Source organism: Perissodus microlepis, chromosome 2 (assembly GCF_051167445.1).
Source record: "Perissodus microlepis isolate ML-2025 ecotype Zambia chromosome 2, ASM5116744v1, whole genome shotgun sequence".
NCBI classification, from domain to species: Eukaryota; Metazoa; Chordata; class Actinopteri; order Cichliformes; family Cichlidae; genus Perissodus; species Perissodus microlepis.
In genome coordinates, this window is record NC_140462.1 from 22,071,854 (window position 1) to 22,345,227 (window position 273,374).

At 43.9% G+C, this 273,374-nt stretch overlaps 4 protein-coding genes across 9 annotated transcripts; 2 read left to right on the plus strand and 2 right to left on the minus strand.

The window, feature by feature from the left end:
• Positions 1 to 12,278: 12,278 nt before the first annotated feature.
• On the minus strand, positions 12,279 to 36,776 carry pde6a (phosphodiesterase 6A, cGMP-specific, rod, alpha). Of its 2 annotated transcripts, XM_084952562.1 has the most exons (25): positions 36,708 to 36,776; positions 35,321 to 35,371; positions 34,684 to 35,017; positions 34,283 to 34,424; positions 30,550 to 30,702; positions 27,764 to 27,853; positions 27,484 to 27,624; positions 26,756 to 26,830; positions 26,313 to 26,377; positions 25,381 to 25,447; positions 24,064 to 24,111; positions 23,143 to 23,292; positions 22,562 to 22,705; positions 22,034 to 22,099; positions 21,713 to 21,859; positions 19,950 to 20,057; positions 19,396 to 19,505; positions 17,672 to 17,759; positions 17,350 to 17,450; positions 16,532 to 16,639; positions 16,330 to 16,393; positions 14,645 to 14,719; positions 13,436 to 13,519; positions 13,094 to 13,262; positions 12,279 to 13,016 (listed from the first exon to the last, which is right to left on the minus strand). In XM_084952562.1, the coding sequence occupies exons 1-25, from the start codon at positions 36,730 to 36,732 to the stop codon at positions 12,973 to 12,975; spliced, it is 2,649 nt and encodes an 882-aa protein (XP_084808688.1). In that variant the 5' UTR covers positions 36,733 to 36,776; the 3' UTR covers positions 12,279 to 12,972. The 2 variants fall into 2 exon arrangements, with proteins under 2 accessions (XP_084808688.1, XP_084808697.1); XM_084952571.1 differs by lacking the exon at positions 36,708 to 36,776 and having other exon boundaries at positions 34,684 to 35,054; positions 35,321 to 35,377.
• On the plus strand, positions 35,345 to 44,743 carry slc26a2 (solute carrier family 26 member 2). 2 transcript variants are annotated; one of them, XM_084952600.1, is made up of 5 exons: positions 35,345 to 37,430; positions 39,330 to 39,946; positions 40,026 to 40,316; positions 40,605 to 41,053; positions 41,314 to 44,743. In XM_084952600.1, the coding sequence occupies exons 1-5, from the start codon at positions 37,397 to 37,399 to the stop codon at positions 42,119 to 42,121; spliced, it is 2,199 nt and encodes a 732-aa protein (XP_084808726.1). In that variant the 5' UTR covers positions 35,345 to 37,396; the 3' UTR covers positions 42,122 to 44,743. The 2 variants fall into 2 exon arrangements, with proteins under 2 accessions (XP_084808726.1, XP_084808735.1); XM_084952609.1 differs by lacking the exon at positions 35,345 to 37,430 and adding an exon at positions 37,462 to 38,037.
• Positions 44,744 to 80,965: 36,222 nt separating this feature from the next.
• On the minus strand, positions 80,966 to 223,940 carry htr4 (5-hydroxytryptamine receptor 4). Of its 4 annotated transcripts, XM_084952669.1 has the most exons (8): positions 223,459 to 223,630; positions 176,246 to 176,324; positions 149,802 to 149,915; positions 141,999 to 142,199; positions 127,616 to 127,769; positions 122,658 to 123,259; positions 107,151 to 107,241; positions 84,827 to 84,930 (listed from the first exon to the last, which is right to left on the minus strand). In XM_084952669.1, exons 2-7 carry the CDS (start codon positions 176,299 to 176,301, stop codon positions 107,178 to 107,180), a joined length of 1,191 nt encoding a protein of 396 aa, XP_084808795.1. In that variant the 5' UTR covers positions 176,302 to 176,324; positions 223,459 to 223,630; the 3' UTR covers positions 84,827 to 84,930; positions 107,151 to 107,177. The 4 variants fall into 4 exon arrangements, with proteins under 4 accessions (XP_084808789.1, XP_084808780.1, XP_084808795.1 ...); XM_084952663.1 differs by lacking the exons at positions 107,151 to 107,241; positions 223,459 to 223,630 and adding an exon at positions 223,690 to 223,940 and having other exon boundaries at positions 80,966 to 84,930; XM_084952654.1 differs by lacking the exon at positions 107,151 to 107,241 and having other exon boundaries at positions 80,966 to 84,930.
• Positions 129,487 to 130,982, plus strand: LOC146392744 (uncharacterized). Its single transcript, XM_084952686.1, has one exon. It carries the CDS (start codon positions 129,631 to 129,633, stop codon positions 130,237 to 130,239), a length of 609 nt encoding a protein of 202 aa, XP_084808812.1. The 5' UTR covers positions 129,487 to 129,630; the 3' UTR covers positions 130,240 to 130,982.
• Positions 223,941 to 273,374: the final 49,434 nt, after the last annotated feature.

The following is a 273,374-nucleotide window of genomic DNA, read 5'->3' on the forward strand; positions in this document are numbered from 1 at the left end:
CATCACACCTGCAGGGCCGAGAGCTGCCCACAGGTCACGAGTGCAGGCCGGCCACGGCATGAGCTGATCCTTCTCAATGTATTCGAGGACTGGGGCGAGGAAGGCCTCCCGGCTCGGCTGGTCGGAGGCGAGAGTGGAGGGAACGGCTGGTTTCTGATACATGGACGTTGTTAGCAGAGTGGAAGTGCTTTCTTTATAGGCGGATTTTCAGAATAATACTCATGTTGTGCTGATGTACGAAGGAGAACTGCAATACTGCATCCAATACTTCCACTGCTAGAGACGGCCAGTTTCCTGTAAATGGGATCAAATAAGAACTCAGTGTTGCTGGATCCAGTCCTGAGAGTAAATGTCACTTCTGAAAAATTACTGCATCTCATATTTCCAAAATTGTCTCCGGAGCCAAAAGTGGTTAAGACTAAACTCTGTGACTTGGTACGTCGTGCACGGGGATGTTGAGTGCATGTCACAGTAAACTACGCTGACGCAAATAAATTTTAGTCACTGTGCCGTCCGTTTGACTGACGAGACACAGTGTCTGTCTCCTGAATCCAAACTGGAAGCTGGTTCCACACAAGAGGGGCCTGAAAACTGAAGGCTCTCCCTCCTATTCTACTTTTAAATACTCTAGGAACAACAAATAAGCCTGCAGTGTGAGAGTGAAGCGCTCTAATGGAGTGATTTGGTACTATAAAGTCATTAAGATAAGATGGGGCCTGATTATTTAAGACCTTGTATGTGAGGAGCAGGATTTTGAATTTCAGAGCTGAAAAATGAGGTTGGCTTTAAACCACCAACCACTGCAGTTCCTCTAGCATCCAGCAGAGGCAGCAGTGAATCACTCCCATAGAGTCCCATGTTAAAATAAACATGTTTCCAGCCTGATACACAGCCTGTTCTGATCTCTATAGATAATTTCCCCCTTCACAACGGCAGGGGGCCGGGGTTCTGTAAGTCACATTACGTGTTAAAGTTTGCACATTTAGGGGGTGTGTCCTCTTTAACTGACAGGCTGATGGTGACAGGTCACTGTAACTGGATTGTTGTCACTTTGGTTTCATTTTGAGGATGGGGTGGAGTCACACCGGTCCAGATCTGGAGGATGGTGCATGCTGAGTGGGATTCGATGCAGATGAGCTGCCTGTGGGGGTGTGTTTGTGCTGCAGCCCTGCGAGTGCAGGAAAAATGGTAAAACCTTAATGAGCGTATGCCTGGCCACGGCCTGACCTGCTCTCTCTCATACACAGGAGGACAGGCCCTTTCTCCAGTCTTCCCCTGGTTAAACAGCATGCTATTAACAGGCTGCTGGCGAGTTTCCGGCTGGCTGGGCCGTGATTCGCATGTCACTGAGCGCACTGATGATTGTGCACGAGGCAGCACTACACCAGCACTACACCAGCACTGCTGCATTCGTGCTCTTTACTCTGCTGCGATTCCCACGCCAGCAAAAACACAGAAGAACATCCCAGAACCTGATCCTGATGCGTGGGGAGCGTGGAGGCAAGAAAGGAAGGACTAAAGATACGAATATCTGCAGTTTGATGTTCTGATTGTCCAATTCCACAGAGGTGTCATCGATCCTCTCGGTTGAGATCGCAGTCTGTCTGTGAGCTCTATGGTGAGCCAAAGTTCAGAATTACATTCTAATTTCAAATCAAATATATTGAATATTGAAATTGGAAATTACGCCCTTAGTCGTAGTGTTACCCAACAAACCACGACCACAGGTTTACGCTCCAAGCAGTGTTGGGAAGGTTACTTTTAAAATGTATTCCAGTACAGATTACAGAATGCATGCCCCAAAATGTATTTTGTAACGTATTCCGTTAAGTTACTCAATGTGAGTAATGTATTCTGAATACTTTGGATCACTTAATATATTGTCATGCTTTTTCAACTACACGAATGTCGCTATCACATCCTGCAAATCCTTGTTTGTTTTTCTTTACCAATTAGCTGTTAAGCCCAACTTAAGATAATATATGTAATGTAGAGGAGCAAAGACTTGGGTATGTTTGTATAAGCTGTTTTGTCTTCTTAAAGATAATAAAAAAGCACCGTCTTTCCTTAACATTTTTTTTTATTTATAAACCTGACAAGTGGAAGAGTATTAGACAAACATAAAATATGCCATTGAAAAGTATTTACTGTTATGGTCACCAACATCACTTAGTTAAAATAAAAACTAGCCTTGCAGAAGGAGAAAAAATATCAGCATTTTCAATGACTGTTTTCTTATTAGGACAAAAAAGGCAATATATAAAATTATACTCAAAATTGAAAAATATCTTATTTTGGCATTTACTGTCAATATCATTCTTCCACCAATAATTTTAAATTACAAAAGATTTTTCAATACAACTCAGATATTCAAACTCAATGTAACAATGAGAAATTACATTTTAAACCTTACCCCTATAATTTTTAAAACAAGACAATATATGTTTTATGCAACTCAGCAACATTACCTTATGGCCATTTAACAAAGGCATGCAACAAAGAACTGTCCAAGGTGTCAGTGCTGAACTGCTTGGTTGAAAACCTTAATTGGCCCCAAAAATCAAATAATTGGCTAACAATTGCAGTAAACATATGAGGTGCTGCTTTTTGAATGCATGCCAAAAACAAATACTAAAGACTACAAAATACTGAGGTTGCAAGCCCTATCTGTGAACAATACCAAGATAGTTTCAGCAGACTACCTACATCTGTTTCGCGTAGTCTACAGTCCAGTAAAGGCGGTTGTAACGCAGCAAGAGCACCTGTTCAAAGTGTTTGTCTGTCATGCGGTTACGGTGTGGGGTGAAAACAAGTCCTCCGTGGCTAAAGAGACGCTCGACAGGAGCACTTGACGGCAGAGTTGTATTGTACTTTAAGAAGAGGGCTCTGATCAATGGATATCCCTTTAATGAGGTCAATGTCTTATCTGAATCTTGAAGATACCTCTGTACCTCATCCTCCGCTGTAGAACAGGTCACCTGTGTACTCTGAAAACTGAAGAAGCTGTCGTCATCATCATCATCTTCCGGCTCATTTCCCACTGAGGCATGTCCAGTGGTGCTGGTGTCATTAGAAGGTTCTGTGTTGAGGAGACAAGCCTCTTGGACCATTGTTCTTCTCATGGATTCTCTCTCATCATCAGCAAGCCACCAGAGTTGAAATTTTGGGATGGTGGATGCTGCCATCCTTGCTTCATGGGAGGCTAATACAGCTGCAAATCGAGTGTCAATTGCTTTGATGATCGCTAAGAGGATGTGAGTTGAAAATTGCACTTGTGTCAACTTTTCAGATAACTTGGCTTTCAGACTGAGAAGGGTGGGAATCACATATCCGAAATAGCAGTTCTTTTCCCCCTGAACAGGTTGACTGAGTAGGCAAGTGGTTTCAGAATGGTGGCATACTCTTTGAGAAACACCGTCTCTTGAGGATGCAGTTTTGCCACCTTCAGTTGTTCACAGATTTCATTGAGCTGACTTTCAGCTAGATTCATTAGCTTCTCGATTGCATGGTACTCTGAGCTCCACCTAGTCACTGAAGGTACAACACATCTCATTTGGGCAATTTCTTCAATTACATCAGAAGCACCTGATGAGCGATGAGCCTTATTCCAGATGGCTGCACATTTTGCCTTTGCACTCCTATATAATTTTCTGGAAACACCCTGCTGTGAAGCAGCTTTATCAAGGTCAGTCGTGGCAATGAGATTTAGTGTGTGCGCAGCACATCGATGGTGTGGTGGCAAAAAGAAGTTCAGCTCCTCGTGTTCTTGCTCCTCCTCCTCAAGTACTGTAGTGACATCATCAAATTGTACATCATCTGTGTCTTCCAGATCATTTTCTGTTTCTGAATCTCCATATTCATTGAAAGCTTTTACAAAATTGCTCCCATTGTCTGTGACTGTAGCACTAACCTTGCCTTGGATTTGGAATTCAGCATGAACCTGACTTATTTTGGCGGCAATAACATCATAAGTGTGATGGCCTCTTATCCTCTCACATGCCAGTGCAGCAGACTTGCGATCCAATGTGTCTGACTCGATCCAGTGACATGTGATGCCAATGAAACTTCTGTGATGCGCAGTCCAGATATCTGCTGTTGTGCACACATTTTGAGTATGTAGAAGAATTTCAGTTATTGCTTCCTTCATTTTTGGAAAGGTTTTCTCAATGTGAGTCATCAATGTTTTTCTGCAAACAGGACTCCTGCCCCCACTTAGTCCTTCAACCATCTTACGGAATGAGGTGTTCTCAACGGTAGAAAAGGGCTGCACTTCATTGACTATGAAGTCAGATACCAAGGAATTTACTCTCCTTTGGGTGATGGCTGGAGTGCCAAGGATGGCTTGTTTGAGAGGAGGAGGGGCTGTGTCTTTGCCACTTTGTTCATCACCATGATCCGATGTATTTGCTTTGGGTAAACTGTGTATAACCCTGGGATGCATCCTCTGAAAAAAAAAAAAAAGAGAGAGAGACCGACCAAAAGATAAAATATTACTGATGAAGAAATAGTTTCGTATTCAAAATCACTGCAAAAAGGTTGGGCAATTGGACGAATATCTCGACTATCAACAATAAGTTGAGCCTTTCACCGATTGTTTTTTTTTTTTGCCAATGAGTAATTATAATAATAATGTTGGTTGAAGGTAAGAGAAGCAGTCAATGGAAAATATAATAGTGGTGTTTTAACGGCATGCAGCGATTCATTTACTCAAACTCATAACAGAATGAAAGAAAAGCAGTAGTCTATGTTCAAGAAAAAACAAAACATTTAATTTAAATACACAAACCACAATGGTGGGGAGGGATAGAAGAAACTGACTTCTTTTTCCACTTTAACTGTGTTCTAGTGTTTATGTCTTAGATACTCGACCAAAAAACAAATGAGTTAAAAACCAAAATGTCACTTCCAGCAACCATAAAAAATATCAGAGGTAAAGTTACGTTTTTTGTGCAATTTGGTGCATCTCGAATAAATAAATGAATAATCCAAAGAGTAGCTATGTTAATACAGAAACTCCAACAAGAAAAGAAGATAAAATATCCCCCCCAAACTAAACTTTCTATTTATGTTCTAAATGCGCAAATCAGTCCGCGCATTATTACATTGCTCCGCCCATTAACAAGTCACCTCCGCGATTATGTGTGAATGGGTTGACTGCGTGTGTGTGTAAATGGGTGGATGACTGGTTGTGTAAAGCGCTGTGGGGTCCTTAGGGACTAGAAAAGCGCTATACAAATACAGGCCATTTACCATTTACCATTATGTTGGTTATCGTTTGACTGACGATTGTCGGTTGGAAAATTTTTAAATCTCGCCCAACCTTAATGTCCACCCTACTGTTAATCATTTTGGGATTGCTTTCACAACTGCACACGATAATTTACAGCTCGTTAATGCTATCTATCAAGTTTAACAGTCTATGAACTAACGTTAACGCCAGCTAACAATGTTAGCTAAATGTTGCAAATTCATCCGAAGGTCTATAACTGGTGATGACATCATTACTTCACTGGCACTGAGGCCGTGCTGTGTGAGAAATAAATAAATCCAACTTTTCCAACTGAAAAGCAATACAGTTTTTAAAAGTTAGAGCCTGGAGCCTCGGACAGCGAGGTGCAAACACAAGCAATCATCCCAATGTCGGTGATCTGGCCACGAGAAGAGGAACCTTGTGCCGTTCTCTCACTGTTACCAGCTCCTCTCTCTCTTGAGCTCAGGTCTGAGCTTCGTCACCCTGCGCTCAGGCTCACAGACCGATGTAGTGACTTGGGAAACTCTAACAGCAGAGTGTTAGAGCACAAATAGTATTTCTATAATTAATGAGGCCAAATATCAACCTGTCAATACAACAATTAAATCCAGCAGCAGCGTGTCCTCAGTGTATAGGAGTCCAAATACAGCTGATATATACATTAATGCGTGATTAAACAGTTAATACAGATGTTTGTTAAGCATCTGCCTGTTTAAAACTTTGGCGATTAATTGCACAGCCCAAAGCCAGAGGAGAAAGCATGCGACTGGAAATCATCCTGTCAGCCATTTCCTGTCACGCTGTCCTCTCTGTGGCTGTTTCTGTGGGGCAGTCGTGACTGCAGCAAACAGAGCTCTGCACTGCAGTTATCAGACACACGCTGTCATCCCGAGCTTCAGCTACGCTCTGACGGGGACACCAGGACGGAGACGCTGCTGCTGAACCAAACCTCAGGACCATCCAACAGCCTCCCACGCTGATACACCTGGGTATGTTTATCCATTCGGGCCCAGCAGAGCTATGTGTTGGTACGTAAAGGAGGAGAAAGGACTCCTTTGTGTGGGCAGGAACGGGAACTCCATCAGGCTGCTCATGCATGTTTCCAAACTGTGATGACACACCAGCCTGATGTGGCTTGTAGGCGGATCATAGACACCACTGACTGGACCTCATGTCAGATAGGTGATATAAATATAAACCACAGAAGTCTGAATACATCTATGAGAGACCCGACAGCCTTTATGCTCGTCTTTCGACACTTCACACTTTCTTTTGATGTCTTGGCCCCTACCCTGGTTAAATGAAGGTTTCATTACAGTTAATTATCCATCCTCTGTTCTTAAGAAATGTTGGACAGTGTCCTCTAACCTTGGCCCTACAAAAGACTGGAATCCTGTGCAGACTGGATCCCACCCCGACGTCAGCTGTGATAGGCTCCACCCCCTGCGACCCTGAATGAGGTAAGTGGAAGAAGCTGGATGGATGATGTCCCAGAATATCCAGAGAACTACTGTAACATAGTGCAACATGAATGAAGAGATGCAGGAAAATTCGCTGAGCTGGATGTTATGTAGAGAGGTGGGACGAGTCTCCTTCCTGTTTGAATTCAATTCAATTCAGTTTTATTTATACAGCACCAAATCACAACAACAGTCATCTCAAGGTGCTTTATACTGTAAGGTAGACCCTACTATAATACATACAGAGAAAAACCCAACAATCCCCATCTGCACCAAAGAGTAAAACAGTGAAATGTGGAATATTAAACATTAGGTCTCTCTCTTCTAAGCTTCTGTTAGTACATGAGTTAATAACTGATCAACAAATCGATTTACTCTGCCTTACAGAAACCTGGTTACAGCAGGATGATTATGTTAGCTTAAATGAATCAACACCCCCGAGTCACTAGCGATCAGAATCCTCGAAGCACAGATCGAGGGGGTGGCGTGGCACACCAGCCTATTAATCAACCAAAGACCCAGACAGACTTTTTTTCATTTTAAAAGTTTGATCTAAGCTCTGCTAATTCCTGATGTCATTCCAAATTCTTGTGCAGGACAAGCATTTGTTAATTGGCCACGGCCACCGGCATGTTTCTGCTGCTGTTTGTGTAAAACATGTTTTTGAATCAAAAAGAATCATCTGATGTCAAAGTGCTTTAAATCTGCAGCCGCTTACCACATGAACCGTGAGACAGAGGGAATTTGGGATTATCTCATTGTTGCTGGGATGGACTGGTAAACGGACTGGTTCTTATGTAAAAACCCAACCTGCACGCGAGCCTCCTACACCACGGACTCTGGGTGGTATTGGATTGGGCTCACAGTAGAAAGATGAGTTGGACAGAGGTGTTCAATTTGTGGCTGCGACGGCCGTTTATTCAGACACCCTGACGTAAACCACCACATCTCTGCTACTGGCCCTTGCAAAGCAATCACAGTAACCACTCTGCTTAATTATTAAAAGTAAAACAAAGAAAACCAAATGTATAAAACATAGTCATGTAAACGAGGCCAGTTCCTGGGTCAAAGCTATTAGCAAAGTGTAGCTTAACAGCTAATGCTTTGTCATGCATTACTTTGCATGAACACACGAGAACACAAACTCTTCGCATCCCATCAGCCGCCAAATAAACATTTCATTAAACTCATTATCATTAGACTAAACTTAAAAAAACACTGAGCAGCAGCACGAACTATAAACAGGGGCCTGTTAACAGGGCATGCACAGCTCAACAGTAACACCCTCTGATTTATCCAAGTAACTACCCTAATCTTATCGGGGGTTAGCATGTTCTGCTCCAAGCAGGTAGCATGGTCAGACGTGCAGAAGAGTTTCCCACGAATGTAGTAGGATGTAAGTCCCCCCTTTAGGACATGCTACGTTTTAAATGTTGTCTCTAGCTACGTGCGTAAAACACGATTAGGTGGAGTGCAGTCTCTGCTACTGAATTCAAGATGGCGGGGGAACATGGTGGCATCCACAAACCGGCACCCACATGCATTTTAATAGATTCATTCCACGTTTGTGAGAATACATCAGTTTGCTGGAAGATTATTATAATTACACTAACGTGTACTATGATGTTTTCTATGAAATATGCTCACAGAAGCGACCAATGCAGATTTAAATGCACTTATTAATAAACAGAAGCGTGAGATCACCAGCATCCACTGTGGAAATGAAAACAGTGACAGCAAAGGGAGAACCACCGTGATCACAGCACAGGCTGCAGGCAACACTGCTGCTATAAATAGAGCCGGCTCCCTGCAGCTCTGCAGTCACCACGGCCCCCTAAGCCCCTCCCTCCGCCTGCGTCACAGCCCAGCGCTGCATGCTCCGCTGATCACCATCACCGTATACGGCAATCCTGCCAGCTCCCAGCATGCCTTTACGTCACAGCAGCTTACGTCATGCACAAGTGACGCCATCCTTCAGATTGTGCATCGATGCTATTATTAGAAAACTACAGCAAGCATGCGAGGAAGGCAGGGAGGGGCGCGTGATGAATACAGCTCCTGCTTCACCCCCCCCGCCCGACGGAGGCTCCAGCAGCTCTCAGCTTCCATTCTGCTGCTCACACACCAACACACACACACACACACATTCATATCTTAGTGAGGACATCTAATTGACATAATGCTAAATCTTGTTTTAACATATGGCATAGAAACTGAACATTTAACAAAAACCCTCTCCTGTCTGATCATTTCCTGATAACATTCAAATTTAAAATAATTGATTACACAGCAGTGGGAGTAGATTTTATCAAAGTAGATGTCTTTCTGAAAGCGCTGTAACTAAGTTTAAGAATATAATCCACCCACTGTTATCATCTTCAATGCCCTGTACCAACACAGAGCAGAGCAGCTACCTGAACGCTACTCCAACAGAGGTCGATCATCTTGTTAATAATTTTACCTCCTCACTACGTACGACTCTGGATACTGTAGCTCCTGTGAAAACTAAGGTCTCAAATCAGAAGTACTTGACTCCGTGGTATAATTCTCAAACACGTATCTTAAAGCAGATAACTCGTAAGCTGGAGAGGAAATGGCGTGTCACAAATTTAGAGGATCATCATTTAGCCTGGAGAAATAGTTTGTTGCTTTATAAGAAAGCCCTCCGCAAAGCCAGAACATCTTACTATTCGTCACTGATTGAAGAAAATAAGAACGACCCCAGGTTTCTCTTCAGCACTGTAGCCAGGCTGACAAAAAGTCAGAGCTCTGTTGAGCCAACCATCCCTTTAACGTTAACTAGTAATGACTTCATGAACTTCTTTACAAATAACATTTTAACCTTTAGAGAAAAAAAATGACTTATAATCATCTCACAGATGTAATATTATCTACAGCTACTTTCAGTACCATTGTTATTCATTTAGACTCTTTTACTCCAATTGATCTTTCTGAGTTAACTTCAATAATTACTTCCTCCAAACCATCAACGTGTCTTTTAGACCCCATTCCTACAAAACTGCTCAAAGAAGTCCTGCCATTAATTAATGCTTCTTAAATATGATCAACCTATCTCTAATAATCAGCTGTGTACCACAGGCCTTCAAGCTGACAGTAGTTAAACCTTTACTTAAAAAGCCATCTCTAGACCCAGCAGTCTTAGCTAATTATAGGCCAATCTCCAACCTTCCTTTCATATCAAAAATCCTTGAAACAGTAGTTGTCAAACAGCTAACAGATCATTTGCAGAGGAATGGTTTATTTGAAGAGTTTCAGTCAGGTTTCAGAGCTCATCACAGCACAGAAACAGCTTTAGTGAAGGTTACAAATGATCTTCTTATGGCCTCTGACAGTTGTCCTGACTCCAATTTGTTCATGTAAATGGAGAGTCCTCTTCACACGCTGAGGTTAATTATGGTGTTCCACAGGGTTCAGTGCTAGGACCAATTCTGTCTAACATAAGTTAAGTTACTCAATGAGTAATGTATTCTGAATACGTTGGATTACTTAATGTATTGTCATGCTTTTTACAACTACATGAATGTAGCAATCACATCCTGCAAATTCGTGTTTATTCTTTTCTAACAATTGGCTGTTAAGCCCAGATCTCCCTGAATAGGCAGTATATTTACTGTAATAATAATAATAATAATAATAATAATGGATTGGATTTATATAGCGCTTTTCAAGGCACCCAAAGTGCTTTACAATGCCACTATTCACTCACTCTCACATTCACACACTGGTGGAGGCAAGCTACAGTTGTAGCCACAGCTGCCCTGGGGCAGACCAGTCAATGGGGCAGACTGACAGAAGCGAGGCTGCCATATCGCGCCATCGGCCCCTCTGTAGAGGAGCAAAGACTTATGTTAACATGAGATGTTAGCTTGGTGGCGAGTAGCCTTCAGTAATAGTAATAAATCACACAGCATTAGTACATCAAAGATACTGAAGTGGCAACCCAGGTAGCTACCACAACTAAACCAAGGTAGCTGCTGTAAGCTAACATTAGTTTTTTTTAAAAAGAACTTACTTCCAGATGTTTCTTTAGGTTGGAGACTTGACGCTGAGAGCACCTTGTAAAGCACTTTGTGACACATGTCTGTGAAAGGTGCTATATGAATAAACTTTACTTACTTACATACTTACAACTTGGTTGCTGGCAAACAGAGTTTGCATTGCACGCCCAGATTTGGCCCATCCCTTTCTTCTTTAAATGTGAAGTGGTGTGGGAATTTCCAAGTAAGAAATGCATTCCTGCCCGTGCACCGCTAGCTCTGTTGTGCTGGCTCAGTGTAATCCATTTATTTCAACAAAGTAACTGTATTCTAATTATCACCTTTTTAAACGGTAACTGTAACGGAATACAGTTACTTATATTTTGTATTTTTAGTACATAACACCAGTACATGTATTCCGTTACTCCCCAACACTGGTTATAGCGGTTTTACCTGTTACCATCTCACCTATTGCATGGTTCACTCAAACATACGTTCAATTTTAAAACAGTTTTCTCTTGGTTTTGAAGCTACTTCCTGCCTCTGTAATGGTGAGTGCTGTGAGTGAAGCTCGTGTTTTCCAGCTGTTTGTAGGAGTCTCTCTGTGAGCGTCCTCATGCGAGGCCTGAGAGCTCTGCACAGTTCTCACATGCACAGCTGTAACGTCACTGATTAATTGTAGTGAATCTGAAATCCAATCCTTACTCAGAGAGAGCATGTTCCTACACCTCAGACAGTTAAATAATTTCTCAGCTTTAGAGCAGCTGAGGCCATTACTGTGAAAGTGCATCGCTGCTGTAGTATCCACGGATAGGTATGATGTAGAACACAGCGCGTCCCTGTCCTGTCTGCCATACCTCCACCAAGTCACAGCAGATGGCCGTCCCTCCCTGAACCTGGTCCTGCTGGAGGTTTCTTCCTGTTAAAAGGGAGTTTTTCCTCTCCAAGATCACCAGCTGCTCACAGATACAGGGTTGTCTGAATGATTGGGTTTCTCTGTGAGGGTCTTTACTTTTACAATATAAACATCCTGAGGCGACTGTTTTTGTGATGTGGTGCTATTTAAATAACACTGAATTTAGTTTGCAGGTAAAATACATTTTACCAAAAGATTCTCTACAATAGTGAGGAAAAATGCCGTTACGCAATAAGAGATGGGATTTAGTGGAGTATTTCACCAACAAACATCTGAAAACTTCTTGTGGTGGAGAATAAACCGGGTTTGAAACATTTGTAAATCTCCTTGCTAAATTCTTTCCAGCCCACTAGAACAGTTTGATCCTCTGTTGTTGAGGCTGGCTTCAAACTGATGCATAAAAGCAGCAGGATGTTGGATTTTGTGGCCGACGTATGTTAGTCACAATCCTTTAAGCTTGAAACGATGTAAAACATTTCCACTGATTCTCCTGGAAATGAAAAGAAAGTGTGCTCGAGGCCCAAGAAAGAAACTAGTGAGCAGGCAGACATCCGACAGATACTTTCTAGTACAAAGTCATCTACACACACACCCTGAAACACACACACATGCACACACACATGCACACACACGCTGACACAGCTGTCATTCAGTAGGGAAATAGTCAGAAATCTTTACTAATGTCTGCAAACAAGCTGTTTCTCTTTTCTTCATTACAAAGTGAGCGTCGTTGGTGTGTGTGTGTGTGTGTGTGCGTGTGTTGTGTGTGTGTGTGTGTGTGAGCAGTCAGTGCGCAGACACAGAAGTGATGCATGTTACATCCTGAACATGAATGCGACACAGGTGAGTGAGGGACGACTGAAAGGCTCCCATCACTGCGTCAGCTACAGGAAATGATGCAAAGAAAAGGCAGCAGCTTCTATTTTACAGCCTTCTAACGAATCACAGAGTTCTTATTGTGACTCTCTGACAGTGTGCACATGACCCGGGACACATTGTCAAAGCAAAATAATACAGAAATGGTTTCTGACATTTGATTCACAGGCTGGAAATATTGTTGTCACAGTCTTCAAGAGTATCCTGCGATGTTGGGCTCAGCTTAAGGGCCTTGCACTGTGATCCTGCACTAAACTGACGGTAAATGTAAAAAAACTGTGATTCCCACAAACAAATGAATGCAACAGGAAGCACAGAAGAGCGAATGAGACACATTTACAGCAGACCAAGGACATTTATGAAGCGACAGCTGCAGGAAACAAGTGTCCAAAGCAGGAAACGACCTCCCAGCGAAGTGGGTTCCTCAGGTGCGGCATGTCGAGCCAGCCCGGCAGGGTACCGCGAGCAGCTCTAGCTGAGAATGCACGTCTTTGACTGAGACTGGGCCGCGCTCGCTGCAGCAGGAAGGAAAGGAGAGAAGTTCAGTGTTCAGTCAGAGTTTGGAAAGCTGTGACGCCTGACCGCCTCCTACCTTGTCTGGCTGCCGCAGCTTTCTCAGCCTCCTCCTCCTTGGCTTTCTTAGCCGCCTCGATGGCAGCGACCTTGGCATCATGCTCCTCCTTCAGGGCGTTCCACTCCTTCCTGTTGTTCATCAGCCGGTCCAGCATTGGGGTGATCTCCACGTGGAAGCGACTGAACTCCTGGGGCGACACAAATCAGACGCATCAGCGTTGCTCAATCCAAACCGCTAACGCTTCTTAAATGACACAGAGAGCCAGAGCGGCTCATGGGCCATATGCCGCTGCTCCACGCTTGCAGATGTTTATCTGGGTGGAAGCAGCAGCTGTGGGTGTCTGAGTGGGTGAGCTCTCACCTTGTACACAAAGGCGCAGACAAAGTCGATGAAGCCACACTGCAGCTTTGGAAGTTCCTCCGCTTTGTTCCTGTCCATCATGGGCTGAAGGAGAGAGAGAGAGAGAGAGAGAGAGAGAGAGAGAGAGAGAGCTGATGGCCTCATCATCACTGTGGCCTCACACACCTGTGAGACTCCTACAGTGTCCAGCTCTGCTTCTGCAAATGACGTTTATCCACCTGCTGAACTCTCAGCGGTCAGCTCCTCACGTTTTCCTCTTTAATGACTGCCGAGTTACTGCACAGTCCTCAAACCATGTACAAAGCCCTGACTGTGGGCTGAACTGGAGACCAAGGTCTTGGATGCTTAGTATTTAAAAATACATTTAATAAAGGGCTAATTATACAAACATGATGCAAGCTTCTTTCAAACAGGCATCACCTTTAAAACAGAAGCTGCTACATTCAAACGTCATCTTTTGGGGAAACGCTGAGGCAAGCCCTGAAAAGGTCACGATGGCTGCTGGAAAAGCCTCTGCAGAGTCCTGTCAGACCACAGTGAGTCACATGACCTCTGTGGCACAGGAAGCTCTCCCTGCTGACACTGCTTAAGATTAACTCAGAGCACCGCCAGGTAAGCGTGGAGGGCGGTGCTTCAGGTGTCTGAAGGGCACGAGAGAGCAAGGCAGGGGAGAACAGGAAGGTCGGAAAGGATTTGGTCAGACACAGTCACGGCTCTCTCTGTATCAGCGCTCCACATGATGGCTCAGCACCGCCTGCTCAGCAGCGCCACAGGGACGCCAGTCTGTCCTTTCATATTTGCTCCCCATCACTAATGAAACCCCGTGGATTCGGTCCACCAAGTCCTCCCCAACTCCAACTTCAGAATAAACACATGGAAATAACTGAGTGGAAATGTGTTTGGAATGTGTCACTGTTCCTCCAAATGAGTCTTATTTTAAACTCCAGAACAATCGAGTGAAGGTGGGGTGGTCCAAAGCCCTGATGTGAGAGGAGATCCAATCCCTCCACTGGAGCCTTCAGGCACCATGTTTGCCGTACATTTGAGGAACCGCGTACCTTCTTTCCTTTTATTCTAAATATTATTTTTTCTCACATTTCTGACAGGGAACAACAAAAACCCCACAGCTGTTTCTGTCTGTGACTGTGTCCATGTCTGTGGGCTGTGGTTAGTTTAGAGTGAGGACAGCAGAAGCTGCAAACATCTTACGATAGGCTGCTGCTCGAGGACCGTCCTCTCCAAGTCTCCCTGCTCCCAGAACTCTGCAGCGACAGACAGCGCCACCTGGAGGAGGAACCACACAGGTCGGGTCAGAGCTGCTGCTTTGAAGGAGAACACACACACACACACACACACACACACACACACACACACACACACACATGCTGGGACTGGAGGAAGGACAGCTGCTGCAGTTTACCACGGAGCTGATAGGAGGAAACATTTGATGGAGCAGGAAATGATCCTTTGTGTTTCACATCAGCCGCTAAATCTGAATCAGAATGCTACAGTGTCAGGCTGTGTCTCAGAGAGATGGAGGAGCGCTGATGAATAATATGGAAATTTCAGTATTCAGTATTCAGCAGCGAGTTAGTCATCGAGCCAGTTTTGGGGAACAATTGTGGCGAAGCGAGCAAAGCCTGTAGACACAATCTGTGTGCGTGGGAAGCAGAGCGGAGTGAAACGTGGGAATTATCAGCCATAAAAATGTCAGCAGAATCTCACAGAGAATCAAGAAGCTTTTGTCTGTGAAACATCTGAGCGAGAGGCGTCCATCACTATCTATCTGCACCGGATTATCTGTTTAAATCACAAAGCAGGCTAAGAGAGTAACCAGGGTTAAATTACAGCGGGGTATCGAGCGTCTGCACGCCTCTGCTCACGATCGTCACGGATGTTTTCGTATGACAGGTGCTCAGCTCTGAGGGTAGATTCAGGTGATGAAGGAGCATCAGAACACACTGGGAACATCCTCAGTGCCAGCTCTCACTGTGTCCGTTACAGGATTTTTAAATAGCAGAAGGCTCTCAGGATCAGCAGGATGTTCCCCTCTAAAGGTCAGACGCTTGGTAAAAAGGGACATTCCAGAGAGTGTCTGCTGATCTTGAGACCTCTGAGATCTGGACCCTGATTCTGATACGATCGGTTCGGTCTGCTGCACAGAACATGAACACCGCCCACGAGCACGTTTCGCAACACGAGCTGCATTAAGAATGTGACAGAAGAATCAAACCTGTTCTGAGCAGACGCCACATGGGCCTTTACCCAGAATGCACTTCTACTGCTCCTCCAAGTCACAGACATCAAACTGCTGCAGTTCATTCAGACCCCATCACTGATGCTCACAGAAACCAGGTTTAGTCTTTAGACTGTGCACTACTACTAAGTTTGGCCCCGCCCCCCTGCACGTCCACCTGAGCAGGAACATTTCAATTAAAGTGTGTTTGTTTGGATTAGCTGATCTAAATAATTAATACGACTCATCCATGCAGTAAATCACCTGGAGGAGAGCCTGACAGCGTAAACACGACTCCACCTGCCACCTCAGAGGTGTTCGGCGAGTCCTGGGGGGTCCCCGCTGGGAGCCACCGTCCCAGAAACTAAATGCATTATTAGTCCTGCTTTCTGTCAGTTCGTGCTGATATTACATACTTTACAGAAATGCTGAGCCTGCCAGGCACGCCAAGCGAGCGAGAAGCAGCAGGTTGCTTTTGATGCACGAGGCCGTCAGGAACCGACGCCAAACGCTGCCTGGAAAAATGGCAGCGCTGACAAAACATCTCTCTGCATCTACTTCATCATGGCTCGCCTCTCGCAGAGTGTGTGTGAGTGTGTGTCGGGTTACAGCACAGGGCCCGTTTTACAACCAGAACTGAGACACTAGGGGGGCCTACCTTACTCTGGATCTCCCACGGTTTGGCGATGGCGGACAGGTCACAGGCTGTCATCATCATCGCCCTGCAAGCACAGCATGTGGATGGGTCAGAGCTGCGTGTCTGGGTCTCCTTGCTTGCCTGAGAGAGAGAGAGTGTGTGTGTGTGTGTGTGTGTGTGTGTGTGTGTGTGTGTGTGTGTGTGTGTGTGTGCTTCTGCATACATGACGATCTCTTTGCGTGTAGTCTCCAGCATCATGTATTTGGTCCAGTCGTTCCAGTTCTCGTAGGTCTTGGACTGGTCTACAATCTTCTGGAACATGGTCCTCTTCCTGCACAGAGACAGACATTCCAATCAGCTCACAGGAACCATTCCACTGTTACTGTAGTTATTCCAAAGCCTGGAGAAAGTGAATTAAGTCATTCTGTGGTCCCCTGCTGAATGTGGAAGTTTGCTCACTTACAAAGAAATAATCAGTCTCTAATTTTTATGGTAGTTTCATTTTAAATGAGAGCGATAGAGCATCAACCAAAAACCCAGAAAATTCATTATATAAACTAATTTTCATAAGAATTTGGTCCAAGCAATTCTGGCTCCCACAGACAGGCTCTGTACCCGTGTCATATGCACTACATGATTATAATCAATCAGTCGGGTACTCCTGATCTCAGCTCATTGTGTGAACAAAGCACAGCTGAAAGCTGAAGCCAAGCTCCATGCAGGATCTCGCTTCATGGGGTGAGGATCATGAGAAAGGAGGTGGGTGGAGCTAGTTAATGATCTGAAGGCAGGCAGTTCCATAGGTATGTCTGAGATCTGCAGGCAACATCATAGAAGGCTTGGTGCTGATCAGATGAAGCCAAAATTTAGCTCCTTGGCATCAACTTAACCCGCTGTGGTTGGAGGAAGAGAATTCATAAACATTAGAGACTGTTTGAATTCAGCAGGGATCAGGTAACTATCCCCCTGCTGTAGGTCAGGTTACTGAAGCCTTCACATTCCAAAGGTAACGTTGTGGAATGATGCTGCTAGCGTACTGACTTGAAGTACAGAGCCAGATCAGTGGCGATGATGGCGATGTCCATAAGGTGGATGACGAGGTCGTGCTGACGGCGGTTCAGATTCTGATAAATGTTCAGCGCCTGAAGCAGAAGAAAAAAAAAGACACTTTGAACAACAAGAAAGGATCCAAAGATCGAGGTTCCTGCACCTGAGACTCGAAGAGCTCAAAGACGCCTCCTCTGATGAAGCAGAGGTAACGCTCAAACATCTCAGCTCCACTGCTGAAGATGTGATGGCAATCAAATCATCACTGCACACGAACAAAGCTTCACATCTTCATATTTAACGTGTGTGTATATACCTCATCTCTCAGCAAAGTCTTTCCAAACTCCAGATGGTGTCTTTCCAAGATGGAGGAGCCGTGAAGCTTTGCCAGAGGATTACCAGACCTGTACACAAAAACACACACACACACACGCACAATGGGAGGTTAGACTGTGATAAATCATGCATGTTGAGCCCAGGGTGGGCCTGGCTGCCTGTGTCCACTGCTAATGGTGGCTTTCATTAGCTCATCCATCAGCGGGAGGAGCAGAGCAGCTGGAGGCGTAGCTCGTCAATATCGACTCATTGATATTCTCCGTGTGTGACGTTGACTTCGCTTAAAGAGCTGAGGTCAGCTCGGCAGCTCATGGGACAAGCGACTGTTGCTCGGAGTCGATAAACGCTCCTCAGAGTAAACAAAGGTCTGATTTCCAGAAAGTTTCAAAGAACGTGACTGATGCTCTTCAGCAAATCAGGACACGCCGCTCACAAAGGTGACACCTGCTCACTATTCAGGGTTCCCACTGCTGCCCCTGCACTTTGGCATCCTTACATGAGCAATGTGCAAGTACAGAGGGTCGCAGCAGTCTCACCTTCTCACCAAGACACAGATAAGTTGTAGCCACATGTATCAGCGTGGTGTTTGTTCTTAAACAGGCATACTTTGATTTAGCTGTAAGTTTATATGTGCAGTGTTTTTCAATGTTAGGGTCTGCGTGTGATACCAGCCTTCAAAAACCTGTGGAGCAGCTTCAGAAGAATGTTCCTCACTGTGAATCATCTACAGAACATCATACCATCAACATACTCAACAGCTGGAGGAATCTCTGTGCACAGGCTGATAAGGATAGATCAGGAACACTTCCAGCATCTGTGAGTGGCTTGGCTACAGCTCAGTCATGGAGGGAAGACGGCACATGTAACTACGATGGAGAAATGTGCTCTTTTAAAACTGATCTCAGGTCAGACCCAAACACGGATTATCTGCAGTTATCGGGCTCGCAGACCATCACAGACTCATGAACTGTCCAACTTTTACAGAAATGTCACTACCTCCAAATCTTTCTGTTAAAAGGGAGTTTTTCCTTCCCACTGTCGCCAAAGTGCTTGTTCATAGGAGGTCATATGATTGTTGTTTTTTCTCTGTATGTATTATTGTAGGGTCTACCTTACAATATAAAGCGCCTTGATCTGGCGCTGTATAAATAAAACTGAACTGAATCAAATTCATAATGATGTCGTCATGTTTTTCTTATAGTGTTTGATTTGAACATTGATTGTTTTCTACGTCACAGCATCCTGACTTTTTGTAATTGTGGTTGTAGTTTTCTTTTAGTGGCTTATGTTTCATTAAGATTTGTTAATGAATGCCATATGTTCTGCACATGCTCCTGTCAGAAGATCTGCTTCTTAAACCAAACAGTAAAAGCTGCCTTCGTGCAGGGCCTCGAGTAGAAATCAGTATTTGATTTGATCAAATCGAGCCAACAGACTGTACAGAAAATATGGATGTAATTTTAAGCCCTAAACATTGTTTCTTTGTAATGACCAGCAGAGGGAGACTCCTCTGTGAGAAAATAAGGCTCCTGCTTGGCTGCTCTCTGAGCTCAGGAAACAGTCTCAGATGTTTTTAAGTCTTCTTTAATATAACATGATTTTGTTCTGCAAATGACGGAAAACAAGCTAAATGCTCCACTGGTGGCTACACCCATCTCATATATGCAGCATGCATGCCAAACACCCCCACCCCTGCCTTCTTACTTCATCTGGTAGAGGTTGTTGGTTCCTCTGTGGTCGATATCGTGACAGAAGCCGGCGGTTACCATGGCCATGCACTCCAAGTCTGTGTAGTAACGCTTCAGATCACCTGTCTGAGAGTGTCAGTCACACAGAGCGGATGTTTATTCATGGAGTCGGCGTGCAGGTGTGCACATGCACACAGACACACACACACAGATATGCACACACATGGATTTACACCGATCCACACCCATAATCATTGCATGTGTCTGTGCTATATGAATATAAACTATGACTCTGAGTGGTTTTCTTAATAACGACCACTTCAGGCACACTCCATTATCTCTGCCACAAACACACAAACATGCACGGCCACATGTACAGTGCGCTCCACATGATAATGAGCAAAATAATGAGATGAGAGAAGAAGAAGGAAAGGATGTTCATCACCTTGACTGAGAGAATGAAGAAGAAGAAGAACGGGGTGAGCAGAGGGGTGGGGCTGAGGGATACTGAGTGTGTGTGTGTGTGTGTGTGTGTGTGTGTGTGTGTGTGTGTGTGCGCGTGTGTGAGACCATCAGCAGGGTGAACATTGTCTGTCCAACGTTGAATCCGTGCCTCCAGTTGTGGTAGGTGATCTTCCTGTAGCCTTTACTCAGGGAGTACATGAACCTCACCAGGACCTGCAGAGGAAGCACAGCGTGAGGTCCAGAGGTGTTAATAACAATCCTTACATTTGAAATGATACTAGTTTATCTAGTAGTCTGTCACTTTTAACCAATAAAAAGTGTAAGTGTGTGCATGGAAATGCCTGTTCTTAAACAGTTCATGCTAAACTTCAGTTAAAGCCCCTGAATTGACGTGCTGTGTGAACATTAACCATCTACTTTTTCGTCATCTCTTATAATTTGATATCCCAAAATGCTCCTGTGGCAAGTATTGTGGTGATGACTTTAAACTATGTGCACGTCCAGCTGTTGCTGAGACAGAGTTCACATCACGTCTGTGGTCATGAAATCCTTTGAAGGACATTACAGGCCACCAGTTGGATCCCCTGCAGTTTGCCTAACAGGTCGGTGGATGATGCAGTGAACATGGGACTGTATTACATCCTGCAACATCTCGACCGCCCAGGAACTTATGCCAGGGTCCTGTTTGTGGACTTTAGTTCGGCTTTTAATACCATTGTGCCTGAACTTCTCTCCTCCAAACTTTCCCAGCTCAGCGTGTTACCAGCTACCTGTCAGTGGATCACCAGCTTCCTGACAGACAGGAAGCAGCAAGTGAGGCTGGGGGAGATCACCTCTGAAACTCGGTCCCTCAGTATTGGTGCCCCTCAAAGATCTGTCCTCTCACCACTATTGTTCTCTCTCTACACTAATGACTGCACCTCCAAGAACTCAGCCGGTAAACTCCTAAAGTTTGCAGATGACACCACCATCATTGGCCTCATTCAGGACGGTGATGAGTCTGCATACCGGCAGGAAGTTAGCCGCTGGTACTCTGGTGCAGTCAGCACAATCCGGAGCTGAACAAGCTTAAGACTGTAGAGATGACAGTGGACTTCAGGAGACATCAACACTGCTCCCCCTCACCATATCAGACAGCCTGGTGTTGACTGTGGAGATCTTCAAGTTCCTGGGTACCACCACCTCCCAGGACCTGAAGTGGGAGACCAACATCTCCTCCATCCTCAAAAAGACACAGCAGAGGATGTACTTGTTGAGACAACTGGGGAAGTACACTCTTCCACAGGAGCTGCTGATCCAGTTCTACACTGCAGTCACTAAGTCTGTCCCGTGCTCATCCATCACAGTCTGGTATTGTGCAGCCACTAAACAGGACAGGAGCAGACTGCAGCGGACTGTACGGGCAGCAGAAAAGATCACTGGCGCCCCCCTGCCCTCCATCCATGACCTGCACCTCTCAAGAACCAGGAAACGGGCAGGGAAAATCATCACAGACCCCTCACACCCTGGACACAGACTTTTTGACCTGCTGCCCTCTGGCAGACGGTATAGAAGCCTGCAGACCAGGATGGGGCTTGCCAGCATGACCTCAGAGCTAACAGCTGTAACTGCGCTGTGTTGAGAGCAGGTGACTGCTGTTTCGTCACAACCAGCGCTCTGTTTCCTTTGTGCAGGTGTACGTACACCCCTCCACCGATTGATGGAGGTCAGCTGCAAACTTTTCTCTTCCCTAAATGACACTTTACCGTATTCTTAGTTATATGTAACCACTAACATGATCATTGTGTTACATGTAACATTGAAACCATCATAGCTGCTGCTGTTCCCGTGTGCGTCGCACTTAAAGCCACGGATGGGGGCACACGGACCTCTCTGGGAATGTGAAACTTGTCCACCACTTTGAGTTCGTAGTACATCTTGACGCCACACTTCACCAGGTCCAGTTCGCTGTGTTCAAAGTCACAGAAGTGAAACTCGAAGATCTCGGCTTTCTTGGAGTTCGGCAGCACCTCGGACTGTCGAGGAAAACAAGAACAATGCATCAGATCAATGTGGGAATATTTTATTTGGTCATGACCCGGAGCTCCGCGTGGATTAGGAATAATAAAAATCATCAGAACAAACAGCTCCCTTCTCATCCTGCCCTGTTTTTCTTTTTGTGTGCTGATGGGAGCGTTTGGCATTTTTACCAGGATCTCCTGAAGCTCCTCCTCCTCGCACTCGTCCGGTTCCTTCCCCCACCTCTCTCTGGTGTTCTGCGGACAAACACACATCGTCAACAGTCACCTTGGATAAAATGGTTTGGCATCCATCAACTGACACCTGATCTGAGGTCAGAGCAGGTTGTCTCTCTGACAAATCACCTCATAGAAAACCTGACAGCTTATTCCAGCTTACAGATGATGCTCAGCTCCTGCTCCTGTCATCCACATCCACCAACAAAGCTTCAGAGAGACAGCTTTTAGCACGAATACTCAAACAATAAAAGACAGACATAAAAGAGAGCACTTCATCTCCATCTGATTAGAATCACATTTATCCAAAACAGTGCTGTAATTCAACGACTCTTCAAGTCTTCCACTAAAGATGTTCACTTACTGAAAGTTTCATTAATCAGAGCCAAAGAGATTAGTTTTAGAGGCCATCCTCATCTCTGAGGTGCTCCTGCCTGAAACAGGAGGAACAAAACTTGAGTGGGGAGACACAGACTCACTCACCAGGACGTTTTGGATTTCATCTTTGCGACACTTGACGTGGTAGAGCACCATGTCCTGGTAGATGTCCTTCCTGTTCTCCAGTTTGTTCATCTTATCGTAGGTGTCGGTGTTGAGCACCGACCAGCCCAGGAACTGAGTCAGAGACTGGGAGAGAAAACACTGGAGCTTCATTCACCTCACAATCAGCGTACAATTAAACAGTGTGTGTTATTGCGATGTAGTCTAGTGGGTAAAGGTTTGTTGTGTGTCGTGTGTAGTCCTGTATATATCTGCAGCCTCAGTCAGCTTTAAATGTACAGCAGCTGGCACCACAGGGCGCTCCCTACTGTAGGGTACAGTTCATTTAGTGATAAAATCAGGGCAACAATATTAAGAGCAGAGGTTTGTTGATGAGCTGAGGGTGTTTTGTGTTGCAGTGAGGTGGCCACAGAGACATCAGTAAAAGCCTCCAGGCCTGATTATAAATAATGCAGACGCTCCGAATGGCCTGCAGTGTATTTATAGTAAATCAGTGACACACACACACACACACACACACACACACACACACACACACACACACACACACACACACACAGTACCTCCATCAGGGTTTCATCCATCTCATCAAAAGGTTTCCCATCCTTCCTGTTATAGAACGTGGCCACACCCACAATCTCTTCCTTCTTGTTGACGATGGGCATGGACAGAACGTTCTTAATGGTCCAACCAGAGTCGTCCAGCGGCTCCGTCTGAACATGAAAACAACCTGAGTTTAATTAGCGATGACAGGACGGCCTGCGTGCCCACTCTGAGCTGGTCTTATAAAGGAAAGAGCTATTTATTTTCTGTAATAATCTTTTTGTCCTACAGACCGTCTCAGAGTCAGGCAGTCTGCCTCCATCAGTCAGCAGACATCTGAGATGTTCAAATGACTGACTGCAGCTTTAAGCCAGTGTAACAGGCCCCACACTGTCAGCAGACCTGAAGCACAATCCGTGTGTGAGCTCGGACAACAGTACCCACCACAGTAGAACGATTAGAATAAATGCACTCGGAGCTTAACAGCCCCCAGGAACATCATTTGAAGTAAGGAGAGCAGAGAATGTTGGAAATGTCACCGATTTATATGTTCATGATTAGTCTCTGGTGTACTGTTATAGTACAGGACAGACCACTGTAGTGCCAAGGTAATTTTTTTGCATACTTTATTCCTACACGTCCTTCGAGCTGGCTCGCACAGTGCAATCAAATTCCAGCATCTTCTTCTACTGAACATCTGATTACAGATGACAAGCCAAAGCGCTCTCACTGAGCCCTCAAACAGGAAGCTAAAACTACTTTGTCCTTACTGAAAGACTTCAAACATCATTATGGTCATGTTATAATCTAAGATAATACTGAGGATGATCACTTTAGTCTGGAGTCAGTGATAACTGACAGCAGGTCAGTCCTGAAGTCGTTCAGTAACATCTTTGTGTTTTATGAAGCATCCCTGGAATGAAAGATGGCGTACAGCTTACCTGAAAGCTGAAAAACTCATCCTCAGCTGCGTTCATTATGTTACAAATCTGTGGGAAAAGGAAGTAAAAAGATGAGCATGTGAGGGGAAGAAGCTTCACGTGTTAGCAAAAGACTTCTGAATCATCTGGAAGCTTCAGAAGCTGAAATATCGATGAGAATGAGGAGAAATGAGCAGAAGGTGGGATGAACGTGCTCTGGCTCTGTGGAAGAAAGAACCACATGTTCAAAACCATCACCGTCAGGCTCTCAGCTTTTTCTCTCAATCATGGAAACGTAACTCTGCAGAGGAATAAAGTTTTCACCTTGTACATAAAGCAGAAGGGGAAATATGAAGCGGGAGAGATGATGTAGGCGTGACAGATGATGAGGAGCAAAGACGACGGGAGGACGGGACAGGAGGAGGACAGACGAGGAGGAGGAGGATTAGACAGACGAGCGGCGGCAGCGGGCTCGGCGGTTTGGGAAACACTTGCCGTGATTAATTACAACGGTTGCAGAAATTACAATTATACATCACAGCAGCGTGTGGCTGAGCACTTTTCATTTCCACAGCGGCATGCACGCTGACAACTGTGTAATAACTCTGAAGGCACTCTGCTCATCGACCCACCCGCACACTGCAGCGAACATGAGTGGAAATCAGATTTTTAAAGGACAATGATCTAAAGTTTTCACTGTCTCCACATCAGTGACAATGATTTAAGACTTTATTGTTTAAGGAGTTATTAACGTGGTTCTGGCCAAGAACACAAAGTACAGTAAAATTACAAGATTACTGGGAGCTGACGTTTCTCACAAGAGACAAAGGAAGAAGGGCATGTTTGTTTTTTTACACAGAAAAGCTGATCAGGAATATTTTATGCAGTAATATGACACAAACTTTAAACACAAGTATTGCCAAAAATATTTAGATGGTTCACTTCAGGCTCCAGATCATTATCCTGTGTTTTTTCTAATGACCAACAGGGGGCAGCAATTCAGGCTGTAAAAAACAGTCTATGAGAAGCTAAACTTGCTGCACACTTGATTTACAGCTTTGCTGATCAGTGTATGGGCTCCATTCGTGTCTTACTTAAGAAGATCTGATGCTTACTTTGTAAACGGGAGTAAAATAGATGATAAAGTAGAAAAGCTTTAGGGTTGAGATGACAGCGACCTCAGTTTCTCGGTCAGATCATCACTTCTGGTTTTAAAAGTATTAAAATGCTAACTTGGAGCTTCTGAATGAATTCTCGTGGGGTAAGAACAGCAGAAACGTTGGAAATTGATTATCTTGTGACAGTTAATGTGAGCTCGTAGGAACAACAGATACTGACCAGCCCAGTTTCTGCTACATAGGTGGGTAAACCGCTGACCAGGGCCCAGTGATCTGCTGGAGGACTCCTGGAAATGAAGACATGCCACACAGAAGGTTAAAATGCCACAATCACCTTTAATAAAAGCGAACAAAGTGTACATTTCAGTGGTAATACTCAGTTTACTGTATCATTGTTAAGCAAATGTCATGTAAAACGAGCTCAGGTCAAATAACGCCTGTACAGCCTTCGGTTTGCACTGTGGTGAAGTTACTGTGAGCTGCATTGTTTGCACAGCGGTTATTAATGTTTACAGAGCAGGGTGGGATCACGGAAATCACAGCCTTATATGGCTAAAGGGAAAATATATCAGTGGTGCTGTGAGGCTTGGCTGTGAGGCTTCGCAGAGCTCCCAAATCTGTTTTTTACCCTCAGGTAAAATCTTTATTTTTCTCCCACATAGAACGTTATTACTATTAAAATCAGCCTTCTCAAAATGTATTCTTGCTTCATTTAATTTAGTGCGTTTAACTTCACTTGTTTTATATATTAACTTACTTGTATTGAGTCACCTGTGCTCTCTCAGAGGACCGCTGCTCATGCTAGTAAGGACAGACTCGCCAGGCTGTTCATGTTTATCATTATACTGTCGTCACTCTTCCACGTGTTGTGTTCAGATTGTGATTCCTGTGGATGTGTTTTTTAGGACTCCAAGTATTCACGTTTGAATTAAGCCACTCTTCCTTCCTTCCATGAGAGCAGTGCAAGGGTCACAATCACGTGACCCCTGCACTGCTCTCATACACAACCATATCATCTATGTTAAGCGATCCCTGCATCTGTGCTCAGATTTCCTTCCTTGCAGACACATAAGTGTGACCCGACGTAATGCTAGTGGTCAAATCTCTGCAGCGGCACTAATATCTGCTAATGTCACAGCTGCTGAGACTTACGGTATGACTTTGATGTCCTCTTTGCCATGGAGGATGTAGTCAATCACTTTGTAGAAGATGATTTCCTTGAGAGGTCAAATAAGATCACAGTTAGTTTGCTGAAACTCTCTGCACAGACTCAGGTGTGAAATCAGGTGTAAACTCCACACACAGATAAAAAAAAAACCAACAACACTTTAAAGCCCACTGTGTGTGAATCCTGATAAACTAGAGCCAGATAGGGGAAAAAGATTAGAGGAGAAAGACTTTGATAGGGCTGGAAGCATGATTTCACTCAGCGTGTGTCACAGAAATTAGCTTCTGATTGGCCTGCTGATGGAGATACAGGAAGCTGGCACGTTTTAACCTGCTGGAGGTGCTACAGTCACTGTGATTGGAAGCACTGAGTAACAGATGAATGCCACATGGACTTGGATCTCAGAGTTTGGTCAGGACCTCCTCACCCTGCCATCAGGAGTTTTGGGTCCATCATAAGGAGGAACCTCTCCCATCAAAACGGGCCACAAGTCAAAGAACTCCTGCACACATAACAGAGACACAGAGAGAAAAAGGCAGATTTAGAGGAGAGAAACATTAACGTTATTTAACGTTATTCTGGGAAGATGTGGTGCTTTTGTTCAGTCTTCAGAACATGCCCAATTTCACAGATCACAGCGCAGCTTCTACTGCTGTTTGTTATTAAGTGTGTTATTCATGAAATCCAGTATTGTAAGCAGTCGGCCATCTGTACAGACACACAACATGTGTTTGTTCTCTGAGAGCAGGTGCTGGGAATCAACTGGCAGCTGCTTGTAATTAGGTGACAGCCACAGCCAGTAAGTAGTATTTATGGCACCGTGTTAGTTATTACAAATACATGGAAAAGCTAAGAAGATACTTTAAATTTTTTGTCAGCAGAAGAAAAAAATCAAGCAGATCAGATAAAGAAAGCCCAAGGAGTCTGAAAATATGCATTCCCAAAAGATGAAGATAAAAAACACAATGGATTCCATAAAAACAAAGACTGGATGGACGCAGCATAGAAACAGGGATGATACTCTTAAACATGTTGGTTCAGCAGGTCCTGGTCCTGAACCCAGACCATTCACATTACAAATAGCAGGTTGCTGGACAGCTTGCTAAAGATTTCTGGCTCCTCTGTGACTCTGGCTGTGAGTGTGTTGTTGCCTACCTTGGTTTTGGTCATGTCCAGCAAACCCACAGAGTAGCGGTCACAGTTGAGGAAAGCTCGGACTGTGTACAAGGCTTTGTGGAACTGCCTCTCGATGTCTGTCATCTCCTCAAACACCTTGCTGGCTGACCACAGCAACACCTGGACAGCAAAATCAAACAGAAACCTGAACCAAGGACAACCACACACTCATCTCTGCTGCTTCTCTTCCTTCTAATGTCTGGCGCTTTTTTTGTTCATCACCACTAAAGAAAGTGGCTTTGCATAGATCTATCCTTACCTGTCCTCTCCTGGTCTCACAGTTGTGTAGGTAGCTCAGGTGGAAAACTCTCAGTGCCAGGTTAGCAAAGTTCAGATATTTGTTCAAGGTCTGGGAGAGAGTAGAACATGAGTGGTGAGGATTTTGAAATGCATGCTCTTACATTTCTTATTACATCAGCAATCCTGATCATCTCAAGGAATTAATTTGCAGACTTGGAGCTTGTGTCCATGTTTTAATGAAGAGCTATAATAATCCTAACCCAGAACACACAGTTCTGATGAGTTGCTGTCAAGAAACTTGTAGAAACGCCTCATTTTTATCTTCAAATGCAATGTTTAAACGGTCCCTGTTAGTTATGACAAAAAGATGCCTCATTATGTCTCTCCTGACATGCATCATGTTTGGAGCAGCAAAAAAACCCCAAAATTAAGCAAAAATCGACTTAAGGATAAAAAAAATCACAAAGACTGCACCAAAGAGTAAAACAGTGAAATGTGCATTATTAGGTCTCTCTGTTAGTAAATGGTTTTGTAATTGATCAACAAACGGATTTACTGTGCCTTACAGAAACCTGGTTACAGCAGGATGATTGTTAGTTTAAATGAATCAACACCCCTGAGTAATAGTAACTATCAGAATCCTCGAAGGTCGAGGAGGAGGAGTGGCAGCAATCTTTCACTCCAGCTTATCAATCAACCAAAGACCCAGACAGACTTTTAATTAATTTGAAAGCCTGATGCTTAGCCTCGTCCACACTAGCTGCAAAACTCAAAAAACAATTTTACTTGTTGTTGTTTCTGTTTCTAATTTCTACTTCTTTGACTTTTTATCTAAATGAAGTATATGCAAACCTTCAGTCCGACTTGGTCACCTTACAGATCTTACAGCTCTTCATGATGCAAAATTAGTCCTGAATGCTAACAAAACCAAAGTAATGTTGTTTTCCCATAAGTGAAGCTCCGAACATCAACTCAGGAAAGTGATACCATAGAGCTTGTTGACTCATACAAATGTCTTTGTATTTGATAAGGATCTCAAATTACATACTTGATAAAAAACCTCAAATTTATTTTGCAGTTTTTTTATAGATTAAAATCATGTTTCTCTATTGCAACTTGCGTTAAGCTTGTTTTTATCGCTGTTGGATTAAGCGATGCTGTCTATCAATTTGCCTGTCCCATTACCTTAGCTCAATTAGACCCCATTACCGTGCTGCTCTAAGATATATAACAGGCTCACACTTCATGACTCATCACTGCACTTTGTATAGCCTTGCTGGATTTACTTCACTCAATAGTCGAATAATGAAGCATTGGTATATTTTTATATACACAGTCATTCTAAGAAAATTGCCATCATATATCTACACCAAGTTCATTGCCCTCCAGAACACCTACAATTTCAGAGCCAGGAGCTGGCTGCGGTTTAAAGTAGCACTTGTGAGCACAGAGCCAGGAATGTCAAGTCTGTCTTATTTCGGCGTGTGGTCTTGGAATTATCTGCAGCTCAGGGTGAGGTTGGAATTTCTTATCCCTTTATCTAGTTTTAAACAAAAACTGACAGAGGTCCTAGTCACCAACTGTACCTGTAAAATTTAAATGGCTTGAATTTGAAACTGTTTTAAATGTTGTAATGAATTTGATATATTTTACTGCTTCATATTTAGTGGTCAATGTGATCATTTCATACATTGTTGCAGTTGTATATAAACTGGCTTGTTTTGCACTTTACACACTGCTGCTTCTTACTTTAGAAGCGATTCAGGGGAAGTGTGAACATCAGATGGGTTTCATTCATACACCACCACAAAAACAGCCGCCTCATGAGCTTCCTGTCACTTTATTATTCAGTTACACACAGTTTTTCAGTCTGTTGATGGTTTTCTGATAAATCTGCTGTGTCACAGTTAAACTGTATGACGTATCGTTCACATCGGTGGCACCACAAGAACGCGATTAGATCTGAGTGGAGTGTGGTTTGGGGTTAGGGAAGCAGCTGGCTCAACAGCCACCGTGAATTGTTCCTGGTGTGTTTGAATGTGAGTCTGTGTGATCTAGAGTTTTGAATTTTCTAATTAGTTTTTATTTTTATTTCATTTTGACTTTTTGTTTTACTTCAGTTTAGAGTCAAGAGTCAGTGTTCTTGTGTCAGTTTAGTCTTTATCTGTCAGAGGCAGGGTTTATGAAAATCAGTGCCGCTGTTACAATAAAAACACTTTTTGAAAACAGCGACTCTCTGTCTCGTACCAAAACTGAGCATATTAACTCTATAAGCTTATTTTCATTCTTTTTAGTTTTAGTGAACTATAATAAGTTTGGTCTCGAATGCTGCAGCTGACCATGTGATGTCTGATTGAGTCAATGGACAGTGAGGAGGACACATCATCAAAAGCAGGTGGAGTATGTCCATCCAACAATAACCATACCTGATGTAGTCAGGACCTCTGGAGTTCATGTGAGTCAAAGTTTCATGTTTTTCTGGTCACGTCTGTAACATCTGTAACTTCGACTCCTTATGTTTGTGATTGGTCTTAAATGAAGATCATTTTATTGGGGATTATTCTGGAGGTACGCTCGATAGTGTTCATTATCAGTTCTGTCTGGTTTCCTCCACATTAACACTCAGTCTAGTCCTGTTGCCAGGTTTTCTTTTAGTCCGGGTCTATCTGGCTCCAGGTCTGAGAAACTGACCCTACATGTTACTTGTTAAGACAAAAGGGGATGCAGCTACCTAAATATCACTGACAGCACGAGACAAAGCGGAAGAAGAAAGTCTGCTGAGGGACAGGCGCTGTTACAGGTTACCTCTTCATCCTTGGCAGTGAAGCACGGGCCATCCAGCTTGTTAACAGCCATCATGACAGCCACCATGTCTTTACCGTTCATGATCGGGACGGCGAGGACATTCTTCGTCACGTACTCGGTCAGCTCATCCACAAAGCTGCTGAAGTGTGTGCTCTAGGAGGAGAGAGAAGAGGCAGAGTGGATATTTCACTGTATCTAATTATCATTGCTTTCTCGCTGCACTTTTCAAAACTCCCAGAGCTGCTTTGATGAACGCTCTGATGATATCCATAAATGCTGTAAGTGAAGCCTCTCCGTTATCCTCAGATGCCACGCGCTCTCAGCTGCGCTCCATCTATGCTTCATCTATGCTTCCTCCTGAGCAGCAGGGGTCATCAATTGTTCCTCTGGGGGTGTAACACAGGAAAAGCAGCTCATTAGCTGCCAAGCTAATCATATGATTGTTGGGTTTTTCTCTGTATCTATGAAGCGCCTTGAGGTGACTTTTGTTGTGATTTGGCGCTATATAAATAAAATTGAATTGAATTGAATTGAAGAAGGAACATAGACCTGCACAGGGACCCATTTGGCTAAGACGAGGTCTCTGTCTCTTTCTGGATGTTACCTGAGTGAGGCAGGAAAGGGATCAGAGCGCATGCAGATGTTTAAGAGGAAATATAGAGAAAGTTTGATACTTGTCTGCTTTCTGCTGAAAATACACTTGAAATCCACCCATCCATCTTCTAGATCAGGGGTGGTCAACTCCCGTCCTCGAGGGCCGGTGTCCTGCAGGTTTTAGATCTTACCCTGGGTCAGCACACCTGAATCAAACAATTAGTTCATCTGGAGAACTTCAAGACATGCTGAGGAGGTCATTTAGCCATTTAAATCAGCTGACATGTCTAAAATCTGCAGGACCCTAGAGGCCTGGAGTTGCCCACCCCTGCTCTCGAACAACCAAGTGCAGTAGGATATAAAATCAGGTGTGACAGTTAAAACTGAATAGATGCTGAAGCTGAAAACCATGTGAAACCCTTCTTCTCCCCTAAAAACACAGCGTGGAGTTTTCTTATCCAAACACTTCCACCGCAAACTGAAACGTCTTCAGGTGCATTCACTGTTTTGATTCTAAAAGAAGGGCACAGAAACCCTGCTGTGGCTGATCCTGGATCAGCTGCTTCATCTGCTGCCTGACAAACAAACCCACAGCACAGATAGGGCACTTTGCCAGCTTGTTATTAGGTGACCATTGACCCTCTTAAGCTCGCAGAGCTCATCACCCTGCACATGGATCATTTACCCATTTTTAGATGGAGACACAGTATCGTTTACGCAGCTCTTACACGGTTGCTCTTCCAGTTTGGCTCTTCATTCCAGAGCACACACACCTGTAAGTACAGCTCTGCAGGTGTGATAAAAGGTGTGCAATAGTGCTGAGTCTGTGGAAGCAGCGGCCTGTGTGACCTCTGCGACTAATCTGGGATTGCTATTATTCAGGACAGATTAACCTGTTTATGTGGAGCCTGTCCATCTCCCTCACACACACTGATAAATAACAGGGTACCACTCTGAATATAATTGCGTTATTCTCGGTCTCACTTTGAAGGAAGAAGATGATGAATCGAGAGTCTTGCCTGATTGGCTGACCTGCAGTTAACTGGGTCAGGATGGAACCAGTGAGCACAAAGGCAGCAATGCCAGTCCCTGCATTTCATACAGAGCCACCCCGTGCGCATTAACATCACAAAGCCAACCTGTTATCTGGAAACACTCGTCGGTCCTTGGCTGGGGGGAGAAACTGAGGCTCTGATTGTTCCTGTCACACTGTCATGTGTTTGTGTGAAGCTGAACACCGTTTCACAATGAAGAGCCAACAGGCTGCTGGGAGCACAACTGCTGCAAATAAACCGGGCACAATGAGCTTGAGCCCACTTTGTTCCTCCGTCAGCAGCACGGCCTTCTGAGGTCAGTGAAAGGATGCGGTGGAAGTGATACAGAGGAGCGCCTGTGTAATGTGGGCCGCTGCCCTACGTGGCGTGAATGTCTCAAAAAGAGCTGCCAGAGCGGGCAGACCTGCAGGAGCATGATGCGGACACGAGAAAATGCTGGCCAGCTATTTTTAAATGTCAGAGGTATTGGCTGTAATGAGATTGAGAGGAATTAGCAGCATAAACAGCATGGAGTCATGTCACCCTCTGGTGGACACACCGAAGCCGAACGGCTCTGATAGAAAATGAAACGGGTCATAAAAGCATCAGAAACACAGATGACTGCAAACATTCAGGGAACCTCGAGGCTCCTGTCTGTTAGTGATGTGTCGGTTGCGAACAAAATGGCTCTTAGAGCCGGTTCTTTGACGTGAACGACGGGAGCCGGCTCCTTATTGCGAGCCGTGGGTTTTTTTTCCTTTCTCTCACCCTCTCTCTCACACTTTTTTTCCGCTTCACTCCGCATGTGAGCCTTGTGCTTTACCCTGGGATGAGGGGGGAGGGGCGGAAGTTACACTCTCAGTAGCACAGGAGCGGGAGGGAAAGAGAGAAAGAGAGCCAGGGACAACAATGTCACATTAGAAAGGTAAGTAACCAGCCACAACTATTTGCGGATGATAAAGGATTCAGAAAGTTTATTCATGCAGGTCCATATGACAGAGAATATGCACGTTCTTTTTGTTTTCATATTTTAATTTATATTTAAATGTGTTGTGGTTTGCAGTGTTTTGTGTTGTTTCACTTTAAATTTGTAAAAGGAAAAAGCTGACAATTTAAATAGTTAAAAATTGAAATGTGAATAGTTGGTTTTTGTATTATATGATTTATTTATTACATTTTATGTGGAGTGAAAAAATAAAAGTATATTTACGGTGGCCCCTAGAGACAAAAGACAAAAACTCCAAAACATGTAAAAACTCAAAACACGTACAAAACACAACAGAAGTGCTCCAGGATGCTGGGCGCAGTGTTGAGCTTTTGTTACCTAGTGGCTACACAAGCCAGCAAGTACCAACGACCGGATTTGGTGTGTGGTACTAACAGGTAAATGAACATTTTTTTTAAATTATTTGAATATATATGAGTGCCTGTGTATAAATACACAAACAATACACATATGCTTTCAATTGTGTAATTTAAGTGATCTAGGTAGCTCTGTTTTGGAAGTTCAGTTAATGCTAGAAATGTGTTTTGGAGTTGGTACATGCTTTGTCTCTAGGGGCCACCGTAAATATTTATATATAAACATATATAAATAAAACCACTTTTTTTTACATTAGTAATTCCTTTTGTGCATAATTTTATATTATTGTTAATAATAAATTAATTAAAGCAACAAAACAACCTGAAGAGCCGGTTCTGAGCCGAAAGAGCCGGTTCTTTTTAGTGAGCTGAGCCAAAAGAGCCGGTACTCTAAAAAGAGCCAGTACTCTAAAAAGAGCCGGAAATCCCATCACTACTGTCTGTGCTACTGACTGTCCACGCTGTAGTTTTCTGCTAAATTAACTGCTATTACTACAAATAACTGGAGTCATAACTGCATTAATTCCCTCTGTTTAAACCAGTCGTGAGTTCTTTTACATGCTTTCATAAAGTGAACGTGTATCTGAGAGGATTTCATCTTAGCTAAATAGCCACATGCTGCTTTTAGGCTCTAGATGTTTTTGGGGTCTTTACTTCATATGTGATGGCACAAAGATGAAGGTTTCCAACCAATCGACCAATCAATCCCCCATAAAGAGTACTTTGGGGGGGGGGGTTATTACCTGTGACACATCAGAAATGTTGACCATCTTCTTGCTGGTGGCCACGTGGCCCACGATGCCCATATCCAGCGGGTACACGATTTCACTGTCGGGTTGCACGAGGCACTCGTCAAAAATGGCGTCTTTATGAACGTTGAACAACCTGAAGGTAAATATGGAGACAGAAACGTGACCCAGGGTGACCAGGCCCTCTCTGACCTCACTAAGTGCTGGAAAGAAGCAAATCCCAGTGTGCTCCGTCACTGGTTCCTGAGGAGGAAGCTTGACCTCCGAGATAATAAACATGTCCAAGCTTCATTTTTACATTTAAAATCTTTCAATTGCCCCAGGGGGACAAATAAAGCTATCAGCATCGTTGCTACCTGCACTGCTTTCAGACACTGAAGTGGGTCTGCAATCACCTGGTGGCGAGCTCAGCGACGCCATTCCTCTGCCGGTACATAAAGAGACTCATGCGATCCACCCGCAGCATGAAGCTGAGGTGCTTCATCAGCCTGAAAACGGACTTCTCCATGTTCAGGTTATCCTGGATGTCACGCACCAGGTCGATGAGGATCTCGCTCTCATCCACCATCGTCAGCTCGTGAAACGTGCTAATATTTACTGCCGTCTTGCGGTTGGGATCCAGCAAGTCCGAGATGATCTTAGGCCGGAAGTTCATGTCGAAGTACTGCTTGGCAAACTGCGGGTTGGCATCAAGGAACTGCTCTGCTGCTGCTGCATCCACCATGATTACTGCTGACAGGGGGCAAAGCTGATTGGAGGAGAGCTTCTACGAAAGACAACAAGTAGCAGATGAGTTTAATACTGAGAGAAATTTCGTGCAGGAGAAGAAGAAGAGAAACTGGATTTGTTTCTGGGCTGAAGCCAAAACAATGCTGAAGGGCCTTTGCCTTTTCTCAGCATTTTACTCTCAGATATGATAAGAATACAGAATGTGGTGTGAAAAGCATCCCTGCTCTGCACATACTTTTATCAATCAAACCATAAAATAACATAACAATGTAAAAACAGTTAGCAAGAATAAGGCGGCTGTACCTGTGAAAGTCCTCCTGCTGTCTCCGGCTAATCCGTCTGTGCTGCAGATGTCTGAGAGGAGAGAAAGGATTACAGGGATGGTTTTAAATGGTCATGTGTGGACATAAGCCTGTGTCCAATTACATCTTGGGGATTATATGCCTTCCAGTGTTCAACTTCTTTCTGTGTCTCAACAAAACTCTGCTAACACTCGCTGATCTTCTTCAGGACCAGGAAAATTAATATTTCTCCAGTTTTCCGTTTACTGGACGGTTTTTGGTTCATGCATCCAACCAAAGGCCTCATAACACACTTCATGAGTCAGCCGCACGCACATTTAAACTACCACTCAGCATCGACTGACCAACGCACATCATTTCAGAATAACTTTGTGAGGTTCAGTTTTCAGTTTGAGCCTTGAAGGGCTGAATGTTCTCAAGTATTTTAGTGGAAAAAAACCTCTCAATCGTCTCTTTCAGTTTAACCACATTCCTCTGAAACGCACTCAGACATCAGTGTGTCTCAGCATAAAGAAGCAGTGTACGTATGACCTGACACACCAGCAGCACACGTGCTGTGCCGGCACACGGAGTCCTCGGTGTGCTGGTTGGTGTGTCACTTGTACAGAGCGTGGGCCTCTGCAGGACAGTTTAAGGTTAATGGGGACGCGAGACCAACGAAGACAGGCCGGACACAAACTATGTGAGTAAGTCTGAGCGTGCTCAGATACACAGATCATATGACCTGTGTGACATGCAGTGAGTGGAAAAGCTGGACAGTCAGGGACATGTCTATCTTTCCATTTCTCTGATTTCTTATCAAATGTTCAAATTCACACTCGGTGTGCTGGAATGGAGAAACAGGTCCCTGAATCACCTGCGTGTACTGCAGGGCGTGTACTGCAGGGCGTGTATGCAAGTGTGCCACTCGTTCTGTCTGAGAACACGTCAGCGAGCTGACGGCGGAGGTGTGAGCTCTCTGAATGCTTTGTGTTGGGTATCATGTTTCCTCTCTGACCTCTGACTCTGAGGTGAGAATTTTGGGGGACATCATTTGTCTCCCCAAATTCTGCAGCTTTCACAGACAGCGAGTTTGAACTCTGAGTCTGCTTTAACTTTGCGATGCCCACCCAGTGTGGTCACGACACAACCCCCGTCAGCCTTACACAACTGAGGACAAAATGAAAAGAAAGAGCTGAACCAGGTTTGCTGTGAGTACAGTCATGATGACTGACAGACATCCGTGTGTTTGTAATAAAAGCATCCAGCTCTTCTGGCCTGACGACTGTAGGGTGATATTTTTCACTTATCCTTGGACTCCAGGCGATTAGCGCATGCCTCACACCCACAGACTGTAAATAACAATGCAAACTTCTTGAACTCATGCCAGATCAAATAGCTGTAAGAACCTGTAACAGGAGCTGTACTGCCCATCCCCACTTCTAGCGGGTCGAACCTGAGATTCTGCCGTGTTTGAATCCAGGAGGACACGACTGTAAGAAAGAGGAACAAATTTTTAGGAGCTTCAGTTCACAGACCAACGAGACAAACGAGGTGGATCAGAATACTTTAATATCAAAGGAAATTCATTTGTCATTATTACCTAACAAAAAAACAAAAACTAAAAAAAACTTCCACTAGAAAACAGGGAAAAGGGGCGGAGTCTAGTGATGTGTCAGAACAGTAGGAACCTGTAGATGAGTGCAGGTGAAGAGGCACAAACATCATTTCTACATGTTTCTGTGGGAGTGAAGAACGTCCACACACGGTAAGTGTTTCCAGGGTTCATCGTCCTGCTGGAGCTCCATCTCAGCCTTTGGTCGCTGACAGTTCACCTGGCCGTGCTTCACCAGTATCCTGGCGCGAACACAGGTGTGAGTTTTTACCTTTGCTTTAAGAAAAGGTGAAGCTATTAGATCTGCTGCCCCCTCCTGATCGGGTCTCGGGACAGTCAGGCTCATCAGTAACTTTGCGCATGTACGCAGCTCGTGTGACGTAACACGCTCCGTTCCACGCCATCACGCACGGAGTTGCGGCGGGGCGGAAAACAGATGCGCGGCGTAATCGGAGCGGACGGTGAGCGGCAGGGACGGCTCATATGGACTCAGTACCGGCACCGGGATCCAGCTCAGGTGAGTCCCCGCGCGCGTGAACGCCGCCTTGCTCCCGGTGTGCCGCGGGTTCGCGTTCGTGCGGCAGCTCGCGCTCAGGTTTGTTCCTGTCCACGTTTACACTGTTTACAAAGGAGCCATTCACGCCGGTGTTCACACCGGCTCACCTGAGCCCCCACGGGAAGTGACAAGCCTTTGAAAACGGCGTCCTTGTTTCACCGTGACGCTCAGTAACGTTCTGCTCATCACACAACACAGCGCGCCGCCGTACTTCGTGACATCAATGCAGTAGTCCGCTCGTGCCACGCTGTCACTCACACCGGCTGTCCAGGTGCGGCTGAGGCACGCGTGCACCTGGATCAGTCAGCGCAGGGAACACCGGGACCCTACTTGCCTGCGCGTGCACACCGGCAGCGTGCACCACCTGTAACCCAATTACCACGTCACACCGTCAGATTCCGCTGCTGCTCACGGAGGGTGGAGGTGCTCAAAAGGCCTTCATCATGATGATGGTGGTGTTTGTGTGAGTGAGTGAGAGAGAGAGTGTGAGGAGGAGTGTACTACGTTTACAAATCTTTGTGGGGACCAACATCCTGGGGACAAAGTGTCCGTCCCCACGAGTTTGAAGGTATTTTTGACACTCAACATGTGGTTTTAGTGTCATTGCTACAGTTGTTGTTACGGTTATAGTTAGGTTCAGACTCAGGGTTAGAGTAAGCGGCTGGGGAAAGCATTATGTCAACTAGATGTCCCCGCAAAGATACGAAAACACGAATGTGTGTGTGTGTGTGAGCGAGAGTGAGCATGTGTGTGGTGGGAAGCGGGGTAAGTTACTTCCATCATCACCAGTCAGAGGGCTATGGTTGATCATCGTGGTTCAATAATGTCACAAGATACCGATAACATTAAAAATAAGAGACAGATAACGATAAAAAAAGAGTTAACCATTAAAAATAAAAGGGAGATAACGACTAAAAAAATAATGATAAAAAAGAGCTAACGGTGAGAAATAAAAGAGATAATGATTACAAGTAAAAGGGAGATAATGATTATAAAAATAAACGAGAGATAACGCTAAATTCAGAGCAGCAGTGTCTGTAACATGCAGGAGGAATGTCGGATGGAACAGCCGCCATCGCTGCTGCCGTTTTCTCAGACTTTTGTCATCACTCCACTCTCTGGGTTCGGGTGGCGTTTGGGTGGTGACCCTAAACTCTGCAGCTTTTACTTGGAGCTGTTGACCCGTTGACCAGAGGCAGATGTATTGGGGCGTGGTGTTCAGTTTGAAGAAGGGCTGCGACTCACAAGGACTGAAAACGCAGAAGTGTTTTATCTGTGCTGTGATGCAACATCAGAGGCAGGAAATCAGCAGAAAGTCATAAACACGCACACACTGAGCTGATCTCAGTAACCTCTGACCTCACAGCTTGAACTGTGACCACATTCAGCACACACACATTATTAGAATGAGACATACTCTCGGGTAAAGGTACTGGTTGTATCTCAGGGATGTTGAAGTGTGCTTACACGGTGGGCTGGACCGGTGAAGCAGTCCTTCCTGTCTCAGTAATGACTGCACGTCTCATCCCTGACGCTTTCTTTTGGTAGCTCATTCGCCAAACTGTCCTAGATTAGCCCAAGGTTTCAATAAATCAGAAAATGTTTACCTATAACTGGCAGGCGGTGCTAGGGGCGTGCTCTCTTTACACAGAATGCATCTTTAAAATCCTTGATGCTGGTTTCACCAACTGGTATTCCAGGAAAGTGCAGTCCAGCGTTTGGCTAACGTCAGTGGCTCACAGCTCCTGTGGCTTTTTAACAAGTCCATCAAATTCCCCGACCACTTCGGGGGGCTGTTACAGTCAGTGGTTTGAAGTGAAGCTGAGAAGAATAATGACTTTTTTCTCAACCTGAACACAGATAAAGGCTCAGCCATGCTTCACGGGGAGGACAGCTGTGCGGCAGTAGAAGATGGTGGTGAGGAGGACCAGCACCGGCCTCTTATCCTGGAAAGAATTGAGAAGGAAATGGGAAGAACCTGGAGAACGGTTTTGTCTCAGCGGCTCAGGAAGCACTGCTCCTGCACGCCAGAGAAGGCCAAATCCAGAATCCTCAGCTTCTTCCCGGTTCTCCAGTGGCTGCCGCGCTACAAGCTCAGGGACTGGATCCTGGGGGATGTTATGTCAGGAGTGATTGTTGGAATCCTATTGGTTCCCCAGTCCATAGCCTACTCCTTATTGGCCAACCAGGATCCCATATACGGCCTGTACACGTCTTTCTTCGCTTCCATCATCTATGCCCTCCTGGGCACTTCCAGGCACATCTCGGTGGGGATTTTTGGAGTGCTCTGTCTGCTCATTGGCCAGGTGGTGGACAGGGAGTTGGCCCTGGCGGGATACCTCCCGGAGAGCAGCCTGAGTGGGAATGACAGCAGTGTCCCGTTGGCTGGGAATGACAGTGGCGTGGTGGGATGTGACCGGAGCTGCTACGCGATTGCCGTGGGGGCCACAGTTACCTTTACTGCTGGGATTTACCAGGTAAGTGTGCAGGGGCACATGTGGGCTTTAATGACTGAGCATAGAACCACACTACCTTACTTCTGCTCATCTCTTTCAGGTGCTAATGGGCCTTCTGCAGGTGGGCTTTGTGTCTGTCTACCTGTCTGACTCCCTCCTCAGCGGCTTTGCTACAGGAGCCTCCTTGACCATCCTGACGTCTCAGATCAAGTACCTGCTGGGCCTGAAGATCCCCCGTCCTCAGGGCTGGTTCACTCTGTTTAAGACGTGGTACGGCCTGCTGAGCAACCTCGGGAACACCAACGTGTGTGACCTCATCACCAGTCTGGTGTGTTTGGCAGTACTCATACCTACAAAGGAGCTCAATGACCGCTTCAAGTCCAAGCTGAAGGTAAAAGTGTGGCGATGTAACACTCCAGTAAAACTAAAATTAAACCTCCTTTTGGCATCATCGGCCCTAAGGATGCTGTTGGTGGCTCACCTGGTCATTTTGTGAAATAAACTCATCTGTTGGTTTGTTTCCTTACAGAACACATTTCCCTTTGTAAATTTATTATTTATTTATTATTATTTGTATAATTTTCCTTATTATACAAATATTCATTCTATGAAAACAAAAAGCACCCTGTTTCTACCTGTGTGGTTTACTCTGTCCTCACCCTCACCTGTCCTTCTCTAGGCTCCGATCCCATTCGAGCTCTTTGTGGTGATAATTGCCACCCTCGCATCTCACTTTGGCCATTTCAACACCGAATACGGGTCGGGCGTGGCCGGGGCCATCCCCACAGGCTTCCTCCCTCCTCAAATGCCCATGTGGTCTCTGATCCCCAACGTGGCCGTCGACGCCTTCTCCATCGCCATCGTGGGATTCGCCATCACCATCTCACTGTCGGAGATGTTCGCCAAGAAGCACGGCTACACGGTGGATGCCAACCAGGAGATGTATGCCATCGGGTTCTGCAATATCCTGCCATCGTTCTTCCACTGCTTCACCACCAGCGCCGCGCTGACCAAAACCCTCGTCAAGGAGTCGACCGGGTGCCAGACGCAGCTGTCAGGGCTGATCAGTGCTCTCCTCCTGCTCCTGGTGCTTCTGGTGATCGCGCCGCTCTTCTATTCCCTCCAGAAGTAAGAAAAGCAGGACGTCAGTCTAACCTCTAAATGATTGCTAACTAGTCTTCTTGCAGACTGACCTCCTGATGAGGTCGTTCGAGTCTCGATCTTAAGTTTTAATCGGAACAGCTTTTATGGCTTGTGCCGTCTTTGCCCCATCATTCCTTCAGCTCTTCCACGCTGAGGACGTTGATGCAGGTAGAGGCCACAGCTGTGTGTAAGCTTCTGATAGGCTGCCGTGATCCTCACCTCTCTCCTCTCCTGTTTCTGCTCAGGTGTGTTCTTGCTGCCATCATCGTGGTGAACCTCCGCGGTGCTCTTCGAAAGTTCACCGACATTCCCTGCATGTGGCGTGCCAACCGCATCGACGCCTTCATCTGGCTGATCACCATGGCAACCTCAGCGCTGGTCAACACGGAGCTGGGGCTTCTTGTGGGGGTTTTGGTGTCGGCTTTCTGCGTCCTGGGCCGAACTCAGCGGGTCCAGGTCCTGAAGCTCGGCCGGGCTATGACCAGGGAGCATTACGAAGATCTGGCGTCTTACAAAGGCCTCCAAACGCACCCCGGCGTGGCCATCTTTAGATACGAAGCGCCAATCTACTACGCCAACCAGAGCCTGTTTAAAAAGTCTCTGTACAGGTGTGTAGGACTTGACCCTGTGAAGGAGAAGAGCCGCCGTGTCAAGTTCCAGAACAGCAAACCGCAGGAAGAGGCCGCCGGAGTCCCAACTAGCAAAACGGACGAGAAAGAGGCCGAAGCTCCTGCAGCCGTCACCCTGATGATGGACACAGCCTCCCGTTACTTACGCAGGATAGTGATCGACTGCAGCGCCATCTTGTTCCTGGACACTGCCGGAGTGAATGCTCTAAAGGAGGTCCGCAAGGATTACGGAGAGCTGGGGGTGGCGGTGGAGTTGGCTCAGTGTAAGACCTCCGTGCTGGACACGCTGGAACGAGGAGGATACTACTGCAACCAAAAAGGAGGCGACGCAGGAGAGAACCACACGATCTTCTTCACTATCGAAGACGCCGTCCGCCACATCGAAAGCCGCAGCACTCCTAACGGAGACTATGATAAGTCCTAAAGAGACAACACGTCTATGTTTACATGTCTGCAGCGTGTGGCTGCACAGATGTGCCTTTGTAACAGTTTTCTGAAGTCCTACCTTCATCTCAGGTTTCTGCATCCAGACAGGTGATGAATCACCACAGTGTGAACGTCCATGTACTGATAACTCACCTGTGGACTGTATAAGAAGAACCAGCCACCCACGAGGAAAGAATACCCAGACCCTACCTGACAGCTCGAGTCTGTGTCTAAGGCAGACTCAGCAAGTTTACATCTGCATAGTACAAGTGCTGCACAGTGTAAAATATGTGTTTTATACTGCACGTGGGAAATATGTGTTTCATAATGCACAGTACTGCACAGTGAGTACAAGTACTGCACAGTGTGAAGTTCAATTCAATTCAACTGTGCAGTTGGAAGTGTTTCAAACTGCACAGTACAAGTACTACACAGTGTGTACAAGTACTGTACAGTGTGAAATATGTGTTTCATAATGCACAGTACTGCACAGTGTGTACAGCACAATGTGATATGTGTTTTATACTGCAGAGTACAAGTACTGCACTCTGTGTACAAGTACTGTACAGTATGACACTGGTCATGCCCTAGTGTTGTTTATAGAAACCAGAGCCGTATTCTGACTTAATTTTTAGATACTGAGTTGGAACGATGCACGTGCACATGTTCAGGATGACGACTGGGGTTAGGATTTAAAACAGGTGTAAATGATTTAGTGTTTTTTTTTTTGTTGTGTTTTTTTATAAGGTCTAAACTGGATTTTTTGCCACAATCAAAAACGATCGTAATCGTCTGCTGTTTCGTGTTTGGGTCCATCAGTCCAATCATGACTGACGCCTCAGGGCAGGAAGTTTAAAACACCTGTAGAAAAAAGCAGCAGCTCTGCTGCTCTGAGGAGAGACATCAGAGGTATCTAAATGCTTTAGATTTTTAGATCAGAACCCTGCTGGATAAAAACATAGATTCTTCATACGTGCTTAATAAGAAGCAGCCACCCTGTGCCTGAACATGAATGTACGTGCAATGACCCGAGGAAGCATTTGTCTGTTAGCACTGATCACAGGTGTATGCATGTGTTTCCAGATCCTCTGACAGACGAATATTCCTCCGGTGAGGATGAGAGACTTCCTGTTTAACTGTTAGCCGCAGTCACATGACCTTGGCCTGTGCCTTCTTTCTGTGAGTCAGGTAATGAATAAGGCAAAGTTCAAGTTGAAGAAAAACAAAAGTGCAGTGTGAGATTTCGAGGTTGCTGTGATGTTGATTCGTAGTGGTCAGAGATCATGGGTTGTGCCTTAGTTAACCTGACCCCCCCCCCACACACACACGATGAACATAGCCTCCCGTTACTTACGCAGAGTAGTGATCAACTGCAGCGCCATCTTGTTCCTTGACACTGCCGGAGTGAATGCTCTAAAGGAGGTCCGCAAGGATTACGGAGAGCTGAGGGTGGCGGTGGAGTTGGCTCAGTGTAAGACCTCCGTGCTGGACACGCTGGAACGAGGAGGATACTATTGCAACCAAAAAGGAGGCGACAACACACACACACACACACACACACACACACACACACACACACACACACACACACACACACACACACACACACACAGCAGAGGGGTTTTGATGTGCTTTCTGTAGCTTTAATGAAACCTGCCTCAATAAACTTGGTAGCATTATTATTCATAGAGCACTTAAAGGCTGAAGTTAGTTCTTAAGCAGATGTGTTCTACAGTTTTTTATTATGAGAAAATTTTTTATGTATACGTGTTTCTGAGTATGTGCCTAAAGCTTATGCACTAAAATTTTGTACATGAGTTTTACTGTAAAGCAGCACAATCCTGGCAGCAGTTTTACTCTTTGCACTTTTCAAAGCTGTTTTATTAACTTAAATATCCAAACGGTCCATCCTGGAGGCCCCCACGCTCCATCCTGCTTCCATCTCAAAGGGTTTAATCATGATAATCAGATAATTGAGCAGCTTATCTCAGCTGAGACCAAAAACGTTTTTTTGCTCTTGACCTTTCAACCCTGCTTTGTTTAATGTATGTTCACAGCACCAACGTTAAGTTTTAATGCTTGAACCTTTTAACTAGCTGATCAGGGTAAGAACAGAAGTTTGTTCTCAATGCAAAAGTGTTGCTGAAATGGAGCGTGCTGATATGCAGTGATGGAAGATTTTAAACTGAGAAAATCTTTGTAGAGTTGTTTTTATACTGGGTGTATGTGACAGGACGTGGCGTTTCCAGCCTCTGTCCTTGCTAATTTAAAGCAGTAGTGGTATATATTTTATAGCTGTTTTTACAGAGAAAATCAAAAAGAATTATACATTAATTTTGCTGCAGAGTTGTAAAAGTTGATCACACAGCCGTTGATGGAGGTGAATATGCTCGGTGACGTGAGAGTTTCACGTCGTTCTCCCTGAACGCTCGCCCGAGCAGCTAAACACACACGCGGTGCTTTTAGAGAACAAAGTCCTTGCTTCTGTATCTAAATGTTAAACAGAAAAACATGATGTAAGCTCCCATTTATTCCAATCAGCTTATTTAAGTTTATTGTGTATCCTGGTATCAGAATGAAGCAGTGTTTTACTGGAAAATAAAATCCTGTCTGATTCCTCTCTTGTTTTTCTTCATTACTGCATTTACATAGCCAGCTCTTATTCTCTAACAGTGGTTTTCTGTGTGACGATTTCCTTCATTAAACCAAAGTTGATGCACTCGATGAGTCCAGATGAGAAAACAGAAGACCTGCAGTATAAAAAGCAGTTTTAAAGTGGAGGGAAACTAAAGAGAGACTCGTTTGGTCTGTGGGGAGTTTCATGGTACCGAACAATAATTGTAGAAAAGATGGACGATGCCACAGCACTTCCTCCCATTGCACAAAAATGAAGCCAAAATACCCCGCTTGTGGGAGCTGCCATGTTGCGCTTTTGGAGCTGGAGTCTGGCCGGTAGAGACTTGAAGTGAAGTATCTGTGTGATGCTCCCGCCCACACACCCACTGGACGTGACCGCAAACACGCCTATGGGCTCGAATTGTGGTCATAAATATTTTTTACTTGTAAATCAGGATTTGTATGTGTTTTACACATACAAATTTGTGTGTGTGTAAAAAATATTTGTGTGTGCACATAGCAAAAAAATACATGTGAAACTCTGCACTCAAGTTTCAACTTACAAGTACGAATTTTGACCCTATTTTTCTTCCTTTCAGCTGATTGGTCAATGTCATGTCAAACTGACACAAACTGAACTATCCAATCAGAGAACAGATGGGTTTGGCTGTCGGAGGGATGCTTTACTGAGTTCCAGGTCCTTGAAGGGTAATACAGTTTGAAGCTGGAGGATCTTTATATAAATATTCTATAAGGCTCATACAAGCTAGGTCCTTTAACTTTTGGTAGCTGTTGAAAGGATACAGTTGTAGTATACCAGTGTTCAGAAATACCATTATTACTTTAGTATTACTATAACACAAAATCACAGTTGACCCAGGACCACTGCTATGAGTCACACTAAGCATCGGACGCGGCATGATCTGTGCTCACTGCTAACTAAGAGTGAAGGATCCAGAATTTGTTGCGCTGGCTGTTGAGCTCTGCTTGTATATTGTTTTTTTGTGGTCTAGGTGTACTAGATGCACCTTATCCTTTCCGTTTCAAAACGTATCTCTCTGACTTTATCTCCTCTACGACAGTTTGTGTTGTATTATGTTCAAATGTTTAATAAAAACGTATCGCTCATTCATAACGAGGAAAGCTTTGTAACTCTCCCGATTAGAGAAGAGTGTGTCATTTCCACATGCTTTTCCTCCGAGGTCGACCTCCCTTGAAAATGCTCTGGAGGTCCCTGTGTAAGCGCGTCAACCTGTGAGAAAAAGTTTACTTGGACACACACAGATGTTTTCCTTCATGGTGTGGCGAGAAGAGACGTGAAAGGGCATTTATCCTTCAAGGACCTGCAGTTCAAAAAAGTGCCCCTTTGACAGCCAAACCCATCTGTTCTCTGATTGGATAGATCACTTTGTGATTGACATGACATTGACCAATCAGCTGAAAGGAAGAAAAATGGGGTCAAAATTCATACTTGTAAGTTGAAACTTGAGTGCAGAGTTTCACACATATTTTTTGGCTATGTCCACACAAAAATCTTTTTACACATACACAAATTCTTTTTACAAATACAAATCCTGATTTACAAGTAAAAAATATTTATGGCCACAATTTGAGCCCATACATGCCACCCTACACTTTTTACGTGGCCCGGCTGCTCCTGTTTATCTGCCAATGGGTTTACCGCGACTTATGACTCGTTAAATTAGGGTAAATATAACCACGTCACTATTATGAAAAAGACACACCTTATCATCTTATAGTTCTACAACATCTAAAATCACTCTGTTAATTACTTAGCTAGATTAGCCCCTAGCATACGCACTGTGTTGGCTTGGTGCTAGCTAGTTAGTGATGCTACACACCTGTTTTTGAATGATTTAGCACTCCTTAGTTTTTGTTATCCATTTTTAGACAGAGATGAGATCAGCTGCACACCCCATAGAGGCCCAGAGTTACTGTTAATATCAAAAAATATAATGCTGTCCTGATTTTAACATAAATGGTAAATGGCCTGTATTTGTATAGCGCTTTACTAATCCCTAAGGACCCCAAAGCGCTTTACACATTCAGTCATCCACCCATTCACACACACATTCACACACTGGTGATGGCAAGCTACGTTGTAGCCACAGCTGCCCTAGGGCACACTGACAGAGGCGAGGCTGCCGGACACTGGCGCCTCGCCTAACATAAGACTGAGGATGATATAAAACTGAAGATTTAAACAGTTTTAGATTCATTACACTCACAAATTAAACAAAGCAGCAGCAGGTTTCATAGTAGTGTAATTTGTTCATTTCATTTAATAATAGAGTCCACATTATCATCAACAGCTACATTCGGGGGGGGGACTAGTGAGGGAGACCATCAGGACCAAGCTGGGTTTCCTGGGTCCAGAGGTTTGGAGAATCTTCCTCCCTTTCTTTCATCACAGCTGTCCTGTGCCAGATGTTCTGAGAGAAGCATCATTTCAGAAACATCAGGAAGACTGACGCTCATCCCAAGGATCATGGATGACTCATTATCTTCACCACCAGCTCCCTCAGGAAATATTCAGAGCCCACCCCAAAAGATGTATAAACCCTGCATTTATGAACACTGTGATGGAGACCTTTGCTTTGTGTAATGTTAGAAGTATCGTACTCAGTCCTGTAGAAAGTTTTATATGTAAATACATATTATGCTGTCTGGTCTGGTATGAATGACTCTGAATTACTTTATAGTAAATAACACACTATTGGCAGAAAACAGTGAAAGAATTCCAGATCACCAGTTTTTAGTTCAACATACAAGTGACGACCTTTGACCTTCATCAGGTTTTATTTAATTGTGTCAGAGATGTGCTCTTCATGCAGCTGAGTACATTCAGTGTTTAAAACAGAAGCCGTCAGGTCTGAGATCAGCAGCTTTCTGAAACACTAAACTGAGGTCCTGTTAATGCTGATATACAGTGACACAGTTACATGGGGGGGATCAATCCTTTTGACTTTTTGTCTTTAAATTTATCAATAAAACAGCTGCAGCTTTCACTGACAGCACATGATGTGGTACTTTAACCTTTGTACTGTTTTCATCAGTTAATTTTGCTGTTAAAATGTGAACATGTTGGATGATCTGTGTGCTGTCACTGGATGGTGCTGAGGTCTGAATCTGAGGGCAGCTCCTGTAATCACAAACATCACAAACTGTAAAATATAAAGTTTATCTCTCAAATCTTAAAGGATGTAAGCTGTACGGAGTACTGCAGTGCAGTAACTGCACATGTAACTTTGTGAACATACCTCATTAAGAATCATCCAGACTGCTTTTTTAACCTGAATATTAGAAACAAACTTAGTAAAAAAAAGTCATCCATGGAAAAATTAAACATAAATGTTAAAACTCAATCTGCCAAACAGTAATGGTTGGTTTCAGTACATAAATATTGTGCTTTGCTATTTTAATCCATAGTTAATGATTAATGAGGGGTTACTGAAGTGCAAGCTTTTTTTAAAAAAAAAAAAAATTGGTGTTACTGCCTTTACAAACACGCTGTTGTTTGCACATATTTAATAATCAGCCCTGCACAGGAGCTGAAGAGTCCAGTCTGTTGCTCTTAAAGTATAATGCTCATAATAAGAGTACAGTAACAGTAGTTAGTAACTGAACAGCCTGGTGCTTTTCTCTTGATTTCTTTAGTCAGGATAAATCCATTCGCCTGCACAGATTAGCTAAACGAACTTTACAAAATGAGTTTCCCCGACAGCCGAGTGCTCAGCTAGCTAGGTCTCAGGACCTAGCTAAGAACGGTAGTTACGGATTAGCTTACAAACACGTTTAACTTACCGAAAAAGTGCGGCGGGGCCTCGGATCCGTCGGTTGGGTAGTTTACTGAAGAACACATCAGGCTTTCAGGTTAAAACAGTCTGTTGTGGTTTTATAACGTAAACGCTGGACTTCCTCTCAGCGTCCCCACTCTGTTATGATGACGTTTAACAGAATTATGGTCGCAATTATTATCAAACTTATGAGAAAGGAGACCCACTGAACACAAATCAGCGTGATGTGAACTACTGATAATGAAAGAAAGCATCTTTGGAAAATATTATCTGAGGAGAATTTTTTATTTTATTTTAGACCCCAGTCCCATCCGCTAACACGTCAGAGGCGGTGTTTATGACCTATACTGCAGCCCGACACCAGGGGGCGATAGAGACATTTTGGCTTCATTTTTGGGGCGCTATCCGGTCTTTAAGTCTGACGTCATTAGCCGTGCCTGGGCCCAAACTCCGCTGCAGGTCCTTAAGTCACACGATTACTGCGGCATCACTGAGAGTTAAAAACTGTCTAAATCCTTTCATCTGTAATAAAATGATCAGCGTTGCTGCTCTACCAGGTGTAACAATTAAGTTTAATATCCAGGCATCCATGAAAACTGCATTTATGAAATTTAACAGAGTTAGAAGTTAGCAGGAAGTTAGCTCGCTAGTTTCCATCTAAATATAATATACCATGTTCTGACTGAGGGAATTCTGAAACAAATTATGATGTACAGCTCTGCTATCACTTCCAACATAAATGAAGACACAAAACTAAACAGCAGTGACATTTGGAGGGTTACTGAAGTTGGGCTAGCTGGCATTTAATGATGTGCTACGTGATTGCTAGCGACACAAGTATGTTAGCATAATATAAACAGTGAAGCTGGACTATGAATGCTAACTTTTTTCAACTCAATAAAAGTTAACGTGAGGGCTCCCGTAGGTTCAGGCAATCGCATGGGAGGAAGCTGTAAACGGACCGAACTACAGTCGGGAGAACAACTGAGATAGTCCATCCACAATACCAGGTTAGTTATTAATATACTGCTGCATGGGCTGGGCTGTAATTACATCGTAAGGTTTTAAAAACTGAGCTTTAAAATGATCAGCGGTTATAAAACCCGAGAGAGGCTGACAATGATCACTGACTGTTTTTAGGAGCTTGTTGAGATTAAATAGAACAAAGCATTAAAACATGTAAAAAACACAAAAGCCATATTAAAGGCAGAGTAGTTTGGGCCCAGAAGCAGGATTCATCACATCATCACTTAAAGACCGGATTAGGTTGTCCATATTTTATACAGTCATTGTTACCGAAGCACGGGTAAACTCCGATTCGACTGGAGTTTACAGTGTTCGTTCAGGCTGAGGGTCTCAAATGAAGCAGGAGGGCCACTGACCCAGAACATGGAAACCAAACAGTGATGATGAGTGGATGAGGGTACTTCCCAGAGTCCAGTGACAGGTCGGCCTTGTTACACATGCGTGGAGGAGATCATGGATATACGTTTCTGGAAGGATTTCAGCATCCATGTTAAAGTGAAATGCTAAACCCAGTGTGATTCTATCGTGTGTCTCAGTTTTTAATAAAGAAGGTCGTTCACAGTCGGTCACTTCCTAAAGCACCGTGCTTTATAAAGATGTAGGTGAGCACCAAGAGCAGCAATGACCTCATTTGGCCACCAAAGGGCAGTATTCACCAGGAAACCTCACAATGATGTGCTGAATATGAAAAATGTTTAAAGAATTTTTAAAGAATAGCATGTTCCACTCCTTTAACACCAGCTCTCATGTCCTGCAGACTTTGTCTTTGACTTTATCTGAACCTTTATTTGACCTTTGGATGCTCCAGGACATCCATTAAAATCCTTCCTGCTGTAATTTGGCAGAAAGGTTAAAAACGACCTAAATGAAAGAACTGCAGAGTTTGAGCTCTGTTGAGTTAGTTTAGTTTAAATTTCCAAGTTCACAAAGTAATTTCAGTTAGTGAGATTTTTCTAGTCTAGTTTTTATTATTTTCGGTACATCGATTTTTAGTTTATGTATATTAGTTTCCTTTAACTTTATTACTGCTGAGAGCAGGAAACAGGTCTCATTTAAGGAGTCGGAGCAGCTTCCTGCAGGGGTGATGAGCTTACCGATGGTTGAAATCACTTTGACGGCTTGCTGCTTCTCACGGTTCACCCCACACTCACTCAGTGTGGGGTGAACCCGTGCTGATGATGCTGATGATGGAGCAGGAAATTTCTTCTTCACGTTCAGTCTGCTGATTCTTATTATGATCATGTATTTCCAAACCAACTTTCCTAATCAGGTCTAAAAACAAATTTACTCCACTGAAAACTCATATGAGTGTTTCTGGCTCCAAATGATTGACTTTAATATGATTTTAATGTGATCCAAACTTAAACCCAGGTTTCCAAACTGCTCTCATCATCAAAGCTTCTCTAACTTTGTCCATGAAACATCAAAATCTGATTTTAAAACCTCGGTCTAACCACTGATCTGCTCCTCTGGGTCCAAGCGCTCAAACCCGAGTTTCATTTTGTGGAAGAACCAAAAGCCAGTTTGCATAGTGAGAGCACAAACAAACAGGAACCCTGGGGAACTAACAGGAAGCGAATTATGATTTATTTTAAATGGTGATGACCTTCATTTATTTCACATTTACGGGTGGGATTTCCAGGAGTGCTGAAGAGGAGCTGGAGGAGAGTGACCTCTATCCTCCTTGAGCTCTGCAGTTAAACGTTCTAGACTTCCATATTTTCTAGTATCATATTCACACATATCTAGTAAATGTATGTTATTTATGAATAGTAAACAGAGACCTTTGACCTTTGGCCAGCAGAGCGATCTGTATGGATGTGCTGCTGTTTGCTGCATGAGTTTCTGTTTGTGAGCTCAGACAAGGACGGGGCAGATCCCAGCACTGCATGGGGGACATTTCTATATTTCACTGAGGTTTGATGGGGAAGCAAGCAGGCATTTTATGTTTGCTGTCAGATTGTTTTATTACCACATTCACGCATCAGCGACACTTACCGTCTTCCTCTCATTTAATTCTTTTGTCAGCTGACAGATTTGTCTGTTTCCAGGAAACCACAACTTACTTGACTTTTCCAGCTTTTCCATGCTTCACCTGTGGAAACTCAAACCTTTCAGTATCCTCACATGACAACAGCAAATTCTTTTGACTTTTTTAGAATTGAAAACATGTAAATACTATGTACGAGAGGCAACGACACAAGTGTTGCTGTATTTTTATGAAATGGAAAGTTTATGCATGAAAAACATTTTTTTTCATGTGTGAAGCAGCCAGAAAAAATAAGAATAAGTTATATATTAGGTATAAAAAGGCTTAGTGTATATGACAACAAATGGACATGTTAATGTGATCAAATCCCCCTGTTAGTTTGAATGGATGCAACTATATTTAAATTTGATATTGCTCTAACAAAATGTAAGTTTCTAGATTCTGTTAACTGGAATTGATTTTTTCCTGTATGATGGATTTCAGTTGCTGATATTTTCATACAAGTTCTTCAAATGAAATAAACTTTCCATTTTTTATAACATGTTCTAGATTTTTTTCTGATAAATATCTGGAGTCTTCCAAATGGGTGTTAGCTTACATGCGATAAGTGAAGACTTTTTTTAAAAATTCCCACCAGGCTGTCAGAGGTGTTTATGCTAAGACTTTTAAAGCAGTTATAGTGGAGCTGATGAAAGGCAGATTAGAGATTTTTACTTGTTCTAGGTCTAACCAAGGGCTGTCTAATAAGCTTGGTTTAATCCATTTTGAAACATATAGTAATCTATTGGATAAGAAGCAGTGATAAACATTTGGCAGTTGTAGATCACCATTGTGTTTTGGTTTTTGTAGAGTTTAGACCAGGGGTCGGCAACCTTTCTGATGAGGAATGCCATTTAAAATTTCCTCAGAAATCAGTGTGCCATATGATTGCATTAACGATAAATTTAATAACGCTCTATATTAACGGTTACACACTATATAGAACCACTTTATAGAATTATATTTGTTCGCAGATGTTGGCAGCTATCAGCGAATAGTTATCAGCTATTTTGAAACAAAAAAAAAAGACACTTTTTATCCATAACAAGAACTTCATAACAGCAAATGAACTGTACAACAGAAAATGCAAATGCTATTCATGGTGTCCTCACAACAATGATAAGAAAAATAAACTGGGCCAATATGGTATGTTTGTTAATACACTCTGATCTCTGGTCTCCCACTCAGAGACACAGGTCTCCAAGTGTCCAGCATTCAGACGGCTACCTGAGGACACTCATGTGAGAGAAAATCTGCTCACACAGATATGTAGAGCCAAATACTGTCAATAAGGCCTCTGCAATGTTCTGAAGACAGTTAAACTTGTCAGATAGTGATGTCCAGCAGGTGAAAATGCAAGCTCCATGAACACGCACAGCTATGGATTCCAGCTGCTTCGATGTTATATGTATGATTTCTATACATTTTACGTCAGATAAAAACTTTGGTTGTAAGCTTCAGATAATTATTTAATAAAAGCGAGACATTTTAAATGAGAATAAGAAAGTATTTCTTTGTGCCCCCCTTTCCCTGTTAATGCCCTACCTGGCCCCCCCTGGCAAAACTTTGCTAGCTTTTACAGCTGTGCCTCCAGCAAACATCAGCTGATACTAGAAAGTAATATTAAATACATTCTAACAACAGTTAATCAAGTTTAAACGTGCTGCTGTTGTTTAGCGCGACATCCGCCGGTTTCCTCTTTCTGGCACAAAGTGGGCAATAAACAAGCAAGAGAGAAAAGCTGATCAGCTGATCATTGATCAGTTTCATGATTGAAGAAGAAACAGGAGAGGGAGGGGGAGAGGATGAGAGAAGAAGAGGCAGCTGTGCAGCGTAACGACAGAATAACTCCAGCTTTGTGTCTTTTTCCATTCTAGCTGAAGTACGGGACAAACTGTCCCTTTTCACCTCAACACGAAACGCGTAATATTTTCTCTGAATACGGGACGATTCCGTCTTTTTACGGGACGGTTGGCAACTCTACTAACTAGCCTTATGAATTAAATAAAGTTCAACATCAGTAACATCAAAGCACCCACCCAGCTGTATAGAAACTCCGTCATGCTAGTGAGCATGCAGTACAAGTTATTGTAACTGACTGTAAAAAGTCAGCACAACGAAAATAAACTACACCTAAACTTGGTTTATATCTGACCCAGATAGACTGCAGGTCATAACTTCTTACCTGAAGTTCAGTTCACCTGACACTGGGACCGGCGGCTGCCTCGGGGCTCTCCTCCTGCCTCCCCTTTCTCTCATCCACCTGCTGGCCTCCACCACTTGCTAGTTTTACTGAATCTGAGGAAGAACCCTGCCATAGCCACCACCAAACAACTGAGTTATTTTTACACACCGACCAGCATCTGGCCAATCCACCACCTTTCATTGTTTATACCGTTAAAAAGAAGAAAAAAAAAAGTCACTGGGCCACCGAGCAAATGCCCAGTATGCCCGATGGCAAGTCCAGCTATGGTTGTGCCATCAGTTAACCCTTCGCATGCCAACTGTGGCACGCGTGCCTAGGGTTGCCGACCCCTGGTAGAAATTTTGAAATGTTGGAGTCTAGTGATCTAAACCAATTAGAGAGGGTTTATCAGTGAATAGAGTCATCCTTTTAATGGTGATAACTCTTCCCATGAGTGATATATAGGTAAAGTTCTCTATCATGTAAGACAGCGGTCCCCAACCCCCGGGCCAGGCCGTGAGTACTGGGCCGCGAGAGTTGAGGCTCAGGTGTGAAATTTATGGTTTTTTATCGTGGACTTCCCTGGGCCTTTTCCTGTGTTGTAGTTGTGTGTCTTATTTTGAAAGAAAGCATTAAAGGGCAGAGAGGGGGATGTTACTCTCAATGTTGTTGGTGCATTTCAGGAGGACGCTGCTAATAAAGTTACACAATTACACAGTGAATTTGCATTTATTATTATATTTTAAAAATACCACATTTTTGGGTTGTATCATTTTATTTTGTTGTAATTATCTGCAACACTTTAAAGGCCAGTCCGTCAAAAATTATTGTCTGACATTAAACCGGTCCGTGGTGCAAAAAAGGTTGGGGACCACTGGTGTAAGATCATCCTCTACCCTTTTTAAAAAAGGATTCAACCATACCAGGTCTGAGAACTTGGCTGAACAATTTATACCTGGATATTTAATGTTACCTGACTGTAGTGGAGGAGTGGTGCCGTTCGGTGCCCCTTTGTAGGCTGAAGCTCTGTGAAGTAAGATCATTTGTCCTAACACAAACATTTGGAGAGCTGCACAGTGTTTAATCCAGTCTATGAAGAATGAACCAAATCCAAATTTATGTAGAACTGCTAATAAAAACCTGGAAATCTTTGCCCAGTCAAATGCTTTCTCTGAATCTAGGGAGATAACTGTGCTTTCTAATTTGTTAGAGCAGTATCTATTATATTTAGTATTATTCGCTGAGTGTCTACCCTCGATAAAAACCCGTTTCGCTGGAATGTATTACGAATGGAAGTAGATGATAACGATGGGTTACCATCAGGTGGTTGAAGGGATTAATCTGTGATGAGTATAAAGCTTCACAAAAGTGTTTAAAAGATGTATTTTTTTGTGTCATAAGTAATGTTCCCAGCGAAATCCTTTATAGAACAAACAGACAGACAGTCTGTCTGTCTCTCCTGCACAGCAGCAGATGGGTGGGTTTGGTGGCATCAGCACAATTCCTGTGACAACAGACAGAATAAGAAACACCGTCAGTCACAGAGCTGCACACAACAGTGACTTTTAGAAACTCTGACAAACATGAGTCACGGTGAACTGGCTGATTAAAGGATCAGATCAACACATCCTGAATGTGTCGCTAACCGATCGATGCAGCCAGTTTTAGTGTCATATAAAACACTTCACCCTACTAGCCTGACTGTGCTGTCCAAACTACTGCGGTCACAGGTCCAAAGTTTTTATTCATCCAGTAGGAATGTGATTTTTAGGAGGACAGAGCCTAACAGTCATGAAGAAACAAAGACAACTGACGCTCAGCATGAGTGTGAACACAAACAGCAAAAGCGCCACAGCAGCACCTTCAACAGTCTTTAAAATTAACTGACTCTGTGACAGCGATGCCCTCTGACCACCTGAGCACCATCTGTAGGTCATTCAGGGAAAAAATGCACAGCGAGGACAAACCTTTGAAAAGCACTGTGAGGAGGAACATGTACCTGTACAAGTAAGAAGGGAGAAGCCTGAGCAGAGTGCTTTTTAACAGAGGAACAGAATTTCAGCACATACTGGTTTCCTTCAGAAAGCATAAATGATTTTTTTTTCCACACAATAGCAGAATGAGAAAAAAAAAAGGAGCAGGGTGAAAATTATTACTGAAAAACTGACCTTTTCATTGAGCCACAGCACAAAGCACTGCTATGCAATGATGTGCTTTAACTCTGTAACACTCAAAGCTGTAAAATCCAGTTCAAAATGACAGTTATCTTCCAGTTTACACTTGGTATAAAAACTTGAGCAGGGTTCAAGCCGTCACTGAGCATCACCAGTCCAGACCTGAGAAACAGAATCAGCGACAGGCTGCAGTCAGTCAGACTGAAGTACGCTGAGGATGACCCGGAGACAGATTCTGCAGACTGAAGTGCCCTTTGATCAGATGAGATGAAACTCTGTGGACACAGAGACGCTGCTCATGTTTGGAGAAAGAAGACGGAGGCTACCACCCAAAGAACATGGCCCCTACAGTGGTGGTGGCAGTATTACGTTGTGGGGACGCTTCAGTGCATCTGGACCCGGGAATCTCATTGAGGTGGGAGGAAGACTCTGAATGAAGACCTGCAGCAGTCAGCGGCTAAACTGGGTCTGAGTCATTAGTTTGTCTTCCAACGCAACAACCACCCAAAACATATGTCGCTCTTGGTGAAGAACGACCTCCAGTAAGTGAGCGTTACTGACCAGCCTGCACAAAGCCCTGACTGTGAACTGAACGCCAGAAGATCACATGTGGAGGAGCCTGAGCTGGGATCGCTGAGGAGACGAATGAAGACAACAGCAGACGACTGCATGCTGTTATCCAGCCAAAAGGACAGTTAGCATCGGGGGTAATTGTGACCCTGGAAGTTTTCTTGTTTCTGTGTGCAAAGTAAAGTCATGTTAGTATTTACATTAAAAAACCAGGATGTTTGAAAAACGCTGTGCTAAAAAAAAATCCTTGCTCTGGTTAACAGAGACCAGCGCGCCTGCCGTCCATTCATTCTTTTGGCCTTTTGCAGGTAAGTTAAGTTCTTATGGTCTGTCCATACAGTAAATGGATGTTCAGCACCTTCCAACAAGTGGCGCCATTCCTCCAATGCGAGCTTGACAGCTAACAGTTCACGGTCTCCTATATCATAATTCCTTTCCGCTGGTGAGAGGCGGCAGGAGAAAAAGGCACAGGGCTGCAACTTAGCTGAGGGTCCGGAGCGCTGGGACAGGACCGCCCCCACTCCCACATCAGAGGCATCCACCACTACGACGAACGGCAGAGTGGGATTGGCCTGAATAAGAACAGGCGCAGTGGTAAACAAGGTCTTGAACTTGTTGAAAGCTGCCTCCGCCTCAGGGGTCCAGTGAAAAGGGAGCTTGGTGGAGGTCAAGCGAGTGAGTGGAGGAGCCACCAAACTGTAGTTACGGATAAACTGTCTGTAGAAATTTGCAAAGCCTAAGAAGCGCTGTAAAAGTCTGCGGGTGGTGGGCGTCGGCCACTCTGTCACTGCCTTAACCTTTGCTGGGTCGGTCTTCACCTGCCCCCCTGCCAGTACATAGCCCAAGAATGAAACGTCTGTGAGTGAAATTCACATTTCTCCTTCACATAAAGCCTGTTTTCCAACAAGCGTTGCAGCACTGCTCGAACATTTGACTGGTGTTCTTCAAGTGTCTTAGAAAAAATTAAGATGTCGTCTAGATAGACAAACACAAAACGGTCCAAAAAGTCCCGCAGGACATCATTAACTAGGGTCTGGAAAACAGCGGGGACATTAGTTAAGCCAAACGGCATGACTAAGTACTCAAAATGCCCAAGTGGAGTATTAAATGCTGTCTTCCATTCATCTCCTTCCCTGATGCGTACTAGATGATAAGCATTCCTAAGGTCAAGCTTATATCCCGCGCGAGTTGAATGTCAATGAGCTTTTGTTCTGAACCGGAATCAATGAGTGCTGGGAATGAATGAGTAGAGAGTTTGATTTCAATGGTCACTGGAAGCACAAAACGGGGCTTTTGGATCACATGTGTACCACCCACTCTAACCCCCGGATCTACGAGCGGGCGGCCCCTTTTCCTTTTTTGGGGCAGGACATGATGAGGTGTTCAAGTGACCCACAGTAAAAACAGGCCCGCGAACGCCGCCGACGCTCCCTCTCCTCTGGGGTAAGCTGTGACCGACCAATCTGCATAGGCTCTGGCTCGGGATCGTCTCCCGGGGAGACGGCTGAGGTGACAGGCAATTGAGCCACAACAGGCAGGGAAGGAGAGAAAAATAGTGTTTGGGAACATTTGCGCTGTGTCTTGTAACCCTTCTCTCTTAGCCGGTTGTCTATACGGAGGGCGAGTGAGGCCAAAGCCTCGAATGAGGTGGGCTCATCCCGTGATGCTAACTGATCCTTCATGTTATCATTTAATGACTGAAGGAAAATCCTTGGTCGGCCCAGCCCGCTTCAACCGCAGCTGTGCGGAAATCAATGAGATAATCGGCGATACTTCTCCGGCCCTGGCAGAGGCTGAGCAACCTCAAAGCAGTACTGCCCTCAGAGATCGGGTGCGCAAAAGTCTTTTTGAATGCATCCAGAAAGTCATCATAGCAGCAGTTCAGCAAAGGATTACTAGCCAGATATGCCTCCGCCCACCGTAAAGCACGACCACGCAGCTTTCCCACCAGAAAGGAGATGCGGCTGATATCATTAATAAAAGTTCGCGGTGAACGACCGAAGGCTAGTTCAACCTGTAGCAAAAATCCGCTACAAATCCCCGGGTTGCCAGCATAGAGCTCAGGTTCTGGGGAGGCGGCGTCACGAAAAACGCGCTGCTGCAGTAACTCAACGGCTCCATGTCATGGCAGCTGAGGCCGAGGTTGAGCGTGAGCGAATGTGTTGGGGTCCGCCTCAGAATCTGTCTCTTTAATCTTTAATCTGTAAAGCCTGAATAGTCGCCTGTAACCTAGTCTGTTGATCAGTGAGTGATTGAACCTGGGCCATTAGCGCCTGTAAGGATTGCTCATGGGCTCCTAAAATGACTCCTTGCTTGGCGATAGCGGTCCGAGGGGGGTCCGCTGAATCCATGTCGATGGCCGGAACGTACTGTCACGACCGGGCGGCCAGACACAGGTAAGTGGACTCAAATGCAGACACTACACGGCTCGGAGGTGTAGTGCAAACGAACAATTTATTTAGCACTCAAAAATGGCACACCATGAAAGAGGTAAATGAAACAAAAATGCTATACGTGAACTAAGGGCGAGAGGAAAAACATAGACCTCTGAATATTAGTTACTTACTAACGTAAAGTTTCAGATTACGGTAGGGGAGAGTGAGGTAAGATGAGCCAGTGGGTAAGTTGAACCACCCCTTGTATCTAGGTAACTGTGTACATGTTTTGTCATGTGACCATAAATCCAGGAAGCACTCATCATTTCCATCCTGCTATATTAAAGAGGAGCACATTGGAGAAGGGGTAAGTCTGTATTACACAAAAAAATGTTTTTTGCTTGTCAAAGTAAAATTTCTGCATATCAGGTAAATTGACTGTAATATTAAAACAAATGTATCTGTGTCTAAAATGATATATTATACATGTTGGTGGGTTTCTAAAATATAATGTCATCTGAAGAAGTTTTCTAAAGATTAGCCTAAATTGCTAAGCTAGCCCGTTTTTTTCAAAATGGTGGCTATGGGGCAAAGTGAGCCAAAGGCTATGGGGTAAATTGATCCAATGGTTCAACCTACCCCACCATAAGGCACTGAAATTTATTTAAGGCTCTGACTTATTAAATAGTATTTTAGTTCAGTATACTGAACCCTTTTGTTGTATTTGTCATATGTTAACTATTATAGAAAAGATATCATGCCAAGGACCTACAGACGGAAGACCAGCTGGGGCTCAACACCCCTGGAGGAGATTGAAAGGGCAGCGAGTGAAGTCAAGGGAGGAAAGTCCATAAGATCAGTGGCTAAAGAAAGACAAATTGACAGGTCAACACTCAGGAGATATATTAAAAAGAGGGACACACAGGAGGTCAAATCGGTTGGCTATAGTGGAACAGCTTCAGCAAAGAGAGTCTTCTCTGAGGAGGTGGAGAAGGAGCTAGCAGAGCATATCAAGAAGCTTGCAGAGCAGTTCCATGGCATTTCCCCAAAGAAATGCCGTGAACTGGCATTAGAATTGGCAGGCAGAAACAACATTCCGACTCCCAGCAACTGGACAGAGAAAGGTTTAGCCGGTAGGAAGTGCAAGAAACAACATTTCAGTAGGTTGGCACAGACTAATGTATTTTGTGTAGTTTACTACTTTACCATTACATTTTTTAGGTAAAGAATGGTTCAAGAATTTTTTGGCACGCCACCATCTCTCTTGCCGTATGCCTGAGGCAACATCTTTGGGAAGAGCTACAGCCTTCAATAAGACTACAGTTGTGGAGTTCTTTGACAATCTGGCTAAAGTGATCGACAGGTAACAGAAGTTATCTAATTGAAAACATTAATAACTATTTATGACAACTACAAACAACAGTTAAGTGAATAAATATGCGTACTCTCAGCTAACATTTTTTGCATTACTTAAAAATTTAACTAATCATCATTGCTCTTTTTTTGTTTGACAGGTATAAATTCCCCCCAAACATGAGTTTTAATGTTGACGAAACAGGTGTAACAACAGTACAGACACCAAAGCAGGTAGTGGCAGAAAAAGGAAAAAACACAAGTGGGCTCCATCACATCTGCTGAAAGAGGCGAACTGGTGACTGTAGTCTGTGCTGTCAATGCGACTGGTAACGCAGTCCCTCCAATGTTTATCTTCCCAAGGGTTAGATACAAAGACCACTTCATTGCAGGAGCACCTCCGGGATCAATTGGTACCACTACAAGATCAGGCTGGATCAGTGAAGATGTCTTTGTTGTGTTCCTTGAACATCTGGTTCAGCAGAACAAGTGCTCCCCTGACCTGCCACTGCTGCTAATCATGGATAACCATGAAGCCCACATTTCACTGAAGGCTTTGGACATAGCAAAAACAAGTGGTATTGTAATGCTCACAATTCCACCCCACACTTCCCATCGCCTTCAGCCTCTGGATAAGTGTGTATGGTCCATTTAAAACCTATTACAACAGAGCTCTTGATGGCTGGATGAGGTCCAACCCAGGCAAAACTGCCAGCATATACCAAATTGCTGGTTGTGTGAATGATGCTTTCATGTCAGCAATGACACCACGAAATATCTCCTCGGGATTTAGAGCCACTGGGATTTTCCCTTACAACAGAGATATCTTCTCTGATGCAGAGTTTGAGCCATCCATGGTGTCAGACAGGCCCAACCTGGAGCAGCAGCCTGCCGCTGAAGGTGTTGCACCTGTGGTTTCAGCCTCTCTTTCTGCTGAGCTACCTTCACCAGACCCTGTACATGCATGTGGTTCACGAAGTGACCCCAACCATGCTCGATATGTGTCTCCCACTGATATTCTACCCTTACCCAAAAGTCAGCAGCCCAGGAAACAAACAAATCGAAAGCGTGTGAAGACACGAATCCTGACTGATACACCTGAAAAGCAGGCAATTGAGAGAGCCCATGAAGAAAGGACAAATAAACTGAAAAGCAAAAAAGAAATAATCCACAAAAAGCAAGGAATGTGGAAGAGGAAACAAACCCAGACAAAAATTGCAGTGGAAAGCAGCTCTGAGGAGAGTGATGTTCCCATCCCATTTGAAGACACTTCTGAGTATGACAGTTCCAGCGATGAAAGAAGTGAACCAGATGTCTCAGACCTGGTAGTTGGTGACTTTGTCATCGTAAGATTTGCATCCAAATCCAGGAGCCACCATTACATTGGCCTGGTTGACAGCTTTGCAGACAACGAAGTGAGTGCCAGATTTCTCAGAAGAATCCGAGGGATCACTAGCAGTAAGAAACCCACGTTTGTGTTCAAGGAAAATGATGAGGCATCTTTCCCACGCAAGGATGTGCTGAAGAAGCTACCTCAACCTCAACAGGCTGGAGGAACTGCAAGGAGGGAGCAACAGTTCATATTCCCCTGCAACCTTGATCATTGGAATATTGAATAGTTCTTTTGAATAAATGGTTTTGAACTGGTGGTTTGTTTAGAAACCACCAGTTTCCAGGTTTGTTCTCACAGGTTTACAACTGTTAAAATGGTTTGTTTTCACAATATGATCAGTTTTACATTTTAAAAACTGCATGGTCAGTTTGCCCCAAGATGGCTCAGTTTACCCACTGACTAGGTTCAATTTACCCCTAATCTGGGGCAAGTTGAGCCAAAGGAGCATTTTTTTTTAATAGGTCATTATTTTGGGCAGCGTCATCAGACATAGATTCTGATCATTACATTTGAAAGGAGACATCCTGAAATAAAGGAATATGTTATCATTCTATTTCTGTGTCATTTTTTTCTCACATCCAGGGCAACATGAGTAAAAAGTGGCTCATCTTACCTCACTCTCCCCTACTAAGAATCTGTAGCTACAAACACACTGTGATTGGCAAGAGCTAGTAGACAAAACTGTGACTAGGTATGCTGTGAAAGTAAACAAGACTTGGCTAGGACCATCTCCACAAGTAAACAAGAGTCTCACTGCGTGTGCAGCAGCAAAGTCCAAAGGAAATAGTCTCTTTATCCGGCTGGGTGCATTATTTGGTATTTTCCGAAGCAGGCACACAAGGTACAGGGTCACAGGGTTTCTCTCTGAATTACTGTAATGAAATATGTGTAGAGTCAATACGAGCCCCACGCAGCAGTCAAAGAAATGGTGGCAACAAAATACATAATCTTACTTATCTGGGTTGAAGGCGAGGCTTGGAGGGGATTAAAGGTCCGAGTGAGGCTAAACCAGTTCGTGTACACTCACGGTGAGGTGTTAGGCAGGGAGGCAGGCAGGTGAATAGTGCCGAGAATAGAAAGCAGACCAGCGATGGGAAGTAGAGTGGTTATTGACAGCAAGATCCAATCCACTGTGAAGCTGCAGAGGCAAGTAGGCAGGGTTAGCGTGACAAAACAGCAAACGGGGGTTTACCGAGAGATGACTCTCACTAATGTGGGTTAGCTGACATTCCAGCAAGGAATGTTTGAGAACGCTGGTCTTAAGAGCCTCCCAGCAAATTACACACAGGTGCCACAAACGAGGGGTGTGGTGACTCTGCCCAGTGATGGATTTACTGACACGCAGGAAAACCCAGCACTCACCCGGACCATGACACTCTGGCTCTCTGCTCTCTTCATGAACAAACATAAAGTGGTCACTTCTTATGCAGAGAGTCATCGTGAGTGAAGACGATCTCTGAGCAATTAACAGGAAGCCAAGAAGTGTCTAATCCACGGAGGATTAATGAGCCATGACTGCAGCTGCTGAAGCGGCCTCCATTGGGCCGGAGGGGACACTCTCTGGTGCTAAGCAGATGACAGCAACACACGTACACATGAAGGTCCCTCCAAGCTACACAACGCACCTCGGCCAAACGCCGCTTTATCAGCTGACTGTGAATGAGGCTCTGGGTCCAGCAGCAGAGGCTCTGACCACAAGTCAGCTGAATAACACGAGCTGGGCCTGTGGGCCAGCTTGCCTGTGGTCGCTGCGTTAGCTCGTTAAATCACTGCCAAGTCCGACCTCACCGTGCTCTTATGAAAAAGGTAAAATATATGGTCAGTTTGGAAAGTAAGTGCCTTTTATCCTCGGTTCCTTCCATCCTCTGTCAGTGCCTGGCTCCCTCTGAGGTGTACTCTATCATCTCTGACCTTGGTCTGCTCACTAACATTACACACAAATGACTGTTTAATGAGAAAGACTCCCCAGAAAGGTTCAGCCCCCATGTTGCAGCAACACAGAGAAATCGTCTCCTCTCTGTTCTTCAGCGAATCCTCGCTTTCATTTCCAGGAGAAAATGCTTTTAGTTACGGAGGTTTCCTAATGCACTCAAACCTGGCCTGTGTGTTTTAGTGGGTCAGCCTTAATGCAAATATAGATGCTAATGGAATCTACAGAACAACATTTACACTCCATCCATTTCCATCTTCCTCTGAGGTTGCCCATTTCAGCAACATCTCATTATCCAGAAAGTCGTGGCATGCTGCTGCACCACATTATGTATAGCTGGAACATAAACTGTATACGACAGATGGATGTAACATTTTATCTTAGCTCAGTTTGGGAGCCAGAAGGAACCATATTTGGACAAGAGTGTCTGCATCCACAGACTCAGATATCTGCTCATCAGAAACATCCGATCAAAGCTGAAGCTCAGAGCTCTTCTTCTGTTTGTGCACTTAAGATCAATGCAGCCAAATTATTGGTCAGATAATGCCGTTAATCTATCTCTGGTAAAGCCTAGCACACAGTTCAATTCAATTTTATTTATATAGCACACACGTTATATTGTAAAGGTAACGACAATACAATAACAGAGAGGAACACAGGTTAAAATTCCAACAATCAGACAAGGCAAGGGCTTTGGTGACAGTGGGAAGGACAAAGACACGCTGTGCCAGAGATTAATAATAACTAAGGTTTAAGTGCAGAGAGGTATACTTATGTAAGAATAAATAAATAGTGAGTGAGAAAGGTGACTGAAGGAGAAACACTGAATGCATCATGGGAATTCCCCAGCAGCCTACACCTATTGCAGCAGGGAGGATTCAGGGTCACCTGATCCAGCCCTAACTATATGCTTTATCAAAAAGGGAAGTTTGAAGCCTAATCTTTTACATCTTTTGGATTAACTGAAGTCTTTTCAGGGAGTTTTTAGGACATACTGATAATAATGAATTACAGTAGTCCAGCCTAGAAGTAATAAATGCATGAACTAGTTTTTCAGCGTCACTCTGACGCTAAATTTTAGAGATATTGCACCAATGAAAGAAAGAAATCCTACATATTTGTTAAATATGTGCGTTGAAGGACATATCCTGGTCAAAAATGACTCCAAGGTTCCTCACAGTATTACTGGAAGCCAAGGTAAGAATCTGGTTAGATACCATATTTCTAAGGTTTTCTGGGCTGAGTACAATAACCTCAGTTTGATCTGAATTTAGTATAAAACTGCAGTGCCTGTAATACCTACAGCGTGCTCTAATCACGCTAATAGAATATTATGGTCAACAGTATCGAACGCTGCACTGAGGTCTAGCAGGACAAGCACAGGGATGAGTCCACTGTCAGAGGCCATAAGAAGATCATTTGTAACCTTCACTAAAGCTGTTTCTGTGCTGTGATGAGCTCTGAAACCTGACTGAAACTCTTCAAATAAGCCGTTCCTCTGCAGATGATCTGTTAGCTGTTTGACAAATACTCCTTCAAAAATATTTTTTTATATGAAAGGAAGGTTAGAGATTAGCCTATAATTAGCTAAGACCGCTGGGTCTAGAGATGGCTTTTTAAGTAACGGTTTAACTGCTGCCAGCTTGAAGGCCTGCGGTACATAGCCAATTATCAGAGATAGGTTGATCATATTGAAGCTTTTTGATAAACCAGCAAAAAAAAAGGAAAATAAATCTGGTTATTGGAGCATCGTTAGCTCCCTGGTGAAAACTCAGGGTGAGGACAGCACAGCTTGCATTTTTCTTGTTGCTGTACTTCTGCTTTCAATTTAGGCTGTTAGCTGCTTTTGGTTCTAAAGCATATGGTGATAAATTACCACAATATAGAAAAATATTAAGTACTGTTGGTTTATGTAAAGTGAGCATGAATGTGTGTACCCTAGGCTGCAGTGCAGATGTGAGTTTGTAGTGGGAAATGTGGCCTCGGTCTCGACTGCTGCATTTGATCATTTTAATGTGTTTATGCTCTCTTTGATCTAAACTTTAATTTTCCTGAAAATCTGTGCGAATTTGTTGTAATTCACAGCAGACACTGACAGCAGCCACAATGGAAGTGCTCTGCTTTCACCGAGCTCGTGCTCATTTCTTTCTTCTACACAACACAAAGCAGAGTTAGAGAGGTTATCCCTACTGAAAGCTGGAAGCTTCTGCCTACTACTGTGATAGCTTACGTCAACTATAATTTCACTACACAGTTTCTGAAAAGGACTCTTAGTGCTGCTCCAAGTGGGAACTCATCTCCGAGGACATTTATGAAACAGTAGAGGATGGTAGCATGAACCAAAGGTAAGAGATGCTCCCAGAACATGACAGAGGTTTTTCTGGTTTTGATGCTGCGAACACTTTGAAACTTCAACACTAAAGATCTGTGTGAACTTTCGCTGCTCTCATCTCCATTCATCTAAAGCTGCTTCCACACACAGGAAGTGAAGTGGGACATGGCGACCACAGACCAACAGACCAATGACATTCAGTGAACTGAAGCAGGTATTGGTAAAAAACTCCCAATGGCCACGCAAAGTGGGCGTGAATGTCATTACTTTTATTTTGCACAAAAGAACAAGAGCATCATGGTGAAGTGCTAACAGCATACAGGAAAGAAACATCTGCATTTTTGAGCTAACGCTGCATGTTCACAGACAGCATGCTAATGTTAAGCTAGCCAAGAACCCAGACTGAAGCTGAGTGTATGCAGACCCCGGCCCAGCCACCAGAGCCTGAACTTCAGCAGGTAACAGAGGCAGAGCTGAGCAGTCAGGCTTCAGCCTCTGTTTCTACTTTCTACAGTAGAATCACCGTGACGACCGCTTTCACCTTTGCTTTATGCTCATAGGTTAAAAATTAAAACAAAGATGGTGTGTGTCCTCTATGACAAGGGCGACTGTATCCTCAGGTTTATGTTCTTAAATGGTGATTGTGAGACAGTTTCAAGTCTTTTTACAAAGTAATGAGCAAATAATGTAACAAATAGTGTAACGAGTTACTTTCTCCAGCTAGTAATTAACTAATGTACTGTGTTAACTTTAAGAAAATTGCAGAGTAATGTGTAATAGATTACTTCTTGAGTAACAACCCCAATGCTGCTGATTCCTGTGATTTCTCTCACATGTACCGAATCCTAACCTCCTGCATGAGCCAGCATTTTGAACAGACCAGCGAAAGCAGAGCAAGGTCACAGCAAGCTGATGAGAACACCGGCAGCTGAGTGCCGCCCTCTATGATCACCTGCTACATCAAGAGGAATCTATTTACCCCGACGCCCCACAGCGATGCCCCATTATCGCCCCGCCAGCGCGTAATCTACTGAGACTTCCCGTTATTTCCACTGCCTCTGACGTTCACAATGAAAGCACATTATTTTACACCACGCTCTCAGAGTATGACAATAAACACACACAAACACCACCTTCACAGCAGATGTGTGCAACGACAGCAGGCTGCGTCCTTCTGAGAAACAGACTCAGAATCAGAGCAGATGGGCACCAAAGATCAGTACCACCAATTCAGCATCTCACAAAATATCTACTGTTCACTACTTCATTGCACTGAAACGCTGCCAGAAAAGTTAATCCATCCATTTTCTTACTTATACAATGAGGGAGCAGGCGGGGAGTGGAGCCTCCCCCAGGTGACATCAGGTCAGGCTAGGTAGCACTGGCCGGTCGACCACACGAGCAGAGACCCGAACCAAAACCATAGAAAATGCACAGCATGATGAAAGGCGAGGAGAAAAAAAGAACTCCTCCCAGACTGAGCTCCAACAGGGAGATCAGTTTGAGAACAGAAAAAAAATACCTCAGCACAGACACATGAATCATCGCATCTCACAACATAGAAGACATAGCTTCGAAGGCGTTTGGAGGGGGTGAGTGTAGGTATGTGTCAGTGTACATGCATATGTGTGCGCATGTGTGTGTTCGATGTTCCGCCGAGAGAAAGTGTCCCTTCACCCGGTTCTTCGGTTGACCGGGGGGGGGGGCCTTGAATGAGGAGGGAGAAAGTCACAACAAACAGTCTTATTATCTAAGGGAGAATTGTTAACGTATGAAAGATGAGTTAAAAATACTGACATGATGAACTATTTTAAACTCAATTACAGAAACTGAAAAGACAGATGAAAGACAGCCTGAAGTGTTCTTAATATTATGGACTTTGAGCTCTGTACTCTGACTAAACAGACTCGATGTTCCTGCGCTGGGAAGCATGGTCAGTCCAGATGAAGATAATCAGGCTCAGCTCTGTAAAGCATGTGTTACCAATGTTATTCCAACAGGACTGATAAATGATATATCTGCCTAATGTCTTAGAGAGCAGCTCATTTGATCCATGCAGCCCTTTCACACCTCTGACCACATTAACACGTGTACCTGACACTGTCACACATCAAAGATCATATTTAGCTGGATTTATCATAGTCCGAGTTTCCAACAAACTGTTTGGTGTTTCTGGAACAATTCTAGCACAAACTCTCACAAAGTTTATTAATCCACTCATCACATATTCTCACTGCCCACCAGCTCAGTTCTCAGGTTCTATTTAGTTTTCTTTATATAGTGCCAAATCACAACAACAGGAACCTCAAGATCCTTTATAATTTAAGGTTAATACCCGACACTAACACAGAGAAAACAACAATAATCAGATGATCACTTTTGAACAAGCACTTGGCGACAGTAGGAAAAGTTAGAAAAGTCAGTAAGAAATTCACATTTAATTTTTTGATACTTGTAGAGGATGCCCTGCCCGCTATCTAATCAAGTTCAGGACAAACCAGACCTTCCAAGTATTTATGTGCTACATCACAATATCTGTCAGTTTAATAAAGAAATACATTATGTTTAATGTCATATATTAGACATTATGAAAAGCTCCCCCTGTAGGGGGATCCACACTGACATGCTGTGACAGAAAACAACCTTCAGCACTTCAGCGACAGCAGGCGTCCTCATAGGATGCCGTCAGCACACTGACAATACCGTCTGTCTGCAAAGAAAAAGACTTTGAAACCTAGAAGAGGCTGAAAGTGTGAGAAAAGGCTGCATGAGGTCAAATAATTCTAAAGGTGAGGACAGGTTTGTTTACCTGTGTCGATCAGCTGAAATACTAAGACTTAAATCCTTGAATTACTCAAAAATTTGAATAAAACTGAAACTTCCATATATCGTTCTGTGCAAAAGTCCCAAATCACACACTCAAGACTTGGTTCAAATTTTCTAAAGTGCTCTTTCAAAAATTAGGAAATCAGGAATTTTTTGGATTGTTGAGCATCTGAACTCTGACATATGAATCATTCAAGCATAAAAAGACTCCTAACTCAAGGATGAACCGGTGTTGTGTCTGCACATAACAGACACCTGGTTAACTTTAGGCTCTTTGTTTCCAGCAGCCAGTCACACAAACACTTCATTTGTTCCCATTTCTTTAGTTCAATCTTTGAAAAATGTTAAAGATTACAAATTTTGAAATAAAATAGTATTTTTGCTCCATGTAAATTAGATGAATAGTATCTGACACAGGGGCTGAGAGATGATCTGGATCTTCAGCCGATCGTCTACTGTTCACTGAAGCCTCATCAGAAATGTCTCAGTGAAGGACGGCTGTCAGGAGGACATTGTTGATGAAGGGAAATGGGAAAATGACACAAGAGCTGGACTGAAGATCAGAGGAACAGGTCTGATGGAGAGACGGATCCACATCATGGTCAGTATGTATGAGGAGGTCAGGAGGAGGTCTGACACTGAGAATCTGCAGCCATCTGTGAGGCACGGTGGAGGCTCTGTCATGGTTTCAGCTGCAGGTCAGTCAGTGGTGTTGGAGATCTTTGATAAAATGATGAATTATGAAAAGTACCATGAACAGTATCAGTCATGGATGGGCCTCCCCAGAGCCCGGAGCTCAGCATCACTGAAGCAGTGTGGGGTCATCCTGACAGAGGACACAATAAGGCAGAAATATCCAAAGAAGAGCTGTGGATCGGTCAGACGAGTGAAAGTTCCCTCGCTGTCAGTGTAAAGAAGTTACACTACTTTAATGTACATTTAATCCTTGGACTTAAATTCACTGCGAATGTCCCATTTTATTTATTTATTTATTCTGACTGTAGAACCAATGTACAAAATAGAGAAAAGAAATTACTGTAATTATTACAACCAATTAGAAGAAAGTTGGTTTAAAAGGGGGAGTATTTTCAGGATAAAATAAAGAAGGGTTATTTTGAACTGTGACTCATGCAAAGCTCCTGTAGAGTAGTCCAAGGATAAAATTGATCAGTATAGATCTGCCTGAAGTTAACTGCTCCCAGCAACAGCTGCAGGAGGAAATACATGAATATAATGACAGGCTAAAATTTAAACACAGCAAAAACTCAAAATCTTACCAAGTATATGTGTCCTATTTCTAGTCAAAATAATCTCACCACACTTAAAATAAGACAAAATCAGTTAAAGAGTAACATCTCAGTAAGATATATGAACTTGTTTTTAGACAGTGGATCTTGAATCTAGAAAATTTTCACTTGTTCCATTGGCAGATTTTTTCACTTAATACAAAATATTTTGACTAGAAATAAGACAAATATACTTGGTAAGATTTAGAGTTTTTGCAGTGAAGGGCCATGCTTAAGTCAGCCCTGGTATACTGCTAATCTGACCCCCTTTTAACTCAAACGTCACCATATCCAGATTTAAAGGTGAGTTAAAATTGACCAAGCCTTCTGATATTATTTAAATGTCAGGCTGTCGTGTTGTTATGTCTCCGTCCACGGTGGTAAGAGCACAACACGAGGGTGTTCCTGATCAAAGCCCCAAATCAAAGTCAGGATGGTTTACAACAGCAGCTAAAAATGTGACAATAACTGAAAGCCTCTCTGGGGTGAACCGAGGCCAAAATAACAAACACGGCGTCAGAGAAGTGCTGACTCTAAACTCCAACCCAGCTCCCCGAAATAAACTAAACAGTGCAAAAGGAAGCAGAGGTTCACCCCTGCAGCTTCAGCGCTATTTACAGCCAAAGGAGGCAAATATTTGGACAAAGGATTGACACAAATACACCAATCGTCACTAACCACAGGCAGCGGGGCAATGACATTCACACAGGGCTGGAGGAAGCACCCAATACTTTACACAGCACCTCACAGCAACAGTTATCTGAAGATTCTTTATACGCTCAGATAAAGACTGACCAATCAGACGATCCTCTTTAAATGCACATGGTGACACTGGGGAGGAAGAACTCTGTTTAAACAGGAAGAGACCTCCAACAGGACAACAGCAGGGTCAGAGAGGTGCAGCGGAAGGCAGGACCAATAAACTGACGGAGAGACAAGACATAAGATAGTGACAAGTACCTGTGGTGTATAAACACCACATGCAGCACATGCAGTGCATCATGGGAATCCCCCAGCAGCCTACACCTATTGCAGCATAACTAAGGGAGGATTTAGGGTCACCTAATCTTAAAAGTGGAGATAGTATCTGTCTCCTGAATCCAAACTGTAAGCTGGTTCTACAGAAGAGGGGCCTGAAAACTGAAGGCTCTCCCTCCCATTCTACGTTTAAATACTCTAGGAACAACAAGTAAGCCTGCAGTGTGAGAGTGAAGTGCTCTAATGTGGTTATATGATACCAAAAAAAACAGGACTTTGTATATGAGGAGAAAATCACACACAGTCAGAGAGGGAGGTAGACTCAGGTGAAAATGGTGTTCACTGATTGGTTGAGCATTGGATGTGACTGAGAAACCAAAGACACTGCAGCTCATACAGGGACACAACGTGGCCCCATAAATTACCAAATAATGTTATTTTGGATTGACTAAACTAGTAACTGAGACCATAAACCCACCTGGGAAGTGTTTACTGAGGTCAGAATACTCTACTCTGGGTGGAGGCTTCATGTTTCAGGCAGCTTATAGAAAACAATGACTCGGTGTGGATCAGAAGTTAGTGAGGGTGGTTTCTGCCTCTGCAGCTTCCTGGAGTTACTCTTGTAAAAAAACAGGAACCTGCTCTGATGGGCGCCAAACCAAAACTTTATTGATATACACCGATGTGCACGGGGAGGTTATCAGATGTCGTCTTTGTGGGGGGAAGGGTTAGGGCTTTGTCCTGACGCTGGGAGAAAGGACCCGACAGCAAGTGGTGCTGATGATGATCCTGAAAATAAATTGACTGTGTTTCATTCAATAATCAGAGCTGTTCTCTGAGCTCATGATGTGCTCGTCCAGCATTCTGTTCCTAATCTTCAGTCCGGCACGAACACACTGAAGCAGCTCGGGTTTACATTCAACATTCAACCAGGATTTCCTCCTGATTTTTTAGATGTTGACTCCGTAAACAGAACAAGGAAGTGGGATTTAATATGACTCATTACGGCAGGCCAAACCTCAAATCTGGCAAAACGTCACGAAACACAAGCTGCTGTAAGAGTTCCCGTGTTTATGGGCCTGAGCTAGAGTCTAATTTGAATCGGAGCCGTTCAAGAAGCTGAACTTTTCCATGCTGGGTTTGGCTTTCAAACACAGAGACAGTCTTTTCAGCTCCTGCCCTCTAAGTACAGATGTTCCTCTCGTCTTTCTCTGACTCTGCTGACTTCAACCTCACCTTTACCTCTCCAAAGACATAAACCTGAGAGCTTGGTCGATGAATACAGAGCATGAAAAGCCTGAGCTGTGTCCACCAAAGCTGGATTCACAGATAGACGGATACGCATGACCTAAACATTAGAAACAGTCTATCTATAGTCAATCTATAACTTAGTTCCAGTTCAGCTCAGAAAAACCTAAAATCCAAAATCTGGAGTTTTTAAATAAAACTGCTGACCCAGTCTGACCTGGTTTTTATAGCCTTGTTAGATTTTTAATCAAAATGAACACATCTCAGACTGAAATCTTTTCTCCTTTTACTGAAGGCCTGGCTGCACCACAGTGTTATACACAGCCAATAATAATAATAATAATAATAATAATAATAATAATAATAATAATAATAATAATAACATCATCATTATATAAACTGTCTCGGCGGTCCTGGTCTGGTCCTTTGCTGAGCACAGCTCCGCCTCCGGACCCAGCACTTCCTATGACCCAACATATCCTCATATTTGAGACACTGCCACGATCGTCTGATGTCGACATTAAAACCAAGGTGGGGTGGGGTGGAGAGCACCGATCATCCCGTCACAAACAGCTGGAAGTCATCCTGATGCTCAGGCAGCAGTTCTGGTCTGCAGCGATCAGCAATGCATGCGCTGCCCCGAGTCTGAAGGATTAGCTAAAGTAATCACACAAACTTTCTTACCTCTGTGACGACCCACTCCACTCCAGTCTTTCCTTTAGGCCCGTTAGTGTGGCAGGTGAGAGGTGTGGCTGTGTTCCCAGAGTGCTGTGCTCTGTAAAAGCCCTCAGAGCTCAGAGCTGGGTGGCTCTCCTCTCTCTCAGACACCTCCTTGGATGCTGGCTGTTCTTTTGTTTTCAGACTAAACAGTCGTGCAGTCAAATCTGACTGAACCTACACACAACAGGGTCAGCCTGACTTCTGTCCTTGTTTCTTTCTTTAATAAAGCTTTTTAGGTGAGTTTATGTATCACGCAGACGTCCCACATGCTGCACTGCGACTTCCGGGTGGTTTGATTGGATTGATTGGGTGGTTTGGGATTTGACCAATCAGAGTCTCTGCACCTTTCTGAGAGACCTGAGCTGAAGGGTGCATTAAGTGCTGTGGGTTAATTGCTGAACAATGAACTGCAGCTTAGATCCACCTGAGGTTTCAGCAGCAGAGACACCCCAGCTCCATGTCACACACACATGCTACCGATGACACGAAGGAACAGGATAAATGGATGACTTCAAAGTCATGTATGAGATGTCCCTGCATGAAAAAGCATTGGCTCGTATCTGACAGGTGTTTGATGAATGAGCCACAGCAGGTGCAGGTTTGCTGCTTTGTGAGGACAGCGGTTGGATTGGACTGTGATGAACATGAAGCAAGGACATAAAGACAGAGAGAAGTGTCCATGAAAATGAAAATCTTTAGGATGAGGTTTCAGTGATGAAGTCTGAACAGCAGAACACCGTGACACATGGATGTGAAGGATGCAGAGTTCACAGAAGCTGTTTTCATCACGTCACACAGAGGACTCGGCCTCTTTGTTCTATTTGTTAGCTCATCAAAAGGCATTTTGTGCCTTTTCCCCTCGTCTGCCACTAGACTGTAAATGTCAGGCACTCCGGACAGCCGACGATGGAGCCGCTCTCTTTGTTTCTGTCTTCTAAAGCCAGAACAATTACAGCGGGGGCTGAAAATGGACCTTTGCTGTGAAAATCCATTCAATATGTTGTTCCAGAAATGAAAGGACTCGGTGTGGATGAAGAAATAATGGCCCACTGTCAATCTATCTGATGGACCAGAGGAGAGGAATGAGGGTTTCCTCTTTAAGCACACAGTGTGGGAACTGCAGCAGATGTTTTATTAAGTCTGATGAAGGACATTTACATCTAAACGTACCTTCATTCACTGATGACCTTCCAAGGCCCTAAAGTACTAAAACACACAGAGCAGGTCAGCATGAGAGGCAAGTGTGAGAGCTTAGATACAGGGGATAGACATTGGGCAGGCAAACCTTCAGAATAAAACAAGATATAAACAACTCACCGTGTGGCGCACTCGTTGTTCTCTCACAGCAGGCAGATTTCAACCAGAGAAAGTCCACAGCCACTCAGTTCATCCGCATCACCTATACTGTAGTCGTTGACCCCACCATTCATCCGTCTGAGTCACGAGAACTGTCTGAGTGTCATCCCTCACCATTGTGAATCCTGCTTTTATTTCCGTTCCAGCCTCAATCCAATCATGCAGCCTTGATGAATCCCACAGGTCATCTGAGTCTCGTTCCAACATCATGAATAGTCTCACTAAAGTCTTTGCACGTCTAATTGATTTCATGCTTTACAAGCCTGTGGAGATTTAGCGCTCACATCCAGCCCAGACGTGGACAATGATCACATCCAAAGATAATTTGCTCCAGTTTATCCAGTTTGCCTGCTCACCTGTCTCTGCTCCTGCCTTCCTCCATCAGTCTCAGCGGACGCCGCTCTTTATCAGCATACACACACCTGTCACAGAGTAAAAGTTACTGCTGTTACAATAACTAGTCTGTTACAGTTACTGTTAGCTTCTTAGATTCTCTTACTGTGACGGGGAGTTCTCTGCACACTCTGTCTGCAACATACCTGCATGAAAACACGCAGACAGGCACACACCTTTCTTTCCTACATACTGACTGTAATTAATAAGGTAAAACAGCCTCAGTGTGTCATGTTACTAGTGTGCTAACGTCCCTTTCTGTGCTGAAGCACGGCTGAACTGTCATTTGAGCTTTTTAGTTTTGGAGCAGATGAATCGTCTTTTTTTCTGTTTCAGGTTGACTGTGAGCCGAGGGGCATAGGCACGCCCCTCGGCTCAGAGTGAGAAATGAATGGACCCATCAGTCTGTTAGGGCTGACCTGTTAGATCACCATGGTAACATATCACCTGGTTGGGAGCAGGTGGGCTGTAAGTGCCTCTTTTTCTGCCTGCTTAACACCTGCTCATGTGAGAATGCTCAAAGTCTGAAGAGGTTAGGTGGACTCTGTGTGGACTCTCTTTGGGCTCTGTGCGGACTCTGCGTGGACTCTGTTTGGACTGGGCTCTGTGTGGACTCTGCATAGACTCTGTTTGGACTCTGCTTGGGCTCTGTGTGGACTCTGTTTGGGCTGGGCTCTGTGTGGACTCTGCATAGACTCTGTTTGGACTCTGCTTGGGCTCTGTGTGGACTCTGTTTGGGTTGGGCTCTGTGTGGACTCTGCATAGACTCTGTTTGGACTCTGCTTGGGCTCTGTGTGGACTATGTTTGGGCTTTGGTCAGTGTGTTCAGGTGGAACGTGAGCAGAGGGAACAGTGAGCCAGAAGGCATTCTCAGAAGTGGAGAATGCTTTCCCCGTGCCCCTTGGAACACTAAGCAGAGGTCAGCATGTAGTTGGATGGAAATGGGAACGGTCAGCTCCGTCACATCTCTCTTTCCTGTGCACTCTGTTGGGTACACAGACAACGGGCTGCCGGTAACCACATTAAACTCTCATCAGGAAGGATTTTCTCCTCCTGATTGAATTGACTCGCCGTGTTGACCGGCTGCTTCATTAACTTCGCTGTCTCTGACTGCCAGTCTCAGCCCCAGCTCTGCGCCTGCTGTTCTCGTTGTTCTGTCTGCTTCTGATTGGCAAAGATCTGCTGTTGGCAAAGAGCTCGAGATCACTTCCATCAGCTGTGTTTGAATGTTGGGCAGACATGAGGGCTAACACAGATTCTCTGCAGGCAGTCATGTGGAAAACTGCTGAGACAAACATGCTTAATGTTTCGTTATATTAAACCTCAGAATGCAGTACTTTAATAGCACCACAGATAAAGTACACAGTACACAGATGTGCTGGTTCTGCACACCATCCTGATGCTGCTGCACGCTCGCAGACCTGCACAGAGGAGCATCAGCTGTATCAGACTCACAGGCCTGAGTCATTTTCTGCCTTGATCTATTTTCCTTTTTTGTATTTGTGCATAACAGAGAAAATGTAAAAATAATTTCAGTTTCAGTGAAATCATTTTTATAAGTGAATGATGCTGAAGCAAGTCTGCATTTCCTCTAGTGATGACTGGAGGGTCACCACAGGCGTCTCTGTCTGCAGCAGGCCAAGTCTCGGTGCGGTCTGGTGTGGCATATCTTACCCTGCAGCTGTTGGTGCAGATAAAGTGCAGTTTTCTCCAGTCTGTCCTCTTCACAGTAGGCTCTTCAAACTTCTGCGTCTGAGATGCTGTTGTGGATGCAGCACGCTCCACGGCCTGTGCATTATTCCAGTATGCACACATATAACCACGTCCTCAGCTTCATCTGCTGTACAGAGCCCTGAATCTAAGCGGTCATAGCTGATTTCCACTCATATTACACGCAACAGTAAAAAAACCAACAACCTCAAACACTGACCTTTGACCTTTGATTATTAGGAGGTAAGATTTTCAGAAGTATACATGCAGGAATCCTGCAGTCGGACCACAAGTCTGAATCTAAAAGCTGAAGTAAATACAGTGAAACAGCTGAAGACGACATGTTTTGGGCCACTGTGGGCCACTGCAGGCACTGTTGTCTGATTAGCCACTTAAGTGTTCAAGTAGTACAAAACAAACATCCCAAACAAGAAAACACCCATAAATATTTCTGAAAATGTTTTGTTTTTTTTGAATATGGTATAACAAGACAAAACTGCAAACATGAATGCAGATTTTAACTAAATGAAGCCTTTCATTGAACTACCAAATAAACAAATTGTTCCTCTCTGTCTGTCCAGATACGTGCTAGCACTTCTGCTATCATTTTGTTTGTATTTAACAAAATAAAATGCAGACATAAGTGTACAGACTGTGACTCTCTCACTGAACTAACACAGCCACTCCACCAGCATGTTTGTACTCTCTGCTCATATTGCATTCATATTAAATCATTTTTTGCTTTTTAAAGAACTTATTTTAACAAAAAAAGTCACTTCAGGGTAGGGATGGGTATCGAAAACCGGTTCTTGTTGAGAACCGGTTCCCACTGTTTCAATTCCTTGGAATTGTTTGCCATTTTTGCAAACGATTCCCTTATCGATTCCAGTCGCCCCGAATGACGTCACCACGTTGCGGAGCGTCATTTACCTGGCAGGAAACACGGCGGCTTAAACGCTCAAAAGTTTGGTTATACTTTACGAGAACGGATGACAACAGGGCAACTTGCAATACTTGCAAAGTAGATATTTCATTTAAGGGAGGAAACACTACGAATATGCAAAAGCATTTGCTCACAAAACACGCGATAACCTTAAATGAATGTCATGTTTTTAATTCTGCTCCGGACTCGTGAATCTCAACCCAGCAGCAGCGGTAACGTTTGCACGTCCTCTCCCGTTAATGCGGCAGGTAAATAATCAACTAACAGTGCATATTATGTTAGCGCGATCTGCCTTATTACAAAACCTGCCATTACTGTGCATTTAGGTAACCATGATGAGAGAGACAGACAGAGTCTGGCTCAGATGCTGACAGTTCTCACTGCAGTCTACCGGTAGCCTCTCCTTTCAGGCCAGGAGAGATGAATGTCACCGAGCAGTGACTAAGTTTGTGGTAAAAGGCTTGAACCCATTTGCCACAGCAGATGCCCCCGATTTTCAGTAAGTGAATGTGTTTAACTGTAGGCAGGGACATTGCTGGATATTCTTGTGTAATTGCTACAGAATAATTTATGTTATACTTTGTTATTGCTACAGAAGAATATTTATTTTATTATTTTACATTTACAATTTTTTTTTCCTGGGGACCCTGTGACACCCCATTGAAGAGCCGTAGGCTGGATCTCTTAAGATCTCACTGTTGGGTTTGTAAGGCCATGTTACTCCTAAATTTCTATCTTGTTCAAAGAGAAGATATAAAACAAAGTTCTAAGCTAATTGACCTTAGTGTTCTCCTTTTTTAAAAATAAGAATCGATAAAGAATCGAATCGTTAAACAGAATCGAAAATGGAATCGGAATCGTGAAAATGTTATCAATACCCATCCCTACTTCAGGGACAAAGTGAATTATATTTCTTCACGTCAATGTACGGGTGAAATGGGCCGCAATCGGCCCGCGAGTTTGAGACCCCTGAACTAAAAGCTTTGGCCATTATTTATCATCACGCTTCATAATGATGGACGTCCCATAGCAACTGTGACAATGGAGGGGCGAGTGTGTAGTCCCCCCCTGCTTCCTGTGACTCTAATGGGACAGAAAGCAGCGACCAATCGGGAAGCTGTTTGCTGAGCTCAGAGGTTTCTCATAGATTGTTTTACAATCAGACAGTTACCCCCTGCTGGACATCAGAAATAATGCAGGTTTAAGGCACTTTCACACTTTCACATATAAAGCCTGTGTAATAATGGGGGGGCGGGCAGTCTGAGTTACAGGTGGGTGCATCAGCTCATCCGTTAGGCATTACTTTGTCACTGTTCCATGAGATTTTAGAGTTCGCTGTCATGATCAGATTTTAGAGAACAAACCAATGATCACATGAACGATACCCGATCACCTTAATGAGCTCCTAACGAACCTGCTGGACTTGGTTTGTCTGCAGTTCAGAGTTTTCAGTCATGTGAATCTTTATTTCTAACATCTTTAATTTAACTGCAACACTATTATTCAACATAATATGAATAGTATAACACGAATCATCACTCTCATGTTACAGAAACAGTGAGACGATATGAAAGTTTGCAGGGCTGCACAGACTTGTGTGTTACAGAAGGAGGAATAAAATCTTCTTCTGTCAGTTCTCACAGAGTCTTCCTCCTCTGTGTCTCTGTGAGTCTGGGGTCATGGCCACAGGATATGAAAGTAATTTACATTCCTCTGAAGTGCAGCAGGATCCTGTGTGACTGTGTCTGCGTTACTTTGAGTCTTTCTTCACTTCATTGCCCTTACAGTGTGTACGAAGGCAGCATGACTGCTGTCCTCAGCAATCTAAAGGCTCACCAATGACAGAACAGAAAAAAACCCTTTCTGGCTCTTCTGCTAAAACATTCAGCTCCAAATGTCTGAGGACCAAAGCTGGGTCATTATCATCATCATCATCTGCTGTGTGTGAAAATGTTTTTATTCATTCTTTCTGTTTTTCTGATGAAGACTTAGGAGAAGGTGACAGCGACAGACTTTAAACTGTAAGGTATGTGAGTCAGTACACTGGTGTGTGTGTGTGTGCGTGTGTGTGGGCAGTAGAAGCCGTCTGCAGTTCAGGGGGAGGAACATAATGCACCTTCAGACTGGAAACACCACACCACCAGACCCAGGTGGTCCTAATCACTCACCTGACCATGGCCTGCCCATCAGGCACCTGCAACACAAACGCACTGACACAAGAAATGCAAAACATTAGAGAAGAAGGGGCATGGCCTCGGTGTCAGGGGACGAGGCGGTGCAGGGTGGAGAAAGGACCATGATCCACCTGATCCAGCTGTGGTGCCTTCAAAGACACAGCTGTTTAACCCCACTGTTGATCATGTTGTTTGATTCAGAGAACTCAAGAACCTTTGTAATAACTGTAACTGTAATGTGATTACTTGATCTAGTGTAATAACACCATCACCAACTCTGTCATGTGACCTGTTGAGATGATCTAACTAAGCTGTGGGTGGGGGGTTAAAGTCAACACCCCCATCATCTTTGTTCACACGCAGTGAATAAAAAAGATGGGGCGTGTCCTCATCAGCACAGGGTCTGTGGGTGGGACCGCAGCCTCAGATTTACAACCAAGGGGTGGCTGTAGCTCAGGTGGCAGAGCAGGTCAGCCACTAATCAGAAGGTCGGTGGTTTGATCCCAGGCTGCCTCCTGGCTGCATGCCAAGTATCCTTGGGCAAGATACTAACCCCGTGTTTGCCTACTGGTGGTGGTCAGAGGGCCCGGTAGCGCCAGTGTCCTGCAGCCTCGCCTCTGTCAGTGCGCCCCAGGGCAGCTGTGGCTACAATGTAGCTTGCCATTGCCAGTGTGTGAATGTGTGTGTGAATGGGTGAATGACTGAATGTAGTGTAAAGCGCTTTGAGGTCCTTAGGGACTGAGTAAAAGCGCTATACAAATGCAGGCCATTTACCATTTACCATAATTATGACACAATTTCATCTTACAGAGTAAGATGACCTGAAGAAAGTAAGTAATTACGTTTAATTAGTATCATACTCTTAAGAAAAGTAAAGAGTAATTAGTAATCCATTACCCCACACCTTGGCTATGATCATTAGTGAGTCCTCTGAGGGGACAGCTGGGACTCTTAGGCCAAAACAATAAGCACGCCTGACCCTCTGAGCTCTGCTACACCTGCACCTGTAGAGCTGGATGCACAGGTGTGGGAGATGCACGTGTGCCGAGCCCGGCCGAAGTATCAGATGCCCTCTGGCATCCATCTACATGAGTGTACCTGCAGCCCTGAGCACGTCTCATCGGCACTTTAAGGATGACTTTGGTTTAAATGGTAAAACACAGAATGAGAAAGCAGAGGTGAGCAATACTTCCATTCATCACTGACTAGTAATGAAGTTCTGTCTGGGCTTTATCATCAAGTTTCAGTTCGCTAAACTGAAACTTCATCTTTATGAGCTTCGCGTATCAAAAAGGAAAGCGAGCTCGGCTTAGCTCGGCGGCGGTAATGAAGCGCTTTCATTACGTTTCGATCAGTTGACTGATGCCGTCTCTGTGTTCAGACTCACAAAGAAAATCAACAGCAGGCTTATCAACGTTTCTTTAAATTCTCCTTTATCAGAACTGTCACATAGCAACAGAAACAAAGTCATACACATGTCAGCTCCCTGAAAGAGAAGCTTTTCTGCTTTTTTAATACATGAAAATACCCATTTTGTTCTGTCAAAATAAATACTGAAGAGTTTTATAAAAGTCATTTTGTCTCCTTTGGACAGGTTATGGGAGTTATATGTTTAGTTTATATACACATTCATGCTGCAGGCTGTGAACAGAAGTCAAAGAACCCATCAGAGGTTTGGAACAAACCTCTGATGGGTTCTGCAGACGTGATTCAGAGAAGGAGGAAGACGCACCAGAAGTGCAGCTGGCAGCTGCTGTTCACATCCTGCTGCATGCATACATTCTGCACTCTGCTGGAAGTCTTTATCCTGATTCTGTCAATGCCATCAATGAAAGATCCAGCTGTGTTTCCTATAAAGCAGGACTTGGACAGCAGCCATGAAACGCTGGAGCATGTGGGGGGCGTCCTCCGCCTGCTCTGCCGAGAACCTTGGTCCCAAGATGATGTGCGAGCTCACGAAAGCAGAACCCCGTTGATCGCGGTGGATAAACTGGAGGTTATGAACACACTGAAGGTGTAGTGCAGTCACAGCCCCTCAAGATAAGAAGATTTGTTGTGTTTTTGTGTTTCTCTCTCTAAATGCTTTGAACAAGCTGAAATTTAACTCATCTGTTTCCTTCCTTTAACCGCAGGAACAAACTTTGTGTGGCCAGATTAATAAATACCCACTACATCCTGCTGCTGCCTGTGCTTTTAGGCTCTAGTTAGAGTAGAAACAGAGAGTAGAAACTGACCTCTGTAGTCACAAAGCCGAACATTAAACGAGAGACTTGAGCTCCTCTGCAGAACTCTGAGCGTGAGCATGCAGTGCTAATCCAAGGCTGTCGTCAGACTTGATAAGACCTACATGTCCTCACACGTGGGATCATGGAGGTGTTTCCAGTTTGGCTGCATGTCCCTCTGACCTCACACTTGCTCTCCAAACAGACAGGTGATGCTTTTGGTCTTTAAAAAAAACTGTCCCACTAGAGTTTGCAAAGGTTGGAGAGCCCAGGTTTCCAACACACACAAGGACGGGCACCGACTGATGTCACAGAGAGATAGTTAAAAGGAAGACTGATGATTCAGAGACACTGTCTGCAGCGATGTTAGCGAGGGATGGATCAGCTGCTTAAAGCCAGAATTCACTTTAGAAGGAGGCGATGCTGCTGCCCGCCAACTGGCTCGGATTATCTTGCCCGCACCCTTCATGTCACCGATGCTCAGAACACTGGACGACTTAAATATCAGCTGTGTGGGGACTCTGGTGTCACACTCATAATAACAATAACAATAAATGAGAAATCATTTTGATAAACTGCACACTTCCTGTTTGGGCTCCACATCAGGAACAGTTCAGGAACTTTTCATGACAAAAGCAGCTTTGAAGAATATTTTCTGTTTGCTAAAATCTTCACGGCCCTTTACGAACCTATTGCCCTGCTCTCCCGCTCTCAGGGGCACTGGCACAGAAACAGGCAGCCTGGGTTGGAGCTGCACCTTCAGAGAGGCGAGCAGTGAGAACAGCATCTGATCCGGTTACAGGAAATGACTCCAAATTGCAAAGGATTGTGGGCAGAGGTGGAACACATCTGAGCCCTGAAAGCCAACTGCTTTTCAATTTTGGAGAATCGATTGCAAGTACATTATGAACCGAGGTCTAACCACGGTCTGGGCACGCTGTTTTCTCATAAATTCTTATGAGTTGGTGCAAACACGAAACAATGAGGCCTTAATTTCAATGTCTTTTAAATTTAAAGTGATTCTCGAGTCCACAGATACGCGTAGGAACAAAACACGCCCGCGTTACCAGCCTCGCCATGCATTTGCAGGCCAAAGCAAATGTGCCAGAGCAGCACGGGTGGATGTCAGTCTGGGAGCTTGAATGTGGTTGGATATTTCCACTTAGCCATCTCTGATGATGTCTAACTACCTTTCCGTGTCAAGAGCTCCTCGTCTGTCTTTGTGCTGCAGCATCAGCGCTCAGCAGTGCGTCCCTCTGATTAAGAGATCTGAGAAGACTGCTTGCCTCTGCCTCTGTATGACATCAGCCTTGGTCTCTGAATTTTGTTGCTTTACAGATATCTTTTCATTAACAGCTCTGTGCAGTGAGAGGAATGTTTTTATCAGCAAAAAAAAGAAGAGCCAGAAACAAGAAGTAGAATTAGCTGAATGTGCTCCAGCACCACTGTTTCCAGTAAAGAGAGCAGGAGGAGAGCCTGCTCCAATGTTAAACTTTCATGTTTGCTCACAGTCAAACCTTCAAACGTTTTTTTGTGAAGAACATTTTGACCAAAAGAGGACCACAAATCTCCACAGTAAGCAGATACTAAGCAGCCCTGGAGTGACCTGGGTTCGTTGGACTGTCACGACCACAATGTTAGCAAAAAGGGCCAATTTAAATCAGCGGCAGAGAAGCTGCGGCAGCAACATTAATTTCATCATTGTCCTGCCAAATCACAGGATCTGCCTCTGGAACGTACTTCTCTTTCGCCTCCTGCTATTTTCTAACGCTGTGTGTGTTTTGGAGCCGGGTCACCATTTAACCGGGTGTGTCAGACCTGCCACCGACTGTAAAATGAAGATGTACAAGTCGCAGAGCTGCAGTTCGAGCCTCACATGCCCAAGTCTCTCAGCTACCTTCAGCACTAGTGAGGGTGATAGGGGACGATAGCGGTGACATTCATGCTCTGGTGAGTTTACTTTTAACCGGCGTCCAGCGTGTCGTAGTGCTCAGAGACTCTAGAGGTGCTGGGCCACGTTAACGGAAGCTTCCTCGACTCGAGGCCTTTACGCACCGAGCGCGTTGCAAAAAACGAAATTTAGAATTTTTCACATGCTGTGATTTGTTACCAAACGCAGTGATCCGATTGGTCAGACTAAGTTTAATCTGGAAAAACAAACGGGACAAATTCATCGTGTGAAATGACACGGCCAATGTGTGACAGCCTTTAATCCGATTTCTTGTGCTAATGAGAAAAAACACAGCAGCAGCAGCAGGAAGAGTCCTGCATGGAGGCACGCAGGGAAACAGACGTGACTGCGAGCGGTCGGCTTGTTCAGGTTTCATGAGTGCAAATGCAGACACTTGTTTATGCAGAGGGGACGTGGTGGGATGGATGTAACACGGGCTGAATCACCTTTGAGAGCCTCACAAACACCTCTGACAACACCGAAATGACCAACACTTCCAATCACTCATTGCAACTCTCACTGTGGAAGAGAGACAATCACTCAGATGGTGGCGTATGAGCACAGCAGCCTCTGTAATAATGCACTTAAAACAGTTTAAATCAAGGCTTAAATGCAACTTTTTGCTCTCGGCCGAGTGAGGATTCATGAGACTTTGTGTGGATATTCAGAAAAAGCAGTTAGAAACTGAAACACTTGGTTTAAAGGCTCATTTACAGGGACATCGTGGAAACAACGCAATCACAAATGGGTCCGCTGAGTGTCATCGGAACGCTTTGGCCACATGATTCACTTCCAAGTCATTAATCACATCCTCCTACAGACGCCACCGCCATGTGTGGTGGCCAGCGGCCCGCTGATGACATCGCCGTCCTGGTTCCGCTCAGGGTCACCCGGCCTCTGCAGACGACAGAACCAGTGCGACACGGCGCTGGCTTTATATGCTCGCCTCACGGGCGGGTCAAGTCTCGGCGGAGCTTTGAAACCAGATGGCCCACTGGCAGTGCCCCGCCCCTCTGACACACCGCTAAAGTCCTGCTGGGCTCTAGATTCGTAGCATTGATGACGGATTTCAGCTCCAGATGTGTGAAGGCGGCGGTGTCCGTGTCGTTGGTCACAAGCAGGACTCGTGAGACTCTATGTGGGTGTGCAGGGACTTCTTCTCCTGCTCTGAGTGGTTCCCATTGTGGAGCACGCAATACCTGAAAACACAGACGGAGGGAGTTAATTTAACAGGCAGAAAGAAGCAGCCTCCAAAATGACAAATCTGTTCCACTATTCACACAGCTTTCAGTGTCTGCTGAGGAGCACGTCACGGCTATAAGACCATTCAAATAAGCAGAATACGGAGAATAAGGAGCGCATCAAGAGGAGGAAAGAGCTTTCAGTGAGTCTGTCTGAAACACTAAACCAGTACACATGCACAGGCTTCTGCTTTACTGTTGCATTTATGCTGAAAGCTGACACTGATTGGGCCACCACAAAAATCCATGAGCTCATCGGAGCAAAAGTAAAACACCTGAAAAGTGGAGGAAGGGTCTGAATGAGAAGTTGGAGCTGAGTGGATGAGATAAGTGGTGTGGAGTTACATTAAACCATCTGCAACCTGACCAACACTCAGAGGAGAGGACGGGAAACCCGAGCTGGACTCAGCTGAAGCAGCTCTGGGACTCCAACACAAATAAATAAGAGCGGTCACACACAAAAGGAAAAGTCACTTTCTAATTAAAGAGACAGACCGGGGAGTGATCTCAGCTAACACCTTTTATCGTTGTCATAATGGGAAAAGAAAAAAGAAGTGTTTCAGGAGCTTTTTAACGCCGACAGCAGTCAGACTGGGAGGACAGTGAGACACTGGGTCACCAAGTGTTCACCAGCTGAGCTAAAACACACTCCATCTCCAAACCAGAGCTAAATACAAACGTGAAACCAAACTGCGGCACTTCGATATAAAAAACGAAATAATGAGAGGAGCTGGAGGGAGCAACCATCTTTAAACACGTGCAAAACCAATGAGATGCAGACTCAGAAAAAAGATCACCTATAATAAGTTTCATATTAATGTGGACGAACGTAATAATCGAGCACACTGTTGTGGTGTGCTGCATTTTCAGCTATGAATCAGCTGAGAGTATTATTATTAGTATTACCGAGAAGACAAAAAAGGAAACATCAATGAACTTTAAGTTTGAAAAGGCCAGTGAGGTTTCTGATATTAGAAAATGACCCAGCTGGGAGGAGGTCCTGGGTTCAATGTGAGGGCTGACGTTCATGTGCTCAGTCTCGTTCTGAACGCACTGATTCCAGCATGATTTCCTCCTGCAGCCTGGAGCTGCTCACAGCACAAAAGATCCTTCCAGCAGGAGGACTCGCAAACCTACAGAGAAAACTCAGGACCCTGCTCCAAGAAATGTGTGTGCACCATGTGCGGCACCTGTGTGCACACACTGTGTGCACTCACAGGTGTGTGCATGCACAGAGTACGTGATTGCATACATGTTGTGTGTACGTAGACAGTGTGTGCGCAGGCTAAAACCATTACGAGCTGTTTACGCAAACACCCCGGCCCAACACACTTCCTGCCGACTAACTGGCCGTGAAATGCGTCTTCCAGACAGCCGCGAACATTTAAAGCTTCTCAAATGCAGACAGCTGCACATTCTCGTCACAGCACTACTCCAAATTGCTGCCACATTGCGGCGTTCAACCCTCGCCAGCCTCGCTGAAGGGGGAACAAAGATGCTGGCTGAATCGGGACCCTCACTTTGATTCCAGGGCCCCCCTCCCCCTTACCCGCCAGCGTCTGCACTACAGATAAAGTTCAATAGGTACAGGATGTGACATCATCAATGGATCACCCCGTGGGTATTCAGTCTAATTATTAACGTGTTTATGTGAAAGAGGCGGAGTTTACAGTACGTAACCAATCAGGAGCATGGACAGGTGTACAGAGAGCAGAGTATTGTAATTATATAACAGTTGCCTTAAGGTGCATTAATATCTTTAAAGGCAATAAACACTAAAAAAAACAAAGGAAGATAAAAGGAACATATTAGAAAATGTTCCATATTCACTTAAATGAAAAGACGTGTAAGACAGTTAAAGTTAACCAGTCTCAGGGGAAAAATTATTTAAGCATTAGTTTTATTTTATTAGTCATTTTTAGAAGAGTAAATATGCTCAGTTATACATTTTATATGAGTGAAACATGTGCTAGGCTTTGTAGTGTCTCACACAGTCAGCTGTCATCTTCAGAGTGACTGTGGTGGGGATGAGATGGAGTCAGTGTGTGACTGAATGTGGTCACGGTGCCAATTACACTCGATTACCTGCAAAAATCACAGGAATTCAGTTCAAGCTCAGAGGTCTGAAGCAGAAATTCCTCCACCCACAGTGACGTAGTCGCTAAAGCAGCGGTCCCCAACCCCCGGGCCTTGGACCGGTACCGGTCCGTGAGTCGTTTGGTACTGGGCCGCGAGAGTTGAGGCTCAGGTGTGAAATGTATGGTTTTCAGGGTTTTTATCGGTTTTCAGCGTTATTTTGTTATCGTTTTTATCGTTAACTCTGTTTTCCTGGGTCTTTTCACGTGTGTTATGAAAAAAATCTTCTTTTTTTCGGTACCGGTACTAGTTTTATTTTGTTGTATTCATCCGCGACACCTTAAAGGCCGGTCCATGATAATATTGTCGGGCATAAACCGGTCCGTGGCACAAAAAAGGTTGGGAACCGCTGCGCTAAAGAGCTGACCCCAGTCTCACGGATCGTTCGTGATCATGGCGAGGCTGCGGCCCTGTTTTCACTAAGGTCTAAGGAATCCTCCAGGAACCTTTGAACCACAGAGCTGAACCTGAAGCATCCCTCCTGCTTCACCTTGCATCCTCGGGTTTGCTGCCGCTTGTTTCCTGGCTTCTGCTCCTGGATTCCAGGCTGCAGGTCTGGTTTGTGCTCAGTTCAGATTTGCCCCGTTAGTCCCAATTATCCAGTCTCGGCCTGTTCACTGGTTTGTCTGTGAGCCTCAGACTGTGGCAGAGCTTCTGTGTTTTTTGTTTCTCCACATTGCCGTTAAATTAAAGCTCGCCTTCTGTTTGCCATCGCTGCCTTCGACACCCTGCAGAGGCGTCCTTGTGTCGCATAGCTGTGGATCCTGTGGCAGCGAGCCGTCATGTGAGCAGACTGTGCTTTCTGCTTTGCTGCACAGATGTCAGTCCAGCTAGCACCTTTGTGAAACAGCCCAATCAGAAACAAGGAAACCAACCATAATACATTAACATGTAACAAGCAGCAGTTTCATTCATCAGAATCAATGAAGCATCCCAGTGTTTCATTGAAAAGCTCAAACTGAAGAAAACTAAAAGCTCAAAAAACCGCTCAGCTCTGCACGAACACAGACAGCGGTTCAGGAAGTCGACCAAAGGCAGGAATGCACTTTCATATCTGGAAGAAGTGAAACTGTGGAAACGGATCAGTCCTTGTGTTTAGCCGAGGCTTTGTTTGTACACAGCTGAGCCAACGGGCCAACTGGCAGAGCAGGACGGAGAGGCCGGGGAGGGAGACATGAGGCCCGGATCACAGACAGACTAAACATTTCTGCACATTCTGGGCACTGGTGTGGCCAGCATTCATCTTGATGAAGTGCCCTGAGCAAAACTTTGAACGTGCTAAGCAACGGACATGATGGCCCGTGTGGGCGGGAGTTGAAGACGAATATCAGCCAGATAACGCAGAAACACATATTTCATACGCTGTGATCTGGACTGTGTCACACTTACAGAAAATAAACAACATTTTCTCTGAGCTCACAGGAAACTTCAAGTTCCCGACTTTCCCGATGCTGATGAAAACAGCGAGCATGCACATCTGCGGAAAAAGGAAGAGATGGTGGCATCGTTGTGCCTCTGTAGAACAAACTCTGGGATCGTCTCATTTTTCATTGATTTTCCTGCTGAAATCAGAAGAAAGTTTGATAAAATTGAATAACTGAATTTAGAGCCAAGACTCAGAGTTTCAGTAAGTGTCGCCATTCGTCCTCGTGTTCTGTGTCAGCTTATTAATGCTGTTAAAGCTCATCCAATCACTGTGTACCTGCTCTGACACTCACAGTTTCACGTCAGGCATGCAGCGGTAAATAAATCACTCTGAATGTCGCGGCATCTTTCAAGAGCACAAGCAGGGATGGAGGCAAACCCAGCGTCATGCAGCACCTTTATGGGGGCGTGGCCAGTCTGGCGTGGTAAACTGACGCATGAATAACAGTCTTTCTAAGGCTACATGTTTCTGTTTTTTCACCTGTCATTTAACGTCGTCAAGTATGAAAGCCTCAAATCGCTGTGTGCCGCGGCACATTTTAAACCTCACGTCTAACTGAGACACGATCAGAAGGACTGCAGCCACCCGAGGGAGGAAAATTATGTCAGGAATAAGTCGTTTAAAAAAACTGATTAGAAATGAGTTCCTGATTTGCTGCAGTCTCCTCTTTAGAGGCTGACACACTCATTTTAACTCGACATTAACCTTTTAGAAGTGAACAGTGCTGCTGACACGTAAACTCCCTTACCTTTGTCGAGTCCGTGTATCACGGAGGCCTCCAGCAAAGTGCTCTCACAGAGGCTCCACAGAGGTCAGAGGTTAATTAGCATACCCTCAGTGAAAAGTTGATATTTGGAAGAAAAACCTCTGTGTTGGAATTATTATTTTATATTTACACTTATATTCAGGTGCGCACCAGTTTCATGTAATTCACCTTTGCAGTTTAATTTACAGGCTCAGGGATGTGCTTTACTCAAGCTCTCTCAAACTCTTCTCTTGTTTTAATTTCAGGTTACTGCAGACACACAGGTGTGGCCCCACGTTCTCTCCACTGTCTGTGACAGGAACACATCTGCTGATGGTGAGGATCACCAACCCTCACCATCGAACCGAACCGATGTGAAATCAGCTGCTGAGATGTTCTAGCATTTGAAGCAGCCAGCGTCTCCACAACGATCCGACCCCACGGACGGCCGCTTGATGTGTCGTCCCTGCTCTGTTTCCTCCAATCACAGGTGATCATCACAATCAGGAAGCTCTGTGTGTGTGTCTGTGTGTGTGGTCTGTTTCTCCCCAGTTTAACTGTTAAGAAAGCAGAAGTGAGTCTCGAAAACACGTTGGGGCGCTGATAAAGGCGGGGGAGGTGTGTGTGTAATAGATTTGAGGGGAATACAATAGGCAGGAATTTGAATAGGAAAAAGATTACGCCGTATTGAGCTAACCAAAAAGAATGAGACGGAGAATTTTATGCAAAAATTATTCAAACTTCACGCCCACGAGGAATGGCTGTTTCCATCTCAGATACAGTCTGGCATAAGAAATATGAGTTTCTGAGAGGACTGAATACGGAGAGGAAATATATTCTACATAAAGCACTGATGTGAACTCCTTTGACCTTAAGGAAGATTTATTTGTTACTAAGCAGGTAAGCAGGTAAGCACGAGCACTCCGAGCACGCAGAACGCCATCACCTCGACTGCAGTAACGCCAGTTTGGGAACAAAAAGAGGTGATAAGGAACTCATTTACAAAGCACCACTGGAAGCAAACTTTTCCCTCTGAGCTGGAAGAAGAAGCCGAACTTCCTGAGTAAAGCTTCACTGCTTCAGAGACAAAAGGAAAAGCCTGAAAGTGCTAACACAGCTGACGTCAGGTCTGCAGAGGGCATCAGAAGTTTGGACTTTCATAGGATTACATCTGCTCACATTTTTAGAAAGGATTCGACCTGCCGCAGGTAAACAGACACAGGAAATCCTGGAGGTACGTGCTGTCTGCACAGCCATCGAGCACCATGTCTTGTACATGCTCTGAAGGATGACGGTTAAGGAGAAACCGACGATGACTGGAACTTTCTGCTCAAAGCTCACAGAAGCTAAAAAAGAGAGGGTAAAAAGGGCCAAACAAAGCCCCGTCCCAGCTCATTTAAACCTGCACAGCTCTTTCATGATGTTTGAATCAATGCTTTTAACAGCAAGTAGAAAGACAGCGGCTGTGTTCCCGGTGCCACACACAGCTTCAGCTTTTCCATTATTTCTCCTTGTTTATCGGTTCGATTAAACTCCTTTCAGCAGGAAATACACCTGTGTCTACTAAAGAGCTCATCCTGGGCCAGTCCACAGAGACATTTAACAACATCCTGCAGAGATGCTGCCACGCATATAACACAACTCATAGAACTCAACACAAACAGAACAAAACTTCACAATTAAACAGGAAGTTAAGTAAAAGAGGAAGATATTCAGGAGCAAATAAGAACTGAGGACCATGAATGGAGCTGACGACGCCTGTGAGAGCTCATTATTCCAGAAGTGTTCCTTGGTGTGTCTGCAGCTCCTGCCTTTTGAACCTCCTTAAGATTAAACCAGAGATGGTACTCTTTGGCTCCCCCAGTTTTTTCAGAGGATCAGATCAGCCAGGCACCGCATCGAACCAAAAAGATTGTCGCTCATTTCCTGGGACACACCTGCTTTGGCTCTTCTCCTCTGGTTTCCACCCAGGTATCAATTTCAGGATCCTCCCATTTGTCTAAAAGTCAGTCATGGTCTCTGACCTCTCACACGCCTCTCCAGCTTACAGGTTCCTCCGGTCAGCTGGTCGGATGCTCCTGACTGTCCCCACTCTAGATTTAGCCTGCTGAACAGAGTCCAAACATCCTGTGGGCTCACTGTGTCTCCTGCACCTCTTTTAGCCACGTCTTTATAATGAGTGTTTCCCTCATGTACTTGCACCCAGTATAGGTGTCTTTATAAATGCATTTAATCTGAGTCACTCTGCTTCATTTTAATCTTGATCACCTGATTAAAAACCAGCTCTGTGGTCTTCATGAAGCTTCAGCTTTAAATCAAAGAAGTACAGACAGCCTGACTGCAGCGCTGAAATGAAATGTTTATGTAAAAATATGGCTGCGACTCATTAAGTCCAACAAAGTGGAAGCAACAAGTTTGACAGAGATAAAGCAGGAGGTGTGTGTGTGGTCAGCGTTCCCTGTTAAAGCTCAGACAGCTCATCAGCATGTTTCACCCTGCAGCGTTTAAAGCCGAAAACAATAAAGCGCAGAAACGCTGCTCAGAGTCTAATCAGCTGCTGCGAGGATGCCTCCTCCGGGCCCGACGTGCACATCGCAGCACACGATGCATCACTGTCTCCCACATCTTCTCTGCCGTCATGGTGATAGCCAGCTCCCCGCTGAGCTGCGTGGGATTAAAGCGCAGCTCGCTGTACGCGGTATCACTCTGCAAACGGAGCTGAAGACAGCAGCTGAACTTCATTTTTTTCTGAGAGGCGACCCTGACCGTGTCAGTGAGAAGCAGCTTCCTGAAACAGAACAGCTACTCATATGAACAGTGACACAAACCAGCCAGTCGCCGGCACGTCTTTATCTGCTCTGTGCAACAAGTTTAACTGCACAGAACAGAACTGCAATTCTGCTTTTTGCTTGAAAGTCCCAGAACCACTTAAACAGGCTCTTATTCTGAAACATCTGAAGGTGAACACTCAGTGCTTCACTGTAAATGTCACACCTGGGGTCCCACCTGACCACTCACTGAAATCTACGTCCTCAGCGACCTAACCAGGTGTGCCCGGCCTCTCAACCCATCACAGCTGGGGCAGGCCCCACACCCTGTGACCCCCAATGGAATAAGCTGAATAAACTTCACAGTAAATAAAATATAGACAGAAAAAATGAAAAAAAGTGTAAAAACTTAACATGAAAACACAGACCTTCTTATTAAAAATATAATAAACAACCAGCCACATTTTCTTTGTGTCACTGGTTTTTAAATGGTGTAACAAAATCTCAAAGAATGAGGCAGCGAGGGAAAGAGCAAGAACCGGGACCTGGTCCAGCACCGAGCCTGCAGCAGTGAGTGGTCATACCAGGAGTCTCTGGTACTACAGAGGAGTTATAGCAGAAGACGAGAGCTCCAGACATGACTCTGAAACGCTAAAGTCAATAAACCCGATTGGTTTGAGCTGTTTATCGTAACTCAGTGTTAACTATAAAACTCAAATAAAAAGCAGTGATTTATGACACTTTCATTTGTCCTCATAAATCACTCGAAAGGCGGGGCCAAAAATCTTATTTTGGCACAAACAGGTTGGTATTCCTCTTTCAAAGGAAATGAGCGCTTCTGTTGGTGGCCATGAAGCATGGGATGGAGGCACGTGCTGCTACTTATATGAAGAAGTCAGTGTGGAAGCCTCTCAGCAGATAAAACACACCTAACAAATATATACACACTCCTGCACAGCCCGATGGTCCTTTGGTTTCTCAGCTCTCTACAGTGAGCCACAGTCTAAATCAGAGACGCTGGAGGCGCGCTGAGCTGAGCAGCACCAAGGCTGAAAACACTCACAGGCAGGAGGAGGGGGAAGAATGTAGGCGGGTCGCAGGGAAGTAAACACAGCACACGTGCATGCTTCACTGCATCTATACATGCATGCATACTGTACACAACATGGGGGTGGCTGAAAGATGCTAAAAATATACAAGCAGAGCCGTCTGAGCTTCCAGGTGACTTTCACATAGTGTGTGTGTGTGTGTGTGTGTGTGTGTGTGTGTGTGTGTGTGTGTGTGTGTGTGTGTTTTCTAGGAATGAGAGTGCTGGCTCTCAGCAGATCAGAGGTTTGATTATTTTTGGATGACTGACTTCTGCAGCGTTCCTCGGCTAATTGCCTACATGACTGGAATGAGGACAAAAAAGCAGCGTGTGTTTGCACGTGTGCGACTGCACGTACACACTGCTTTAAAACGACGAGATAAATTTACTTTTTTTAAAATTATTTTTATTAATACTTGACTCCTTTTTGTCACTACAGATCCCTCAGCCCCACCTAAGGCCTAAACTACAGTAAAGTATTTGGATTACACCACCAAACAGCTTGTTGTTGACTTCAGCACGTTTCCACTGTACACTGCTGACACATGATAACACTTATCCCTAAAATGGAGATGCAATGAAAGCGACTTATTTTCACGTCACTGGTTTGATGTTGATTATTTGTTGTTGGCTAACCAGTCGTTTTGGTCGTCGGGACAAATAAGCTCCAGCGACCAAAGAGTTCTCTGTCCTCAGATGATGGAGACGATTCACACTGACACCTCTGAGATCTACAAGACTCAGAGGCTAACATGACGAGCTAACACGATTGTGGTCAGGTTTATGCAACTTTATTCATCTACCGTACTTTTCTGTATATATTATCTGGAAATGTTGCACCCTTTCTGCACAATATGCTGAATTCTTGTGTTAAATCCATTTCTACACAGACTTTCAGCAGTAGCAGCAACGTGTGCCTGTTAAAATGCCACATAAAGATTCATCACAGTGTAAAAGAGGAAATATTAAATATGTTCATTTAGTTGAATCACAATATTTGTACCATACACAAGCACCTATCCATGTGCATGCATGAGAACTGGAGATGGGAATGGAGACCCGGTTCTCAATAGTTAAGTTCCTTGGAGTTGTTAGTCTGCTTGCCTGAGATCCGCAGTCAGCTGATCTCAGTCGGTGTGCTGGAGGAGGAAACAGTGGTGGATATGAAGGGATCGTTTGTGTGTCGTCATTAGGATGGGGTTTGTGTTGCAGTGTGCAACGGCAGCCTCAGGTTTATATTATTAAATGTAATTATGAGACTGTGTGTTTACAGAATAACATGAATATAAGACACACAGATGAAACTACTTTCTCTGGTGAGACACTAAAATAACACGCTGCATCAATTTGATCAAAAGTAATGCTTAATGTGTAATATAATGTTTTTAGAGTAATGACGCCAGCACTGATCAGAACAAAGATGGGAAAACCTCGAATAGGCACAAACGTGCAACGTGCTGTCTCTGATACGCTGCTGAGAGTATAAACTATAATAGTCACATCACTATGAAATATGATAAAATGAGGGGATACGTATGAATGTGCACGTATCACCTCTGTGGTATGTAAAGTACTGCTGATTCAAAGTTAATATGTCGGTTCAGTTAAAGTTGACATTATTTGATATATTTGTGGGAGACAAGTCAGCTCATTCCATTTTACAGTGCATGCCTTCTTCAAGTGTTTTACTGAAGCAACAGAGCATGAATAAAGCCAGAGTGACCAGTAAGGACACTGGGAGTGACAGATCTGGGTCTCCACAAAAGATTTGTTTGTGAAAAAAAATCACAGAAATCCAAAAATTCATCGTCTTCAGTGGTGAAACTTTCATCGTCCACAGGAACAACAAAAACACAGATGTCAGCGGTGGTTCACACTCCGACGACAGCTTTCTAAAAATGGACCGGCTGTTTTCTCAGAGAGCTCGGCAGCATTCGAATTTAAACCTGATTCAAATTAAAACTTGATATTTGTGTGGATTTGACAACCAGTCTTTGTTTGCTCGTTTGTGCGACCGGGGATGAATCCAAGCACCAGTTTACAGAAAAGTCTGAAAGCATACTGTGTACTTGTTCTTGGTCCCGGGATGATGACATCTAACTGGACTGTAAACACTTGTTTTGACATGTTATAGTAAATATGTCATGTTTGCCACGGTCCTCTGGTTTTAAAACCAACGCTTGGTACTTTTTCTGCATGAACGATCGCCCTGTGTCACCGGGAGAAGACTCGCTCAGCATTTACGTCCCGTTGCTTCAGCGCCGCCACGTTTATCGGTGCTGAGCTCACAGATATTTATTCACACGCGGCTTCCTCAAACAGAGACCGGCTCTCAAAGAGCTGATTTTTGATTTACTCTGAGGTGTTAGACAACTCCTGTATACACACAATATTGTTCTGCTGAACATACAAGTGAACACTTGCATTGTATTCTGCAGCCAAGCTGTCATTTGATCCATTCTCAATATGAGAATATCGAACTCCCCGGAGTTCACCGAAGCCCCCGGAGGACTATCATTAGAGGACTGAGCCTCAGATGAAAGCTACAAATATGTCACTGAACAACTGCCTAGAAAAATACATCCTGACCTCACGCAGTGAACCTTTATCAATCTATGAAGGTCTCCATCTATCCATCTCATTTATCCCAGCTGTCATAGGCCAGACGTTAGCAACTGCAAGAATACAAGGCAATTAGGGCTGCCACAAACGATTATTTTGATAGTCGACTAGTCACCGATTATTTTTGCAATTAGTCGACTAATCAGATCATGCATCCATTGGACATAAAACAGCTTATTGCACCAGCATGCATCTGCTCTTATATAACTATCATTAGCTTACAGCTTTAAGTGTTTAAGGTATGTGCTAACTAAAAATAAAGACAAGATGATAGTTTATTAAATTTTAATGAAATCTGCAGATTGTTTAGGTGAAGTTTAATAAACTCAGCCGTCTGCTCCTTGCTATCTAAAATATAATAGGACACCGGAGTATATTCTCGAGCGTCTCACACTTCTGATAGTCAGTTGTCTGCTTGACGTTTATTCAGCTGTGTAAAAACTATAACTTTAATCTCAGCCAAACCGATTTACTCAGGAACAAATAAAATACTGAAAAAAGCCAAACAATAACATTTTTAAGTTATCTAAGTGACTTATATATCAGTCTGAAACCTGAGTAGCGAAAGACGGTGGTGGGTTTGAAAATGATTGATCGGGAGTCCGGTGTTCTCCCGACTTTTGAAAATATGTGGTGTCTTGATAAACTGAGCAGATATTTGAGGTTTACACAGCTACATTCTCGCCTGAAAATATGCTAAACATTTATTTTGTGACCCAGAAAGAATAATAAGAGTAATATTAAAACTAACTAGCTGCCGCCATTGTTGGAAACTGAACAGGGCCGCGCTATGAATTCTGGGATACAGCTTCTTCTTCTTCTTCGGGGTTTAACAGCAGCTGTCATCCTTCTTCATGCAGTGCTGCCATCTTCTGTTTCAGTCCGTTATTACACTCTTAAATCCTACTACTTATTCCTGCATCTTTTGGGATCTTACAAAGCTTCAAACGACGCGTCGACTATTAAATTAGTCGTCGACGATTTTGATAGTCGACGTAATCGTGACTAGTCGACTAATCGTGCCAGCCCTAAAGGCAATACTAACCTCTATGGGCTGTGGCTTGTAAAGGTTTTCCCACATAGGATATAAAAATTCTTTATTTCTTTTACTATTAATAAAAAGGTAAACTGTCGCACAAGAGAGGACTGAAAGACAGAAACTATTAAACAGAGTCATTGTCATTCTTTGATGGCCAAAATTATGTCGCCGTCTCTTTATATATGAAGTAAGGCCAAAAACAACTGACAGCACAAGTATCTGTCCAACCAACAAGAACAATTGCAGCCACATAGTTTCACTATGAGGCCTCATGACTGTCATGGCAGGTTTCTGGTCAGTCTGGTGGACAGAAGCTCCATCTTTTCCTGCTGTAGAGTTACTCACAGCTGCTATCCAAACGAGTCTATAAAATGATTTATTACAGTGTGGAAAACAGTGGATTTAATCTTCATGTTGTGCCACATAGATGAGGTCAGAGTGGATGGTTATGTGTCCAAAGCACACTTCATAAAAATTCTTACATTATTAGAAGCTGCATCCACAGACTGTATGGCAGCATGACACAGACAGGTACCTGCTAATCAGTGGCATCCTGTTAACATGGGAGTCTATGGGTACTGACTCACTGCTGCCTCTGCTGGACACCAGAGGAACTGCAGTTCTTAATGTTTCCATGGTTGAATTTTGTTTTACTTGCAGTTTGTCACCAGCCCACTTTGCAGTTTAAAAAAACTGCTTGACTCATTTTTGCTGGTGCATATAGATCAATCACTACATAGCTCCCTTTCTTTTCATCTGCACGTTTTACTTAGATCTCTGTTTGAGACGGCGCGAATGGTGGATAGTGAAGGAAGGAGAATGGAAAATTTCCTGCCAACCCGAGCTTAACATTACATTTGTGAAGCCTGGAGTCCCACGAGACCAGGGGAAATATCTTCATATTTATACGACGCTCGGAAAAATAAACAGACCTCCATAAACAGAAGACGGTAATCATGAATGAAACCTCAGAGAGATTCAGTGCGTGTCTGTGTGTCCAAACTGGGTTTGTGTTCAGATTTGTGTGTCAGTAAAATGAGGAAATAGAAGACAAAAAGACTGTGTGTGTGTGTGTGTGCATGACAGTAAAACAACAGATTCAGGGAACAGATTCTTTGTTTTCCACCTCATAGTGTGCAGCCTAAAAAGTTGAAATGTAATATATATATATATATATATATATATATATATATATATATATATATATATATATATAGTGCTTTCATGTGTATTTCCAATCACAAACTGCCCAGTGCAGCCATAGCATTACCCCTGCCAACATGCGCCGTTCAATTTCACCACCAGCATTGAAGAAAAGTTCAGACGGCTCATGTGTGACCTTCTAAACTCAAACACTGATGCCGCTGCTGTGACTCATGCCAGCAGGTGTCAGAAACAAATAAGAATGATTTATTCTGCTCCCAGAAATAAAAATTCAATAATGTGAGAAGTACAGGAAAATCGAGACTGGTCACAGTGTTGGTGTTGATGACGCACCAGGCTGTTAGTTAATGTGTGATAAACAAAGTACAGAGTGCTGATCAGCTGTGAAGCTTGAAGCTTTGGTTCAGAATAATCTTTACATGCTCTTCCATCCATCATCATCAACATCCACCTATCCATCTATCCATCCATCCATCCATCCACACAATCACCCATTTATCCATCCATCCATCCATCCACACAATTATCCATCCACCCATTCACGTATTCATCCATCCATCCACACAACCATCCATGTATCTATCCACACAATCACCCATCCACACATCCATCCATTTACCTTTGTGGTCAGATGTTTCCATCCACTCATCATTGGCATGAGCGTCAGGGTTATTTTGGAGTTTTAATTATGTTTTTGGGCTGTTGTCATTCTGACCACTCCTCTTGGCAGAACTCTTAGATTTCATTTACCTAGAATCCTGGTATAGATTCTGGCTTTATTAATAGCTGAGCTCAGGGCTTTGGGAAGGTCATTCCAGAAGCGTAATGTTAGCCTACTTTATTCAGAAACCAGTTGTGATGTGTGCTTGGGATTATTATCCCGTTGGTACACCACCAAATTCAAGTTTAAACTGTCTACCTGCTGATTTGAGGTGTTGAAGAATTTTACAGTTGTCCTTCTTCCATATTCTATCCATTGTGTGCAATGTACCAGACCCAACAAAACAGCCTAGAGCATGATGCTACCACCATTCATCTGATCATCAAACTTCTCTCCAGAAGGTGTTTGGCTCATCCATGCGGACAACTGCTCTGATTTTAGTAGATCTCAGTTTCCAGTTCATGGGCAGCTTGAGCCTTGGTGGTTCCTAAATTGATCCTCAAGATCATAACCAATTTACTGTCATCTGATGGTACTGAGTATCGATTTTTAATGACAACAACATTAAAATAGACTAGACAACTGTGTAACTATATAACACACACACCTATATTATGATTGATGTAATCAGCTATGAGGTCACCAAGGTCTTAAAACAATTTGGCATGTATCAATGTGTCACGCTCGAGGTAGCTTTTACTTTAAAGACTCTATGTGAATTCGACAAATTTAAGGCCTGCCCTACAGAGCCTCTGATTGGCTTGTGTTTAGGTTAGGTTGATGCGTGATAATTGATACCTGGTTGGTTCAGATCTGAGGTGTGAATCAGAAGCACCGCAGGGCCACAGCTACTGAGTAGGTAACATTTTCTGTTTAGTTTTACTTAAAGGAATAATTCTGTATTTTGTTTTATGTAATGTTGTAAACACACAGCACTCATCTTCCATATTTCCTATACACAGTTGGTCCTGCAAAAGGTGGAAGCTGTATGAAATGAAGAGCTGTCTTCAGTTCAGTTTATAGAACTGCAGAGAAGACAATATTTCTGATGGAAATCCTGTCTTCTGGGTTTAGAACTACTGGTGAATATACCTTTTGCCTTTCTGAATGGCCACAATAAGATGCCTTCCTCAAATGTACTGTACATACAAGACTTAAAAAGACTTCATTAGGACCACAGATGTTTAGATGGAGGTGATGGACACTAACCGACAGCCACATGTGGCAGCCGTGAACCACATATGGACTGTTTATCCTGAATTTAAATTGTGTGTATGCAGATGTGAACCAGATGTATCCATGTTGTTTATGGGGATTGCCATCTTTCATCTGGGCAGAGCTGACAGAGAGACAGAGAAGGAACAAACAGAGAAGAGAGAAGTGAAGTTAGCGAGGCAGCGGCCGACACAGCAAGTCCATTTAATTAGGAAGAGAAAAGCCCTGCAGCCCAGTTTACTGCAGTTACCGACTGAAAACAGCTAGCTGCTCAGTGCACATGTAAAGTACTTACTGCTGAAACTAGTTCTACTGTAGCTGCTGAATAACAGCACCAGAGCTCAGGCTGAAGCTGGTTTAGAGCAGCGATGTTGTTAGGGATGGGTGGTGAAGGAGCGTCGGCTACAACTGCACCAAACCTCTTCATGCAACAGAGCTTTAAGGCCTACTAATCAAGTCAGGACTTCAAGGTGTCAGAGCCAGTTAATGGGGGTCAACTGTGGTGGTGGTTCTACCAAGACAATAAGTTACAAAAACCTGTACCAGTACTGAAGCTGATCTTTATTTTATAATTTTAATTAATATTTTTACTTCTGGTGTGCAGGTTTGAAACATTTAATAAGCTCCAATATCAGTTTTCATTGTCTGTGGTCTCAGTTATCCAAGCCACTGTAGTCTTAACTGCTGAAGACAGCTGGACTTTTATTTGGTTCATGAAGTTTTTAGCATAAATTTCTTACAGAAATTTCAGTTTGACTTTAGTTGGACTGCATTGTGCAAGATGTCCAGCCTGTCCAGGTGTAGTCTCCCTCTCACCCTAACAGCTGGGATAGGCTCCAAACTAACATTATTCTGAATACTTAATCATGCAAAACTGCACTAGTAGACACAAATCCACAGTGGAAGCCACGAAGTAAGAGGAACTTCCTTCTCCTGGAACATGGAGAGAAATCCGAGTTGTTTCATCTGCAGCATCTGGAGAACTTCTGGTTGGACGTCTTGCTTCGACACACTGATGATGTTCCTGGGTTTCAGATGGCTGCTTATCTGAGTGCATACAGCAGTACCATTTAAAGAGCTATGATAACTTTCACTCTTATAGCTCTGAAAATGGCGCTGTGGTCTGCAACAAGTCTCTCAGTCGCATTTGTTCAGATGCAAGTACATCAGCAATCAGTAGTCTCTTACTCACATGTCACATATGCACCCTTAGAACACCCAGTGACGGCTATTCAGTGCTGGTCAGATGATACTCTGATGGTTTTTAGTTTTGCCCTGGGATTCATTCCAGGAAGGGACAGAAAACAAAAGTCACAACAGAAAGAAAAACAACAGCGAGAGGTTTGCAAAGAGCATTGTTCTGTATGTCAGCACGTTTTAGGAGAAGAAAATAGAAAAAGTAAATTAAAAATTATTAATTAAAAAGTAGCAATAAAGAGAATATGCATCTTTTGCCAGTTGCAGATTCAAAAACACTTATACCACATTGTTTAAAAAAAATCATAATAAAGAAACTGACAAAACAAGACAGCACCATACACCACACTGTCATGGTCCTGGGTCGAGCGACCCAGTGTTTGAGTTTATGTATCTTTTGTATTTATTTGTGCCTTAGCTTAGTTCACCTAGTTAATTTCTAGATTACTGTGTAGACCTGTTTCTTAGCTGTTTATGTCATCTCCCCCTGTACTAAGTCTCCCTGGTTCATGCGTCATGTCTGTGTGGTTATGTTTGGTTCATGTCATGTCTAGTCTCCATGTTTCCTGTTTTACTTTGAAAGTCTGTATTCGATGTCAGTATATGTAGTTTCACTCTCCCTGTCCTGTCATTAGGTTCATGTGTATCAGCTGTTCCCCCTCATGTGTCGCCACTTCTCCTGATCACCTCATGTGTGTATTTAGTCCGCAGTCTTGCTGTGTTCAGTGTCGCGTCGTCTGTGTTATCTTCCCTACCCTTTGTCATAGTTTCCCAGTCTATGTTCAGGTTTTCCCTCAGTTACTTTGTTGTTGTTTTTTCCGTGAGTTTTCGGCCCTAAATAAAGGCTCGCCTTTTGTTAAGTCCAGTTTTGTGTCCTCACCTCTGTCCGCTCTTGGGTCCTCTACTCACTCCACGCGGTCTGCCCCGGCGGTCCGTGACACACACAGGTTCATACACCAACTCGTATACAGCTATTTAAAGCTATTTTAAATCCTATTACTGGTGAGCCACCAGGTAACTGAAGTAGTTCAATGGATCAGACTGTTGCTGTACACAAATACAGGTCCACATGAAGGAGAACCAATCAGTACTTTGGGCTGTATAAGCTGGAGAAATGGCATCTACTAACTGCTATTTCTTTAGGTACACAGTGCACAACCTGATTTGAGTTTGTTTTGTGTGTGTGTGTGTGTCAGTATTAAGAGGTCTGGCAGTCTGAAAGCCCTCAGGAAGGTGAGAAGTGTTGAGGAGTGGTGTAATTAGACCTGAGCATCCTGCCAGCAGCAGCAGAGAGAGGCAGACAGACTCAAGTGGCCAGTGCAGGGTAAATAAAAAAAGATGCTCTCTTTCAGGAGTCTGAAACCTCTCAGTCTTGTCAAGGTTCTTCTAATTCTCCATACAGCTTCCTACTCTCGTTCCAAATTAACATGGAATTATCATCTAAAATGACACCTGTGGTTTATCTGCTGTGTAATCCTATATTTCTGCTCCGAATGACCAAAAATAAAATAACAGAGGAGTTTTCTGTCTGCCAGGCATCTTTAAAGGAAACTCCACCTGTTTGCAGGTCTTAGGGAGCCTGGCTGCATCTTCTGCTCATTGTCCTCATGACACACCAATGGTATCAGTCTAAAGCTCCCACGTCACCTCGTTCACCAGTTTTTACATGCCTGCCCATGCCTGAGGACAATGCCTCATCAACCTGCTATGGCTGAGCGGTTTGAAAAAAGTAAAAACAGCAATACACTGAAATCAGGAAATGCCAACATTTACCCGAGTTGACCGGTTTCAGACCAAAACTCTGATTACAGGTAAAGAAAGAATAATCCTGACTGTGCACAGCCGTATATGTATTAACAACTAGGGCTGGGACATATCATACCGTTCACGGTAATATGGACTGGACTGATTCTTATGTAGTGCTTTTCTACTCTCTCGGAGTACTCAAAGCAACATGCCACATTCACCCAGTCACACCCATTCTCACAAGCACTTTCTCTGTACTTAGTGCAGTCTAACTACATTCACACACATTCATACTCCGATGGATGCATTGGAGAGCAACTTGGGGTTAGAATCTTAACCAAGGATACTTGACATGCAGACTGGAGGAGCCAGGGATCGAACCCCCAACCTTCCGATCAGTAGGTGACTTGCTCTACCTCCTGAGCATACAGCCACCCCTAATACCGGTATAATGTTAAGCAATGATAAGAAAATGAAATATCGCGATAGAATATGGGTAAAACGCGCATGCGCAGTGCCCCTGTTTTCATACGCACATGACAGAAAAAGCATGGTGGCGACGGAGAATGAGAAGGGCGAAAGCGGATCGTTTAATGAAACAGATGAACCAGAATTGGTTTGTAAAAATGCTGCAACTTCAGTGATGTGGAACTGTCCGTCAGATACACACCAAAGCACAATTTTTGGTAGAGCATGCAAGCAGGCTGTCGCTATTACCATGTTTTTTGGAAAATAAGTCACTCTTAAAATCCTTTGATTTTCTTAAAAAATCGACAGCGCTCCTTATAATCTTATGTGTGAATTCCGGTTGTGCTTACTGACCTCAAACCAATTTTATGTGGTACACAGCGCTCGAAAATCTGCCAAAAAATGTCTTAGTACAACTTTGGTAAGCTACGAAGCCGCACCACATGATGGGTTGTTGGAGCATTATGGCTATCGCAGTCAGGCGCCTCGCGGAGTGATACATACAGTGCTTCAACATAATATTACTGTATTGTGTGTGTATAACCGCTTTTTAAGTTTTGTGGATATTATACATGGTTATGCTGAGGATATATCGGCCAATTTCCACTGCAAATGTCTTTTGGTTAAACTGTCAGCAAGGAATTTACATCTGCACTGTTAAATTTTTATATAACTTTAATGCTCAAAAAAACCCAGCTGCTTGTTTAAGTGAAAAATACATTGATGAAGTATTTTCTCTCACATCAATTATATCGTCAGTTATATTGTTATCGCAAATTTTCAAATATATATCGTGATAAATATTTTTGGCCATATTGCCCTACCCTATTAACAACCACGTTATTGCATGCATTAAAGATAAAAGAGAATATAACATAACACGTTAATGTTATGTTATATTCTGTTGTATGCAGTGTCTGCTACAAGCTACAGAGACTCTCTTAAATAATTGCCACTGTAATTTCTGAGAATGAGGGCAGACACTAAACAGCCAAATACTATAAAAACATGTAAATGTGAATCCCTAAAGTCATTAAACACAACAGCCGAGGTAAACCGAATCAATTTAAAACAGCCTCTGTGCTTCATCCTCTATTCATCTGTAAAGAAGGTTAGAAAAGAAGAGAGCTCAGCATTAAATTTGTTTCTGCAGCCCCTCCCCCCTCTGACTCTCACCATGCGCCATTCCTGTATGTTTTGGACATTGATATGTTTTTCGAGGGTTAAAAATTACCAGAATCAAGGAAAAACATATTGGTGGCATACAGAAAATGTTAAATATCACAGAGCTGCAGTTTTATCACCAGAAACTAAAACCACTTTTATCTCACAGTGAAAACAGAACAATATTTTCACTCTGAGCTGCAGTCTGAGGGTCCGTCTCCCTCACTGGGAAACTCAGATGGGCTGCAGATGAGCTGTGCAGATGGAGATGTGACTGTGTGGAGGTTTTCTGGGGTTTAGTCGGGTTTAAGAGGAGGTGGGAAAGGCCAGCAGAGCCACACATGAGGAGTGTCAAGGGGCTCATACTTAAGACGAGCCCTTCAAGGGCTGTCAGTAAAATCTTAAGATCAGTTCTTAAATATTGATTATTAGATGTTTATTAGATTATTAGTTTTTGTTAATATCAGCCTGCCTGGGAATTTTATTTGGAGTTTTGTTAATTTTCTTCTTCTCATACCAATGACGCTCAGCTTTAAAACAGGAACCACACACACACACACACGATTCTTCAGTCGATTACACTGTTATCGCTGCAGCAAGAACTCTTTTGTCGGAGCTGGCTGGGAATGAAAATTCTTATCATCACATCACTTATCCTCACACTCATCACCACTCTTCATCCTTCTCACAGGGTAAAGTAATGATCAAGCCGGCAAAGAGCCATTCAGAAACATTTCAGGGAAACCATCTCCAGAGGCATTCATGGAAGGAGGTAGCCTTTCAAACAGTCTGCTGCAACAAGAGGACGATTTTTAACTAACAGATAAAAAGCGGCGCTGCTGTTTGGAGCTTTTTTAAGACCAAACCGATCGAAGACAATCGGCCCGGAGCACATCAACAGGCAGGGAAGATTAGCAGCCACACACGCACACACACACACAGAGATAAGGAAGGACAAGAAAAACAAAGGGCACTGAATACACAGCTACATTCAAAATAGAAATCCAAATACTGATGCTGTGTTAGAGTGAGGGGCGAGAAGAGAAGATAAACCAAAAGAGGCGCGGAGATAAAACACACTCCTACATCTGCATGTACACACACACACACACACACACACACACACACACAGCTATGAGGATGTCTCCAGACCCAACTTGTGCAACAACATTTAGCTAAAACACAGACCCCCGGTTGTACACTGAAGTCGTGCACCACAGCAGAGCTCTGTTTACCTGAGCTTTACTTTTCTTGTTGGTGATGAATATTTTCTACTGTTAGGACAAAGAAATGAGAATCTATTGGAGATTATGTATCTGAATTTCAGGAGCGGGACCGCGCCTCCAAACACGCTCCTTCCGGTTGCCACCTATATAGGTTCCCCCGAGTTCTGCAACTGTTCATTCTCATTTACGTGCCCCACCCTCCCTCCCTCCTTGTTCTCAGTTCTTTAACTTCTTCACTTCTATTTAGTACACGGGGATCAGCCTGGCCCGGGAGCCGTCGCCAGTCCCCTTCGAGGCCTTCCCCAAACCGCAGCTCAATTCATGTCCAAGCATTCACCTTTACCTACTAAAACGCTGTCAATCCTAAAATGAGGACGTGGGCCCAGCTAGTGAACTGGGATTTTTTAGCAGTACTCATTTATTTCACTCAGATAAAATATCTGTGTGCACATTTGCATGAGGAAATGGTGCGCAATAAAACACATAAGCCTTTCACACGCCTGCAGGTGATTTAAGTTTCCTACACAAAATAACTAGAATTATAATTCCAGCTGTTTGGAGTCCAGCTGTGAGTCAAATCATCTGTGAGAGCAGGTTAGCAAAGCATGCAGGAAAACTACGCCTGACTAAGATATTGAGACTGCTCAGGTTAGTTTGCAGACTTTCTAAACCTGCACGCAGAGAAAGATTTCACTGCTCTGAAGCTGCACACAGTAAAAACCTGCACAGTGACCTTTAAGAGGGATGATTCCAGCAGGGCCTCAGTTACTTTGGATCTACACATCTACACGTGCAGTCGGCAGTCCACACATGTATGTTCAAAATGAAATACCTGGATAATAAATGCTGTAATAATCTGACTGCTCCCACGACTGAGCCAGAGTGAATCATCTCTGAGTCTCTGGCACTCACACTTTCAAATATTCAAACTTTTTTAACTGTAAAAGATCTAAGAAATACATCACAGTTACGCCCATTTGAGTCCAAGTGGTGTTCAAAATACACCTGATGGCCTTTAAAGATGGTGCTGGTTGTATTCTCATACCAGATCCAGGCTGACCCTGCGGGTTGGAGGGCGTAAAGTGCAAAAAGTAAATCAAATAGGAAAGTAAAAGTCTGCGTTGGTGAATAAATCTCTCCCTTCTTTGATTACTGTTATTGATATTCTGGGTGTGCAGCTGTAAAAGGTCACGCTTTAACCTCACCGTCCTCTAGAGTTCAACCTTCACCCACGCCTGATGTTAAAAAATGTTCAGGCTTTTAGAAAAAAATTTGAATACACACATGCTGAGTTATGAAAGGAAAGTATGACTAAAGCTTTGTCACACATATAACTTCTGTCTGTTTTGAAAAGTTCATGCATGAGTTTCAGCATCATTGTTTATCGTGATCGACACAGTGGGAAATCGATGAGTCTCAGTGATCTCAGATCAGATGTTGACGTGTGTGTGTGTGTGTGTGTGTGTGTGTGTGTGTGTGTGTGTGTGTGTGCGCGCGCGAGAAAGCAGACTCACTTGATAGAGCCTTGAGACAGACAGCAGCTAGACAGGCACTGGTCTGGTGTTGCAGAACCAGAGCAGCAGCTTGGAGGCAGAGGAACAGCCGCTGGAGAGACAGGAGGAGGAAGAGGAGGAGGAAGAGGGAAAAACACACAGGAAGGATGACAAAGCAATATCAGAGGTGGCAGGTGCAGCCGGTGAGGAGAGGAAATAAATGACAAAAGGAATAACAAAAATAGAAAAAAACATGTGAAAATATAGAGATAAAGGATGACAAATGGGATAAAGAGCAAGAGAGTAGAAACAGGGTGACATTAAGAAGAAAAAGACAAAGTTAAATAACAGAAGGAAGAAATTATGAAAGGATGGCATAAAATTGAGAAAAAAATGTGATTTATGTTCATAATGTAGTAAAAAAAAATGAAAATATGAGCAGAAAAACAGCAGGTCAGAGGAAGGAGAGAGGGAAGGAAACAAAATAGGAAAGGAGTAAACAAAGGCAGGGAGAGAGAAAGGGAAAAACAAGGTTAGTTTACACCCAGACTAGCCATTGGTCAGCACAGGTGTGTGTGTGTGTGTGTGTGTGTGTGCATCATATTCAGAAAATAAGAACTGAAAGGATAAACAAAGCTCACGCAGACACCACACTCCCTCCACTGACTTGTTCCCACGTATTTCTCATTTATATTAGCTGATTGGGGGTGTTGGGTGGTTGGGGTGGTGGAGGGTGCGGTGTGATGGTCCCAATGATTCTCACATTTTCTCTGCAGAGCGTTCAGAGAAAATAAAATACCAGCACATCAGCACAGCTGCAGTCTGATGACTTCTACAGCAGCTTGATCACGATGACTGCCTTTGAGTGTGAAAGGTGAGGTCAGTCAGTCAGTCAGTCAGTCAGTCAGTCACACACACACACGCACACACACACCATGTCCACAATAAAAAAAGTGGTGGTGAAAACACACAGCGAGACCTCAGAGAAGAGCTGTGATGTGAGATGTGCAGTCTGTGGGGGATTTCTGGTCATCGGGCTGAACGATTCTGCAGACTACTGGAAGTGTTGTTCCTATAAACACCATCCATCACTGTGATTCCTGTGGCACAGGTAAACGAGGGACATGTAAATGCCTGAACAGCTGTGTATTAGTGCGGTTTAGGGGTGTTGGTGCTTCCACGAAGGCTATAACCTGCTCTGGGAGCTGCAGCGTCAGCCTCGATCAGCTGAATTTTATGTTTTTTTAAATACTTTTTGGTAAATACTGAAAATCGGATAATATCTGCAGTGCTGTCTCTAATCATCAATCACTCATCAATCCTTCCAGCACTGTGGCTGTTTTTACATCGCTGCCTGGAAAACCACTCCAATGATGTATACGCAATGAACACCAGCTTCGACCTTTCAACCCGAAGGATGAGGGAAGGAGCCAGATCTGGCAATCAGGAAAGGATTTCATCTGGATGTAGCCACACAGCTTGGGTTAAAATCCACCAAGGTTAAAGGCCTCACAGAGGGCAATAAACCACGCTGCTAACGCCGCTCGTGCTCATGACCTGATGGACTCCTCTGGGCTTGATGCTGAAAGCATCGCAGCCAGAGATCCACCATGACTGCAGAGATGAATGAAATAAAATTCGGACCAGCTGGAGACACAAGCTGGAGTCTGAGGTTGAAATTCCAGGTCAGCAGGTGCAAGTGGTCTGAATGGGAATTCCATGGAGTGGCTGGAAAATAGGAGCTGCACTGGAGACACTCCAGAGTAGGATAAGAAGAACGCTCTGAAGGGAAAACAGGGATGGGTTTTAGATCCAGATGCAACAGCCTCCACAAAAACGTCCCACAGAGACGGCAGACAGGACGACGAGACGGAAAACTGTCCAACGATGTCAGACATGGACACGAGTCCGGCTGTTTCTGGGTCTGAATACATGATGCTGCTTCAAAGCTGTGGCATGTACACGGCGAGGACAGACACAGTCCAGAGTCTGGACACATACAGGCTTCCTCCTCTAGCCTCTCCGCTATAAGCCCCTCCCACCCCTTCAAGGTACACCTTGTCCTGCCTTTGTGCTGACATTTCATTGGTTAGAATTTTTATAATAGTTAAGCAGTGTCCACAGTTGAAGCCATCACCTCATCACACATCACTGATGTGCGGTTGCTTAATAATGGATTGGATTGTCTGTGAAGGTTCTCAGTCATCCAAGTCATTGTAGTCAAAGGAGCTTGCAAAGAAAAGCGTCTGGACTTCTTTAAGTTGCTTGAAGACGTTTCACCTCTCATCCGAGAAGCTTCTTCAGTTCTAAGGTCAAATGGTGGGGAGTCCCAGATTTAAACCTAGTGGGAGTATCCCCCCGCAGAGGGGAAGCTTGCCTTCAAGACTTTGAAAAGGACAAAATCATTGACCGGCTTACATATCACCGCCTTTACCCGGGGGATGCCATACCCTGCATTTATGGACTTCCTAAAATCCACAAGGAAGCTGTCCCACTCAGACCCATAGTCAGTAGCATAAACTCAGCCACTTATAACATTGCTAAACACCTTGCTACCATCCTTGCTCCTCTCGTGGGGAACACCCCACACCACATCAAGAACTCCACCGACTTCACTGACAAGGTCCAGAAACTTACCCTGGATCCAGATGAAACCATGGTGTCCTTTGATGTAGTCTCTCTCTTCACTTGCATACCCACTACGGAGGTAGTGGAGCAGAAAACGACTACAAGAAGACAGCTCCTTGGAAGACAGGACCAACTTCACACCCGATCAGATTTGCACACTGTTAGACCTCTGCCTTCCCACAACATACTTCAAATACAACGAAGGCTTCTACAGACAAAAACATGGCTGTGCCATGGGCTCCCCCGTGTCACCTATTATAGCCAACCTTTACATGGAGGAAGTGGAAAGAAAGACTCTTGGCTCTTTCAAAGGAAGAGTGCCCAGCCACTGGTACAGATATGTCAACGACACCTGGGTCAAAATCAAGACACAAGAAGTGGAATCCTTCACTGCGCACATTAACGCTGTGGATAAAAACATCAAGTTCACCAGGGAAGACACAAAGGACAACTGTTTGCCTTTCCTGGACTGCGCTGTGCACATTGAAGAGAATGGCAACCTCAACATCGAAGTTTACCGGAAGCCAACACACACGGACCAGTACCTCCTCTTTGACTCCCATCACCCTCTGGAACACAAACTTGGAGTAATTAGGACCCTACACCACTGAGCTGAACATGTTCCCTCTAAGCCTGAAGGGAAAAAGAAGGAACACACGCATGTAAAGGAAGCACTCAAAACGTGCGGTTATCCTAAATGGGCGTTCTTAAAGTCAGCAAAGAGGCACAGAAAAGAAGATCAGACACCAGCGAGGGAGGATAAGAAAGAGAGACGCAACAACATTGTCATCCCCTATGTAGCCAGTGTATCAGAAAAACTCAGGAGAGTTTTCTCCAAGCATGACATCCCGGTGCATTTCAGACCCAGCAACACGCTCAGACAAAAACTGGTTCACCCGAAAGACAAAACGCCAAAACACAGACTTAACAATGTGGTGTATGCTGTACAGTGCAGCGAGGAATGCCCAGACCTCTACATTGGAGAGACCAAGGGACAAGGGACCACAGGACAAGACTCAGCAGTCCAGCTGCATCTTAAGGACAAAGGTCACTCTTTCGAGGATGCCAATGTTCACATTTTGGACAGAGAGGACAGATGGTTTGAAAGAGGAGTGAAAGAAGCCATCTATGTCCACTGTGAGCGACCATCTTTGAACAGATGGTTTACGACACCAACTGTCTGCCATCTATAATCCAGTTTTGAGTTCCCTCCCCAGACGCCTTAACGCCCACTCACATCCTGGGCCATCTGACCTCAGGAATTCGCATGATAAGGTGGGGCCAGGTTTCACAATGAACTCACCCGAAACCCTGGTTGATTGGGACCCACACCCGGTTTCACACCTTGGCTCAGGCGATTAGAGGATCATCAGGGGGTCTTTTAGTCCCTCTGCGGGGGGATACTCCCACTAGGTTTAAATCTGGGACTCCCCACCATTTGACCTTAGAACTGAAGAAGCTTCTCGGATGAGAGGTGAAACGTCTTCAAGCAACTTAAAGAAGTCCAGACGCTCCTTTGACAATGGATTGGATTGCATTTATATAGCACTTTTCAAGGCACCTAAAGCGCTTTACAATTCATTCACTCTCACATTCACACACTGGTGGAGGCAAGCTACAGTTGCAGCCGCAGCTGCCATATCGCGCCATTGGCCCCTCTGGCCAACACCAGCAGGCGGTAGGGTAAAGTAAGGACACAAGGACACAACGACCAGGACAGAGAGCCCAGGGATCGAACCGGCGACCTTCCAGTTACAGATGCACTTCCCAAATCCCTGAGCCACGGTCGCCCCGCTTACAGACGATCCAGGCTCCAGTTTCCTAGGCAACCCTCTAACGTATTTACTTAACCCTGACATGTCAATCAACTGTATTTGTTACTCTTATTAGTAGTTGCTTTACTTCCTATTGCCAGCGGTTATTTTGCCCGCAGTTGCTTGAAATCATGCTATATTATTCACCTTTACCTGAGCTTGGAGTCTTTAGATCAGACTTAAATTCAGCTGACTCCTCTCAGCTTAGCCTATCACAGGTTGTTACTGAAGCTGTCATGTGTGCAGGCGGAGCCTCAGTGTGAGCAAGTGCAGTAGTAGCTGCAGCTGTGAGTCCGGGGCTGAATGCAGCCGACAGCATTGTCAGCATTCATCCCGGAGCTTGTAGGCACTTCCTGTTTGGATTTTCTCTGATTTTGTTTATATCTGCAAGACAATGCAATCCAGACACACACACACATATGCAGCTACACACATGCAGACAGACAGACACACACACACACACACGCAGACAAGCAAAAATGTAGATGCGAAACATGATGCAGAAACAAATATAGGAACTGGAACAAGATTGCAAAAATACAAATTTTGCATCTCTTTTCATCATCTGCAGGAGTGCCCATGGAAAGATACACTAGCCACACACACATGGGACAGTGTGTGTGGTATTGCTTCAGGTTAGTATCTGTGTAAATTGTGTAACCAAACACAGACACACACACTGAAAATGTGCTGTCAGTAGGAGAGAAGCAAACAGGGAGAACATCAGGAGAATGGCAAAAAGAAAGAGATGAAAATATGAAGAGGGTGGAAAGAAATGGAGACAAAACAGGAAGTATGCAGGAAAGGTGGAAAAGTGGAAGAATAATTTGTAGAAAAACAGAGAAAGACACAAATGAATGAAAACCATGGCACAGTGAAGGGGCTCAGAGCCTGCGCTGTTAATTCAGCAGCTGTGAGTAAAAGCTGAAAGTCACCCAGAATAAGTCCACTCACTTAGGTCTTTGTCACTCAGTTCTACCTCATTCAGGTCTTTGTCACTCAATACTACCTCACTCGGGTCATTGTCACTCAGGTCCACCTCACTCAGGTCTTTGTCACTCAGTTCTTCCTAATAGTTCAGACTTCCTGTTGTTTTGGCTCCAGTTCAGATGTTTCTTCTGCTCCTGCGAGTATATATAGTCGGTATATATAGTATATAGAGCATAGCAGAGTTGTATGTAGTGTGTCTGTGAGTCGTTTGCAGTTCAGCAGTTTAGAAGACCTGCTCTTCTTTAAGTCATTGTCCTGCTAAATTTAGTCAGCTTGCTTGTATTTCATATCTGCATACATGGAAGCCACACATGCAAAACTCAAAAATCACCTCCACCAAGCATGTAGCACGTGTGAAAAAACTCCACCTTTACAAGCATTTGATTGCAGAGCTGTGATCTGCAATCTCATCTGCAGATGAGAAGCACTTTATCCTCGCTGTGATGAACTGAAAGAACTGGAACCTTCCTCTAAATCACACTAATAACTAGAGATGGACCGATCCGATATGACGTATCGATATTAAAAAAACTGTTTTATTGATTAAAAAACACACTATATCGGATTCATATCGGTATCGGCAGATATCCAAATTTATGATATCGGTATCGGACATAAAAAAGCGGTATCGTGCCATCTCTACTAATAACTGCCTTCAATTGTCTTCCTTCTCTCACCCCAACCGGTCGCAGCAGATGGCCGCCCCTCCCTGAGCCTGGTTCTGCCGGAGGTTTCTTCCTGTTAAAAGGGAGTTTTTCCTTCCCACTGTCGCCAAAGTGCTTGCTCATAGGGGGTCATATGATTGTTGGGTTTTTCTCTGTATCTATGAAGCGCCTTGAGGCGACTTTTGTTGTGATTTGGCGCTATATAAATAAAATTGAATTGAATTGAATTGAATTGAATTCAATTATGACCTAACAGTTCTACCTGCACAATCTAATAGAAACAGTTCCAATGAGGCAGAAAATGGCCATTTTGGCAGCAGCGCTCAGATCAATAAATGACACTTTTTATTCTAAGCAACGACACGCACAAAGCAGAGGCCAAAGGTGAAGATGTACAGCGTCTTCACCTTCTTTCATTTTGTTGAATTCTTTAATGAAGTCAGAATTAAACTTTCATGGAAGATTTTGTCCCTTCTCCCAGATCTGTCACTGCTTCCACAGTGTCCTGCTCTGAATAACGCTCATCACGTCTTCATTTAGAAAACTTTGACACATTTGGCTGAAGACAGCCTGAGGTGGTGCGTCTCAATGTAACAAACTCAGCTGCATCAGTCACATAATAAGCACATCAATAATCCCTCTCTTAATATGATGAGGCGCCGTGTTGAAATGAGCCACTTTTCCATCCAATATGAGATGCTAATGCGCTGATTTTCTCCATCTGAAAAGACAATTAGCTGCTAATTGAAGTACAGAGTGTTTCAGTGTTTTGTGTGTCTGTCAGAGGGAGATTACCCTCGGCTGTGCGTCGTTGGAGAGTGCCTCATGTTTTTACAGAAATACAAAAAGCTGCAGAGGAATTCTTTATGTGGAGAGAAAGACCGAAGATGACGTTAAAAAATATCTGTAAGTGTGAATATCAGTTCTCTCAGAGCAGCGCTGTGCGACTGCTCAGACACAGATACAACATTCATTAATCAGCACGAGGCCCTGGAGTCATTACCGGGAACATTTCTACAGCTTTGGAGGTTCGTTTGAGGGAGTGATACAGGCTTAAAAAGCATCCTTTAATAAGCATTAAAGAGATGTCTGGTCCCCTGGGACCAATAAGTCGTATGGTCGTATGATGGAGATCTTCTCAGCCATGACTTCTGAGGGACAAGCTGGAGCTATCAGGAGTGGACCATCACACGTCCCAGTGGATACTGGACTACCTCACAGGACGCCCACAGTATGTGAGGACACAGGGCTGTGTCTCTGATACGCTGGTCTGCAGTACGGGGGCCCCACAGGGAACTGTGCTGGCACCGTTCCTCTTCACCCTCTACACTGCAGACTTCTCCATGAACTCCCCATGCTGCCACCTACAGAAGTTCTCTGACGCCTCTGCCATAGTCGGCCTCATCACAGGTGAGGATGACTCAGAATACAGAAAGTGGACTCTGGACTTTGTGGACTGGTGCCAGCAGAACCACCTGCTGATCAACACCGGGAAAACCAAGGAGTTGGTGGTGGACTTCTGGAGACGCAGACCCACCACACTGGCACCGGTGAACATCCAGGGAGTGGACATTGAGAGTGTTCACCTGAATAATAAACTGGACTGGAGTCACAACACTAATGCTCTTTACAGGAAGGGTCAGAGCAGACTCTACCTGCTGAGGCGGCTAAGGTCTTTTGGAGTCCAGGGAGCGCTTCTAAGACATTCTATTACTCTGTGGTGGCATCTGTCATTTTTTACAGTGTTGTATGTTGGAGCAGCAGTTTATCGACAGCTGAGAGGAAGAGACTGGATAAACTCATCAGGAAGGCCAGCTCTGTTCCGGGATGCACCCTGGATCCAGTGCAGGTGGTGGGAGACAGAAGGACTCTGGCCAGAATAACTTCTCTGAGGGACAGAGTCTCCCACCCCATGCATGTAAATGTTGCTGAACTGCAGAGCTCCTTCAGTGACAGACTGCTGCATCCTAGATGCATGAAAGAGCGTTTCCACAGGTACTTCCTCCCTGCAGCTGTGAGACTGTACAATCAAAACTGCTCCCAACAAACATAGATGTTCAGTGCTGTAACAACTTCTACTGTTATAACTTGCACATTACTTTTCTCAGTTTATATATACACTCACTTATTGGAAGTTACATGTCTACTTTTTAATGCACAGGTACAATACACAATCTGTACTTTTCTAATTATTCTAAATATTCTTAACTATTTAAACATCTTTCAGTATCCTGCTCTGTTTGCACACTACAACCTGGGTTAGCCACTTATCTGTACTCTAATTTTAATAACCTACAGTACTCTGCTTTGGTAACTATTGTCCATGATGTAAATATGTAAGAATTGTGTTTCTGTTCTGTGTCCTGTTCTGTTTGTATATGTGTGTTTTTGCTCCTGATACAACCAAATTTCCCCTTGTGGGAAAATTAAAGGATTACTCTATTCTATTCTATTCTATTCTATTGTCCACCTCTCACCGGCTAGTTTGTGATGTTTGGTGTGTGAAGAGTCTGCCAGGATCTGCTGCTGGAAACCAAAACCACCCGAAGGCTCATCAGCACCAGAGTCTGTACACGGAGGAATGAAGCTGACGTCACACACCAGTTTAAACTCTTAAAATCAGCTTTTAGAGCCAAAGGTGGTCGTATTTGTGATGAGGGTGGACCACGAGGCAGGCTTTGTTAGCATCCAGCTAAAATGACTCCCTGGTCACCATCACAGCACCAACCCAGAGGTAAATTTTGTTACCATCTTCAGAAAAAGCCCACAAACTGTATTAACTTGGCTTTATAGTCATAATTCATGGCAGTGGCTTGTGTTTAGACCATGATCTGGATTTCCTGCCTCACCGTTGGTCTGCTTGTAGCTGCTGTGTGTTTAACCACCTCTGTGACTCAAACTCAACGTGTCACTAATGATGGAGATCTTCCATTAAGTCAGGGTAAAATGTACTTCAGGTCGCTGTCACGGATCCAAAACAATTATAAATATTCAGATATTAAATTCTGAAATATTTCCATTCATCTTTCATTTCCTCAGGATGCTTTTACCCTCCATCTCATGTTCTTTGCTTTTTTCTTTCTTCTTCTCGCTGATAGCACCTTCTTTGTTCTGCACCTCCTCTTCCTCATTTTTCTCGTCTCTTAAATCGCACCGGCTCGTTTTAACTCCTTACATTCTCCCGTTTGGTTCTTCTTCCTGCTTCCTTCTTCATGTTTCTCTCTTTTTAAATAATTTTCTCATACTTATTTTCTTCCTGTTTTTTCCTTCTGCACAGTCAATGTTTTTCTGTTTTCATCTTTGTGAAGAATTATTTATCCAGTTTGTTCTTTCAGCACCAATGACTTTCAGATATATGACCCCAGAGACCTGCAAACACTCTGCAGGCTAATGTGTGTGTGTGTGTGTGTGTGTGTGTGTGTGTGTGTGTGTGTGTGTGTGTGTGTGTGTGTGTGTGTGTGTGTGTGTGTGCATAGACTATAAGTATTGTGTATTATGTTTTCCTTCAGCTGCTTCATCATAATCAGAGTGTGTATCAAACAAACAGCTGATCTTCACTACACAACAACACATACATTCATCATCTTATTTTATCGTAAAAGTGAAAACTGAACCAGTCTGCTGACTGTGCATGCAGCAGTGAAGCCTGATGAAGAGGCCAGTAAAGAATAAGAGACAGTGTGAAACAGGAGCCAAAGCACAGGTTGTGTTCACGCTGCTGTCACTGCGACAGGTTTCCTCTGTAACTGTGTGCAGCTCTGTGTGAACGGAGCGGCTTGACTCAGTGTTTGTGTCCTGGTTATGTGTCTGCTGGTTCTAATTATTACCGTCAGATCAAAACAAATTATAAGTCCCAGCTCGTCTTTGAGACATTCATCTTCCTGCGTGCAGCTCCAAACTTTCTTCTTCTTATTTATAGAATCTAATATGTTTGTGTTCATCCACTACATGTGATTTTTTTCCACTAGATTTATTTCCTGTAGCAGGAGCGAGAAGTCACATAACTTCCTTTGTCTCTTCGTATACGTCAGCTTCCTTCACCTCCACGTTTATCAGCCGTCTCAGTCAAATTCATAACTGTACAGCAACAACGGGACAGTAACGGGCCATGTCATTATCTGCCTGACTGAGTCGTGACTTTCCTGCAGTCTGTGAATAGCTCTGGTACAGAGAGCACGCCGAGTCGAACCGGAATGAACTCCAATCAGAGCAAATGAGCGCCGAGCGCCACGTCTATCAACACGTCATTTCCCAAAAGGCAGCTTCCATGACGTCTTCCTACACACGCCCAGTTTGTTAGATGAAGTGACACCTATGCACACACACTAAGATGGACCTGGTGACAGCACAGGCTCGGGTGACTCTGCATGGAGGAGTCGCTGAAGACGAATGTGTCGTCACTTCCTGTGGATAATGTCAGAGCGCAGCGAGAGCTCGACTCAGCGCCCTGAGTGAATCAGACACGTATTAATCCCACCGTGGGTCTTGCTCCTGAACACTCGCTGTAATGTTACAGACAAAGAAGCCATCTCAGAGCGTGCTAACACACCTCTGGCATTTGGCAGTGATTCCTCCTCCGGCTCTGTCAGGCTAAAGGTCTGCTGTAAAATCCAGCCGGTGTAGGCTTCAGGGGGATCTGTCATCAGGACTGGAACATAATATACATAATTGTGTTTTCATTAGTGTGAAGTCACCTGGAAATAAAAACCACGGTGGTGTAATTACCATACAATTATTCCCTTCATACAGGCAGAGGTGCTTCTGCTGTGGCGTCGTCCCCGGGCTTATCTCTGTCTAACTGCTTTAAACCTCACAGAGTGTGAAACAGTGCAGTGGTGGAAGTGACACCAGTCTGCTTTTCACATAAATAAACCCGGCGGGTATGATGAAGATGATGAACGAGGTGTACACCCACTCCGTTGTATTGTTTTATTGTTGATCTTGGTTTGATGCTGCGATATGTTGACACAGCCTTATGTGATTTTAATAACCGCGTTCCTCCCAGCCACTTTCGCTCGGACTATTTAAATGAATTCACTTCCTGCATGTTGCGGCACAAACGCGTCCAAGACTTCTTTAAAGCAGGATGCCACCTTTCCACTTACTGCTCACAGCAATGCATCAGCAGCAACACCAGGCCGGGTGAAGTCCTCCTAAAAGCAGCTGCTGAGGACTGAGCTCAATCCCATCATCTCATAATGGACCAGAGACGCTCTAAACCTGAAGTGTTCAGCAGTGTGACGTGTCGGGCTGCGCGGATGCCGATTCTGACCAGCAAGAAGCTTATTGCTCACAATAACATCCACTTATTCATAAAAAGATTTTTGAAGACAGAAAGAAAAAGAAACAGAGCAGAAAAGGGAAATGTTCTTTGTCTCCATTCTCCCCCCTGCCCTGTGCCTGTTTTGTCCATGAATGATTAATCAGTGAATGACTTCCTGTGTAAACACTGAGCGCGGTGTCACCTCACAATGCTGCGCCGCAGTACAAAACACAAAACCTCAAAGCTGTGAAAACTGCTTTGGCCTGTTCGACTTCATGAGTCAATGAAAGAAGGTGACATGGGGGTTGTGCCCCATGCTCGCAGATTGTTTTGCTGACTGTACATGCAGTGGTGAAGCCTGATGAAGTGGACAGGTACCTCAGGTTAGGTTTATATTCCTTTACTGTCATGACGTTCAGGAGAAAGATTACTCAGGCTGAACTTCAACTTTAATCAGACTCATGTGAGGACATTAAAAAATCCGATCCCGAGCAACAACACAGGAAGTAAAACCAACGAGGAGTGAAAGAGTGAATAGCAAAGGCACACACAGACAAAGTGTCGGTGGCTTCTGACTTTCTGTCTGAATAACAGGCTGTGGCGTGTTTCATGATGTGGGCCACAGCCCCTTCAGATAGGGTTGAGTCTCCGCCCAGTCATCGTCAGGCTCAGGATCAATGATCACTGGAGACGTCTGTCCACTTCTTTTTGAGATCTGTTAATCTCACTTAGCTGGACTTCTTTATTTCTTTAATCTCATTCTTAATCCAGACTGAACATATATGAATATTTATATTAATATTTCCGCAAATAAGAGGTGATGTGCAATGCCACTGATAAACATGTGTTATTGCCTGCAAGGAGCTTCACATGAATCCAGTTTTTATAGAAAACCTCAGCAGGTTTAACTGTCCCACAAAGACAACCACTGTAAATGTAATCTGATTACATCACTCAATGAGGCGATCAGGTGATAGGACTGACACACCTGCTCTTCTGTCTTTGCACCAAGAAACCTGTTTTAATTTGATATGTTTTCATTATTTTACATTTAATTTTGATTTTATTTTTAACTACTTTGATTATGTAAATTTATGTTAGTTACTTGATTATCATCTCTCACACCCAAAGTGCTTTATCTGCGATCAGTGAATCAGAAGCTGATTCGAGTCTCACCATCGCAGACAAGGTCATCGTTTACCTGCAACATGATGCTAAATATTAAATATGGATGCTGCGTCTGTTTTCTCTGTTTTCTCCATGTCTTATCAGCCATATAAGACATCAGCCATATCACTAGTTGTGGGAACAGCAACAACAGGTAATTCTGGTAAGACTGATGGTAATAAGCTGAAAATGTTCTTTAGCAGTGTGGAGCATACAGAGTACGACACAGAGACATGAGGAGGACAATCCTGGATCCCAAAGGGATCCAACAGAAAAAGAAATGATGGACAGAGCGATGCATCATTTATTTGTCACCTGCCAGGTGTGTGCAGATGTAGCTGGTATCCTGGGAAACACATTTGTATGTTTAGGTTCTTTGTGGGTGTTTGAGCGTGACTGTCAAACTCTGAAATGTGGATATTTTTAATCTGAGAGGTCACACGAGCACCAGATACAGTATAGTATACAGCAGCGGTCCCCAACCCCCGGACCGGTACCGGTCCGTGAGTCGTTTGGTACTGGTCCGCAAGAGTTGAGGCTCAGGTGTGAAATGTATGGTTTTCAGGGTTTTTATCGTTTTTCAGCGTTATTTTGTTATCGTTTTTATCGTTAACTCGGTTTTCCTGGGTCTTTTCACGTGTGTTATGAATAAATCTTCTTTTTTTCGGTACCGGTACTAGTTTTATTTTGTTGTATTTATCCGCGACACCTTAAAGGCCGGTCCATGAAAATATTGTCGGGCATAAACCGGTCCGTGGCGCAAAAAAGGTTGGGGGCCGCTGGTATACAGTACATTAGATCACACATTGTTGTGCCTCCACAGAGCCCACAGATCCTGATCATTCACCAGGAAGCGCAAAACTAACTGACTAGTGAATGTCCTCCAGTCCAGAGGTGGTGCTGCACGGTGGAGTGTCACACCAGGAGGCTTAATTATGTGTTTGTGGTGAATAACATGCCTATAACACCGGTATTACAGTCAAATATTAGTACAGGATAAGTACAAATATTTTAAAAAGTCACCACGCAGGAAATTCAACTTCTAATGATGTTCATTATGGAACGCCATGGATTCTTCCTCCTGAAAGCAAATAACATGCGCTGTTGCAAAACTCTGCTATGGAGGTATAGAATATTAATATGAGTGCAAAATTAGATTTAGCATGCAGTTCTGCAGACTAAATTTAATTTGATGTTAAGTTTGAACATTTGTGGATGAAAACAGTTTGATTCCACAGCGGCAGGAACACAGCAGAGCCGACAGGAAACACAGAAACGCCCCGCGACTCAAATATGAAGGCTCCAGCAATATCTGACATCCATGTGTGTGTCCTGCAGAGAATGAACAGGTATGGCAACGGTCGAGAAAACTGAAACAACACAAAAACCGTAGCTCACAGTTGTGTAGAGCTCAACGTCTGCCCGAGCAGGTGCGTGCTTCACATTCTGCACACAGCACCTGAAATACTCCTGAAATACTCCTGAAATACTACACAGCAGCTGAAATACTCCTGAAATACTGCACAGTACCTGAAATACTCCTGAAATACTTCCGAAATACTGCATAGTACCTGAAATACTCCTGAAATACTGCACAGCACCTGAAATACTCCTGAAATACTCCTGAAATACTGCATAGTACCTGAAATACTCCTGAAATACTACCAAAATACTGCATAGTACCTGAAATACTCCTGAAACACTGCACAGTACCTGAAATACTCCTGAAATACTACCAAAATACTGCATAGTACCTGAAATACTCCTGAAATACTACCGAAATACTGCACAGCACCTGAAATACTCCTGAAATACTACCGAAATACTGCATAGTACCTGAAATACTCCTGAAATACTACCGAAATACTGCATAGTACCTAAAATACTCCTGAAATACTACCGAAATACTGCACAGCACCTGAAATACTCCTGAAATACTACCGAAATACTGCATAGTACCTGAAATACTCCTGAAATACTACCAAAATACTGCATAGTACCTGAAATACTCTTGAAATACTACCGAAATACTGCATAGTACCTGAAATACTGCACAGCACCTAAAATACTCCTGAACCACTGCACAGTACCTGAAATAGGAGGTAGGCAGGATTAAAAGAAGTATGAGGAGCTAAGAACACCTGGGCTGAGGATAATGAAGGGAACAGAGGAACAGAATCTGTATGAACCTTTGTCCTGTATGAAGACATAATGTCCACCTATGGCTACATGTTTCTGTGTAATAGGCGGAGATAAAAGGTGTTGCAGATGTAACAGCTTCCTGTCTTTTTCTTAAACATACATGACTCATATTTCAGTCACATAAACAGCCTCTGCTCGATGATTTGACCCTTCCAGCAGAAACAGGACTGCACTGCATCATTTGTCTTTCCCAAGCACAGATAAGATCCTTCTATTAAAACACACTGAAAAAATAAAATATTCAACACACGTGTCCTTATTGCTGTAAAACACATTTCTACCTTCACACACTGAATTACGTGGACGAGTCAGAAGCCAAGGCAGCGTTTGAGTGTGCAGGGACAGGAGAGGGTACTTACAGAGATAAGGTCGTCTCTAACACACATGGAAACACAGTTTTCTCCATTCAACACTGTTCTATGTGCACAATTCATGAAGCGGTTGCAGGCGTGATGAAAGATTACTACTGAAATACCAATAAACAGAAATACTGCAGTAATACACTAAAGTCTGGGGTGACTGTAAAACCCTGTGCTACATGTGCTCTAATACCAACAAGCTACATTCAAACTTTAAAATGCCTGCACGCACCAGATGTCGTGCAAATTTTCCTAAATGTTCAATTAGTTTTGAATGTTTTCCCAACATTTAGAGAAAAAAGGGGCAACAGCACCCACACCCACAGCATCCAGGTCAAGCTTGTCTGTGTGCAGACCAATAAACACTGTGCTGTATGACTGTAAATGAGTGGGCCGAGTATGACTGCACACCTTCGGTCTCTGGGTGGGACAGGACTTACTTGAGCACGTGCGTGGAGCCGTTTATCTGCGTGGCCGTGCACGGAGCGCCGGAGCCGAGGATGGACGGTCTGCGGTACCTCTGCCTCCCGCAACACAGGATGATAAGGAAGGCACGGCGGAAGGACTTGTTGAGGAACGCGTAGAGGATGGGGTTCAGCATGGAGTTGATGTAGCCCAGCCATAGGCAGGCAGCCCACAGCTGTTCGGGCACGGTGTAGTCTATAAAGGGGTCCACAACATTGGTAATGAAGAACGGCGCCCAGCACAGGCAGAAGCAGCCCATGATGATGCACAGCGTCTTTGCCGCCTTAGTTTCTGTTCGCATGCGGTGGTTGCGCTGATGGTCGGCAGAATCCGGTGCACCGGCGCCGACCCCACCAGAAGTCCCGGCAGCACTGGTACCAGCTCCTCCGGCCCGCTGCAGCATACTGATCTGCAGGGCGTGCGCCCGGGCTGTGATGTAGATCCTCTGGTAGGCCAGCACCATGAGGACCAGAGGGATGTAGAAGGCCACCAAGGAGCAGGTGAGCGCGTACGGCTTGTTGACCATGAAGACGCAGGACGTAGTGTTGCTGCTGTTGTTGAAGCGCCGCTCGTTAATCTGGTGAAAGAGCAGGGAGAAAAGTCAGTGCGCACACAGGCTCAGCTCGCTGCTGTGACCAGCTGACCGGGCTGTCCGTAACATGCGACCAGCTGCAGCTATTCCACTTTATCTGTTTTTCTCTAGTTTTACTCTTATTTCATTTGACCTCATTTAAAATTCATTTTAAATTCAGTTTCCTGGGTGATTTTTCTTATTTGAGTTCAGCTTTTACTACATTCATCGTTTTTAATGATTGTATGCAGGGCACGTGTCAGAGGCAGGAAAATCTGTGCAGGATGTCTGTCTCCAGAAACACATCCATCAAAGCCCATAATAATGACTGAACTAACGGGGACCAACGCGCTCTCTGCAGTCGTTCATTCTAATTTGATCATTTTTATTTTATTCTAGTGCTTTTAGTTTTCAAGAGTCTAGTTTGTCTAGTCACAGGCGTGATACGGGATTTGGGCATTTTTAGGAAAAGCACTGAACCTGCTCAGTGACCCATGATGTGATCAAAAGATTTACATTTACATTTCACATTTACAGTGTAGAAACACGGTATATCTGATATTTATTCCTATAAAATATGCTGCTTACATTTTGTTGGTAGAGTCTTGCTATGCTCCGGTTCTGATGCTCAGGAAGGCAAAAAAATAGAAAACTAATCGTTGGCTGTAAGGCGAGTTCCTTCCACAGTGCAATGATGTGACATTAATCATGGATCAAATCTTTCTTCAAATACTACACGACTGCTCACTGTACCACTTATAACAGCTCCATTTACAGTCAGCAAAACTCCGGGGACATTCTTATTTGCATGTGTCCTTAAAATGTAATTAATGTAAGCATGCAAAGAAACTTCCAAACTCCTATGAGGACTCGTCGGTCTAATTTATGAAGTTACACAAAGCTGAAATGATCAGAACATTAAAAGAACATTATAATAACAGTAAATGTTAGTATGGCAGAGTGTTTCAGAAAAAGCTCAGGTGACACAATGAAGGAACACCTGAAAGACTCAAACCTCACTGATGGAAATGATCAGGATAAACCACAGAGCTGTCTTCATAAAGTCATCAGCACATCAGAAACAGCAGTGACACGAGCCCCAGCTGCCCGACAGGTCTGCACAAAACACTCGTTTCCACGTGATCTATGCCAAAATCACTCGCAACACTCAGCAGCTTAATGAGCCCCACGAGAGCTGCTGCCACTGTGTGAGTGTGTGTGTCTCTGACTTTATGTGTGTCTGTGTGACCCCGGTCCTTGTGTTGACAGGCAGCTCAGAGAAAGTTTTGTTGGCGTTTGGATGAAGATGGACGGTGTGAGCGAGGTTAATGGTGGCAGGGGACAATCTCTCTCTCTTTCACAGTCTCCTCGTGCACTCGCTCTCTAACCTTCCCTCCGTGTTTGTTTTCGGTCACACACACATGTGAGAATGATTTCCGCGATGCTCATGTTGTTAAAGACTTTATTTATCAGACTGTTTATGACACCAGAGCCCATCATCTCTGAAAACAGCGAGCAGCAGCCGAGACAGCTGGAGGAATATAAATGAGTGTGTAAGGCAGGATGGACACACACACACACAGACACGCACACAAACACACACACTCTCACGCACAGACAGGGAAACACACACCCACACATCTCACTGACTGTGTGGTCACGTCATGCTACACTGCATCACCTTACACTGACTGATCCACTCATCACAGAGGTAGTAACCTGCTCTCACCTGAATCAGTGGATTTATACAGACTGACAGTAAATATTAGGGCTGGGTATCGTCACTGATTTCTAGAATTGATTCGATTCCGATTCACAAGGTCCTGAATCGATTCAATCCACGATTCAATTCAATTCGATTCGATTCAATTCGATTTGAATCTGGGAAATTTTGCCTCAGACAGTCAGAAATATTATAATTCAGATCAGTACATTTACATATTTTTGCATCTATAAAAAGGAAGCTGACACTTTCCAGACTTTACCAAAGGTGTAAGTGTCACAGCAGATGCCTTTGTGTCAAAGTAGCTGAAGATAAAACACAGAAAAACATGAAGGAGATTTTCCTGGGATTTTATAAAAATATTCTGCAGTATATCAAAAACGAAAGAAAACCATTAATCAATTTATGAACATTACCCCTGAAGTTACAGCGGTTTTATTAGAGACACAGCTAAGCGTTTTGCATTTTGTATAATTTTAAAAAGTTTAAATTTGTTCAGAAGCCTATTGAACGGCAGAAATTAGGTTTTCTTTTCGGAAGTAAGTAAAAGGAAAAAAAAACATCGGCCGACAGCGCTGTAAATAACTGTAGTCTTGTGCGTAACAAGCAAGCGAATAATGCAGAAAACAGATTTCGGGGATAGACGGGAAACTGTTCTTGAAGTACAGAGAGAGAGAGAGAGAGAGAGAGAGAGAGAGAGAGAGAGAGAGAGAGAGAGAGAGAGAGAGCCGTGCATGAAGTGTGATTTTCTTGTGGTGGAAGCAAAACAGCAAAAGTCAGAGGGAGTCCATGACGATGTTTATGTGAAGCTTAGTTTGGATCTTCTTTTGCTGCTGGTTTGGAGAGAGATAAAACTAACAGCTTTAGAATCAGCGCAAAAAGAGCATAAACACAAAGCGCGGACCCGCCGAAACATCAGAATCAGCGAGCTGTCGGCTTTCAGCCCCGACTGTGTCCGTGCCGTCGGGTGAGAAAGGCGACATCTCACTGATTCTGATATGCGGTCCACGCTTTGTGTTTACGTCTTTGTGCAGAAGTCGTGTACCTGCTCTCATTTACTGTTTTAAATGTTTGGTGGTTGTCAAAATTTTGTGACATTTCACCTGAGATTCTGGAATTTTGGGCAAAATACATTTATATAAAAAAATGATTCAGGATTTTAATGAATCGATATCATGTTATCCAAGCCAGAATCGATTTTAATCGATGAATCGATTATTAAAACCCACCCCTAATAAATATGATCAGGGGGAGATGGTGGAGAGGATGAAGGTGCTCTGTGGGCCAGTGCTGCTCTTCAGGCTGTGTGTCGGGCAGAGTGGAATCACTTTTACTGAGTCACAGCTAAGTGAGAATGTTATCTGCCCCGTTCTCGTCCCAACATCAGGGCAGCCCGATCCACATGTGCAGGGGGGCGCAGGAGCAAATCGTCTCTGTTCCTTGTGATCACTGTGGCTTATATGGAGCGAAACACCTCAGTCTCAGTGGACTGTTTTCACCGAGTGGAAGGTGGATGGGTTAAAGCAGAGATTTCCACATTTAAACAGCAGAGAACACAGAGTATATCTGACATGCTTACAAAGCAGAGGTTTGGCAGTAAGGTTAACTTTTTACCCCTGAACTCAGAGCATTCTCCATATTTAAGGCAGCTTATAGTCAGAATGACTGCGTGTGCATCAGAAGGCAGTGATGCTGGTCTCAGGACCTATTCTAATGGCTTCATGGATATACACTGAGGGGTCAGAGGTCATCGAGCTGCTGAATGTTGCCTTCACATCAGTGAGCCTCACCTGCAGCTTCACAGGTGTACCTCTGAAGTCAGAGACGCCCATGTTTCTGCACATGACACCAAAGCTGTGATCTCATTAATACTCAGTCAGTTATTCCCGACACGCGGAGAGAAGATCAGAGAGTTCTTACACCTGAGACAGGTAAGGTGTGGTCATCGTCAGGCAGCTGAGCTCCACACTGACCTCTCTGCTCACACTGTTTCCATCTGTCTTACATCTGGATGTTAATCATCCACAGTATAATACACGGGAATATGTAGGCTGGTGGGAGGGAAACACACGTGTAAATATTCTGGGATGTTCCAGGGAAAATTAGTGTTTCCAGAGAGTCCCGGGCGCTCGTCTCAGTTTTAAGAACTGATTTTATGAATTTTCTTTTTCAGATGGAAAACTTTCAGAGGGCAAGAAGAAATAAACATTTAAAGGGAAGAAGTTTTTCCTGAAAGCCTCATAGACGCCGGTCTGAGTGAAACCCGTTTGCCCAGACTGAATCTGTGAGAGCGTCATTTTGTTTCCGTTCTTTGCGTGGCGCTTGTGTCACAGCGGATCTTAAACTGAACTCAAACACAACTCAACCCTGTGTCTGTGGTGTCGGCAGCCTCGTCCGTCTGTCTCTGTGTCTGATATGCTGTTGTTGTTGTTGTTGCCACAGCAACGCATGAAGCATTTCTTCTTCGTGTAAACAAAACTTCCCAGAATCCCATTTTTTTTTCTGTTTATGCTAAACATATTTTGTTCAGCTTTTTTCCATCTTTGGCTCGTCTTTGTGTCTCCTCGGGCAGCTTTCACTTCCACGAACTTGTGAAAAAGATCCCGCCTCCCACGCGGACGCCAGCCCGCAGCACTCACCAGGTGGTCGATGCCGATACTGTTCCAGCCCTGCATGATGGGCAGGAAGGAGATGAAAGTGGGAATGACCCAGCAGCCGCCGATCATTAAAGCCACTCGCATGGGCGTCATTTTGTTCCGGTAGACCAGAGGCTGGCAGCAGATAGCGTAGTATCTGCAGGGAGATGACAGAGAGAGAGCGTAAGTATGATTACAGGAATCAGACTCACACACACTTATTAAAAATTGCCACAAACACACAGTTTCACCCTAAACCTGACAAAGAGAAGAAGAAGAAAAGGAAGCGAGCTGTGAAATGGTTCGATAGGTAGAGCACAGGTAGAGAACGTGAAAGTTAAAGGAATCGACGAGTCCGAGCATCTCTTATTTTATTTTCTGTTGCCTGGAATAAATGAGCAAATCCATGAATAGAGCCAAAAATACAAAGAGTCACTATGAATAAACTGGCTTCTGTCCCCCCCGACCTCCTGGCTCTGTTTTCCAGTTTCAGAGAGCGAGACAAGAGGACATTTCCACCATCCTGCATTTACAAAAACATGCTAACCGCGAATAAAAGCCACCAATTAGCACTGACTTCAGCAATGACACGGTTCCCATTACCTTCCCGTAATGTCTCTTTCCACTCTGTCTTTCTTTGAGCCTGTCTCTCATCATCATCCATCATCATCATCATCTCTGTACCTCTTCTCTCATCCCGCCCTCACGTCTCGCCTTTCTGCTTTTGTCCTCCATCTGTTCTGCTTTGATCCCACCCTTCGATCACAGTTTTATTGCCCCATTCTGCATCCCGAAGGCTCAGCTGAAGACCAGAGGAGCCATGCTGACACCATCACCGACCATCTGAGGCCTTTTCTTCACACTGTTCAGCCACTTGTCTCCCAGAGGCACAAACCCGGATCCTCTGCTGCATCTGCCAGTAACCCAACACTGCACACAGGGGGCTGGGCCTGTGGTGGGGTATTCCTTTAAATATTATTTAAAATCAATAATAATGATGATTCTGGCCTAACTCTAACCCTGCCCTATTAAACACAAACTCCTCCCTGTGATGTTCAATCAAACTTCTGCCTCTTCACACACTTGAGGGAAGCTCCACGTCTCACTCTAAGCAACAGACTGGGAGAGACATGAAACCAAAGGAAGGCGAGGAAGCTATTAAAAAAGGAAGTAAAGATAAAAACAAAGGAGGAAGAGGAAAAGAGAAATGAGAAGGATGAGGATAAAGAGGCTGATTAATCCTTTTATCAAAGCTCTGATGACAGATGTGGTGTTTCTCATGGGAACAAAGCCTCCATATCTGCACTTTTATCTGGTCACTGAGCTCAAGCCTGTTCCACCGTGACAGGAAACAGATAAAGTCAACCAACCAAAATGGACCTCCTGACCTCCTGCACACAAAGTGCTTCTGTGAGCCGCCGTATGTTTGTTTCAGGTGCAAAACTTCTTCCTGTGCTGAAGCTGCAGAGTCTGCAGACTTGTGTGGATGGTTAGAAGGTGAAGACCCAGAAACAGGAACCCGAAAACACACAGTGAGGCTAAGCAGACACTCTCACGCACTGAGGAGTAATGAGGATTGACCACAGCTGGGAGGAAACAAGACAGAGGCATACTCAATTATCAGAAATGCAAGTGAAACAGGAAGTCAACAATAAGAACTAAAGAGGGAAATGCAGACCACCAACAAATAGGAGAATGCTGTAAAAGTCCAAAAATATAACTAGAAGTCAGAATACGAGGAATACAGAACAGAAGACTCCCACGAGTTCTTCTACTTGATTTAAGCTGTTGCGTTAAAGGTGGTGTTTGATATTCAGGTGATAAAATAGCAGTTTAACCAATCAGTATACTGCAATATACATTTCTTTCTTGGCTCTCAGCGAAGGCGGTCGCACTTTCTCCTCTCCTCCTCACTCTTATCTTTCCTGCTTAGCTTCTGTGTCCTTGTCTTGTCTCGTGTGCATTACTTTCCCTGGAATAGCCTCTCACTGTCGTTCTCTAAAACCTAAAAGAGAATTATGGATTTGATCAACTGGTCTCTGAATGCTATTGACACCCTTTTCTCAACGAGAAGTCTGGGCTCGGGAGAGCCTGAGTGCCCTGGAGGGACTTTCCCTGCCGGATACACGATGGACGGGTGGCAGAACTGGAGGGTCATGTGCCTGGCGGGACTGTCGATCGAGGACGCTGAAGATATCTATCTATTCGGAACCGTGATAACAGGGTTCTTGCTGATCGGAGTTGGCTTAGCCCTGGTTTATCGGAGAAATAAGAGAGCGGAACCGGCTGTTCAAACCCCCCCAAGGCTGCCCGCTGGATTCGAAGCGATGGGACGAGGCGCGACCTCTCACACCGAACGTAATATGGTCAACACCTTGGAGACGCTTGCATCGGCTGTGAAGGCTCAAAGCAACAACATTGAGCGTATGGGGGGATACATCAGAGAGAGGCCTGCTCAAAATGAGACCCTTGAGCGACAGTTGGAAGACATCGCGGAACGGATCACTGCAGTTGTGAGGTCTCAGAATCAAAAGAATGACAACACCATGGAACAGAAGTTTGATACCATCATGGGGAGGCTCGCGACTGTCCAACGGGAGATCGAGAGACCAGTGTCAGAGTGTTAGGGCAGCCTGAAAATTCTCCTGGGCTGCTCGCATGGAAATTTACAAAATCAACATCAACATTGCGGACCCCCATCACGGCGCCAGCTGCAGGCCCAAGGCTGGAGCCGAACAATCACTCCCTGATAACGACTGTGTTACGGCTATTCTTCCCGTCCCATGCAAGGTCACCTGGATTGGCTGGAGGACTGTTTTCTTAGCCTGATAGGCCGAAGGACACTGTCTCAGCTGAACTATGGACACGCACACACATACACTTACACTGATAAGCACTCACTCATCCCCCCTCCCTTTCCTACGCCTTCGACGCTTGTTGCCCCCTGGGAACACGAGGCGGGTCTGGGCCCGTGCTGTCGAAGAGATGACGGCGCCGTCGCAGGATGGCTGCTGTGTTGCCTGGGGTTACTCCTCATCCCCTACCCATCCCTGTGGCTTGTCATGTCTTCCATAATGTTGTGCTGTGGACATTTATGTGCTTTTTTGTGCAGAGGAGTTTTTTTGTTTCCTGTTCTCGTGCTGTCCTACCATGGAAGCACAGCATGAGTGGAGGTCTCTTTTTTTCCTCTTGTACCTTCCCGTTGTTGTGTACATTTCAGTGTTTTTCTTGTAACGCTACCGATCTCCGACTTGTAATCCCATGTGATGTCTGTGTTATGTGTGTAAGGTCGGGGGGGTTACCATCTCGCTGCAGGGCAACCTGCTTGCGACAAATAAAGCTGTCATTCATTCATTCATTCATTCATTCAATAGTTTTTGCACATGCCCACAAGTTTTACAGGGTAAAGTAACATGTCAATCTTATTGTAACAGACGTAGCAGACCCGGGCACATACTGCACACGTTGACTTTTCAACACTTTCTTTTATTTCTGGTTGTCGTAACTTACACGCAACTGCAGCTTTTCAGTTGCCAGCCAAACACACCAACAACAACAACGCCCCCAGGACCCAGTTCATTCTGCTTTTAAGCAGAGTGTGATTGCTGATGCTGCTCAGGTGTGTCCGCCTCCCCCACAGCTGCACCACACACCATGCCCTGCCACACTTATATATTTCAGCTCTGTAATATTCTTGATATTTAATTTGAAATATTTGTTTATATATTAGAGCTCTTTGTTATACTTTGTAAACTTTGTAATATAAAGTATTATTTAATTAGTTCAGCCTGTTACTGTTTTTATGGTCTTTCCTCAGGGATTATTAAAGTGTGCTTAATCTGTGTGTGTGTGTGTGTGTGTGTGTGTATTTACATAGCTACATCCAGCTTGTTGTGTGTGACTTTCCTGGTTTTTCTGTTTTTTGATGTTCTGAAGTTTGGTTTCTCATCTGGCTCTGCTCTGAGTACTCCTGTCTAATCCCATTTCTGTATTTGGTCTCTCGTCCCTCTGTGTCAGGTTGACATCATTTCTTAGTGTTTAGAGTTTCTCTTATCTGGGTTTTGTTCTCAGTTGTTTTCGTTATCATGTTTCCCCGTGTTCTCTGTGCGTTGTCTAGTAATCGCCTGCTTGTGATTCCAGGTTTTGTTACTTCGTGTTGTCCGTTGGTAGTCGTTTGTCTCCTGTGCTTGTGTATAGTTTAAGCCTCGTGTCTCTTGTCATTCCCTTCCATGTTTCTTTGTGTCCCCGTCTCATCTACTTTTTCCTTTTGTCTCCCCCCGGTCTAGTCGTCTTGTTCTCCTCCAAAAAGTTGATTCAGTTCATCTGGACGTAGCGTTTTGTGGGAGAAACGTTTCGTCACTCATCCAAGTGACTTCTTCAGTCTCAGCTGACTGCAGGTTTCCCCAATCTTATAAACAGTACATTTGCATAATGACTGAAACCAGCCCACTGAGGAACAATGGGCTGGGAGGTCAGTTCCTTAATCTTAATTATGCAAATTCTCATGACCATTGATCAACAACCACTGACCAAAACCCACTGACTTACTTGTTGTACGTCAGAAACCGCCGCAAAATACGGAGAGTGTCCTCAGCGACCAGAAGAGACAAGGATGCGACACCGAGGATGTGGACAAGTGGGTGAAGAATTTGTCTGACAGACAGCTCACCCAAACAGAGAAAAACATCCTTGCTAAAGGGCTGAATTTTGCTATAACACCGAGACAAATCCCGCTAGTGGAGCTGATCACAGCCACAGAAACAGCAATTCGTAACAACAATATTGCAGAAGTGGAAGCAGAGCAACTACGGACGAAAGTTTCGGCCTGTCTCAGCAATGCAAAGCCCCCAGCATCCAACATCACCATGGAGGAGAGGAAGGCACTCACATCACTTAGTGATGACAACAACATTATCATCCTTCCGGCAGACAAGGGTAGGTGCACAGTACTGCTAAACCAGAAAGACTATCATGAGAAAATTTTGTCACAACTCAGTGACGAAAATACTTATGAGCCCCTGAAACGAGACCAAGGAAGTGGCTACAGGAAGAGGGTGATAGACTGTCTGAAGCAGTTAGAACAAGACAAGGCTATTGACCGGACCTCGTACCACAGGCTGTACCCAGGGGAATCTACACCAAGTTTGTATGGTTTACCAAAAATACATAAACAGGGTGCACCTTTAAGACCAATTGTCTGCATGATCAACTCTGTCACCTATAACATCTCCAAGTTTCTGGCTTCGATCCTCAACCCGCTGGTGGGCAGCTCTGAACACCACATCCAGAACACCCTGGATTTTGTTGAGAAGGTGAGAGATGTCATTATCGAGGCAGATGAAACCATTGATCAATGGTCATGAGAATTTGCATAATTAAGATTAAGGAACTGACCTCCCAGCCCATTGTTCCTTCAGTGGGCTGGTTTCAGTCATTATGCAAATGTACTGTTTATAAGATTGGGAAAACCTGCAGTCAGCTGAGACTGAAGAAGTCACTTGGATGAGTGACGAAACGTTTCTCCCACAAAACGCTACGTCCAGATGAACAGAATCAACTTTTTGGAGATTTACTTCCCTGGATGATTGAGAATGCATCAAGACGTCTTGTTCTCCTCTTCCTTGAGTTCCCGCTGTTCCCTGGTCAGTCTCTCTGTGCCAGTCACTCATGTCTCCATGTCTGTTCACCTCTGTTTCTGTGCCAAGCCCATGTGTCTTAGTCCCGGTGTTTATATTAGTTACTTCCTGTTTTGTTTTGATAGTCCCTCACCCCATGTGCATTATTTTCAGTTTTGCTTCCTCTGTCTTGTTGTCCCTGGTTTGTTTCTGCCTTGCTGTGCATTTACTGTGTCTGTCTCCCTCTTGTCTTTGTCACGCCATCCCTCGCACCTTTCTAGCTGAGCTCCCAGCTCTGAGGTCCCACTGGATGTGTTTTCACTTGTTTAGTGTTTAGATGGCAAATCTGCTCCACTCCTGAGTTCTGCATTTGGGTCCGGCAGCTGCTCAGATAGTTTGACTTCAGCACTCTGGGTTTAAGAACAAAGTTCACCCTCAGCATTTGTCAAGCTTGTTTCAAGCAGCAAACACACAGAAAACTTTTCTCTATGATGGTGGAATCAAAGCTTTCATTGATCAGGTCAGCAAACGTGTACGACTTCTACTTGACTCCACAGCGTGTGATGACACAATCTTGTGCTCTCACATTTTGACACACACAGGCTTGTTCTGCTTATACCGGACAGCTTTTCCAGCTGTGACAGAGACAAGAACATGCTGTATGCAGATGTTTGCACACAGCATAAACTTTTTTATTTCAAATATTCATGTACTGTCACTGAGTGTTTCTGTGGTGTGCACAGTGCGGTGTGGGTCACAGACTTCGCCATCACTCAGTTTTGGCTGGAGCTCAGGTTTGTGCTCAGCTGCTGCGTGTCGATGCTGTATTGCTCCAAAGTGATAAAAAAGCAAATATTGCAGCTTCTAGTAATAATCAGCGCCCGGCCTGACTGTGGTTTGTCCGCTGAACTCCAAACTTGGTATTTCTGTGACCTTTGTGTGTCCTCATAAGTCTGACTGAGGCTGCTCTGCTGCTGTATCACAGCTGTATTCTGTGGACATTTTATTTCTGCCTCCTCTGCTGTGATCCTCCCTCATTACCTACTTGCGGCAACTGGCATTTCACAGCCATCGGTAATTTGGAGTGAGAGTGTGGTCTGCATGTGCAGTGGCATTAAAAAAGGTCAATAGGGCCTTTTCTATCTGAATCCCTAAAATAGTCGTGGAGAAAGGTTGCAGATTGATTATTTAAGTGTGGATGTGGAGGTCTGAGTGACACAGCTCCCTGGTGTGTCCAGCTCCACTGTCAATCCCGGTATTGTATGAAAGCTGAAATACACACAAAGAGCCAACAGTGGGCACAAAAGCACAAAGACACACAGTGCAGTTAAATGTCGTGACCGCGGGCCTCCAATTCACTCCCCCTGTTTATTTTCTACATTTTAATTCATCATTTATTTGAGAATATCAGAGCTGATTTCTGGAAACAAGCAAACCCGCATGCCGCCAAATGTTCCTTCACATGCGTATCTTCTCGGATGGAAATGTAAAAATAGGAAAACAGCTTTAAGACAATTTCCTGCTACTCTGAAGATACACGTGTCTGAGAGCAATGAAGTTTTCAATAAAAAAAGTATGATGCTTTGCTTTAAGACCTCGCTATAGATTTCCTCTCCATGGCCCACAGCAACCTGATAAACCTCATTCTGCTGTGCAGACAAAAATAAAATGACTGTAAAACTCAGCACAAATGAAATCATCTAAAAACGCAAGTATAACTTAAATCCACTTTAGTATTGATTTCTATGGACTGACTCCACCAGGGAGTCTCCATGAATAACACATTTCACATGAATCAATGCAGATAAATATATAATAACAGTCCTGGATGTCATGGATGATTACAGCAGGCTCTTTATTTATGAACTCTGTTTCAGCTTTCAGACCGGCTGCTTTTATTGCCTCTCACTGAGGCTTTGATGGTCATTGGGCTGGATGATCTCTGAACACTGTGTTACTTTCATGAGTTATGTGACTGACAGAGCTGGGGGTGTAATCACATTACATTTTCCAGTGATGAATTCAGAAACCACACTACAGTTACAATTATGTTGTTACTCACGTTACAAAGGTTCTTCAGTTACGTGTCTGAACGTCAGGTGGGCAGCTGCTGCAATCAGCTGATTTCAGCTCACGATTGACAGCGCTGAGGTTACAATTTTTTATAGCATTAAGGACAAATTTGAGATGTGAAGTGCGAACTTTGTCCAGGACAGAAACATCTGTGCTGACCGCATGCTAATGCTAAGCTAACCAAGAACCCCGAGTGTATGCAGACCCCAGCCCAGCAGCCAGAGCCTGAACTTCAGCAGGTAACAGAGGCAGAGCTGAGCAGTCAGCCTCATTTCTACCTGTGCAGGTTTTCTACAGCAGAATCACCATGACGACCTCTCTGAAGTCTTTTTGGATGATTTCACTATCCTACATTGCTTTTAAGTAAAAGTAAATTGTGTGTAATAGATTACTTTTACATTGGTCATGAACATGACCAACTTGCTTTCAGACTGGATCATTCACAAACCACTGACAGCAAAACTTTCCAGTAATATTATAAGACTGAGATCTGTTTAATGTGTTAATGTGATGACATCTTTGATCAGATTCTGTGAAAGCAGAATTCATGATGATAGAGACTGTTCTCTATCCTGTTCTTTAAAATGATTTGATTCAGCTCTGAGTGTTTTTGTGCCTTTTACTCGTAGCATCGTCCGATATCTGATATTCTTTTTGTTGCACCCCTCCAACCCGCACACACACAGCTTCTGTTTGAACTTGAGTGTTTTCAGAATCTCAGCTTTATTTGGTTCTTCCAGCAGCCATGGTGACCTCTGACCTGTTTCAGGCTGACGGAAGAAGAATCCAGCTGCTGTTCAAATGTCCCCGTTCACTCAACATGTTTGGACAAGTTAAGCTCAAATATAAATGACTGGATAATGGCTGAATTCCATTTCGCTTGGATCCGGGTGACTCCAGTCAGGCTGTCATGGATTACTGCCACAGCCAGTGAACAGTGGGCAACTCTAGTTTTATTCCAGCTTCTCTGTAATCCATGTTATTAGCCACACCTGTGCTTTTCTTTCTGGTGGCCTTCTGGCAGCAGTACTGCTGGAAACAGGTGCTGTGTCTCAGTTCAAGCACTTCCACGTACGAACTTCCCGCGTATAAAGACGGGTGTAGTCGTCTGTCAGTTAGCGCTTTACCCCACACTGGGAGTTTTCTGGAAGGATCTTGTTTGTGGAGAGGATGGAGTGATACAGTGATCAGACACTAGCTTGGATAGCAAGCTGGAACCACAGACTGTACCGCTAAGCAAAGTCATGGATATCTCCCAGTTTATTCAAACAAAATCCCAAAACCGGAGCTCAGATTTCTTGGACGGTCTGTTAGTACAGTGACCTCACAGCAGCCCCGTTATTGGTCACATGATGTCATTAAAATATTCCGAAGGGCTCCAACAGCACAAACACGGTCCAGAGGTCCAGCTCAGGACGAGCTCTGAGAGAGTCTGAATAAAATCATCAAGGACGGCTGAGATGTGTGCAGGACCAGGAGGACCAGCCTTCAACAAACAGCTGCTGCATATTCGTCCACAGCGGACTAATGACCCTGAAGGCTCGAGGACTTTGGATGGATCTAATTATACACTGGCTGGGATATGAAGCTCTCTGCCTCCCTCCACATTTAGTGTGAGACTGTGGCAAAGATGACGGGTCCAGAGGTGTGATTTGAGAGCCAACTTTATTCACACAGTGCGACTACAGCTCTCAGCTGCAGGCCGCACATACTCCTTGCCACCACACACCCCAACAACCCTGAATGTCTTAACTCGGTGGGCGTGATTGCGGATGACCACGCCCCACCACAGAGACATCCTCGTAGCTCATAGCTGTTATGTTAAAGTAGTGATTTCTGATGTGATGATATAACGATTTATAATCAGACTCGATGCTTAAATGTTTAAATGCTTAAACAGTGAACTGTGCACATTAACCTTGTAATTCTGTGAATAACAGTTCAGGATTCGGTTTGTGTCTGTAACATCTAATGAACAGTCATTCCAGCCAATAAAAATGATCCTTGGGGCCTGTATCCTCGCCACTAAAGCAATAACCCAGCATCACGGCTAGAGCTTACATCATTAAGAGGAGAGGAAGCAGGGCAGGCGCTCAGATGAAGGCAGCTAGGAGCTGACCGTGCCTCCTCATCGCTGGATTCAACTCTCAGCTTATTCAGACCCTTCAGATGGAGAGCCAGTCCAGATGGCCTATACAGGTGTGCCTGGAATCTAAAGGGGGTTATGTACAATGAGCCTGATTATCTGTGAGGTCAAGAAGCTTGTGCAGCTTCTACATGGCTGACGGTCATGTCTGGACAAATGAACGATAATGAGTGAGCGACCCAGAACAAGAAATACCTATAGCAAAGCAGAAAAAAAATAACAAGACGTGTGTTTCTATGAAGGTTTGGCCGAGTCGCCCCATAAAAACGATCCGCTGGAGGCAAACATACACAAAAATTAAATGTTAATAATTTTAAAGCTGAAAGGAGAAATGAAAAGTAATTTTTTCACAGATGGAAGATAAAACATCTCTGCATCTTTCATCTGTCTTTCATCACTTCATCATATTTTCTACATACTGAATGTAGTAAAAAACAAAGGGGAAAAATGATACGTTAAGATGGAGACATTTGCGTTTCTTTCATGGACATTCTGTTGTGTTCCTGCTGTGTTTATGCTTCCTTCCACACATGCAGTCAGCAGACGCTTCTATCACAGATTTATAATTCATAACTTCTCTGGTCTGACATCTGACATCTTTTTGGGTGCAACAGAAGATCTTCCCTCTCTGTAGTGGTTTTCCGTCTGCTGCTAGCTCACTTCTCCCCACACGCTTTGAGATGTGATGGTTGTTTGAGCTGCAGGAGCACTGACTCTCCCCCCCAGCCTGGTTTCTTTCTACTAGACTCACAATTAGCACTGAGCTCAGCCCGGGTCAAAGTTCTTCCTGTGAAATCCAACTCGCTCCACAGGTTTCTGCACAGTGGAACATGCTTTTGTCTCTGTACAGCATCTCAGCGAGCCGTGGGAGCGATTCAGGTTACAAGTTTCTGTTCAGCATTCTTTTATTGAAAGCAGAGCCAGAACCAGAGCACCCCTCCCCCCTGCAGAACAAGAGCCCCCCCCTGCAGAACCAGAGCCCCCAGTCCTGTGAAAAACTATGTCCATCGCTGCGCTGCCATGGGAATTAGGAGGGAAAGGAGCAGCTGCTAATCAAAGTTAGCTGATCATCAGCAGTGAACACGTCTATAAAAGCTGAGGTTAGGTATCGTGGACGTCGCAACACATTCAGCCCATCCTCAGACAGTGCAAAGACAAAAACCCAGGAGCACAACCTCAGATCTGTAGCTGTCAGTTAGCAGGTTAAAGTTCATGACAGCACAGCAGGAGAAAAGATCCAAATTCAGCAGCACATCTCCACCAGAACGGCTGACAGAGGAAAGAACGGAGCTGCTGCAGTGGTCCAAAGTCCAGTCCTGAAGCTACGCTGTGAAGAGGAGTGGACCAAAACTCCTGCACAGTGATGAGAGAGACTGATGACGTCTCGCAGGAACCATCACTGTGAGTTACTGCGGCTGAAGGAGGACCTACAGCTGTTGGATCACAGGCTTTTTCCATTTTCTGATTTCTCCTGTAACGAACCACCTCTGCTGTTTCTACAGAGCAGCGCATTGGCTCTCATTAGCATTCCCAGAACATCAAATACTGAAGTTTAGTCAGGAAACTCTGCCCGAGTGTCGCCCACCTCCCCCCCCGGGTGATCACATACTGAGGATAGTTCACAGTGATTAATGCAACTTAAGCCAAAGCAACTGAAAACCAAAAGCAAGCCTCCAGGTTAACTTTTATGCATTTCCAAAAAAGGCTAACCCTCAGAGTCCAGAACAACATGTGACACCCTGAGACCAGAGAGCATCGGCGTGCTTTGCCCAAACTTGGACCTACAGGACAGGATTACTGCTTTTATATGGACCTGCAGACTGTGCCCCACCATGGCTTCAACATGAGCTCAGCTGTACTTTACAACATTCTCTATCAGGTGTATATATTCATGCTCACTATAAATGAGGACCCTCTGGTTCAGCTCCACAGTTTCTCCTTCAGTTTCCGTGCCATGGTTATTCTACACATTCACACTGTCTCTGTCGATAAATGTTTTTCTGACACACGTGATTTCTACCTCGAAAGGAGTGTACCTCCGAGACAACGGGGCACAGCTGACCCGTCGGTTCATGAAGAGGTTTGTTGTTGGGGCTAAAGTGTGCTAGCAGACGCTACGTTACATGTTTTACAGAATAAAACTTCATATGAAGTAAAACTGCATATGAAGAATTTCTGCTTTCCAGTTGTTGTAACGGAACCAGTGCTCACATTTGTTTCTGCTGTCCTCTGTCCATGTGTCTGTTTGTGGGATGTTACCTACACAGTATCAGAGGAACATTTAATCTGGGCACCATATGGAGCTCCAGCCTCTCTCTGCCTGACGGATAGAAAACTGCTGCACTTTCACACTGTGACATCCGTCAGGTTTTCAGCGCAACAGGCAGACACACGACAACCTGTGATTATTGCTCTACGGTTTACAAACTGCTCTGAAGCAGCTGCCTCTTCTTACAGTAATGACATGTTATTAAAGCTCACCAGCCTTTCTCATTAATTATCACATTACCTGTAACTCTTAATCAAAATGACGGTATGTTTTCACACGTGTGGACGGTTGTGTCACGTATGCAATTTGTAGCGTGTGCACTTCAGTGGGCTGTAGCTCAGGAGGTAGAGCAGGTCACCTACTGATCGGAAGGTTGGTGGTTCGATCCCTGGCTTCTCCAGTCTGCATGTCAAGTATCCTTGGGCAAGATACTAACCCCAACTTGCTCTCCGATGCATCCATCGGAGTATGAATGTGTGTGAATGTACTTAGAAACCACTACGTATAGATAAAGTGCTTGTGAGATTGGGTGAATGAGGCATGTTGTATAGAGCGCTTTGAGTACTCCGGGAGAGTAGAAAAGCGCTATATAAGAGTCAGTCCATTTACCATCTAGCTACTGTTAGGAAAGCACAGACTCGGCTGGCCGTGTGCGGAACAGCAGGAACTTTATAATCGAGAAGCCGAACAGAATGATGCACACCTGTCACTCACATTAAAAGCAGGAAGTGTGTGTGCAGCTAATTAGCAGGTAGGGGAGGAAAATGCAGCGCACAGTAGATTTGATCATACACAGGGGACGGGGCACTCGAGGGTAACGAGGGGCGATTGCCTTGCTATGAATTGGTAATTGAAGCTGTGCCAGGATGCAAAGACAGCTGTACATACACAGGAATACAAAACTCCTGAAGCCAGATAATTTAATAAAGAAACCATTTCCTCCTTTGCTGTTTGTGGCTCTGCATTAAAAATACATGCACACACATATGAGAGACGGAGCTCACTGGTGTGAAACAGATAAATAACGGTCAGAGTCATTAAACATTTATTCTGCATTCAGCCTGCAGGCCTCAGACAGGTCACCGAGTCCTGCCTGTTTTCTGATTATGGACACATCATTAGTGAATGATGCACAGCACAGCGCTCGTCAGCATCCAGCACCGGCCCGCAGGGCCACACAGCAACTTGTAATGAGGATTGCTCCACGTGAAATCATTCAAATCCAAACAGTCCAGCCTCGGCCCGCTCACAACCAGCTGAATCTTTGTGCAATAACCTAATGAAGACGTGCAAAATGTTCCCTTCATACTGTGAATATTTTCACAGGAGTGGGTCGCAGTTCAAGTTACTTTACCAGCCTTCTCATAACTTTGTCATGTATGACATTTTCAGAGCTGAAAAACACATTTAGGCTGTGTTTGCCACTGAAACCGGTTTTATATCTTTTCCTAGAGTCAGTGTGAAGATTAACTGTGCTTTGTCTCAGCAGCTCTGCTTTCACCCACATCTCACTGCTTAGCTGTGATTGCTACAGACTCATTTCAATAGTGCTGCTGCTCACACTTGTACACAGATAGCATGCACCGACTAATCTGATTACTTTCAAACGTCATTAGATTAGATCAAAGTTCGAGTGAAGCCAAATACATATTCCACAAACTCTGACTTTCAGAGCTCCTTCAGGTGGAGGAGGCTGTGCAGCTTAATTTGTTCCCTCAGGATCACTTTGGTGGGATTTAAAACTGTGTTTGAAAAGTCAGGAAGAAATGCTGATGTTCACTCCAGCTGTCTGCAAAACCCTAAACAACATGATACAAGCAACTTTAATAAAAGACAAGAAAACACAAGCTAGGAATATTTGACTTAAAGGTTAAAACGTGTCTTCACCCTGAAATTAAAGAAGAGCTGCTTTTGTCTGCGAAAGCAGAGAAAAACCGTCAAAATATTTCTCTCTCCCTCTCTCTCTTTCGCACACACACACACACACACACACACACACACACACACACACACACACACACACCTCAGTCTCCTGCAGGATGATGAATAATTAAGAACAGAAAACGAGCCCCTCCATCAGAGGTGTGGAAATTGATAGACTCGAGCCAGCCAATCAAAGCCAATGGTTTGATGTGGCCTGCAGCCAATCGTTATATTCAGTATATGTGCACACATGCACGAGAGACCCCGACCAATGAGAATGAGAGTGGTGCAGGTTAAGTGGTAGATTCCAGCAGATCAGACACGCACACACACAGAGGACAGACAGTCAGACGGTCTCACCTGTCCAGGGCGATGCAGCACAGGTGTAGTATCGACGCGGTGGTGAGCAGAACGTCCAGAGAAGTCCTCACCAAACAGAAGGTCTCGCCGTAGATCCAGTGCTGGTGGACCAGCTCAATGGCGCCGAACGGCATCACCAGCACCGACACGAGCAAGTCGGCAAACGCCAGCGACACGATGAAGTAGTTGGTCTTGATTTTCCTGAAGAAAGAGAGGCGGGATCAGTTAGTTCATCATAAATGCAAACATTAGGAGGATGTCCATGCGTTGTCAGAGTTGCACGCACTGACTGAGAGCACTTACTCTCTGACTGAGGTCATAACCATTGGAGCCTGTCAGGTTTAAGAACGTGAAGTATGTATTTTAGAGAGCACAGTGCTTCCATCTGCGTCCTTAGACCCGAGCTGGAAGCAGCATTTTACCCAGCGACCAGTAGTCCCTGTAGTCAGGGTCCACACCTATCTGGCTCCTCCCACAGCATGGCTATTTAAAACTCTAAGGTCTTTAAAGATGAATAAATGTCTAAAACTAAAGCTCTTCTCCTGCAGCACACCCTGTCAGAATACTCTGATCACAGTCAGCATGCATGTTTGACAGGTCAAACATGCATGCTGTCCTGGGGAGGTCAGGGAGGACTGTGACTGGCCAAAGGCTCACAGGTGAGAAGCGGGACAGTGTGTCATGGTTTGTTTTTGGTTTTAAGAAGGATTTGTGTCTGTGCTGTGACCTTACGGTTCATGTTATGGGTTTGGTGCCTCAGGTTTGGCTGATTAAAGGTTTGTTGGTTCCCGTTCGCGTGTGTGAGTCTGTCCTCTTACACTGCTCCTGTTACTCCCCCCCAACCCCCCCCCCCCAATCCTTTGTTGCGTCCCTTTGACTGAGTTTGCATGTGTGCTTTTCACACAGTGGTGCACGATCAGCTGCTCCTGCTGTAAATGTAAGAAACAGAAGCAAAGGGAATGACAGTCTTTACACACTGAAAAGGAACACACACACACACACACACACGCACACACACACACGCACACACACGCACACACACACACACACGTACATGTCTGAGTGAAGAACATGAGATTTTGGGATGAATCCTCACTGATTTCTAAGCTCCTGCTGAGTCTTTGTTCCTTTTTTCTGTGTTAAGTGACTGTCTTTATCCAGCAGCACGGATCCCACAGACAATCCCAATTTCACCAAGATAAAGACGACAAACTTTACAAAAACCACAGACAGTTACTCTCATCTTCTTCACCAATTGCTACAGCGGGCTCGTGCTAGTCAGCAGTTCAGAGAGAGGAGGTTGATAACGTTTTGCTCACATTTTTATTGATTTGATGAGTCGCATGTTGTCAGAAACACAGCCCATTTCATTCAAAGCATAAACAGCCTTCACTTTTCGATGAACCACTTGTCTCTGAGTGATTCTGTGTCGCCTACACGTTTCTTAACGGTTCTGGGCAGGCATGGGGGTCTGTACGGAAATGGTAAATGGACATGTTCTTATATAGCGCTTTTCTACTCTGTCTGAGCACTCAAAGCGCTTTATACAACTAATTCATTCACCCAATCACACAAGCACTTTTTTCTGACCTAAGTGCTAAGTAGTGTATCATTCATACACATTCACACTCTGATGGATGCATCGGAGAGCAACATGGGGTTAGTATCTTGCCCAAGGATATTTGGCATGCAGACTGGAGCAGCCTAGGATCGAACCACTGACCTTCTGGTTAGTGGCTGACCTCAAATAGAGAAATGTGGGTGTGGCTTCAGCACGAGTCTGCTAATGTGGGATGAGCCTGATTTAGTAACGAGGATGTGGCGGCGTCTGTTATCACCATCACAAACCTGATGGTGATTTTGTGTGTTTTAGCACATGTTAGCACATGTCGCACTCTGCAGCATCACACACACAAACAAAAATCACTTATTCTCTCTTATGTTTTGGATTATCTGCTGGAGTTTGAGTCTCTTGGTTATACTTTAGTCCAGTTAATGTCTACTTTCTGTTAGCTTTCTGCTTCAGGTGATTTGGTTTATTTAGTGTTTTGTGTTTCCTGTGTGCAGTGTCGCCCCGTGTAGGTGTTCCCGTCTTCTGTTACTTCCTGTTTTATTTTGTCACAGCTGGGTTAAAGTTTCGGACGCGTGCTTTGGAGCTGCACAGCACACCTCCCAGTTCATCCTCCGTCTGAAACATGCTGCTTTAGCTCCTCCCCCTCTAAGACAACTGTAGGTGGGATGAATGAGATGACCTCATTAGAAATAGCCACTCTCTATGCCATCACACTGATCCAGGTGTTAAAAAACTGCCATAAATCATCTATTTTATCCCACGATGGGCCATCATATTCATCATTTCTAACATTCTAAATGATGGAGCATTCACCCCCCCTCCCCAAATCAGCTTTACTTCCATCTTTTTAAGTACATTCTATGGATTTCACTCTGCAGGTTTTAAACTCTGCCTCACTGCTCACACACCTTGGACAGACAGACACACACACACACACACACACACACTTACTGCAGTTTGACAAAACAAAGAAATCCTGAGACGAGGTGATAGCTTGCCACTCTCAGTCAGCTGTAAAATCCTGGACTTGTGTGTGCAAGAAATCAATTTCAGCTATTAGTGGCATCACAGTTTGTCTGTGATGCCACTAATAACCTGATGGACAAAAAGGCAGCAGTCAGCCAGTAATTCACTCAAAGGCAGAAAACACCACCAGTAACAGCTCTGCAGACAAAAAGTCGGTCAGTCAGCCGCCTCGTCTCTGCGCTGTCAATGTCCGCGTCTATAAATAACCTCAGTACGAGGGAACGGCCGCGAAGGCTTTCCATCCGCCTAACCCAAACACTGCTCTGGAATAGGCCGGTACACCTCTGCCTGCAGTAAATCCTGCGCACACACGCACACACACGGAGCTGTGTTGGCTATAATTCAGAGCAGTTTAGAAGCATTAAGAAGCCCTGAGGTGGAGGAGGAGGCACTGTGTTTAGTCAGGATGACAGACTGTGTTTAGCTGAAAGTCCTTTGAATAAATAAACTTTATTAGCAGGGACTGTGTGACGAGGACGTCCAACGTGTAAGATCTAAGAAAAGATGATTCAAACAGAAAGGTCAGAGAGGAGAAGCAAACATGCAGGAATCATTTCAGATGCTCTCATATTCATCACGTTTCTGTCCCGTCCAATCAAACTATTTCTGGCTGGGTCACCTCCTGATGGCGAAGCCACGTAAACTAAACGACCATCTGCATTTATAACAAATGCCGATAAAAAGCACAAAGCTTGTAATCTTGTTTTGCAGAATAGAGCCGGAGGCCTCGACGGCGTCTGCAACAACACAATCACAAAGACGAGCTTTAATGGGAATGATAAAACCTACAGTTCAATTAAATCCCCATAACTGGATTTTTATTTCATTACTGCCTTTGAGGAATTTCTGAGAGGTGCAGTCTGGAATAATAATAAAGGAATTTAAACTTTAATGTTTTTTTAAAAAACAGCACAAAACCCTGAAATCAGCAATTACACCGAATTAATCCTTGGAGGATACACAGTTATTTATTTCATTCATTTAAATCAGAAAAAATAATTTCAAACTCAATTAAGTCAGCCAAATATTTTATGACTACAACTAAAAACACGACTCCAAATAGCACTTTAACAAAGTGCAGGGATAATTTAACGACAATCTCAAAGGCAGAAATAAAACAATGGAAAGAATGAATGAATCGTTTGGAAAGGTCTTTTCTTTCATGTTCTTTTTCACTTAAACTATTTTATTTGATGAATTTAGTTCTTACTTTTGTAGATGATGTAAATAAACTTTGATGTTAAAAGACAAAATCAGAAATGTGGAAGCAACGTTTCTGCTGCGACCCGTTTATAACAGCGAGCGCTCGCAGAGCTGCTCAGTGTCTATAAACACACACACTGTGTGGCAGCGTGTGTGTGTGTTCACACACTCGACATGACACACAGAGAGAAACAAAAGGTGGTAACAGTGATTTTGTTTGTGTGATGTTTCATGATGAGTGCTTTACCACCCTCTGAATCACCCTCTGCTGGTGTTTACTGTGTGTGTGTGTGTACTGTACATTAGGTAAACATGTAAAATGCCTCTAAGCTGTTGAGCTCCCTGCCTCACACAGACCTGGCTGCTGTGGAAAAACCCGACCTCTGCCTCGATGATTTGCTGGTTACGAGAATAAAGCGCTCAGGTTATTTCAAACCACAGATGAAAGATTATAAGAGAAACAGAGACTTACTCAGCAGTTTTTATTATTTATAAATTATTCTGACTGTGACATATTGAGCTGCTAATGTTATCATGGTGCTCTCGTCTCTTCGAGAGCACCAGGTTTACTTGTTGTTCCTAGAGTATTTAAAAGTAGAATGGGAGGCAGAGCCTTCAGTTTTCAGGCCCCTCTTCTGTGGAAGCAGCTTCCAGTTTGGATTCAAGAGACAGACACTATCTCTACTTTTAAGATTAGGCTTCAAACCTTCATATAGTTAGGGCTGGATCAGGTGACCATGAATCGGGGGTTCCCATTAATTTAGTAACTGGGATTATAAATTTGGAAAAGCTGGTCCCAGACTGAGTGAGAGCAACTCTGCAGTGAGGGATGAGGAAGACGTTTACAAAGGCACATGAAAAGCAGCTTCAGGAGGAATGGGCATTATGCTGTAATCTGAGTTTCTCTGACTACAACAAGACTACAAACAGACGGGTGATAGTCATCCATGAGCTGCTGGAACAGTTTTTTATTCATTCACATGGATTCTCTGAAAAACATCTCCTTAAAATAATGATTTCCACCATAAAAATAGGGGTGGGCGATATAAACGATATACGATAGAAACGATATAAATTTGGCCAATGATAGAGATTTTGACTATACCGCTCTACCGCAATAGCGCATGTTGAAGATGTCATCAAGCTGCGTCTGTTTTGGTGGAAAGCATTGCAGCGGCTACAACCATTATCATCTACAAATTATGCCGGGCGACAGTCATAGCAAAGAGATGAAGCACTTTTGAAATATGGGGAAAGCCAAAAACTGCGCTTCCTCCACTTCCGTAACATTGATTCATTAATGTTGAATTCTCTCGCAGCTGTTCTATTCCCATGTTGTTGCAGTATATTAATAACTAACCTCGTATTGTGGATGAATAATCTCAGTTGTTCTCCTGACTGAAGTTTGGCCCGTGTATAGCATCCTGCTATGCGATTGCATTTGTCCCTGACCACCAGAATCCCTCACGTTAACTTTTATCAAGTGGAAAAAAAAGTTGGGTTCATCCTCCAGCTTCACTGTGCTAATGTTATGCTAACATAGCTGTGTCGTTAGCAATCACGTAGCACAACATTATATACCAGGTAGTCCAACTTCAGGAACCCTGCAAACGTCACTGCTGTTTAGTTTTCTGTCTTCATTTATGTTGGAAGTGATAGCAGAGCTGTACGTTTTAATTAGTTTCAAAAATCTCTCAGTCGGAACATGGTATGTCATGTTTAGGTGGAAACTAGCGAGCTAACTTCCTGTTAACTTGTAACTCCGTTAAATTTAATAAATTCTGTTTTCATGGATGCATGGATGTTAAACTTAATTGTTACACCTGGTAAAGCACCAACGCTGATGATTTCATTAAAGATGAAAGAATTTAGACCGTTTTTAACTCTCAGTGTTCGTTTGACTTTGGGACCTGAAGCAGACGGAGTTTTGGACCCAGATTACTCCGCGAAGCTCCTCACTGGGCAGCCATAATGCTCTGACAATCCATCAAGCAGTGCAGCTTACCAAAGTTGTACTAAAACATTTTTTAACAGATTTCTGCACGCCAAAATCTGTTCGAGGTCAGTAAGCACAACCAGAATTCATACATAAGGAACACTCTCGATTTTTGTTAAAATTAAAGGATTTTAAGTGTGCCTTGTAGTGTTGAAAATATGTTATACTGAAGAAAAGAATATATCGCGATATTTATATCGTTACCGCACGTGCTTCAAATTATACCGCGATATGGATTTTAGGCCATATCGCCCAGCCCTACATAAAAATTAATTCATTAATTAATAATCCACTCATCATTTTTTAACTGAGTTGAGATCTGATGACTGCTGTATGATTCACTTTCACTTTAAACTCTTTTAAACTCCCATCAGGACAGAAATATTTGAACGTAAGCTACTGTTCGTCTGTCTCACAGCGACTCTCTTCTCTCGCTGTCAGGTGTCAGCCTCCGGGTCTGAAAAACGAAGCCAACGCGTACCTGCCAAAACACACAGCCCCGATTCTATTGACAGGTGGAGGCGACACAGGCGGCTGGAGTTCCTGAACTGGACCTCTGGGCCAGGTTTGCGCTGTTGGAGCCTTTTGAGGCACTTTTAATAACATCATGTGACCAATACCATGGCTGCTGTGAGGTCACTGTACTAACATTATTGTCCAAGACTTTTTGGGGCACAGTGAGATTCAATGATTTTATCTGGATGTTACTGAGCTCAGCATCCTCCAAATATGGTCAGTTCTGGCTCCAAAAAGCCAACATGACTGATTAATGTTAGGCTGCAGAAAATAATGGGAGATGTGACACTGTCCATCTTTTGTTTACAGTTTTTGGTTTGCATAAGCACTTGTCCCACATATAAACCCAAAACCACACAAATCACACACCAACTGTATGTGAGCCTTTACAGACCGACAGGCACGACCACCGTCACAGTGACTGATCTCACCACTGGTAATCTAACAGCTGTTCCTACCTGGGATACTCATGATTCTTGTAAATGATGTGCAAAGAGTTCCTATTTACTTTATCGCCCACGTTCACCAGAGGGACGTCCCCACTGAGCATTTCTGTCTGAGCGATCCCAGTGGACAGAAGGACAAAGACATAAATGTTCCCACCTCAGCAACGTAAGACATCACAGCAGACACGCCGTCACTCACTGACTTCAACATGCCACACACACACACACACACACACACACACACACACACACACACTACATCCCATGAGTCAAAGGTCATGAGAGGGGCAAAGAAAGAAAGATGAGAGACATCAGACAGAGAGAGGGACAAAGAGAAGGGCGAGGTGAAGACGGAGGACTGAAGCACTGAGGTGACAGCAGCTCCCACATGACCCTCCATCCTCAGCCTGACCCTCTGACTCCGCCTCTAATTCCTTCACTGTTCATACACCCTTCTCCTTTGCTTCATGAAGATCAGAGCTGCAATGGTGGAAACCACTTTAGAAAATACAGACACACACGAAGAAGCAGTTTCTGCCACGGTTCTGTAGATGTTACAGACCGTGGAGGCAAACACAAAGTCCATAAAGGAGAAAATAGCACATACACATCACACACTGAAGAAGGAGAAGGAGTGACAGCAAACATTAATACACACAGAGGGGAGCTGGAGGAAGAAGAGACAGCAGGGAGAACGAGACACAACTGAACCAAATCACAGGATGACACGAGGAAGCAAAACTAGCAGCAAGGCACAAGGAACACTATCAAAATAAAGGAAGTGAGATCACTAAACACAGACGTGAACGTAACACAGACTCATCACATGAGGATGGAACACAGGGAGGGATTCACATCTAAAGCAGCTAAGAAAAAACTGAATCCGCTAAAGATCCAACAATAAACATTACCAGGAATCAAAAAAATATTTAAATAAGAAACAGGCAGTGAAAAAAAATGTGCTGCTCTGACTGTTGCTGATTTACTCTCATGCACATCAGCCAATCACACAGAAGCGCCTTTAAGAAGAAGGTCGTTCCCACCTGAGTTGTCTGTCCTTGCAGACGGCCACCATGACCAGCAGGTTTCCAAAGATGCTCATCAGCATGACCAGAGACAGGAAGCAGATCAGGGCCATCCGCTTTGGCATGCTATCGCTGCAGGGAGATAAAACAACACCATGTCAGTTTAAGTCTAAAAGCCTGCTAGGATTCTGAACTGAGAGGATTCTGTCACATTTCAGGCGCCTTACAGTAAAAGAAGTTAGCGAGGGTGGTCTCTGCCTGCGTAGCTACCCTTGGACAACACTGCTGTAATGTTTATTGATATTTACAAAGGTGTCAGAACTCGTCAGGCAGGGTACAGAGAGGCCGTCAGCTCTCATTTTATGTGAGAGAGAGTTAAAACTGCAGAGTGACCCCTCATGTGGCATTTATTACAGACAATATTACAATCTTTCTTTCATCAGCCTGCACCACGCGGGGGAGCAACAAGAAATCAGCCCTGCTCCCTGCTTGCGTCAGCTCATTAAGTTCAGCCTCTGGAGCTAGTCATTAGCGGCAAAAGCTCCATTCAGGTAAAGATGGATTTACCTGTTCTTGTTTGGTGTCTCTGGCTAAGAGGATGTCACTGAAAACATTCAGATGCAAATGAGATTTATTTCCATCTCCAAGGTAGCTTGCTGAACCCGAACAAGCAGCCAGGTGCAGCAGTGATGATATCCTGTGTATTTAAAAGCAGAGGTCTCTTCCTCTGCTGCACTGATTGCTTCCACCTACATAAGCACTCGGAGAGGCTTCAGGATGCATGGATACGTTTCACAACAACAAAAAGAGACTCGGGAGTCACAGCGAGGAACAAACTCCCCTGCAGGTAGAACAGTATGGAGCAGAAGCTGAGAGCCAGAAGCATCTGCACACTCAGAAACAAAGGCGGACACATTTATGCTGTACCTATCTGATCAGTTTGAATCATCACCAAAGTTCGCAGCAGACATTTTGTCATTTGGGTTTGATAAATGAGCGTGAAAGAAGCACTGAAACCAACGCAGTGCAATCGTCTTCTGTGAAACCATTCATCTGCACAACACTGCTGCACGTCGAGGGGAGGCGTAAAACGGGCATTTCACAGGTCACGTGACCCTTCTTCAGCTTTGTGTAGTGAAGAAGGGTCACGCGCTTTAAGAGCGCCCCCTGCTCCAATCACGGACACTATGCGTGATCATGTTTCATGGTGATGATTCGACACTCTTAAAACAAGAATCAGTGACGACGTGGTGCTTCCAGCTAGCTTTAAACAGAACCTCTGAACATGACCTGCTGCCAACCAGGTGATCAGTTCAGCACCAGTTACCATGGTAATCTAGCCAGGTAAAAAGAGAAACCCTTTGAGAAGCAGAAAGCTCACACAGCTCAGTAATACACTAGCCTGGCTTTGCAGCACAGGATAGTCGAATCAAGAGCAACAAACCAAAGTGTGAGTGCATCCTATCGAGCAGAAGCAAAATAAATAAAGTCTGCAGCAGCAGGTGACCAATTAGAAACCTGCACAGGTGTACCAACCGCATGGGATTTTACAAAGAAAGAGATAAAACAGAGAATTCAGTCTGAAAGTAATAAAAACAGCGACACAGGAGGTCTAAAAGCCTCCAGGCCCTTCTAGCTATGTGCAGCCCACAGGACCACAAAGGGATCTGATGCTAACATCCTGGTTAGAGGTCCTCAGAGGTCCCGAGTCTGCCCCCGCTGCGTCAAAGCCCTTTTAGTAACAAAGGGGCCTAAATCAAAGTGCTTTCAGCGTTTGGCGGATTCATGCTATTCATGGCAGAAGTGCTCATGTCCTGGCTCCAGCGTCGCTGCTGCACCTCAAAGCTGTGCTCTGATTTTCTATATCAACTTTCAAACACAGCCTGTTTGAAAGACCCCATTTCCACCTCCTGGGGTCGAGCTGTGCTGAGCCTGAGACACGAAAAGGTCAAAGCAGGCGAACGATCTTTGTATAATCCACAGAAACCCGGACACAGAAACCTGGACACAAATCACTTCTCCCCAAAAAAACAACAAACAGCATTTACTGAGGTTAAACTGTCATCATCAGGAGCATAAACACAAAAACACACTCGCCTGTTTGACAAAGCTCATCTTCCAGCGATAACCGAGACGTCTTTGGTCATAGATACAGAGCTGACATGTTGCGTATTCAGTATCCAACATGGGGAATATGATATGATAAATAATACAGGCTAAAACTGCAGGCATTGCATTTTCGCTCCCACACGCGTATAACCTCTAGAAAATGTCTCGGGTCCAGCCAGTGTGAGTTATGAATCGAAGCTCCTGGAGCCACTTCTGTGGTTTGAGAGATCTCAGAAAGCGACTCTTTAAACTCACACTTGTTTGACATCGGTAATGCATCACAGCAATCCTTCTGAGGTTTGCTGTCTCTCTCACAGCTCACAGCCTGGCGGGGAGGTGGGAAAACACGATGAACGACAGCGACTGACACGGCTGGGTGGGCAACATCTCCCCACATGAGAAAATGCAAATTTCTACAGGAGAAAGTGACGTTTAGAGACGTTTATCTGTGGCTTTTATGTACTGTCCACATTATCGGTAACATGCAAACATGAGCCTCTGTGCTGAATTCAGGAACCTGTCCCCGTCTGCCAAATGATTTCCCTCTCAGCATCCGAGGTTCAAAGGCAAAGTGATAGTGTGCAAATGAGGCTTGTTCTTTGATCCGTGATGCCAGTGCACTAATCAGATCAAACGGGAACGCTGACTTCTCAACAGAAGCATCGTTACCAAGAAATAATCAAGAGGCTTCACAATAATCCTTCACGTCGAGTTTGTCAGATACACCTTTCCCCTAAATGAGACATTGATAAGCTCATTATGGCGGTATCACCTGGCTTGTGAGCGCACACACTTACTGATCATTAGCTAGAGTCATGTTCACTCGCTACAACTGCTGGTGGTCTGCTCCTTAATGAACAATTAGGCCACACCGTCTGATGAAAAGGATTTTATTTAGGATTTAAACTCCACTGTCAAAACCTTAAACACAAACTTCCACAGCAAACTTTCAGCGAACTGACGCTTTGACACTTAAACTAAGAGGTTCAACATTTCCAAGCACAACACTGTTGTTGTTATATCATAGTTTTTTTCTAAAGTGGGAGTAAAGTTTGAGTAAATCATATGACGATCCACCTTTTCACCAGGTTTACAGCTGTTCTCAGTGTTTATGCTCATGGGCTGGGCACAGAGCTCGCTGCCATAAAAAGGGGACGGTGCAGCAATCACATTAGCACATTAGGATACACACCTGACCCATACCTGGGGATACACACACACCTGAGGACAGCCTGCTCTTGAAGCCATTATTTTAAAAAGTGACAGTGAAGTGCAGCTAATCCAACAGATGGATGAAATATGTGATAACCCTGTGATATTTATACCGTGCTGATAGGAGCATGTCTTGTTCATGTCTTGAACTTGTTCAAGGTCAGCACGGGACCACACTCAATACTGTTTAGTCTCTGAGTCTGAACCCAAGAGGACATCTGTGTAGGTTCTCAGTGTTCCAGGTCAAGGTAGCATGAAGAAAACTGCACTTCTTCAGGTTTGTCAGACCCTTTCAGCTCTCATCCAAGTGGCTTCTGCAGTTCTAAAGGCTGATGTCCCGCCTATTTAACCCTAACGCCCAAACCCCAATCAGTGTGTGGAGTGGTTGTTCTGTTCTGTCTGATGGAACATTGGTTCTCGCCTGAGCATCTTCGCTGATTTAATAAATGCACAGTTTGGACAAATACGTGTTTTCAGTGGTCACATGATGATGGGGGACATCAAGGTGACAACACCAGTAAGGGTTAAATAGCCGTCACTGTCCATCAGTTTTTAGGATGGAGGACGTCTTCAGGATGAGAAGGACACCTGCATCTGTGTCTTGTTTGGGACTGTGACTACACACCTGACAGAAGGCTACACCCCAGCATCACACACAGTAACCCGGCTCCTGATCACTCTTCAAAACGCGCTTAATTAAGCTGTGACTTCTTCAGATTGAGTGTAATGTCTCATCCAAGTACGTTATAAGGTAAAGGGTTTGGAAAGAACACAGCTGACGTCCTTTGAAAGCAAATGTGCTTAAAAACAGACGACAGAGGCAGGAATTTCCTCTGCTGCTCCTCAACGATTCTGCAGACGTACAAAAAGGGCTTTCTGCTGTTGAAGCAGAGAGACTGAGAAAGACAAACAGAGAAGCTGTGGAGCAGTGGGTTTGAAGGATGAAAGACATCAGATACACGTGAACTTTGACCTGAGTTAAGCTGGGTAATGCTGGGTATGCTAGGTAATCAGCACAGAGCAGCCTCAATTAGGAGCTCAGAGGGGACAGATGAGCGGGGAAATACCTCCATCATCCATGACCGAACATCTGGTTTCTCTTACTCCTCGTGAAGACTAAATGCACATAAATAATGTTTTTGCACATTCTTGGCTCTGAGCTTGATATTCTCAGTTGGTCTGACTCTGGTGAGTGACAGCTGGAGAGCCAAACCTTTGAAATATGAACACACACGTATAAAAAAAATGCTTTTACAGCTATAGGGGATACCATATCATGTGGCTGAACTAAATGAGCTGCCACTGATTGGCTGCATGGAGCTGACTGTTAGTGAGAGCTGGACTGAGCTCTCAGAAGTCTTCACTGAGGTCCTCTCAGAGCTGAAGCTGCCCGACTCTTACCGTGTCAAGCAAAAAATGCCACGTGACAGCGTGCACGGGATCTGTCGAGTCAACTGAGGTGGGCCAACAGAACCGGTTCAGAGATTGTTTTGTTAGTTCCACCTGCTCGCAGTCATTTCCCCTCCTCACCACCTGACCGCAGCTGATGCAATCAAATCTGCAGAAACGCCACAGGGTGTGGTGACGCAGCTCGTCTACACAGCATAAAAACACACCAAAACCTTTTTTTCTGTTCTCTGTGCCACACATTTACACAATATTAAAGAGAGCATTTACAAAATATTATCAACAAATAAAATGAACAAAGAATCTGAGTGGGGCTGAGTGCACAGTGGTCTCTGAAGTGCAGCAGCCAGGCTTGATGCATCATTTAAATGCTTCTCTAGAAAGTTCATGTTCATCTGAGGACACAGCATCAGGAAACAAGCTAAATTTATTTCTGGGTGAGACATCCAGCGGGACTCTGAGCTCTCTGTCAGAGAGATAAAAATTAAAGATGGAGGGAGCAGGAAGTCCTGGCCACATCCACGGGGAATTTCAGAGAAGAAGAAGAAGGGAGACGTGAGAACATGTGAATCAGTGATTTCATCTCCAAACTGAACTTCCTCCAGAGACACGGCGCTCTGGCTTTGACAAATTTCCACGATGACGACGCTTGCATTAGCGGCTGTGCAACCAATAGACACTGATCATCTGAACCGAGATACCTGAAATGATTATCGCTTGTCAGAAACCTTATTTGGGCTTTCAGCTCATTCATTTTCACTACTTTTAGGTTTTCCTCCATGTCAGCCTGTGAGATGTTTATTTTAATCAGAGTTCACCGAAATCTACTCAACAACTTTCCTTTAAAAATAAAGAAACTGTTTTTAATGAGTTTTTAAAGAGCTTAATGACTGAGATCTTAGTAGTGACCATCGCTGGCAACAACGGCGGAAATACACTCAAGAATCGGTCAAGCGGCATTTGCCTCCCTGGTGGGAGCCGTATCTTCATTATTTGCCTCTCCATTGCTTTGTTGGTCCTTCGGGCGTCCATGGTACTGATAAAATCTGTCTAAGTTTCAGAAGCACTGATTCATCGATTGTCCGGTTTTCTTTTTTTCAGCTTTCACAGCTATAGGTGAGCATAGAGAAAATAAAACTGTACTACAGCCTTTTTTATTTTATTGGCTGAGAAACGTCCTTAGATTCGAAGACTTTATCAGATGACTTCATCATTGCTTTAGCCATTGCGATTCTCCTTTGGCAATTTCTCATGGACAAATAATGATAATTGTTGAGGAATAATCACTGGATAATGATCTCACTGATAATTAAAAATTAATCATTAAAATAAAGTTCTTGACCTTTCATTGTCATCTATGTGGAAGCTGCCATCTTTGTAGTTTTCAGTCGTCAGGATTTTGGTTTCAGACATACATATTCCCATGTTCTGGCTTTCTCCTTAAACAGTGCAAAGTGGTGTTCTCCGCAAATCTGAGGTTGCCAATATTTCATCCACCAATCAAAAATCTTTCTTGATTATCCGATCAGCATTCCAGAAGAGCACATTTCAACATATAGGATGATTGGATGCATCCTGTTCTAACGCATGTTCTGAACCATTCAGTGTCTCCATACTCAGTCCAGAAGCTTCTTGGTCTTCATACAGCGTTCTTATGAGGTTAATCAGTAGAAACGCACACGACCTTTAATGTCTTCCAAAAGTATTGATGGTCCCCACAGTTAAAACTTTACTGTAATATATAAAGCATAGGTTGAAACTTTGCTGATATTCTTTGGGATATGTCTGGTCACCATGTTGTCGTAAGAGGCTGTATGTCATCCATGAACCAAAACAAGTTTGGTGCCTCTGATTTAACCTTTGGAAGACCTTCAGCTGCGGCTCAGCCCAAATTTTAATCAGGAGTTAGTCCTTTACAGCAGGCTCCTAAAAATAATTCTTTAACATCATCTAAACATACCATGCTCCTCTGAGAGCGCTGTCTCTAAAAGCAAACTGTTTCACATTATTTTATTATAACAGTGAGAAAAAAACTCCATTGTCTGCTCTCAAAGGCCATTTCAGCCTCACACCCCACCCTGTCCATCCAAACCTGTTTTCTCTGTTCTGCTCACCCAAGCGTGGCCACAAGTTTACGCACACACACAAGAAGAGTGTGTAAACAGCGAGGATGGCCTCCAATTTCCAACCAACAGCTGCCTGTGTGCTGCTCAGTCAGGGTCTGATAGCGGCGATCTCTCCGCTGGACTCGAGATTATTTTCTTTGCTCTGATGAGTCTTTTAAGTGTGGCTGCAGCTGCTAAGGTTTACTTCTGAACGACAGGTTTTAGTTTCTGAGTTGTGAGACCGGAGTTTGGGTCTAATTAAGTTCTGTTATCTTTACCTCACCAATGAAACACGTTTAAAGCATAAAGGAGAGCAGGCGAGAAGCAGCAGAAAGGTAGGAAACACAATGTGCTTTCCAAGCGTGGCTGTCAGAGCTGAAAGCGCGGTGAAGTGTTTGTGACAGCTCCGGCAGCCTCAGCTGGGGGCTATTCCCGTATATGCAGACAGACGAACATTGTAAGTGACAGACAGTCAAGTGTGACAGCAAAGAACTTCCTTTATTACATTTTTGTTTTCTTTATAGTCATGAGGGGCTCAAACCGGTTAATTAGGGAAAAATTCTGGTTTTATGACACCCCATCGCTTCATATGGCCGCCCTGAGCTTGGTTCATCCTGGAGGTTTCTTCCTGTTTAAAGGGAGTTTTTCCTTCCCGCTGTCGCCAAAGTGCTTGCTCATAGGGGGTCATGTGATTGTTAAGTTTTTCTCTTGTATGTATTATTGTAGGGTCTGCCTTACAATATAAAGTGAGATATATAAAGAATGAGATCACAGATACAAGCAGCAAATGTAAGATGAGCACTTTGCTCATTTGGAAGGAGCTCAGAGCTGATACTGGTATCACCTCCTAGGTGAGGTGTTTTGGACATGACTGGCACTGGCTTGGGAACACCTCAGTGTCCCCTGAGAAGAAGTGAAGTAAGTGGCCAGAGGATGGATATACAGATGGGTGGAAGTATGTATTGACAGATGGATGGGTGGATGTTAGACATGTTAGAAGGACAACCTTAGTCTTATACAAATCTGTGGTTGGTTTAGGATTGTAAAGACCAAAGCACCTGTTTTAATGAACGAGAAGCCAGAAACTCCAGCATGTTCCACTGATGAGCTTCTCGCAGTTTGTCAGTAACACTTGTCATTTATGTAATTTCATCACTGCTGTTCCTGAGAATCCATGTTGCTCTGTGCTGGAGCCTCACAAATGGATGGAGACCTTCACATTGTTGATGTTTTATCAGATTTTAAGCTTGTTTTGCATTTATTTCAGCCCACTTATTTCAACTGCTGAGACTGGTGTGTGTTTCTGCTACAAATAAAAAAAACACCAGTCTGTCACAGGGCCCAGAATGAAAGCACTAATATATATTTATAATAATCAGTTTCTATTGTCTGTGATCAGAAACCTGAAGCACTGAAATAAAAGAAGCGCGGTGACGACCTGACTGCACCTGACATTTACAGCGATGCATCATCAGGATATTTCTGGCTGTGATGATGGGGGATAGCAGCACAGACTTCAGTGGATTGTTTGCACAGATAAATTAAGCTCCTCCAAGCTTTCTGAGTGTCGCTAACATCGTGATTGGAAATGTCAAGTAACTCTGTCAAGTGTTTCAGCTGCAGAGCTGCAGAGCAGAGAAATACATTGTTTCAGTCATCACAGTTTGCTACACAGAATTTCAGTTTCAGAAAATCGAAAAAGTTTGAAGGTGTCTGACTGAATACTGTTTTTAATCAGACCCAGTGGAGAACTTTGAGACAAATTTTCCTCACAAAACAGATAAAAACCACGAAAATCAGGAACAATTTAAGATTCCACAGGAGAAAAAAACACCACCTGAATCAGACGAACTGCAGAACACACAAGAGAAGCAATCACCATCATGATCACTGCAATCATTCAGACACACACACACACACACACACACACACACACACACGCACACACACAGGTTTATTTGTCTCAATCATGCAGAAACACCCTTCCTTAAAAATCCTCCTCGTGTGTGTTCACACATCTATTCACATCTTTCCCAACGGCGCACCTTTAATCAGCACAATGGCAGTCGTCCACTTCAACACTGTTTTTAAAGCTAGACCAAATTTACACTGAAAATCCCTCCAGTTCATTTAAAAGGGAGCAGGGCTACAAATGAAAGGTCATTTTAAATTCAACTTCCAGACGCTTTGAAATCCAAACTGTTCCTCAACAACAACCGGTCTCATCATGTATCCTGAACACGTCGCCCCAAGGCTGCGTGCCGTCCACTAACGCCATTCTTTTAGGCTTCGAGCAAAATTTTTAGCCAACTGCGTCGCAGTGCTGCCTGCGCTCATTTTCCTCGGCTCATATGCGATGCAGCATCAGTGCTTTCACGTCAGGTTCAGCGATTGGACTGACAGATGACTGGCAGGAGCTCTCTTTGCAGAAACACCAGGACGGGGACCAATGCTTGACTTTGTAATTCATGCTCTGAAACCGGACAGGCATGAAAGCTGTTTGGAAAGATTGACAACTTGCACAGAAATTGGTCTCAGTTCAAGGCGGTTACTCATGCTCAGGTTCAATAAAGCTTGATCAATTTTAGGCACGCAAAGAGACAAACGGCCTCTGAGATCAAAATTTGCTGACTGTCCAAACCCACAGTCTGGCTGTGACTCCGTCGCCTCCATGCAGATGTAGACTATCCAGCTTTGAAACAATTTTAAGCCGATTGGCTCCTACAGTACGTGCTGGACCACCCGGAGACTTGGTATGTTCTCTGTTAGAAATCCAAACCTCCTGCAGATGAGCCTGCCTGTAACCATAGTAACAGTAGTTTGGCCTGTTGCTGTGATTCTGACAGCAGACCTCTGATTAGCTGCCCATGTTTCAGGTACGTCTGCTGCTTTTGTCCACCGGCAACTCTGAAAAATGCACTCATACACAGAAGAAAGTGTGTTTAGATGTCTTTGACAGTAATTATACATGTCAGACTAACAATCAGTTTGTAAACTCATGCGTTGGTCTCTGACGATGAAGCTCTGTTTGGAGCACTTTTCTACAGCACTTTGTACAACATGCCTCATTTACACATTCACGCTCTGAGAGCAGCTCTGGGTTCCTTCTTGCCCAAGGGTACTTTGGCATGCAGACTGGGACAGACAGCCAGGGATGGAACAACCCACCTTCAGTAGATGACCTGCTGAGCTCCAGTAGCTCCAGTAGCTCCTTTTCTACCTTTGGATCTGTATGAAGTCATGAGGGACAGCCAATCAGAAGAACGTTGGAGGAGCTTGCTCCAGACAGAGAATGAGAGGCCCTTTCACAACAAATATTTCAATTTTTAACAATGGTCGGATAATATGACTGCCATCATTGATTACAGTCCTCTGACATGCTGTAACACATGCACTGCCGTTACATTAACCTGACGGTCCTGACGCATCGTACACAACTAAAAGAAGTGTGCCTTGCCCTCATGCACCTGTTTTCATGATGATGACTCATCATCTGTTACTGCTTCACTGACCGGTAGAGCTGCCAAAGCTTTAAATAATGCAGAGAAAGAAGCTAAATTAAGAGAAAAGTCCAGGTCTGTTTTTAATTGAATGATCAATCAACACTAATGTGATAAATTTTGTAATTACTGAATATAGTTGATGTAAAACTTCACTTAAGCCTTGTGAAATCACAGATGTGAGTTTCATAAATGGGTTATAAATTAGAAGTACCTTCGAAAAATCCAGTTTGCTGGAAATAATAGAGGATATTTTCAGTGTAATAATATAATCAAGGGCCAAGAATAACTGAGCACATTTCACAGCCATAAAGCTCGTCTAAACTCAGAGGATGATTGCCTGAACATAATGCGATGACCCGGTCTGCCTGAATGGGATAGGTAATGATGTGTGACCAACGGAGGAGGCAGAGAAGGACAATAAGAGTCCACGAACCAACCCAACATCAGAACAGAAAAGGCCCACGCAGTCTGTGTGAAATCTGCCTGGAGATAGAAACGGTCAGGAGGCCTGGGACACCCACTCTGTGTGATTATGTTAAGACATCATCACTACTGAGTCCTTCTCAATGAATCCTCTGCTTTCCCCGGTGGGGAAGGGTTACTTTGGCCCCGGATAAATGAAAGCGCAACACAGACTGCATGCAGACACAGCCGAGCAGCAGTCCAGATTAATGGCATCGATAACGAGGTCCGTTTTCTCCTGAACTTCCTGGGTGTGATGAGTTTAGCAGCTCTGGTGCCACTGGCTACACCTCTTTATTTTGCTAAGCAATACTGGCTCCAAAGTGAAGGTTTGATTGGGTAACCAGACCAGTGTCATGTGTGCAGGAATGTGGACCCGAAACCTTTATTTAGGCGAAGAAAGAGTCCACAGATATAAACAGAAGACACACTGGAGATAAAAACTGCTGGGAAATAATAACAGACATCACAAAGAGCAAGGCGAGAGCTGGAGCTCTGAATATACAAAAGCTGATTGGGCTAACACGTTAACACCGGAGGAAATAAAACTAAAGACGGTAAAGTGAGGAGCAATAATTAACAGGGAAGTGCAGACTAACCTACGCATGGCAGGAAACACAGAGGAAATACACAAAGGTGAAAATCGAGACCACAAACAAACAGACATTCATTTAAACAGAAGCCCACGAATATAAAACACTGGTTAAAAGAGCCAGGACCACGACAAGCAGAGGACATGATTTATCTATGAGGAGTTCTCCCTGGGCAGCCGTGATGGTGGGAGTGAACCAGTCTCAGTCACTGTGGGAACCCACAAAATAAAAAGAGTGAAAAAGATTAACACAGGTGGAAAACTTCACCTTAGGCGGGCGTTCACGTAGTCATTTCTACTGTAAAACAAACCAAAATACCTTCAAATAAATCCTCAGTGGCTCACTTCGACGACCTCTTTCTGATCACAGAGCAAATCTCTGGACACTCCATGGTTTTGGTTTAAACATGAAAAGTGCCTTCAGGTTTGCACTTACTTCATAAAACGTCTTAAAACAGAAAAGCATCTCCGTAAAACTCTGTTTTCATTCAGCACAAATGTTAATATCATCATTTGTATTTATTGAAACACAAAGACCGCTCAGTGAGTTTACTTCACTGTCAGCAGCACAGTGAAACAAACCAGACTGAGCTCTAAATAACTTCCTCCTTTCAGCTGAAAGTAAGATAAACCTACCAAATGTAGGTTGCCAAAGGTCACGTGTTACAAAATGCACTTTTAAATAAGTAAGAACACAGAGACCATTTCAGACTGAGTCACAGTCCTGAACTAAGGCATCAGCTCCCCACCATAATAAGAGTCATTGACTAATTCAAACGTTGTGTGATTCAAACTCAAATTAGTGACAGAGCCGCATGAGCCATCAGTCAGCCGTCAGTGCTAATGTGGAATAAAAAGCCCTGCAAGTCATTTCAGGCTAATTGTCTCATAACGATTTCCCGAAGGCACGAGGCGTGATTCTGGCAGCTTCCCACATAAACGCATCCCAAAGGCGAGGAAACAGGCTTCAGGCAATCAAATATGAGCTCAGCTACTTTACATCAGCTGGTTTGGTAGGCCGTTTCCTCCCAATTATCAATCATTATTGGCCTCTTCTTGCAGGCTTTGCCCTGTAAGGGGGGTGTATCTGGAAATGGGTTGCACCTGGGGCCAGGTCTAAGCTGATGTTACCACATGTGACCCACCGCACGTCCTCGTCTCCGCCCACAGACCGGGTGAAGGGGTGAGGACGCCCTGACAGGTATGCCAGGAAGGAAGGAACAGGAAGTGTGTAAGTCCTAAAGTTTTAGATTCAAAGCTTTAGCTGACCATGTGATTGAAAGGAGAACAAATGGCTCCTCAGACAGTGGAGCGTGGGACAGACTGAATCCATGAATTATTCCACCAAACACGGCATAAGGAGACTCTGGGACAAAGTGAGGCTTTATGGTAATGTACCGGTACACGATGATAATGCCCACATCATCATGCTGATGTTTACCAGGTTCAGTGTTAACCCTGTTCACCGTTTCAGTTTAGGGTGTGACATCACCAAGGGCCTTGTGGACTGTAAGATGTGGGCTGTCATCATTTTAGGAGTCATAAAACGTGTTTTTTGAAGTGGGATAGTGGAGCGCATGGACGGAGAAAACAAACGGAGGTGAGCTCCATTTTTGGAGGTAAAGCCGTCCGGGCTGGGAAAGTGATCGTTGTCGGCACCGACTTGTCAGAGGAGCTGTGGTTCTTCGCGCTCTCATGTCTGCTTATTTTCCACAAAAAAAACAAAGGAAGTTCTCCATGCTGCTCCGACCTGCCAGCTATCTTGGAAACCATATAAAGTGTTTACCTTGGAGGCGTGGTGTAACGGTAAGGTTCAAATCAGGACTTCTGGTATAAAAAAAAAAAATAAAAATAATAAAAAAATATCCAGAGGTTTTATTTTGGTGCCTCAGAGGTTTGTGTAGGTTCTCACAAAAATATAATATAAAATTATGCATGACTGAAAAGAATTCCCTTCTAATGGTGAGCAGCCAACAGCCAAGTTCTCATAACAGGAACACGCAGCAGACTCAGTATAATGTACTCAGCGTGCCGCGTGATGATACGTGCGGCAGAATTCTTGAAGCATCTTATTTACATACTGACAGAGTGACGATAACACTTTCTTAGTAATAAACTGCATCCATCTGCTGAAGGTTCCTGGCAAAATTCAAACTGGCGACAGCCGCAGTCAAACACCGGGTTGGGTTGCCAGGCAACATGTTTTGACCAAGTGTACATGAGCCTGATTTTGTTTGGTCCACCAGCAGAGAGATGCCCACAGACCAGCCTGGCGATTAAAGTCACCCACAGAAGACTTTGAGTCACAGAAGGTGTGGAATCGTATCCGAGTGTCGCTTAAATGTTGAGCATGTGTCCCGACATGATGGTGAAACAGAAAATCAGGAAAAGATACTGCATGATCTACTAAAACAATACTGTGCTAGCTTTTAATGACTCTGGCTCCCCTGCACTGAAGCAAAGGAGTTTGCAGTACGTTTGCAGCGCTCCGAGTTATTTACTACCTCTGACAACTAACTGACTGACTGTCACTGACTGTTTACTTATCATAAAAAGTGTAATTGGGAGTCACAGCTTGGGCATGTAACACGGCCAGTTTATGCTGCAAGCACAACAATTATCCGCAACTGTGTAACTACACAAAACTTCAAAATGTCATTTCAAAGGACTTATTTATGAAAATTATTATTTGTAATGAAAAATAAACTTATCTTCTAACATGCAGAGAAGGATTGAAATTTGTAATTAATATGCAGCACACACACACACACACACTTTCAGGTCTTTACTTGTTTTGAAGCACATGTGAGGGGAGACGTTCAAAACACTCACTGAGGAAGATTAAGGTGGAAGCTTCTTTGTTTCTGTCTCCAAGAAAGTACCTGACATTACCAATGCAGTTATGGGTGTACTGTACAGCAAGTCGCCTCCCCCCCTCTGCACCCATCCATCCGAACAAACAACCTCAACGTGGCTGTTTATGCTCCGGTTCTAAGGAGGCGGAGCTCTCATCATCAGCAGGAAAACTACAAGTGTGGTCAGCATGGAGCGGCCACACGAGCAGTCTGACAAAGTTTTCAAATGCATCGAGGAGGATAACTTAACTTACTCGACTTCCCTCTGGGATTAATAAAGTCTCTCTGATTCTGAATGTTATGCATGCGTGTATGCATTAACAAAGGAAAACAGACCTGAAGCATAAAAATATGCATTAAATTGTGTTTGCTGGACTGATTCCAGTGTTATATTCTTTCAGTTTCAGAGAGGAAGCCTCTGAAGTAGAACAGAATGAAATTCACTGCTACTGAAACAAATTCCTGCTGATCCATTTTTACTGCAGGACTTTGGGAGGTTGCTTTGTGTTGTAGAGGAGTCTCCTGCCTGGGGATTAATGTCTGCTGATGCTTTTTAAGTTCTGATATTGAGTGCACATAATGCCAAAGGGATTCCCAGACAGTATTCACTGAGCCCAGAGAAACTGTCAGAGTCACTGAGAAGATTAATAAAGGGGAGACATAAATAGAAAGACAAGTAGACAGAGTAAAGAAAAAAAAAGCTGCAGTCCCAGGACATTCTCCAGAATAGAATGAACAAATAGAGGTGATGGAGGAGAAGCAGGACTGGAGCGGCAGCTGCAGACTCTGTCCACATCTCACCTCAGTGTGACTGACCCACATTAATCCATCATTCTGTGTCATTTCATTGGCTCAGTCCAGAGAGGCCTTCAGACTTCAACTCATGCAAAAGAATTGGGGTCAAACTAATGTGAAACTGCTCCTTCCACCGTTTCACTCGTGCACAGAACAGCATCTTTATCGCGTATCTGAGTTCTTCAGACGACTGTGACTGCAGGAAGCAGAGCTCATTTTCTCCTTACTGTTCACACTGTGGGAAAAGTGAGTCTTCCTGATTTAGAAGAAATGATGTGATCCACATTACAGCACATTCACATGTGGCTATTTTAATGAGGAGCTGGTAACATGATAATTACTGAAGCATTTAGTTTCATGCACGGCTGACATGGTGCTAAAACTGTCACCTCACAAAGGTTAAAGACAAAATCATCTTTGCATTTGTGATGTAGTTCAAACTTTAGCAATGAAACACTTCTTTGCTGTTTTCTTAAATTATGGCTGGAATTCCCCAAATGTTAAACTCTGTCTGCTGAATTTCTTGGAGCATTTAAGTCATAAAATACTGACTTTTAATATTTGTTCCTCAGAAATGACGATGCTCCAGTGAGCATGGGGTTCTGACAGACTCCTACATGTGTGACATATTTTTCTAGTCTTGTGTTCTTGTAAATGCTGATGCCCAAAGTCCTGATCTGGGGAAATAGCTGAAATTTGGAGAGCTGCAAACGAGACGTTCTGGAGACCTGATGCATCATCATCATCAGAGACCTGCAGCGTGCACCACCTAAGCTTTGCCAGAGTAATCAATGAAAGCTAGTACACCTCCTACAGACAGCACACATCCCTGCTGCTACGCCACACTCCAAAGTGTGAACTTCTCGTTCCTCTGATGGACTCGAGGGAGCTGACGCTTACCCGTCGCTGCTCTCATGTTGAGGCCAAATATTTGTCTTGTTATTGCACGGAGCTGGATTGTACAGCGAATGGTTTATTCACCAACATTAGACTGACTATAGATTTGAAAAGATTCTTTGTGGCACAGGTGGACAGAGACACAAATGTCCTCACTGCCAAAGCTCTTTAACTACTGTCCACCCCGTGATCCAGGCGCTGGAGATCCTCCTTCAGCAGCAGTAACTCACAGTGATGGTTCCTGTGTGACGTCATCAGTCTCTCTCATCGCTGTGCAGGAGTTTTGGTCCGCTCTTCTTCACAGCGTAGCTTCAGCTCTTTGAGTTTTGCAACATTTATTCATGCACATGCTGAGGCCTGGACTTTGGACCACTAGACCCCACATGGGGCGATCGTGGCTCAAGAGTTGGCAGTTCGTCTTGTAATCGGAAGGTTGCTGGTTTGAGCCCCGGCTCTGACAGTCTCGGTCGGACCGAGGTGTCCGGCAGCCTTGCCTCTGTCAGTTCGCCCCAGGGTAGCTGTGGCTACAATGTAGCTTGCCATCACCAGTGTGTGAATGTGTGCGTGAATGGGTGAATGACTGAATGTAGTGTAAAGAGATTTGGTGTCCTTAGGGACTAAGTACTCACGCTGACTCTAGAATACTTGGTGCACTCAGATCATCATCCCTCCACTGCCGTGCTGCCGTTCTTTTGGAGACAGACGCTTTCTTCTGCAGCCCTTCAAACCAACCGCAACTTTTTTCTTTACACCAGTTCAGCTCTTTGTTTTGTTGGTGTGTTCTGACATGCTCGTGTCCTCTCTGTTGCTTAGTTACCTGATTTTTTCCCCTGTGTGTGTGTGTGTGTGTGTGTGTGTGTGTGTGTGTGTGTGTGTGTATTGCAGGTTATCTAGTATCTTTGTTTAACAGCTCAGTTCAGAGCACTCTCATTTCTCAGAGTGGAATTAAACTAATTAAATAATAATAAATTATCTTACAAAAGGAAAAAGTTCAACATTCAACAGATTTTTTTTGTTTGACTGCTGCAACATCTCAACATGTCAAACACTGGTTTTACCCAATGCCACATAGCCAAAGGATAATGCAGTACTATTACTGTATTGTTACAGTACTGTTACTGTAGTATCAATCAGAGATTTCATAAGAATAACAACATAATTCATGCATTTATTAGAGAAGTTCTCATGCTACAAATACAGCCTCAGCATTAATTTTTGGCCTTTTGAGATTCTACATAAATCAATATCATACTGTCATCTTAAAAGCATGCTACGGTCTGTGTTGAACCAGCTTTAAGCAGCGAGCAGCAAACCTGTGCCGCTGTGGTGGATCAGAGCCTGACGTGCTCATGTCCAGCCTTCGTGTTTGATTATTAATAGACCACAATGAAGGCAGGCAGCTTTTTCCTACACAGACACACACCATGTTGGATTATTACCTCTAGTCTGACCTCCTTGTAGGGCTTGAATGATTTCTTCGTTAATGGTAATCCCTTCATATCTGCATGTGCATATCTACAGGTTTATGAATCTATGTGTAATGTTTTGTTTCACAAGCAGTCAAAGTTCCCCGATATTATTTTGGCTCCTCTGTTGCTTTATGTCCACAGGATGAATATTATAATGAAGGAAGTACAAAGAAAGGAATCACCCGCTGAGCCGCTCACGTAACAAATATTAACTATGGCTGCTTTGACACCACAGGAACTTAGGTCCTCTCTAAAGGACACTCCAGATGGATCTGATGAGATGGTCCTGCAGCTGAAGGACAGCTGTCTTCATTACTATGCAGCACTTAAGCATATATTAAATCAAGCTGAACAATTAGAATTGACTGGAGGTCAAAACAGCCGTTCTTTCCACAACTCAGGACACGTTATTTGCCTTTCAAATTCATCACTTTGAAAAACTGGCACACACTGAGCACAAAAAGCTTTCAGAAGGAGGGAATGAAAACACATTCAGACATTAATAAATCATGAAAAAAAAACCACCAAATCAGACAATCTTTTATTTCTGGTCAGGAAACACATCGTCAGTGTGCCTCTCACACATATTCACTCAAAAACCCACAAAAGCCAGACTTTATAAAGTTTTCTGTGCGAGTTGACATCAGCCTTCTAAAGTCACAATCACAAGAGGAGATAAGAGGAGCCGATCGCTTTGAAGGCAAACTTTAAAATGAACTAGAGAAGAAGAAGCAGTTATGAAAACACTGCAGGTGTAACAGCAGGAAGCCACTGGTCTTCTTTCCAGATGTGCGAGTTTGTCACACATTTCATTTTTTTTTTGTCTTTTATCTAAAGAGAATGAGTCTTGTCCATTAAATGTTCTTACACTTTATGCAAAATCACCATCAGATTCGGGACATGACTGATCGCAAACAAGCGGGCTCGTGCTTGCCGTCCACACACCATCACACCTGCATTTCTCTAAATGAGGAAACAGGTTTATGTTCAGGTGAAGGGCAGAGAGCAGTGACGATGTTGGAAGACTGTCATGAAATTCAGACTGAAGAAACTTAACTTTCCAAATCAGAGAGATGTTGGGGATGAAATCACGGATATTAAATATTTTAAAAAGAGAAAAAAACTTGAACATCAAAGCTGATGTGAATAAAAGAGTGTAAGACACGGACACGGAGCAGGGGATCTGTCAGATGGGAGACAGGAGACAAAAATCCAGATGTTTCACAGTTGTGGGACACAGTCAACAGTTTGTAATGGAAGACAAGGTCGTGTTTATCAAGATTTAACTAAACTCAACTTTTCCTACAAAAACTAAATGATTGGTATTATTAGGAGTAGCAGTAATAGTAGTAGTAGTAGTAGGAGGAGGAGAAGGAGGAGGAGGAAGAGTATTATTAGTAGTAGTAGTATTAGGAGTGATGTTGGATTTATAAGTGTAAAGAACTTTTCTCTGACTGTCAGACCTTTGTACTTTCTCGACGTGTTTGTAAAGTGTGAACACATTCACATATAGAAACAGTGATGAATGTGTGAAACATACAGGAGCAGCACACAGATCTGTGCACAGCTTTAATGCAGCGTGGCGGGCAGTGCAGGTATGGAAGAGTGTGAATAAAGTTTGTGAGGACGGATAGCAGACGCTACGAGCAGCATGTTTCAAACCAAAGGGTGCCATTAGCCGTCGAGCGGGTGAATAAACGATGGCATCAGCGCTCTGATGTGATAACAGAGGATGTGGTTTTAAATAAATTCTGGACGCCGTCTCCAGTTTCACTCTGTTCATGTAATGAAGGAGCAGGTGTCCCGTTTCTGAGATGGCTGTATGGAGATCACAGGTCTCTCTTTTTACTCATATCACAGGATGTTGCTGCAAACTGAAAACCTAAACCAGGTTTCAGCTGAATGTACATCAGGACAGACTGCAGGCTCGGTCACTGCACGCTGCGCTGTGCTAGATTCAGTTACTCCAACTCACTCTGATTCCAGGCGTATAGACGAGCGTGGAGGTAAAATGCTTGTTAAATAAGGCCGTTATAGCGTTACATACAACATCAGGCAAAAGGAGGAGCTTCCTGTCAGGTATTAAAAAAAGAAGCCATATGAGTCATGACGGCAGGAAAGCGTGCACTCATGTTTCACAGCTCTGACTTTAAACTGTGCCTGATACCGACCTCATCATGTCACAGTGTGGCTCCTCTTCCAGCACATCAGAGTAACTTATTTATTTGAACTGCTGATCTTGAATCTGCAGCTGTGTGGAAACAATTTCCTTCCCAACTTGTGCAAATCTGCAGTTCTCTTTCTGAGAGTTCCTCAGATTCCTCGAGCAGGCCAACGAGCTGCAAAGAGAAACTACCAGCTGGACTCAGTCATGCTCATTATCAAGAAGTTAACAGGCCTTAAAGTCACTGCAGAGCGGTGTATGGGTGTATGTCTATGTTTGACCCTGTGTGGATTAAATCCTAAATAAACACAATTTTTAAAGTCATTAAAGATGTGTGCTGCACCATCACTCCACCCTGGGAACACCCACCCAGGTCCACGATGAGTTGATGGAACCTCTGGTTATAACTGTATATACATATTACTGCCTGCTGAAAGCTACAATGCTGAGAGACTGCAATCACATAAATTTGTATGAAGCTAAACACAAAGAAATGAGAGAAAAACACGGAGCAGCTTTGGTCACATAAAGAAAACAGCTGATAGGAAAACGATCAGCAGCAGCAGCTCGTTACCTTCGGTGCTGGTCGGGTACAGCGGAGGTTTTACTGAGCCCAGAGGATTTACTGCTCGGTTTTTGTTAGAAAATAAGATTCATGACTGTGAGGCATCTTTGATGAAGAATACAGAACTAAAATACAAAGTAGATCTGCAGGCCTCAGAGTTCCTGCCAGCAGCCCCTCATATGTCACATGGAGTCATCAGTGGTCATCAACTCTAACAAAAAATGGTGAAAAAGGATCCTGACCCAGTAAAGGAACATAAAGCTGTGAGGTGCACAAGGCCGGGATAATCACCTGGTCGGGCACGAACGGCAAGGGAACGATGGAGCGCTCTGGCTCAGACTCATCTCCGTGGGAAGGAATCGAGATTCAGCTGCTTCACAGATCCCATCACTGCAGATTTTGACAGCATCGCTGTGTGTGTGCGCTAAGCTTTCATGCATCAGCAGGTGCCTTTTATATGAATGGAGGGTTTCTTATTGAGATTACATAAGCAGTTGCTGAATGAATTATTTAGTCTGTGAAAAGTGACGGTGCAGTGCATCACCTGCCAAGTCCTGACTGTGCAGCACAGCCACCACGTGCAGTCTGAACGGATGGATAGAAAAACAGTCAAATACACTGAGACTGTGCCGTCAGCTGCTGCCAAAGTGGCAGCGAACAATCAATGTGGCAAAATGATGCCTCGGAGGAGAAGCCGAGGGATGCTGAATGGATTTCTGATGCTAGCACGCCTGGCAAACATGCAGTATGTCATGAGTCAAAATTCAGGCTAAATGTTGGACTTACATCTGGGTTTTCTTACTGTTTTCTATATCTGTGTAACCCCCGGCAGCAGCCGTGTGTGTCGTTGTGTGTGTCGACCTGCCGGCGCTCTGATCGGATCATTATTCCTGAAATACTAATGCCACTGCTTTAGTTTACAGTCTGTTGACACTGTCAGAGATTTTCTGCATCTCAAAGTCCCTGCATTGTCAGGCACAAGCTTTTACTTTTCATACTACGACAAGAATTCCTGGTGTTCCTGATAAAAACGTACTCGGTGGGCTCGGCTGGAGCTCAGCTGCGTCACAGCGCGAGCAGTTCCTCGGTTTCGTGTTGGCTCATTTCTCTCCTGCGCTCTTTATCTGCAGCGCTGTGCTGGAATTTGTAGCAGAAGAAGAGTGTGGCACGTCTGCTCGCCCTGATAGTGTTTGTTAAAGTTGTGCCAGCCGGGCAGCAGCAGGACGCATGGCTTTGTGTTTAATTTTTCCTGGTGTGCAAGAATAAATACTGTTGACTGCAATTTATCTCTCGTCTGTCCTTAGAGGAACCCACAACTAGAAAAATATCTTCTTAACAGGAAAGGGAGAAAAGGAGAAGATGGCAGTGTGGGATTTAGAGAACAATGACTTTGTGCTCTTTATCTTTCGCCTCTGAAACATTTGAACTAAAGGAAGGAGCGAAGTGCGCTGACAAATGTGCTGTACGGACGGACCGGGCGGAGGCGACCTGAGGCTTTGGGTTGGGCCTTCTAGAGCTTGAGGCTCCTGTTGGAAGCAGTCATGCAGAAAACAGGATCTGTCACAGGACACCTGAGGTGATGTGGGAAGAGGCAGTAGCTCATTCGATGAGAGGGAAGAGAAGCTCACTGATATCCGAGCGCTCTGAGTCTGACTCTCCGGGATGACTCCTGCTGCTGAAAGCAGTGACTGCACTGCAGGATGTAAGCTGAGGAGAGCTCTGACACACATCTTTGTGGACTCCATGAACACTTTATCTTTTCTTATCACAGTCTGAGTTATGGCCCGGCCGTCTGTGACTTACAGCATGAAATGCACACAGCTTGACTGAATTATACAAATAAACCTCAGATAAGCTGCATAACTGTGCACCCACAGCAGAAGCTGAGAAACTTTGGTGTCCATTTCTAGAACTCAGTCCTACGCATTGACATTCGATGAACTCCCTGAAGCCTCTCACACCTCAGTATAAATCAATAAATATCAATAAAGTCGAGCTTTGACGACCAATAGGATCATTTCTGTTTTTTCCAGGGTGGCTGCACAGGCACAGACCACCCTCACTAACTTCAACTCAGGAGAGAGAAACAACACTTAGTCCAACAGCTGAAAATCTGCACATCTCAGCTTCCTCATGTCATTTCACGGAAGCAAAGTTAAATATTTAACCTTCTTGGACGTGTCTGCATTCACGGATTATAGCACAGCATAACATAGAACAGCATAGCATAGCATAGCATAGAATAGAATAAAATTGAATTGAATTGCCCTTTATTGTCATTGTACATGCACAATAAAATTGTGTGTACTCCACCTGACTACTGTGCAAGAAATATAAAGAACAAAACAGATTCTGTACACTTCGTTAGTGTGTGTAAAAACTGAAACACAGTTTATTATCAATATTATTATCATTGTTTCGGATCAATGCACGCTCAGCACTGACCTACACTGAGCTACTTTACAAAGTCTAACGGCAAAGAGCTCCGGCGCAGTGTCATGCCCTGACACGTGGAACGTAAATTTAAATTTAAGTGAACAAATGAACGAGTGGAGAAAAACACGCAGCTCCAGTTTGAGGGTGGAGCTGCTGGCACTGAGGCTGAGTCCATATCCAGCTGTTACAACAGCTGTATTACACACACGCACACACTGCTGCCTGTGTGTGTCAGTGTTTAAAACCAAACAGTAACAGCTGGGTCACATGATCAGCCTCAGCTCAGCGTGCACGACTCTCTGCAGTAACAACCGGCAGCACAAAACATGATCCCAAATCACACGGCTCAGGCTGTCACTGTGAAAAGGCCCCACTATAACAACCACTCACATACAGTACACATTCATAAGCAATGAAAAGATGATGAATAACATTTATGAATAATTATCAATGTTGAAGGGCAGTTTGAGTGAAGTGGCGGTAACGACACTGAGAATCTCCAAGACTCAAGCCAGAAAATAGCGGGGACACCAGCCGGGATGAAGAGGAGTGTAAGTGCTTCCCGTTCCCGGGGAAACACGAGTCTGCAGCTCGCTGTGGGAACGACAGAACTGACCTAGTGATTTACTGCCCAGTCTACAGTCACACCCTCACCGATGGCCACGAGCAGCAGAAATGAATTTCTCTGAAGGTGTCTGCACTCAGAGAGAGGGTGAGGAGGAGGAGGAGTACACCTGCTCCTCCTCAACATAAGGAGAAAGTCGTTGTTGCTCAGCATCTGACCAGGACGCGCCTCCTCGGTGACTGTCCAGAGTACTCAGATATTGTTCTAACCAAATATCAACCAATCACTGAACATCCATATGACTTCAGTGCTTTTAGCTTAAATGAATGTGTGTTATAAATTGTCACCAGTGGAAGTGTGATTGTGAGGAATGCTCATTTTGTGCTTGTTGTGTTAGCTTTAGCATGCTAGTTCTGAATTTTAAAACCGTACCATGAAGAAAGCGCTGCTCTCTGCAGTTTTGTATAACTTTGCGAGACCACCTGCACAAACCTACACAACATTATTACACTACAAATGTGTGAAACTGGGTCATCTCATACGCTTTGCAGTCTTAACCCATGTCCTCCAATTAAAACCACCTGAAAAGCTCCAAACACACAACATGTGTTATAGCACACAACATAAGACCAGATGTATAAGAGTGAAGCTGCTGCTGATGCTGAGGAAGATGATGGATGATGATGATGAAGATGTTTATCTGTATGAAGTTTTTCACATTCCTGGTCCCTCTTCCTCCTCCCATCCTCTCCGAGGTAATTCCCCTCTGCACCCTGCTCGATCATTTACTGTAATCTATTACTACACCCCTCAGGTGTTAGTGGCTTCATCCTCCAGCTCTACATCAGCAATGTGTGCTCCACCCACACCGTCTACACTCCAGGACTTCAGTCCTCACCTCCTACTTCCATCTCCACTCTCTGATGACCTCATCATCATAGTCTGACCGCCAAAGTACTTCTTATACTCCTACTACACTCAAATGTACACTGAACACTTTCTCCCACTCAGAAGGTGTAAACAATAACCGACCTGAGACTGGTGAGTTTTATGAATGTCTTACATGCCCACAGCACACAGTGGGGGAAATAAGTATTTATTATCACATCATTACCACATTAATCTAAGTTGAAGCCGAGCTGTTCAGAGTCAAATTTCAGTCTCCAACAGGTAAGTGGACCCCATTTGGCATCTGTATGATAAAAACTGTGAGACACAAACTGAGTGCCGTGCAGAGACAGATATCTGCCCCACAGCAGCAGCTCCAACAGGAAACTGTGCACAGAAAGATTTTCTCGCATGTTTCCTGCATCTGCGACTGAGCGTGCATCTCTAGGATGATGGATAAAGACTCAAAGCCAAGGCTGGAGAGGAGATCAGACCACAAATCTGATTCCATCTTAAGCCCATCACTCTATAAGTTGGAGACAGAAAGTCAAAGAGCCACAGGTACTCTGTTCATTTTTATTCTGAGTGCACTCGTTTCATCTCTCATTATATTTGAAGGTAAGTCACCTGCCCACCACCTCTGACTGATATGTGCCACTCATGTGACCACATTTAATGTATACGGGCACACGCTATGATCTCATGTATGTCAAGTGCAGCGTGAGCCTCTCCAAACGCTGCTGGAGGCAGTCATCACATGACACGGACCCCATCCATAACAGCACAGCACACAACTAGGTCATGTAGTACTACCTCATAGCTGAGCCTGAGTAACTACTGTACCGCGACCTCCTGCTTCACGTACATCATTTTAATTCTGACTCAAACGTCCTGAGGGAATCAAATCCTGTGTGTGCCTGGTTTAGTAATGAACTCTCTTTTTCCATGAAGCTGAAAGGAAACGTTAATGTTGGATCCACATTTCATGCTGTTGCTGTTTGTGTCACAGTTCTTCTTTGGGTTCAGCATTCGTAGTTTCAGTTTCAGATTCACTGTTGACACGCAGGAAATATCTGAACGTGAAAACAACACGACGCACGATCAGCAGGTCTCTTTAACCTTCTTCTGATCAGCTGACCTTTGGGGTGGGTGGAGCTTGTGTGTTTAATAAAGTGAGATAAGCTGAGTGGGATAACCATCTATGCACCCACCTCATTATTAGAAACCTTATGACTAATATGGAGCAGGAAGCAGAAGCTTAGTGCAGTTAGAGGTGCTGAGGGATGACAGAGTGCTGCTTCACACAGAGTGGAGATCACACTGAATAATCACACCATCAACGATGTTTTCTCACAGAAACGCCCACAGCAAAGAGGAAATATTTAATGTAGAGATGTAAAAACCTCAGCTTTCACTTGGTTCTGTGCTCCAGCTCCAGACTGACGCTCCCTGTCTCTGGCTTCTTTGAGAATTGTGTCTGTGGATCTGTGAGGCTCTGAACAAAGTCTCATCCGTCTCTCATCCTCCAGGTTAAAAGTTGTTAACCAAGAACAGAAAAATGACTTTCTTTGCATCCCAGCACAGCAAAAACAGACCAGCCAGCACTTTCAGCAGGATCAGTGTTTTAATCAAACCCACAAGCCCGAGGCAAAGACAACTACAGAGGCAGCGAGAACCCCCGGCTAGCTGACGTTTCCTCAGCTAAACCAAATATCTGAAGATGAGGATGTTCCTGAAGAGGAAACCAGAGCTGTCAAAATACATTTGAATATTGCTTTTACATAATGGACACCAGCGTGTGGGTGAAACCATGAGCACTTCACACTCAGCGTGACTTACAGGACTGAAGCGTCTGTTGGAATGAGATTAATTATGAAGCGTTTGGGCAGTCGGTTATGTTTCACAGTGTTTCATGTGAACATTAGTGAATTCATTCAGGTCTCAGAGTGAAGCTCACCACTGCAGCTCAGCTGATACACATCCACACAACACAGCCTGCCTGCACGTCTGCATATATGCAAATCTGCAAGCCACTTTGTAACTGGCCTCTGCACCCTCTTTTCTTGCTGTTTCATATCTGTTGTCAATGATGCTGTTTAGTTCTGTGTTGTATGAACCTGAAAGGCTGCAGAGCCACAGTTTCCTGTACAGGAGTAAGATGACATATCCAAACTCTCATTTTTGTCAGGCAAGCTGCCTGACAAAAATGAAGAAAACGTTTTGATTCGTACTATAAAAAAGAAGCGTCATGTCACGTCTCTGATGCATCCATGCAGCGTCAGCATCTACGAACAGTCAAAGCTCTCATCACTGAGTCTGACTGAGCTAACAGCTAAAAGGTGGATTTTGTGTTGTGTATTAATCAGCGTGACCATTGTCAGGAAGTGTGTAATCACACATGGTGTGATTATTCTCCGTAAAAGTTGATTAACTCTCACCTCTCACCGCCGAGCTCCGCCATCGCCGGCATCTGGCCTGCAGCGCTGACATTCATGTGACCATAAATGCTGAGAGTCCCTGCAGACAGAAGACCACTGTTAAAACATGAACATGATGATTTACATTATTAAAGAGGGAACTTTTAATTACAACTATCACACCAGTCCTGGTCTCAGCAGATTACATTAACATAGGTGAGTTAAACCACATCAGGATTATGCAAATGCAACAATTTTGGTTGACATTTGCCGTGTGCTGATGAACGACTTGCCGCTGCACATGCAGCTTTGGATTTGGGTCGAACGAGTTTGAATTCAGAGGATTTCAAACTGACTGTAAGTCTAAGTCTGTAAGGAAAGGTGATTACTAAACATCTGACTGACCAGCAGCTGGAGGTCAAAGACTGAGCATATAACATCCAATGTTTTATGAAATTGACTGTCGATTTAAGCATTCAGGAGACTCAGGTACCACAGAAACATTTATTACATTTCAGCACCAAGGATAAGAACGAAAAACAGAGCAGAGTCCTGGACACTCACTGAGTGGTTGAGATCAAAGCCACTCGGGCTGGCCTTTAAGTCTCCACAGATATAAATCTAAAAGAAGACCACAGAGCAAAGGTCTCGAGGTCATCCACGGAGTCAGGGCATCAAATTTCAGAAAGCAGATCTGCTGTGCAATTCAATTCAGTTTCATTTATACAGCGCCAAATCACAATGACAGTCGCCTCAAGGTGCTTTATATTGTAAGGTAGACCCTACAATAATACATACAGAGAAGAACCCAACAAACACATGACCCTCTATGAGCAAGCACTTTGGCGACAGTGGGAAGGAAAATCCCCGGCAGAACCAGGCTCAGGGAGGGGCAGGGCCATCTGCTGCGACTGGTTGGGGTGAGAGGAGGAAGACATGACCCTTTCATTTCTCCAGTGGAAAATGCGACGCTGTCAGCTGATTGTGTTTTTCCAACATCGAGAAGAAAGTCGTTTTTACTTTTAAAAAAACGACTTTCTCACATTTAAGAAAACATGCTTTGTGTTTTGGAGTATCAGGAAACCCGGATGTTCAGTCAGGTAAGACAAGATCGCCGACGTTAAAAGTGCAGCATCAGTTAAAAATGTTCCCAAAATAAAAATCCATCAAAGCAAAACTCGTTTCTATTCATGCAGAATTAAACAGAAACAGTATTGGAAGGCAGCCCGAGGCTGCAGGTGGGATGAACGGGGGCGGGGCAGTGAAGGTCAGCCTGGCAGAGAAAGAGGCAGAGGAGGGTCACGCCCCGCAGATTTACCCCCATTCAGCCGAGCAGGCAGCTGTCACGGGCGCTTTGCCGCGTGGACGCTTATATCTGCACAAACGAAGCAGAAAGAACAAAATCCTCACCTAATCTACATCCCATATGCTGACAGCTCAAAGCGTTGCACAGCATTGCAGAAAAATGTCTGCACAACCACTTATTTTTCTGTCACAAGGAATCAAAAGAACCAGACTGTGTCTGTAAATCTGCTGCACACAATCTCCCTACACCAGCGTTTATATTACATTATGCCAGGATCATGTGCAACCACACGCACAGCCACGACGATCTGCTGCAGTTATTCTGTCCAGAAACAGTTGATACAGACTGATCTGAGCTCTGTTAATAATCATACTGTCACATGATTCACCAAACCTTTCCCCTCCTGCTCTGTGGAGGGGAGACTCCCAGGCGGCTCATTTATTACAGCATAAACAACAGCTGTACTGAAGAGCAGTGACCCTCTCCGTTCGAGGACACGCAGGCCCAAACCGTGCCAATGAAATGCCACTCGCAGCAAAGCAGGGCCCCAGGTTGACCTCCAGGGGAGGGTCAAAGGTTCAGGGTGTTCTCTCTAATCTGTGACACATCTGTACAACATGGCAGCCGTGAGAAAGGCGCCCGAGCAGCAGAAAAGATCCTAGCGTGTTTGTGTGATGGTGACTGAAAAACCTTCTAATCTGCACAAAATACTGAATGTTGCAGGAACAAGGAGGATTACAGATTTAAAAAGTGCTCTGTGATATATGATTAGCCAATGTCTGTGCATCACGAATGAGAAAAAACTGCTTTTATGAGATTTTAAATAATTCACAGTCCTGTCACAGCAGAGTCCAGCGATCTGTTTGTGAGGAAAGGACAAGTGTTAACCCAGAGCCACTCCTACTGGGACCCCGTAGAGAGAATAAAAGCTGCTCTAGTGGTTAGAGGGGATTTTATTGTTGTGGCTGATCTGTGGTTGTATGCAAGTGTTAGTACGGAGGACGTGTTATTTACATATTCCATCCACATGTGAAGAGAAAAGCCTGGATACACAGAAACTTACAGCCTGCTTTGGTTTTAGGCTTAACCTCTAAATATCGGCACACTGGGATGAGATGAGCACATATAAAAGGAAGGCATATTTAATCTATCTTCAGTCAGAGAGAAGGTAATTCATCATATAGAGTCTGAGATTTATTCAGGAAGCGTGATGTACTAAATATAGATGCAGAGCTCTTTATTAGCTCTGCAGCATCGCTAACGTGCTGAATGCAACCATGCCACCTGCACATGTGAACAAACAGCTCAATGCATGCGTAATGTGCACAATCCATCACAATACACATCTGTACAGTCCAGCTAATCCATAACTCATCTGCAGACAGGTTAACACAGACTGAGTGAACCCAGCTCAGTCCATGTAGCCTCAGCTGGAGCTGCTCTTAATTATTCTGTCATGGACCGGGTTTCCATGCACTCACATAAACTGGAGCACACGTCACCTTCACAACAAAAACATACTGACCAAGAACATTCCTCTTCAGGACTTTATCATCTCGTCTCTAATCATTATTATATCATCACTGATTCGCCGTGAGTCAAAAACGCCTTGGAACCGTCTCCAGGTCGCCACGGGCTGCCGACTCTGTTCTATAATAGCCTCAGTCGGGGAGGTGAGGTGAGCTGAACGCATGACAGAGCTAATGGGCAAGGTTGCTAAGAGGGTTTACTGGAGTCTGTCAGCTCTCTTCCAGTCACACGGAGCTCAGAGAGTAGAAATACAAGCAGAGCTAAGACGGTGGGAGATGCTGACAGGGAGTCCAGGGAAGAAGATAAAAGACTGCTGAGCAAGAAGGAAATGAGATGACAGCAGCTCAGGTGAGCTCAGGCTGCAGGGCTGGGACATGCAAGGCTTCCTTTTGAGGCATCGAAGTCGGCCCTGACAACACGCTGAGGCAGGCCAGCCAGGAAAGCCTCCAGCGTTCCTGCTGCCAGCTGCTAAAGCAGTGGGAGGGACATCACAAGTGGACAGAAACATGCTGCTAAGAGATTTATTCGCAGCGACGTGAATGAGAGTCTCGGCACGGAGGATCAGAAGTGCACATCAGCATTTAAAATGACGACCCTGAGTCGAGCCAACAAGCCAGTGAATGCAGAGAGACGTTTGGATGTTTGGACTGAGTTACGATGAGTCTGGCAGGAATTCCTGCATGCAGAGCAAGAGCTGGCAGACTGGACCTCATGAAGTCTTCCACATTCAGCCACGGGCTGCCTCTTACGTTCACACAGCGCCGCCATTGTTTCGATGGGATATTCCCGTCATGGGGTGACTTTAACACAGCTCTGCCCACATGCAGCGGCCTGAGGGCAGGACGTGCACGCCTGTGGCTGGGCAAGGTGACGTCTATCAAAGCACATTTACCTCACACACACTTTCACATGGATCTTTGTTCACCACAGCTCTGCACTTTAGAGTCATCACGTTATCTAACATAACCGACACATCGTGCAGGCGTCGTCTCACTACCACCGCCACAGGAGGTCTCGGTGAGTTTGAGCTTATCACCCAACTCAACAAATGTGCTTCCACACCTACGTCCCTCAGTTACCCTCACCTGCACGTGATTGGACTGTGGGAGGAAGCTAAAGAACTCAGAGAGAAGCCTCACACACACAGAACCCAGCTGAGCCGGTACCTGACGTGATGCTAGACTTGTAGTCAAGACCGCCTAAACCAAGACCAAGACAATACCAAGACCAGAGGGTATCGAGACCAAGACAAGACCAAGACCAAGACCAAGACAGACCGAGTCAAGACCAAGACAAAGTCGAGATGAGACTGAGTCAAATAAGTCTTTAAACTGCAGCCAGATGCTGCTTCATTTACGGGTGTCAGGCATATTTATGTGTTTTTGCGATGCACTCGCACGCTCCACTTGACACACGCGTCTCTCACCCTCTCTGTTTTTCACATAATGATATTATCCTATATCCTCGCATGTCATGGATACTGTTGACTCCAAATCTCCCGACCACTACGTGGATCTGAGACAGCAAGACCGAGACAGCGAGACCGAGAGAAGATCAAGACCAAAGTCCGTTGAGACCAAGACAAGACCAAGACCACGTAAAAGTGGTCTCGAGACATCCAACTCTATGTGATGCTTCCGATGACAGCCGTGCAAATGTTTCTCACATTTTCACAGGATCAGAGCACCTGTCATAAAAACAAAACTCTGTCAAAAACCACTTTAAAGTTAAACTTTTTCCATGTTTTTATAGCCAAACACAAGCCGGCACACTGGACGCCAAGATGCAACATTTAACATATCTGGAATCTGGCATCTTAATAAAAATAATATGCTTTTTGTAAAACAGTAAACAGCAATAACTCTATTATAACTCTAATAATAAAAATGAGTCAGCATGAACATAAATGCATAAAAAGATTAAGTAAGTCAACCCTTTTAACATTTTTCGTGCCACAGCGCGAAATGCTGAATATTAGCGATGCCGTGTGTCACATGACGTGCACTTTCCAAACGGCAGCACAGCCTGTGACCCTTCCTGGGCCCCTGTGTCCTATTTAGCTTTGCTTGAGTGTTGCCGAGCATGGATCACTGCCTAGGGCTTCAGTGTCAGTAAAGCTGGTTTTCCATATAACCCACAAGTGTTTGTGCAATCGGCGTGATTTTATTTCCTGTGTGATGCAACAGCAGGATACTCATCTGCAGCTGGCGCTCCTGTTCTGTCACAGCCATAAACCGGCATTTAAATCACCGGCGTTTCTTTAACACATCATTAAACAAATGCTTGAAACTGGGTTAGGACAAAGCTTTCTGAGCGCACATGCAAAGCTTTCTGAGCATAAAGCTTTGAACATGAGAAAAAGAAAAATGTGAGAGAAGAAGAAACTAGTGTGGAGAGGCCAGAAAACATAAATGTGCACAAACAGCCAAGACACAAAAAACTCCAGAAGAGTCCAGACTGAGTGACGGAGTGTCGCTAGGGTGGAGGGTAAGTGAAGTTCAGCCAAAGTTCAGCCAGTGCAGGTGGGGGGTGATGAACAGCACGCTCCTGTGTGCGGGAGATACTCAGCAGCCTGCAGGAGGCCATGAACTGTGCAATAACCAGCAGGGTGGAGTAACATCCATACCGCATGCATTTTTCATTTACGAGGCAGGCCCATGCTTACGATGAAAACCATGTTTCTGCATGTATATTACTTAAAGCTACTGCATGGATCGTCACCTGGCTGTGCTGACAGGTTTACCTGTCCAGGTGCTGTTTTGATTCAAGAGACCCACGATGGCGGGAACAATGAGGAGCCAGGATCAAGAACACCACCCAGGACTGGGTCAAGGGAACGCCCATAGCCGGGCCCTAACTCTGAAACCACAGCCAGGCAAAGTGGAGACTTTGATGGTCTGAACAAAAGTTACCCAGACTGACCTTAGTCAGTACAGGAGGTTTCATTAGGTCTGGATGGGTTCTCCTGGACTTCCACTTTAAAGGTGGCCTCAGTGAGAGGGGTGAGCAGGTATGAGTGTACATGAATCTCCATGTATGATCTCTGATGAGATCTAGGCTGGCTTGGATCACCCCAGTGTGCCCTGAGAAGAGGTGGAGGAAGCGGGGAGAAGGAGACAGTCAGTGTATTTTTATTCTTTCCACTTTGTCGTTCCAAACTCTCTGAACGAGAACACCAGCTCCATCCCTCCTGATCAGAGAAGAGTAGTTAAAGAAGAGCTCTACAGATACCTCTTCCAGCTTTTCTGAGGAGAGATACAAGCTCGGGTGAACCCCAGGTCTGAACCACCTCAGCCAGATCCTTTCGATGCCGAGGACCAGGGGCTCTAATCTAAACTGACCTGAATTACCGAGGTTGAAGATGAGCCCATACACCCTCTGGGGAACGCTCATCTCTTGTACATGAGCTCGCCTCTTCTTCTTCTACAGCTTCATTCAGGACTTTTTAACTTTAATGAACATGTGAGGTTTCCCTGCTCAACACAACCAAAATGTCCCCATAAACTAACAAGACTGCCGAACAAAACCAAAGTCAGAACAATTCTTTTGTAGTAAACTTTAGAGCCAGTACTGCATTACTGTGACAAGTATTGATCCACTTCCTGTTCTACCATCTTGTCTATATTCATGTTCAGCGCCAGTCTTCATTATGCTTAAAGACTGAATGGATGTGAACTCCGGCATGAAGACAAAGATAATAATGTAACAAATCAAAACAATAAATCATGATGAAAATGTCAGAGAATCACAGAGACGACCTCAGACCACAGTCCTCTCTCAGTATTTGGACTCCAGGTCAAAAATCCAGTTAAGCTGCTTAACATCATTTCATTCAATCCAATATTTGTATTCTGGAGCTTTTACTGAATATTGAGGCCCAGTGACATAAACAATTACTACCTCAGAGAGCCATTTGTGACATTTACAGTCAGTAATCTGATTTTATCGGGTGATACAAACACCAGCGCTTCTTGATGTTGTTATATTACACACGATAAAAGGAGCGATGTACATGTCAGCCATCCACACAATAAACTGCAGACAGTGAAGCCGCTGTATTTAACATGTGAAGCACACAGCCTGTCAGCTGGCTCCGTGGAGCTAATGTGAGGCCACATGGGGACACCCTGCATGTGTTCGGGGGGCTTCGTGGTCTCATCGAAGGGAACAAATGGCGCCAAACAACTCACCTGCAACGTTTGTGGCCCCCAGATCTGACCCTAACCACGCCCCCTCACATCAGCTGACAGAACAATCTGATCTCTGGCAGCTTTTTACGACATATAATGGTGTATTCATTGTTTGGTAATATTTGGAAGTTTTAGGATATGGTCTACGCACACCTGAGGTTCACCTGCAGATTGAAACCACTTGCCTTAGCGTACCTTCAGGCTTGAGGATGCTGTCTGTTGCCATGGTTTCAAAGCCAGGAAAACAGTTACCGTGCAGAAACAGGAAGAGAGCCGACTTTCACCTGCTAACTGACCGACTCACACCAGCAGCCAATCAGCTCCCAGCTTTTCTCAGGTAACATTACTGTCTGCGTCAGGACGGCCTGGAGACTGAGAAGGCAGAGGAAATGTATGTGTATTTATATCCTTGTGGGGACATCTCATTGACATAATGAGATGTCGCATACCCTATCACTAACCATCAAAAATGAATGCCTAGCCTAAACCTAACCATAACCTAATTGTAACCCTGACACTAAAACCACATTTTGAGTCTCAAAAGTGCCTTCAAACTCGTGTGGACCGGGATTTTGGTCCCCACGAAGGCTGTCGGTCCCCACAAGTATAGTAAACTTCCAATTTTTGGTCCCCACAAAGACGTTAATAACTTTGTTTATTGTGATATAGTTAATAGCAGTACCTTTTTATCTCTTAATTTTACCCAAATTTAGCGAGTTATTATTTACTTGTAGTTTCTAGTTTTATATCTTGGAGATATATATTTTTTTTAATTCTTATAAATGCACCATGGGGGGCTTGGGGTGAAACGGCATTTCATTACGCTGTATACTGTGTAAAGCATGTTGTTGTATTGACGATAAAGAACTTGAATCTTGAATCAATAAAATGTTTTTGTTCAAGAGAATAACACAGCGTGTTCTTCTGCTGCTTGATGGCCGGTGATGCATTATTCATTTTTCATCGACACTCTTATCAGATTTGGTTTGTTGGGTCGTTTCATAAAAATGGTGTATGTAATGTATGTTTCAGGTAATAATGTGCAGAATATTACAGCCTCCAGCTGAGGATTCAGCTGATTTGGTGCTTTTTGCACCCACAATTTCACCTTCGAAATATCATGTTTTGGCATTTATGCCTTTATTTGTTCGCAGTAATGGAGGGGTGTGGGAGTAGGAGGGATATGAACAGCAACAAAGATCCCATTATCAAAGCCAGATAATTAATTCATTTTTTTCCTCCCAGTTCTGAGTCTGCCTTCCAACATTGAGACAAGATAATGAAGATTATTGCAGCAGGTTCTGTTTCTCAGTAAGGCTGTCATTCCCTCACATCCACGGTTAGTTTCCATCCGTGTTTATTCGTTGACTTGCTCGCTGTCCTCAAATCAAAGATTAACTGACTGAATTAGTTATAGTTGTATTATATTTATAGAGCAGCAGTCATCTGAAGGTGCTTTACAGAATCAGATAAAGGACAGGACAGGAAGGGCTCGGGAACAGGAAGAGAAAGGAAAAGCAGAGCAAGTCGAGGACAAAACACAAACTACAGAAGAAGAAGAAACTCTCAATGCATCATGGGAGGCCACCATGCAGCCGGAGACTAGAGCAGCGTAACTGAGGACCTGATCCAGCCCTAACTATAATACGCTTTATGAAAAAGGAAAGTAGAGATGGTGTCTGTCTCTGAATCCAAACTGGGAGCTTTTCTTTAACTCTCCATCCATTCCAGCATCCACCTGCCATCATCATCATCCTCATCCTTCCTCCTGGCAGTGTCATCAAGTTTTTATCATCAGCAGCGCGCCGGTCTGAGCGTATCCGTTTACGTCTCGTCGCACCAACGGGACGCCTTACACTTGTGAATCATGCAGCGTGACCGACACTTGGCACAGCTTTACTTTTCATGCGCGATGGGTGTCGACCTGCAGAGTCAAATGACATTTAACGCCACAGAAATACTTCCTTTGCCAATTTTCTTTCCCGCTCTCGTGCATTTTTCAGCATTTGGCTCTGAGGCGATAAGATGACATTAACACTGTCATTATTCACAGCTCAGGATGGGGGCATGCATCACCAGTCATCTATGAAAATAATAACAAACTGCTCAGAAGTGACACACTTTAAACTTACTACATATTCCTTTAGATTTAGTGGAAGGCTAATTATTAGGTTTTCCTGTCTGGCTTGTTGGAAATATGAGCTTGAACTGAAACAACCAGTAAAAATGTCTCTTCTAAACGATGCTGAAGGTCTTTGACACAGTCTCAATATTACCCTAAACCCGCTGCATCATGGCACCCGTGCCAAAGGACCTGTCGTGGATATCTGTGAGATGAGAGGGGCTTTGTGGAAACTGCAGTATTTTATGTCCTGGTGCTGGAAAGAATTCAGACTCCATAAAATCACCCCCACTGCCACAGTAAATACTCCATTCACTCTTCTGTCCTTAGAGTAGAATAATAACAACAGGAAGCTGTCTGACAGAGAAACCTTGGCCAAGCACTCTGAGCAGGATTTCCTTCTAAGGCAATAATCTGATATTTTGAATACATTCACTTTATTTTATTTGTCCTTCTTAAACGTAATTTTTAAAAGTTTGCAGTAACAAAAGAGTGCAAAGTGCAGCTTTGGCCTGTTTAAAAACCATTTTAATACACTTGACATAATTTTGACTATAATTATTTTTTATGTGGATATAAAACGTGTAGCGCTCATAAAGTTTGTTTAAATGTTCAGTAATAATACTTTTAAATGGCCTGTATTTGTATAGCGCTTTACTTAGTCCCTAAGGACCCCAAAGCGCTTCACACATCCAGTCATTCACACACACTGGTGATGGCAAACATTGTAGCCACAGCCACCCTGGGGCGCACTGACAGAGGCGAGGCTGCCGGACACTGGCGCCACTGAGCCCTCTGACCACCACCAGTATGCAACAGGTGAAGTGTCTTGCCCAAGGACGCAACGACCGAGACTGTCCAAGCCGGGGTTCGAACCGGCAACCTTCGGATTACAAGGCGAACGCCCAACTCTTGAGCCACGATCGCCGTTAAACATATTCATATTGTTATGTATTTAAACTGTTACAGACTGGTACTGTGAGGTACATAACAAAGTACATAATAAAGTAATGTAATGAAGAGAAATATGTTTAGTATGGCTGCAGGTTTGTTAAAGGAGAAATCTTTAATGTCTGACTTTGGATTGATTAACCAACATGCCCACATGGAAACACATGACGCGTACTTGTGAAATATCCCAGCGGGTGTGAGAGGGTGAGCCGGTTTCTGTAATGAGAACTCACGGTGTCAATACTCAGTCAGTTCTTGGTAGCCTGGAGTGAAAAACAATGAAAATGAGAATCAATAAAAGCCAGATGCATGGCTTTGCTCGCGCTGTGGGTCTGTCAACCACACCATCTGCTGCCTGTCCTTCGCAGAGAGCCACAGCGCAGGGCACACTGTGACCTGAACCGGGCCCCATCGGAGCCCGACAGACTGAACCAGGACCTCTGGCAACAACTGCACATCCAAAATGAACCCTTCATCATCCTGCCAGACCGGGCAAGAGAAAGTTTTCTAGCCAGTCGTCTCATCTGCCAACTGTTCCAAATAAGGAAAAACATTCAGTTTAGGGAACAATAAATGTTTCTAAGGCTGCTTTTGGAAATGTTCATAGCCACTATCAACTATTGGTTTTTTAACTCACCTTGAAGCCTCAGCGTGAGCGTTTTACTGCCACTGAGAGCCAGAAGTAACCACAGACACTCAGACACTTGCTAATCATCCAAATTAAATTTCAAATTTCACTGGGCACCAAAACTGGAGCTCAGACTTTGTAGATGGGACAAATTGTTATTGGTCAGATGATTGCATTACAAATGCTCCTATCTGCCACACACTGAGCTCCTGTGCAGTTGTCACTGAGGCTGAGCTAAACGGACTGTTTCTAGTAATCATATACACTCTGAGGAAAGCACAGGGATCGACCCACCAACCTTCAGCGTTAGCAGATGTCCTGCTGTACCTCCTGAGCCACAGCCAGCCCCGACTATTCATAGAGACCAAGCTGCTTGTTTGTGTGTAGCGGGGTGTAAACACGGCTTTAATGCTGTGTATCGGGGATTTTAACATGCGAGTCTGAGGGCTGCCTGGCTTTTGGAGCCAGCCTGTAACCACAGTTTTTGGAATTTCTGTGTTGGCTTAATTTCTCAGTCCCGGAGGTTGCTGCTTGACTGAAAATACAACCTGGATTATGTTAGCGGTAATGTAATAAATAATAAAGTTCTGCTTCTGGAGTGAGGCCATATAAACAAACAGATTTAGTGCTTCCACTGCAGTGCTTAAAGAGCTGCAGTTTCATGTCAGAGAGTTTGCTGTGACTCATGGTTGAGATTAAGTCTGGATTCAGAGAACGTTTTTTTGATGACGCACCGCACAGAGCATGATTTTATCTCAACACAGAGCAAAATACAGAAAATATATTAGTACAGATACAAGCAATAGATGGGTGACAAAAAGGTCTTGGGTTTAAGGCCAGCGTCTGGCTCATTCTTTGACCTGTACAGGTGTACCTCTCACCCTGTGGCAGCTCTGACTGTGAACTGATAAGGATGGGTGGAAAAAACGGATGGACAGATGAATGGCCGGATGGACGGCTGGATGGATGGACGGACAGATGGTTGCTTGTTTGGTTTCAGACTGCGTAATATGGGGAATTCTGACTCGGTGACGGTTTTTGTTAACGAGATGATTACATTTGATCTGCTGTGCAGCTCATTTTAATAAGTGCAGAGGGCAGCGATGAGGTGAGGTTTAGGAGGTTAATGGGTGTTTCTAGTTTGGGACACGATGATGTGATACTTTTACTCTGCTCTGTCTCCTCACAGGGGGGTCAGTTTCTATCGTGACATTGCCATCCAACTGAAAATACCCCATCCCTTTTCCTTTCGCTTCAATTATCTGCCTGCCTCAGTGTGCTTAGGGGCCTCCAACCAACCCATAACTTTCCCCTTCGCTGTGTTTTAAAGAGCAGAAATTACCCAGTAGACATCTGGACCGGGTGCTCCTGGGTTTCATTCCAAGTGCAGGCCCCACAGATGACTCAGTTTGCTTTTATTTGACAGCGGTAATTAAATTTGTCTGCCTTTTGTTGAGGGGCAATCCAGCTGCCAGCCGTGTGGGTATCCGGCTGGGGTAATACTTCACAGTGGCAGAGCGGCGTTCCGCTTAGGATGCTGCTCTGCTGTGCTCGTGTAGCCAGGACACACGACTCTACCTCTTGATGAATTTTCCAATTTGATTTAAATGCTAATTTGAGTTTGATGGCTTTCTCTGGGCTCTTCTTTCTCAGTGAAAGATGGATGCTTCTCCTCCAGTTTGTGCGTTCTATTGGGCTTCTATTAAGCTTCTATGCATTCTCAATATGGCTTCTACACATAGATGAGATCTACCATGTGTTTTTGCAGTTTTTTGGTTTGCGTGTGATTTTCACATTCGTTATGCGATTGATCGAGAAATTTAAATCGGTGAGTTATGATGAGAGTTTTAAAGACTGAGAAAGAGGCAAAGGAAAAGGGAAACAGAGGTGAAAGAAGAAGACGTATCAGGCATAAAACACAGGTGATGAATATCAGAGGCGAAAGGAGGGAGAAAGGAAGAACAGAGCAAAAGGACAGCGAGCTGAAAGGGGCTTGTTGGACCTTGCTCTGAGTTATTTGAGTCTGCATCTCTTCGTCTTATTGACTTCTAATACCAGCTGAACTGGGTGGCATTTCATGGGAATTTGTCCTGTTAAATGTCAGCATGGTCTCAGTTCAAGGCCTCTGAACTTTTAAAGGAAGAGAGCATAGAAAGATAAGGATAGGCTAATTGAAGGTGTCTTTCTCCTCCTTGCCTCCTACAAATTAAAACTTCACTGACTGGCTTCAAACAACTACACAGAGTTTCGCACGGTTTCAGAGTTTATTCTAAATAATCTCTGATGCACATGAAAAAAGCCCTGCACGCACACACACAGCTCTCCAAGCAAATTAATGACTTTGCAGATTTAAAAGCAGCCAGTTTGGATCTGATACTTGGTGATGATTAAATCTATGAGCTGAGACAATCTGTGTGACAATTAGGGATGGGTACCGGTATCCGGTGCCATTATGGCACCAGTTCTGACAGTCTCTTCTAGGTGAGGTGTTTGGGAAGTATCGAAGTGGAAACAGGGCTTGGGGCAGACCCTGGGCATGTTGGACTCATTATGCCTCTCGGGTGCCCCAAAGAGTTGGAAGAAGTGGCTGTGAGGGGGGTCTCTGCTCAGACTCCTGTCCATGTGACTCGGACCCAGATAAGAGCAGGAAATGGAAGGATGGGTATAAACACATTTGTATATTCATGCTTTTAATTCAAATATTCACTGTAGCCCTGAAACACTCTATAGAGAACTGATTGGTCATTTTAATCATTGTGCACCAGACATAATGAAAACAAAAGCCAGAGATCATCTTCACTAATTGCAGCCTTTCAAAATGAAACTTCTCTGTAAACAATAACTTTGGACGGCTGCTTGAACAAAACATTTTTAAGTGCTTCGTTTAACAAAGACGATCAAAAGATTCATCAAGATAATAATCCGCACGAAGTTAAAATACCTGCAAGTTGCTGAGATGTTACTTAAAAAAACACAGAAAGAAGAAAAAAACACACTTTTCAGCTGCTCTGAGCTGAACAGCAGACTGAGCAAGCTGAGGAATAACTATCGCTGGGATTTTGTTCAGATATTGGCCTGAACTGAATGTCAGAACACTCAATAACACAGGCAATCAAGACTGGTCCCTGAGCTCTGAGTAGTCATCACAAAGTGACCTTTCATACTGACAGATGGGTCTGTCTATCTGTCCGTCTGTCTGTCATCGGGAAGTTTCTCAGCACTGTGCTTCATGGTGACTCAGTGGAGATTTGAACAGCAGAAGCCATAAAAACCCTGCTGGGCTTTCCAGAGTGCACACACAGATCTAAACGTCGGGCTGAAGGCAGGAGTGCCACGATGGCTGAGAAACAGAGTTCGTCCTCATTTTAATGGCAAACGAAGAAGGAAAGAGGTCTGATGATAATTCAATAGAGCACTCCTGAACATCTTGATTATATAATAAGTCAGCAAGTCATTACCTCGTCAGTCTCCTTGGCTTCACATGGAAACACTGACAGAGACAAACAGTTTTATCCTTATTACGCTCGTGTAACCTTGTGCTGCCTCATTCACCGAACACAAACAGATAAACTTAATCACGGTGCTGATGGGGTTGGCAGGCCTGTAGGGGGAGCTACTGATGAAATACTACTCTATAAATAGAAGCAAGAACAGTATTCTGTCCAGAAACGTGTGACTTCCTGGCAGCTCGAGTTGCTGTAACTGCTCTAATAACAACAGCAGCACCATAAAAATGGCTAATCAGTGGGAAATATCTGCTATCCTGATCTGCAGTTTACAGAAGCCTTCAGATATGAATGTTTGGAACAATGAAGTTCACACACTCATTTTAGGGATGCCTCGAACGGCACTGAACTCTCTCTGATCTTTTTTTTTATTTATTATTTTTTTACTAGTCCTTATCTATCCAGGAAAAATCTCATGGAGATTAAGAGACCTGGCATCATGGCAGCAAAAATTTGTATGTATGGCCAAACACAGATGAATGCCATAAGATAAAAAACCTTTAGAATTAATTAATTAATTTAATTTGACTGTAATTCTTTAATAAAGATATATGCTGTTATGTGGCAAAAGAAAAAATATTAATTATAATGCACTGCTCGCGCTGTTCTAACAACACAAAGATGAGAAGTAATAAAGTCTGATTTGCACACGAATAAAAAAGGTCACAGAAAGCTGAAGATAACTTGCATATTTACTCTACTCGGGTTTGTCTTTTATTCAAACAGTGGCTGCTAATAAATAACAATCTGCTTCAGTGATGATTTCTGTAAGTATGTTGTTCACAAAGACAAACTAAGACTTCCAGTCACCACATTACACGACGACCCACCCACAAGGACACCAGACTTTATGATCCTTCAGCTGAGAACAAAGCACCCTCTTGTCTCGTCAATTATTTAACACCTTCAGGCCGCCTTTTTATAGCACCCTAAACACTTAAGCAAGTCATTACCAACAAGCCTGGTTCATCTCATTTAGCAGTGGGCAAAGTCCAAAGTCAAAGCCAGGCTCCCAAACCCTTCGCTTTATAACAGCTTGAACTAGATAAAACTCCAGCTTTCAGGAATATTCGAGATGGCCTGTTTTCTCTGCCTTTGTATTTTTTTTTTTCATGTCCAGTAATAAATAACTTTTGCTATTTTTACAAACTTGCTTGCTGTTATGAATATTAAGCTTGGCGAGTCCACACAGCAAACAAATCTTCCCTATTATTGCTAAACATGTCTGTAAAACCATGTCGTTGGATAAAGTATTCTACAAATCAAAGTCACCGCATCCCTAACAAACACCTGATATCAGCAGCATCTACATCTGAGGTCTTATTAAGTATATTTGACTGGGTCAGGATTAACATTACAAAGATTTGTACCATAAGAGATTTTATGGTGTACTAAAAGCAGTGTGGCCATCCTCTACATCAGCGGTCCCCAACCCCCGGGCCTCGGACCGGTACCGGTCCGTGAGTTGTTTGGTACCGGGCCGCGAGAGTTGAGGCTCAGGTGTGAAATGTATGGTTTTCAGGGGTTTTATCGGTTTTCAGCGTTATTTTGTTATCGTTTTTATCGTTAACTTTGTTTTCCTGGGTCTTTTCACGTGTGTTATGAATACATCTTCTTTTTTTCGGTTCCGGTACTAGTTTTTTTTTTTTGTTGTATTTATCCGCGACACCTTAAAGGCCGGTCCGTGCAAATATTGTCGGGCATAAACCGGTCCGTGGCGCAAAAAAGGTTGGGGACCGCTGCTCTACATCATCAGCTGGTCATCAGAATAATCACACTGTCTGATTTCATTATGCTGAGGAAACACGCTCTGTTCTCTGAGGGAACACCGAAGGAAGATGAACTGTGCTTCCAAGGATTTGTTGGTGAACTGAGAGTCCAACATGCACGTCCTCAAAGCCGGCCGTTCAAAGTGACATTAAACTGAAAGTGAACTCACAGACAGACGAGGGGGGAACGGCAGGGATGAACTGCACTTAATGGCAGCTTCTGTTAAGCAGCATTGATAGAAACTCCAAGCATGTAGGTCACAGACATACAGCTCATTAATGACACAGTTACCTGGATGCGTGCTGCAGCAGAAAGCACAGGAAACTCCTGCTGTGCATTTTTGCACAAAGGAGACTCACATCACAGCAGTGGATCGCTGCGATAACTGCTGAGTGACTGAGCAATTATAGTGACATACTGGGCCTTCAATATAATGTAGCCCAGCTCTAACACTCTTCTTCACTGTTTCAAAGTTTCAGCTCTGCCAATGAGTGGCTGCTCTTTGTTTTTTCCCTCACCGTCAGTGTGGTGGATCACTGAGAGAAAAGCGTCCAGATTTTGGAAACTTTGACATCACCCTGACAGGATCAGCGGCATGGACCTGGAACCCCACTACAATAAAGGAAGGAGGAATAGACCAGTCTCTCCAAAACCAGAGTGTGGTCCAATAATTTAGTTTAGTCCCATCCATCCATCCATCCGTCTCTCCGTCCATCATCCATCAACTCATCCAACCATCCGTCCGTCCATCCATCCAATGAGTTTCTCCCTCTTTTATCTGATGATGCTATACAGGGGCAGCAGTCTAAGCTGAAGACCCCAGACTTCCCTCATCCTAGCCCAGGGGTTGGCAACCCGCAGCTCCGGAGCCGCATGCAGCTCTTTAGTCTTTATTTTGCGGCTCCGGGTGGTTTGGGAAAATAAATTAGAAGTATTTAGCTGAAGTGTATTTTATTTCTGTTTAGTTCTTTTTTTAACTTGTAGTTCTAAATTGGAAGATTATTGTGATATTGAAACATAAAAATAAAATTATATCTTATTATTTTTTTCATCGCTCAAAATAAGCGTCACACTCGCGGAAGCCGGTATACCCACCAAAACGCCGTGTATTTATCGAGACTTTCAAACCCAGGTAGGCCAATTATGGATCTTCGGATCCACATTATGTCAGCAGCTATTCTCCACCGTGAACTATGTTAAAAACAAACACCGCTCACGCCTCACAGATGACAGCTTACAGTCCTGCGTAAAGATGAAAGTGACTTCGTACAGCCCCGATTTGCAGACGCTGTGCGCAGAGGTTCAGGACCAGAAGTCCCATTGTAAACATATCACGGCAGACCTGACGATGTTTGCATGAACATGCTTTTCAGCATCTCTTTATCGACCGCTTTTCACACACGGTTGTTGTACGCATACAGCCGGCTGTAGCTTTTCAGCTCACAGCCCGACAACACAACAGCATAGATGGCACAGACTTTCAGGCGGCGAGGCGTGATTGCGGGTGCCGGTCAGGTGCGTCCGCCTCCCCTGCAGCGGCACTGCAGACCACGCCCCACCACACACATTAACCAGGTAAAATACATATTTAGGCAGAATTTTGCAAATATCTTTTTTTTTTTTAGCAGCATAGTGCTTTTTTTTCCCAATTATTTTTTAAAAGTCAGGTCAAGGCTCCAAAAGCCCAAAGGCGATATAAGGGTGGCGGCTCACAACAGTTTTTGTTTGCTACATGGATCATTTTAGTTTAGCTGGGTGTCTTTCCTTTTGTTATATTTCTTTAAGAGTTCAAAATGTGTTAATTACAGAAATAAAATATAATTTTCTCTGTAGCACTTCATGGATTTAAGCAACACACTTTAGTTGCTCTGTGGATTCTTTTAAAAAGCAGTTAAGCGATGGACTTCCGGTAATGGCGTTTACTGGGTAGACGTGTTTTAGGTCCGCTCCGCTACACGGCTCAGCATTTACCTAACGAACCTACTTCTTTGAGATTTTGATTCCCAGTTTTGGATGTCTTTTGCCTTTGTCGACTACCGAAGATTTAAAGAATGTCTAAGTCAAGGGGCAAACAAGACCGAGAAACCTCGACACTTGCGGCGCCTGTAACTGCAGCCGAGATTAGCTTAATGCCCGAGGAGCATAGAGCTGCATTGCTAGCGGACTTCAAGTTATCCTTTCAGGACTTGTCCTCTAAGTTAGACACTGTGCAGTCTGCAGTGCAGGACCACGGTCAACGCATTGATTCTCTGGAATCGACATACACTGAATTTGACCAACGTCTGGACCAATTAGAGTCCGAATGCTCTATGCTTCGCAAAGACAACAACTGGCTAAAATCCAAGGTGGCAGACTTGGAAGGTCGCAGCAGGAGGCAGAATATACGACTTGTAGGACTACCTGAGGACATTGAAGGCCCACGCCCGACAGCTTTCTTTTCTCGGCTCCTCGTCGATGTTTTCGGAGCGCAGATGCTTCCCTCACCGCCCGAGCTGGACAGGGCGCACCGGAGTCCAGTTCCGAAATCGACGAAACCACGGCCGGTTATTCTGCGATTTCACCGGTACCAAATAAAAGACCTTGTAATCCGTGAAGCTCGTAAGAAAGGCGAGCTCAACTACAACGGCCATAGGATCCGGCTATATGAAGATTACAGCCCGGAGGTGGTGAAGAACCGAGCTGAGTATAAAGACGCGATGTCTGAACTTTATAAGCGGGGATTTAAACCTGCGCTCCTCTTCCCGGCTAAACTGCGCATCGTTCTGCCCGCAGGGGAGAAAAAGTGGTTTACGTCTGCTTCAGAAGCCGATAAGTTTGTGCAGGGCCTGAGGAACGAGGCTGAAGCTTAAAGGCCACAGTGACTGACAGCTGCGGGTAAGGTGACTTGAATCCTTGTTGACTTACAGGCAATCGGATGATTGCAGAGAAGGCAGGCAAGCACTACATGTTTCTGTTACTTTATGGTATACTAGTTGTCACCGTTTTGACACTTGGTTCTTATGTTTCTTTTGCAATATTTTGAATTAATGTTCACTGATTCCTAGAAGGTTCGACTTATACTGGGATATACACTTAGTACTTCAAAGTTAAGGTTATATGGAGTTTCTATGTAGCAGGAGTTTGGGCTAGGAGGTTGAAGTTGTTGGGAATATACTGCGGTCACCTTAGTTCAGAAATGGGACCTAGTGGGTGGGGTGGGGTGGGGGGAACTATGGCCCCGAGTTATTGTTCCTGTGTTTGTTTGCTTTGGTTGTATGTGGGGTTTTTTTTGTTTTTGTTTGTTTTTTTTTTGTTTTGTTTTCTCTTGTCCCCTCCCATGTACCGTCATCTTGTCATTGTCACCAGATTTCAGTAAAACATATATATGGCTAGTTATAGCACTAACAATAGTACTATTAGATTCTTGTCTTGGAATGTGAAAGGCTTGAACGGTCCGGTAAAGAGATCTCGGGTTCTCAGCCACCTAAAACATCTCAGTGCAGATGTAGGTTTTCTCCAGGAGACTCATTTGCGAGTCAAAGATCATAAAAGACTTACACCTCCATGGGTAGGTCATATGTTTCACTCAAACTTTGATATTCGAGCCAGAGGAGTGGCAATTTTAATTAGGAATAAAATACATTTTTCTCTCACTAAATTGATTGCTGACAAAAATATCAGGGCGATATCTAATTGTTGTAGGGACCCTCATGAATAACCCAGTTGTTTTAGTGAACGTCTAAGCCCCAAACTTTGACAACAGTCTGTTTGCTAATAATCTTTTGAGGATGATTCCTGACTTAAATACACACCTCCTGATATTCGGAGGTGATTTAAACTGCGTTATTGACCCAGCTTTAGACAAATCTGCCACTGGCTCTAAAGCATCATCTGCTATGTCCAGGGCTTTTTCACACTTTATGACCCAAAATGGATACATTGATCCTTGGAGGTTTTTTAATCCCCAAGCCAGAGAATATTCCTTTTTTTCAAATATTCATCACACATATTCTCGGATCGATTACTTTTTTATAAATGGCTCCATGGCTTCTAAAGTTTGCAACTCTGAATATCTTCCGATTGTTATATCTGATCATGCTCCATTAGTCCTGGATATGGCTTTGTCTCCTGGCTATAGACCGCAGCACCCATGGAGGTTGAACTCTCTTCTCTTGTTTGATTCAGCTTTCTGTGACTATATCTTATCTGCAATTGATAACTTCTTAACTACGAATGAGTCTGAGGACATCTCAAATTCTCTACTATGGGAAACTCTTAAAGCTTACCTCAGGGGCCAAATAATTTCCTATTTATCTCACCTATCTAAATCAAAGAAAGCTAAGCAAAATGAACTTTCTGCCAAAATTCAAGCTCTAGACCGGCAACACGCTCAAGCTCCCTCACCTGAAATATATAAGCAGCGTCTTAACCTGCAATCGGAGTTTAGTCTCCTGTCGACCCATGATGCAGAGCAATTGTTATTACGGTCCCGTGGCAACTATTATGAACATGGTGATAAAGCCTCTCGTCTGCTAGCCCACCAGCTACGTCGCCAATCGGCATCTTGCCAAATTTTGCAAATTAGAAATGAATCAGGAACTTTGACTTCTGATCCAACGGAAATCAACTTAATTTTTAAGTCATTTTACAGTTCTCCGTATACATCAGAGTTCCCCTCTAATTCTATAGATATGAACCAGTTTCTTAACAAATTGGATACCCCTACAATTACAACCTCAACAGCAGCAGAAATTGATGCACCGCTCACTTTGGATGAGGTTATATCATCAATCACATCCTTACAGTCTGGAAAGTCCCCTGGTCCCGATGGGTTCCCTGCCGAATTTTATAAAAAATTCCACTTAAAACTGGCCCCTTTGCTGCTGTCGGTTTTTGAGGAGTCACTGAAATGCGGCTCTCTCCCTCAGACACTAAGACAGGCTTCTGTCTCATTACTGCATAAAGAAGGAAAGGATCCTACCTGTTGTGGCTCCTATCGACCAATAAGCCTTCTTAATGTAGACTTTAAAATCTTATCCAAACTGCTAGCAACCCGTTTAGAAAGAGTTCTCCCTTCTATTATATCAGACGAACAGACAGGCTTTATTAAAGGAAGACATTCCTTTTTTAATATACGGTCCCTTCTTAATATAATATACTCCAAAAATCATAGCACCGTCCCTGAGGTGGTGATCTCATTGGATGCTGAAAAAGCATTTGATCGAGTGGAATGGGAGTATCTTTTTGCAGTCTTGAGGAAATTTGGTTTTGGTGACAGTTTTATATCTTGGATTCATCTTTTATATACTACGCCACTGGCCTCTGTTTGTACTAATAATGTGAATTCTGAGTATTTTACTCTATCACGTGGTACACGTCAAGGTTGCCCACTCTCACCTTTACTTTTCACTTTAGCAATAGAGCCTCTTTCTGTGACTCTCAGAACCTCGCCTCTGTTTCAAGGGGTTATTCGTGGTGGTACGGAATATAGGGTTGCTCTGTATGCAGATGACTTATTACTATATGTTACAAATCCAACAATTCATTTATCCTCTATAATGGAAATACTTCTGAGTTTTGGCTCTTTCTCTGGGTACAAGATTAATATACAAAAAAGTGAATGTTTCCCTATAAACCCAGCTGCAAAAGAGCTTAGACAGACAGATTTTAATTTCCATTTAGCTTCTTCAGGTTTTAGATATCTAGGAGTACATATTACCAGTTCATTTACAGCTTTGCGAACAGCAAATCTTAACCCTTTGCTGACCTATGTAAGGTTGGCTTTTCAAAGGTGGGCAAATCTTCCTGTATCACTTCTTGGCAGGATTAATATTATAAAAATGAATATTCTACCTAAATTCCTATACCTTTTTCAGTGTATCCCATTGTTTCTACCTAAGTCCTTTTTCAAATCTGTGAATCGAATGATTTCATCATTTATATGGGCAAATAAGACCCCCAGGATTAGTATGACCTCACTACAACAGGGTAAGCTCAGTGGGGGTCTTGCTCTGCCCAACTTGATGTTTTATTATTGGGCAGCCAACATTCAGAAGTATACCTATTGGCTGACTGATCCTCAGACTTCTTGGTGTTGCCTTGAGGCTCAATCATGTTTCTCTTCCTCACTCCCAGCACTATTATTTTCATCCCTTCCTGTTTCCCTGTTTCGATTCACAGACAACCCTGTTCTAATTGGCTCTCTAAAAATATGGTATCATTTATGGCAGAGTCATAATCCTGCTCGTCTTAAGCAAGTGATTCCTGGCACAGGGACACCTTACAGTTGATCTCAGAGTCCACATGTGTCAGAGTATTATAAACCATCTATCTTCAAAGCAACTATGTATTTGCTATCTGACACATTAGATTCTTGATTGTGCTGACAGCTGGAAACCTTTGACAATAAAAACATAAAAGACTTCATACAAAGGGCTTTGACCAGGAAAGTTTTCATTTGGAAAAAACGAAAAAGGAACGGGACGTTTTCTTACTGAGCTGCAAAGTCACAACTGGTAATTTTATTGTGACAAGTTGATCATCAACTGAGGCCAAGCCCTGGTCTCACAGCCAGGAAAGATAAATGAGAGAGTCCTTACAGAAGTCATAATCAGCTCTTAAAATGATGAAGAGCCACTTCATGAAAACCATTACATTAGATTGCTATTTTTTTCTCCAGAGTTCTTCAGGCATACTTTAATCATCTGTAATTCATGTTTCAAAAACTGTGAGAACTGTGGTGAAAATGAGCAGACAGGTCCTCAGCCACAAACGCAACATTTTTAAAATAAATTTAACATTTTAAAATTCAAAAATATCCATCAATCAGCCATCCATTGATCCATCCATCGGTCCATTGATCCTTTAATCTGTCCATCTGTCCATCCATCTTATCATCATTATCCATCCATCCAATCATCTATCCTTCCATCTATCATCCGTCCATTCATCTGTCCATCTGTTGGTCAGTCCATCCATCCATCCATCCATCCATCTATCCTTTATCTATAACTTTAACCTTTAACCTGCTGCCTGAACAGTCCAAGCCTGGCGTGAATCACAGCTGAATGCTGCAGACCTGCACACTGCTAAAACTCTGCTTGTATAGAGGTGCTCACACTCCTGAGTTAATCATGTTCACCTGATTAGCAGCACCTGGGTGTCCTCCTGATGGAAACAGTAAGGGTGGATTTTATTTTTCACAGGACAAAAACTCTCTGTGCTCTGCCATCACTGGTCACCCAGACAGCCTCATCCAAGTCTCCGCCTGCTTTATCTCCACCTCGACCACCAGGGTCTAGCCTCCAGGGAGTCCTACCATTGCTGGGACTCCACTCTGCTATGAAGTCACCAAATGGTTTATTACTAGAACACTATTACTAGAAATCTTCAGCTCAGTGCCATCAGACATCAGATGGACTTTACCCTCCCAGCTGCCTACAGTCTGCATCATGTCCAATTACTCCATGTGTGTCAAGCACAGGTAACACATCTAACCCTAACCCTTCACATACACAACAGAGAATACTCCTTTTGTGAGCAACATGTGAAACAGCAGCAGCACCCCGACCTGCTCCTCAAACTGTCCGAAGTTCATGTGTGATGTGATTTTATGGTTTGCAGGAATTATTTTTAGATTTGTTAGAGCTGCAAGCACATGCTAAACAGTGAATGCCCCATAAAACCAAGACGTGTCTTAAACGGCAGCACAGGGGTCCCTACGATTATTAATCCTAATGATGAATAAGTAAAAAGCACCATACACTCTCAGAAATAGAGGTACGAGAGAAGAACATTTTTGTACCTATAGGTACATTTTTTTTAAATGTTCCCTTAAAAGTATAATACTGGTCTTTAAAAGTCCAGAAATGCCCCTTTAAAGGTTCAATTTGAAATAAAGTACAAATCTCTACCATTTTGACCTGTACTGCAGTGACAGTGGCAGAATATGGTAATGGGTCAGCATGTGAAAATCTGGATGGGCCTGGTTAATTGTAAAATTCATATGAGATGTGAATGTGCTCATAAAAGCTACATGTTATAATCAAATCTGTTGGTCCTCTCCTCTGTACGTAAATTATCCTATGATGCAAAGAATATCTGTAACCTACCTTTGTGTAAGTTATGTTAAATTATATTAAAAAAAACACACACAATGACATGCAGGCACAACCAAATGATGTTAAAAAAACTGTTCCATTTCCATTTTATTAAGTTCCAGTTATAATTTTTAATGTTTTAAATCTTGGTTGTAGCCTTCAAAAACGTGAAATCATTTTACTGTTATGTTTGGCCATTTACTTTTTCGCTTTTACTACATCCTAGAATTGTTCATTAATTGTGAGGTTTTTATGGAATTTGCAACATCAAGTTAAACCGAGGTTCTTTGGAAGTTAAAATGTCAAGCAGATTTTTATGTTACGGTGACTACATTTTGTAAGTTACAAATATAGTTCGCCAAGACAGCATAACGGTTTCTAAACAACTGCGCATTAATACCACAATGTTGTATTTCCATGTGTCAAGTTCGCAACGCGCATTAATCCCAAAGGCTGAAAAGCCAGCAGCGATGAGTGCTCCGCCTCCGCGCTGACTAGCGTTGACGCAGAAAATGACTCTCAGGGGCTTATCGACGGAGGAGCTCCTTAAAAAGTTGATGGAAGAAGGCATTGATGTATCAGACGACGAGGCGCAAAGGTTTAGAGGTAAGTCGGGTGTGATTTTGTGTTTTTATAAAAATTACAACGTGTAATTTTACAGTAGAGTTAGCAAAAGTCCGAAGAGCTAGATTTAACATGGGTGAATGCTAGCAGTTAGCTAAGTTTTAAACAAAGAAAGGTACAAATGTGGACTATTTAGACTGTTGGTGGAATGTTCAACGTCTGTCTGCCCGCCGTATTCGAGTGTTTTATCAATAAATAGTGACTAACCGTGTACAACAATGTAAAAAAATCAATAATTTCTCAAAACATGCTAGTATGTAAATATAGCTATTAACAAAATCGTTTTCTAAGCAAAATTTATCGCATCTAACTTGTTTCCCGCTCAAAGGGATTTTAAACAATGGAAGGTACACATTTGTACCATTCCACCTACTTAGTGGGATTTTCGAATATGAGAGCTGTAAGCTCTGCGCAGGGACACTGTCTGCAACCCAAGAATTGTTAAGATGATTGGGGAAACAGCTAATGATTTTTTTGTCTCTAAATCTGATTATTATTTTCTGTACTAACTGATTAATCAATCTGTTTATTAGCTTTAGAATTTTTGTTCAAGGGTTAAAGCACTTTACATTTATCTCCAGTCTGTGTCTTTAAACATGTCAAAAGTTTAAATCCTCAATGTAAAATGTCATTCTTTTGTCTATTCTGCTCTTTTCATTTCCAGTTGTGTGATGAGGTTGATTTAATGCATCCCTGCCAAGACAACATCTGTCACCGCTTTAGCGAAAACTTCACTGCTGTTCTTCAAATGACCAAGGATTTGCCACTGAAGAAGGTCTACATGGAGGCAAGAGAGAATGCACTGGCTGAAGACATTACAGGTGCTAATTTGACCTCATACAAATAGTAAATTTTGTGACAATTCATTTGCTCTCTCTTCCAAAGATAATTGATGTACCATAGTGTCATGTGAAGAGCATGTTAATGGGAATTTGCATGCTATCAAAATCTAATGAAGTGCATTTGCATCTGTGTGACCTAGGAATTGACTTCAAGGGGGCACTTCTCTTGCCATCCATCTTCAAGGAGAAGATAGAAGATTTCATCATCCTTGGAGAGGTAAATGCATGATGCAATGCATAGCCTTTGGCCACAAGTTTCATTCTCGGTGTTTTGTTGGCATGGAGCTGAATTCAGCTGCGGTTCAGCATCACAGCTAAGCTAATGTAGGGGAAACACTGCTGTTAATCCACAGTGCTGCTGTGCTCTTGGGTTTTGTCTGGTGTTTATATAGATAGATAGACCTTTATTGTCCCCTTAGGGAAATTCTTCTTCACAGGTACTGTCACTGTCAGGGGTGATTGCTTTTGCCCTTGAATATTATGTCAAACTTTAGCAGCTTATCAAACACTACCACAACAGTCATTGGTCAAGAAGCTTTTTGTTTGGAGTAGGGGCCATGTTTACAGGTTATCAGAATAGACAGTTTTGTTTTGCAGCAAAAAAAAGAAGGTAATTTGAGGAATCTGTTGAAAATCCACTTGGCACATATTGCTTAAACATACTGTATACTAATGTTTTTCCTTCCTCTTCTGCAGAATACTCCCACGAGTCCATACCCAACCATTCGAATGAAGGATAAGAGTTGGACAACTGCCCTCTTAAGACAGTGTCGCTGTGTTGTGACAGTTGAAGGAGTGGATGTTTGCTCGTGCCGCTCGCTGGATGAGGCCTACATCTCAGCATTCTCCACCTTCTTCGTGTTCAACATGACCTACCCTGCATACTTCAAGAAAACACTTGTCTTTCTTCAGAACTGCATTGTCAACATAGGAGACCAGGGAGACAAACCCCTGCCAGTAAGTGTCACCAGGGTACTTAACCAACTCTATTAAATATGCCCCCACCCAAGTGTCACTACCTTATTCACTACCCAAGGCTGATTTTGATGTATGGTCCTCTTCGCCCTTTGTGGTGTATGAGATATGAAAGCAATCATCAATATTTCAAAAATCTAGCGAGTAAATGCAAAAACTTTGTAAACATCACTGCAACTCTTAGCAATCGTCATCAAATGAAACAGTGCTGGGAGTTTTCTTCAGATAGGTTGCTTGTTGACTTTGAACATTCACTCAGCACAAGTGTCAGTGTGCCATTTTCATCTCTGCCAGGTGACTTACAGAATGCTCTGGAAATGAACAAAAGTTTTACAGATATGCATTTTCAGGATAAAGTGCTTCAGCGTGTGTCTGCTATATCTGTCAGCAGTGTCAAATATGAACTTGAGGATGTTTTTGTAGTTGGCCATGTACACACTGAAGCCATACCTATATTCTTTCAAATCAAGTATATTTTGAATGTTGATACTTGTTGGGTATTGTGTGGGAAACTGTTACTTCCTTGCACTTATGAATGTCATTTCCATGCTTACCAAGTGGCAGTTGACAATGACTGGATCCTGTTCAATCCAGGAAATGAATTAGACTTTCAAGCTCTAGACACCTATTTAGTTGATGATAGGCTGTTTGTGTCCTTGAGGTATTCTGTGTGACGTGATTGCAAGCACATTTTCCACTTTGTCTATATATATATATATATATATATATATATATATATATATATATATATATATATATATATATATATATATATATATGTTCTGGCTTGTTGAAGTAGAGCAAAACATTTGTGTGGACAGTTTTTTAAATACATGCCATCTCTGTGATCCGTCAAAACATTGTGTTCAGGTGTTTAATGTCTTTATGTGATTGTTTACTTTTTTTAAATGAATGTATTTTTCTTGACATGTCCTATGGCAATATACGAATGTAATCAAGGATGTATTCCTGTGGTTGTTTAAATGCGTTGATGTGATTCTATTATCGAAAATAAATGGTTAAATAACCAAATACTTTGGACTATTGGGGGTACATTTTTGTCTCTTTAGGTACGAAATAGGTTGTCGCTGGGGGGGTACCCTCATAGGTACCCTATTGTACCCTTTTCAAGGGAACATTTCTGTACTATAGTTTGAAGGTACATTTATGTCTTAGGAAAGTACATGATTGTACTTCAGATGGTACAACTTCATAAGGTACAAAAATGTACCAAGCCTAAAGGGTACAGAAATGTCCCTCAAAAAGGAACACCCCCAGCGACAAGCATTTGTACCCTTTTTGGTACACTTTGGTACCCCTATTTCTGAGAGTGTAGAGCTGCAGCGTGGCTGAAATAGCCTGTTTGTGTGTATGAACCTCTGATTTATTACTAACTTAAAGACAGAGATCAATAAACCCACATCATATATAAACACAACTACTGTTAACATCATAAAGCGGGGCTTTGATGTTTGCAGTTATACTGCAGGTCACAGGAAGCCGTCATTTAGGCGCCGCAGTTTGTGTCGACACACAGTGCAGAGCATGAATAAATTTAACCGTCCCCATTTTAAACAGCACAATGGCTTTTTGTGCCACAAACGGAACAAATTCAAATGTGTGTAGGAAGAACCGGCCTTCAAAACAGAGCTGCCTCAGTGGGGTCTCAGCTGAAAATAGAAGTCATTACATCAACTCATCAGCCCACAGGCTGACTCGTTTCAGCGTGGCAGTAACGAGGCATCGCTCAACGGGTCATCAAACGCAAAAGCAGAAACGCAGAGCGAGGATACCGACCAGCTCTGAGCTCCCACCACAGAGGACAAATACTGGGATCAGCTTCAGAGCCTTCGATAAACAGGGTGATTCTGACCTTTCCAAACTTCAGATTCATTTCTTTTGTTCCACCCACTGAGACGTAACTGCACCAGTGAGATTTTTTATGCCTCCAGAGCAGAGCAAAGTTTGCATAACTAAGAGTCCAACCTGCTCAGGTAAATGTCAGAGACTCTTATGTTCAACACGTCCATAACTTTAGTTTGGATGAAATGTTGGGATTTGCCTCTTTGTTACTGAACTGGAGCTCCATTTATCGATTACCTACAGTTTGAAGAAATTATGACAAAAGCACTTTCCCACAGTGCAAACTCATCGCAGTAACCAGTTGCAGCACTATGGAGGCAGAAACCTGAAGGACAATAATTGGTGTTACCAGATAGGGGCGGGCAATATAAACGATATACGATAGAAACTATATAAATTTGGCCAATGATAGAGATTTTGACTATATCGCTCTATCGCGATAGCGCATGTTGATGATGTCATCAAGCTCCGCCTGTTTTGGTCGAAAGCATCGCAGCGGCTACAACCATTATCATCTGCAAATTATGGCGGGCGACAGTCATAGCAAAGAGATGAAGCACTTTTGAAATATGGGGAAAGCCAAAAACTGCGCTTCCTCCATTTCCATAATATTGATTCATTAATGTTGAATTCTCTCGCAGCTGTTCTATTCCCATGTTGTTGCAGTATATTAATAACTAACCTTGTATTGTGGATGAATAATCTCAGTTGTTCTCCTGACTGAAGTTTGGCCCGTGTATAGCATCCTGCTATGCGATTGCATTTGTCCCTGACCACCAGAATCCCTCACGTTAACTTTTATCAAGTGGAAAAAAAGTTGCCGTTCATCCTCCAGCTTCACTGTGTTAATGTTATGCTAACACAGCTGTGTGTTTAGTTTTCTGTCTTCATTTATGTTGGAAGTGATAGCAGAGCTGTACGTTTTAATTAGTTACAAAAATCTCTCAGTCAGGACATGGTATGAAATGTTTAGGTGTAAACTAGCGAGCTAACTTCCTGTTAACTTCTAACTCCGTTAAATTTAATAAATTCTGTTTTCATGGATGGCTGGATGTAAAACTTAATTGTTACACCCGATAAAGCAGCAACGCTGATGATTTTATTAAAGATGAAAGAATTTAGACCATGTTCGTTTGACTTTGGGACCTGAAGTGGACGGAGTTTTGGACTCAGATTACTCCACGAAGCTCCTCACTACGGCAGCTGTAATGCTCTGACGATCCATCAAGAAGTGCGGCTTACCAAAGTTGTACTAAAACATTTTTTAACAGATTTCTGCACGCCAAAATCGGTTCGAGGTCAGTAAGCACAACCAGAATTCATACACAAGGCACACTCTCGATTTTTGAGAAAATTAAAGGATTTTAAGTGTGCCTTGTAGTGTGGCAAATACGTTATACAGAAGAAAAGAATATATCGTGATATATATCGTTACCGCACATGCTTCAAATTATATCGCGATATGAATTTTAGGCCATATCGCCCAGCCCTATTACCAGATAGGGACAGAAGTACAAAGATTATCTGCACTTGAGAGTAACGAACAAGGAAAAACTGTATTTCCTCATGTTCACAGGTTTTTACAGAAATAAAAATCTGCCTTGTCAAAGCAGCTGCCGTGGCTCATTCACCGCCGTGGTGGGATTTTAACCAAACCGTCTTTCCCGATGACAGCCGAATTATTTTCAGAGTCTAAACCAAAGCAGCGAGCGAAAGACTAAATAAATCAGCGTGATACACAAAGGTCAACAGTACGTGAACACGCTTCAAGCTCTGAACGCAGACTTTGCTGCTCAGAATTCAAAGCTCTGTGCATGAACGTGCATGATCGAGGAAACAGCAGCACAACAGCAAGACTGCACAACTTCACACATAACAGATCTCATGCATCCACACTCTGACAGTGAGACATACAGACACACACACTTCCTGCCTGCTTCTTACTGAAGGCATGGTGACACAGTTTAATATCTGCCTGCAGGAGGATAATAAAATCAAACATATTGAAGCCAGCCTCCTCCACTGCGTGCTTCTGATAACAAAAACACTTTGACCATTAGATGGAAACTTTCAAATTCACTGCAGGAAGAAACCATCCCTGATTTTAATCATCATATCTGATCATCTCTGTGCATCTCATCCTGATCGTTCATTAACGAGCTTCTTGAGAAGCATAACTGCTAGATAATTCAGGCACGATTAGACTTCATGATGGCAGAGCGACGCCTCACTGAGTGAGTCCCAAACTACAATTTAAACCTCAGTTTGTACATGTCTCTGTGTTTTCTGAGGGGAAACAGCTGCCCTCTCTGGAGGAACTACTAGTGATAGTACTACACTTCCATACTTAAATCACAGACGTGGAAGTGAATCCATTCATAGATCACGTTTACGTGTCTGTCTATGTTAATGTGACGCACATCTATTCTCCTCGTGATTCTGGTTCTATACAAATAAACTTTATTATTCTGAATATTATAAAGTGCAACATTCAAATGAACTTTAAACATGAAATAGAGAGCAGCTCTGACATCACAAGCTCAAGATTATCTGACAAAATGAACTGGATTTAAAAAATAATACTGCTGGGAGTCCTCTAATCAATCCCTACATTCACATGTTCAGCATGGCTCTGCTCTCAGGTTAGAGCACTGCCGTCACCCCAGGACCTAACCACGCTGATCTCTTTGCACATTCATTAGAAAATTGTTTCAGACTGAAGAGGCACTTGAGGAGCGCTTGGATTATCCCCGCAGACGCCTGAGCCACCGTGGAAGTGTGCGTCAGGTGCACTTGATTGAACTTGTGAGATGAATTTCTCTTCAATTAGAAAAAAAGGCTTCCTGTCATGGACCGTTTGTGCTCCGAGGATTCACAGATTTTATTTAATCATCAGCATAGCTTTCCAATCAGGAAATGATTTAGGTCACATTTTCTGCTGCATCATCGAAAAACACTTTACTTATGGAAGATCTCTCAGTTTAGTCAGCACTCTTTGCTTTTCCAGACAAAGTCTTTTTATTGCCTCGTCTGCTTTGAAATTATTTGCTCGTAAAAAATCCATAAATAAACACCAATAAATCCACATACTGCCCCGTGGTCACTGAGGGAACCATAAACTAATTTTAAAAGAGGACATAGCTTCACGGGATGTAAATAACAGGAAGTTCCCTCCCTTCAGTTTCTCACCAGTAATGATTTTTATTTGGAAAGAATTGAGCATTTTTTATTTTTTATGACCTAAAACATCTGCCAGGTCACACATATCCCACTGTGACATCACAACATTCATATTCATGCTAATATATTAGCAGATGACAGTTTGATCTCCTGGGGAGCAGCATGCGGTGGGAACCATGTTCTCCTAAATCATCTCCTAATAGTGCCGCTTACAGGGTGCCTCAGTCCAATGCATGCAGATGGGAATGCTGCGAGGAATCCACCATGTAATGGATGCTGCTATGTCCACTCTGCATGGGTGCAGTATTCTTAATGTGGACATCCATCCAACCATTTAGCTGAACATCCAACCTGGGTGGGACCTCAGTCTATGCCGAGGTGTGCCAAGTACAGATTAGTTTCAGTTTTGGCTGCAGTCGGGTCTCATGTTAAGTCCAGGTTACCACTAACTTGCCTCAGTTCCTAAATCAACAGATCAATCAAAGCTCTTCATGCAATGAAGAAATGGCAACAGGAAACAGATTGGATGTTTGGAAACTCGTTTGTAGCTGCACGGAACAATGCTCTGAGCCCAGCAGCTGCTCACATCCCACAAAGCTTGTATTTTACCTGCTGCTCAGCTGCTCTTTTTTATATACCACAAATTTAGAGGAAATTGAGTTAAATGACTGCTGTCAAAAAGGGAAGTGATCTTGAAGCTCAGTCCATGAGCAATTAAAAAAAAAAGCTGACACAGAAACCTTACATTTCCAAATCACAGACAAAGCTGTAGATGTTCTCCTCTCTGAGGGATGAGCGCATCATCAGCGTGCCGTCATGCTAACCTGTTCACAACAACAACAAGACTGATTCCAGGTTATCGTGTCTGCTTCAGTCTCTGTGCGAGAGTTCAGGCTGAGTGCATTACGCTAACGACACGCCGTTGTGTGTGTTTTTCCGTGGAGTCAGGTCCTCGGGTCTTATTGGTGCCACCTCAGCCGCCTGTTATTGACTGCTCACGCGGCACTGCCAGGATAAACCAATGAGTTCGCACCAAGCTCCCAACCTAAAGTAAACAGTCGCGCAGTTTGCAGATGCTTGTTCACAGACTGATGTTGGCATTTCACCAGCTCCGTCTCCTTTCCTGGCTCCTGCGGAGCTCAGGGACAGGCTATCCCCTAGCCACATCTCTCCTCTAACAGTCTGGAAGAGGCAGGTTTCGCTCCCACGGAATAGAAGTCCAGGCAGTGAACATGTGGACGCATGGATGTGTCTTCCAGGCAAAGTGCAGCTAATCGATCCATCTGTTATGGATCCATTGTCTCTCCATCAAAGTTCTCTTTCTTTTTTCCTGTTTGCCTTCGCTGGATTTCTTTTTTGCCCAAATGTATCCAAACTAGCTCAGCTCGCCACTCGCCTTGCCCTTTCCATTTCCATCACCTGTGGTGTGACTGAATCTCCACTTGAGCTGAAAGAGACCAACACCAACGAGCTCATCTGTGACAAAGTGCCAGCAGATCAGTGCAGACTCTGACAAGTACACGGGCCCCAGCTGCTCCCACTTACAATCAGAAAGTCCAAAGCAATCTCATCTGTTACTCAAACATCTTCAGTGACCCAAAGAGGGTAAATGCTCCTCTTGTTTTCCATTGTGATGGATTATTTATTTCCACACATAAGAAAAACAACAGAACGAGGCCTTCAATGACTCTGAGCACGTGGGTCGAGCACACATCTCCCTCGCCTCTCCAGCCTTTGGCACACTCAGAAAGAGTTTCTGCTCAGAGCTGGAGGGTTCGATGAGGAATAAGGCAGGTGGAGTCGGATTGAACCTGTGCCCGCCGTGGAGGTCAGCTTGCTCCAAACCAGGACATAGCAAAGAGGCGTTAGGTGGAGAAAAGTGACTGCAGCTGCAGCTTTAAAGAAGTTTTCCCTCCAGGCTGTTGCACCGACCTTACAGAATATCATATGTGGGATTAATAGCAAGACAAAACCAGAAAGCAATCAGGTTCTTCATGGCCCAGCAGGTGGGCAAACATATGCTACAGAATAATCAGAGCACACAACCCAGCAAACAATTTCATGAAGTCTGGGAACAATCCACTGATCACCTTCAATGCTAATACAAATATGCATTTATTCCCTCTATTCCTGAAAATCAGCTCTTATTCTAGAGCTGATCAGATAATAAAAATAATGTCAATTTTATTGGGTTTTATTTTCAGATTACAGAACCTGTAATGTCAATAATAAGAATAATGTGATAAGATATTCACGTGGCAGCAGCTCAGCGGTGAAGACGAGCTGCTGAAGTTCAGACTGAGCATCAGAAAGATGAAGAAAGAATATGGCATGGTTGTTGGTCTGAGTGTTTCACACACTGATCTCCAACCATCTCTGAGCTCAGAGGAAATATCCAGCCAGCAGCATCCCTGTGGAAGGAAATGACTGGCTGACCACACCGGTGTCACTGCTGTCAGTAAGAACAGGAAACTGAGGCTACGGCTCACACAGACTCTCAAACCTGGACAACATAAGCTGGGGAAGCGTCTCCTGGTCTGACGAGTTTAAAGCATGGATCCATCCTGCCTGTATCCGTGTTCAGGCTGCTGCTGCTGAGCATCGTTTAAACTCCACAGCCTCCCCAAGTGCTGCCGTTGACCACACCCATCATTTATGACCTCACTGCACCGCAGTATACAACAATTTGTCTCCATCTGTGAAAGCTGAAAGTACTGAATAGCAGAAACTAGGTTTCCTTCGCTGAGTTTTCTCAGATCAAAAAGCAGACGACCACATTGTACACAAGGCAGACTGCTGCGTAAAGAAGTGATGGGAAACTGCTCGTTAAGCACACTGTGCAGGAAGTGTGGTTTTATCACGGTGGAGTTTTTAGAAGCAAGACAACAAAAGGTGAGACAGATTTCGTGCTAATGTTTGAAACGTGATGCCTAATTTTGGTTCAGGGAAATTTAAAATGTGAGGGAACATCTCACGAGTCTGTGAGATGTTGGCGGAGAGCGGGGGAATCTGCACCTTGTGTTTATGTCTTAGTGCAGGATGTGTTTACTGGTTCTTTAATTGTTTCGTGTTTCAGCTGTTTGCTGCTCATGGAAATGGTTTTGTGGGCTTTGAGCTGAGATTCTGATGTCTCTGTCAATGTCACACACATCTATATTTAAATAACACACAGCCCGTGGTCTATTTTCAGCGGTTGCTTTTAAAAAGTGTTCACAGAGAGACTGTTAACAGTTAGATCCTCCAGTTTAAAACGCCGTCACACACAGAAGTGTCCATGAAATTCAAATCCTGGATGGATGCCACATTCGGGCCAGGGGAACAGCAGACGGGCCTCGCTGTCTCAGCACACACAGACTCTCACCGTCTGTGTTGGTGGTCGCTGAGTCCAGCTTCTGATCGCCACAAACTAAAATATTTCTCCTGATCCCAGCGAGCATCCACAGCTCGCCACAGGCTGTCAGTTACAGCATGGACAGGGTCCCAGCTCCGTTCCCAGGTATACCTGCATTCCTCCTCACCTGTCTGTCCTCTGCGGTCATGCCGTCTTCTCTCTCCTTTGGTTTTCCTGATCTAAATGAAGAAAAGCTTTAGGGTACAGTAGTTTGGGCAGCACACTGTAACCTCCCTGAAAGTGAATTTGTGATGTTTGTAACTGAGCTTAAGGAGGTTTTTAAATCCAGACTAAGACAACTACATCCATAAAGAAATAAACCCAATGAATTCATGCTGTATTGAGTGGATGATGTCAGCTGCTGTTTGTGCAGATGTTACAAGGTTTTGTTATTTTAGGACATTTATTAAGACTGCAGAGACTCGGCTGTATCAGGCTTCCTGGGTCGTTGACCCCGTGTTTTACTGTGTTGGCCTTTTTTCTCTGTGCACTATGTTCAGTTCTACTTCCTGTGTCTTTAGTTCAGCTGTGTTCTCACGTGTTTCCATTCATCACCATTATCCAGTGTATTTCAGCCCTGAGTTTCCCTAACTTCTTTGTCTCATCATCGTCGATACCTCGTGTGTGTTTCCAGTCCAGCTCAGTCACTCAGTTCAGTTCATCCTGTCCTTATAATAAACACCGTGCTTGCTCTCAACTAGCCTGAGAGTCCTGCAATTGGTCCTCTCTTCCATTCCAACACACCTGAACGCGACAGGCCAGATGTTTCAGCCATGCATGAATCCAGATGTTTTTGTTTAGGGGAACAAATCAAAGACCAGCTGAACAATTTCAACTTTACAGCTTCAGACATGGCCAGGGCCTCGCTGCTTCCACAGAGACACAGCTCAGACACCACCTCTCCTCTCCAGCCCAGTTTCTTACTTTATTACCTTCTTTAACATAACAGATATTTTAATCGTTGCTTCATGATTTGAACCCGACCCTGCATCATTTTATCTACTCACTCACTCACTCACATTTTATTCTATTTTATGATGTAATTGGTTTTTAGTGAATTTCATTCATTTATTCTCAGTTTTGGGAAGGTTACTTTTAAAATGTATTCCACTACAGATTACAGAATACATGCCCCAAAATGTATTTTGTAATGTATTCCATTACGTTACTCAATGAGAGTAACGTATTCTGAATACTTTGGATTACTTAATATCATGCTTTTTACAACTACATGAATGTACTATTGCTGTGTGATTTATTACTATTACTGAAGGTCCGCGGCTCCGAACCGTAGTAAAGGGACCTCTGGCTCGGGCTCCGTGTTGGGCTCGTAGCCGAAAAATAGCTTTACTTTGTTGTCTGGGTCAAGTTTGAGACAGAGAGAGGTGTTGAAAGACTGCTCCAACGGAACTTATTGTTTCAGAGGAAAACATGAACACGGTGTTCAGTCGAGTCTTAATAGCTTACTTACAACTGGGCTCGTCAGGCACTCTTCTTGGCTGCAGTGGTTATTATTATATTTAGATGCTTCCAGCTCCCGTTTCTGCTCGATGACAACTCGTACTTTCCCACTCTCCTTTTTCTCCCTCCTCGCGCTCACAGACACATAACGGGTATGGCAGTCCATTCTCTCTGCAGCACGGACTACACTGCCCATGAGGCTACATTCTTTAGGGCTATGCCTGTAGCATTCTGCCTATCCGGTTTTTAAGTCTGACGTCACTAGCCGTGTCTGGGCCTAAACTCCGCTGCAGGTCCATATATCAAACGATCACTATGGCATTACTGAGAGTTGAAAAACTGTCTAAAGTCTTTCATCTTTAATAAAATGATCAGCGTTCTGCTCTACCAGGTGTAACAATTGAGTTTAACATCCAGGCATCCATGAAAACGGAATTTATGACATTTAACGGAGTTAGAAGTTAGCAGGAAGTTAGCTCGCTAGCTTCTATCTAAATACAATATAGCATGTCCTGACTGCGGGATTTTGGAAACAAATTCAAACATACAGCTCTGCTATCACTTCCAACATAAGACAGAAAACTAAACAGCAGTGACGTTTGTAGGGTTACTGAAGTTTGGCTAGCTGGTATATAATGATGTGCTACGTGACCGCTAGCGACACAGCTATGTTAGCATAATATAAACAAGCTAACTTTTTTCCCACTCGATAAAAGTTAACGTGAGTGTGTTCTCGGTGGTCAGGAACAAATGTAATCGCATGGCAGGATGCTGTAAAAGGACCAAACTTCAGCCACGAGAACAACTGAGATAATCCATCCATAATACGAGGTTAGTCATTCATATACTGCTGCATGGGCTGGGCTGTAGTTACATCCTAAGGTTTTAAAAACTGAGCTTAAATAAATGATTAGCGGTAATAAAAGCCGAGGGAGGTCAACAGTGATCACTGACTGTTTTAGGACCTTTTTGAGATTAAATAGAAGAAAATACAAAGCATTAAACATGTTAACAACACAAAAGCCATATTAAACGCAGACTACTTTAGTAGGATTTGTCACGTCATCACTTAACGACCGGATTAGCTTAGCACAACAACAACAAAAAGGCGCTCTCTCACCCAGGAAACACACAGTCGGAGAGAGAGCGTGTCGCCCTGTAACCATGGCAACTGTAACACTGCCTCCTGGAACAACAGAACATAGCTGTCAAACAAAACCCAAACAGTCCTGACCCACCACAATATGAAACAGGAAAATACTGCCGTGTAATCCATTTATTTCAACAAAGTAACTGTATTCTAAATACCACCTTTTTAAACGGTAACTGTAACGGAATACAGTTACTCATATTTTGTATTTTAAATACGTAACGGCGGTACATGTTTTTTCTTTATTGGCTCTTACCGTACTTATTTAATTCACTGATATTTTGTGTTTGAACGGTCACATATTGATGTTTTTTCAGGATTTCTCCTTAAGTCTTATCAGCTTGTGAATAATGTGTGAAGCTCTTCGAACCTCGCCGACATGCATGAAACGTTGTGCAGATAAAATCTGAATCGTTGATCTGAGCAGCCCTGCCATTTGATTCTGTTTGCTTTGATTTATGTGGGTCAGTTCATGAAAAAGGTCACCTGTGATGTCATAAAAGGTAAAACTGGAATTATTAAAGATGACTCCAGCATTTGGCGACTGTCGGGAGGAAGAACTCCAGTGGAAAACCAGCACCAGCATATGATTATAGACTCTTGATCTTAATCCCATTGCTTCTATTGGAAACAGTATCATGTGACCATGTGACAATTTCAGGTCACTGTGTGTAACGCCACCTGACAAAAAGGCAGGATTATTAAAAACCAATATGATATCTGTAAATGCAGATTATCATTAAGGTCGACTTTGTTGTGTCGTTGCTTCATCCTGTTTGTATACTGCCCTTAGAATGTGACGGTAAACACTGTCCTCGCTGATCACTGCTATACACCATGATGTTTCCAGTAGCGTCACTCGTATGTGTGTGTGCACACACACACACACACACTCATGCCATCGTGTAAACATGCCCCGCTCCAGGCTTCTCTTTTCTCATGTTCCCTTCCAAACTATTTATTAGACAGCAGCAGCTTCTTCCTCACTCTCAAAGCCAAATGTGAAATGAGAAAGCCCCGGAGAGCACGGCGCTGCACAATACACCAAACTCAGCTTTTAACACGGAAACTCTGCATGTGGCTGTGTGACAGCCTCAAGATTAATGTTTGTGCTCATCAGGTTGTGATTTCATCAGGCTACCTGTGCAGGTTTAAGCTTTTGGGGTTTTGCACAGCCACATAACTCACAGGAAAACAGATCTACATTTCATTTCCATCTTTACGTGCACCAACTCTGAAATTTAGTTGCAGCATCTCTACGTTTTCCTCTATGCTGTCCACGAGAAGAGGAAGATGCTGAAATAGCTGCTCTTGCCCCCCGGATGCTGCCCTCTTTCTGCCAGTAAGACCCGGCGGTTATAAACAGTTGTCAGGGAGGAGTTTAAACAGCGGCTCCTCGCACACATTTAAACAGGCTACAGTACAACCATCTCATCACTCACATCATCTCTCACAAAAGGCTCGGATGTTTGTGACAAATAAATAGCGTGAAGCTCAGCGCTTGACTCCTGGCTTTTTTAGAGCCTCTGAGTAAACCGTCGGCTCAGTTTACACCAAATATGTCAGTTTTTAGCTTCCGGTGCTGCTGCTGTGTCACATAGTTTGAATTTTTTACGTTTCCTGCAGGAATTCATTGAAGCTGCTTTGAAAAGAAAACAGCAAACAGCAGCTGACTGTGTGATAACATCCTTGACCGAACTTCCAGCTTCTCTGTTGCTCAGCGTTGCTCCAGACTCCTACACTACGCAGCCTCCACCCCCACTTGAGATCCATTTTGCTCTGCTCTGCTTGGTTTTTGGGGTGAATCTCAGCTCGCTGTCCTGAGAGAACAGAAATGGAGTGTGGATCACATCACCGCATACGTGACAGGAGGAAGCTGCTCTCAAACCTCGCTTTAGGAAACACGATGGTGTCTCAGGCAGTCGTTTCTGACTCACAGCTAAAGACGCTTTACAGAAACAGGACAGGCTAATAATGATGTGAGCACATTAAATCAGTACATGCAACTTTAAATGAGAATGAGCGGCAGGGTCTGTGCACCTGTGAAATCACAATCAGCGCTCAGGAACCAGTGAGCATCCTAAATCACCCTCGGTGCACTCACAGTCCTAGTTCATCAATGACCGGAGCAGCATGCCCTCAAGTAAACCTTTACCACTGCTGAACAACAGTATCAGAATATCTGAGTCAAAGACAGCAGCATTGAAACACAAGCAAAAACAAAGACTAAAGAATCAAATCAGAAAAGAGAAAAAGAGTCAAAATTAAAGATGTTAAATCTGCAACAACAGCTGCTTTTTAAAATCACATACACACCTGTTCAATGATGTAAAAAGGACTTAAAGGCTTTTGAACCAAACAAAGGAATGACAGCTCTGAAGCTCCTGCGGCATCATTAAAGTGGACAGGAACAAGTCCCTCAGAGTCTCCGCCCACTCCCTAAAAATGACAACAAGCGCTACGACTTTCTTTCCTCCACATTCAAAGACGGCAAGGACAGTGTAAATCCAACAGAAGCAGAATTATATCATGCTACTCAAAAAGCATCCACCTCAGGCTCTCCCAAAAAAAGCACTTAACATGTGCAGATCCGGCACAGACACGCGTCAGCAGCAACGACTCTAAGGTGAAACAGCGATGCAGGAAAGCAAAGAGACCCCGGAGTCTTCCTGTGTGCTTCAGCTGGAACAAATGGCCTGAGTCTTATTGAAGGTGAATGCAGACTGGAGCAGCCTGATGCATAAATGATGAGAGATGACATTTACTTTCTCACATTTGGGGAATTTTGCTGACTTTCTTATCTGGACTGACTTAGAGTGTACCAGCTCACTGAGTTCACCTCCACGTGTGATAACTGAACAAAAAGATCAATAAAACGGAGCACAGATCAGAATAAAACAGCTCGGAGCATTAAATCAGTCCACATAAAGACTTCGAGTACCTGAACTCATGCAGCTGTGCAGCACGCCAACACAGAGGACACTCAGAGTCGCCCATTGCATCCTGCAGGGATCCTCTCTGTCACACTTTATTTCTTTCACTGATCAGCAACGCGAGCCAAAGGCCTCCTCCTCAAAGTCGTCCGCTTTTATTCTCTGACACCATCCCTGAGCTTGAACTTTAAGATTTATGTCTCTGCAGAGCTGTAACATGAACAGAGAGACTGATTCAGTGAGGTTAGCCTCCTGAATACTAAAGGAGAACACGCCGAAGAGCAACGTCCAACTAACCCGCATTCACAAGTCCTTTTATTCATCCAGCAGCTGGATTCATTATACTGAGACTCAGGAATCAGAAGGTTGGCGGTTCGATCCCTCGCTGCTCCCGGTGCGTTCATCAGAAGAAACGTGTTCGTGTGAGTCAGGCACGACACCCAGAAAACGAGCCACACAAGAATAATACAATCATAACAACAATGTAATAAATAAGAACCATATACAGTACACACGCACAGCAGCATGACAAGCTGGTTGTCATGAAGCGTCTCGCAGTGTGAGTGAGGCTGTTGAGCGGAGTGTCTGAGGTTAACCTAAAATAAATACCCTCTGTCTCCCACAGTGCACCTCCCCGCCCCTGCTCCTGCCCCCGGCATCACCTCTCCTGCCCTTCATGCTCTTTTTCTTTCACATACGTGTCCCCTTTTGTATTTTTCGTGAACTCTAGCTACCCCAATTGTCTCCCTCACCGCCTCTCTGTCTCTGTGTGACTCTCTCTTTAACCCTGCTTGCTTCATTATGCCTCTTTATTATCCACCTCCTTCTGCCAGTTTTTGTTTCTAATTGTCCTTTTGTTACCTCTGAATGCACAACAGTTTAACAGGTCATGACAATAATACCCTACACACTGCACACAATGGGACTAACAACATGGGAAAGCTTTTTTCTTTACACCATTTTTGGATATTTTGTGGAAACACAAACAGCCAAATAACTTTCTCGAGTTTTTGTCTTTTTTTAATTTGAAATGAGCGTGACCTCTCCTGCCGCCAACCACATTAAAAGAATCTGTAGCAAACAGGAAGTGAAGCGCTGTCTTTACAACAACCTTTACAGGATTTTATCAATCTTCCACTCGATCCCCATCGCGCTCTGCATCCACGCACATCTTTGTGCTCCTGTGTTTCCCCATGAAACAAGTTTAGGAGCTTCAGGTTTGACATTTCCTTCTTTGACTGAAGTGTGTCAGGCTGTGGCGCAGTGTGCGGGTGCTCTGCTCGGTCCCTTAAAGTGCAGTTGGTTGCAGCAGGCTCTGGTCAGGAGTGACCCTCTGTGAGGATGACGCTGTCTGTGTAAGAGACCCTGGCTGACCCATCACAGCAGTCACAAAGTGCTGTACACGAAGGATAAAAATAAATAAATAAATAATAAAAAAGTAATAAATAGACAACATAAACAACACAAAAGGTTAAATGTAAAAAATTTTAAAAAATGTAAAAAAAAAAAAAAAAGTAAAACGCATTGATCAACAGAAGGCTTTTTTAAATAGAAAAGTTTATAACTGTTCTTTAAAGGATTCCACAGAGTCAACCAAACATAGTTGTGGTGGTAGACTGCTCCACAGCCTTGGTGCCACAGACTGAAAGGCTCTGTCTTCAGTTGTGTACGGGGAACAACCAAGAAACTCTGAGTCTGTGAGCGAAGACAACGAGCAGCAGTGTATTTTGTAAGAAGCTTGGATAAATAATATGGGGCCTGGCCATTCAGTGCTCTGTGTGTTAAAACAAGAATTTAAAACAAATTCTAAAATCTATTGCTAGCCAATGTAAAAAAATTATAAAATAGGAGTAATGTGAGCTTGCTTGCTAGAACGTGTCAGTAGCCTGGCCGCTGCATTTTGTATAGCTTGGAGGTGAGAAAGAGATGATTTGTCCAAGCTGGTAAACAGGGCATTACAATAATCTAAAGGCGATGACACAAATGCATGAACAATTTTTTCCAGTTCAGCTAAGGAGATCATATGTCGCAGTTTAGAAATGTCCTTAAATGAAAGAAACAGGAACGAGAAAAGATTTTACATGTGAGTCAAGGCCCAGAGAAGAATCAAATATTACTCCAAGATTTCGAATATTTGACTTGGCAGAAGGACAGAAAGAGGCAAGAACCTGACTGATTTTTGAATGTAGTTCAGGAGGAGCTACAATCATGTTCTCGGTCTTATTTGTGTTTAAAACAAGGTAACTGTTTGAAAAACAATCAGAGTTAAACACTGGACTAGGGTGGACAGCCTATGCAGCTGATGAGGCTGAGGACATATGCAGTTGAATCATCAGCATATAAATCATACGAAATGTTACTAAAAGATTGAATAATGCCAGCTAAAGGAAGCATGTAAAAATAAAATAAAAATGGACCCAAAACTGAGCCCTGTGTGTGTATATGTGTGTATATGTGTGTATATGTGGGCCGTGGGCTGTCAGAACGCTTAATGCAAACTAAGAGTGTGTAAAGACTTCCCCAACACATCCACCCTGACACTGCTGTTGATCATCTATGTGCAATATCTCAGTCTTGCCATGTTCTGTGCAATAGTTTTGGCTCATGTGCAATTATTTTGGTCCCAGTCTGTTTCAATGTTTCCTACACATACACCATGTATATAGTTCCACTCACATATGTATACATATACACTGTTTTTTATTTTATTCTATTTATTTAATTATTTTCCGCCTTCGTTGTATATTGGTTTCTCTTCTTCTTACTTTAGCACCTTTGTGGTTCAGCTACCCAATTTCGCTGTGCAAGAAACTGCACAATGACAATAAAGAGCTCTAAGTCTCTAAGTCTAAGTCTATATGGCATATTTATGCTTATATCCTTACTCTCATTCCCCTTATTGTATCTGTAACATGCAACTTCTGTCGATGCTGTGCTACTGGAAACTGAATTTCCCGGAGGAACCCACCCGAGGGATTAATAAAGTTTCATCTAATCTAATATAATCTAATCTAAACATCGTGCAGTTACTGGACTTTAAAATGCCTCTTTATGGTCCAACTTCTTCTAGTTTCTTCTGCAAATTTAGAGCACAATGACATACACCAGTATGTCATTGTGCATTGTGAATATATTTGTCAGAGAGTGCAACACTGACCCTAACCTGCACTGGATGTTTGTAATACTGAATCTGATGCTAATAGTTAATACTGCTGCAGGTCTGGGTGGAGGTTCTGCCACCAGCAGCTGACCTCCATCATACTCAGGACGTTGGTCCACTCATCGTCTTCTGGGATTTTTGTTGTCCTCCATATTAACCTGCTCTTTCTCTCTCTCTCTCTCCTTTGATTTGTTCTAAGTGCTGATTGGTTGCTGAAGCTTGATGGATGTGTATAAAAGCACGGCACCTTGGTCCTTCTCTCCTGCTACATGATCTCCATCAGCACCGTCATGTTTCTGTTGATGCTGTGGTGGAGGGCGTTACCCACAGTACTGTTCTGGTTTCTTCTTCTTTGGTTTCCAGGTCGAGTTTAGGGCTCGTGATCTTCTTCATCTTTTGTTTGTTTTAGCCGGGCTCTTTTCTTTGGGAGTATTTTCAATGTTTCCATTATTTAAAGCAGCGTTGTGGCATCTCATGTGCTGTGTTGCTTTGAGACATAAATTTAGGGAGCGTAACCACTCAACTGAAAGAAAACAGACCCACTCCATGTCCTGGAGCCCGACACTGTGGATGCAGCGGGTAGCTGTGCTTATGATAAACTCCACATGAGTTTAATGAGTCAAAGTGGTGGCCCCTCCCACAGCTGCTGGGTCTTTCAATAATCACCACCTCTAATAAAAAGGAGTTGCTTATTAAGGAATCGACTAATCAAAGTCTGTTAATGACTGTTGCTTCTACTCTGCGTACATCGAGACACAGTAAGGGATGCTCTTAGATCTGCTGTAGAGCAGATCCTCCAGGTTTCTTTTTCACTGTGCAAAATTGACAAGACGTTTGACATCGAGTGGTTTGAATATCAATAAACAGCCAGAGCGATAACACATCAGCTGGGTTAATGAATGTCACAGCCACGATACAACATATGGAGGAAGCCCCCCAGCTCCTATCGCAGGGCCACAGTTTAGGTTTCACAGTTAATTACAGTCACTTTTATTGGCATCGTAAATCATCATTACTATTAACAACTGTGCGCCTTTTATGATTTCTCACCTCACAGTGAAGCTGATTTAGTTACTGCGTTTGTTCCTGTCTCACACATGAAACACGTAACCGCTGCCACCAGAGCCCAGGAGGCTGAAAATACATCTCATCAACATGCAAATGTTGTAATTGATCAAAAGTGTGATTTAAATCCAATTAATTATGCAGCTAGGCTCATAAGAGCTCTGCTGTCAGCCTGCCAGGTGTGAAGCTACAGCACAGGTGGAGGCAGACAGTGACCACGTCACAGAGACAGCCGGCTATAGATCCTCAGCAAATGCTGTGTGTGTGTGTGTGTGTGTGTGTGTGTGTGTGTGTGTGTGTGTGTGTGTGTGTGTGTGTGTGTGAGGGAGAGATCCAGTTATTGATCCAACCTGCTGGACTATTGCATTTGGTCATTCTGGTCACACAGATGGTAAATAGGTCACATTAAAGCTCTTCTTTAGACTTTAGCCACACTCACAGTACAGACACAGAGCTTCAGCAGCCACCGTGGACAGTGTTGTGCGTTCACTAACTTTCCCACTTAGATGTGCAGACTGTTCAGATGACCACACACGTGCATGTTTATTTGTTAACAGCCTGTGTGTTATCCTCCATAAGGGCCTTCATAAAGTGTTTGTGAACCAACATCAGAGCTGGGAGAAAAACCCATCAGATTCATTATCGTGTAATAGAGACATGAAACATAGTCGATATAAAGTGGACAGAGCTCGTCCATGCATGTTCTGACAGACAGCACAAACAGCCGGTGACAAAGAGAACAGCGCCGAGCTGAACCAATCATGCGGCTGGGACAGAGCCAGAGAAAGAGCACAGGCGCTAATGTTTGGGCTGCTCCACACCTGAGTGTCAGTGTCATGCTCTTCTTCATTTACATGAGAACGATTCTTAAATAAGTACGTGTTTCCTGTTTGGCTCTATTTCAAACATTTGGACACACAAAAATAACAATTTTAGTTTGACTTTTTTGTATTAATCATTATTTTATGTCTTTGATTTTTCTTTAAAATGCAGCTCTACATTTTATCGTGTTCAACTTCTGACAGAAGATAAAGATTTAAACCTTTTTAACCAGCAGTAAAAAGAAACCTTTATATTTATCAGAAACTTACTTACTTTACTTACTTACATAATCAATTTACTTCATTATATTTATCGATAGTGACGTGAAAAACATATAATGCTGCTGGCGATTTTATTTATTTAGCACATTTCATAATAGCAAGCTCAATGTGCTTAATGCAGAGGATGAAACCATAGAAACCTGTGTAGGTTGATTGTGCCTTAAGGCAGTGAAAACAGACAAAGAATTATAAAACAATTATTGAGTGCAGGGCCCAGTGAAAACGTCTGTTTTTAAATGTATGCATATCCATGTGATGTCATGTCTGCTGTTATTTTTCATGCACTGACATATTTCTGGGGATCTGTAGCTGCGGTCTTATTCCCAGCTTTGCCGAGATTGTTGCACTCCTCTCGTTTGTCTGAATGTGACGACTTTTCTCTAACATTAGAAATCAGACAACAATTCAAAGCTTTTATTTGCAGGATTAAGAACTCTGACATGAAAGGAGTAAAAGTACAGAAAAGAGTAAGACAGGACAGTAAGAGTGTCAAATAAATGTACATACACCTGTCCTTCCTACTAACTGCAGCAGCTGTTACAGCATCTGTACAAGTCGGGGAAATGACACCGACAACACTCGCTCTACTCACTCGGCATTGTGTTAAGATCATCAGCGCACTATATGCGTATAGTTTGAGCCAAAGTTCATCTTCTACGAGTTATCCTAACACAACACAACAACTTACAGAATATCACAGAAAAGATCAGCTGCCATACTTCCACCACCACAGCATGACTCTCAATGCTTTGAGCACACTCGCTCAAACACCTAACACTCAGCGAGAAGGAGCAGCGGCTGGAGCGCAAACATGTGGATGAGGTGGGTAGGGTCTCTGCTGCTGCGAGTCTACACTCTGCCCTCTGATGGACTAAAACCTCCCAACAAAGCTTAAAGTAAGAAGAGGAGCTGGTGAGGAGAAGACTCTTCGCTGGAAATGACACAGTCTAATCACCATGAGGAGAAAAGGCTGAACACTGGAATAGGAAGGGAATCAGCCGGTCTGAGCGGCTCTGCGCTGACCCGAGGAGGAACCCGGTCACACCGAGGCCACAGCAGCTGACACTAACACTCCAAACCTGCACCTTTGATCGAGTCGTGCCAATCCCCTGCAGAGCCATAAACGTTACACAATAACGACGATAACAGCAGAGTGCGCAGAAGGAAAAACAGCCAAGTCCAAGTTTGACAAGAGTGAAGGAAGAGCCTGACTCTGCCTGCACACGGGGGTCCTTTAAAAACTGCCTCACACCCTCTGCTCATTCAACATGAAGAGTCTGCAGGTAGAAGCAGGTGAATGTGTCACCTCAGGATCAACCCAACACTCCCCCAAATCACGCGAATCCAAACGGACCCACACTCAGAACCAACAATCAGGGACACGCAGTTCAGACGCGCTAACTTACAGGATCCGGTTCCGCTGCACTCACAGTCCGTTACCGATCAGTGTCCGCAGACAGGTGAGTAATCCCCGCTGCGTGATCGCGTCTGCGTTTCACACGGAAACTCGCAGAAATCTGAGCGTGACATCGCTCCACGGCCAAAGAGCTCCGACTCCCTCACACACGTCATCCCTGCGCGCTTCCTCCGTGCGCGCGCGGAGGTCACGGCAGAACACAGCGAGACGTTTCACTCACCGTTCCTGCGCGAGCATGTCACCACATCCCCACGAGCCACGGTCACTCTGCTCCACTCCGAGCTCACAGCCACGAGCACCGAGGAGCGCAGACCCGCGGGGACGCGCAGAAGGCGATGCGCGTCCGACGCGGAGAGCCGGAGAAAGGGCCAGACAGGTGGAGGAGGCGAGGAGGAGGCTGGAGAAGTGCGCGCAGCCGGAGCTGAACTCAGAACATCCACCCGCTCCACCCGCTGCGCTCTGGTCCCTCCTCCTCAGGCCTCAGCCGAGGGAAGCCTGCCCCCCACTCACACCCCCACCTTCGTCACTTGACAAACGTGATCCGTTTGGTCGTTCCTGATGACGTGATCGGGCGAGAGAGACCAAGCCTGACCTTGACCTAACATGATCCTTACGGGTCAGGGGTCATAGTGGGACCGACTACCATGTGATCGCTGTCAATATTAGAGTGTAATGTTTCTTATTTTGTGTCTGTGGACAGTCTTTAAAAAGTGTTTGTGAACCAACTTTAAACAAACTCTTTCTGGGGTCAAAATAAACAAAGGCAGAAACACAGTTTTAAAACATTATTATCGCTTTGACCCTCAGATCAGTCGATTGACCTATGCTGACGTCACACAGCACACGCTCGTAGTTTCTAAGTTAAAAGAGCCCCCCACCAATCTATGATGAAGTTGACCTTGAAGACGTCGGTGGACGGAAGCCAAATTTTACGTCACTTTTGCACACAGAGCCTGCTGGGTGGAGGCGATAATTCGACCGGGTGGCTGAGCTTTTTGAACTTTGTTCCACAGAAAGGTGGAGGCTCTGATGTCACTTTCAGCCCCACAAATGATGCAAATTAGCATCCACAGCGATCGATAAACGTTTCATAGAGCTGAGCATCAGACAGCATTCAGCCTGCTGTATGGTGGAGCAGCTGTGAGTGCAGCAGGGCTTTCTGAGGCCACAGCATTTTACATATTACAATGGGCCTTAATTAGAATAACACTGAGAAATGTTTGTAGGTCACCAGAGGCTTTTATTTAACAGCAGGCCTTAGTACAGCCTCCTCTCATAAACATTTTCATGTCTTACTACATCACTGACAAAACATAATGTATCTGTACGGCAATGTTCCCTCTAATTTTTCATTTATCTTAACACACAAACTCCCTGAGCGGTCCCTTGGACAACTGTGAGCGACATTAGACGTGTGCACTGTGGTCACGCCAGCATCAAATCCATCCGAGTTACATGGTTTATTAAAATAATCAAATTACATAAATTTACATTTATGTTAGACTACTTTTAATTAACTGCTTTACCCCACTTACAATGAAAAAAAAATCTTGTTCATGACCTGTGTAGTATGTTAACACTATTGGAAGTAAAAATAACTTGAACTCCAATTTTGAAAACACAACTTTCTTTCTTTCTTTTTTAAATAAAGCTCTGACTTGTATTATGAGTATGAGTCTGTGGTCTGGGAGAGAGTCCTGTAACTCTCCGTCTGTAAAATACAGTATATAATGACCAATGTTGGGCAATTAATTATAGTTATAGTTCTAATTATAGTTACTTCTTCAAAAAAGTTACTGAGTTTTGCAAACAACAAAGTTTTTTGCAGCTGTTTACCTAATAAACATTAAACTGAAAATAAACATTTCAAACTATTTACAGAGCAATCAGCTGTTCTGCATCAAATTTGATGCCACACAAATTATTTGTGCCACTCCAAAAAATAATTTCTGTCCACTATGAGATAAAGGAGAACAACAGGCCTGACAACAGGAGATGTATCACTCCTGTAACACCTGTAACATTCAGCAGTCGCCTCATTGTTCTGACACACACAACAAAACTATTGACTACACTACACAATAACTACACAAGATTTGCGCTAAACGTCGCAAATCTCTCACATCTCCAAAGGTTGATTCTGTTCATCTGGACGTAGCGTTTTGTGGGAGAAACGTTTCGTCACTCATCCAAGTGACTTCTTCAGTCTCAGCTGACTGCAGGTTTCTTATAAACAGTACATTTGCATAATGACTGAAACCAGCCCACTGAAGGAACAATGGGCTGGGAGGTTAGTTCCTTAATCTTAATTATGCAAATACTCATGACCATTGATCAACAACCACTGACCAAAACCCACTGATCAAAGACCACTGATCAATGGCCATGAGTACCATTCACAGAGAGTTGGGGAATGGCTGCAATCACAACATTGTAAGATGGCGAAAGATGTACCCTTAGACCCCCTCCTCGATTCAGAGATGGTATTTCCCTTTTCACGTAAACCAGCGTTCTTCCCTGTCCAAGATGTGTACATCCTCATCATTGAAACACAGCCATCACTCCTAAAACGTCCCCCTTCCTAAACACGAAAAGCCATGTTGCCATATCATTTTTTGATTGGTCAACATGGTACATTTTTCGACCAATAGGAAAGGGTGTGGGGTTTTTTTGGTTTTGGTGTTGCTCACAGGTGGAGAGTGCTTTCAAGCGTTTTCCTTATAAAACGCTGTTTTTACCATTTCTTCCCGCAGTAAATATAAACAACGATAGCATTCAGGAATAAAACCAAACATTGCATATATTTTTATCATAACTCTGGTTTTACGTGGCCGATCAACACAATTTAAAAACTGGTATAAAGTCCACACTTTTTCCATCAATTGTTCCGTCTGTCCTGCTCACATCTCCAATGGTTGTACACGTTGTCATTAACGTGGCTTCACTCCACATAAGCCACGCCGCTTTGCTAGCTAAAACACCGTTGTCGACACATAAGGACGCTGTCATAGCCTGTCAACGAGGTTGATTAGCTGCGTATATATGACTGTGAATCGCATCATTGGCTGGACTATGGGATAAGGTGGCATCGTTCTAATCCCATACGGGAGCAGCCAGTCACTTACTGACTAACACTGCAAAACAGAATTGTTAAAGTTTTAATTTTAATTTCAATTCAGGTTAGATTTTTTTTTGTGCGCAACGCAGATTTCCTGTGCGCAGAGACCGTGCCAGCAGTGCGCAATTGCGCACGTGCGCAGCTTAGAGGGAACATTGCTGTACAGTCAGTTCATCAACACAAATACATTTGGATTGTTAGTGAAACTTTCACAATGATAATTCTTTTATTTACACTCTTTTATTGATAGTTCTATTCATTTTAAATGTCTTTAAATGTGATCTCAGAGACTTTATTAACAAGAAAACGTTTCAGGCAGCATTACCTGGGGAATGCACGTGAGCATCATTCGTTAATGTTTCAGATATACAACGTTTGAATTATTTGACCTCCAAATAATGAACCCTCTGCTCTTTAACATAGACTCTCTCCACTTTAACCTCTTACTGATTTCATATCCTGTAAACTTGTTTATTATTTTTGATGTATGGGTTATTTCCATTGTTTTAACTCCAGTTTTTTGTATTATTATTATTGTTGTTGTTGTTGTTGTTGTTAAAATGGATTTCAAACTGCGCAGTTGTAGATTTTTATTAAATATGGTCTATGAGCGGTTCATTATGGCCCCTAAGTCCTGCAGATTGTTGTACAGCTGTTGCTTTAATTATTTGTTAAAAAATAAAAACAAAACGATGGTAAGATAGATTAGGAACAGAAGGGGCCCACAGACAGCCCACGGTGCCCAGAGCTCTGTGTTACGGCCTTGTTTATGGGATCATTACTTTCTAACTGTGATGTTCGGGCCTTCTTTTTAAAATAATTCCTTCCATGTGTCAGAGATGGATAATAAAATAGGGTAATAAGATAAATATTTAAAGTCGATGATGTGTCAGTGACATATTTTTATTATGTCCATATATTTCTGTGCAGCTAATCAGATCAACGTCCTGCAGTGAAACCGGTTTAGCTGTGGTATCTTTGGTTTGTCAGTGATGCGAGGCCGCCGCGGTTTATTTCTGTTGTATGCATATAAAATGACTCAGAACAGCATCTCAAGGTGCTTCGTTGTGTGAGATGAAGACCTGATAACATCACGGAGTAAACCCACCAATCAACCAACCACTGTGAGCGTCACTCGATTACAGTGGGGACAAAAACACGAAGAAAGAAAGAAAACTCCTTTGAAACCTCGTTTAGAGACAGCGTCTGTCTGCTGATGGTTTGGGCCAAGACAAAACAATAAGAATAAGAATAATACATTTTATTTATAGGGGTCTTTCAAACCCCTCAAAGTTACCAAATGAAAAACATACACAAATAAATGGGAATAAAAAAAACATGTAAAACCATAAAACTATAAAAACTGATCAAGTAGAGAGACAGAAGGACCTGAAGACCATAGTATCAAAACATTCATGTAAATAAGCCCCAGGAAACGACACAAAGATTTTTATGTTTTATCTCTTATATTTGAATCCTTTATGGTCACAGAGCAAACTCTGTGTGTGTGTGTCCACACTGATGACGTGTTGACCTCAGTGAAGCTAAACTTTATTCACAGCTGGATGACGTTAACATTCAATGAGACTCACTGTGTGAGTCTTTTCTTAAGACTCAAGATGCTGATCTGTTGGTTTAAACTGAGTCTACTCTGTAATATCAGGTTATTTTCTAGGGACGGACGATGCTCCTGCATCATGTGTGTGTATATAAATGTTTAGACATCTTTGCGTGGACAGAAAATTGGCATGTTACTATACTTGTGGGGACCAACAGTCACTTATGGGGACAAAATGTGGTTTTAGTGTCAGGGAATGCATTAGAATTATAATAATAAAAAATCTGAAGCTCAGGCCTCCTTCTTCCAGCCACTCCACCCAGCTCTTCCAGGGGACACTGAGATGTCCCCAAACCAGCAGAGACGCATCATGCATGTCCCAGCTCTGCTCCGGGGCCTCTTCCCAGGTCGAAATGCCTGAAGCAGCTCACCTGCAGGGCACCCAAAGACACCCTGCAGGTGCCAGGAGGGCACCTTGTCAGGTGTCTCTTATTCCTTCAAATAATGGAGGAAAAACTCAACAAGCACATCATGTCAGACCCGCAGGCCTCTACAACGACACACATCATTTTCTCATGTGTCAAACTTTCCAGATACTGCATGACAATGATTTCCACCTTCAGGCCAAACTATAATAAACAATAACACTAAAGCCTAGCGACAAAGATCATCCTTCTCTGTCTGTCAAGATTTGACAAGTGGCGTCTGGTGCATGACAGCTGGATAGATGGCCCGAGGCCGAGCCGAGGTCCCACCCACTATTTTTCAGCGGAGATGGCAAACGATGAGAATGAGCAAAGAAACAATACCGACACAATCGTCTGCTCACTCTGAGCCAGCATGTGAAGAGCTGGAGTTACGCTCAGAGAAATGAGCTCTGTGGTCTCAAACTGGGCTGTGTTGACTTAAAGCTGGTCACAAACACATCCTGCTCACACAATTGTTAAACATCAGATATACGAATCAAAGTTTTTCTGTGGTGGTTTTATTAACTGTGCTTTAGCCCCGCCGAGCATCCTTCGTAGCACAAACAAGCACGTCCATCAGGTGTAAGCACTCACCATCCCTCTGAACTCTTTTGTTCTTGCAGATCACAACAATTTATACCTGCTTGCAGCAGGATGATGAGCTCTGAAGGCAGGTAAAGGAGCCAGAAGAGAGCACCTGCATGCGTCCCGGTCATCTCACAGCCAAAACTTTAACATCAGTCAGGAGACAGCGAAGCTTGTTTTAGGAGGAAAGCGTCTCGTTCTGCTGTCTCCGTCTCCCTCTCTCATATCCTGCCACAGATAATTTCTGAGCATGTCATCCTCATCATCATCCATTAAGTGCCATTCTGGTTCTCTGACTCTGATAACTCAGTCAAGATTAGACTTCATGAAGGCAGACTGACGCCTTGGTAAGTGAACACAAACTCCAGTTTGTTCTAAACAGAGGTTAGATTTAGTGCAGTTTATAATTTAACCTCTCTGGTTACAACTGCGTCAGCCTGACACACGAACTGAAGTAAAAGTGCATCATTTCTGGAGGATGGTGCATAAAACTAATTTAATAATTCTGTAATAAAATATTGATTTCACAATAAAAGTAAATTTCAGGATCTCAAAATAGGACACAGAGTCAGATTACCGGTTTGAAAAGTTTCCATCGACACGGGAAGAAACAGTTGGGCTGAGGAGAGGCAGGTACGTGAGGTCAACCACAGGTAAGCTTCCCTCCACACAGGTGTGTTTTCCACAGTGAATGCTTGTCTCTGTGACTGTGGAGGAGAGGGCTGGTACACTGGAGGAGGCAGATGGAGACAGCAGGTAAGTACACAGAGAGAACTTCAGCTGAGAGGCTTTTTTAAGGCTGGAGTAGTTACCACTCTGACACAGTTACCACTCTGACAACTGTAACCATCAGTGAATGGATGGAGAAGCTTCTCATACATGTGAAGGTGGCTGGATTGATGGAAGGCAGGCTGCTGCGCGGTGCTGTCATGTTTGCTGTGTGCAACAGGCAGGAAAGGATCTAAAATGCAGACTCACCGAAGGAATTTAACTCAAAACTCAGTTTTATTGCTGGACTCGAAAAGAACAAAACAAACTGGGAAACTGTCATGGTCCGTGGGAGTTTCCATCTGTGGCTGCTGGTCCCCTCTCCCCCCCTTTGGGGTGGAGCCTTCCAAATCCCACCTGGACCTTATTGCATGCAATCAGCAGGAGGGCTTCTTAAACCCTGAGCAGTCTACCATGCCTCACTAGTTCATTGTGTGCCATCCGGCGGTAACTTGGCCTCTAGTTTTCTTAAACTCATGATCTTGTTTTTTCCTGGTGTAACCTGATCTCTCCGTGTACAGAGGTTGACGTGGCTCGAACTGCCTGGAGTTTTCTCACCTACCTGTCCTGGTGATCCTTGGCTACTTCTCCTGCTCGGTTACCTGCTCCCGGCCTGCCTCGGCTCCCCCGGACCACCTCTCCTCAGTGCACTCTGTATCGGGCCTTTTAAGTAAGGACAATTACTATCTCCAGTCATCCCCCCCAGTCAATAACTCATAATCTCATTTTAATTATTGTTCCTCATCTCCTTATAGACCCTCCACGGTTCCCCCGTCCCCGTTGGTTCCCCCTCGTTGTTCCCCACACCTGTCGGCAGCTTGTCCCTCAGTATCCCTCCCAAACCTTTCCCTCTTTTGTGGCTTCCCGAGTTAAATAAAGCTTTTCCTGAACTGCTCACCTGTGAGTCTGCTTTTGAGTCCTTTCCCTGGGCAAAACCGTCAGGTTATGACAGGAAACACATGAACTAAACGGGCAGCTGGGCAAAACACACAGCAGGGAACGAGGAAGAAATACAAGAGGCTAGCGAGGGAAAACTCAGCTCGGACTAATCACACACAGACACATGAGGCCGGACAAAACACAATACACTAACCCAGTGGTTCCCAAACTTTTTTTGCTAGGCCCCCCTTTGTTTTACAAGAAAAATGTTCGCGCCCCCCACCACCTAACACCCCACCCACAAACACATCTTCCAACCACACACCCATATTTTGTTTTCAAACTCCATTGCGGTTTATTTCACACCTCAAACATTTAGTAAACAATTAAGCAAATACTTCAATAAATTACAGACCGTGAGCGAACAACTAGTGTTCTCTTTCAAGATGACTGTACCCCCTCCACGGGGCATGAGGGGTCACTGAGCGGTTTCGTAAATATTAGTAAAAGAGACCAGAGGTCAACGAAGTTCAACACGTGTGGGAGACTTTGGACTGACGTGGCAGCTTCCACCATCAAAGCACATTGAGAAGGAGGATGTTTGGGATGTCCACCGACGTTTAGAGTCAGAGCCAAGAAGCAGCCAAGCTGCTCTGTCTTCACATGGAGACCCGATGATGTTCTCAGACACCGGGTGTTTGGATTTTTATTCATTTACCATTAAATTAACCAACAGTAATTGTCTTATGCCTCTAATGTTTAAAAATTAGTTTAAAAAATGAATAGATTGAAAACACAAAAGTGTTACCTTAAAAGGAAATCCTGTGCAGACAAGCGAGCTGCCCTGTGAGGTCTGCACTGTCAGAGTGCTTGTTGGTGGGTTGGAGGTCAGCAGGCACCAAAATGGTTATGCTTTGGAAATATTGCAGTTTTAAAGTTTTAAAGCACAGAATGTGTGACCTCAGCTGCATGCATGAGAGATGAGCTCTGAGGAGGCAGTGCTGTCACGCCACATTAATGACGCACCACAGCAGGGGTGGGAATTCCAGGCCTCAAGGGCCTGCAGGTTATAGATCTCATCCTGGGTCAACACACCTGAATCAAATGATTAGTTGATTACCAGGCCTCTGGAGAACTTCAAGACATGCTGAGGAGGTCATTTAGCCATTTAAATGAGCTGACACATCTAAAATCTGCAGGCCCTTGAGGCCTGGAGTTCCCCACCCCTGTGCTCCAGCTTCAAAAACACATCTGCGTGTGGCCTGTCTCTCTCTGTATGAATGCTTTGGCGATTAAAGTCAAAATTTGAATATATCTATAGAGTTTTATGAGTTAGTCCGTCAAACACATGCACTGTGCACAATGGCAGCTTTCTGCTTTGCCTTCTGCAGCTCTTATCCGTCCACCCAGCTCTGGCTGCTTCAGCCTTTGTCAGCACTGCTGCTGAAAATGAAATTCATATTTGTGACCTGGCTGTGACTTCTTCAGAAATAGATTTCAGCTGGTGCAGACCGTGAGCAAACCACTGGCTGTCTATGGTCCATTTCACTGAGATGACTTCAAACACCAGAGCTTTCTGGGTCACAACTAATTCTTGTCATTTCACACCAGCGTTTCTACGACAGGTTTTAAGGTTGTGAGCAGCTCTCTGCTAATAACCACTCATCACAAGTTAGCTTCAGGCAGGATGAATATTTCAAAAGGACAGCTTTATCCAGTCTTATTCATCTGACTGTAAATAATGAATAGTTTAAACACACACACACACACACACACAACATATAAGGACCCGTTGGTGGACGCTCTGACCTGTAGCTACCCCACATCAGAGGGGAAACAGTAAAAGTTCAACAGCCCAGAGGTTTCCCTCCTAATTCTACCAGTTTTCTATAAATTCATACGCAGCACTACTCAGAGGGTTGGACTTTTCCTTTTTAACAGTGCTGTATGTAGTTAATCAGGATGTTCCCCACATATGACAAAACCTAAGCCAAACCAACATAAAAGAATCATAGACATAGGAAATAAATAAACTAAGTACTGTGTGCTTGGGTTATGCATACTGTTGTAAAGATAAAACATTCAGAATATGAGGATTATGGTATAAAATGATATTACTGTATTATAAAAAATAGTGACTGCAGCAGCACTGCTTTTAGCTAACGGTGTTCATTTGTCAGATGGATTTGTTGGTTGGTAATCTCAGAGATTCTCGGTGGGCTTCAGGTCTGTGGGAAATGGTTCTTTGGTTCCGGGTAATCTGATGTGGATCAAACCGGAGTCCGATGAATCCCAGCTTTGTCATCCTGGAATATCCATCAGGAAATCCTGCTGACTCAGCATGTTCACTCAGTCTGCACATCTCATTTTCTTTTCATGACGCAGTTTCCTAATGCTGCTGTGAACTTTGACCTTACCATCTGAAGCAACCCTAGAAACTGCCCCACCAGCAGTGACGACGACCTGGCCGAGAACTGTTCCAGCCTCCAGCCTGATCCACATCAGATCACCAGGACTTGGACTAAGTGACTGTCTGAGGACCCATCTTCAGATATGTTTAAGAAACTAGAGGCTGCTTGCAGTCAGGATGAAACAGCCTGAAATCAGCTGAAACACAGCCATGACTGAGATCATGGTCAAAGGAGCTTGCAAAGAAAAGCGTCTGGACTTCTTTAAGTTACTTGAAGACGTTTCACCTCTCATCCGAGAAGCTTCTTCAGTAGAACTGAAGAAGCTTCTCGGATTTGCAAGCTCCTTTGACTACGATGACCTGGATGACTGAGAACCTTCACAGACAGACTGAGATCATGGTCCACAGAAGATTCTCACATGTATGCTCAAAATCACAGGCAGGGAGCCATTTAACCTGATGCCAACGTGATTCCTCACCTGCACGACCAATTCCAATAAATTCAAGTGACAATGAATGACAAATGGCCATTGCAGTAATGTGGACATCTCTAACGGGTGACTGGTGTGATGAGCAGAGCATTCACAGGGCGCCCAGAATAAAACAGCATAAAGAAAGAAACACGTGACTCAAAGGAAAGAAGCGCTAAACCAGTTTTACACACATTTTAAATATGAAAAGACAATAAAACTGTGATTACCAGATGATATCTGTGGTCAGAAACAATGTCAGATTCTTATAGGTTGTATAAGATGATGTGGCTGTTTCTTGGTCCGGATGGTGTCAGCGCTGCGAGGGTGCAGAAGCTGCATCATCATGGAGACGAGACAGCCGGAAAAAATGAGGAGCCATCAGAGTTTTTCTCTAAACAAAAGAAGCAGCGACGCGCCACGCTGCTGCACAAGCTCTATAACCACAGAGGCTGCAAAGGAAAGAAGAGGTCCGTATGGTGAGTGCAGCAGCTGTTTTATTGTTATATTGTGTGAGAAGAACTGTGGAGAAACGCAGATTTAATAAGACAGAAACAACATAACACTGTGAGGAAAAGGGAGATGGCCAAACCATTTAATACCAGGTAAATTATGAGATTATTTAGCCCTGAAATGAACAGTTTGTGGCTGAGCGAGTCTGTCTGGAGGCCTGAGCAGAGATGGATGCTGGCCAGCGTCAGGCTCAGAGCCCACAGTCCATCCGCTGACACTGAAAACTGCAGAAAATATGAAGCAAAGCAGCCAATGATCACCCGAAAACAGGAGCAGCAGTCACGCTTTCTGCTGCTGCACTGAAAACCTTTTTCAGGGAATAAAGATCCGTGGCAACGCTGTTTGATTTACACTTCTGTTAAGTTTTCTGTCAGCCCTGCACTGTCTTTGCCATGACCTCTCTCTCTCTCTCTTTGTCTTGGTCATAAAATGGAAAATATTCAGTTATTCTATCATATATATATATATATATATATATATATATATAGTTTATAATTTTTATATATATATATATATAAATTATAAACTGGTTATGGAGACTTTTCTAAAATCATCATAGGGTTGCTTTTGTGTGAGACCCAAGTGCAGGACTCAAAACTCAAAAGCTGCTTTATTGTTAAACTAATGAAACATAATCAGTCTGACAAGCCAGGAACCAGGAAACAAACAACCAGTAACCAGTAACCAGGAACCAAGCCAAAGGACCATGGACCTTTGGCTTGGAGTTTTTAATGCTGAGATGGCGCTCTTATTTTCTGCCGCGGGAGTTCTCAGCTGTGTTTTTGGCTATTGTTTACATCCCGCCGCGAGCTGACTCCGCGGCAGCGCTCGGCAAACTCCATGACGTCATCAGCGCATTAGAGACTACTCATTTAGACGCTGTTTTTATCGTCGCTGGTGACTTTAATAAATGCAACCTATGGACAGATCACCTGGACCTGCCAGAACCCCCAGACCACCCAACCCCCTCCCCCGCCAGAGGTCACAATAGACCAGGTGCACAAAGCCCTGAGGAGGATCAACCCCCGCAAGGCAGCAGGACCAGACAACATCCCAGGACAGGCTCTTAAAGCATGTGCCAATGAGATGGCGGAGGTTCTTTCTTCAACTTCTCCCTCAGCCAGAACACCGTCCCCACATGCTTCAAGACCACAACCATCATTCCTCTCCCCAAGAAAAGCCCAGCCACCTGCTTGAACGACTATAGGCCAGTTGCACTCACTCCAATGATTGCGAAGTGCTTTGAGAGAGTGGTGCTGGCCTACATCCAGAGCAACATCACAGACACTCTGGACCCCCTGCAGTATGCCTACCGGTCCAATAGGTCCACGTCAGACACCATCGCTGCTGCCCTTCACTATTCACTCTCCCACCTGGAAAACAAAGACTCATACATCAGGGTACTTTTTGTTGATTACAGCTCTGCTTTCAATACTGTCATCCCACACAAACTCACTCACAAGCTGGCAACACTCGGCCTACATCCCACCCTATGTGACTGGCTACAGGACTTTTTGACTGGCAGGCCCCAGTCCGTCAAGATCGACAACAGAACTTCAGCCAGCATTATTACAAAAACTGGCGTCCCGCAAGGTTGCGTCCTCAGTCCCATCCTCTACCCCCTGTACACCCACAACTGTGTCACCTCCAACAAAGATAACATCATTTTGAAGTTCGTGGATGACACTGCAGTGATCGGCCGCATCACTGGAGAAGACGAGGCGGCTTACAGGAGAGAGGTGACCGGTCTGGTGTCATGGTGTGAGGATAACAACCTCACCCTCATCACTGGCAAGACAAAAGAGATGAGTGGACACGACGGAGAAGAGGAGGCCTCACCAGCCACTGTTTATCTGGGGGCTTGAGGTGGAGAAGGTGAGCAGCTTAAGATACCTGGGCGTCTACATCTCTGAGGACCTTACCTGGACACTGAACACCACACAGTTGGTCAAGAAGGCTCAGCAGCGGCTGTATTTCCTGAGAAGGCTGAGGAAATTTGGTATGTCAGCCAAGATCCTCAGCAGGTTCTACAGCTGCATTGTGGAGAGCACACTGTCCAGCTGCATCACTGCCTGCAGAGAGTGATAACAACCGCGGAGAAGATCACCAGGACCCCGGTGCCCTCTCTGCAGAGCATCTACAATTGCAGAGTCCAGAGGAGAGCTGCCTCCATCCCCAAAGACCCCCACACCCCGAACAGTTCTGGTTCCTCCGGTTTCTCTCTTGTGTGTTCTGACACAGCTTAGCAGGCTATGTTCAGAGATGCTGAGCACATCACCCGGTAGGGAGCAAGTGGTCTTCAGAGTTTTGGCTTCTGAAGCGCTGAATGAAGCTCGTCTCCAAAGCTCACATCCATGAATCTTCTCTGAGGTCTTCCTCTTTCCTCCTGCCTGGCATCTCCATCATATTCACCTTCCCTCTTCTGCGCACATCCAAACCATCTCAGCCTCTCTGACTCTGTGCTGGCCCTCATTTCTAATCCCGTCCATCCTCCTCACGCCCAGTGAACATCTGCACATACTTCTGTTTACACCCTTTAGCACATTTCCATCTCTATCCTTAATCACGTTTTCTCTGGATTACTATGGGCTCTTTACCTCACAGCAATAAGCACAGAAGCACTGAATGTATTTTAGATCAAACACAATGAGTAGTAAACCAGTCTAAATCATGCTGGATGAGTCCGCCACTCGTCCAGCATCCTAACACGGCAAGTCTAGTTCCCTGAAACAGACGTCACGTGTGCAGTAAAGAAGCCAAAAATCAGGCTTTTGAAATCCAAAGAACCACAGAGAAATGAACCAGGAATAACTGCTGAAAGTAACATCAGACAAAACTCAAGCTCCCAGGAACCCCAGCACACGTATGTCAAAATGACCACGGAGCCCGCTGAGGTGTCATGATGAGACGCTGGTAAACCAGGTGATTATCTGGACAACAGTCACACACACCTCCTCGTGTTTCTGAGTTCAGCAGTAACCGCAGGACAAAGCAGCTTAAATGACATAATTATTGTATGGAAATATACATATCTCAATATATGATACATTAAGTGGGCTTGTGAGCACTTATTAAATGTGCTTCCTTTTAAATTTTCTTGCGCTCATTTGTGGGACAGTTTGGCGCCCTGAGATTGTGACATAAGCGAGCGCCTCAGACTTTGGACTTTTATTAACGATGAACTAGTGAATTTCCTTGACCTCCTGGACGATTAGTCACACTGTATATCTTATCCACACCCTCCATAAACTCTGACTTCCAGCTCTCACTCAGATGAGCCTATCAGAGGTTATCTGACCCGAGGAACCTTTAGACCTGTGTAAAAACGAAAGACCTTAGGCTGACTTCATGTTTATGGCAGATTAGAAAATATTTGCATGGAGATGGTGATGATAATGATTATGGCATCACAGCGAGCGTAGCAGACTCCTAATTGAGGATCCTTCATTAAATAACTAGATCAGCCTGTTTCACACAGAGTCTGAGGTGTCAGGGATCATTCTACAGGTTTGTAAAGTGCTTAAAGGGATTTCTCTGTGTGTGTGTGTGTGTGTGTGTGTGTGTGTGCGTGTGTGCGTGTGTGCGTGTGTGTGTCTGTGTAACTTGTATCAGAAAGGTGGAATGCTTTTAATGATGATGAGGTCATGTGTATTGTGAGTTTGGTGCAGGAGGGTGCAGATGTAACACACACACATTAATAAATGAAGCTCATCCACAGACAGAAACCTGCACAGATCTGCAGCTCGTATTGAAACAAATTACCATCATATGTTTCCTCCTCTGTCGACCTGCTGTGTCATCCCTCATTGGTGTAATGAATTTAATTACTTTGTCATTCCTTCCTCTTATCTGTTGCTATTCAGCTCATTACTCATTATTCATCTGCATCTCAAAGCTGCCATGACTGCCAGGTTCTGCGGCTCCACAGGTCACTGAGCTTTTTTCTGTGGATTCCTCTGTGACAGCGAGAGACAAAATCTTTGTGCTGTTTCAGTTCAAGTTCTTCTATCTGAAAAAAAGTTCCCACTTCACCCCCTCAGAATCTGCCATGCAAAATTAACATGTCCATGCTATGAAATGTTACATGTTGCAGGTTTTTCTGTAGAGAATGAATGCGATGCTGTTAATGTGATACATGTGATCACTGAGCCTGATTCTGCTGCAGATGCCGAATCTTAGTGAAAACGCCCTTGTCAGCAGAAAGAAGCTGTAATCAGATTGTGCTCAGCTGAAGAGGCAGAAACAAAGCACAGAGAGGAGGCTACTTACTCTGTGCAACCAGAGTAAGTAGCCTCCTCTCTGAAGCACATAATTACAGCATAGAAGCTCAATCTTCTCGCTCTGTTTTGCGAACACATTGGAGGGATTTCCAGCATGGACGGCTGTTTAAGGTCACGCTGAAACATCTCGGTCTGATATAAGTCCAGACTTTTACTCGACATTTGTTTTGTGAGTCACACAGAGGTGAACCTGCCGCTGTGCTTGCATCATCATCCTGCTGCATAACCGGAGTGCTCTTGAGCTTCTGTCTCATCAGTCTTGAGTATTATCCAGATGTTTGTTGGCAGATGTGAGACCAGCATTTGTGTTCTTCTTGGTCAGCAGTGGTTTTCTCCTTGGACTCTCCCATGGAGGCTATTTTTGCCCTGCCTCTTTCTTATGGTTGAATCATGACCTCTGACCTTAACTGAGCTAAGTGAGGCCTGCAGGTCTTCACATGTTGTTCTGGGTTCCTGAGTCGTCAATGGACTTTTGGAGTAATTTGGTAGACCAGTCGGTCGCTCCTGGGAATGATCAGCACTGTTCCAGGTTTCCTCCATGTGTGGCCCTCACTGCAGTTCCACAGCCTTACACATGTCTCTGTAACCTTTCAGACTGAGAGATATCGGTGAGGTCATCACAGCTTTCTAAAAATGGTACTGACTGATTAAACACAGGGGGTGTGACTGTTTCACAAAACACAGGTACATTTGTTTAAAAAGTGCATTTTGTGCTTGGTCGAGTTATATTTGCCTAATATTAGAATTTGTTTCGTCTTAAACATTTAAGTGTGCCAAATATGCAAAAACTAAGAAATCAGTAAAACGAGTAAATATATTCCCAGCACTGCAGAGAGCTTACGTTTGATATCTTCATATTTATATTTTAACCTCCTAGGACCTGGCGTCCACATATGTGGACATCACATTTTGGGTTATTTAGACCAAAATACTAAATTTTGCTCTACAAGGGCCTGATATCCACTTACGAGGACATTATACTGCTACTGTTCTACTGAAATTTTAAATGAATATCCTCTTATGTCACTCTCATTTTTCTTAGAAACAAAAAATCTGGTAAAAAAAAAATCTGGTAATTCTTTGTTTTTACGTTCATCAGGTCCCAATCAGCCCAAATATCAAAGAGAAATGCATGCCATGAAAGAGTTTGGGTCTTAGGAGGTTAATGAAGTTTTAACTGAGCTTCTATGACAAAATCGTCTCATCCCAGGATTAATGGAGCTAAAGACAAAAATGAGAAAATGCTGCAGTGAGAAAACAACTACATGAAAGATGAGCGTGAGCAGATATTTGATGTCTTTGTGTTTGATGGCTAAAGAAACAGAAACACGCTACAGCTGTGATCAAATCTGTGAAGCAGCTGCTTTTCTCTGTACTCATGTCACAGTTTAACATGCTGTCATTGTTTGCAATCACCTTATGCTGTAATATTAATAACTCTATGGATTATCAGAAATGCTGTTCATTTGGCATTTCCTTTTGTGGTTGCAGAGAAACCGCAGGAATCTGACCGTGTTTGATTATTGTTGCAATCAAAAAAGTCTGAAACAAAACGCTGAGACACACATTAAGAAGCGAACGGAGTCTTTCTGTTTTTGAAACTCCTCCTTTATTCATAACGCTGCCTCACTCTTTGTTCTGCTCGCTCACATTTCTGAAATGAAAGCTCGCTTCACACCACCTCTGCCTCGCTCTTTTGTTAGTGTCACCTTTTTATTCCCAGGAGGGACAGAATGAAGTGTTTCCCACTTATTCCCACTGTGTGCTCTGCTTTAGCAGGAAGAATTCATGCTCGGGTTTTGGACTTTTAAATATTTGCTTTTTAAACATGAGATTATTTTTAATTTGTTGCAAAGTGAAACAGATTGATTTATTTAAAGTGGAAGGTAATTATTCATTTTCACAGCTTGTGCCTTTAATTATAGTCTCTGGGCACCACTGACAATCTGTGTTTATGGGAACTACAAGCAAAGTTGCAGCTCAGCGAAACTGAGAAAGTTGTCAGAACTTTATGCAGAGTTGTTATCTTAAAAAAGACCCGGTTAGAGCAACTTCCTCAGTGAAGATGTACAGTACATGGAGCAACTTGATTTTCCTGAGTGAATGATACAGCTGACACATGTGTCGATATGAATCAGCTGACCTGGCTACAGGTCAGAGGATCTGAACCTGCGCTTTAAGCTGAGCTGTCAGTTGGCTTTTAAACAGCAGCTGGTTCATGCTGACACTAAACTCCCCTGATGTGAGAGCAGATGCTGAAACTACAACATCCTCCTCTCCTCTCATGAAGGATGCTCCAGTGTCTCCTCTGCTGAAGGAGGTAACAAAGGGGCACTGAAGCGCCTTTCCTTCTTATTTAGAGGATCCAAGTGGCTCGGATATCTAACTCGTGCTTACTGATGCTCAGCTTCCATCACAGCATAGGTTGGTGCCCCGCCTTTGCTTTTTCTTTCTCAGGCTCCTCCCACCTCAAAGAAAATGACCTCACCTGTTTGGGAGTGCGTACTCACAGGTTTCCTGTCTGTCTTCTCCGGGAAGGATACTGCCTCTGAAACACTCAGTTTGTATTTGCTGCAATTTAGTTAAAGCCATGTTTATTTTAAAGATCTCATCATTTGCTTTCTTTGATTTATTCTCGTTTTTGACATAGTAAACATGATTTCTGTGAGGATCTGAAATCTTTATCATGTCCTTTATCACGTGAATAACATACACGGCACAGCTCCCAGGATCAGCAGATGACCTTTAGCTTTTTAAATGTTTGACGTTTCCTCTTCACTTCAAATGTGCTTCCTGGTTTGTCTCACCTGTGGATATTTTACCTGCATTGATGAGACAGAACTTTTAATTTTGGAGGAGGCCATCAGCCCTGATCCATCACCTCTGGGGTGTGGGACTTGCAAAACTCGAGGCACATTCTCTGAATCGTGTAAACACATTTTTTTCACACACAGTTTTCACTTTGCAGCATTAAAGGACGTGCAGGAAGGTCGAGTTGTAGTTAGGGGCCTGATTAAAATAGAAGAGCATCTGCTCTTTAAATGTCATCGTACTCGGGACGCTCACGGAAGCTCCTCTGCAGACGTGCATGAGTACATGTCACAAGTCGTGTGTCACGATTACTTGAACGGACAATGCGTTTACATGAAGCCTGCTGGCAGACAGTCTCTCTGGAAGCAGGAACAGCTGTGTAGGTGTTTCAGGCACTGCTGAGGACAATGAAGAGCACAGAGAAGCAGACTTAGGGCCTAATTTCTGAACGTTTTTCCAGGCAGTAACGCAGAGCCTCCTGTGACCTCTGAAAGGTCACCAACAGGATGGCTCGTGTCTCCGCTCTCTTCAGAGCTTCAGACTTTTGTTCTTACCTTTCCTCGGTGTAATTTCGCCCACCGCGCTGTCTCAAAGCAGCTACTGTTTCACCCATTACGCTCCCTCCGGTTCGACTTTTCCCACTAACACAAATATTTTCATAGTTAGGAGCAATCATTTTCTCTGAGGAGGGGGAAGGGGGGCGAGTTTGACAGAGCCCAGAGCTTCACGTGTGACTGAGTGCTGGTAAGAGGAGACTTCCACTCGGAGGCCTCTTCAAACTTAGTTTGACTTCTTTCTCCAAAAGTTCTCAAAGTCTGATTGCTGCAGAAGTATTTTGGTCTCTGAATGTCTTCGCAAACACCATCTGTGCCACGTAGGTGGCGAGAGGTAGAAAGCTGAATTGTTGCATTTATATTTTTCCAGTTTTTCCTCACAGGGAGAAGATGATTGGGACTGATGACTCACATTTACATACTGTTGCCACAAAGCTCAGCGTGATGCCTCTTTCAGACGCCTGATTTGATTCGCTGTACCTTTTTACTCTGTCTGCTTTCTTTCAGCCTATTTTCATTCTCACGTTCTCTTTAAACAATCAAAGACCTATTTTTTCCACCTTTTAATTACTGTGGCTCATTCTTCAAATAATCCCAAAACTTTTTAAACTCCAAACTTTTGATGAAAGAAAGAAGAAGCCATGATCAGATAAATTCAAAGATCGATAAACTTGGACTCACCCAATGGTGATATCAGTGCATAGAAACAGGAGCGAAGATTAAAGACATTTAAGAAGAAAAGTTGCTGCATTTGTTGTAAAAGTAAGATGAGCTCAACATGAAAACAAAATCAAATAAAATGACAGCTGTAAAAACTGCATCAGTGTCCACCAGGCTCAGGAACTGTCACTTTATCAGCAGGCTTCATTCATGTGCCACATTCTCTTTGTGTTGCTCAGACTTGTATTCTAGATCTCTGTTCGCACCTGAAGGTGTCATTGTGAATGTGTTTGAATGCTGCTGGCTGTTCTTGTTGAATTCTTCTCCCTTTGCTCTGATTAAGTGACCTGATCTGACTTTGTAAGCCGCCGCAGTCAGAGCTGACTCCAGCTCTGACTGCGGCGACGTGTCCCTCCCCTTTACACACAGAGTGGACCAGCTGTGACTCTAACAGGGAACAACTTTTAGCCAAAATCTGAGAAGTGCTCATTAAAGGCTGAAGTGGACCAGAGAGCCAGACTGAGCCTGCTGAAACATCAGGAAGACAAAAAGTGATGAAGGACAGTTACTGCATGGAAACATTAAGAGCCTGGGGGCTTGGAGTGGGCACGGTGCACTACTTCTACCGCTGCCTACGATCTTATCATCCACAATAAAATGTTGTGGGCCATGGCAGGATGGAGGAGTGTAGACAAAACCGCTTTAAAGAGCAGACCGGGCAGGGTTTGTCGGCTGGAGCAGAGTGGACTGTCTGAGCTGTGGTCTGGAGGTAAAGTAGTTCCATCATGAGGGAGGAGAGCAGAGGCACTGAACTGGGAAACAGTAATCTGAGGAACGTGAGCAAGGCAGATTGTAAGAGGGAAAGATCTAGGATATTGGGAAGGTTGGTGACTGCATGGAGGGAGACACAGCATGCGACCAACCAAGATGAACTGCAAACAGACCTTCAGGGGGTCTCGGGTTGGTGCCACTGATCCTTAAATGTTTCACCCGAAGCTCAGATTAAACATTAAGCACAGGCTCTTCCTCACAGACCTTGAATATGACCCCATCCACGAGCTGGTCCATGACTCCTCTTTACCGAAAGCCACAAAGGCTGTTTGGTAAAATATTTATCAGTGCAGAGTGGACTGTAGCTGCTAGATAAACTTTCCACCAGCAGCATAGTAGCAGTGGTTGATTTAAAGAAGTCAGTCAGAGGAAAGGAATTTAATTCAGCTCTAATACACGTGTAAAATCCCACAATTAAACTCAAAGTGACATCGGCTCCGTGCTGTGCACTCATAAATCAGGCTCCCCGCGTCCTCTGTGATGGTGCCAAAGCTGTGTTTGTGTGTCTGAGCTGCTGGATGATGACACATACATCTAATTTATGACCCGACGAGCTTCATTCTTCCTCCCACGTCACACCTGCAAACAAACAGTAATAAAGTGCCTGTTGGTGAAAGAAGCGTGAGCTGAAATCAATAAGATTTCCAATCGACTGTCACCCTCATTTCCTCTTCTGACTCTGTCTTAGCCGGGCTGCGGCTGTATGGAGTAATTCAGCCGTAGACAAGCATTTCCTGACAGCTTTATTTTCTGCTCTGTGATGAATTCTGCATATTTTCTTACATGATTCATATAGCTCAGATGGTGTATCGGTATTCTACAAAAAACACAGGATACAGATTAAAAATGACACGAAGTACTTTGTAAGGTTTAAACCATTTAATACCTTTTATATTCACACAGACTGATGCTAAATCACAAAGGAGTTGAATTTGAGATTCGTTTATTTTCAAAGCCAAGACAGAAAAGCCACGTTCCTGTTTTTTTCATAGACAGATGGAAATCTCTGTCCACGCTGTCTCTGTCTGCCGGGTCCACTTCGCTTTAAACGCACACTTTGGAAGTCCTGGCTTTACCAAACCAGATCTACTGGATGTCATTTAAAACCATGAAATAAGACAGAGACACTGTTCCCTGACTCAGCCTCCACGGAGGCCCAACCTTTCTTTAGAGGTTTATGAAGTAAAGCGTGTGATAGGTGGAAATTTGAGCCACATATGAACAACGTGCTATGCTTCAGATAAGCATATAGTTAGAGCTGGGTCAGGTGACCCTGAATCCTCCCTTAAATATGAGATTCCCATGATGCACTGGGTGTTTCTTCTTCAATGTGTTTATAATAATAATAATGGATTGGATTTATATAGCGCTTTTCAAGGCACCCAAAGCGCTTTACAATACCACTATTCATTCACTCTCACATTCACACACTGGTGGAGGCAAGCTACAGTTGTAGCCACAGCTGCCCTGGGGCGGACTGACAGAAACGAGGCTGCCATATCGCGCCATCGGCCCCTCTGGCCAACACCAGTAGGTGAAGTGTCTTGCCCAAGGACACAACGACCAGGACAGAGAGCCCAGGGATCGAACCGGCGACCTTTTGGTTACAGATGCGATTCCCAACCCCCTGAGCCACGGTCGCCCACATGTTGGGTTTAAGTCAACCCTGCTGGTAAACAGAACCTGTTACTGAAAGCAACCACATAGACACCAGCAGAGATGGGCAGTAATCCGATTACTTTTTTCAAGTAACGAGTAAAGTAAGGGATTACTATTGCAAAAACGGTGCGAGTGCGACGTTTGTGACAACAGCTGTGTGCAGCTGTTGTCGCAAAAACGGTGCGAGTGCGACGTTTGTGACAACAGCTGTGTGCAGATCAACAATGGATAATATATCGAGTGCGGGAGAGAATATGAGCTTGCAGCGTTTAAAGCGTGGAAGTACTGACCTTACTTTGAGTTTGATTCCATAAAAAGTGACAAAAACATTAGCGTCCGTTGTGCGTGGGAAGAAAACTTCTTTTTACAGCGAAAAAAACCCCTAAACTTCCACTCCTAATGGCCGCCCGTCTCTGAGCTGGGAGGTTTCTTCCTGTTAAAAGGGACTTTTTCCTTCCCACTGTCACCAAAGTGCTTGCTTGAACAAGATAAATAAATATAGTTGAAGACATTGTGTTTTCACAATAATTGTCATAACTGTACCTACTGAGGGACAGTGCAAGGTAGACTTCAAACTCAGCTTCATTCACATCATTTACACGAGCAACTTTTACTTTGAAGCTTTTATTTTGAAAGTCTAGCACACGTCCTATTATAAATATGTATGTTTATAGATTTATAATGACATTGGCAGAACTGAGTAAAGTCATATACTCTTTCACTTCCTGTTCAGAGATTCAGCTCAAAGATTTTATCATTTCTGAGTGTGGGGTATGTATGTATCGTGCATGTAGAAGAAAAAAGACATTTTTTTAGAGGATTTTGCAGTTTCTGTCATGTGAGGCAGGCCAGGATGAAGGCCCCAAACACAGAACTCGTAGACAGACTCAAAATGGCAGCTTTATTGCTGGGAAAAATACTCTAATACAGAAAACTAAACCAAAAACCAGAAACGAGAAACTCAAACCAAAAAATTAAGAAACCAGGGAACTAAACTGGGAAATACCAGGAGCACAGAGGAAACACACTGTGAGGGTACGACACAACAAAGGGACACAGGAAAACACGGGGCGTAAATACAGAAGGGAATGGGAGACAGGAGGCAAACGCAGCTGGGACTAATCTGGCTTAACGAGACGAGGGAGAAGAAAAACTCAAAACACTGAACACAGGACGCGAGTCTGTCAAAGTAAAACAGGAAACACAAAACAGACATGAAATTTAAAGTACTCCTATGAAAATACAATAAATCTGAAATCACAGATTCAGTCAAGAAAAGTCCAAAGTTTGAAATTATGTCTCTATGATAAAGTTCGGTTCAGAGGGATGGCTCCGCAGTGGCCTGGGTCTGTGCACCATTAAAGTAAATGGGGTAGAAATGCGTACGTTTTTGTGAAACTGATAAAAACTGTACGACGAATCATTCCCAAAATGATGAAATGGTTTCGTGTCTCTCTGCGTTGGCCCCATGAGAACTGCTTATCCATCCTTCCAGAGTGCGCGGCAGGAAGATCGGCCCTCCGCTTGTCGACGAGTGACGACTGACTCGTGAGCAGCAATGTTTGGCAGGAGTCACTAGGTCAAGCGGACACGACCCATAATGCATTAGTGTTTGTACTGTGGCAGCGCAGGTATACGATGTTAGCCACTAATCAGACATGAGAGGATGGTTTCTGATCCAGCTTCTGCTCTTTACTTTATCCCGGAGGCACTCGGCTCTTTGGTTTCTGTGCGCTGACCTCTGAGCTAGTTATTGTTGCAGACTGCATTAATGCTGCTTCATAAATTACGAAAACACAGGCTGGACTTTAACCAATAAAGGCATCATTCAACAAGAGCAAATGGTCCTGCTGGAGCTCTCTGAGCTGCATGCTGTGCTCGGACTCAGCATTAATACTACAAGCTCATTGATCTCAGATCAATCATGGCCAGATAATGACAGTGTATTTTTGCAGGGATGTGATCAGAAACCTGCCCCACCTGCAGCTGTAAGTGCAAACTCACCAAATAAAATTCAGAGGCTTTATGTTGTGAGGAATGTTCTTACATATGTTCTTACTCTTTGTTTTCCACATCCCAGCTGACTGGTGAAGCCATGCGCAGATTTGCCTTCACACTTTGAATGTTGTCAGGTACAGGTGCACAGAGTACACAGGTCGCGTCCAGATTTGGTGCTGACACAGACCTGATGGGTTTCAGCTCAGCGGGGTGTTTTTCTGTGAGCATCAGTGTGAATAACTGCAGCAGCTTCATGTTTGTGATGCAGAGCAGCAGAAGCTACTCATTTACTACAGGAAACTTCAGAAGTGCATTCTGGGTAAACTCATACCAGCAGGTAGGATAGGTGTGTGTTAAGAACAAGTGAGAGGATCTGAAACGTCTCCTTGTTATATTCATTTAGCAACCAGGATTATGATTAAGGCTGTGGTTGGGGTCAGTGCTGATGATGACTCAGAGCTTAGGGTCAGGGGTTAGTAACTGCCTCTGCTGCACCCACGTTCCACCCAAAGGGAACATTTAAGTCACCATCATTAGACATCAGATTTCAGGAAACATGCTGTCACAAAGAAAGACTGGAAAAGTGTGTTTAACTGGGTAAAGATGGCAGGTCGCAGTGTTGGGAGCTTTCTGTCAGGCAGAAATATATTTCTACATTTATCCTTGACATGTGCAAAGCCACTGTAAACTGCACACTTCATGTGAGGAGGTTTAATGAGACTGAAATTAAAAGTCTGAATGTAGCTGACCACCAAACTGAATGGAGCTTCTGGGTTATGCACCTCAAACAGGCAGGGTAAATGTAATCATATCTCCTGAATGCAGTCAGAGACATGAGAGGTGGAGGTATAAAGTGGGCCTGACTCATGGAGCCATGTTAAAGGACTGCTGTGCACACCAGGCTGAAAGAAACTGATCTATTCCCAGCTGTAATCGATTCTGTGATCCTCACCAAGCATGAAACATGTCATTCTTCAAATGTCGTGTAAAAATGAACCGCAGCGTCCCATCACATCAGTGCTGAGCTGACAGTAAGACTGTGGTGTGAATGGATGTTTGATACGACTCACTAATGCTACTAAACGCTGGGAGGAGTGTCCAGTCTCCTCCGGTCTCCCCCGGTCCCTCCCATAACTGCTCAGTGTGTGGGTAGCTTCATGTCCTCCCTGCTCTCATCTGCTTCTCACACTTTTCCTCCCATCTTTTATTTTGTCTCTATATCTCTGTAGAAACATCTTTTGTCTTCTTTCCCATTTAAAATAGATTCATTTCTTCCCGAGTGTGTGGGTGAGATGACCCAAGGCCACCACAGTCTCTGCAGGAATAACCCTGGTTCCTGAAATCTGAAAGGTTTGCATAAACCAGGAGATGTTGTAGAACCTTCCGAACACAATGAAACCCTTCAGTGTGACGACAGCAGTAACATTCACACGCAGTGGTTCTGTGAGGATTTTCTACCACACGGTGGTCCTCAGACTTTCCTGAGACTTAAAGAAGCAGGGTTGGAGAATGATTCTATGTGTTGTTGTTCTGCAGCTGGTAATGATTTTGCTGTTTCCTGCACCTCATTTTATATTCTACCAACTGGAAATCACCTGCAGGGAACTCAAGGAAAAAACTGTTCAAATGTAATCAGGAAAACACAACTCTGAGTGAGTCTTCTTCTTTTTTTGTGTTCAGGTAAACCTGAGCTTGTTTTTGAGGTGTGACATGGAGCTCCGGTGATTTTTGATATGTTTGCTGATTATTTTCTTGATTCATTGTTTGATGGACAGAAAATACTTGAGGACAAATCCTTTAAATGTGCTCAGCACATATTTACTTTTCTCTCTTTAGCTGCTCGCTGTGCCATTTCTCACCCAGCTTATCTGCATCTGTCAACCATTTGCTGGTGGAAATTTCACGTACAGCTGTCTGTTGCTTATCTGAGCATTTACAATTATGGAGATCATCCAGATTTAATTAAATGGCACCTGAAGGACAGCACTGAGGTTTGAATCGGAACCATTGAAAAACAACATAATTAAGACAGAAGATTGATTTGACCACAGAGCGTAAGCGTTACCTCGCAGCTGGATGAGGAGAAAACCTTCTAGTCATGACTTATTTAGATATTTACATAATGGTTTGTTTAGTCTTTTTTTAATTGAAGAAATAATTCACCTCAAGGCCAGAGCTCAGAAAAAATAAAATCATGGAGAACTTAATTAGGGTTTAGGAAGAATTAAGTCTCGAGTCCAGAGGAGAGCTGAGGCAGAGCGCCAGTGGGGACGTTTGGAGCAGGCAGCTGGTGGATTAACGAGCAGCCCGGCCACAGAAACAGTCCCAGCGGGCCAGGACTGGATCAGCGGCTGGAGGAGACTGAACACAGTGAGAAAGTTTAAAAAAAATGTGACAGAGCAGCTGAGTCAACAACCTGGTGTCATGAAGAACACAAAGGCACCCCTGATTCCACTCATGCAATCAACTCAGAAACCCACTCACAGTTAGCAGTCCTTATGCATTCAGGTTATTAGATCTTTATAAGTGATTCTACTAAAGGACTGCATGAAGGTAGTTTTGTACTAATAAAAAAAGAACCAAGTGCAAAAATCTCCTCCATTGTTTCAGTGAAATGATTAATTATTAGAAGAAGGCTGCAGACTGCAAATATTCCAGGTCTCTCTTGGAAATGAGATTTTTAATCTCAATGAGATTTTTTACCTGGATAAATAAAGGACTAATAAAAAAAAAAAATTATCAAATGCGTTTCCCATAAAACAGTAAAAGTCACGATTTAAAGTGAGCAGGTGTGCTTTGGGCAGGGCTACAAATGAAGGTGAGGTCAATCTGCAAAAACAGCCCATCAGTGTGCATTTGTCCGCATTTATTCCCAAACATGTTCCCTCAGGTGACACTCAGTATTGAACCGTGTCAGACTGCGCTCTGATTGGCCAGTTTAACCCACCAGCCTGGCTGCTGAAGCACTCACAAACTGACCATAATCATGACTAACAGAATGAACTGCAGCATTCATGATCTTCATTTGTCCTGATGAGTTTACGGTCTTTATGCCTCCCACAAATCCTGCGTTGGTTCCAGAGGATGTTCGCCCACTGAGCCCGAACCAGCTGGTAGTGGAGGCGTGTGTGACATGGAGGGGAGTTCAGGCCGTTTCCTGGCACAGAACAGGGCTGCATGTACCCACAGACTCTAACATTAGGTCATCAGAAGTTTGTTGTGTTTCTTGTTATTTTGGGGTATTTGATGGATGAAGTGCATCAAATTTTCATCACCATCACAGTGATGGCAGGCTTGAGGTTTCTCCTCTTTCCCCCTTCTTTCTTTCTCATCCTCTCGCTCTCTCTACTTTCTACTCTCAGATGGAGTTGTGGGCTGGTTCTGCTAACCGGCACACCTGTGGTTGGAGCTAACCAGTTCCCAGACGCTTGCCTTCGCACCTGTTCTGCATCCACCATCACCTCACGTATTTAAGGAGTCTTTTCCCTTGCCTTTGAGTTTTGTGCTCTTTAATCCCACTCTCACGGTTGTTCTCTGGTAACTGCTGCTGGGCTCCTCTGTACCTTTTACCTGCCTGCTCATCACCTGTCTTGAATCACATCTGCAGTTACCTGCTCATGAATGACACTTTAGCTTCACCAGTAAAACCTGTGACACTGAGCCGAATCTTTGGCTAAGCATGACACTCACAGTTCTGAAATGATGCCACCTAACTGGTCAGTACCAGATTTGTTTCTCTGGACGATCTCAGCAGAATGATAGCATCACGTGCTGCTGAGGATGATAGTGATGTCATTCGTTTTGCATCAGGAAAAAGGAGCAGATTACCCAAACTGGATTTGTTTCACAGTGACAGAAAATAGAGCCAGAGGACGGAGGACGACCCCATCATAAGGATTACTTATAAAGGACTCAAAGTTCATGAGGTTGCATGGTTGAGATATTAAGTCCGGACTGAAGCAGAGGAGCAGCGCTGTGGCTCTGCGGCATGTATGGAGAAAAGAGTAATTATGAATCTGTTGCATGAGACGTCACATAAGTAATTATCTCTGTTATCGCTCTGATAATGAAGCCTAGTTTCCTCAGCAGGGAGTAAAATGAGACGCAACTGCACGTCCATCAGCTCTGACATTTAACAGAAGTGACTCACAATATAACTTTATTACAGGCATGCACACTCCCTCAGAGACCTTTATTCGAGAGGGCAGAAGCAGTCTGAGGGGCGTGGATGTCTCTGAGGAGGGTGACAGACATCACTCGCTGCTGTCATCTAGTAAATGTCACTTTGATTGCTGTCCTTTAAGAAAGAGGACTTCTGAACCTCGTGGGTCACACAGCACAGAGCGTGTTAACACGGAGTGTTAGTGCGGTTTCTAAATGTCAGCGATTAACCTGAAGTCTCTGATATTCTGACACTAAAGGGGTTTATGATGTTGGATCAAAGAGATGGAGATAGAGGCAGAATGACCAGGACGTAACCAAGGCAAAAAGATCAATACCAGCATAACACGAGTGAGGAAGAACCTCAAAGATAATGAGTCTGACGAAGGAAGGACTGAATCAGTTTTCATAAAAGTTACACACTGATCCGTGTCTGCATCTTCCACTTCAGCATCTTCCAAAACAGGTCTGAGAGACTTTTTATTTGTTTTCTTTCAGAGGAGGGCAAGATATCACTTGTCTTATCCATCCGTCCGTCTGTCCGTCCAGTGAGTGATTTATCTGAAGTCAGGTTGCCGTGGCAGCAAGCTAAGCAAAATGGAGGCATCCTAACTAGATGTCCGTAGTCATTAAACATGGTTAAATTTGCGCCGGTCTTGGGCTAAGCAATATTTTGTGTAGTGTAGTGACTGTGTCACATTAGATCAGCGGTCCCCAACCTTTTTTGCGCCACGGACCGGTTTATGCCCAACAATATTTTCACGGACCGGCCTTTAAGGTGTCGCGGATAAACAAAACAAATATACAACAAAATAAAACTAGTACCGGTACTGAAAAAAAGAAGATCTATTCATCACACACGTGAAAAGACCCAGGAAAACCGAGTTAACGATAAAAACGATAACAAAACAAAAACCCTGAAAACCATACATTTCACAATTGAGCCTCAACTCTCGCGGCCCGGTACCAAACGACTCACGGACCGGTACCGGTCCGAGGCCCGGGGGTTGGGGACCGCTGCATTAGATGATCCCTGTCACACTGTAGAAACAGAAGAGCTGTGGATGGAAGCTGTCCTGTGGAGGAAGAGGATGAGGCCGGACAGCGTGACCGACATTCACGTGTTTTAAATTAAAAAGGATCTCAGACTTCACATCTCTCGTTCCAGAATCACTATCAAGTCACATGATATAATGTGTGTGTGTAAGCTTCATATGTGCAGGAGGAGATGAGATAACGAGCTTTAAATTGACACACAACAAACATGAGACGTTAAACTGTGTCACACCACACGGTGTGTGCTGGAGTTAAAAATGAACATCCTGACCACATATGGGATGGAATTCACCTTCACCTGATATAAAATAACCTCTGAGGCTCTCCGTTAACCAGTTACACAAAATACACCAAACTAATCACAAAGCATGATCACAGGTTAGTGACACACACATTACTGACACATTGTGCACGGTTCCTGTTTTTGTTCCCGAGCTGAACTGCGTCTGCTGGATTGGGTCATAGCTGGGCTGATATTCTCCTGCACTGGTTGCCATAAATTAACAGCAGGGGCTTTGGGCTGTTTGCACTTATAGATATGCGTAGCATGGATCCTCCATCCCTTCAAAATGATCAAGGACTTCATTTTGTACCAAAGTATCTGAGTTTTTACTCGTAGTCTGCTGAAATAAATCAAAATTTGTAACCAATGTGCTCAGCAAGTCCAGGAGGCAGGAGAAACACTGAGAGTATATTTGAAGATAGATCACACTGTCACAGTTCATGATTCTTATCCAAAGTTACCCTCACAGAGGGTTTGAAATGCACACCGAGGAAAAGCAGGCAAGCAGATTTGTCGTGTTTTCAGCTAAAACAGCAGCACTTACTGCCAGCATGGCACGCTGTCAGGTGACAGACGAGCAGCTACAACCAGAAGGCAAACACAGACTGAAGTGCAAGAACAGGCAGAGCAGCTGAAGTTCATACTGCTGCAGGAAGCTACACACAACCTCCCACATCCAAACACATGCACAGAGGGGAGATGGTTGCCACAGATGGAGTTCTTAGTGTTTAACCAACTCCATCCATAGACAGGTGTACAGGTGCTTCACACAGACATCCGTTAATTACTAATTAATCCAAAACTGCTCCAGTGGGCATAAAGCATTTCCCCTGGTAAAGCTGTTATGAAGAGGGGGAAGCTCCAGAGACTAGAACAGCCTGCAAACATCTGGCACCAGCCTCAGGTGGACTTTTTAGGAGGAGTACAGCTGTGGTTGGCTCCACTTTGGCTTCATTTTTCAGCCCTGAGGGTTCATTGGATCAAAACTTCTGTTTGAGTTTGTTTTTCTTTTTTGTGTTTGTGCATCCCAAATACATAAAATAACAAAACACAACATATAAAAAAAGCTGGTCAAAAATGCAGGTTTGGCTTAAAAAGCATGAATTTTTCAGTCACATCATCATCTTTCTTTCTCCCAACATGTCTGTGTCTTCACTCCAGATGCCCAGCTCTCCATCCTCAGCACGCTTCCCAGAGGAGAAGGTGTCACTCCAGGTTATTCCTGTCGAGTCTCTGGGATTTCATGCTCCTGTATTCTGGTTTATTTCCCCTCAGCGAACATTCCTTTTCTTTTCTTTTTGGGATACTTTTCTGCTTTCCCTCAGTTTGGGTATCATCCTGTTATCTTCAGTGGTTTAACCCTCGTCTGTTATCTTTGATCACAAACAACAAATAATTCAGTGCAGACACTGGATGGTTTTTGGAAGCCCTCCAGAGCTTTGGGTTGTGAGTGATAGAGTTTTGGATGCGGTCTGAGTGGAAAGCCTGTCTCTCAGCAGAACTGCCTTACCACACAGGCCGGCACGTCAGCGCTTCTTTCCTGGTGTCAATCCCAGGAATAATGAGAGCTGGTTATCACTATAACAGCAAACACACAATCATCATCATCATCATCATCACAGCATTCCCGAAGCTCAGCCCCAGCCCACAGAACCAGAGAGGAGGCTGGAGGGGCAGAAACAGCAAGAAACACATGAAGCTTGTCGTTTGGTAGAAGAAAGATATTTCTGATTATGAAGACTTCCAGCACATGAGGGTTAACATGCAATGATTTCCAATGTGCTTTCAACAGACGTGATATATACTACCATTAAAATTCAATGCAGAACCCCACAATCATGCTGAAGCTTTAACTGGAAAGCTCTGTTGTTGTTCTGGAGGAATGCACTCGGCTTCTGTGAGCCTTACACAGCGGGGGAATGAAGGCTGACAGCATTATTAATGAAGGCTGAGCAGCACTAAAGAGTCGGACAGAGGTTGGGTCAGGGGGATAACAGACAGTGAAAATGATAAATTAGAGCTTGGAGCCAACAGGAATGCACAGATAAATCCAGCGGTTGGGACTTTGTGGGGTTTTCAGAGGAGGTGGGGCGCACTTCTTATTACTTCACTTGTTAGGGAATAAAAATGAATCTCACTCACAGTTATTAGCCCGACGTAGCAGCCTGTTTTTCACCTGCAATATTAATAATAAATCCCTCCCATCAGACGCCTTTCAAAACACTCGAGGCTCGAGGCCACCTTACAACATAAAACAGCAATTCAATTTTATTTACAGCGCCAAATAACAACAGTCACCTCAAGGCACTTTATATTGCAAGGTAGACTTTGCAAGCTCCTTTGACTCCCTTTTAACAGGAAGAACCCTCCAGCAGAACCAGGCTCAGGGAGGGACGGCCATCTGCCATGACCGGTTGGGATGAGAGAAGGGAGACAGGATAAAGACATGCTGTGGAAGAGAGCCAGAGATTAATAACAAGTGTGATTCAATGCAGATCAGGTCTATTAACACATAGTGAGTGAAGAAGAAACACCCAGTGCATCATGGGAATCCCCCAGCAGTCTACACCTATTGCAGCATAACTAAGAGAGGATTCAGGGTCACCTGGTCCAGCCCTAACTATATGCTTTAGCAAAAAGGAAAGTTTGAAGTCTAATCTTAAAAGTAGAGATAGTGTCTGTCTCCTGAATCCAAACTGGAAGCTGGTTCCACAGAAGAGGGGCCTGAAAACTGAAGGCTCTCCCTCCCATTCCACTTTTAAATACAAGAAGAGTATTAGAAAAGTTTTCAAATCCCAGATTGTAAAACACATAAAACATGATGGTTATAGGTGATATACAGAAGAGAGCAGATGATTTGGGTCCAGCTGATGAAGGCGTAGTGGTGATAAGTAGGGGTGGGGTTTGATTATCGATTTATCGATTAAAATAGATTCTAGCTTGGATAACATGATATAGATTCATTAAAATCCTGAATCGATTTTTAAATGGAGATTTATTTTGCCCGAAACGGCAGAATCTGAGGTTTAACCTCACAAAATTTCAACAACCACCAAACAGCTAAAACAGTAAATGAGAGCAGGTACACGGATTCTGCACAAAGACATAAACACAGAGCACGGACCCGCAGGTTTTCTTTCGTTTTTGATCTACTGCAGAATATTTTTAGGGTTATCTGCTATAAAATAAAATAAAAAACCCAGGCCAGGAGAATCTGCTTCATGTTTTTCTGTTTTATCCTCAGTTACTTTGACACAAAGGCATCTGCTGTGAAGCTTACACCTTTGATAAAGTCTCGCAAGTGTCAGCTTTCTTTTTATAGATAGAAAATATGGATATGTACTGATAAGTGATCAGAATTAGACTGTCTGAGGCAAAATTTCGAATCGAATCGGAACCTTGTGAATCAGAATTTAATTGATTCTAGAAATCAGTGACGATACCCAGCCCTAGTGATAAGTTCCAGAGACTAGACACAGGCTCGGACATCCATGCGTGGTGTTCAGTCTGAAGTCAGGAGACCAGGGATACGATGAGGATGAAGGGGGGCAAGTCACTGAGAGCATTGAAAGTCGAGGAACAGAGTCTGTTGGCTATGCTGAGGAACACGGGGGTGAATGGGTGCTGTGGGTGGGCATGAACCAGGACAGTGGACCTAAACCATGGCAGCAAGACGCACATCAGTGTGATGGAGATGTTGTCACACAGTAGCTGTTAAATAGTGGCGGTCTGGCACGTTATACTGATGCCACAGAGTACCAGCAGCTTTGATAAGGTGGTATCTAAAGCTCCAATAGAACAGAACCTGCAGGTCCCCTCACTGAAGGCGTCAGGTGCTGTGATTTTTGTTTTTCATAATCAGAGGGTGACTGCACTAATAGGATGTAATCAATTACATCTGTATACATGTGCATGTTTCACTGTAGCATCGAGCGCAGAAGAATAAAGACATTAACAGGAGCCATAAATGTATTTAAATATGAGTAACTAGTCTCTTCATTTTGAGCTTTTTAACATGCAGCATCAGAGCTTCTTTAAATTGCTCTGTCTTTCTGTCGTACTCGAGCTGAATCCCTGCCAGAAATTTTCCTCAGCAATTTCAGCTGAAAGGAGGTTTAATGAAGTCGCTGTTTAGTTTTGATGATGGCAGCGTTTGAATCATTGGCAGTGCTCCCTCTGCAGAGATCGCTACATGCTTTTATTCCTCCATTTTTATTTTTATTTATTTATTTATTTATTTTACACAGGAGGCTGAGCCCAGTCAGACTTGCGAACGCTGCTTCGTTACGTCTTTTGCAGTTAATTAACCAAGTCTGGTGCAGTCCATGTGAGCGCGGCTATGCATCACATTACGTCTGTGTTTTCCAGTAAGTGCTATCACTCCATGACCTAAACTGCAGTTAAAGATCCTGATTGGATCTGTTTGAAGGATGCCAGGCACCGTGACAGAGTGTTGCGACTGCTGTATACACAGACGTTTGCAACAGCAGCGTTTGTGCAGATGAAGCTCTTCTTTAAGTTCAAGTTTTAATAGTTTGAGCTGCAGCCATGCATCAATTCACCCACCGTCAATTCCAAACTCTCAAACAAACTTGTGTACGTAAAGGGCATGCTCAGAGTCCTCGATCGCCCTGTTACAGCGTGAACTGAGCTTTAAGACACACTGAACCCTGGATTGTTTGTTTCATTTGTCCAGCCCGGTCCTCTGAAGCGTGGAGATCGCTGCTTTTATTCACGGAGGGCTGATGCTTTCAACTCTGACTGGAAATGCTGTGCAAAGTACAATCTGTTCCTGTTCCTCTCTACTTGTTGGTCCAGTAAGACCGTCCTCCTGCATAAAACGGCCCTGTGCTGCTTCCTAGCACTTTAGTTTCAGCTCCGGTGCTGCCCAACCCTGAGCTGAGCCAGAGAGTGTAATGGTGTAAATAGAAGAATTCTAAAACATAACACTGGAAAACAGGAAGAGGCTCAATACGAGTGAAAGACAATAAAAAACTAGAATTATCAAGAATCCAAAGCAGGAATCTAGAAAATAGAACAAACACACAAATCTGAATGAGCGAGACAACCGAACCAGAAACTGAAAATATCTTTTTTTTTTTTTTTTACTTTTTATTTTGTACTTTTTCCAATTTTATAGTACATGCAAACAAAAACATGAAAAAAAGAACACAAAAGAAACAAACCAAAAAAAAAATAAAGGACACCCAATCTGTGGAAGAGGGGAAAAAGGAAAAAAAAAACAACAACGAGGAGAGGTCCCTGCCCTATGGGGCTGAGTGAGTCTTATAGGCTATCCATTTTGTCCACTGTTTTCGGTGTTTGTCAGATTTCAGTCTCAAAGTGTAGGTCATTTTCTCCATTATATATATGTCCTCGATTACATCAGTCCATTCTTCCAATTTTAAAGGGTCACTTTTCAGCCAGTTTTTTGTTATTACCTTGTTGCTTGACAACAACATAATTTTAAACAAGTAATGGTCCTCCTTTCTTACATTTTCCCATATTCCAAAATACATTACTCGTGCCTCACACAGCACGTCATACCCCAGCACTTTCTTCATTGTTACCGCAATGCTTTCCCAGTAAGGTTTGATATTTTTACACTTCCAAAACACATGAGAATGATTGGCGTCCCAGTCTCCACATAATCTCCAGCATTGTTGGGGTGTTTTCAGCTGCTTGCTTTTGATATAAGGAGTAATAAAGAACCTAATCACATTTTTCCAGCCATATTCTCTCCATCGTCTAGAGCTAGTGGAATTATGCTGTGTGAGACATACGGATCGCCAGTCATCCTCTGAACACTCAAGATATAATTCCGATTCCCACTTTTGTTTGATATATAATGTTTCATTCCTATTCAAATTTTGCAGGCCATTATATAATTTCGATAAAATTCTTGATGGAGGACTTTTATATGCACCTGTTATTATTTCTATTATATGGCTTCCTTCTCTCAAGAACTTCTTCCTAATTTCTGTATTGTAAAAATGTCTTAATTGAAAATACCTAAATAAATCTGATTTATCCAGTCCAAATTGTCTCTGTAGATTCTCGAAGGATTTGAATGTTGTCCCGTCTATTAATGTACACATTGCTGTAATTCCTTTATTGACCCATCTTAAAAATGTACTATCCCATTGTCCACTTTGGAATTTTCGAGAATATGCAGGCCAAATCAGCAATTTACAGTCTTCTATAATTCTATATTTCTTCACTATAATCCACCAGAGTTTAATAGTGAATTCAGTAATGAGATTTGTGTTCGTAGACTGGATAGTTTCTTCTCCCAATCTTGCTTGTGGATGACATGATAAGCAATAATTTATCTCCATATGCTTCCATTTTGAGGTGTAATCCGGTGAACACCAGTAAACAATATATCTCAGCTGGGCTGCATAAAAATATTCCTTGAAATTCGGGAGGGCAAGTCCTCCTTTTTCTTTTCTTAATTGGAGTATTTTAAATCTTATTCTTGGCTTTGTCCCTTTCCAAATAAATCTACTAACTAATTTATCCCATCTACCAAATTGTGCATCTGGTATATGGACTGGCAATGAAGTGAATAGATACAGTAGTCGAGGAAGCACATTCATTTTTATTACCTCTATTCTTGAGCTAAGGTCCATGACAAGCGGAGCCCATTTAATCAAATCTTTTTGGATTGTATTACTAATCTTTACATAATTTGCCTCGTATAGTGTACTTATTTCACTAGTTAGATAGACACCTAAATATTTGATCTTATTCGAGTCCCATTTTAGTTTATATTCGTTTTGAATTGATTCTTTGGGGAAATAATTCAGAGTACTTGAGTCTTTACGATATTTAATTTATATCCTGAGTTTTTGCCAAAATATTTTAATGCTTTAATCAACCGAGGAAAGGTCGTGTCAGGATCCTGTAGGTATATAATTATATCATCTGCAAAGAGACCTATTCGTTGTTCAATTTTAGAAACTAAAACCCCTTTTAAGTCTGCACTTTGTATATACTGAGCCAAAGGCTCGATATACAGAGCAAAAAGGGCTGGACTCAGGCAGCAACCCTGCCTGGTTCCTCTGAAGAGCTCAAAACTGTCTGTCAGGTCCCCATTTATTTTAACTCTAGCCAATGGCCTGTGGTACAAGGATTGTATACACTCAATGAAGATACTGTTAAAGCCCATTCTCTTCAAAACAGCAAAAAGAAATATCCAAGAGACTCTATCGAAGGCCTTTTCAGCATCTAAGCTCACTAAGGCTGTTGGGATTTTCTCTTTATTAACTTCATTAATTATATGCAATGTGCGTCGTATATTATCTTGTGTCTGTCGCCCCTTAATGAACCCTGTCTGGTCTTCATCCACCAGATCTGGGAGAAACAACTCTAAGTGTCTTGTGATTATGCATGTAAATAATTTATAATCCACATTTAAAATAGAGATTGGGCGATAAGAGTCACAGTTTTCCTTGTTTTTACCTTCTTTTGGTAAGACTGATATAATGGCCTCTTTCCAAGAGGGTGGAGTTTTAGCGTGTTTCAATGTCCAGTTAAAGGAATCTATCAAAATAGGAGCCAAAACCTCTTTAAAAGTCTTATACCACTCATCGGGATACCCATCACTCCCTGGACTTTTATTAGATTTCAATCTCCTTATTGCCTTATCCAGTTCTTCCTTAGTGATTGGTTTAGTTAAAAATTCATTTTGAGTTGTCCCAATAGAAGGAAGGTCTAACTGATCCAAGTACTCTTCAATTTCTTGTCTGTTTTTCTGGTCAGGTTGATTATACAATGTTTTATAATATTTTTGAAAGGCATTTTTTATCTGTATTGGTTCATATAATAGTTCCTTGGTGTTTGGATCTCTAATCTTATTAACTGCATTACTTATTTGTATTGATTTTAACCGTTTAGCCAGTACTTTGGTTGCTTTGGAACCAGACTCATAAAATGTTTGTTTTGTGAATCTCAGTTTCTTTTCTATTTCCTCCATAGACAGATCGCTTAGTTGTTTTCTTACATCTTTAATGCTTTCTGCCAAGTCGGCACTCAAATCTGTATGCTGTTTTTTTTCTAAATCCCTTAATTGTTGTTCTAATTTGAATTGTGTGAGCTTTTTGATTTTTTTGATATGGGTAGTCCTTGATATCAGATACCCTCGAATTACTGCTTTAACAGTATCCCAAATTATTGTTGGATCCATCTGTTCATCCTTGTTGTCAGCAATACAGACTTGTAATTCTTTTTTAATCTCTTGTACCACAGATTCATTGTTAAGAATACCAGTATTTAATTTCCACAATGTTTTCTTATTCTGATTATATAAGTGAATAGTCAAGTGTATGCCGTTGTGATCTGACAGATCAGCTATACCGATATTACACTCTATGACTCTATGTTTATCGCTTCTATTTATCAAAAAGAAATCTATCCTTGAGTGTACCTTATGGGCTACTGAAAAATGTGTATAGTCGTTCTCCAGAGGGTGTAATTCTCTCCATACATCGCAAAGATCCACTTCCTTTATAAGTAAATTAAAAGCCTTGGATTTATTATTTTTGCGTCTTTTTAAGCTTGTAGTATCTTTAGTATGATTTAATACACAGTTCCAATCACCCCCACATATCAGAGTCCCTTCACTAAAACTAATAATTTTTTCAGATAGTTTTTGATAGAATTTCGGGTTGCCCTCTGGAGGAGCATACACATTTATCAGAGATACCACATTATTATTAATCCTCCCATTAACAGCAACATATCTACAATCCTTGTCACAGACTTCCTCTAGCATTTCAAAATTTACCGTATTAGAAATTAAAGTTATAACTCCTCTTCGTCTGCTATTCTTACATGAGCTGTAAAAGGAATTTACATAGCCAAACTTTTTAAATTTTTCATGTTCTTCTTTTGACATATGAGTTTCTTGAATGAATATAATCTGCGCCTTGTGTCGTTTCAATTTAGATAACAACCTACTCCTTTTAACCAGATTCCCCAGACCGTTGATATTGATTGAGATAATGTTTATTTTACCTACACCACTCATGACTTGTACAATGTGCAGTAACCATCCCCTCAAATTTGAAAAAAGAAGAAAAAACAATATTACTAAACATAAAACAAAAAATAATCAAAAACTTGCGACTCCCAATTAGTAGGAAAAAACAATCTCCCACCATGACCCCGTTGGTAGGTCTAGGGTAAAAACCTCCATAAAGGGAGGGCCCTATAAAAAGTTTGAAAACTGAAAATATTGTTCCCATCTTATAGTCCAACGTATTTACCTCCATCCGGTGTTGCTCCTCCCGTTCTTTGAATTGATGAGGCAACCCTGTGATATTCTGATCAGTGGCAGGGGAGAGATGTCCCCCGAACTAATCAACATTTCTCTGAAATTCCTCCAGCTTTTTTTTAGCTCTCTGCCCCGGGGAGGTAATTTGCTCTCGACGGGAAATTGGGACCCGTTTCCACTCTTGACACCTTCTAATTAGCGCGTCCTCCTCCTCAGATACCGCCGGGATCTGTACATCATATCCCCGCCTCTGCAACTCCAAAGCCGCATCTCGTGCATTGCTGTAGTTTCTGACTCCGTCCCGCCAATGGATCCGCATGCTCGCGTAGGGAGTTTGGAAGCGCACACCCGCGTCCTTTAATATCCGTTTAACTTCTCTGTATTGTTTGCGCTTTTGGACAATATCTGATGCATAATCATGATCAAAATAAATCGTCTTGCCATTCACCTGGATTTGCTTCTTTTTCCAAGCTTCTCGAAGTATAAGTTCTTTCGTTGTGAATTCCTGGAAATTGATAAGAATCGGGCGTGGGAATTCTCCAGGGCGCGGTTTCTGTATGGGGATACGATGGGCCCGCTGGATCTTGAGTTCCAGCCCGTCTGGTATAGGTATTTCGTGCTGTAGCAACTCCGAAACAAAGTCTTGGACGGATCTCCCCTCGGCGCCTTCCTCCACTCCAAACAGGCGTATGTTATTTCTGCGGGATCTTGACTCTAGATCCACCAGCTTGTTCTGAATAAATTTCTGTGTTTTCAAACTTTGGAGGAGCGCTTCAGTTAACTCCAGTGTCATGTCTTCTATATTTCCCACTCGGTCCTCAGCTTCCCCCACTCTCTCCGACAGAGTTTTTATGTCCTCCTTTATCTTATCGAGTTTGCCGCCCAGTTCCTGCTGTAGCGTGTTGATGCCTTCTCTCAGCCTTTCGTTATCTTGTTTCATTTCTGATTTCAATGATTCGATAGCTTTTAAGAACTCGCCAGCCGAGTCGCTAATTATACTGTCGGGGCTCGTGCAATCTTGTCCTGTTGCATTGTTAGCATTTGTTTTTGCGGCTTTGTCATGTCCCCTTGGCATTTTGGCCTCCTTTTGCCTTATTCCTCACCAACTACGTTCGCCTTACTCGATTGAGTTGTCTGTTAACGAGTTTTCGGTGTTTTCTATTCCTGATTGTAGGGAGCAGCCACCAAACGCGTCCACTCATTCCGCCATGACACCCGGAAGTCCCGAAACTGAAAATATCTTAACCAAGAATTCAGAACAGAAAAGTCTGTCTTATGAATAAAGACATTTGCTTTATTCAAATATTCATACTGATGTTTTTTTGCCTTTTAAGAAAATGCATGAGCACTTTGTTGGGTACAGCTGTTCACCTGCTTATTCATGCAAATGCCTATGAGCCAACACATGGCAGCGACTCCGAGCGTTTAGGCATGTACAGTGTTGGGAAGGTTACTTTTAAAATGTATTCCACTACAGATTACAGAATACATGCCCCAAAATGTATTTTGTAACATATTCCGTTACGTTACTCAATGAGAGTAACGTATTCTGAATACTTTGGATTACTTAATATATTATGTTTACATATGGGACTTCTGCTCCTGAACCTCTGCGCACAGCGTCTGCAAATCAGGGCTGTACAAAGTCACTTTCATCTTTATGCAGGACTGTAAGCTGTCATCTGTGAGGCGTGAGCGATGTTTGTTTTTAACATAGTTCACGGTGGAGAATAGCTGCTGACATAATGTGGATCCGAAGAGCCACAATTGGCCTACCTGGGGTTGAAAGTCTCGATAAATGCACGGCGTTTCGGCGGGTACACCGGCTTCCGCGAGTGTGACGCTTATTTTGAGCGATGAAAATATAATAAATTATAATTTTATTTTTATATTTCAATATCACAATAATCTTCCAATTTAGAACTACAAGTTAAAAAAGAACTAACATAAATAAAATACACTTCAGCTAAATACTTCTAATTTATTTTCCCAAACCACACGGGACTAAATATAAGGACTAAAGAGCCGCAGGTTGCCGACCCCTGGCCTAACATATAAAACAGGAAAAAAACGCTGTGTAATCCCTTTATTTCAACAAAGTAACTGTATCCTGAATACCACCTTTTTAAATGGTAACTGTAACGGAATACAGTTACTCATATTTTGTATTTTAAATACGTAACGGCGGTACATGTATTCCGTTACTCCCCAACACTGGGCATGTAGGCATGATAGAGACAGAGGTCAGAGGTCACAGACTCTCAAACCTGGACAACAGAAGCTGGTGTGCTCAGAGTTTAAAGCATGGATCCTGCCTGTATTTTAAACTCCACAGTCTGCCCGAGTGCTGCCGCTGACCACGGCCATCCTTTATGATCTCGCTGCACCGTTTTCAGCAGGATAACAGCTCCATGTCTCAAAGCACAGATCATCTCAGACTGGTTTCTAGAACATGACCATGAGTTCACTGCACTCCGACGACCTCCACAGACACAGAACTCAGTCCTGCAGAGGACTAGGATGTGGAGATTAACAGTATGATGATGTCAGGATGATGTCAAATCCACATGGAGACACGTGGAGCTAACATGGAGACATTGTGAATATCTGTGGGATTACATTGGAGCTTTCACTCTTGCACTGGGACCAGTTTGGACAGTGAGGTGGAGCAGACGCAAGGCTGATGTCTGTGTGGGATCCACATGAACTGGAGACGAACCTGCACAGAGCTGATTCGACTTGAATATCGTCATTTTGAATTAAGCCTATTATGACTTAATTTCTAGAGTTACAGGAATAACTAACAGTGAAATTAGCCGCCGGCGTTTATCATAAATTAGTTTAATTCACCGATCCAGAACCGCACAGAGTGAAACGTACAACACTCACAGACCTGACTGTGGTTCATCCATTACCACGTTCTTCTTAATCACATAATTAAATTAAATGACCAGAAACAGGTCAGGTAACAATCCTTTCTTTGTCTCCGCCTGGCTGAAGAAGCTTTAACCAGACTTTTCCACATTTCTCTGGGAGGAAGTCTACGTGCGGCCAACTTCAGCCAGGCTGCGGTGGAAGAAAAGTAACGAGGGCCAATCGGTTTCTCCGTTTCATTACAGCCTTTGCAGAAAATGGATGACACTTATTCTTTCTTGTATTTGCACCAAAGGCCATGTTTTGTGAGCTGCTATGAGAAAAGTGCAGAAGGGCATGAAAGGCTTTTTTTGGCAGTTTTTCTTTATTTTCTTTATTGTTGCTGCTGAATCAGAAATTCAGAGGAAAACGGGAGGAAGGGGTGAAGATGGGAAGAAGGTTTGAGAAGCTTCTTTGTGGGTCGTTTGTCTTTGACTTTTTCCTTTTTGTAGCTTTTTATTGTTTCTTCTTTCCTTGATGTCATTTCCTCCCTTCAGCACACTCTGTGTTGTATTTAGTTTGTTTCCTTTAGTGTCTCCTCTTTCTGCTCTGTGTAGTAGTTAGCATCCCTTTGAGTCTTTATGGTAGAGGAACTACCAGACCCCCGTCATCAACGAGTGCCCAGTGGAGAGAGTGGATAGCTTCAAATACCTCGGAGTTCACATCACGCAGGACCTGTCATGGTCCTGTCACATCAACACCGTGGTGAAAAAGGCCCGACAGCGTCTCTACCACCTCAGACGCTTGAGAGACTTCCAACTGCCCTCCAAGGTGCTCGGGAACTTTTACTCGTGCACAATAGAGAGCATCCTGACAGGAAACATCTTAACCTGGTTCGGGAACAGCACCATGCAGGACAGACGAGCTCTACAGAGGGTTGTACGATCAGCTGAGCGCACCATCCGCTCTGAGCTCCCTGACCTGCACTCAATCTACAGCAGGCGGTGCTGGACCAAGGCCAGGAAGATCGTGAAGGACCTCAGCCATCCCAACAACAGACTGTTCTCTCTGTTGAGGTCAGGAAAGCGATTCCGCTCCCTGAAGACCAACAGAGAGAGACTGAGGAGGAGCTTCTTCCCGCAGGCGATACGGTCTCTCAATCACACCACCACATAGTACTGACCCACACATATGGTTCTTACACACAAACTGAACATTCTGGACATTGTTTTCACTTCATCACTTAAATCACTTTAAGCATATTTGCACTGCACAAGACACTTACGAATGTGGCTTGCACAACACTGGACATTATATTCTTCATTTCCATTTAATACTTCTACAGCTGCTGTTATTGTGTATATATATATTTATATTTCTTCATACATTCTTATATATTTCTATACTGTGTATTGTGTATTTTGTTGTACAGTTATTTTATTTTCAACTTTAATTTATATATTTTATCTTATTCTTTCCCAGTTAAATTTACCCTTCATTCTAATTTGTGTTGTACAGTTATTTCATTTTTAACTTTAATTTTTATATTTTATTTTATTTTATTTTATTCCTTCCTAGTTAAATTTACCCTTTTTAATTTTCATATTTATTTCCTATCTTATTCATAGCCTTTTCTTTTTTTCTTTAGGTCACGAGCAGTTGTGTAAGCATTTCACTGCATATCGTACTGTGTATGACTGTGTATGTGACAAATAAAATTTGAATTTGAATTTGAATTTGAATTTATGTTAGCTACCCCCACCTGCCCCTTTGCCCTGCGGTTGTGTTTCCGGATATTCTTTACTCACCTGTGAAAGTCAAAGAAATGTTCCTTAAATGTTGTCTTAGAACTAACAGAGAACGTGTTGTTGAGATGTTTCATACTTTTGTATGCATGTTTATATTTCTAAATCATTCACAATGAAGCTGCTGAAAGAGAAGCATCGTTATCGATTTCTCCCCTTTCAGGTGAAACAGTCGCAGTACAAACCTGAGTCTTTGCTGAAGATGAAGTTGGTCTCTCTAGGTTTACGTTCGCACTGAAACAAAACAGAAGATTCTGAAGCCACTGTTTAATTACTGCTGTGTGTTTTGTTTGACGTGCAGAAACATATAATCCACACAGCATGTGAACAATAAACTCAAAAGCATCCTTTTTCTTACCTTGATGTTCTTTGGGCAAACAGATCTCCTGTCAGTGTGGTTATGGAGTGCTGAACTCATGTATTCATCACTAACACTGCTTTTTTTTTTTTTCTTCTGAACAACGGTCAGGCAGATCTGAGGTCAGGTCTTTACAGACATGTCTTCAGGCACACACCCGCCTCCCCAAAAGAGGAGAGGGGACGGGACCAGCGATCGTGGGACCACGACACTTTAGTGATAATGGAAATCTGTGTTTGACATAAAGTCTCTCAGTTGATTGTAATTTTACACTTTTAACGAGGGTGCGGCAATGCATGGCTGCCAGACCTGCTTCATTTCAAATCTCCCACATCTCCAAACCCAAGCTTTGTGCTGATTTAGTTTGGAACTGAAAACACAGATGTATCACTCTCTGCAGCATCGCTCTCACACTGCTGGCTTGTTGTTCCTAGAGTATTTGAAAGTAGAATGGGAGGCAGAGCCTTCAGTTTTCAGGCCCCTCTTCTGTGGAACCAGCTTCTTGGATTCAGGAGACAGACACTATCTCTACTTTTAAGATTAGGCTTCAAACTTTCCCTTTTGCTAAAGCATATAGTTAGGATGGATCAGGTGACCCTCAATTTCACTCACTAACTCACTATGTGTTAGTTACTATTAATCTCTGGCTCTCTCCTCGTCCTGTCTTCCTCCCCTCACCCCTGGCTGTCTCTCCTTGAGCCTGGGAAGTAAACAGGAAGTAAAAAATGACCCAACAGACAAAGATCATTGGTTTTGTTAGCACAGTTTGCTGTTTTTACTCCTGTCGCATTAAAAAGAGTGAGATGATGTCATCAATGATTTTATTTTTACCTGCAGGGAGATTTGATCTGGTGACTCATCCATCCTTACCTGACAAAACCAGATGAGAATAATAATGAAGATAAATAATAAAGGATTGACAAAAGCAAAATCTGTGAAGATTTTAAAATCTCCGCCATAGATGAAGGTAGCAGTGGGAGATGATAGACATAAAAAGGATGCTGTATGAGATGTAATGAGGCTGTTTTACGAGGTTCCAACCAAACTAAACACAGCAGCATGTTCACTGATTAGCCTCGCCCCCCTCCCTGTTTAATTTCCTATAAATACCACCCTACCCCCCAGCTGTGAAAAACAATTCACGTCGGCCTCCTAGTCATAATCATAAGTAGGACAAGTGGCATTTATTTCTATGATCAGGCTCCCACTTGAGCTTGTTAACTGGGTTGTTAAATTCAAATGGCAAACACTTCTGTCTGCGGTAATAAAGAACGCCATCTATTCATAGTAATGTCATCGTGTCCGCATAAACAGAGCAGCGTCTGCAGCTGAAGCTTGTAAAAGCTGTGACAGCAGCACTTTTCCTCAGATGGCTTTGCACTGAAGCAGAGCCGTGACCAACGCTCGTGGTTTTAGACACAGAGAGTTTCTTTTCCTCCAGACGCACCACTTTATTCAACTGTTTGGTTCTCATGTTCAGCCGTACTGAACATCACAGCCACGGCAGAGCAGACTCCACCTGCACATGCAGGTTTAGGCCTGCACTGCCACTGAGGTCCTGCGGCTTGGCTAGTTTATTAGTGGAATGAGGAGAGAGGCTTTCTGGGTAATTGCATGCTTAGTATGTCTGAGTAAAGACAAACAATAAGAGACATAAAGCAGGAGAAGCAGAGAAGTTTACAGGTAACAGCATGCAGTTAAAGCCAAGCTGTAATCTAAAAGTTGATCAGGAGCTGCTGCGTGTGCAGGCGGATTATTCCGTCCACTTTTCCTCCACAGCGTTTGTGGAGCCCCGGAGTCCGTCCCTACACCTTGTCATGTTAATCAATAGATTAAAAGCCATTAATATTTCATGGACCGAGGCTGGGTGAAGCATACAGCCTCGTGCTTGGACCACATTTATTTCACATTTCTTCAGAGCTCTGATTAGAGCTGCCAGAGTTCGAGGCTTAAACTAAATAAGCTGAGTGCAGTCTTTCACTCTAGATATATTATTCCCATAGCAACAGCAGCACAGAGGAGAGTCTACCTACACATCCCTGCACTGACAGATTTACACAGCTGGAAATAAAAATATTCTCATGTAAATGGTTGTTATGCCCACTTGGATTCAGCAGTGAAGTGTCTGTGCTTTAATGGGCTAAATTAGGACAATAAAATCAAATGTCATGTTGTTCCCTCAAGCTGTCGCAGGATGAAAGAGCAATTTTTCTTGGTAGCCCCTGCTGTGATGTTGCCAGATGTCTGGCCTGCAGAAAGATGCGTGGTTTAATCAGGACTCATTAATGCAGGGCAGTTTAGAGGAGACAGACAGATGTGATCTCACTCAGTGACACTTACTGCTCGCCTCACATGTAGACAGAACATGTATGACGCACGCATGTGTGACTTCATCAAATAAGTTAGGGTTATTGCATCAATTTGGCCATCACCGCTTTCGAGTGACCAAAAGGGTGCAGACCTGAGTTTTCGGTGAGTTTTTTTTTTTTTTTTGCCTGTCCCGTTTGGCTCTTTTGCCATCAGAATTATTGTCTAAAGGCAAATAAAGATGCCCAACGGATTTACTTTACCAAATGGACCATCCCAGCCTTGCCGTAATGGTCTATTTGATTCACCTTTTATTGTTTATTTTATTTTATTTTCACTTGCTAAATACGGGACAGACTTGACTGGGGAAAAGAAAGGGGAGAAAGAAAGAGGGAAAGAAAAACAGCGGGGAAGAGGGACGGGGATAAAGGGCAAAAAACAAAAACCAACAAAATAAGCAGACAAAAAATACATATATCAATCACCTGGATCACCTGTTGAGAAAGAAAAAAGATAAAACAAGCAGAAGAAAAAGAGAGAGCAATATAATAAACAACATTACGATGATCTATGTGAATATAACAGTAAATACTAAATATTAAACATTATTGTGCAGCACGTAAGATCGACAGCGCACAGTGTGCTTTGAGGTAGGAGCCAAAAAGGGTGTAGTTTGTGTGTGTGAGCACCCGTGTGTACACCTGTGAGCATGAGCGCGCTTGTATGTAAAAGGTTCCTTCATGTAATGATCTTCTAGAGGGTGTGGGGGGCCACAGCCCCGTCCTCCAGGGCATGAAGCAGGCATGGAGGAGATCAAAACTCCAGACATCCAGAGGCCCTCAGAGCACAAGAGACCAAGGAAGACCAACACAGGGGCAGTCGCACCACTATCCCAGAAAGAGCTGAGTCCCAGATGAGGGGTCACTCAGCAGCCGTGGAGCATAAGCCAGGGAGGGTTGCAGTGACGTGCCCGGGAACTCCACCGGCAGCCAGCTGTGCCAGAGTGACCGAGCCCCAGGCCGAGAGGCTGAGGGCACCCCACCCCCGAAGTGGCCCGAGCGAGCCCCAGGCTCCAGGCCCCGACAAGCAGCCACCAAGGAGTGAGCCAGTGTGTACCTGGACGCCCATCCCCGGACACAAAGAACCACCAACGCACCGATGTCTGAGGGCGTCTGCCACTGGCAGGGGAAGTGGTGGGGGGAGATAGGCCTCCATACCTTGGAGGGCCTGAGATGTCCCCAGAGAGGTGGTGTCTGATACCCAACCTGACATATAGACACAGACATACAGGCACACACAGATACAAACATCCATTCCCACCCTCATGCTCTCATATGCAATTACTCAACACTCACCCAACGTGGAGACAGACATAAATAGACACTCTACACACAATCACACTCCCCAAGCGTACTCTAAGCCCCAGGTCTAGGTACCCTTGCCCCTGGAGGGGGAAACTGCACTCAGACCCAGGTAGTGTTACCCTTTTCCCTGGGGTGGAGAGAAGCAGACTGCCCTGACTCGGCAGCAGCAGGGAGGCCCGACATTCCAGACCCCAATCCGACGGCCAACTCCTCCTCCCAGCCCCCCCGCTCCAGCAGGCCGCAGAGAACGGGAGAGAACCTCTCTCCGCCTGCTCATATGTAGTGTTGATGCATGTGTGTTCTAAGGTGCATTTAAAATCCAGGAGGACGTGGAGCTACCTGCCAGAGAGCAGCAGGTAAGCGCATAGCCCCTCCTGACAGCCCTCAATGTATACGTGTATTTAAAATTGAGAGGTGGGCAATGACGCCAGGTGTGAGGTTGTACACCCTGATGGTCTTTTGGATTCCGTGTAGCGTGCCCACCCCCAAGATCCTATATGTATGTGTTATGAGAGTGTGAGTAATGTGAATGTCTAAGTTGTGGGATAAAATTGAGGCACAGGCAAGCCAGAAGGGGACAGAGGGGGGGATGCCTCCCCTGCACCCTGGTGACACACCTTTACCCCAAGGCCCTGCATGTGTGGGTGATTGTGGTGGAGCGGGAAGAGGGAGGCAGCTGGAGATGGGGAGGGAAGGAAGGGAGGGGCAAGTGACCCCTCCCCGGGGCCAGCTCCCCCGCTGACCCCAGTAGGCACCCCCATACTCTGCAACCCACCAGGGAAAGGGGGCCCAGGCCCATCCGGACTGGGACCCAGTTCAGCAGCGCCGCCTGGCCCCACCAGTTGAAGAGCCCCCCAGGTGGCTCGATGCACTGGCGGCACCCTGCGCCCACAACCCCGGCGACACACCAACCAGGACCCAAGCCCCCAAGGCCCCAGCCCAGAGACGGAGCACCCCCAGAACCCCACGCCCGTCCCGGACCCACCCAGGGGCAGCCAGGCTACCAGATCAGTAACCCACGTCCGTCAGCACAGACCCTCCCCTAGCCCCGCTGCACGCAGCCACGAGGAAACCGTCACCTAAGAGCCAACAGAGCCCTTAATAGGCCATGACCGCTACCCCGGGTTGAGCCCTCCAAGGAAGATGCTCCTGGGGAATCCCCCGACGCCCCAAGCCTGTCCCTACCCTCACACCAATCACAACAGCGGTGAGCTGTAGTTTGTGTGGGCAGTCTAACTGCAGCTTGCTCACAAAGCAAGCTGCAGTTAGACTGCCCCCGTCCACCTGTCAGTCAAAGAGGCAAGAGTTTGCATGTGTCACTCAGCGACGGCGTTTCTACAAGCTCTTCATTTCTCTCACTCAGAGCCTCTTTCATCTGTCTTAACTGTGTTTTATCATTCCTCACTGGTAACACACAGAAATCCTTTGAATACCAGTGAAGTAACAGAGTGTTAGATGAGGATCTCAGCCTCTGGAGAACCTTTTTAAATTTAAGACCATTGAGGACAAATGTGAATTCAGACAAAACACAGCTAAGACAGATGAAAGAGGCTCTGAGTCAGAGAAACCAACAGCGTTACTGAATGACACATCCAAACAGTCAGACACGTCAGGCTCTTTTTATCTTCGGGACACTAATATGCCAATTACCTCTCACGTCACCTCAGCGCTGCACAAACACTTAATCCAGCTCTACCTGTCAATCTCTATTCTCGCAGCAGCAAACAACAGACAGGCTTTGGTATCGATTCTGACACACGATTATTTCAAATGAATGCACTTTCAGCTCCAGTAAGTCACCCCAAAAGCAGCAGCAGCTCGCAAGTGACACGCATCAGTAAGGCTATTTGGAGATGGGTTACGCCGGCTGAAGGCACACTGTGACAAACTGCACGCTGCTGCAGATCAGAGAATACCTCGCTGAATTAAACTGTGAGTAGTATTATGTTGTGATATTATATGTGAGTAGTATTCTGAAGAGGCGCCTTTGAAGCATGTTCAGAACATGGAGAAGAGCTTGTGGATTAGCGGTTCTTCCCTCTTTAAACTTTCATAACCTGAAGCTTAAGTGCAGCGATCTTACATCATACAACACCAGAAGGAGACACAACATTTATGAGGTTTGGTGCACGCATGGAACACCTGAAGAAGCACAAAAAGTCCTCTTGGAGCCAACAGGAAGTCAACATTTTGAGTTTAATGGCATCTCTGCACATTTCTGAGCATCATACTGAATGAACTCCTGCAGATGTATTCTATTTGACTTTATATTCAATCAGCACAGTGTTGTGGTGGGTAGCACTGTGGTGTCACAGTAGTCAAACACACTGGTTCCTTTCTCCAGCCTCCACCCACGCTCCAAAGGCCGTGGGGAGGTGTCATAGCACCATGGAGCGGTAACAGGAAATGTTTTATACTATTACACAGAAGATTGTAGTCGAGGATCAACAGACTCCAGCAGGAAGGGCAAACCAATCAAATTCACCTCGCTCTGAGAAACAGATACGAGTGAATCTGCTGCGATGCTCTGGCCTCTGCAGACCTCCAACACCAAACAGCTCTCTGTGTGAATGCTAAGGGTGGCAGGACAGCACGAAAGCAACAAACACAGCACTGCAGCAATCGCACAAGAGAAAGATGTGAAAACAGGTCCCGACAGAGAGAGAGCCCTGAACACCTTCAAGATATTTAAAGTGGAAAGTAGGAAACCTCTGCTGAACAGCTAAAATGAGTCATGTGTGAAGACTGACACAAAGCCTTTCCACCATGTCACAGGCTTCTAAAACACCTAACAGCCCTGTGAGCATCAGCTCAGTGCAGTCTTATTTATGTCTTCTGGATGCAAACTGAGAACTGGTTCCACAGGAGAAGAGCTCATTC

Bases quoted from the DNA above. Each gene is read 5' to 3' on its own strand.
- htr4 (XM_084952663.1), bottom strand. From the start codon at position 176,301: ATGAATGTCAGCGCTGCAGGCCAGATGCCGGCGATGGCGGAGCTCGGC. The intron at 127,770-141,998 runs GTGAGACCGTCT...ATCTCCCTGCAG, and splicing joins TGCTGCATCGCCCTGGACAG to ATACTACGCTATCTGCTGCC. The intron at 84,931-122,657 runs GTAAGTCCTGTC...CTGTGTTTTCAG, and splicing joins GGCTCCACGCACGTGCTCAA to GTATTGCGTGCTCCACAATG.
- LOC146392744 (XM_084952686.1), top strand. From the start codon at position 129,631: ATGGATTTGATCAACTGGTCTCTGAATGCTATTGACACCCTTTTCTCA.
- pde6a (XM_084952562.1), bottom strand. From the start codon at position 36,732: ATGGGCAGTACAGCTCCTGTTACAG. The intron at 34,425-34,683 runs GTGATTGCAGAC...ATTTACCTTCAG, and splicing joins GTCGCTGAGCTCGCCACCAG to GTTGTTCAACGTTCATAAAG. The intron at 20,058-21,712 runs GTCCGTGTGCCC...CTTCCTCTGCAG, and splicing joins AGTTTCACATTCCCAGAGAG to GTCCTGGTGAGGTTCATGTA.
- slc26a2 (XM_084952600.1), top strand. From the start codon at position 37,397: ATGGACTCAGTACCGGCACCGGGATCCAGCTCAG. The intron at 37,431-39,329 runs GTGAGTCCCCGC...ACCTGAACACAG, and splicing joins GGCACCGGGATCCAGCTCAG to ATAAAGGCTCAGCCATGCTT. The intron at 40,317-40,604 runs GTAAAAGTGTGG...GTCCTTCTCTAG, and splicing joins GCTTCAAGTCCAAGCTGAAG to GCTCCGATCCCATTCGAGCT.